The sequence below is a fragment of the Tauraco erythrolophus genome, chromosome 5 (genome assembly GCF_009769465.1).
Source record: "Tauraco erythrolophus isolate bTauEry1 chromosome 5, bTauEry1.pri, whole genome shotgun sequence".
NCBI lineage: Eukaryota > Metazoa > Chordata > Aves > Musophagiformes > Musophagidae > Tauraco > Tauraco erythrolophus.
In genome coordinates this window covers 57472800-57732399 of record NC_141469.1, presented here as the reverse complement: position 1 = coordinate 57732399, position 259600 = coordinate 57472800, and the positions used below count along the sequence as shown (strand labels likewise).

At 40.9% G+C, this 259600-nt stretch overlaps 7 protein-coding genes across 8 annotated transcripts; 4 read left to right on the top strand and 3 right to left on the bottom strand.

The window, feature by feature from the left end:
• The first annotated feature begins 41687 nt into the window (after positions 1 to 41687).
• On the top strand, positions 41688 to 43814 carry SLC25A4 (solute carrier family 25 member 4). The gene is made up of 4 exons (XM_086611758.1): positions 41688 to 41798; positions 42116 to 42602; positions 43152 to 43292; positions 43657 to 43814. Exons 1-4 carry the CDS (start codon positions 41688 to 41690, stop codon positions 43812 to 43814), a joined length of 897 nt encoding a protein of 298 aa, XP_086467884.1.
• A 7517-nt stretch (positions 43815 to 51331) lies between these two features.
• CFAP97 (cilia and flagella associated protein 97) lies at positions 51332 to 81935 on the bottom strand. Its single transcript, XM_086612306.1, has 6 exons — positions 81893 to 81935; positions 72825 to 73703; positions 72664 to 72735; positions 61214 to 61473; positions 52148 to 52298; positions 51332 to 51459 (listed from the first exon to the last, which is right to left on the bottom strand). The coding sequence occupies exons 1-6, from the start codon at positions 81933 to 81935 to the stop codon at positions 51332 to 51334; spliced, it is 1533 nt and encodes a 510-aa protein (XP_086468432.1).
• Positions 81936 to 93132: 11197 nt separating this feature from the next.
• Positions 93133 to 180950, top strand: SNX25 (sorting nexin 25). The gene is made up of 19 exons (XM_086611760.1): positions 93133 to 93582; positions 106634 to 106718; positions 115732 to 115948; positions 128580 to 128752; positions 129624 to 129810; positions 134935 to 135005; positions 144915 to 145105; positions 151455 to 151586; positions 153595 to 153870; positions 157870 to 158025; positions 163113 to 163244; positions 169080 to 169220; positions 169795 to 169908; positions 170444 to 170608; positions 175226 to 175343; positions 176529 to 176595; positions 178175 to 178356; positions 179989 to 180089; positions 180876 to 180950. Exons 1-19 carry the CDS (start codon positions 93133 to 93135, stop codon positions 180948 to 180950), a joined length of 3033 nt encoding a protein of 1010 aa, XP_086467886.1.
• A 2055-nt stretch (positions 180951 to 183005) lies between these two features.
• On the bottom strand, positions 183006 to 200682 carry LRP2BP (LRP2 binding protein). Its single transcript, XM_086611667.1, has 8 exons — positions 200619 to 200682; positions 200051 to 200163; positions 197910 to 198023; positions 196207 to 196349; positions 196024 to 196129; positions 195331 to 195554; positions 189271 to 189436; positions 183006 to 183071 (listed from the first exon to the last, which is right to left on the bottom strand). The coding sequence occupies exons 1-8, from the start codon at positions 200680 to 200682 to the stop codon at positions 183006 to 183008; spliced, it is 996 nt and encodes a 331-aa protein (XP_086467793.1).
• Positions 200683 to 204601: 3919 nt separating this feature from the next.
• On the top strand, positions 204602 to 207372 carry ANKRD37 (ankyrin repeat domain 37). Its single transcript, XM_086611668.1, has 5 exons — positions 204602 to 204628; positions 204951 to 205103; positions 205802 to 205893; positions 206411 to 206640; positions 207292 to 207372. The coding sequence occupies exons 1-5, from the start codon at positions 204602 to 204604 to the stop codon at positions 207357 to 207359; spliced, it is 570 nt and encodes a 189-aa protein (XP_086467794.1). The 3' UTR covers positions 207360 to 207372.
• A 20-nt stretch (positions 207373 to 207392) lies between these two features.
• On the bottom strand, positions 207393 to 222309 carry UFSP2 (UFM1 specific peptidase 2). 2 transcript variants are annotated; one of them, XM_086611665.1, is made up of 12 exons: positions 222250 to 222309; positions 220454 to 220532; positions 218409 to 218589; positions 218265 to 218331; positions 217798 to 217955; positions 216767 to 216959; positions 215109 to 215255; positions 214495 to 214659; positions 213003 to 213127; positions 210844 to 210920; positions 209253 to 209377; positions 207393 to 207806 (listed from the first exon to the last, which is right to left on the bottom strand). In XM_086611665.1, the coding sequence occupies exons 1-12, from the start codon at positions 222289 to 222291 to the stop codon at positions 207720 to 207722; spliced, it is 1446 nt and encodes a 481-aa protein (XP_086467791.1). In that variant the 5' UTR covers positions 222292 to 222309; the 3' UTR covers positions 207393 to 207719. The 2 variants fall into 2 exon arrangements, with proteins under 2 accessions (XP_086467791.1, XP_086467792.1); XM_086611666.1 differs by having other exon boundaries at positions 207394 to 207806; positions 222253 to 222279.
• Positions 222310 to 223896: 1587 nt separating this feature from the next.
• On the top strand, positions 223897 to 234031 carry CFAP96 (cilia and flagella associated protein 96). The gene is made up of 7 exons (XM_009990802.2): positions 223897 to 223993; positions 225052 to 225271; positions 228243 to 228380; positions 228466 to 228541; positions 229755 to 229934; positions 231940 to 232112; positions 233974 to 234031. The coding sequence occupies exons 1-7, from the start codon at positions 223897 to 223899 to the stop codon at positions 234029 to 234031; spliced, it is 942 nt and encodes a 313-aa protein (XP_009989104.2).
• The last annotated feature ends 25569 nt before the right edge of the window (positions 234032 to 259600 follow it).

The following is a 259600-nucleotide window of genomic DNA, read 5'->3' as shown; positions in this document are numbered from 1 at the left end:
CTGTGCCTGACAGCATCTGACAGCTGGTCAGGAACGAGAAATCTGTGTGTGAGAGGATGACTGGCAACCAGAAGACCAAAACAGTCCTCTTCTACACGTGGCTTGGATTTGGGGAGACAACAGGAAAAAGAAGGTTATTTTTAGAGGGTGGGAGATTCAAGGGCACATGTAGTTTTGGAAGGATGGAACTCAGTTTTAACCTGTCGCTGGCCTCTCGCCTTAGCTCCTTCTCAGATGCAGCACTGAAAGCAGACAGTGATTCTTTGTCTTAATTGTGCTTGCCTGTTGTCACAAACTCTCTCTGAAATCTAGCACTGGTTTAGCTACCAGTGCAACTCCATAAATAACACAGTGAACTACAAGGATGCAGCTAGCGCTCATATACTCTGCAGGACAGACTATTATACCTCTGTTGGTTTGAACCATGCCTAGCTTACTGGGGTCTATAGGTGACACTGTAACTTCTCAGTCAGCATCATCAAAAACATAAACTTTAAAAAGCTCGTCTGCAAGGCAAAATAGCTGTTCTGCAGAGTTACATGGCTCTCAGCTTTTCACCGACTGAGCGTCAGCATTCCCTAATGAAGTTATCAGCTGGAAGAACAGTTCACACAGTATTTTAGCACTCTTATTTTCCTCTTCTTATAGAATAGCAATAAATAAATTTGCTAAGACAAATTACTTAGGATTTTCAAAAGTATTTCTTATGTAGCTGCTCAATCCACCCGAGAGTCCTGAGAGAGCTGGCGGATGTCATTGCCAAACCCCTGTCCATTATCTTTGGGCAGTCTTGGCTCACTGGGGAAGTTCCGCTGGACTGGAGGCTGGCGGATGTTACCCCCATTTACAAAAAAGGGCGGAAGGAGGATCCGGGGAACTACAGGCCTGTCAGTCTGACCTCGGTGACGGGCAAAGTCAAGGAACAGGTTATCTTGAGTGCTATTAATGAGCACATACAGGTTAACCGGGTGATCAGGCCCAGTCAACATGGGTTTATGAAAGGCAGGTCTTGCCAATCAAACCTGATCACCTTCTATGACAGGGTGACCCGCCTGGTTGACGAGGGAAGGGCTGTGGATGTAGTTTTCCTGGACCTCAGTAAAGCCTTTGATACAGTTTCTCATAGTGTTCTGGTGGAGAAACTGGTAACTGCTGGCCTGGATAGGCACACCCTCCTTTGGGTTAAAAACTGGCTGGATGGCCGGGCCCAAAGAGTGGTGGTAAATGGGGCTAAATCCGGCTGGAGGCCGGTCACCAGTGGGGTTCCCCAGGGCTCAGTGCTGGGTCCAGTTCTGTTTAACATCTTTATCAATGACCTGGATGAGGGGATTGAATGTACCCTCAGTAAATTTGCAGACGACACCAAGCTGGGAGGCTGTGTCGATCTGCTTGAGGGTAGGGAGGCCCTTCAGAGGGATTTGAACAGACTGGATCGTTGGGCTGAGGCCAGTGGCATGAGCTTTAATAAGGCCAAGTGCAGAGTCCTTCACTTGGGGTATAAAAACCCCAAGCATCGCTATAGGCTTGGGAAGGAGTGGCTGGAGAGCTGCCTGGCGGAAAAGGACCTGGGGGTGTTGGTTGACTACCGGCTTGATATGAGCCAGCAGTGTGCCCAGGTGGCCAAAAAGGCCAATGGGATACTGGCATGTATCAAGAATAGTGTGACCAGCAGGAGCAGGGAGGTGATCCTGCCCCTGTACTCGGCACTGGTGAGGCCGCACCTGGAATATTGTGTCCAGTTTTGGGCCCCTCGCTTTAAGAGAGATATTGAGCTCCTGGAGCGAGTCCAAAGAAGGGCAACTAAACTGGTCAAGGGGCTGGAAAATAAAACTTATGAGGAGCGGCTGAGGGAGTTGGGGCTGTTTAGCCTGGAGAAGAGGAGGCTGAGGGGAGACCTGATTACGGCCTATAAATACTTGAGAAAAGATGGTGGGGAGTTAGGGGAAGGGCTCTTTACATTAGTGATGGGAGATAGAACAAGAGGAAATGGGCATAAGCTTAGTCAGGGGAGATTCAGGTTGGATGTTAGGAAGTATTTCTTCTCTGAAAGGGTTGTCAGCCACTGGAATAGGCTGCCCAGGGAAGTGGTTGAGTCCCCATCCCTGGATGTGTTTAAGAATAGGGTGGATGAGCTACTTGAGGATATGGTTTAATGGGGATTAGGGATGGTTGGACTCGATGATCTCTAAGGTCTTTTCCAACCTAGAAATCTATGAATCTATGAATCTATGAATAAAGTTTGAGAGGGGGTTTAACCACAGTTTTCACTGACATCAAGGTATATGTTGAACACTTCTCAAACCCTATCCTACATAATTGGCATATATAATTTATTCCTGTGTGTACTGTATGAGGAATGAACACAGCATAATCTTCCTTCAAAAACTGAAGGAGTCAGGTCCAGCTGTGCCACTCACAAGGCAACAGTTACACAAAGCATCACTGTAAGAGGCAAGGAATCAAAAGTACCATTATTAAACATAAATAAAAAGACCTGAACCAGTCTAAACCTTTCCTCTGTGAACATACTATGAGGGGAAAGAGTTCAGAGGCAGGCAACCAGTGCCTTGATTCTGCCACAGTATTTCTTTTCTATCTTGTGCATGCAAACAGCCTGTTACTGCTGTAGTCAGCGACTTTTAGATTGGGCAGTAGGAGCCAAGCTACTGATGCATTTGCTTTCTGGAGTAGCTTCCTCCTCTTGGAGTCTATGAGCAGTAAATGCCACTTTGAGCATGTAAGCCTTTTCTAATGTTTCAAAGGTAATATTGAAAATACTGTGTTTCTTTAGAAACCTTGTCCCACTTCTGTCTAATATACCTACAGCAGATTATTAATAACTTTTGTCTTTATCAATCCACTTACCATCCTCACTAGTATGAAATGCCGTTATTGAAACAGAAGTTAGATTTTACTGTTCTTGCTACACTAAACCTCTGTACAGTTTATCTATGATTGTGGAAACAAAAGTTTCCATGCTATCCTTACCGATTATATTCCGTCAGGCTCACAATTTTCTGCTTCCAGGCAACGCAATTCTTTAAGTTCTCCTCTTGTTAATACCTGTGAGACTGGGAACAAACACACTGTTCGGATGCAGAACAGCGGGCTCACCCTGTACCTTTACCTGGCCTTTATCCCAGGCCTGCCTGCCTGGCTGGATAACGAGGGAGGGATGAGGAAGACGGATGACTCTGTGAAAGGGGACGCCCTCACAAGCCAACGCACAGCCGTTTTTCAACCAGGCTGAGATCTTTTAAAACGCTCTTTCCCAACCAAAGGAACACCTTATTTGAAGACGAATAATACATTTCATTTACAGTAAACTGAATTCCCAATTCAAATGTTACTTCAGTAAATGAAACATCTTTGTTGCCATTTTAATGACATATCTTCGATTTTCCTAAATGATTCTTTTAACTTCCTGTTTCACATAAATTATTTAAAGATGAACAGGTATGAAAAGAACAAAGAAGCAAACTTTTTCCTGCCCTAAAAGAAAATGAGCACAGAAAGGTCCATGGAAGCAAGAAATACTCTGAAACCATGTCTAAACTGAGACACCCAGGAGTAGCTCCAGACTCAGTGTGGCTACATACTGAGGTTACATCATAGGTCTATTCAAGGACAATACATCTATCAGTGCAACTCCTTCTCTCATGTCCTGCTGTCAGTGGGAAGACCCAGAAAAGAACGACAACATAGTTCAGACTCATCCTTGACACGGAGAAGCTGGAGCAGTGACTCCAGGCATGCTGAAGTTCACGCAAACTGTGTGATTTAGACGTGGCCTTTACTTAGCCTAAAGGTAGTTTCTTAATTTCTCCCCTGGCAAACTAGATGCCAAATCATAGAATTATAGAATGGTTTGGGTTGGAAGGGACCTCAAAGATCATCCAGTTCCAAATCCCTTGCCAGGATCCCTTCCCTGGGCAGGGACATTTTCCCCTAGACCAGATTGCTCAAAGCCTCATCCATCCTGGCCTTGAACACTTCCAGGGATGGGGCATCCACAGTTTCTCTGGGCAACCTGTTCCAGTGCCTCACCACCCTCAGAGGGAAGAATTTCTTCCTAATATCTAATTGAAATCTACCCTCAAAAGTCCATTGAGAAGGAGCCCTCCCTCCATATGTAGGCAGGCACACTCACAAGGAGAGCTCTCTGTAGCAGTGCACAGCAGCTGTCTCCAGTGAGGTCCTCTAAGCACATCAAGCAGCATCTGCATAAGATGGGAAGAAGGCATTTGCATCATCTCACATTAAGCAGCACCTGCATAAGGTGGGAAGAAGGCATTTGCATCATCTCAGAGGTACATGAGATATAAATCAATTTGGCTACTGAAGACACATTGCATCCCCCTGTCTTCCAGAACAGGCCCCACTCCACCCTGGAAGAGACAGCAGCCCAAGGAAGGCCCATGACAGAGTAGAGGAAAAGAACAAGATGGAAGAAACAGCAGACAGAAACCACTACGTCCTGACCATAACCCCCTCCCCACTCCATGCTGCTCCACTGGCTTCCTCACTGAAGGGACTGAGTGTAACAAGGTGGTAACAAGGAGCGGAGTCTGGCATGAAGGAGTGAAGTTGATTCTGAGAAATGGGGGGAGAAAGGTCTTTTCCCTATGTGACTTAATGTGTGTCTTTTTGCTTCCCAAATTAGTAATTAAATATATATATACAAATTGGCAATAAATTAAATTAATTTTCCTCAAGTCAAGTCTGTTTTGCCTGCAATGGAAATTGTTAAGTGATCTCCCTGTCTTTAGCTTGACGCATAAGCTTTCTCTTTGCTATTCCTCCTACTTTCTTCCTGCATCCGAGTGATTCAGCAGATGGGTGGGAGTTTGGCTGCTCGCTGGGGCCAACCCACCAGACACAGCAGAGAATGTGTGACAAAGCCTGTGAGCAACATTTGGTTTTATAGGAGGAAAGACATCAAGGGGCGGGCAAAGAAAGCAGAAATTATGATATCTCAGTCATGGAATTGCAGAATCATAGAACGGTTTGGGTTGGAAGGGACCTTAAAGATCATTTAGTTCCAACCCCCCTGTTACAAGCAGGACACCTTCCACTAGATCAGGTTGCTCAAAGCCTCATCCAACCTGGCCTTGAACACTTCCAGGGATGGGGCATCCACAACTTCTCTGGGCAACCTGTTCCAGTGTTTCACCACCCTCACTGTAAAAAATTTCTTAGAATCATAGAATCATAGAATGGTTAGGGTTGGAAGGGACCTCAAAGATCATCTAGTTCCAACCCCCCTGCCATGGGCAGGGAAATCCTCCACTACACCAGGTTGCCCAAAGCCTCATCCAACCTGGCCTTGAACACCTCCAGGTGTTCTGCCCTCTTTCAGTTTAAAGCCGTTGCCCCTCTTACATTGTGTTCTCAGTTATACGCTAGTTTTGCACTGGAGTAAGTGAAATCACCTTACACTAACACAGAAGTGATCTGAGAGAAGCACCTGGCCTCTGGTTCTCACGATAAAGCAAATAGCGAGCCATTACCTAAGCTATGTTTTGGGGCCTATGTACTCTCTCCCACTTGACTTGAGCAACAATAGTCCCAGTGAGCATATATAATTATTGGTTTGGATCACATTCAAATACAGAATTGTGCCATGAAAGGTGTAATGATTTCTGTATAAACACTAATTATGTTTAAACAACAGGTGTAGGCATGATAATAATCTTTGAAATTGTGAGATTTAGTGAATTCTAAAGGTTGACTTGGAAATGGGACTGATCAGTTAAAAAAAATGACTGCAGAGAAAGCATTTCATCACTGAATAATCAGGTTCTATTCTCTCTACTGTGACAAAAGCCAGTTTCTAAAATTCCCTCCTCCCTTATTCTGAGTTTCTAATCTAACAGTTCTTTCTCCTGCAATTAAGACAGACCACTTCTCCTTAAAATATTCATCCTTTTTTTCATATATGTGGTCTACCTTTGGATCTGACAATGTTGGTATGTCTGAGGGTTTCCTGGCAAAGAAGCCCAGATGTTGCTAGTGCTCATGTGTCTAACCTAAGCCTATTCTTAGTGGCATTTGATAACAAAACAAGTACACGAGTCATGCAAGACTTGGCCCATATAAAACTCAACTTGTGCAGCCGACCGTTCAGATTCCTGGAGGTTCTGCGCAGAGGAGATGTCTTAGTATCTCAATGGCAAGAGATGGTAGTTCAGCTTCTAGGGTCCCATTATTATTTGCAGGAAGATATTAGGCCAGGCATGTCTGTAGGTCCCTGTCTGACCTGGGGAAAAGAGCCTTCATAACCCCATAAGCTTTTTTTGCACTTACTGTTGACATTTGTCTGCTATATGTCCAGGCTCCCTTCCCAGTGCATTCCCATTTGTAGCAGGTAGCTTTAACTTGCCAATTATTGTAGATTCCTTCCTGCACTGCTGAATGCAGCTAGAGCAAGTGTTTTAACTGACTTTTGAAACTCAGCAGCAAAGTCCTGGATATTGTCTGTGATTCCCTGGTACATGTCAACTTTAGAGGTAGGCTTTTATTTCGTACTGTGTTCTCAACTCACCTTGGATTGCACAGGGCCTGAAGGTGGCAGAGCTAGGTTGGTACAAATTACACTTCCCATGTCTCCCTACAAATCAAGGTGTTCAGTTTTGCTCCCGGTCCGTAAGAACATCAGATGCAAGCCTGCATGTCAACTACTGTCTTGCCGTCATCCTCAAGAATATTGCATAGCACAATTCTTTACTATTGAAATAAGAGCTCAGTGATAGCTCTCCTAAAGGGCATACTCTTACAGACATATTTCAAGACAGTGGTACACTCCGGGATAAATGCAGCTTCTTTGTGATGAAAATGGGACAAGAAAATAGTTACTAGAAACTGAAATAAATGTAGTGCTCAGATCCATCCTAATCTACGAGTTGATTCACAAAGACAAGACACTGCTGAGAAGCATCATCTTGCCTCTTTTAGGGACATCAGCTTCTCTTAATTTCAGACTTTACCTGGACATGGGAGCTGAAGCAATGTGTGTGTGAGAAAGAAAGTCAGGAAGCACAGAGGAGGGTTACTGCAGCTGAGTGGACAGCAAGAGGAAGGAGGTTAGGCCCAGCGTTGTGCATCTCTATATATTTTATTTTTGATGCTTTTGGTTTCTCCAAGGTTGGTCAGCTTTGCTAGATGGCCTTTATTCCCTGTCCTATTTTCACACTCTTAACCACAGAACAACCAGGGAATACTCCTGGGGCTGAGACACTTCACAGAAATTCATGCACAGCCAAATCCAGGGTAGCTGCAGCCCAGTCAGAGCACTATAAAAGAAAGAACCGGAGAAGAGGCCTTGTCGAGGAACAGGAGCCCACCCAAAGGCATTCCAGGGTCATTTGAGACACTTGGAGACTGCCTAGGGGATACCATTCCAGAAGGGCATATACATCTCATGAATCCTGTGTCATGTCCAACAGCCCTGTGTGCAAACATGGACAGATGAATCCAGCCCAAAAGCTTCTGGAAGCAGGAAGACAAGAACTGAGGAAAAGAAGAAGAGTGGAAGAGCAATTAATGGAATAGGAAGGAGGAAGCAGTCACATCAGGTTTGCAATACTTAGTTGGTTCGTTACCTGAAGTGCAAAAGTACCCCATGTGCTACTGTTCAAATGTGTGTGCAAACTGGACATACCCTTACCTGCTAAATAACTCAAAACCACTTGCATTCCCGTTTGAGCGCTCTAACTCCTACGTGTGCATGAAAGTGCTGGAATTTACTTCTTCAGATTTCATGAGTGGAACGGATTTCTCCAGTCCCAGACTTCACAAGAGACTTTCACTCACCTCAGCAATCTCACTGACTTCTATCCTGCTACTGGCATGACGGTTTTGGGGATTGAGTCCTAACTTTTGGAAAATAATAAAATACCTCTATCTAACCCAATGCTGCTTTAATTTAATCAAACTCTTAATTCATATCTAGGCCTTGGAGTCTGAGTAGAGTTTCTATTAACCAATATCACCATTTCAGAAGTACTTTAGACTGCACATAGAGCCTGTAAATGCTTCAAGTTCTTAGAGAGATATTAAGTACATTTGTTATATTTTTAAAAAAATAATTAGCTTTTATTTAGAAGCTTGCTGTATTTCCCAGCCTACAGAAAACATGAAGGTATGTTACATGCCTTCGAAGACTTTCTTCTAAAATACATAATTAGCATTTAAAGAGCAACTAAACTATAAACAGTATATAGCCATAACATCAGTTAATTTTAAATGTAATCAGCAGACTCTATGCAAGAAATACTTCATAAAGGAGCGCATTTAAGAAATGAGAATCAGTCTGGAAATGTTATGCGAGCCTCTTAGATTAAAAATAATTCCACTCACAAACGAGAAATAAAGTGCATAGGCTGCATACCACCAATCAAACCTGGCCATGAACCGGGGGTATCTGACATTTCCATCTTCATCAAGGGGGATTCTGTCAAGCAGCAGCTCAAACTCTTCATCAGTAATCTCCACGCCAAACCTGAAACAAACAGCAGTTAGCAGCACTGGCTTGCGGAGTTCACATTTGGGTCAACAGTACCCACAATACCCTGAGCATATGGCTGCCATTAACTCTTTGTTACTGCTTTGGTCCTCAAGATCAAGAGCACCACGTGAATATCAGAGGTTAATCAGGGTTTTGATCGCTTCAGCTTTCTCAAAGAAAGAAATTCTACCCTAGAATCCCGGCATTGGTGGGGCACAGAAATAGAAATACTAGCAGATTGAACTGTGTGCAATTGTCCTCTATAAAAAGTTATTCATTACGCTAAAACACTGGTATTGCTTAAACTAGTTAACTCTGAAAGGCTTTTCATTTGGACTGTTTAGCATGAAAGAAAATGTAGAGAAAAACTGTCTTTTCGGCAAACAGCTCCTTAGTGCTTTTGGAAAGCATTTCATAATGGATTTAAAGACATTTTGCATACAAATATTTAAAAGTGGCAGTGTTTATTCATCAGCAAGAAAGTGTTTTCACCTCTTCAGAACAATCAAAACATAATCCTTGAAATACTGGCATAAACAGGAATGACTTAAGCAATAATAAAGAACAAGGCGTTCATTCATCATTTTGCAAAGCTGACAAAACTCAGCTGACTTTTGAGGGGATATATTTTTTTTTGGCAAGGCAATGACAGGGTATACAAAACACAGTATTTATTTGTTGTTTTGATTTCATCATCATGTTTTCCCATTTTACATAACTCAAGAAACCCTTCTGTTAGAGTGCCATTTGTCCTTAACTTATTTTGGGGATTCCTGACTCAGAGGTTTGGAGCATGGAGAACAGCTCGTTCTGTAGAATCCTTTACCCTGCTTTATTTCTGAGGAAGTCTGCTGAGGAGGGCGGACCCAGCTGATTTTGCATTTGCCCTCAGCTGACAGTATCTTATTTTACTGGCTTTCAACTTCACTTATCTACATTCACTTCTCATTTAGACACATACATTTAGGAAAGCTTCAGTTCTGTCAGTACACATAAAATCACACAAAAACAACATAAACCTGCAGCATTTTTTACTTATGAAGAACATAAAACCTAACTTGGCTGGCAAGTGTCAGTAAGAACTTCTCAGGAATCCATAATTGTTCTGGGGTTAAACACTGTTGCACAGGTCATTTGAAAACTAGCTATTTGCATATATAATCAATAGATAAAATCTATTTGCTTACATAATCAGTTAAACAAAATCTCCTGAGTGTTGCCATCTCCTAATCCTCTTTCCATCACTTGCATCAAGGGATGCCATTCCAGAAAGGAGTTTAGGCTCTATATATGGCAAAAGCAGTGGGGAGTCTATGCCAAGAACCAAAAAGTTAGGTAAATTGGCCAACTTCTAGCTCTGCAACTAAAACAGATAGACTGCTTAGTCGTTATACTACTTCTCTGGGTGTAACCATAGTTACAAAGGAAGCTACACAGGTTCCAAAGAAGAAAAAGATCCAAAGAAGAAAAAGAACAGCACTCAGTGCAAAATTTATGGTTTTGTACAGCAACCATATGTATTTGGGTAAAGGAAATGGCTTTTCATATTCATTATCACTATCTTCAAATAGGCAAGAGAGCAACAAAGCTGCAAATTGTTCAAAAAGCAAAACGAAGCTTTTTGAACATTGATCTGGAGTTAAAGACAAAGAATTGTCATGATCTAAAAAATAGGAATAAGAAGAGGAAAATAGACTCATGGGCTGGACGTTATGTCTTGATGTTTATTATCCATTTTTACCTCTCTTAGAGTAAGACTAAATAATTACTGAAGGAAGGCCCTGCTTCTCTGGTAACTTCGTTTGCCTCAGTACAAGAATTTTTGTAAAGCCTAGAAGGAGACAGAAATTCACACACAGATCACTCCAGCACCTTTAGCTGCAAATAAGAAATCTTTCAACTACTATTCAGGCAGACTTCTCTGGGGGCTCTGGCTTATATTATTTTTCTCTCTCCATAGCAAAAGATGAGTGCTGATTGTGCCAGTATAAGTGTTTGTATGAAAAAACCCCATAGACTATGATTTTCTGTTGTTGACCAAGAAGATTTTTCATGTAAAATGAGGGAGAAAATCTTCACCTCTTCTGGTAACCAAATGGGAAAAAAAAAAAAAAAATCCAAACCAAGAAAAAACCCTCTTGATGGGCAAATGAGCAAGGATTTTCTTGGTACTGAACCTAATCTGATCATGACTTGTTACTGAGAATATTTCTCATTCTACAGGTTCAGTACAGGTCTGAATAACTGCTCATTTAATTTCACTTAGGGAGGCTGACAACTCGTTATCAGCTGGTAGCCTGAGCTAGACAGGCAGTTCTCTAATGCGGAGTGAACCATGCCACTGCAGCAATCACAATGGAGAGCTTCTGATCATACTTCTTTCATAAAAAGAATGTTTTAAACTGCTCTCCATATCAAGCTACATGAAGAGACTACTGAAAATAAAAGGATTGTCTAAGTTTAATGCTCAAGAAAGTTACTGAACTGTCAACTGCCAAGATGGACTTATTTACACCCACATGGAAGAATTAACTATCTCTTCCCTCTGTGTAATTTCCCATTCCCAGCACTATCCTATGACTGTGATCTGTGATACCTGATTTGGGCAGCTGATCTCTGAAACCTCAGATACATACTTGACAGCGTACAAATATATTTTAAGAGAAAAATACCACCATCATTTAATGAGCTAAATAAATAATGTCATTTCTACAAGGAGGGTGGATCAGAATCATGCTCTCTTGAACACTTTGCTGTTCATCTCTGGTAGTACAAAAGAGCCTTCAAACTGTTTTGGCTGAAGCGCTGCCAGTGATACACAACTCGTCCCTGAATGCAGCTGGGGAAAAACAGCAGTCTAGAAAGAACTCGGCGATCTCTGGGTGCCACGGTCCCTTTTAGGAGATGTCAAAAGTCATTTCAGTGTTAAAGGTCCCCAAGCTTCCCAAAGGCATTCAGGGAGATGGGAGCTGATGCTGAAGGTCTGGTCTAAAAGTACAACTGTATACATTTACTTTGTAGGGTGGTGAATCCTACTGGAACAGCAGGGGAATCAGTGCAAGGCTCTGGAAGGTTTCCTATCCCCACCTTAGGTCATATCTGCAAGGTCACAAAATACATAGACTGGACTAAAGGAGAAAAACTGGGGGAAAGGGGGGACAAGGCTGCACCAACTTTGCATACTGACATTTTCTCCATTATTAAAATTCCAAAGACCTATTTTACATTACTGATCTCAGGATTTCTGGAAACATGCTGTGACTACATTACATCCATCGTGCTCACTGGTGTGGAAACAGAAAAAGCACTGAATGAAGAGAGTCTATGGCCTATACCATTTGTTATCCCAAACACTGATATTATACCTTTCATTCTGAACTTCCCCTCAAGCTTTACAAACACTTCCATGATATACAAAAGAGTAAACAGGAGGATCAAGTACTCCAGCATGCAAATGCAGCCACCTGAAACTAAGCAATGATTTAATCAAACAGCAACAGCACACAACAGATGAATCACTGGGTTCTCCAGGGCACATTTTCAAAGGCAGGTGCAATGGGCAGGGCTTGAGAAAAAGATATCTATTAACTGGAGAGCTAAGCCTATTTAGACAGAAGCTGATGCAAAACGCAAGGGACTGGTTAACAGCGAGGTTGAGAGAAAATGCCTTGGCAAGAAGCCCAGAACCCTGGCAAAGGGAGCACCTGCAAAAAGTCACATGTGGCTTATTGTACCAACACCTACATTTGCACATGCAAACTGAGAAATTGTTATTTCCGTTTTATCGTATGTTTAACATCGGCAATATCCCCCAATAAAGGCAGCTCTCACCTCTCAGATCTTAAATCAAAGAGACAGAGAGGAAGATAAGGTACACTGGGAAATTCAGCAACTGTTTCAGTCAATTACTGAAGTGTCTTCTAATGATCTGTAAAGACGCTGCTGCTGGGTACCAAGGTAATAGCATGTTTTTAAGAAGTCAATAGTGGAAAAGAGAAGATGCAAAAAAACATTCTCTGCAAGAAAGCATTTGGGAAGGAGTACAGAAAGCAGAGAGGGAGAACTTTAATAAAGTGTCAAGACCAGCGTGCTACAGGAGCAGAGATGGCAAGGCAAGTAATGCAGCAGACCAGGTCAGAGGGATAAGCAAGCCTAAAACTCTGATGGGCATTTGAAGCAAGAATGAGACATTTATAGTGATCTGATTGTAAGGAGAAGTAAGTGGGAGGAATTTTCAAGCAGGGCATGATATAGCCAGAAAGATAAGCTAAGGGGATTATTCCAGCAGTATGACCTCAGATCTGCCCAGGGAACAAGGGCAAGGCAGAGGTACTTGCAATTGTTGAAAAATAGCAGGCAGTTGTGAGGTGCACAGCCATAGAGCTCCTGTGTGCAAACACGTGAGTGGAAATCGTGGTTTCTGCTGGCAGGCAGAGCATGAATTCACTACATGCTGCATCTGCTTATAAAAACATGGCCTCTCCTCAGCACCTCTTGTGCATTTTATGAGATGACCAGGTATCTCGCCTGTGAAAGCAACATTAATGAATCAGACAGTCACAAAGGAATCAGAAGAAATCTCCTTCTTTTGGAACTTTTTAAGGAATCAGCAACAACAATTTGGGCAAGTACTTCAAAATTTATGAAAAGAGAAATTAACAATGGACTTCAAGGAATCTAAAATGATGTTTTATTGAAATAAATCACAGGTTCCACTTCCCTCCAGAAAACCTTCCTTGTTCCACCTCTCACGGTACAAACACTAGAAGTATCTGTGTGTCTTCATCTGCGGCGTTGGTGCTTATTTGGACCTGCAATCCTATCATCACTCTCAAGAAAGACACCAGATCAATCTCACCAGTCTTCACGTGGCAGACAGCTTTCCTGAAGGACAGACCTAACAGTTAAAGACTAGGCTTAGAAAGCTGAACCATTGCGATACCTGTGTGAAACACTGCCTGGGAAAACTGAACTGCAAGATTTGGCGCCAGGGAAATGATGAAAACCCAGATTGTCTCCTACTTACTCTTTCCTTATATGTTGTTGTTCCTCTGGTTTGTAATGCTCCAAATAACCCAGGTACCGCAAATTCGACTGCAAGTCATCATTAGTTCATGCTATTGCCATAGCACCTTTCTTGCAGGATGTTTTACCAATTAATCCATTTTTACCCCCTTTCACAGTTATTCCCCAACATATCACATTAACCAGGCCCCTCAGTTCTTGGCATTTAGATTTACATACTGGAATGCTGTTTCAGAGCATGCTTAATTCAGAAACCAGATCCTTCAGCCGCTTAGGCAAACAGCAGTATAACACAACTATTTTCCCATTTCATCACAATTTCTGCAGTAAAGCACCAGCCAGAACAATGCACACTTCAGCAGCAGAGCAGAGCTTAACCCAGTGCTCTGGGCGACATGGTGCTCCTACAGCCTCAAGTTCTTCCAGCTCTTATTTTTATCCTGCCATTCAGACCCTGCTGGTAGGCAACAAGCTGACAGGGATACTGGATCACACCACAGGCTCTTCAGAGCCTGATCTCCTCCTAGTGGGAGCGAGGTACCTAAATGCTTTCTAAAATTTGGCTCAAAAGTCTCTTGTAATTTTTACTATTTAAATACAATCAAAGCCAGAAAAATTCATTCCATGGGAGCACCGTGAAAAGGAAAGGTAGCACCAGGAGTGCCTGGCTCCCTTTTGTTTCCTTATAAAAAAAGAGGTCTAACATGTAGGTAAGCACAGAAGAGTGCCAGGGTGGCGAGGGGAGTTGCACAGACCCCCATGTTTCAGGCTCTGGATCACTCAAGACCACTACAGTCTCACAATCCCCACAGCTCTCCCACTCGCCTTCTCAGTAACACCTCAAGGAAAAGGCTCTAACATTGCTAACGTAAAAAAGAAGCAAAGAGCAAATATTTCCCTGTTATTATTCCCCATATACATTGTGAGAAAGCACAAGCAAGTCCATATTGTTTCAAAACTATGTTAGTTATTAAGAACTAACTGCAGCACGTGGTATGTGTACAGTATTTTGTTGAACTGACCAGTTGGCTGTGTGTCCTACCCTTCTATATCTTGGATTATTCCACTCCTCAGATGCATAAACCAGATTGCTCAGCATGTCTAGATAGTTACATGACTTTTTGTCATCCCCCAGTACCTGTGCTCTTCACAAATTGATGGATTTTATAGATACTGACCTCTGCTTGCCATAGAAGGGAGAAGGGATGTATTTTTCACAGTCACACAATGCTAGGAAATAAAACTAGGTCTCATGAACTCTCATGTCATGTCTCTTAAAGCACTCCTTTAGTCTAATACCTTTCTACCCTTACCAAAGGAATCTCCCAGATCCCAGTTCTGTGCATCTTCCCCTCAGGCAAAGCTATTCAGTGTGAGCATCGTACCACCCTGTAGTACTGTAAAACTCATCCTCAGAGGAGGTCTAAGTAAAGTAGTGGTTAAAACACTGCAAGCTGTCACCACCCGTCTGTACTAAACGTGTCACAGTCTCCCTCGTTTCTGAGTAAATAGTAGAAACAACAGGAATTAGGAGAAAATGAAAATGGAAGAAATCGTGCTTGACTATTAAACACCTCTCCATGGTAAAACAGACACCTACAAGAGCACTGTAAGGACCTGCTGCTGCGAGCATTTCTCAGCTACCAGGGTTCTGTCTTGTAGCACGTTCCCCAAGGGGTCAGTCAGTTTACCAAATGAGAACAGTAGACTTACATTGCCAACCGTACATTAAGCAAGTACAAAGCCTTAGTTCCATCTCCTTTCTACTGCTCCAACAGCAGGTAAGAAGTCAAAAACCATCTCAAGAGGCCTCATGGGGATTCTGCCAGAACACATGATCGAGAATTATCAGAGTTATCTTCCTCTAGGTGCTAAGCTCAGAGAGGATGTCATAAGCAGGGACAACACGCAGGACCATTGCTGTGGCCCTCACATACACTCTCAGGGCTGCTTTACACCGTGCTCAGGTCTAGCTTTCATGCCACTGGGCCCTGAGAACATCTGTTATCTAAGAGTTGCCCTGCAGCCTCCCATAACCTGTGTGAGATCTATGAAGCAGGATAATGTAAACCCCAGATCTTCATCTGGACTGTCAACATCACATCCAACGGAGGGTGTGAACTGCTTTGGCTGATCCTAGAAGCACTGCCACACCTATAAACCACAGAGGAAAAATCCAGGCTGGGTAACAGGCTACTAAACAGAATAAAGGATTATTTCTTTCTGAAAAGGACTTCTTTCAGAAGCAGCTTTCTGATTCAGAAACTGCAGTGTTTGATACCTGGAGGGTACAAGAAGAGCCGTTTCCCAACCGTGAAGAACAGCTGGAGATGCTACGGCAAATTTCTGAAGTTACAGGCAGACACAGCAAAAGGAAGCCATTCAGATAATGCAGGTAGGAAAAGGGAGTCTTTATTACAAAACGAAGCAAAGCAAAGTGATATAAAAAAGAAGAGCTTTTTATCTATATGGGATGTTTTCACTGAAAAAGAACTTTAAAAATGCCACAACTAACTTGGAGGTATTTTTGCTACAGCAATCCAGAAATATTACATGACACGGACTAAAGCAGTTGTTACTCCGTTCATTTCCACCGAGGCTGGCTGGGCATCCCACCAAGTGCCTCTGAGCAAGCAGCAGTGTACCAGCCGCAGCTTTGCCAGCACCACTCAAGGCTGCCTGCTCTCCCTACAGCAGGGATCTGCACACTGCAGCTGCTCCCTCATGCCCTCAAGGATGCTAGAAATACAGCATCTCCTGCTGGAGCACAGAGAGAGGGCACGTCTGATACCCTGGAAAAATACATGTTCGACTCCAGCCCAGACGTGACTGGAAGCCCACCAGTCAGATCACCCTGCTCTGAAATCTACCCTTGCGTGCAGATGAGTAAAACAGGTAAGAAGGCTAAGTGCAAACCAAGTAGGGTATGAGTAGTGTGTGTGCAACGCAGGCAGCCTTAAGAGAGCTACGTCCTTGTGTAACACACTAGGAAAGCGAATACCTTTTCCCTCTGAAAGCAAATCTTTCTCAAACTGAGTGTGGGCAAAAGCTGGCAAAAAAATATTGTATTTCATTACAGCCCAAGGATCCAAGCCAGGATCCAACAGGCTTAAACAGTGTCATTTGTAACAAAGCTTAGCCAGTGGCAAATACTACAAATAGCTTCTGAAAACATGATAAAAAAATTACACAGCATATCACATCATACACCATTTGAAAATATCTTTCACATAAGTTAATATATTGAAAGATATCCTCTCTGAAACAGCTTTTCACAAAGTATTTGTTTCACTGAGCTTATGCTTTCCATTTTTTCAACTACATTCCTTTTATAAAAGAACTAATTTTAAATATTTTAAGTAAACTTTAAAATGTTCAGAATGAAGTATAAAAAAACTATTCCAGAAAAAGAGAAATTAATAAATTTCAAACACCATGACATATAAAATTGAAAATGCTGACATTTTGGTGAAAATTTATTTTGTTTTGAGCAATTGTGTTAAGACTGTCATATGCCCTGATAAAGTCAATGTTAACTTGTCATACTTTTCAAATGTCAACGAATTTAAAAATTAGTTTTCTGTCAACTAAAAAGATTAAAGTTCAAAATTTTGAGAATTTCCCTACAAGTTTTCTAGATCTGTTAGTAGAGAGGTGTAATGCTACAAAAAACATGACAAATTACCCAGTTTGGTACATCTTTTACCTTCGACTCTCATTAGCTCACAGGCTCAGTGATGTGGACCTGCTCTTAGTGTGGTCATTTCCACTTGCCAATGTGTAATGCTTCATGTGAGAATGGAGGGATCTTACACCCATATTGCCCAGATGCACCTATATATTTGGGGTCAGTAAATGTGCACAACTTCCTCATCTTAATATTCTGCTGACTGTAACAACTCCAGCCCAAACACAAGCATCCTGTTTCTTAGCACCATTACACAAGTTTCAGATAACGGTTACACAAAGATTAAACTGGTGTGAAAGAGTGAAAATTAGAGCTCTTAACTATTCTAAATGCTAACTGGATCTTCCACCTGCAACAAGCTGCCAGTTCAAACCATTTAAAGCCAGATTCCAAGGTCACAACTTGGGCCGGTCTCCTCTTAGCAATTCACTACGAGGACTGATTGAGTACTTCAGAACTTGGCACAGCAAATGCAGCACGTGTACAGGAGGCAGAGATTTCTGTAGCAAATTCACCGACATTGACTTGTGGTTTAATTGTGGTTAAAACACAGCTTTTCTTTATTATCTTCTTATGCCAAGCTCCGTGGAATTCAATTAAGATAGCTACTGTACTGGAGAAAATTTAAAACTGCTTGCCGGTGCTGTCAAAGGGTCATAACATAATTACAGTTCTCTCCAGCAGTCCACCTGCTCCTCACTCCAGCCAAACCCTCGATGATGAGAGATTGGCCAGGCTGAGAGCAAACCAGTGTTGCACACAGGCTGTTTGGGGCCTCATTTACCCAAAGGGGCCCCTGCCATCTAGTGGCAAGGACCTTCCAAAAATATCACTTCGGTTTTTCAGAAGAGGAACTTCATATAGAAACCTTCCCACGTTGTTGTACGTTTCAGATTTAACTTAAAAAAAAAATAATAATTTGCAAAATATTGCACATTATATATCACATTCTAAATACCTAGATAGACACTAAGAAAAATCCACACAAAGTAGAAAATTAATCTCCTCTATCCATATTTCACTGAAATACATAATATATGAGCAACTTTTATATGCAGTTCTGCAGCAAACATGAAATATTAAGTTCCTTTTCCTAGTTAACTGTTAATGAGAGACTCATGCATCATAGCTTCAGAGAACCAAACCATTGGATACTGTTTTTCATTATACAATTTTCTCTTCAGCTTTAAAGCTGAAGTAGGAGCTACAGACCAGATGGTGACAGTAGTCATTTAGAAGGAAATCAGTGGAGGTGGGGAAGATTAATTAGTAGGATATAAGAATGATGAAGTTCAACCTCAGTATAACAACCACCCAGCTATGTCACAAACTGACATGTCTATTCCAGAAAGGCCACTTCTGTCATTTTCCCCAGCCCCAGCCAGACATTCCCAGTCCCCTGCCTACGTAACAGCTTCAACTCACCATGGATGACGTGCTGAAAACTCAGGTTTTGCCAGGCTGCATGACTGCTAGTGCTGACGTGAGAGGAGATGGGGAACATGTGATGGGAAGGGAGAAGGAGCTGAGAGCTGCCATTGAGTCATCAGTATCCTTATGCCAACTATGAAAGCATACCCTCGGTTTCTGATCTACTATGCATTAGCGTTGAGCAGCTCTGTTGTACTGGGTCTGGCTGGAACTGAGTTAACTTCATAGCTGCCCGTATGCTGCTGTGTTTTGGGTTTGTGACTAAAACACTGCTGATAACACACCAGTCTTTTGGCTACTGCTGAACAGTGCTTGCACAGCATCAAGGTTCTCTCTTTTTCTCACGCTGCCTCCCTCCAGCAAGTAGGCTGGGAAGGGTGGTCTCAAGAAGGTGGGAGGGCACAGAGCCAGGGCAGTTGACCTAAACTGACCAAAAGGTTATTCCATACCATAAAATGTCATGCTTAGCAATAAAAATTGGGGGTGGGGTTGTCCTCCTGTAGCTGTTGCTCAGAGACTGGCTGGGCATCAGCATGCTTGTGGAAGGCGGTGAGTGCCTTTGCATCACTTTGTATTTTCCCTTCATTTACTAAACATCTTTTTATCTCAACCCAAGAGTTTTCTCACTTTTGCTCTTCCTGTTCTCTCCCCAGTCCCACCTGGTGGAGAGTGAGCGAGCAGCTGTGTGGGTACTTAGCTGCTGACCAGGACCAACCCATCACATCCATCAAATTAGCTTTTCATAACAGATACCACAGACAGACATTTCAGAGCTGACGGTCCAACTCTAGTCTTTTGCTCCGTTGATCATGCAACAATACACTGAAAAGGCACCTCTAAGACAAGGAGGTCTTTAAATACCATAGAATGGGTTTGAGTTGGAAGGGACCTTAAAGATCATCTAGTTCCAAACCCCCTGCCATAAGCAGGGACACCTCCCCCTAGATCAAGTTGCTCAAAGCCCCATCCAACCTGGCCTGGAACACTTTCAGGGATGGGGCATCCACAACTTCTCTGGGCAACCTGTACCAGTGCCTCAACACACTTAGAGCAAAGTACTTCTTCCTAATACCTAATCTAAATCTCCCCTCTTTCAGTTTAAAGCCGTTACCCCTTGCCCTATCACTATATGCCCTTGTAAAAAGTCCCTCTCCAGGTTTCTTGTAGGTACTGGAAGGCTGCTAGAAGGTCTCCCTGGAGCCTTCTCTTCTCCAGGCTGAACAACCCCAACTCTCTGAGCCTGCTTTCATAGGAGAGGTGCTCCAGCCCTTGGATTGTCTTTGTGGCCCTCCTCTGTACCCACTCCAACAGCTCCATGTCCTTCTTATGTTGGGGTCCCCATAGCTGAACACATTACTCCAGGTGAGGTCTCAGGAGAGCAGAGTAGAGGGGCAGAATCACCTCCCTTGACCTGCTGGCCACACTTCTTTGGATGCAGCCTAGGATATGGTTGGCTTTCTGGGCTGCAAGGGCACATATACCCAAAGGAAAAGCGAGGTAGAAAGAAGCAGTGAAGAACTATAGCTACTGATGACAACCAAGCCAGCTGTTATTTCCTTGTGGAAAGGAGACTGTAGGAGGTGCAGCAGAGCCTGCTGTTCCCAGCCTGGAATAAGCAATGCAAAAAGGAATCTATTCCCAGAGGTGAACACAGAAGAAAGCTCTCTGTGAACATCAGTTTCTAAGCAGTTTGATAGGACAGCTTGAAATCCTCCACAATCTTGGAGAGACTTGGATTATATCCGTGGGAGCGGGAAGTGGGATCTCCTCCAACCATCACCTGTTATTTTCCAGCTCAGAGTGACTCCCCTCTATCCAGGACAACACCTAGAAATGCCCGCTGGTGAAATAGATGAAATGGCTAAAGAATGCTGCAGACTCAGTGCAAGCTGTCCACAGGTATGCCATGGCCAGAAAAAACAGAAGCTGAGTGCGGCTGGGCTTCCATCTGAAAGGACTAGGAGGGTCCTTGCGTAAAAATATCTGTTGCTGTGGAAACACTGACAGCAGCAAAAACTCCCTCTTGTGGCCTAAGAATTTGAAATAAATCTGACCTACGGGAAAGCGCTGAAGAGGAAGAAAATTTGTGCTGAAGCAATATAAGTTGGTGACTAATAACCACCATAAAGCTGATGCCTCCATGCATTCGGACAGACTGCAATCAAAGCATTATTACAAGCTGTCAAACTCATTCCTGACCAGTGTTGAAATCTCCCTGTTAGAGACGGATGGCAGGAAATGCGTATCCAGGGAGACAACTCTTGAAGCTTCAGAGGTCTCTCTGCCTCGCTTACTTAGTAGCAGGGGTGAACTGTTCTCTGTAACTATGACGAGTACACTAAGGATGGAGAGGTGGCAGAGGACTGCCCAGCTGTGGCTTGGAAATGAAACATCAACTAAAAAATCCATTACTTCCCTGCCCCTTAAATAATCTGGTTACTTCACATAGTTTCCCTTATACAGCAACACAACATGCGTGCCTTGAATGCACTTAGCTGCAGGCACTGTGAAAAAGGATGCTTAAGGAAACACTCCTTGGAAGTTAAAATTCTATCTTCCCACAGCTAGATTGTTCTGGATGAAGAAAATCATTCTTAACTGCACTCAATTGCTGCCTGAAACTCCTGCTGACTAATCACTTTTCTCTTAAATTTGTCAGATTTTCTGAGAAAAATATACAAGAGACAAAACAATACTAAGAAAACATAATTTTATATGCATTGAAAACAAATGAGCCCTAGATTAGTGAAAGGATTGACCTATTTTAACCACAGATTCCATCACTTGGAGAAAGGGTCCAATTCTATTTCAAATATGTTGCCTGCCCTATATGGTAAGTGGAAAATTGTCTCCCTTCCCCCACCCAGTATACAGCTCCAGCCCACACTGTACAGGAATGGCATAAGACTTAACGAAGTTTACAAAAATACTGTCTTATATAAACAACATATCAGAGATTTCAAACAACCAACTGAGCACAGTAGTGAATCATTTAGGATGCTTTGCCGGCACGTTTCAAACTATACATTTAATTCTGAACTGGTCCTCTGTGACCAGAACTCCTCCAGAATAAAGGATACTGCACTGAGAAAGCCCCCAGTCTCGAGTTAAGAAGCATTAGCAATAAATATATAGCATGAGATCCACAATTTTTGCTAACAGGGTCAAATCTTAACTGCAGGGCGGCCACAGCACTTTGCAAAGGAGAGAGTAGGCACCATTCTGGCATCCAGCAGCTAGCATTTCTGGTGACCCAGGGGCAGAAGCAGACAGTGAATGGAGCATGCGAGACACCCACCACCTGACATTTAGCCAGATGCCAAGGTTTCTAAGCTATCAGGATTCTCTTCCACAAGTAATATTTCCACCTGGCTCCTTAAGCCAGTTATCTGCCAGCTGCATATTGCAGGAGTGCAAAGGTGATGGACAGGGACTGAGGATTTCTCCGTTGACCACTGTGTTTGCCATTTGTCTGCTCCTGTAAGGGACTGAGAGCACACTGATGGATGAGGCTCCACAGTAACAAAACAAAACAAAAAAACCCAAACCAAACAGGAAGATCCACCCTAGTATCCAAATACCCAGGACCTATAAAAGTCACCTAATGAAAGAATATTGATCGTCTTTGCAACTGTGTGCAAATGTCCCTTCCTGAAATGAACCTGGTGACGCTGCCACTTTCCCTGCAATGGAGCCCATGAATACTCAGCAACTCTGCAGGATCAGTGCAGACAGAAAATTGGTATGCAATTCACCTGTCCCAGTGCAGATATCCACAGAGTCATTATCTACATGTCAACTAGCTAACTATAATGGAGAGATGCAGACATTTCTAATACATGATTTTTGGACATATCTCAGAAGGTGCCATGTGGTAGCATCAAATTATGGAATCCTGTCCAAAGACGACTTATCTTAGGAAAAGGATCTCTCTCTTCTATCACAGGTGATTTTTCCACATTTTGAATTTCACAGACTTCAGCATTTTACACTCGGAAATTAAACAAAATAAAAATGATTGGACAGATGCTTACCAGAACGTGGCCAAGAGAGAAGCAAAATTAGACTGCAACAAGTCTGCCAACTCGGCTTCAACTGCAGCCACACCAGATGTTGGACTGATTCTCCCATCTCCCATTTCTCTGTGAAATCTATAAAAGAAAAGACACAATCAGATTTTATCCATTCCTACTTTTTCAACCAATACCCTCAAGTTCTGAGACTAGAAGTAAAACTGATTTGTTTTTTATCTTCCATTAGAACTGTTTTCTGCTGCAAATGCTGATACAGGGGAATCAAATACTAGCCAACCAAAAATCTGGGGTATGTGAAGAGCAATATGATTACTTTTAGTCCACTAGGTCCCTCTCTCCTCTCTCTTCCGCTGTCAGAGGCCTGGGAATTGAAGCCAAATGAACCAAAACTGAAAAGCAAACCAAGTGGAAAAGAAAGTTAAACAGGTGCTTTTACTGGTTCTCTGTTTTCCCCTAAATGGGCCCAGAGCAATGGCCTTATTATTGCTTACGACGCAAGCCCAAAAGTGATCACCCTTAAAGCCCAGCTTGAGGTTGCAGGCCTAAATGGTAGAAAAGGGTTTCTCTAATAGAAATAAAACTATTCACTTCCGAAGGCAGGAGGAGCCAACGAACAGCCTCACAGCTCCACTGTTCCAGTCACTTCCCAAAGTGAAATCATACTTCTAAAAATCATAATTAACTCACATATTTTTGATGGGTTTGATTTATTTCATCATTCACGAACTGCCTGCATAAACAAGTCACTGCAAATCTCTGCACACCATACAGCTATTTGTGGAGCTGCTCACAGGGTTAATGACTACAAGTCGCTTTTATTTATCACTGTACAACATCAGTTGAATCAGAGGGTTACTGATCAGTTCTGCCTTTATTTAGAGTTTTCAGATTATTTTTTTATGGTACTAGTCAGAAAGTGAGAAGTTTCTTGTCTTTGAAAGTGAGCCATCTCTTGTGTCCTCTAAGGCATGTTGAGAATCAAACTTATTTAGCTAAATCAAAACCCCACACAGTCAGAGTACTGTGTCTGAGGCAAAGATATCGAAGATAGGGATTTTAAAATCAGTATTAAAAAGTGAAACATGAATATCACATTTAAAAATACTGTCATGGTTTAACCCCAGCCAGCAACTAAGCACCACAAATTATGCAGTTGAGTTTCTTGCATTTGGGGAAATCACAGGGGTCAATACACCTGAAGTGTAGGGGATGAGCCTCTTCCCAAGGGAAGACAAATGTCATCACTCAACATCCCCCCCTTCCTTCTTCTTCCCCCAGCTTTATATGCTGAGCGTGACGTCATATGGTATGGAATATCCCTTTGGTCAGTTGGGGTCAGCTGTCCCTACTGTGTCCTCTCCCAACTCCTTGTGCCCCCCAAGCCTACTCGCTGGTGGGGTAAGAAGCAGAAAAGGCCTTGATCTGTGTAAGTGCTGCTCAGCAATAATGAAAACATCCCTATTTTCCAGCACAAATCCAAACCATAGCCTCATGCTAGCTATTATGAAGAAAATTAACTTTATCCCAGTCAAAATCAACACAGATATGAACACTGAGATGAAAATCAAGGCTTAACATTATAACACGTTTTGGGAAGTAAAGCAGTGGTTTTCCTGAATTGTATACCACAAGCCCATTTACTTCAGTAGGGCCATAAAATCAGCCCAGATGTGGCTGTTATGTTCCAAAACAGAGCACTAAACACAGCTCTTACAGCTGCCAGGGATATCTGCAGATGTGCAAAGGTTCAGGGCCATGCATGCTCCAAGTCTAGCAGAGGTGTACTGCATTAGGGCTACGAAATGCCCCTCAACGGCACTTCTCTGCAGCTCGGATGGAAATACTAGATTACTTCTGTTTTGCTTTCACACTGGCTCACAGATTAGCTATGGAAAAAAAAGTCCTAGATACCTCTACGAATCCTGTACATAAACAAGAGTAATTCTGGATGGCTGTAGCTTTCTACACAACTTATCTCAAGTGCTTGTAAACAAGGAACTTAATAATTCTGTATAAGAAGAAAAAACAACAGTTACAAAAATCTGACTTACTAATGGAAATCTCTTCCTCTGCATCTCCGCTGCACATTGGAACACAAGCATGCCAGAAAGTATGATTTCTGAGTCACAGGATGCTTTGCACAACCATGAGGACACAACCAGTGCTAAAAAAACAATCGAGCTATTAGCTATATTGTGTTGCTACACACTGAACTGCTAGTGAAGACCTGAGGGCACATTTCAACTGGCTGAAGCACTATTTTAAATGAGAGGACGAAATAATTCATGTATTCACATACCGCTGCTTTCCTAGTTATATTTTGTTAAAAGTTTTGCTGGATTTTATCGCTTTTACGTTTTTCCAGAATGCCAACAGCAGAGGGCAGCACCACAGCCTGCTTCAGCCTGACACGAGCCTCTGAAAAAAGACCCCATATGGATTTTTCTGCTGTTTATCAGAAAGGTTATCCCAGGATACTTCTCTTGCACTGGGCATAGGCCCAGCAGTTACAGGCTCTGTCTACTGAGTAGGTATCTCTGGCTTCCCGAGTCACCCCAGCTATGGAAGGGCATAGATCCTGGCTCTGTCCCAGGCTGACCTATTCAGGGGAAAATTAATCCTGCTTCGGAAGGCCAATGCTAAAATAAACCCCCGCTTGCTGGAGAGTGGAGAGGTGGCAGAGAAAAGGAGCCTATGTAAATGCTTCTCACCCCCTGCTACAACCAGCCTGCCCCCATCCCCATAACTACTGCTCAAAGCTGAGGACAACCTCCCTCCTGAGCAGTGCCCAGTAGGAGAAAGTGCACAGCTTTAGGGTACCTTTGCCAAAAGCTGTGTCAATAGGATTTCTTCTTCTCTGGAAGTGAGGGTGTTTTACAAGTGCAGGAAAAAGAGGAAGAGAGGAGTGCTCTGCCTAAGAGTTTAATACCGTGGGTTTTTTATACACAAAAGTGTATAATAATAAGCTGCTAGGTACCAGGGACACTACTATCTCACGACTTTTAACCCTTTTAGCTCTTCCTGCCTGTAGATTATTACCAGTGAACGGGAAAGTCTGCAACTTCAACAACGTATCACAAAAAAGAAGCATGGCATTGATGGAAATGCATGGAAGCCACAGAGACTATTTTCAATTACATAAAGATCTATCTACTGTATTTGAACTGTTACTTCTGACCTGAGTCATCAATGTAGTGCCATGTACAGAAAATGGGTGCCAGCCTACACCACTGTAACATCTGAAAGACAAGTAATATACAAGCAGCAGATTCATACAGCTTGTGAGTGACCCCTCTGTCACTATGATCCTGGCAGTAACTTAAAAGGTCCAGATAATTTATCTCAGTCTATTTCAAGACTTGCATGTCTGGATGACTGTTCCCACGATCTCCATTTTCCCCACTATATATACACAGAACATCCCCTCTCTTTTTTTCCCATTTTAGCTGTATAGAAGATAAAGAATAGCTCAGTTTCTTCCATCACTGCATCCTACTATAAAGGAGAAGAAACTAAATGGAGCGCAAGGACAATTCTTTCTATACTGTTGACCTGTAAGACACTTTTACAGCATATATTCATTCATACCTACCTATAACACAACTGTACATACTATGTGTATTAATTTCAAGCAATCTATAACACTTAAGAGTGTATATTAATACTGTATCTTCCTTTGTTTCTTATGACTTAAAAGAAAGTACTAAAAAAGTCTCTTTTCCTATGGAAACAGAAACAGGCAGTTATTCTTTAGGAATGAATGAAATACAGATTGAGTTTTTGTCAAGCTGAGGTGACATATCACATACTCTAATTATTTCCTGACTTCTGCTCTGTCCCCATCATTTCTTCCCTCTCATATCCTTTATATCAGCTCAGCTGGGCAAATTCAAATCTAAAGTAATTTTTGGAACTGGGACTCGAACTGGATCTTCTCCAGAGCGAGTTCTGAGGAAGTAAAATATCCTATCAAGGGACACAACAGATTTGACACCACTTTCTATTTTAAATCAATCTCGGATGTCTTCTTCAAAGATACCTCTTGCCTAGTTCAAACTTGAAGCTTTCAGAGGGACTCATAAGCCTTTGGAAGACGCTACATCCTATATCAAACAGGTTAGACCACACACACAGAGTAGCACTTCTAACTATCCGACCTCTGGAGAGAAGCAGAAGTTACTTACACCCTTGATTTGCTGTTTGTTTCAGCTGTCCATCAACTGGCCATCCATAGGTCTGCAGCTGACTAGATCAAGTCATAGAAGAAGAAGCAGGGCCATAAGCTACTGCATATAATACCGTCCCTTAAGGGTCGGTACTGAGACCAGTATTGTTCAACATATTCACCAATGACTTGGATGAGGGTCACGGTCAGAGTGCACAGTGAATAGAGTGCACGGTCAGCAAGTTTGCTGACAACACTAAACTGGGAGGAGTGGCTGACACACCTGAAGGCTGTGCTGCCATTCACAGAGACATGGACAGGCTGGAGAGTTGGGCAGGGAGAAATTTAATGAAATACAACAAGGGCAAGTGTAGAGTCTTGCATTTGGGTAAGAACAACCCCATGTACCAGTACAAGTTGGGGACTGAACTGCTGGGGAACAGCACAAGGGAAAGGGACCTGGGGGTCCTGGTGGACAGCAGGATGACCATGGGCCAGCAATGTGACCTTGTGGCCAAGAAGGCCAATGGCATCCTGGGCTGTACTAGAAGGGGTGTGGTTAGTAGGTCGAGAGAGGTTCTCCTCCCCCTCTACTCCGCCCTGGTGAGGCCACATCTGGAATATTGTGTCCAGTTCTGGGCCCCTCAGTTCAAGGACAAGGAACTGCTTGAGAGAGTCCAGCGCAGGGCCACAAAGATGATGAAGGGAGTGCAGCACCTCCCTTATGAGGAAAGGCTGAGGGAGCTGGGTCTCTTTAGATTGGAGGAGACTGAGGGGGGACCCCATTAATGTTTATAAATATGTAAAAGGTGACTGTCATGAGGATGGAGCCAGGCTCTTCTCAGTGGCATCCAATGATAGGACAGAGGGAAATGGATATAAGTTGGAACATAGGAGGTTCCGCTTAAACATGAGGAAGAACTTCTTCCCAGTAAGGGTAACAGAACACTGGAACAGGCTGCCCATAGAGGTTGTGGAGTCTCTTTCTCTGGAGATGTTCAAAACCCGCCTGGACGCGTTCTTGTGTGATCTAATCTAGGTGGTCCTGCTCCAGCAGGGGGATTGGACTAGATGATGCTTTGAGGTCCCTTCCAATCCCTAACATTCTGTGATTCTGTGATAATTCTTCAACTCAATAATGGTTTTGTCTTGCAGTTTCAGCCTGTTACAGTGCAGAAGGGGAAACATCTGTTCTTACCTGCATTCTCCTCAGTGATATGGACACTAAGGGCATGAAAATGACTTTCTGACAGTCATCTGTATAGGATTAATGTTCTAAAATAAAAGACATTCTAGTTTATGACACAAAATTTTTGATGAAGTTAGCAAAAGTTAGAGAAAAAGATCAGATCACTGCAAACAAAAAGGCACAGCAATACCACCCACAGACAGAATGAAGACCACACCTACTACATATTAGATTAAATAAGCTAAATATGAGACTAACTATGAGGCTAAATATCACAGGCTAACAAATCAGAATTGATCCATCAGAAACTATGCCCAACCAACAAGCAAAGTGGACAGAAGATTTTCCAGTTAGTAAAATCTTTTAAGATTCTTAGCCTAACATAACCTAAGACAGAGGCAAGAGTGGAGAGAAAGGAACAAATCTCTGTCACACTGGTCTCAGGGCAAACAATGCCAAGAATAATCAAAGAAAGGTGCCTCTTACAACATGCGCACCCTTGTCTTCTCTAGCTCTGTCCCAGAATCACTGTGTGTTCCTTTGTTATCCTCACCCTCAAGTAATTTCCTTCCACCCTCCACCCCTTTAGCCCTTCTCTGTTTTCACTGGTGGTTTTTTTTTTTCCATTTTTTTCCTGTCTGGATTTTGTTCACAAGGCAGAAGGAATAAACTCTGACATCTACGGACTGTCTCAACCACTATTCTGTCCCCTCTGAGGTACGGTTATCATCTTCAGTATTGGCCTCCCAGTTGCTGAGGTTTTGGCTGTTCTGCAGACTGTTCTCTCCTTCATGCGTATATGCTGGACTTGAGGATTTTTTGCTGAAATGAATGCATTTCCTTGCTTATGCTTTAATGATTTGGGTAATTCCTGAAGAAAAAAATTCCTGTTCTTAGTAAAGTCCTGATTAGCTCTGCTCCATGTAGTTTTAGAGGAAGATGGTTCATGAGGAAAACTCACTGGCATAAAAATGGATCCCAGCTGGGAAAAAAATGAAAGTTGCCACTAGTGTGCCTATAATTTAAAAGGCATCTAGGCTCTTTACTTCACTGTTCCATTTCACCAACCTCAGCTGATCAGAATCAGTTAAATCAGAATATCGTATTTTCTGGAGCAATAGCCCCACTCCATCTCCAACATGACCCGAAATTAGGCTGCAGACATTATACACATCTACTCTTAACAACTACCTATCTATTGGTTCCCTGTGGGGGTACCTGTATAGAGGGGCAGCACAAGTATATGAGCAAATATGGAAAACTGTTACATGCTTAGGCATATCTGATAAGGTGTCCTTGGTTTTAGCTGGGACTGGGTTAGCTCTTCTTTTTAGCAGCTAGAAGAGCTCCGTGTTTTGGTTTTACTCAGAGGCTCGCTCTGAGAAGAATGCTGATAACAAGCTGATGTTTGTGGTTGGACGTGAAACTCCAAGGACTTTTCAGTGTGCCGGAGTGCAGAAGCACGGCGGGATAAGGGGGGAGCATAGCTGGGACAAGGGGGCCACAATTCCCCTTGTGATTTGTGGTGGAATTTAAGATTGAGGGCCAAACTGGCCAATTAGTATTCCATATCATGCAACGTCATGCCCAGTATAAAAGTGAGGGTCAGCCGGAAAGAAGGGCTTTTGCACTTTGGCTCTTTCGACGCTTTTGCTCTTTTGCGCTTGCTGCGCTTTTGCTCTATTGTTTTTCTTTCTTTTTCTCTCTCTCCCAGTACTCCCACTCTCGGAGTACTCTCTCTCCCTCTCTGTCCCTCTCTATTTCGGGGCCTCGCATTCGTCCGGGATTGCAGCTTCGGGACGAGACGGGCTTCGCATACGAGGGGGTGGTGAGCATCTACCCTGTGTATTAAATCATCTGCATTAAATTGTTCTTATCTCAACCCACGGGTTTCCCGTTTATCCTTTAATTCTCTCCCTCATTCGTGGGGGTGGGGGAGGGGGAGTGACCGGCTGTGTGGGGGGGTTCAACCTAACCCACGACATAAGGCTAATCTCTCTATTAACAAAGCTTCTAGCAAAGAGGCAGCTTATCTGGGCAAAAAATAAGATTTTTGCTAGCATAATCAAAGCACCTCAAATGAAATAAGCTGTATCATAAAAAAGAATTCCTTAGCCAGTACTAACTGTATCTCCGTAACGGAGAGGTGCATGTGTAGCTCTGTAAGTCAGGAGTGTGATTTTTTTTTTCCCCCACAGTCTTGATCAATATAGCTACACTTTTAATAATGTGTGGTGTGGAGCCAGTCTTAATTTGCCATTTTCTTGCAAAGTATAGAAAGATTAATACTTCAATTTATTATAAAAACACATCTGGCATTATAATCAATGCTATCTGAATGATAATAACAATGTATTTCTGAACTATTTAACCAGCACGTAGAGTGAGAAGAAATTGATTCAGCCACTAAGCAGTATAATTTTTTCCTTTCTCACTTACTTGAAATAAAGCTTGAATTTCTATTAAAATTGTTGTGGTAATAGCTGTTTCAAGTATGTTTAGCAGTGCTGTCTACACTTAATGCCTGCAATTGTTTCTGTAATACAAAAATATGATTACCTTGTTTTGCTATTGCAATGCAGGTTATCTGACAGCACAAAGCTGTGATTCAGTTAAACACATATTGCTGTCAGAAATCATTTCAGTTTGTCCTATAATATAGGAAAATAAAATTACTGTCAGCAAGAAAATTATGAACTAGTTCACAGAAGAAAGACTCATCTAAAGTACAGTCACAGAAAGAGAAACTCTACAAAATACCTGGAGACAACAACTTGCGCAGTAGCTCACAATATTGATACTGTTATTAAAAAGAAAACTATTATAATTGGATATATTGTCAGAAAAGTAGACAGAAACAAATAAATCAAATTATTTCACTTAATTGCCAGCCCGAAACAATGGATTTTTAAAATATAAAATATCCAGAACAGTAGAATTACACACAGATGCAATTTAGCAAATAAAACCCAGAAGCAAAGATTACAAATATAAAAAGATCAACGTAAATAATTTTCTGACACTAAAAAGATATTGCAACCCAAAGGACAATAAAAAATGAATTGAGCAAAGACTGAGTACTTTCATTACTTTGGAGAAGGCTGAGGTTCTCAATGACTTCTTTGCCTCAGTTCACTGGCAAGAGCTCCAGCCGCACTGCCCAAGCCACGGAAGGCAAAGGCAGGGACTGGGAGAATGAAGAACCGCCCACTGTAGGAGAAGACCAGGTTCGAGACTATCTGAAGAACCTGAAGGTGGACAACTCCATGGGACCTGATGAGGTACATCCACAGGTCCCAAGGGAACTGGCAGATGAAGTTGCTAAGCCACTATCCATCACATTTCAGAAGTCGTGGCAATCTGATGAAGTTCCCAGTGACTGGAAAAGTGGAAACATAGCCCCATTTTTAAAGAGGGAAAAAAAGAAGACCCAGGGAACTACAGGCCAATCAGTATCACCTCTGTGCCCATCAAGATCATGGAGCAGATGCTCCTGGCGACTATGCTAAGGCACATGGAAAATAAGGAGGTGACTGGTGACAGCCAACATGGCTTCACTTAGGGCAAATTGTGCCTGACTAATTTGGTGGCCTTCTATGATGAGGTTACAGCATTGATGGATAGGGGAAGAGCAACTGACATCATCTACCTGGACTTATCCAAAGCATTTGATAACGTCCCACACGACATCCTTGTCTCTAAACTGGAAAGACATGGTTTTGATGGATGGACCACTCAGTGGATAAGGAATTGGCTGGATGGTCACACTCAAAGAGTTGTGGTCAATGGTTCAATGTCCAAGTGGAGGCCAGTGACGAGTGGTGTTCCTCAGGGGTCAGTACTGGGGCCAGTGCTATTTAACATCTTTGTCGGCTACATGGACAGTGGGATCGAGTGCACCCTCAGCAAGTTTGCAGATGACACCAAGTTGTGTGGTGTTGTGGACATGCTGGAGGGAAGGGATGCCATCCAGAGGGACCTTGACAGGCTGGTGGGCCTGTGAGAATCTCATGAAGTTCAACAAGGCCAAGTGCAAGATCCTGCATGTGGGTCGGGGCAATCCCAAGCACAAGTACAGGCTGGGCGGAGAATGGATTGAGAGCAGCCCGGAGGAAAAGGACTTGGGAGTGCTGGTGGATGAGAAGCTCAACATGAGCCAGCAATGTGCGCTGGCTGCCCAGAAAGCCAACTGTGTCCTGGGCTGCATCAAAAGGAGCGTGGCCAGCAGGTCCAGGGAGGTGATTCTGCCCCTCTACTCTGCTCTCGTGAGACCCCACCTAGAATACTGTGTTCAGCTCTGGAGTCCCCAGGACAAGAAGGACATGGAGCTGCTGGAGCGAGTCCAGAGGGCCACGAAGATGATCCGAGGGCTGGAACACCTCTCCTATGAAGACAGGCTGAGGCAGTTGGGGCTGTTCAGCCTGGAGAAGAGAAGGCTCCGGGGTGATCTTATAGCAGCCTTCCAGAACTTAAAGGGGGCCTACAGGAAAGCAGGAGAAGGGCTTTTTACAAGGGTATGTAGTGACAGGACAAGGGCGATGGCTTTAAACTGAAAGAGGGGAGATTTAGGTTAGATATAAGGAAGAAATTTTTCACTCAGAGGGTGGTGAGGCACTGGAACAGGTTGCCCAAAGAAGTTGTGGATACCCCATCCCTGGAAGTGTTCAAGGCCAGGTTGGATGAGGCTTTGGGCAACCTGGTGTAGTGGAGGGTTTCCCTGCCCATGTCAGGGGGGTTGGAACTACATGCTCTTTGAGGTCCCTTCCAATCCAAACCATTCTATGATTCTATGATTATCCCATTAATGTTGATATAAAAATAATGTTTAGAAGAGTAAGCTTGAGCAAAATAGTAAAAAAAAAAACCCACCCACCTAAATAAGCTATGAGATTCCCTCATATACACTGATTTGCACCAATGTTCTATCACTGATTCGAAAGGGTAATTACTGTTTTACACAAACATAAGAAGAAAGAATAGGTCCCTACAACTCTAAGAAGAGGCAGACAATCGAGCAATGCGCAAGAGTCACCAGGGCCATGGAAATCTGAATACAGGAGCCACCACTCAGGGTATTGCAGGAATGACGGGAACAATGTTGCACTAGGCAGGGAGAGTTACATGACCTACTAGACATTCTTTCAACCCAAAAGATTTTTTTGAAGAGCATGTTTCAAACTTTGAGTCAGAAAAATCTATTTTAATACTTCCGCCATTTAATATCTTTGCTTTACTAAGTTTTGAAAACAAATCAGACCTATTTTCTAGGTCATGCAACTTAGGCAGGTGCATCCGAACTCTGCATTCACACAAGCCAATGTTTCTCCAGTTTGGAAACAAAGAAACATAAAAAACCCACTAGGCAAGCAGGAGAACTACTTGAACAACTCGTTTTCCTGATCTGGATGTAAAACACAGTTGGAACGCTACTGCTGGGAAATGTTACCCACTAACAACACGCAGAACTTTTATCATGTGTTGTGGGAAACGTAGAGGGCTTCAGCCCATAACTTAGCTTTTCTCTGATCACATACTTGCCAAGACAGTGTTGATACTGTTTGCAGCTGTCATACCTTCCAAGAGATCTGGTCAATACCATAAGAAGCACATCTTGGAATGAACTGAAACATGTAGAAAAGCAAAGTAAAATTTTAATAATCTCTGGGCACCGATTTAAAAAACAAAAGCAAACTACTATCTCTAGCAAGACTAAAAATGACAGGACATAGAAGATTTCAAGGTAGTTAAGTAAGAAAATGAAGCTACAAGTACCTACTAAACACAAAGATTAGGACCCTGGAAATGTAGGCTTTTCTTGGGAAGCAAACTTTCTTGACTTTCCCTTTGTCCTGAAGGTCATAGTTTTTTATTAGTTGATGTAGAGCAAAATGATCTCCAGATCTCACTTCTTCATGCAAAACACATTCCAGGTAGAATTACAAAAAAAAAAAAAAAAAAAAAAAAAAAAAAAAAAAAAAAAAAAAGATAAACATCAGAGATCCTCACAGTACGTATTTTTACCTGGAAGCACAAAAACCTAAAATCACTGAATCCAAGAAGGGATATATACTCCACCATGTAATGATGCATCATGTTTGGCAATGACTAAGAAATTACTTTCAGCAGAGATCTACATCAAAAGAAAAAGCACAATATTCCTTTCAGTGGCAAAGTAGGCTTTCAAATTCTGCTTTATGCTTGTTCTGAATGAACTTTACTGGTATTCTTGGAATAAATATGATCTTGACTTTTATTATTATTGCTGTAGCTTATGTTGCCAGTCTACAATTTTGAGAAAATCTATTAACTATTAGCCCAATTATAATACCCAGTTCCTTTCCAGATGTTTTTCTGTTGTCTTCAGCGAGTCTTGCACAGGAATAATGGTCAGGTGAGGGCATGGTTCAATGTGGATAAATTAATTTTGTAATAACAATGAAGTAGCATGTGCAACGCTATGCAGTTCTGCAATAATACTTGTAACAGACTGTTCCTTGGTAACTGAATTGTACAAATTTATGCCAGCTAACCTTTTCTGTTTGATTGAGAGCATCACAAACCTCCACACGTCAAACCAGACAGGAAACAGAACTTACAAAGCAATGGATGCTGCCGTTCAAAGTTACACTTTATATAGCTGATTATCTAAATACAAAACCATATTTTAGGATGTACATTATCCCATCTACCTACTTACAGGTGTCTAAAGAGATTCCTACTTCATTCACTTCAGCTCTAAGCTGTGTTCCAGACTACGAAAACAAAATGATCCTGCCGCTGATAAAATTCTCTCTGCTTCTGGCTCAGAGGAGAGGGAAAAGAAATTAAAAAATATATACAAACAGCATGTACAAGAGGGATCTGGAAAAACTGGGAAACTTGCATTCACGCCTTGCTCTGCCACATGCTGACAGAATGACCTTGAGCAAGTTACTTCACTTTTTTTGCCTTTTCTTCCAAAACATAGTCTGAGGATAATGAGATAAACTCGATATATAAAATATATTTACAAAAAAAGAGTTAATAAGTAGTAAATCAACTATTACGGAGTCTAACAGGTCATTAATTTGCTTATATGCATGGCTTAGAAACTGTCCACAATGACTCTGATTAATGAGTTTACCATAATCTGCAACGTGTACTGTCATGTTTGTGGCAAGAACGCGCTAATTATAAAACAACAAATAGATGTTCTAGAGTACCGTAAATGTTCATGACAGCCTGTAGCACCCATTAGTTATTTACTGTAATGCACACCTGTGACATAAAACAAGACTTTTTTTCTCAAGGTATGTTGAGATCTATGAGGAAAACTTACTTTAGCTCTAAATTGTAGCAATATTGTTATTCTGTCTACAGCGTACCAAGTATTTGCTATACGGTCCTATAGAGAAGTGAAATTAATTTCAGAGCAAAGACTCTGATTTCAACTCTTCAGACGACTAGTGTAGCAGGAATTAAGTGCTTGACTATTTGATTCAAAGCAGTTTTGTCATATCTGATACTGCAACAGAATTAAACAGAAAAGTAAGGTTCTGAAAACTACGTGAAATAAATCTCTGATGAGGACCCAAATCCTACAAGGTTAATGCACGATTTATTTCCTTTTGCCCTGGGTCCTCATGCCATGCTCTCCCCAGTGACCCTTGTCTTCTCCTCCACTTCCTCAAAGCAGCCACTAGTGAAGTCAATGAAGCACTGAAAGTTGAGAAAATTTTTTAACCTTGGGTGAGTTGCTTTCACCAAGGAAATCCTTAACACGGCGGAAGTCATTTAGTCAACACATGCACTTTCATTGCTAGTTGAGTCAAAAGAGAACGTGAAAAGTAAAGCACGCCCGGCACACACACTTGCACGAAAGAAGAAATCAGCAAACAGAGACTAGAGAGACCTTGTCTAACCTGATTAACCCTGCTTGCGGGCTGCTCCTCCGCACCTCTCACCCTGCCCTCTTGTTGCAGCTTATTTCTGTAGTTCTCTAATTTTCTCTCCCCACCTAGCCTGGTTTTCTCTCTCCTGTTTTATTCCTTCATTGGCTCCTTCTTGTTTCTGAAACAACCTCCCCAAGGCCCAAATCTGAGCTCTACCTCTCTCCCTGCCTCCTTTTTGCCCTTAGTGACATCTACCTCTCTATTCCCTGTCTCTCGAGACTTTACCATTCCTCAGTCATTCCTTCTTGCATCCCCCTTCTGTCCTTCTGCCCATTACACTCTCTTTCCTCCTCTTTTATTTGCTGCCACTGGAAGATACATTTCAAGTATTTCCTACAGGCCTATTACATCTCAGTGTTTGCACATCCTGGATGCCCCTCGTCTGACTCCCTCTGCGGCTTCAGTCTCTTATAGAGACCTCTGTTTCTCATCCCATCTTGCCCCTTGCCCCTTACTCTGACACTGAGGCTGCCCTCACCATCCCCATCGCTTTTTATCTGCTTTTGAGCAGTATCTCAGCTCTTTTCCCCTCTGAAGAATGGTCAGTCAGCCAGCCAGCCAGTTCCTCATTATCAGACACCTTCTGCGAGTTCAGCTGACTCTCCTCCATTCTTCATGGTTTCCCACACTCATCCTCATGAAGCTGCAAGCTCCGCACTGATGTCCTTGCTGCCACTCCATAGCAGACACCTGCACGTCTCCTTGCCTTGGTCTGTTTATTTCACCCGCAGCCCTCAGTGTCCCCCTCCCAGGAAGGGCCATTCCTTTGATGTGGTCTGCGGCAACCATTGCTGTGTCCCTGATTCCTGTTATCCCATCCTTCCTCTCTGACCTGCTCCCTCACCTGCCATGTCCTTCCTTACATCCTCTCATTTGCTCTTCCCATGATTTTCGTCTCATCAGACTGGTAAAATCCCATCTAATCTCAGTCCTCTTCTTCCTGTCTCATCTTTGTTCTCAAGCACAGATTTGACTGTAGATTCTCTCTGTTTCTTACTTTCCACTCCCGTCTCATGAATTATGAAGCTTGGTTACCAAACACAAACCTCAGTCTGCCTTCAGCTTCCATTTCCTGGTTGGCCTGTGATCAGGTTCACTTCATCCACAACCATTTAATTGTTTCCCCTTCCAGTTGTACCATCCTCCTAACCTTTCCTCCTGCTTTTCCAACTTAACTGGAGACCTGGCTGCCTTTCACCACTTCTAATGCACTTCTCAAATGTGCTTTCAGCACATCTTCTGCAAAGATCCTTGCTAAAGCAAATATTACTATGATACTGCCCACTTCCCGCAAGTCTCTATTCCTTCTGTCACATCTTGGCTATTTTTTTCTTTCCTACTTTTACACCCCATGCCTGTCCTATAAAAATATAACTTCTGATTTTTTTTATATCCACTTTCATCCACTTCCTTGGTTTTCTTCAGAAATTTTGACCCTTCTCCAACTCCTTGTCCTCACATTACAGACATGCTCTAATAAACAAACATATCCCATGTGGACTCCCACTGCTATTTTCAGCACTAACACTTCCCTCCTTGATGCACTGCTTACACTTACTGTCCAGCTTTCCTCCTCTCCAGCTCAATGTAGGCTCCTCTCTAAGCCAGATAACACCAATATCCAGCTAAAACAACCCTCGCTAATACCTGCCCAAGACAAAACTCAGAATCCTCACTCTTTCATTCTTCTTGATCATCCTTCTCACTACCAACCCTGTTATTTTTCCTCAACTCCCATCTCCATTTAGCCTCTTTGGGCTCTCTTACTCTCCTCCTACTTGTAAAATTGCTATTTTAAGATAAATAGCTGCATCTGCTGCTTCCTCTATGTCCGAGGACATCTGCTATTGTTTCATGCCTCTCTTCCCTGTACACTTTTCACTCTTACCTCCTCCATAGGCACAAATATAGCTATTACTCGTATCGTGGTAATTCAGATCCAACTTTTCTGTATCTACACTGTCTTCCCTAAACTCTAGCTAAAAACTTGAGCAGTCCATGAAGCATCTCCTCAGTATGGATAAAACCAAGAGATTTTAGTCCCTTCTCCAACCTTCCTGCTGCTTGCTTTCTTCATCACTGCGGATCACTCTCTAAGCCTATCACTGGGTACTCATCTCTGACTTGGATCTCTTCCTACAGTCTCACATATCAGTTGCAAATCCTGTTGATACATTCCTACATATTAAGGCTGAAGTGTGTTTCTTTCTATCCATTCACACAGATAATGCTTTGATCCAAGCTCTCATCACTTCAGTTACAATATTTCTTTTTCTTCTGGTATGAAAAATGCTGTCTTACAATCCTATTACACATCTAGACCATGGTGCATAGACCAAACCCACGATCTTTACCATATTATTGGTCTCTCTGTGTCCTTCCACTGACTAATGGTTCTCAAGTATGAGCAATCCTAGTCCCGCATGGCCTAGTGTGAAAACGTTGGCTCATGCCTACAGCCAGATCAATCAGACCATGAAATTAGTCTTCATTATTTATTGCTTACACTTTCAAACTGTCACTTTTTTGCATTCTTCCATGCTGTTCCTCCTACTCAGGAGGAACTGATCACAAACATAAACTAAACTTATATAAGGAGAATTTACTACAAGTCTACAAATATTTCCTGGAAAAAAAACAAAATAACCCAAACGTATTTCTTCTTGGTATCTTGCCAATACACTGTCTATGCATCACTGTCTACACTGGGGGTCAGGATGGTCTCACTGATTCCTTGTCCTCTCCCCTCGTGTCTGCTGTCAGACTCAGACTGCCTACTTAGGAGAAAAAGCTTTTTTTATTTTGTGTCTGGCCTAGTGACAACACAACAGTTCCCAGTGTCTTGCAAATGCAAATAAACAAGGGTACGCAATACTTTGTAAAAGCTGATCTCCTGTAGTGTTTCAAGCTGCCTGTTCACACATCAAGGCACAACGCAGTCAGTCACTGACCTCTTTTGAAAATATAGATCGAGGTTATTTTTAGTTCAGAATTTTTAGGAACAAATTCTAGTGTCTTTATGCTTATGTCAGCAGTACAGAGCACCCACAAACTCAGCCTAGAAAGCCAGCTAATCCTTCACAAGCTGCAAACATCTAAGAAAGATGAGGTTTAACAGCTGGCTTTCAGTAATCCAGAAGGGAAAGCTTGTGTTTTCAAAACTGTTTTAACCATTTCTCCATGAAAGTAACAGTAACTACTCTGAATATAGAACACCAAACACCAACCAACTGTACAAAAATCCAAAGTTCCTTTCACTTTTTTTTGATGGCATTTCCAGCGTCTAGCTCTGCTTTAGCTAAAACTGTTTGGAAGCCAAGTATCTCTTGGAAATAGACATCTGGGCTCAGGGAAGGGAGAGTCCAAGTGGAAAAAGTCGCTATTCACTTTCTATGCACTGCTTTCTTTAAATGCTGGCAGTCAGGGTAGATAGTATTAGTGCTACAGACACATCTATGAAACCCTAGAGCCTCTGTGGAGTGGGATGATGATGCACGACAATAATTTCAAAAACTAACTAGAATTCTTATGATACAGACTTTACTAAAATGTCTTTTTTTTTAAAAAAAAAAAATCATTTAAATAAGCTTAAAAATGTAATTTAAACAAAAAAAAAAACCCACAACAATTTAAATGACCTAAACCAAAGATGGTGGGGGACGAGCAGGCAAAAGACCCTTTCAGGCTAGACCCCACCACCACAGTCTCACTCCAGGCTCCCCGCTCCCGTCCCTCCCAGCAGCATCCCACTGCTGCTCTCCCACCTCTCACTCACCATACACCAGTCAGCGGGGAACTGGCTGACACCTGAATGCACATACTCAGAAGAACTTATCAGTCTGGACAGTCAGGCAGCAACTGTGAGCACGATCCCACGGGTCTGTATGAAACCAGCAGTAGAAGCCCTGAGACGTTAAAGGGATATTTACTTTCCTGTGAAAAAAAGGAGACCTGGTAAGTGAAGTATGAGGAAGAAAAAGGAAAGGTCAAGGGTACCAGGCAGCTACATACATCAAACAATACTTTCCTCAACTCATAGTCTAATTCTAGGGATCCCCTATGGTTCCTACTTGCACCTGCTTTCAGTCCTTGCTTGGGGAAAAGGTCTCTTCAGGAGGGCTCTCTTCCCCTTTCTCAGAAGCTGGGGAAAGGCTCCATCTGCTCAGGATGGCCAAGGTGCAAAGGCTGCTCCTGGAAATTAAAGCTGTCGTCCGCTTCCCAGAGCTAAGGTTCATGAGAAAGAGACCTCTACCTCAACAGACCTAAGAGCAGCAGCAGGCAAGAGAGACAGGGGATCAAATTTACAGTCTCATTGACCCGTGCTAACAAACACGTCAGTGAGAAGAGATTTGCTGTCCTGAAGAGAATGTCTCTTCGTGGAACGGCCAATCTTTTAGCACCTACATTAAGATGAATCCTATTTCCATTATTGATACTATACTACCAAATCAAAGCAGATCCCATCACCCTATGCCTTCCTGAGTTTAACATTCTCCTAGGGGCATATCTTAATGCCTTTTTAAGGCAAACTCCTAAGTATTCATCTACGACTTGCTGCATTGGCTTTCAAGTAACTATTCCACACAACAAAGCCACCAAACAGTGAATCATGAGCTCTGGCTTTCTTATGGGGATGAGCCAGAAAGAACAGATGAGAAACGGGGAACCTAGTGAGGGAGCTATGTAATCGTCACATGAGGCTCGAAGGTTTCCCCAAGAACCAGACACAGAATGAAGGCAGGGTTTCACTACAGCCTTTACTCTTCTTTCACATCTGGTGCGAGTCAAGCAAGTTAAGCATGCCCAGGCACGTGCTTCCCGCAGTCCTGTCCCATCCCTTCTCCTCCCTCCCTCCTTCAGAGGGGACTGGCTGTGACTCTGGTGAGGCTCTGACCTTGCAGGGTTGCAATGAGGGTACAATGCAGGAAAGCACGTTGTCTCCTCTTCAGGAAAGCCAGGTCCTGCAGCACGCTGGGGTACTTAAAGACCTCAACACCTGCAAGTTCACACAGTGGATCAAATAAGAAGCAGCTCTCTGTCCTTGACTCAGAGAGGCCTAGCCCATTTCTGGTTACCGGTGCCCGGGAACATCGCACCACTGCACCACCTCCAAGCTGACTGTGCATCCCCGGTGACCTCTGTCGTAAGGCACGACATCCGCATCCCCCTCACCCTCCGTGGTGTCAATCCGTGCCCACAAAGCCAAGCCTTAGAGCACTCTTGCTTCAGCAAGCTGATCGCCGCCGTGCCCAGGCCCCTCTGGGCAAGCTCTCAGCACCCAGTGCCTGCCTCTGGCCTGCACGAAACAGTTAACACTGCCTCAGACACTGCTGCCAGCTTCCCTGGTCCCCTCCGGTGCCTCCCCGGAGCTATTAATACAGCAGGCACATGCCCTGACAGTGACAGCGCGTTCCCCGGCAGCGGCCAGATAACTTTAATTTGCCCTTTAAACGCCCCAAGCGCAGCGGCCCTCGCCGTCCCGACAGGGGAACATGGCGGCGCTGCCCCGCGCCCCCCGGCGGGGGCGGGCCTTGGGGGGTCCCAGCCAATGTCCGTGCCCCGGGGGACGCCTCCTCCTATCGCGAGAGGCCGTGGGGTATAAGAGGGGCGGCGCGGGGCGAGGGGCCATTTGGCCGGCGGTGCGCGGGGGCGGCCGGGTGGGGCGGTGCGCGGATCGTTGGCTCTCTCCGGGCAGGGGGTGTCGGGCCGGCTGGCAGCATGGGTGACCAAGCGCTCAGCTTCCTCAAAGACTTTTTGGCCGGTGGGATCGCTGCCGCCATCTCCAAGACGGCTGTGGCCCCCATCGAGAGAGTGAAGTTGCTGCTGCAGGTGAGCAGACGGTGGGGGCCGGGGGGCGGCGGCGGCCCCGCTGGCGGCGGCGGCGGCCGGAGCCCGGCGGGGCTGCGCCACAGGTGGGTGCCGTCGCTGCGGGCGCCGGCCGGCGTGACTAAATATGGGAAGGAGCTCGGCCGGCTCCGGTTACGCGGGAGCTGCCCGGGCCCTTCAGCACCGCCTCGGGACAGCGGGAGCCGGGCCAGGCGGCGGGGCAGGCCCTGTCCCTGCCCTTCAACGGGCCGCTGTGCGGGGTCACCCCTGCGGCGTCCCTATCGCTACCCTCCCACCCCTCCTCCTTCTCCTCCTCACAGGTCCAGCATGCCAGCAAACAGATCACGGCAGAGAAGCAGTACAAGGGCATCATCGACTGCATAGTCCGCATCCCCAAGGAGCAAGGCATCATCTCCTTCTGGAGAGGCAACCTGGCCAATGTCATCCGGTACTTCCCCACCCAGGCCCTCAACTTCGCCTTCAAGGACAAGTACAAGCAGATCTTTCTGGGGGGAGTGGACAGGCACAAGCAGTTCTGGCGCTACTTCGCAGGGAACCTGGCATCTGGGGGTGCTGCGGGAGCCACCTCTCTCTGCTTCGTGTACCCGCTGGATTTTGCCAGGACCCGGCTGGCAGCTGATGTGGGCAAAGGAGCCAGTGAGAGAGAGTTTACTGGGCTGGGCGACTGCATCGTCAAGATCTTCAAGTCTGATGGCTTGAAGGGCCTGTACCAAGGATTCAGTGTGTCTGTCCAGGGCATCATCATCTACAGAGCAGCCTATTTTGGGGTTTACGACACAGCCAAGGGTAAGAATTGCATGGAGAAGTGACTGCAAGGGAGGATTTGCCCAGTAAAGGCACTCTAGGGCACTTGGTGGTACGAAGACAAGCAGGACTTGGCTCAGCACCATTTTGGGGTGCTAGTGCTAGAATACAACACAGGTGTTTCTGAAACGTTTCTGCCTCCCTCAACTTGATGCTCCGAACACAAACCTTGGGTTTGCAGTGTGTTTTCAGACACTTTCCAACTTCTTTCTCTGTCTTAAGGCTTGTACAGATGGGCTCGTATGAAAGCTTGTTACTCATTGCAGCTCATGCCTGGGAGGGTTCTGCAGGAGAGACCTTTTGGTCAGGGTGCATGAAAAGGGCTTAGATCCCAAAATTCAACAGTCCTATAAACTTCTCACTCATAATACCTGTTAATAGTCAAATATGGGTGAAGGGAGAAGTTGCAGGCTTGCCTGAATTGACTTGATTGAGTAACTCCTAGGGCCGGTGGGTGATTGTTCCTTCCACAGCCATCTTTCCCACAACCCTTTCCCTCTACTGACTCCGCTCATTTGTTCTTGATGATAGGTATGTTGCCTGATCCAAAGAACGTGCATATCGTAGTGAGCTGGATGATTGCCCAGACTGTCACTGCCGTAGCAGGGCTGGTTTCTTACCCTTTTGATACAGTGCGACGTAGGATGATGATGCAGTCTGGCCGAAAGGGAGGTAAGAACTAGTGCTCCTATGGTGTTCTGGCAGCAGAAAGTATCATCTCCCTTGAGAAATGATGGGAAATGCTGGGTATTTTTTGTCTTATGGAAAACTAATTACCTTCTTATTGGAATCATTAAATAAAAATTAAATAAAAATCATTAAATAAACACATTACTGGTGACTTATGTTCACTTAAGAGCCCGAGAGTTGATTTGTTTTCAGTTTCCATCTGGAGAATTAAAATTGCTTTTCGTGAATCGATTACTTAAATTCTTGGCTATACTTTGCTTATTCCTTGTTGTTTTAAATATATGAAAGCTGAAATAGCCTTTCTGTATAACTTCAAGCCTTCTGACCTTTATGTCTGTTTCCACAGCTGATATTATGTACAAGGGCACAATTGATTGCTGGAAGAAGATAGCTAAAGATGAAGGATCCAAAGCGTTCTTCAAAGGTGCCTGGTCGAATGTGTTGAGAGGCATGGGCGGAGCTTTTGTATTAGTACTTTATGATGAAATTAAGAAATACGTCTAAAATGTAACATCATAATGTAGTTCAATTGTTCTCCATCAACATTTTTTTAAAAATATGCTATTGTGATGTAATGGACAATAAAATATTTCCTAGGGAAACAGAATAAAATCTTAGTAACATACCTGGATGAGATGAGGATGAATTAATTTAAAAGTTGTCTGTTACATCACAGTTAACATTTTGTATGAAAATTCCTCCAACATTTGTATTGGAACCTGTGTATATATTATACTTCAAATTTCAGGTAATACATTTTGTCTAGAGACAAGACTTAGGTTTTAAAATCTAATATTGTGAGCTCTTAATAGTACAATAGGCATTTCTGAAGATCTTGTTCTAAGTGATGTCTCTAGCTACCCACCAGTGTGGTGACATTTATAACATGAATTAAAATTATTATAACATGAATTAAAATCATGTTTTTCTTCTAAAGCTGTACTTTTTTTAATATGACACTAAGTGAAATGCGTGTCTGAAAATATAAACTATGCTGAAGCACCAGGCTGAGTGCCTAACTGCAGCCTCTTCACTGACAAATTATACAATCATATGGTTGAAACCATAATCTGATTTTCTAAACATATTTTGTAGAATATGGAAATATGGTGTTTCAAAAATTCCCTGTGTCTTCCCAGAACAAAACTGTCTGCTCTGATGTTCAATTGAACTAAAACTGAAATCATGAAATAAATTAATATATTAATGAACTTCTTCCTTGTTGTTTTCAGTGCACTGAACACATCACAAGTACATGGCCTTTAAGGTGATGTGCTGATGAGCACGCTATTAGTGATTGTCTGGCACTGCCTAAGCCTCTTGAAAGTTTTTAACAGAGCTTTAGGTAGGTGGAATGGTTATTTATAATTCTACAATAGCAAAACCAAATGGATTCAACTTGAGGGTACTGCAGCCAGTTGTCTTACAGGTAAGGTACCATATAGTCTTAGCTGCTTTGATAATTCATTTATATTATCCATAACTTTGAAGTGCATCTTCATTTGATAGTGAAGTCATTGCTCCTTATTTTACTTGAAAATGCATTCTAGAATGAGATACTTCTGAGTTATTTTAATAACTATATTTCTAACTACACCATTATTAACAACTTGAGCTCTTAATTACCAGTGAGATCAGAACATGCTTAATAGAGAGTTTTTAAATTTTAGATGCTGCATGGTTGTGAACTCACTGAACAGCCTCTCTCATTAGGCAAAGGAGGGAGAGTGAGTTGTGTCCATTTCAGTGGTTCAGTTAGACTACATCAAAAACCATTTGTTTTTATGTATCCACCTAAGAAACAGGGTAAGACTAAGCAAATAGTATTCAAATGAGCTTTTATTTCAGCTGCATCTTTTACTACTTCATGTGTAGAAATAAGGTGCCCTATGGATTTTTGATAAAATTTCTAGAATGTCTGTCATTTCTTGTGCCCTAGGGTGAAAAAATAATGTGGAAACAAATGCTGAAATTGCACTAGCTGTACTTGAAGGTAAAAGGCTGACTAGTTACTTACACAGCTGGCAATTTCCACATTGAATAGAAGTTGCAGAGTAGATGATGCCTGGGCTAGTAGAATTGATGAGTGAAGAGTATTGCTCTAGTGAAGGAGTTATTACTGCCTGAGATGGGACATTCTTGCAGGTACTGTCACTGTTGTAAGCTGCTTTTCACATCTGGCCTCAGCACTGCTTGTGAGAAAGCTGGAGCAATTCAATACACAAAAGCAAGCAAATGCAAAGAGTATTATCCCTTCCTCTGTGAGAATAGATTACTCTGGAGTATAAACGGAACAGTGTCCACAAATATGTTCCTTTTGGGAGACTTATCTTGGTTACCACTGCATGTGACTATCACAGATATATCCAGTTACTCTCGTTGACTGGGAGCACACTTATTCTATGATTTTCAAAATTGAGTACGTGGATGAGAACTCTGATTAACCAGTTTTGTGAGTAGCAATAAAGGGAGAGATTCACATTTTGATCAGTTCCAAGTTCCGTGCTTTGGCTTCCATTTATCCCTTTCCTGTATTTGAAATTAGTTTATTGTCAGATGCAGGTAATCCTAGCTCTCTGTCACTTAGTATGATGGGCTGTGTGTGTCTGCTACAGATTCAGACCAGCAGCTCTGTTCTCCCTGAAGGCAGGTATAAGCTACTAAATCAGTGTCTGGAAGCAACATCTATCCACCTGAAGAACTGAAACATTTGGGAAAAAAATTGGTCCAAAAAAGTATAGCCTATTTTTAAATTACCCAGTGTCTCTTTCAACCTGGCCTGATAGTTTCATCTCCCTTCTTTTATGGTCACTATCTCGCTTTTCTAGATACCTGGTCTGTTTACTTCCCAATAGTAAATAACCAAGGTTGCAACCTATTGAATCATAAGCCTGTGAAAAAAATCTTTCTACTCTTTTTCAAATGCTTATTGCAGTAGTCTTACTTAAAAGCTTTTCCTGCCTGCTTCTGCCCTTTCTTTTCCTTTTCTCTTTCCTCAACACATTCCTATTGGTTTCTTATGAGAAGCCTGCTAACACACTGCAACTACTCATCTCACGTTTACCCCGCCAACAAAGTTGCATAGGGTATCTGGATGTTTTAAAGAAGATCTAAGTTGGCTACAAAGATACCAGAGACAATGACAGATTGAATACACAGAGGTACCAAACACTGGGGGAAGTGTATATGTGAATGAGCAATAAGAGAATTAAGAGGAAGCAAAAGAAACTTCAGATGAGCAGATACTACATTCCAGAAGACAAGGCAAAAAAACAAAGGAGGAGTAAAGGCTATAGAGAGTGAGGATATCAATGCAGGAAAATTCCACTGGAGAAAGAGACAATACATGAAGTAATACATATGGAAAACACTTACAGGTACATGGCTCCTTATTTCTGCTTGAATGCTTATGCACACCCTGTGGCAGGTTCCAGGCAGTGCTCTCCATAAAGACACTCGAGGTCAGAGTTTGAAACTGTCAATGAAATACTCACCTGAAAGCAGCTCTGCACCAAGTCTGTGGCACTCGGCTTAACACTTGCTGAAAGTGTCACCCAAAATCCAGCCATCAGCTCTGCAAAGCTGGAAAATAGAAGACTTTACAGATCGTTTCTAATTACTCCTTGAACTCCAGTCAGATGAACCTGGTTGTCACAGGTTCAATCCTCTTGCACCTTTGCAATAGTTGGATACAGAGAGTAACTCAGCAAAAGTCTGCATCAAAACCATTATTCCCTTATACCTTTCACTTGAACACTGGGAAGCCTGCCCTGAGTAGCCTGATAATATATCCTACTTATACAGAAAGACAAAGCCCACCTACCACCCAGCATACTACCTGAGGAGAGAACGGAGGCACACTGATCTTTTGGATGAGATGAAGTTAGGAAGTTCAGGTGGGTCTGAAAGATAAACCTGTCTCTAAAGAGCATAGCACACTGCAGAGAGTGGGAGGGGAAGAATCTATGACAGTAGATGGAATCTTCCCTACCTTTCTGAAGGTGAAAACCTCTACTCTCTGCGCTACGCTTGTCACGGAGGAAACAGCCATCAGTTCTTTAAAAGCCATAGGGAAGAGTTTAAGACATGGTGAGGAGCACAGCAGAAAAAAAAACCTTGCGAAATTGTTCAAAAATCAGAACAACACTTCATCTGCAGGGATGCTACAGTTATGGTTATTGGATAACCTCACCTGGAGATGGAGAGTCTGACTAGCCAATCTAGGATGCCAGGGAAAGAAGCATCAAAGCAGACTCCCCTAATGCTGCCCCAGGTGGCAAACCTCAGCCACCTGTGTTCCTCTTGTGAAGTCTCTCTCATTTGAAACAAGCAAAATCTCTCAATAGCATGTTCTAGTCCTAAAAGCCACTGCATGGAGAGAACTGAAACCTGCCATTTTTGTTCCAAGCTCTGACCATGTAACACAGTGGAGAGAACTATGATTTTTCTATGCAATCAGAGCTTGGAACAAAAATCATGGAGAATGGCATTTTAGGACTCTGCAGTGAATAAAACAAGCATTCCTGGAACCAGAATTGACAGCTACAAGGACCACTGTTGCCAAATGCTGTCTTGTTTTGGCCAGGAGGAGAATTACCAGGAGACATAAAACAGCTTTTCTGACCAAGGTATTGGGACCACGCATCCTGAAGACAAACTGGATCTCTATCATCACAAGCATTAGCAATCCAATCCCTGCTGATACTTGAAACAATATGACCTCAACACAATTTCAGTCCTGGAAGACAGTTCCTGATGCAGCTCTTATTTCTATGTTTCTTATTCATCTGGTGGAAATGACATTGTTTATCCATTACTTTGCTCAAGACTTTGAGCAGATGAACACCACAAAGATTTTACCTGATGCCCAGTGTACCTGGCTCATTGGATATACCACTTTAATGCAGAAGGAAACATTTTTCCCCCCTCACCATCTTCTTGTTATATCACAGTGGAAATACTCATCATGGCCCACATAACATGGTCATGACTGCACAGCTAGAAGGCTTGATGTAAGTGACCTCACTGCCCTCATCTCCACCACGCTGATGTGCAGACTGTGATCTAGGGAAAAGCACAAGCTCTCACCTACCAGACGACTCATTGAGCTGCCCAGGTTGGGAAGGCAGGAGGTTATTTTTGTCTATTGACCATGGAGAACAAGGAAAAGCACTGGGATAAAAACGTTATTGGTGACCTCTTAGAAGGAAGTGTCTCAGGCTTTTTACAGGGATTTGTCTTGAAACCTCATTAGATGACCATCAGGAAAATCCAGTTCAATGTAAAATCTACACACACATCACAGAATACACATAAATCCAGCCAGCCATTTGATTTAGGACAATCAGAGAAACCCTCATTTGAGTGGCAGGATGACAGCAGAGATGCCTCAGGATCTTCAGTAAATACTGCAATCAATCTGACAGAAGACAAGCTCTGGCACATAGGAAAGCCTATACATGCTATATGAGGAATGCCCTTGTGTGATTCTTCCAAATTAGCTTGAGTCTTTTAGGTTTGCTGGGATTAAAACTGAGTTCTAAAGGATTCAGCAGTCTGCTTAGGAAAATGCTCTTCACATGTCACCTATTCAGACAAGGATACATCATCACTCTCTGTTCTTCTCATATAATCAGTGATTTGAGCTAGGGCCTTCTTTAAGACCTTCAACATTGTAGAAAGACTACACGGCAGAACCCTCTCCTGGAAGAAACTGAGCCCACAATGAGGACAAAACACTTCCAGACCAAAAACATGACCAAGGCATTACAGTCCCTTTCTGACAGTAGTGAGACCACTTCACCAGTGCTGTCACCCAGACTGGCAATCCTGTCACTTCAGCAGGAAGACTGGCTCCTACCTGAAACCGTGTGTCAAACCAGCGTGGCAGTTCACTTTAAGGAGGAAGCAAAGTGGATTGCACTTTTCTTTCAAATACATCTTCTGGAGAGGGAGGGGGGGGGGAAGTAAGTAGAGGAGAACATAAAGTTGCAGCTTACAAAATAGACAGAAAACAAGTCTATTAGAAACAGGATTTTTTGCTATAAAAGTCTTGATGAGAGTATCTAACTTAATGAAGACCTATCAATATGGCTTATTTTAAAAAACCCACACCAAAGTCACTAACAGCTAAAGAGTATCAAAGAATAAACTGATTCTTTGCATTTTCCTCCACTACACATAGAACAAAAACACTTCTCCCATGACTTCCCTTGCACTTTAATACCAATCATAAAATTCTGAAAGAAGCCACTGCAATGACAAACAATTAATGTTAAATATTTTATTTCTTATGATTTACAAAAATGACATACAAAATTGACAGTCTTTCATACCAAAGTTAAATAAAATAAGATGAAGCGATTAAAAGTAATCCATTTCGTGAATTGCTTCACAGAAAAAAATCATCATATGAACATTCAAGAGTATTTAAACTGTGACTCTGATACTCACATTCAAGGACAATAATCTTTAAATAGTGAATAATTTTAATTAGCACAATAGTACAAATAAATACAGCAGCACTATGCGAAAAATTCCTTACAGTCCCTACCAATGAATAATAACTGCAATAAAAATCTGTTTGCCACAATGCTGCTTAAATTTAAAAGTTCAAACGTTGTCAAACAGCTACATTTGATCAACAGGTCACCAGGTGCAGAAGCTCTGCCAAACTATCACACAGGGCCAAGTAAAAAGTTTGTCACAATGCAGAATACCTGAAAGCCAAAGCCCTCATGCAAGCATGAGCAAAGAATTACAAACTTCCCTTTTCATACGGCTAAGACCTCACATTACTGAATACAGCTGTTTTTTCTCTATGCATAATAGAAAGAGATTTCCTGTATCTCTCCTGGGAAGCAGCTGGGGAAGCAAGCAGGGTTCCAGCCATATCCATGGATAGTGGCACCACAGTTTATGCTCTTTATAAGCCTAGAGTCCTACAAAATAAGTTCATTGAAAGTTTGCCTTTATGTATAGAGATAAAGCACACCACTTACTATTTGCGATTACCAATTCCATTAAATTTTGCTCCCCTTGTAAATGGATGTTGCTACTGAAGCTGATCTGACGCTGTTACAAATATTGACATTAAAAATAGGTTAAGAAGCACAACAAGATTTTCTGTTTTCTACTGTCTTCTTTTTTTTTAAAGAAAAATCCTGGTTAATAGTCGCTCTCAAAATCAGATGTTCAAGTTTATATCTCCCCACCGAGAAGGGCAAGGATCTGCAAAAGCAGGGCCATGAAATATTTCCCTTCCTTAGTATTCTCTAGCTTGAGAAGTAACTAAAACTTACTCGTTTAAAGTGAATCTGAAGCTGTTGTTCACTTCAGTCTTTACTCTTGTTCAAATAGCATCAGATGCTTCTTTCCTACATAAAGGTCCCAATATAACTCCCAAAATTGTTTTAAGTCTGGAAGAGACACAGCCTTGAGTACAAAACAAACGTTCAATGTCTGGAGTGCAAGAGTGGCAGAATAACATCTTCTGCAGCCTCAGTATTCTTGCTAATCATGCAGGAATACACAATCTGCTTTTCACTCCTTCATGCTGCCTGAAAAAGAAGATTCCTTCACCATGACCCACAAAGTTCATAAGGCTCATGAAGAGCAAGGACGATCTAGGAATTAAGCATATGCTTATGAGTTTAATGAAATATTTGTAACTATTATTATTTTAAAGATTTTATTTGTATCTTTCTCCTATAGTGCAGCAATTCTGTCCTTCCATGTTATGGATACAAATTCCACTTATGATTAGAGAATAAAATAATAATTAGCAATTTCTATTTAACTTGTCCGTTTAAATACCTCCTTCTCTTTCATAAGTTCTTCCTGTCATGGAAAACACTGACTGAAGTGAAAGTGTTCACTTAAAATAATTTTCTAGGCAATTATATTATATGCAATGCATTTTAATCACTGAACAATGCAGAAAATATTTTCGCACATAGAATTTACAGAACCACTAAAAATAGAAGTCTGAGGATCATCTCAGAATGCGAGGCAAAACGCACTTATAACCAAGCAGCACGAACATTAGTGGGTTTAGGTCTCTGTAATGCCCCACTGGCCGAATCAGACACAGTTTTTTCATTCCTCTGGCTTGTTGTACTTGGTACAGTGGATGCTCTTGAAGTGCCTCCTGTTCACAGACACACACACAAAAAAAGAATGCTTATGCCCAGTACAACACAAAGCTTCATTCTATATTAGTTCTGCAAAACTCATTACCAGAGTTTCCAGAAAAAACACAATCACAATATGTTGAATACAAACACAAAATATTATGAGCTGTTTGTAAACGACCAAGACAAAGAGTTCAAGCCTATGCCATGGTGCTGCGGTTCTTTAACCCAGCGTGTAGGGATTTATGGGCACACATAATCTACTTCCAAACATTACACACACAACTTCTAAGAGAAACAAGGCTACTATCAGCAGGTTTACATTTTCTGAACAAGAATTTGAACCTTCGTTGTGGTTTTCGTGTTAATGGTTTTTTCCCTTCCTTTCTCTTTTCAATAAAGGGTACGGGCAAAATGAGAAATATTTCTTTACAACAGTGATTTTTTTGACCTTCTTGGAAAAGATGATTAACAAGATAATTTATTAGAAATTTAAGATGGTAAGTAAAGAATTCATATAATCATCATACTTTTGGTATGATAAAAATCACTTTGATCAATTATCACACATAAATCATTAATCTAAGGAAGACAGAGAAACGAACTCATTTTCTATTCTTAGGAGTAAGTGCTTCACAATTCGGAATTATAAAAAGATAAACACATGCAAAGAAATGCAAGAATCTACAACTTTGAAGTACTTACTTGAAGGACTAAGCTGGCTGAAAGCAGATTTTCCTCTTCTTACAGACGGTGAAGAACTTAGATAACTCATCTGGCGCTGATAGTCCATCAATTGTTCAGAACGCCTCATACCAGCTGTTGGCTTCACTGCTTCCAGTCTTTTCAGGAAAGCCTTAAAATCAAAAGAAAAATATCATCAAGAAAGAGAAAGAATGGACAAGAAGCCACAAAACAAACATTCAAAAATTGATTTTTATTTGAACTGCAAAAAACCCTCAAATTTTTATCGTTGCACAACATGAACTCCTTCACTGGTGACAAGCACAGGCTGTTCTGCTCATGTTCAATTCTTTTCTCAGTGCTATAAGATGACACAAATATTAAGTATCCCTTACATATCATCAGTTCTATGTTGAGTATGTCTTTAGTATCCCATAGTTCTCTGTACTTTATGATAACTTGAAACAACACATCTGTTTGGTGATAGTAAAGGTTGTGGGAAGATATGCTGGACTCTTCTAATCCTACCTTTGGTCACTCCTCTATTCTAAATTTCTGGAAGAATGAGAAGTTGGTTTTTTTTTAATCTTTCCTTTGCAAACATAGTTAGACCATTTTATATTACCCTACAGGATCCCCAGAGAAAATTACTGACCTCAATTCTGTGAAAGCAATGTCAAAAGGCAAGCACAAACATCCACCAGACATTATTTGTTTCATCCATAACATAATTTTAAGAGATTCTTGTTGAAATTATTATTACAGACATAATTTCCTCTCATTGAAATTAACCTTGGCAACCATGCCATAAGCATTAAATTAGGACAGCTACTTACATAGTATTTGTAAGATACAGACAGTCCTGTGTAACTACTTGAAAGATGATTTATTGGTTTAAGAAATTTCCGTAAACTAAAAAAAGAATCTCATGGCAGGACAAATTTGGAAGCACCCAGCTACATACAACTTCCAATTGACAACTTCACATTTTTTGATATATTTTGCCTCCAGTGCTTGCCTTGCATAGATCTATACATTCCGTCTGCTAACTAATTTCAATTCATTTGATGGCCTACAAACATTTGGCAATGACAAAACCATTGCTGGTCAGGGTTATGACATGCATTCTATAATGAGAGACAATGCAATCCACAATTACATAAGTCTCCAAAGTACTAAATATACCTCTGTTAAGAAGGATTTATTTTCTATGCATACTTATACGGTAGAAATCAAGAATCTGTCTGTATAGCCATTAAACTGCACTTTGTATGAAATGATCCTTCTTCCCCACTCCCAATCAGGTACTGATTTTTTATTTATATATCTATTTATTAAAGAAGATGAAAAAAATTTACAGAAAGTGACATAGGAAATTAGTATAGTATTTACAGGATGTCAGTTGTCATTGTCTAGCTGTAATAGGAATTTAAAAGCTCTTGGTAATTTATGCATGGGCACTGGAAACCTGCACAGAGTGCACAAGAGAGAAAGGACAAGCGATTTTGGCTCAGACACAGTATGTCACAAGTGCTTGCATCAAGTGCCAGTCAGTTCATCGTCAAGTGGAAATACCTAAGTAAGCAAAAGTCAAAGGAAGGACTTCAGCTAGAAATAGCTCTTCACTAAAGCCAGTTGCAGAACATGAAATAGTAGACTTGTCTCTAAATGTTACATCCAACATTTTACTCACAACTTCATCTGCACTTCCTAACCCAATTACATACATTTAGACTCGCCGAGATCACTTAGTTACCTTCAATATTAAAAATGGAAGTGCTCAATACATTCAGTTCAATCACAAATGGATCAGGTAAATTGTAGATGTGGCTTCCCTATGAGAGTCGAGCACGTTTCAAGTCTGCACTCCGACTGTAACACCCTCATAGAATCTGCATACCTTACCGCTGCAGTAATTTCAGACTTGATTCTGAACATACAATACTTGCATATGTCCACTTCATTCTAGTTCAAATACAATTCTGCTTTTTCTTTTTATGCATGTATTTTGACAAGTATCAAGTCCCCATTACTAAAGCAAAACAAGATACCTCCTCTCTCAGTACTAAAACCTTACTTTTTGAACAGTTTAACACTGGACTTGATATGGCTCTGAGCTACGGAAAGATCAGATAAAGATTCTGTGGCGCAGAAGTATTCTAAGAAAAGCTCTGCTGGAGAATGAGAGAACCGCTCCTGTGGTTCCCCTGCCCTCCGCTGCGAATTGTACCAAGGGCACATTAACTTACATGCTATTTGTGGCTGTGAATTTTGCAGTTTGGAGACCGGCTGCATACAGAAATGAACTCATCAACACATTGCAATGGCAGTCCTGACCTACTATATCTGTAACCCAGAACTAATGTGATTCTTATATTTTTATTACCAACCCTACAATCTTGAGGTCCTTAACCCAGGAACTACCTTGTACAATAGTACAAGTATGTTGAACAAATGTTCTTTTTGAGTTATACATATAAATCTACTAATTCTTTCATTCTGTTATGTGAAGAACACTGCCACTTTCCTTGTTCTTTTGAAGCGCTAAATCTCTGGAGCCTTAATCCTGCGCCACTAAAGTAAACAGAAATTTCATCATTGATCTTAATGTCCAAAGAATCAGATCACACAACATAATCCAGGTGTTCAGAACCAGATATATGTTCCCTATCAGATTTAAGGAAATAAAAAAATGAGTAATAGACACTAATGGCTGTTATATCATTAGTTCTATATATAGAACTCTATATTAGTTAGCTGTTATGATTAGGAATATCATTAGTTGCTCTAAACCGCATTGTAGCTCCTCAGAGCTCTTGATTCAAGCTCAGTACATAAATAATATCACATCACTGATGACCTCCCAGCTTGGCAAAAGACTCCCAAGGCTTCTATTTCCCCTATCTTCTTTTACTTTATCATAATATTGAGTTTACAATGAAAGTAGAAAAATAATCTTAAAAAAGCCAAAATCACAGAAAGTGTTCCTGCATGATTACTCTCTAGGAATAGGAAAACCCTTTGCAAATCTAGGCATCTGGACATAGATTAGTATCTATAATGACACTAAAATACAGATTGTCAATGACAGAAGGAAATGTGAGATTGCCAAAAACTGGACAACAAAGGAACTCAACACCGTACCAAAAGATTGCTGCTATACAGTGGGCCAACATAAATGCTGCTAATTCAACTTTGGGTACATCAGGAGAGCGCTAAAGCTAATTCTAATGCTCTTTGTCAGAAAAAGGAAAAAAAATCAGTACATGCTTTTCTGCAGCTATGTTGAAAAAGAAAGAAAAAAACTCCACTGTAAAGGCAGCACTCCTACATTGGGTTCAGAAAGAAGGTAAAAATCCATTACCCTTTTCTTGTTTTACTTTGCTTTTTAAACCCATGAAGGCTTCAGTTTCACCTCCTTTGAATCCTAACCAGCTGACTAGTGTGCCTTGACAGCTGCTCAGATTTATTTATATTTTGCCTCCTCTAATGTCACTGATGTTAGTGACCACACTGTCCCTTTGCAAAGCCCAGGTGGGGGAGGGGGAAGTGGGTAACAGTGCATTCAAGGACAGCTTTCTCTTCTTATCAAGTATTTGTAATTTTCTTCAATGGCCATTGCATTAATTAGCTCTAACAGGACAAACTCTAAGTGTAAAAAACCTCTAAGTTCTTCAATCTACAGAAAAGTCTTTTTAACTGAGCAGCCATCAAGTTTACATGTGGCTGGCATCACCACAAAGAAAGGAGGCTAAGAGTACCAAAAAAAACCCTCACGACAGACCACCCCACAAAACTGAGCAGTGTGCAAAATAATCAAAGCTTTCCTTGAACCTGCCCATTAGTCAGTCTTTATTATAATTACCACAGCAGTGTTCAGGAATCTCAAGTCTGGGTCAGGAATCAGCAGACCACAAAAAATCTGACTGCAAAGAGCCTATAGCCTAAATACTATGATCACAGAACTACGCTGTATTTGCACCGTACTGCAGCATACTGTAGCCAGGTATATTTACGTGCCAATCCCACATCCTGATATGTCTTCTCCCAATGAGAAGGCCATGGAAACTTTTTTTTTTTTTGCACTGCACTTTGCAATCTCAAGAACTACAAACATTTTGTCTTTAGTCTTGGCATGCAATGGCTTTGAACCCACTAAGTGAAAATATCTTATAAAACATGGTGTGCTTGAGTTTCTAAGGAGCCACCAACTGAACACAAACATTTCTGAGCTCCTAAGAAGATCCAGAAGTCTACATTCTCTTGCACAACTGCACTCCCTACAGCTTTCTCCTCCAAACTGAGGCCAGTAAGGCTGAACAACCTTGGTATTCTTTCTACAACCAGATAAGCATGCAGCATCCGAGGCCTGATGCTCTCAGACTCGGGGATGGTCCTTAGGGACAGGACAAAGGGAAGGCAGGGAAAATGCAGTGTGTAATAATACATTGAGGGAGGAAAGTACAAGGTGCCCAGGCACCACCCTGATGGATCAGTGCCCTCCCTCTCCTGTTTCTTTCCATGCCTAGAAGTTCTCTCTCTGGCTGCGGCATGACACAGACGGCAAGGCAGGCAAAGTGCAGCACAGGACTGAAGGCTGTGGCTCAAGATGAGGTGTATTCTTTGCATGTGATGGCAGCCTGTTAGGGGGATGGCCAGAGGCACTATCCCACCGTTGGCCTTTTCTCCCCACCCAATTACCACAGCCCATCAGCACCAGTAAATCCAGAGGAGACAAATGAATACACATTCATTTATAGCAGTAGAGTACTTGCACTTCTAAAGGAGGTTCAGGTTTTTCCAGCAAGACTAAGGCAGTCTAGACTGCAAGAGAAGGGAAACTTTTGCTGAAGGGATCTTTGTGATGGTAGAGGTTACAATGACTAGAGAAAGTGGTGGGGAGAAGCATTAATGACATCTGCAGCACAGATGACTTGGGGAACCAAGTAGGTGAAAAGAGAAAGGCAGCCTTTGCAGAGAAAGACAGTAAGTGATTTTTTTCATTTGTGTGGGAGGGTGACTATACTGGAACTGGGATCAGAGTTGGATCTCTTGGGGCTTAGGGTACATTTTGGAGGAGTAAGAGGTGGGGGGATGAACAGTGTGGAGTGTTATGCACAGTGATTCATAACAGCATAGGGAAGAAAGAATGCACAGGGATGCATGGGAAAACCCAAATATCCACAGAAAAGGAGAAGATCCTCATCTCCCTTGATTGAAGATTTGAGGAGTGTTGTCCCTGACCTGCTGAGATCTTCCAGTGAACTTCCAGTGTGAACTCAAAAGTGACTTTTTCCCTAGGAACTCAGCTGAACACAGCAGCTTAGCTCACTAATGTTATTTAACAACTAAATCCTAGTCAGAATTCATAAAAATGATGGGGGGGGGGGAGGGGGAGCAAAACAACAACCAAAAAAAAAACCCAACAGAGATACAAATTACTTCTAAGTTTAGAGGAAGTGACTGAAGAACAGTGTGGTGTCTGCAAATCTGTATTTCAGGGTCCTCAAATTCTTACCCGTATATACCAGTATAGATGTTTGCATCACATAATAATCCATTAAAAATTTAAATGGTGTGTAGTGTCCAGTCTATGAAGTTGAATATCTTATTTATACTGGCAGAAATAATGATTAGTATGTCAATACAGATAGAGATACATATATGCAGCCATGGGAAAAACGTAACACATCAGCCACACTTATGTCCCTCTCCACTGGAGAGGAGACGGGGTTGAGGGTATCTTCAAACACACAAGAGCAGAACGTTTTCTGAATCAGCAGCATCCTCTATTGGCAAGAGACATGCTCCGGTCTTCCGAGTTCAAATAAGCAATCAAAAGCAGGTTCCATTTATGAAAGCACACAGTCAAAAGCAGCAAGTACAAAATTCTGACATTAATTTTAACAGCAATCTACTTTGCTAATTGTGCCTTTTCCATAAATTGCTTATCACTACCTTATAACCACGGTTCTTCAGAGCAATATACCTTTTCATTTCATCACAGCTTTCTAGCAAAGTCTGTGGGAGCAACATATATTCCCTGTACCTTCTTGCAACCTTTCACAAAGCTGGAGAGCACCAAATTACTTAGATTCCTCTCTAATTTCCTAATATTTGAATTACTTTTCCTGCATCACCTCTGATGCCAAATGCCTGCATCAGGAAAAAAGCCGTCTTTCTGGTAACAGTAAATACAGGCATTACTCCAAGAATGTTCTAGCAGAAAAGTGAAAGCTTTCCCTAGACAAGGTGTTAAGCCCAGGACAAGAAACTGTAAAAGCTGTAACCCAACAGGGAAAAATAAACAAATCTCTGCATCAAAACTCCTTGACCCCCTGCACAGACTACTGTTGTAGATTTCTATTACTAAATTATTTACAAAACCCTACACCCTTCTCCAACAAACATTTCACAAAGTTGTATCAAGCAGCACATCCAGTATGCAGTACCTCAGGTGTTGTATAAGAAAAAAACAAACGTCCTGTCAAGTAACAGAAGAAAGATTGATATGGAAGTTCCATGGAATTCCAGCTCTTCAACCTACAAGGATGAAGAAAGCTTCTGACCAGAAGAAAACAACAAGTTCATAAAGCACATACATTTAGCTATATAAAGTAAAAAAACCCTCATCAGTGGGCAGCATAGGGCAGCTCTTTCATTTACAGTCTGAGAAAAGCGTGTCATACTTGTAATCCCAAAAGGTAGTACTAGAAAAATCAGTATGTTACAACTGTAATGCTCTAGGTGCAGATACACTTCAAACAGAATAAAGAAGTACACAGAATTGCTCAAAAATGTTAAACAAAACATAAAAGCTGTACTGATGAATCACTCTTCTGAAAAGAAGAGCCTATCATCCTGAATTTGGGGAAAAGAATAAACCAAATGTTTTTAATGTCTAAACCGGCATGATATCTTAACATAAATGCTAAGGAACAATTCTGATGTCAAACACGTCCACTCATGTTGCTGACTGACGACAATTAAAGCAGAAATGAAGAAGTAAAAGGAGGATATTATTTCTCAGACTACAAGCAACCACCATTAATCTCTAACATGTACTAAAACAAGCAATGTGTGAAATGACTATTTGTGTTTAGGTTTGCAGAATTTTTGATCTGAAAGTTGCAAAGGCAAGATATCCTTGGACAAAATATTCCAATACATCAAAAGAGAAAAGTTCGTGGCTTTGAGTGAACACAAGCGTATTGTAAAACATCATATACATTAATATTACAGTAATCACTTATCGTTATGCAGTACAGCATACTACTATTAAATCATAAGTGATTGTCACACAGCAATTCTTCCCCACAGCCTAAGAACACACTCTTATCATCAAGGTTCATGTAGAAGAGCAAGTCTTGCTTTGAACCTTTTAAATAAGCAAAAGAAAAAACCCAAAAAACCCAAACCCACAACACATGAAGAAAGCCCTCCTACCAACCTAAAAACACTGAAGCCTAAAAACATTTCTTCCCCAGACAATGAGAAGTATCATACATCTGTAACAAGTATTTATGCCAAATTCTTTCAGTGTGTGAAGTGTAACATTCTTTTGGTTGACCGCAGTCTAGCAAAGCTGGGGAGAAAGTTTCCTACTTTGAAAAATGTTAACAATCTAGATGCCTGAAAGCTGGAAGAACTAACACCTTACGGATTTTCCTGTGCTGGTTTTGGCTGGGATACAGTTAATTTTCTTCATAATAGCTAGTATGAGGCTATGGTTTGGATTTGTGCTGGAAACAGTGCTGATAGCACGGGGATGTTTTAGTTACTTCTGAGCAGCGCTTACACAGAGCCAAGGCCTCTTCTGCTTTTCACAGCATCCCACCAGTGAGTAAGCAGGGGGGCACAAGAAGTTGGGAGGGGACACAGCTGGGACAGCTGACCCCAACTGACCAAAGGGATATTCCATACCATATGATGTCATGCTCAGCAATAAAACTAGAGGGAAGGTTGGCGGGGAGGCCGCTGCTTGGGGACTGGCTGGGCATCAGTCGGTTGGTGGTGAGCATTTGTTTTCATTTGCATCACTTGTCTTTCCTGGGTTTTATTTCTCTCTCTTTTTATTTTCCTTCTCATTATATTATTATTATTATTATTATTATTATTATTATTATATTTCAATTATTAAACTGTTCTTATCTCAACCCATGAATTTTCTCACTTTTAGCTTTCCAATTCTCTTCCCCCAACCCTGCTGGGGGTGGCGGGGAGCGAGCAAGCAGCTATGCCGTGCTCAGTTGTCACCTGGGGTTAAACCAGCACAACAGGTCACTTCAACTTTCTTCATGTTGAATCTGTCTCTCTGTCTATCTAAGAGGAAATTGCAACCTACACTTACACAGATGGAAAAACGTGAATAAATTACTTCCACTATAAACTTTCCAAATATTTCAACTATATTTTATCTCCTTTTCAAACACGCTAATGAACCACTAGGAGATATGAAAATACCATTATATGTATTACAATTCAATCACTAAAAATATCTTATTCAAATGAGTATTAATTTTTGTTATTTCACAACTCTGCCAATATCCGTATAAGAAAGTCTGAATTTCTATTTTCCACTAAAGTTACTGTGATTGCCATTTCATTTAAGTACTGTGACATGCAGAGTGCTACACTGAAAGAAACAGCTGTAAGCCGAGTCAGAAGTTGAAACTGACATTCACATTGCATCCTCTGCATTCAAATATAATGGGTCTGATGTTATCATATTGTTTTATTTTTTGCAACCCTGTTCTTGAGCGACTAGTAATCACGAAGCATGAAGCAGGATGAATAGTTAAACTTCTATCTGAAGTTACAAGCGTGTTAACAATAATGGTTGCTTCTCTTAAATTGAATGATACTAAAGTAAACTCATACAAAGTAAAATCTATTTTCATCTAAAGAAAGCATAATTTTTATCCCCCCCCCAATATGTACAATTATGCAAACAGCATAGTGAAGGAAATTTACTGTAGTAAAGCTCCAAGTGCTGCCTTTTAAGTTTTGTAAGTATTTAGCAGTAGTTCATCTGACAACAAACAGTCCTCCTCAGTTTACTGATCCAAATCAGTTCTCAAAACTCACCAGGTTTTCTCTTTCAATTCTTTGCTGCTCCTTTTGCCTGTTGAGGGCACTGTGGTACAATTTAGGAGGCGGTACAGCTGACTTCTTCAATGTGGAACTTCTTGGCTTTGCAGACTGCCTGGACAGTTCTTTTAGCAACCTTTGGTTTTCCCGATCAATCTGTCTTACTTCTTCATTTGTAAAAGAATAATTTTTCCTTGCTCCTTTAGATGGCTGATCGATGGTTAGTTTTTTTTCTTTTTTCTCCAACTGTAGGAAAGCTTTAAAATGTCAAAAAGTAAAATACTCAGATGAAAAAAAACCAAACCAAACACACATCTTGCATTCTATTATTAGGATTTACTTACAGACCTGAAAAACAAAGGTACATTTCACCTCCCTGCATCTGAATTCCAGGTTTATACATTTAAGAATTTTTCAAGGATGCTCAGTTGTCCTCAATACATTGATTTTACACAAGTTTCACCACAAAAATTGAGTCTAATTTTGACCTTAATTAAAACCCATCTGCTTCCTTCTCAATACGACCCCCCTCTCCTCCCCATTTATGACTGGTAATCCAGAGGAACTGAACAGATGCACAGAAGGATTGAGCAATACAAGAGAATCAGCAATATGCACACAGACGCTCTGTAGGCATTTGTGTAGAATATATGCTATCTAGAAATCAGAATATAAATTGACCTTATGTGCACAGTCATTTCTTCTGCATGGTCAGTATTCCTGATCCCCGCTTTGACTCTGATCACCTGATCTCCATCTTCACCAGTATGCTTGCCCAACTTCCACAGACACCACATGCTCAGACTTCCATCCTCAAATATTTTTACTGTAGTTACTATGGTACCAGCAATCAGCATAGGCAATTAGAGATATATGCTAATGGGCTACCATTATACAGCACTAAAGCAGCACTGAACAGAACCATCACCACAGCGGTGTCAGTTGTGACACCAATATAAGCATCAGAGAAGTTTTCAAGCAATAGAAAACACAGCTTCAGGAAGCCAGGACCAGAAATAACTTACAGAATCAAGAATTAAACCATAAATTAGTATTTAGATGTTTGCACGTGGAAAGAGATTTAAACTTTGCTCCAAAGATATCCAAAATAATCTGTTTCAGTTGAGAGGTGGAACAGAAACAACACTGAGGAAGCATGACTCAGAGACACAATACGTATTTCCTGAAGTGATTTTGTTGATCCTTGCTCCCGAAGCTACCCTACACCATGTTGCTGCAGGAATTGCAAAGGCAAAGATGAAAATTAAATCTAATGGATGGAGAGAAATAAGTGAGCATATATAACAGAAGAAAAATTACTGGGGCCTGGCAATTTAAAACAGCAAAAAAATGACAAATTAAACCAGGTTATGAGGGTTCAAGACAAAAGGACAAAGAATGCATACTTAAAAATACACAGCAAGGCAGACTTGCACAAGTCCAAGATAAGATAATAACTGGAAAACTTCACTCTCAGTCAAAGCCAGCTATGTTTATTATAGTTCCACTGGAGCTTTGCTGTTGACCTATTTCTAAGCCTCTGCTAGCTAAAGCTCTGCAGTAGATCTTCTGGCAACTGTTTTAAGAGCTTTGCTGTCATGGTGTTATCCCATCAAACCATTGCATTGTCTACGGTACAGGAATGGCGGTACCAGGTTAAATCAAGCAGATTTTTGGAGCTTAGACACAGATGAGAATGCCTTACTCAAGCCATTCCCCACATTCCTCCAGTATCACTACCTCCAGAAGATACGCCTCACTCTTACCCCTAAAAGCCCTGCACAAGCAAAACAAGCATGCAAAGCAGAAAGAAAAACAGACAGGCATGCAGTAATATTTCCTCACCAAACATTTCTACATCAGCAATTTTTTTGTGAGAGATGTCTGAGGCAGTTTTTAAAAGCTTAAAAACCTCAAAGAACAATGAGTGTGTTCTTACTTCAAAACAAAATGAAATGAAATCTTTCTTGCAGTATCTCAACAGAGTTTATTCCAGAATTGATGCAAGTAAATATTGCTACTGTCCTTGAGAAATTTAGAAATAGTATCCAGAACTCAAAATTCAAACAGTTCATTAATTTCAAAATCCCTCCAGAAATTAGTAAGCCTGCACCATCAGTACACTATTCAATACAGGCAAGAACTGCACCTAGGAAGCTCTGCGAGGTTGTTCACATTAGCAAATATTGTTTTAATTTGTCAAGAGAAGATGCAAATCACCTCAAAACCAAGACACAGTGCAAACTAGTGCAGATCAATTGTGCCAACCAATAGGTTAATAAAGCATAAATGTCCTGAAAAGCATCTTTACAATTTAGTAAGTTACTCTCAAGGGAAGACTAGTACAGCCATCAACTCTATTTGAGGAGACAAACCTGGGATGAGACTCATCTGGATACACCTACAAGGGACAAAAAGAAATAGACAGAAAATAACTAGAGCTGCACAATTCACATGGTTAATGACAAGCTGCAGCGTACTTCTCAGTGAAAAAAATCAATATGTCCTTATGGGAACATTCATAAACAGCACTGTAGAACATAGTTGGAAGAAAGTAATTTGAACACCCATCTGAAGAAGGTATTTATCGTGTATCATCTTACTTAATTGATAATTGTATTATGAAGCTATGAAAGATAATTTCATCATTTGCCTGACATCCATAGCATCTCACAGGTTAAACAAGACTGCACATCATATGCAAGAGTGGAAAACAGGTTGCGGCAAAGAACAGTTGTTAACTGAGGTCTTGACCTAGCTTTGCGGTACCAATGCTATTGGTGATGCAGTCTCTTACAAGAGACATTTAAGCTTCTGAATAACTGTAACTGTCAGTGCAACTTCCAAACAGCTCTTTTCTCTCTGTGAAAGGTGTGAACTACTCAAATTCCATTTAAAGCAATGGCATTCTGAATGAGGATATTTTTAATTAGCAATACAGGTTTCATGTCTTCACTGGTACATGACTGTTTTAATTCTCTGTAAGGTAGCTGGCTATACTTTGTTGAAGAGTGTATACTCTTATGATGCAGCTATGAACTATAACCAGCAAACACAGATTAAAAATGCTTAGCAATAAAAAAGGTAATTACTGATCTGTTGACTTGCTCATTTTTCTGGAAAATGCCTGTCAGCTGTGATGAAAAAAAATAAAAACAGAGCAATGACATGGAACAAACACTCTTCTCTTTCTCCTCAATGCCGGTCAGTAAATGCTTTTAGAAATAATGATTCAAGGAGTCTTGGAGTGACTGCCACATGCGGGGCTCAAACGCTCCATCACTTGGCCGCTCAGATCTCCTAGAGGGCAGTGGTATGCAACTTCTGTAGCATTAAACACACCATTATTTTACCAGAAGCTCTCAGGCAGTTATTGTGAATACATACCTACGTACGTTTCCGTCCATTGCTCTACTGGATACTACTTCTTATGTATGTGAGTAAAGCATGACAAAATTTTACTGAATAACTTTACTCTCACTTTCCAGCTTCTTCAGTCACATACCCCCAACACAGACTTTTTTCGTTCATCTCCTTTCTTCCTCCTTTCCTTAGCCTCTCATAAGTCTTTTTCCTTTCAATGTATTTTCCTTCTACAGTACCTCATTGACGCCTTTTATCAGCTCCCCACAAAAACAGCCTTTCTCACTTGCAGCAGGCAGAAAAGAGACTCCAGCCCACTTTCTTCAGTATGCTGTTCGTTCTTAGCTTCATTATTATTTATACTTACTTAGTGTAGAAACTGACCTTACTAATGTCGACAATTCTTGAGATTAAGGGCTGCTACCAGTGATAATATCCAATTTACCACAAATCAAAAGAAACATATTAATAAAGTGAAAGAAGTGTTACAATGACCATGAAGGTTCTGCTATGAAGTTCTTCAGTAAATACGCTCTTGATACGTTGTTGAATTACAGAAGACTCATTAATTTTGCACAAAAATTTCAGACCCAATACGACATGTGCAGCAGCAAGTTTTCTTCAAGGGGATGAGGTGAAAAGATCAACCTAAAGCTCTCTAGTTCCTCACTAGTTTCTTCAGTTCCTCAATTAATCTTTTTATAGTTAGCCTTCTGTATGACCTAAGGAAGAACCACATTTGAAATTTCTCAAGTAGCTCTTTGCTGCAACAATATACCAAGGCATTGGATCAGATAACACATTAAAAGCAGTTGTTGTTATTCAAAATGATGAATTAATAACTAAGTAAAACACAACTCTAATTTAAGATCTATGTTAAGGAAGAATTTAAGCTGCAAACACCACTCCAAAACAAATTGTAACTGACTGAAACGTATCCGTAGATAACCTTTTCTAAACCACAACAAATGCAACATTGATTTCCTTCCGAACTGTGCAACAGGAGAGTTTAAAGTTTAGCAGAAAACAACAAGCAGCAGAATGCATGCTGCGTCACTTACTGAAAGAGGATCACTAATTCTACAGGATAAGTGCTTGTTCTAAAAAAACAGGCAGAAGGCAGCAGACATGCATGAAATGACTGGTCCTTAAACAGTGCTCAAATAAACCACAATAGCAATCTAATAAAACAATGAGCAAAAGGTTCTGCAGGTCTTCTTGAAGCAGGAGTGACACTGTTTTCATGGTCCAGAAGTAGGCTTCTGACCCGCGAACTTCAAATCAGAAGTAACAGTTTCCACTACTTCCAAAGTTACCTGGCTGAAAAACCATCCAACCCGCATTCCGCAAAACACCACTTACACAGCATCATATTCCTATTCTTTGCACACTTACTATGACAGAAAAATACGTAATCCACAACAGGTATGTATGTCTAGAATGCACTGAACGCGCTTCAACGTTGACTGGCAACAACACTGCTTTCATGGCAAAGGCAGTAGGTGTCTGAAGGGAGGTCAGCACAAGCCTACAAAACCAGGGACAATTCACTACCAATAAACAAAAAAGAATCAAGATGCCATGTGAGAGGTAAATGCATTTATTCTAAATGCTATTAAATATTTCAGGTACAGTTAGTGTTATATAACTCAAATATTTGAGTTTCTAAGTTATTTCAACGATTTATTCAACACTGCGCTCATGCTACTCTTCAATCACAAAGTGTAAGCGTTTTAATGGTCTATCTGACTACTTATGCAGTGGCCAACGACAACGAGAGGGAACACCACAGTTGAAGATTATGATTTCAGATTCTGAAGAGTTTGCATGGTAGCTTCATATTCTAACAGTGGCTAATAAGTAATTTAACTAAATCCCTACTTAGCACTTCATCGTCAGCCAGACCATAAATCAATAATCTGGGGGAGGAGGATAAACCAGCAGCAGCATTTGCATAAAGACTTGCACAGTGTGCAGTTCTACTTCTCATTTACTGGTAAGCAGTAAAAGAAAATTCTCTGCTATTCACAGGAATTCTATGAAAGCTGGTTTCCATGGAGAGACACCGACTTTCTTTTAAGCAATAAACAAGCTGTTTATTGCTTTCAATCTGTAAGCATTGAAATAACCTTGCTGACTGAGAAAGATCAAACCTTATATAAAATACAAATGATAACTAGCAAGTCAAATGCATTAGGACAGGATGATACAGCTGTCCTAATGGCATTAAGGCTAAAATCAAAATCATGCATGTTTCAGTGTATCTCTTGCAATCCCAGTAGAGGAAAATGCATTAAATTGTTTCAGTGCTTACACTTTTGAGTTTGCCTGGTGTTTTGCTTTATACCTGCTCTACTACCGCATCTATAACACAACTGAAAAATATGAGAGGATTAAATGACAGTTCTTCATAAATGTCTAATTGGTTCAATCTAAAACTATTTCCCTATTTCTCTAAACAAATAATTCCTAGAACGTCCACTATTTCATGTTACAGAACTCTTTACATAAGATTTTGAAGAATTTGTGATTTGATGGTTTTTGAAGAAAAGGAGAATGTGCTTTTCAAGTGTAAATCTTCCTCTTTAAATATTTATGCTTAAATAGGGCTGCTAGTTATTTCTTGATGTCATGAGAAAGACAACGGACATCTTAGAGGTGCAGATTTTTTTCCCCAAAATTATGCATTTTCCTATGGATGTTGGGAAAGTCTGGATCTCTTTACAATCTTAAAGTTTTTGAATCTGTTTTCAAACTCTAAATATAAATATAGGAGTAAGCTGATAATTGCTCTTCTACCTCAACATGAGTTACTAGACCTGCAAAAATGATGCATATGTATACACATAGACACACGGTTAGTTCAAACTATGAACATATTAAAAAAAAGAAAACTCAGTGAAAGAGCTCTACATGTTTAGTTCAACTGTAGAGTTTGGGTGTTTATGTATATATTTAAGAGTCTACTTTAAATTTAGGTATTGTTTACCAATTATTCTACAAATACACCAGTTCAGCATGAACGAGTACACAGACAACAATATCCCTCAGAAGACAAAATTTCAGTTATAAAAAACATATTCTATTTCCTGAGTGACAAATTATAGCAAAAAAAAAAATAGTTAAAGCAATTGCTACACATTTGGCTGAAGCTGCTATTTAGTTTTCTACAATAGCTTTTATTCAGAAACACAGAGCTTTTACTTTAAAAATAATGATGTATTTATACCACAGTACTTTTCACCAAGTGAGCTCTGACTATCTTACAAAAGAAAATCTAAGGCACAGAAGAGGCAAAAAGATTTATCAGAGAGCATATAGGTCAGTGAGAGCTTCAAGGATAGAATTCAGGTCTTCAGCCTGTGGCCCATTGCCCTACTTACCCCATCACACCACCTCCTCAAGTTAATAATAGCTAATACCATGGATTTACAGATTAATTCTCACAGACACTGCTGTAAAATAAGCAGGTATCAACCTCATTTTACAGAGACGGAAACATAAAGTGCTAAATTCTTTAGCACTCTACATACCTTGTGCAATCCCATTACTACAGTATCCATACCCAACATAAATTCAGATAGAGATGCACAGAATTTTTAGCATATAACTGTATTCTGAACTACAGAAATCAAGAGACTTGTCTAAAGACAGAGAGCAAGTCTGTAGCATAATGGGATGGAAATGGATAAGTGCTTAGTTCACACTCATATGCTTAACCCATCTCTTTATCTGCATAACCTCAATTCCTTAAAATTACATGGGACGTTGGATCAAGACATAGGATCAAGCAAAACAGCATCAGAAAATTTTCCAGTTTTCTATTCCCAGCTTTTTAACATGCAGCCTTATGAAACCGCTTCCAAAATCAATTTTTGACAATCTATTTCTTTGCATTGGAATATTTAATCCCCTTTTTGTGTTCAGATTACTCAAGAGTACAGCAGGGGAGATAATTCTGACATTTATTATTATGGGTTTTGAATATCACTCTGAGTTATTATTCCAATTTTCTAAAAGATCTTGACTTCAAGGTTTATAGAAAAGTGGAAACAGCATTGACTCACAAAAGAATAACATACAGAAATCTATGTAACATCGTGACATAGAAGAAACGTTCTTGAACATTCATTGAAACAACTGAAGAACTGTATTTTCACCTGAAAAATCACTATCACACCTATATTTTTTTCCATGTAGGTGGTGCGAAAAAAGAGAAGTAAAGATCGAGGAGAGGTCTGTAAAATAAGAACTCAACTAACCTCGAGTAACCGAAATAAGGAATACCCATGTTCTTAGCTACACTGATAAGATATTTGAATTCCTAAGTAGTGTGGCTAACTCCACAGTGCTACAATAGTTCTTCTAGTCATACACCATATTGACAACAATCAGCTACATGAGATCAGTCTTAGCATTGCGGTGAAATGATGTAAGCCTCCTAAACATTGACGTCTATGTCTGTAAAAATGCATTTATATACATTTTAAATAAGCATACCACCCAAACAGCAAGTGATTTTCACAAACAGAAGTAAAGAAGACTATCAAGAACAATTAAACAATTCAGCAGTTCACAGCTACCAAAACAGTATCACAGATAAACCCAAGAATTTTTATGCATAAGGCAGGGATCACCAAGACCAGCAGCTTGAACAATGTGGCCCAAGTGGCCCTAGTTTGTAACCTGACCAAGGCTGATTTTAGTACTCCAGACTCCGTAGCCACAGGGCTTCAGTACAAGGGAGCAGGGCAAGCTCTGCCTCTCAGGGAGGGTGCTGCAGACAGGTGCTCCCTCCACCTGAACTGCAAGCCACTCTGAAACAAGCATGAGACACTGCCACAGCACTGATTTGGAAATAAACAACACAGATCAATCAAAAAGGTTCTGAGTTTATCTGTCCACTCTGCACCACCTCTGCTTTCACTATGGCCTGCAGTTTCTAGCAATACAGTTCCCACTGCAAAATGCAGGCTCCTTACAAGTGAAAGTGAGAGTGTGTACCCCATAACATGGTACCTTACGGATATCTGGGCTCCACAATTTCTTCACTGCATACGCTTATCTGTCTTCCTTCATGCTGCATCTGCTCTCAAGAGCGCTCTGCTGTTCACGTGCTCCTCCTTCAGTGTGCACACAAAGCCATGCCAACACAGCCATACAACCTGCAGGTTCTGAAAACTGCACACTTTATTGTACTTCTTCCTTCCCTTTGGTACAGGGCTCAACTCCTGTCTAATAAATGCCAATATAAGGACTACATTCATATGCGTTATCTGTCTTTGGCAACATGCAGAACCTACTTCTCTCCAGCTTTCAAGCATAATCTTCACTTTACCCCCTGCTACTGTTAGCAAGCAGATTCCTGCCATTTTGAATAAAAGTAGTTCAGTTATTGTCCATCAGGCAAACGGAGGCTGCACAGCAAGTTGCAGTATCTGGCAATGCTCACTTCAGTAACAGCATACATACAATGACAACTTTCAGATGTAGTGACCCAGTGTTATCACATACCTTTATCAATCTCTTGTTCAGCGTTCTGGTCACTAAAGAATATTCCTAGAATCAGTAAGTGATAAAGCTGCACAGCAATACCCACCTAAAAAGCATTCAAAGTGCAATATACAGCATGGAGACGATAAGATTTACAACTAAAATTATGTTATTTGTGAGCTTTTAAATTATTCAGAATAGCATAATTTAAAACTTGGCTTCTGTCAAGAACAAGCATAGCTTCAGGAGATGTAAAGGCATGATAATTTTTTTTAATCTAAATACGATTTTTAAAAATGCTTATAAAAATGAATAGTTTGCAATGAGTACAAATATGTATCAAGGGCATATTATATAGAGGAAGAAGTATTTCAGCTCCTTTTTAATTTAACATTTTTTATAAATGTTTCAAATGAATTCTATTTTAAGATACACAAACTACCTTGCTGCTTAATAACCAGACTGTTAAACCTTGTTCTTTGAACACCATGTGCTTCTAACAGATTTCTTCCCTTTCTTTGTTCCTGTGATTCTTTTTTAATACAAGAAATTCTAGTCTTCTCAAATGTCCACATTACCAATGAGTAAAATGTACAAAATTAATGACTGCACGGTCCCCAGAAACAATACAGTAACAGATTACACTGAAATTCTGCAAGTTTCTATGGATTTTGCGAAACTAAAGTCACAGAACTGCTGTAAACACTTAGGCCCAGCTATATTACAAGTATATTTGACAAAAATTTTAAACAAAATCCTTCATCAGTATAGATTACTGGAAGAATATTATACTTTAAAACCAAATCTGAGACATTCTGATGATCATTTAAATATTCTTTCATGCACTCAGGTCTGGGCTTATACTGTTCTCACTTGAAGCAATGTTCATGTCTATGCAGTTCTGATGAACATTTCAGGCAGACCGGGGGAAGGATGATTAGCTTTTTTTTTTTTTTTCCAAAAATGAACACGGAGAAACCTGGAAGCAATAACTCAGAATAAGATTAGCTCCTATTTTCCCAGACTAGTTACTTTCCACCATTAATAATCCTGCTCCATTTAAACTTCAAAATACCCAAAGTAATTAAACTATGTTGCGCTTGCCAATTTAGAGAGGCACTTGGGAGTCATATGCATGCTAATCAGGAACATTAGCTGCCAGACTACACGAATTCTACTTCTCATTACTCAATCTTTATTATTGCTACTCAGAATCGCTTTTCAGTTTTGGGAAAAAACTTCCCCCTCCTCCAGAGATTAATCTCTGAGAATACTTATTCTGAGCTATAATACCCATTTGTTTTAGGGACGAGACGAATCCCTCCATAATCACCAGTTATTAAACAGCTTCTTGCTATCAGGGAACAAACAAAGATGTAGGACATCATAATTTCAATTGCCTAGCAACAACTCTTCTAACTTGTTTTGATAAGTGGTTGGAGCCTTTTCTAGTACGAAAGAGTTGCTGGAGCACAAGGACTGTAAGAGATGAGAATCAGCTCTGCTTTCCTTGATGGCGAGCTCTGCTTTTCTTGCCATCAGAAGAGTTTCCATAGAAGTAAAATCCTCATTTCTACTAATAGGAAAGTTAAATGACGTATACAATATGTTTTGAATCCTTACTCACTATAGGCTCAGTCTGGCAAGGTGCAAAGTGAAGAAAGATGACACATGCAGGTTTAGTCACGCCATATCTACCGCAATACTGCAAACTTGGTTTGAAACGTACCACACGTAAGGTGTGAGAAGCTTTCCTCACCTGAGATCAGCAGATTCCCTGAGCCAAGCCTCTTTTATTTTATAGATTTTACTACTGAAAACTCTGGGCCATGAAAACAAGCACAAAAGCACAGCGTAGACCTTAAAATACGCACATGAGATCATCCAGTGCATTCCCCCCCCATACAATGAAGTTTCACAATGAATGCAGTGAAAGAGATGGCAAGTTCTCTCTCACAGACTTCATTATTAAGATTTATTAATTCTATTGGAAGGAAGCAATCACTCAAGATTTAGTAAAGATTATCTGTTATTTTTCTCTTTAAAATACCTTTATTGAACATTATGGTATTTTAGAAGGCAGACGCTTAGTGCAGAAAAATAAATTCAAATAATTCTGTTTCATTATCAAAAAGTTACCATAAGTTTAAATATATGAATATGCAATATATTTTTGGACTGCAAGGTTGATAACCCAGCATTTTATCAGAAAGGTTTGTGGTTTAATTTAAATAGTAAATTGTGGCATAGTCCACTAAACCTGGATTTCTCAAAATGCACATGCAGTTTTATTATTCAATTTGTTAATATATCAAATCTTATTTAGAGATTCACCCTATGTGTATATCTTACTTCTAGGTATATGCATACCAACATATGTTCATGCACATGCTGCTTCTTTCCACTATAGAATCAGTGTTATTTAAATACGTAAGAATTCAAAGAATTAGATCAACACCGCTTAACCACAAACCAATTTTAAAAATACATGTGGCACATTCATGCAAAACTTCATTCTCTTCTATTAGAATTCAATTATTCTCAACAATGTACAGATGTCATACTTCGTAAAAAGAAAATTTAAAAGTCACCTTTCAAAAGCTGATTCAGGTCCATGGCATCATGCAGGACTTTTCGAGTATATCTGCGATCAAACTCGGAATCTAATGAAAAAAATACAGATATAAGGTTGGATTTCCCAGCCCCATAGGTTTTACAAATTTTCTGTTGTACTTAAATTCTTCAAAATTACCATATAATTCTTGGTTCACATTTTCCTGTCTTTTTATTTTTAGTTTCTTATCATTTGATGCTGCAAGTTCAAAAGACTGGATAGGACTGATGTCTGGAGTTGACAGAGGTGTTACATCAGTTACTGTGTCTTCAGACTCCTCCAAGTAGTCACCGAGCTTTGGTTTTCCTTCTGCTAATTTCATTGCTGACTTGAATTTTTGTTTTGGAGACAGAAGAGTGTTTCTACAAGCATTTCTCTTTGAGGAAGAATGAGATGAATCTGACAAACAGCTATCGGAATCTGTATCAGAACAATCTGTATCTGAGCTTGAGGATGAGGACGAGGAAGAAGAGGAGGAGGAAGAGGAGGAGGAGCTGATATTAGTATATTTTTTGCTAGCCTTTTTTATGTTGTTTGACTGCTTAGCTGACTTTGGTCTAACCTTCTGTTTTTTGCCATCGTCACTGCTGTCTTCTTCATCTGTATAATAATCTTCTTCACCTTCTTTAACTATTTTGGGAATTCCAGCAGGAACATTCTCCTGCGCTCCCCTACTATCAGCAGATGTTGCACCAGATGTACCTGCATTATCCACAATTGGAGAAAGTGATAAAGATGAAGCATCTCCAAGATGATCTGTGCTATTTTCTAGGGACTGATCCTTCTGCAAATCTTTCAGCTTTTCTTCACTTTCCTCCTCACAACATTTTGCATCCTTTGAATTAGAAACCAAATCAGGGTCTTCAAGAGCTGCCTCTGTACTTTCTTTCTCTATGCATTCACCATTTTCTTTAGCTTTCTTTTTGTCTTCCTCAAAATCACTGTCAAAGAAAGCATGATCCACTTCACCATCTGATACATCTTCAAACCGGTCCATACTGAAATATGGAGTGCCACCTGCAACCATCAGAAAACGTTTCCAAAGGTTAGCATAAAACCAGATCCAAGTACACTTTTAGTGTAATAGTTTTGTTCTTTACTGGTTTAGCTCTAGTAATTTATAATTCTGCAATTAATTATGTTATGTTGCTACTGTCACCTCCATAGTGAGTTCTATAAAGAAATTTAGTGCCACCTTCTTGTACACAGCTTATATGTTAGATTGAAAAGCTTTACTTTAAAAAACAACAAAAACCACGGTGGTCTCAAAACTTCTACTTCCAAGGAAATTAGTCAGAGTTAAGACTCTCTAGCTGCTAACAATGACAAACAAGCAATTGAAGTGTCTTATTTTGTTCCTTTAAGCTAGAGCCATTTTAAGCTAGAGCCACTAATGAGCTATCATTAGTTCGGATTTTATACTGAAAACCTTTTATGTGGTGGTTATCATCTTGGCTGACACAGCCATTCAAACTGTAGGCTTTCAGCACTTCAAGTAAGAGCAATTTCAATTTACATCAAAAGAGCCAGGGCTCTATAGGTTAAACTGTAAGAGACGTAGGGTGTGTGTCATTGTTGATGTTTTAGTTTGGATCAGGAGCCTGCTTTTCTTGACAGTCCTCTGGAACTCACACTGTAAAGTACAGTGAGCAAACTTGATTCTTTCAGATGAAACTAACCTTTCAAGTGTGCTCCAGGCATGAAACCAGTGCACTTAAACCAGCAGTCACCATTCAGTCCATGGGACCTGATTACGATTAGCACAAAGGAAAAACCCCAAATACATATGGGGTGGATACCAGGTCCTCAGCACTAACTGTTAACGCTCTACAAATCTGCTCCTACTGTGTCACACTTCTTGTATAAATTTATGGTATTAGATCCTACGCACATGGCAGGGCAGATATGAAAGTTTCCACTCAGCAAGATATATACAGAGTCAAAATAAAAAACCCCAAACGAACAAAATTAGCCAGTATCAAAGACAACTGTTTCCATCTAGCCAGCAGTACCTTTCCCCTACTATTTACAACAGATTTTATATAAACTTTGTCAGCTGCGATCAATAAATATGTAACATTCCTTAGAGCCAAGGAAACCAAAACCAAAGACAGTGGAAGCAACTATACAAGGCAGGAGAACCAGAATGTTTTACAAGATGGATGGGCTCTCTTAAACCACATATAGTTTGTTGCCATGGCAAATGAAAGTGAAAAAGGAATTCCAAAGCTTGCTTTGAAACTGCAAGACTATTCCCAAGAAAACTCATAGCTAAAATTACTTCAAAATACAGAATTTTTAAAGGTCCATGCCACTCAGTTATCTTGCCACTTCTCAAATAATACTCAGCTTTAGGGAATTTGAAATATGCACCCCAAATACAAAAAGCACACCATAAACTTTAAAAACAGAAGGTGTGGAATCTCCTGTGGTTTTAAGATGCACAAAGCCAAAGAACTGAAAAGAGACTTAATAAGGTCAAATGTTGTAAAAAGCTGAAAATGCTATTAAATGATGGAAGCAGAGGTCAACTTTGGTGCCAGGAAGAGATAATCGTTAAAGCACCTAGCTCCTCCAAGAGCAACAGAACACAGGAGTAAAACACCTGAGACCTCTTAATTTCAAATGTTACATGGAATTTGGAAATTTTTCATATTCATGTCACTTCTTGTGATCCCTGTCTTCGGGCAGCTTGCATAGTCTGCAATGCTCAACTGTCATTTAAATTCCTGGAAGTTTTCCTAGAGCAGCTTCCTAAAAGGACAATGCATTTTAACATATCAAAATACGCACAACAGGAAAAAATAATAAATCAGGAGAGAGTAATATATTATTTACATGTAGTTTTCTACCTCATGTAACCTAAACAACAAGGGAACCAAGTAGATTTTTTTTGCATTACTTGTAGACCATATATACATCATGAATTATTTATTTAGCAAGTACACTTGGGCATAGTCAATTCTATGACAAAAATTAATATGGGAAGTACAGTATTAAAATTTAAACAAAAACCTCTCTTCTCCATGGTGCAGGGATTCTATTTCTTAAGGCACTAGCATCTCACCAGTTTGCAGCTTCAGACTGATTACGACTGACTGGTAAAAGTAGGGATGTGGTGTATTTCATTTGTCTCAAACAGGTAGATTAGATATACTGTTTGCACTGCTGTACACATAAAAGCATAAGACAAGGCAAAAAACAGGTTTGCAGGTGGATGCAGACCAACAAGTACAGCTTGAAATATGAAATTTTGTTGACTGTATTACACAGATCCATGTATTTTTAGTTTATGTAACACTACTGCAAAGGAGACTAAACTAGCAGTATCCCGTTGGCTATAATGTGATACGCAGTCATGCCATGACTTGTCAGATGTTTTTTTCCTGAACACAATCTAAGCGAGGATGGGATTTAACTCAAGACAGTGGCAAAGGGCAGGGCAAAGGTGGCAAAAGGTGATAAAAGATAGCAAGGAGCCTGTACGCTCCTTTCCAACATGCACAGCAGCCAAGGAACGCACGTCTTCCCGCTCTGCATGACTCGGGAGTAGCATACCTGCCAGTGGGCTGTTTTCCATGAAGACTGAGCCGTAACTGATTCACGGACTGTTACCAGGAGAAAAGCTGTTTAGCAGCCGGACTCTGCCCAAGGAGCAGCAGTCCTAACACCAGTGATTTCATTGCCAAACGCTCGTTCCACTTTTCTGGCACAACAACCCCCTAACGACTTCAGCCTTCATCTTAATGGAAAACAGACATGCTGCATTGGTCAATTTCTCTCACTGAAACTCTTAATCGTTCACACACTAAACATTAATTAATTTTGTAGTTTCCATTAAAAACAAACGAGGAAATAGATGAAGAGATGGTATTTTAGGTTCCTATTCCCCTCATGCATCTACGATGTATTTACAGGAGCTGGAATTTGCCAAGAAGTAATATAGAAGAAGAAATTGTGCTGATAAACGATGCCTAAATTAATAAATTGGCTATGCATGCACACACTCACACAGGGCACAGTGTAATGTTATTCCTGTGAGAAGTATAGAGTTCTGCTACGTTATAAATTGTTAAAATACAGAATCAACAAGTGATATTCTGAAATCACAAGAAAACTGTCATTAGAGTCAAATATTTATCATTAACTGCTAATTCTAATCACCACTGTATCTATTTACAAAAAAATAAATGTTTTCTGTGGCCTTCTCCCGTGAAACCCTCTAACACAAATATGATGAACTCAAATGAGCAGGTTGACCATTAATTATTTGTCAGATTGTTTTTTACTGTAATATTTCCTCTCCCCATGTAATTCTCTCCCTGCTTCTTGCAACTGTAACACCCACCCATTACCCCAGCCAAGCACATGCGTTTGTATTTGCCTCTTCCTCACTGCCATTCCTCCCAGTTTATATCACTTTTTAATCCCACCACCTGCTAATACTAAGCTTGACTCATTCAAGATCAGAAAGCAGTGGCCAAGCAGCCAAGGAAAACAGGCAGTCTGGCTGTCGGGGCAGTAGGGTCCCACGCTTCCTCGTCAAGAGGTTGATGCACTGAGCATCTGACGACCTACTGAGACTGCATCTGTGTTCTCACCAGCCACTGCAAGAGCAAAAACCACTCCGCTCCTGCACAGGCCAACCACTGCCTGCTGCTGCACTGCCCAAAGGACAAGCAGCATTTTGATATCCTCCTCCGTGTTAAACAAAGATCAAGACCTTATTCACGGTAAATGTATCGAGTGTTTTTCCCCTCACAACTGCAAACCTGCCAACTACAGCACCCCCTGAAATATTTTTGTAGGTAACGCCTAATAGCAGGCCTTTAGGCATGGCTGCAATATAACTATATTATCTTATATCTATACCTTATATAAATATATTACCTTATACAAAGGTAGGATAGTACATAAAACGTTATATAGTGAGGATATAGATTTACATGTGGTTCTGTGTTTGAACATATACTGCCTTTTGATAACATTTCTGGAATGTTAGAAACTAACACTTATGAAGTACATTAAGTACCTAGTGAAAGATTAAAGGTGGTTCATCCTTAAAGTGATCCAATCAATCTGTCGCTTTTTAAAATCCAGACCATTTGAAATACATGCATCGGAGTACTGAAATAAATCACAGAACAAAAGAAAAAACTGAATATTAAAGTACAAGTGGCAATCAACTTTATTTTCTTTTAAGCATCCTACTTTCATAATTGAGGAAAAGGATGGTTGATACAGAGAGGAAAGCTGTTTGCTTTTTTTTTTTGATCTAGTAACATACAAATTCCTAGCATGCAGAACACCACACTATGAATTTGTATGCTTTACATCCTCTGAAGGCTCTAAGTGTTTTCAGGATGTCTTAAGATTCTGGTATTTAATAAAAGTGGAAAACAAGCCCTTACGCACGCTGTGGGCTGAATCAAAAATTTCTGACGTTACTGTGTGCATACTGTGCATCACCACAAATGCCATAATAAAGCACAGTTACAGTACACTCAAGATGAGTCAATATCTTTCCTGCAACAAAAAGGAACAGACATCATCTTAGGATGTATTAACAAACACATATGTAAAGTATCATCAGCAACAACAATGTTGTTTTCAGCTCCAATAAGCCACCTTCTAGTTCAGGATTATTAATTTTGCTTTGTAAGTGTACTTCATACTGAAAGAAGTAACCAAGCAGGCAACCTTCTCCCAGCCCATACAGTTACTGCTCCCATAGATGGCACGTCTCCTTTCAGCTGGAAACTTCTGCCTCTTCAGAACAAGGACTCACCTTCCTGATCTCAGAAAGCAAAATCAAGTTGTTTGAGAGCTAAGGAGTTAGAAGGTTAAAGTGTTTTAATTAAAAGATTTATACTATCAATGGCAGATGTTCTTTAGGACACTTCAAAATCCTGTGACTACATTTACTCATTACAGCCCCTCTGTCAGAGATCCTGCCCCCTTAAACCTGCTGACTGCCAAATCACCTCTTTGTATGGCAAACTTGGGAGATGGTGAAAATGTGAAACATATCATCTGACTAACACTTTCAAAAATAACAATAATTAAACAAGTTATCATGTAAAAACAAGTTACCATGTAAAAATGCACTAGTTCAAACCCCATCCCTTTCTCCCTCCCTTCTTCAATTTTGGTTGAGGCTTAAAAAAAAAAAAAAAAAGACAAATTTGAAAATGTCTAGAAGAGAGCAATAAAAATTTTAAGATAATTTTAAGACTAACTTCTGAGGGTTTTTTTAATTTAAAAGAAGGGAAACAAATCTGAAAACCTGCGAAACAGACTAACCCAAAACTTAGTCTGTTCTCAGACACAATCAACAATGGTAAAGATCAACTAATGCAGCTGCTTCCAGTCATGGGACAAACCACACATACCCAGCCCTACCTACCTCCTCTGTAATTAAAGGTTTCACTTCTGCTACTGAAAAACAACAAAGTACACAAAGGAGGAAATATACCTCTCAGGAAACTATTTCCCTTTGAGGGAAATCCCCAATTAATGAAACAACCAGCCTGTTTAGTAGATATTCTCATTTTTCAAGCTCAGAGCACAATACCTGCTACAGCTGTTCTGCACATCACATGCTCTGCAAACTTGGGTATCAGTTTCCCAAATCCAAACTATGGTTGGTTCGTAACCAAGGTACAAAACACAAGGCCTTAACCTCAGATCAGAATAAACTCCAACACTACAAATCTATCCAAGCTCTGCTCCTCCACACAGTTACACATCCTGCACTGGACCATTCGTACACCCTGAGATAGAATGGCTGGTTGAGGCACAGGCAAGTTACTCTGCAAAACACCACAAAGCAGACAGGAGCTGGAATTAGAATCAGAAAAATTTAAGTTGGAAGGGATTCTCTGGACATTATCCAGTCCAGTCCACTGCTTGAAGCAGGGTCAGCTTCAAAGTTGGATCTAGTTTTGCTCAGGGTCCTGTCCAACCAAATATTCAAAAACTCTAAGCATGAACACTTCCTGTCCTATGTGGGCATCTACTCCAGTGCTTAACAACCCTCATTGTGAAGTTTTATTTCTTTAATCAGAACTTTCCATGTCACACCTTGCAACTATTAGCTTCTAATCTTTCATGGTGCACCTCCAAGAAAGGATCTGGCTCTGTCCAGTTACAGGACCCATGTTGCTGCTGATCAACCACGCAGACATAATTACGTGGGAGTGAATCCCTTTGCTCAAACTACAACCTACATATAAATACTTACTGCTGATTCATGACAAACTTCTTGTTGTTGGTTCACGAGACAGTAGTAGACATGTGCCTGAACTGAGTAGTCCAAACGGGCCATGGAAACACCATTTATCCCTCACAGACCAGATCTGACAGGACCTAATTCACACTTAGCTCAGAAATACTGTTCAGTGCATCTGAAACCACTTGTTCAGCTGATTCTCAGCTGACTCTTCAATGCCTTTCACTCTTTTTCTCTCTCCTAGCTAGAGAAGAGGAAGGAGGGAAGACCTGCTACTGCAAATCTATGGGGTCAATATACCCAGCCATTGCTGCCCTTTTCACCTTTTCATCTGGTTTTTGGGGGAGTTTTTGTCTTTTTTTTTTTTTTTTCCCTTTTTTTGTTGTTTGTTTTCTTGGTTTGTTTTTGTTTGGGTTTTTTTTGCCCTGGTTCTCTCTGCTGGACACAAAGAAAAGTATTTTTCCCTGTATGCCCTAAGATACAGTTTAGTAACTTCCAAATCTCTGACAGGTTAGCCCTCAGAACAGCAGTTCTGCCCCCAAACAGAGGTAAGCCCATTGGAGATGCTCCAAAGTACTTTAGAATCCTTTTAGAAGGATTCCAACAGAAAGCCCTGAGTCTCCTGGCTATTTCAAGCAAAGATTCAGTTCAGCAAATGAGCACTAGAAAGTCCTGGAACAGAGTCAATTGCCATCATCTGTTAGAGCAAAAGAAAGCACATGACCACCAGAGAGCCCTAGATGACTGCAGGGCAAAAACCTTTCAAATTAACATACAAGGTGGGGGAGAGGAAGGGGGAGAGAAAAAAAAATAAAACAGTTCCTCTTGAGCCAAGAATAAGCCATTCCCCTACTATGAAAAACTGCAATACATTATGCTGAGAGACATGGACCTGTAGGTCCAGGACTTCACTCATACACACGTTAAATGTCTGTTGTGCAGTGAAGGTCACCTTGTGAAAGGTTGGGTCAGAGACTACTAAAAGTATCAGCAGCTTCTGGAAGAATTCCCTTCATAAGGCCCTCCATCTCTACAAGCATAAGTGACACCACTCACATGGAAGCCTCACAGGCCTACTGCCATACATTGTTTCTCACTCCCTGGAAGAGTCATACCTCCAGCTATCTCAGGGATCAAAAGGCAGGAAGATGCTAGGGGGAAACTGGTCATTGGCACTGACCCTTCCCAAAAGTGATCCTAAGCCACAGTCTTTCAACAACATAGACACACGATGAACAGTTCCTGGCAGCAGTTACTTGTGTACAGGCACGAAAAGCCCAGAAAAGGACAGACTCCACTGCCAGGTATAGAGGGTGAAGAACAAGGTGAAAGGAAGCTGAGTTTTCTTGCTCCTGCTGTACTGGTGCATATCTATGGGAGTATTTCTGCCAGATACCAAGATTTAAATATTGGGGCAACATGCATCCAGTCAGGCTATCCACAACTGAAGGTGGTGAATCTGGCACAGTAGTCCACAATGGCATGCAAGAAAAAAGAACAGAATTCCTCTTATTAACGCAAAACTTCAGCATATCTGCCATGTCCAGGCTGGCATTACATGTGCCATCATCCTGGTGCACCAGTCGCGGGATTACCTGTGTGTGCCTTCCTTAAGCTCCAAGCACACCACTCAAACATCAGATCCCTTGAGATGTGCTGAGACCAACCCAATCACCTGCTGCAGACTGTTTGGAGTCAGGTATTGCCATCTTCCAAACGACAACTGATATATTGCTTTTCCTGCTCCATCTAAACAACGCTTAAGTGTTGATCAACTGTCTCAAGAAGTACAGCCCAAAGGTGGTCCAGACCTCAAAGGTCTCCGTGTACATCTTCAGGCTTTCAAACTTCCATTGACCATTCCCCATTTGAAACTGCATGGGGGCATAAACCCCTTCTTTCATCACAATGCAAAAGTAAATGAGTCACAATTCTTTAACCAATATTTGTACAGTAACTTCCCCTCTACTATCACTTTGTGACAGACTAGTTGTGTCCAGCCTGTGCTCCTGCCTCATTCATGGCATGGAGCAGAGGTATGGCTTAGAAATGCTTAGAATCTACAGATGCCTATCTGCTACTGTTGGGAAGCCAGATCTCAAAAATAAACCTGCAATAGAGTTCAAAAGCATTGAAACTTTCATCCAAGAGCTCACCATCCATACTGTGTACATGCCACTTACCTTGGCATTTTCTGGATTTGCCTCTGAGTTGGTCCTGAAATAGATGGCAGGACCACAAAGGAAGCAACTACACCACTTCATAAACTATTGACAGTCTATGCTTAGCCTGTATCTGCAGCTAAACAATAGTCAGCTGTTCTACTGCCCAGTGACCCCTCCCACTTAAGAAGGGCACCGCGAAAAGGAAAGACGACCTGTGGGTCAAGGTAAGAACTATACAATAATTGAAATAAAAATGAAACTAACAATGGTAACAATAATAACATATACAGACAAGTGAGGTATGGTGCAGCAGCTCACCAACCCTTGGCCAATGTCCAGCCTGTTTCCAGCCAGTGATCCCAGAGCAGGAAAGTTCCGAAACTGCAATCCCAGAAGAGAGTGAGGGTAGGCCTCAGAACCTGAATCAAGAGCGAGACCCTCCAGGGACAGCAGCCATTGAGTAAGAGAGAGCAAGTGCAATAAGAGGGGGCAAAAAGAGCCCATCCCTAACAAACTTTCCAATTTATAGTAAGCATGTTATGTGGTATGTGTCATGGGTTAGGCCGCTCCGGCAACTGAACCCCACACAGTCGTTCACTCACCCTCCCCCAGCCCCAGGGATGAGGGAGAGAATTAAAGGATAAACGGGAAACCCGTAGGTTGAGATAAGAACAATTTAATACAGATGATTTAATACACAGTGTAGATGCTCACCACCCCCTCTTATCCGCAGCCCGTCTCATCCCGAAGCTGCAATCCCAGACGAACGTGCAGCCCCGAAATAGAGAGGGGCAGAGAGAAACAGTACTCCAAGAGTGGAAGTACTGGGGGGGGGGGGGGGGGGGGAAGGCAATAGAGCAAAAGCACAGAAGCACAAAAGAGCAAAAGCGGCGAAAGAGCCAAAGCGCAAAAAAAGCCCTTCTTTCCGGCTGTCCCTCACCTTTATGCTGGGCATGACGCTGCATGATATGGAATACTAATTGGCCAGTTTGGCCCTCAATCTGAAGTTCCACCACAAATCACAAGGGGAATCGTGGCCCCCTTGTCCCGGCTATGCTCCTCCCTTATCCCGCCGTGCCTCTGCACTCCGGCCAGGACATGGCACACTGAAAAGTCCTTGGCCAACTACAAACATCAACTTGCTATCAACGTTCTTCTCAGAGCGAGCCTCTGAGTAAAACCAAAACACGGAGCTCTTCTGGCTGCTAAAAAGAAGAGGTAACTCTGTCCCAGCTAAAACCAGGACAGGTATGGAACACTCATTTGCCAATTTAGGTGTCAGCCTCCTTGGCCATGATCTCCCCAGGTTCCTGGACGTCCAAGTTGTTAGCAAAAAACAAGCTGGAAAGGCCTTGAGCGCTACAGATATCTGCATACCACAGCTGGCTACAAAGCAAAACAAAGTGTCTTATCAACTCTGCTCCCACCGAATCAGGTGCTGCAGTCTCTTCAAAAAATGCAGCTTACTTTAGAAATGTAGCTTTTCGGAACAGAATATTGATTCTACTATTCTATCCCAGCAAAAACAGGACACAGAGTTCAGCAGCAGATAAATCACAGCACACTCCAGAATATCAGGTCATCCCTACCAAGTGACACATGAACTGTCTCCACGAACAGAAACACTCACTAAACTAGAAGTTTTTTCATGCTTCTAATATTACAGTTTTCGTATGCTTAGTGACCTGACTGCACAAATAGGGATATCATCAGCATTTCCCTCAACACTGCACAGATGTGCTTCCACACAGATCAAACAGATGTGAGTTTTGAGACCACAAGATGACATCTACTATCACAGCTTGGAAAACACGCAGTTTTAGAGATGTCGATCACATTCTCCTCAGCCACTGAAAATAAGATGCAATTCTTAATTTTCAGTGAATATATTCCTATGCAAGAGGAACAAGCACTGTCTGTACAGATGAGCAGGGGGAAGTACAGAAATTCAATCACTAAATCAGTATACAAAAAACAGCTTAAACAAATATCGCTTAGGAACAGCCCAAGTATATTTGTGTTTCCTCAGAATGTGTGTAGGGGGCAAACAAGGTAAAGGCCTCTTGAGATCCTCTCTTGCATTATACTCTAATGACTTGTTCTTTTCTTCAGATGAGAAATACCAGTATGGAAAAGCAGATAAAATGCTGAAACATAGGACTCTCTTAAATTCAACATAACACAGGTTTCCTGGAGTTTCAGTGTTTATTATGTTATTACAGTTAAACACTTCAAGAATTACAAATACCCATCATTGAATTGTGACTTAAGTATCAGTTGAGATTGTTGGATGGAAAAAAACCTTAGCAAAGGAACATAGGTCATGTTTTAGACCATTACTATCACGAGTTTGGTTGAGCATAAGACCACGAAGTAAAGAATGAAAAAGCTTTAAAAAGCAGCTCTGGTGGAAGCACTAAAGTATATCCATCATAATAACAGTCTGGCTATCTCTCATGAATTTAAGGGGATACCTAAGCTCATCTAGGAGTCAGCACACTTTCAGACTCTTACCTCTAAGCTCCAGGTATATTTTGATGTCATACAAATGGGCAGACTTTAAAAAGTTTGTAGATGCTCCTGTCACCTATGCCACAGAAGACCATATGCCACCTATCCCACAAGTTTTGAAAGACTCCTTAGAGAAGCAACTGCATTTGTTGCTGGGTTGAGCCTCTAAAGGCCAATTTCACTTGCAAAGCCTCAATAGGCTCTGTGGTGGTGATGGCCCTTTAAGCCCCTGTAAATCTTATGCGGAAATGCATAAGACTTCCCTTTCATTTCCCTTCCCATAAGACTCCTTCTGAGTTCCCTTTTAAACATGAGCAAGCACAAAACCTAAACAAAAACTCCATTAGGTCATAAAAGCTTTAAGTCCCATGAAAAGCAAGCGAATGTCCCCAAATTAACTGTTTTCTTTTTTTCTCTGGTCTCTATTCTATACTGTTACAAGGATTATTTAGGCTGAGAAAATACAAAGGTACAACATACACACTACAAAAAAAAAAAAAAAAAAAGGAGAATGTGGTGGGAGAGCTTGAAGCATTCCAAAAGTCAAGCCCAAATTTTTGGAAACTATTGTAAAATGCCAATTATTTTACAAACCCATCTTAAGCTAACATCTGGTGACTAATTTTCTAGTAATGATGACTTCATTTTAGTCTTCAAATAGCTCCTCTGAAGAATTTAACTTTGTGGAACTTTGTTTTCTCTCCATTGACAACTCTTGCAATCGCTTCATATCCAAGAAAAAGAGATTAACTATTTTTTCATAGAAGCAAAAACATGCACAATGCACTATATTGAAAACCTCATAACAGACAAAAGCAGGGATACAAAAGAAATTTACCACTGCTATTTCTGTTATATTCATTCCATCCCACATAGTTTTCCTGCTGTTTCTATGAATGTTGCATAGAAATTTTAACCACATCATTTTAAAATATATACCCGTCCAAATGCAAATACTAGATGCTTTTTATATATGTTTTATACAGAGAAGGAACAAGTGTAAATATTCACATACTATAACAAAAACAGTTTCTGAAAAATCGTGTTTAACAGAACTGTAAGGGAAAAACTTCAGCAAGGCATAAAAGTTACATGACCTCAAACTATGCTGCGCTATACTTACATGTTACATGTAAGTTTAAAAGTTACATGACCTCAAACTATACTGAACTATATTTTAAAATGCCAGTGTCCCTAACATCTTGTGAAAACTCCAAAGAAAACAAAGCTTCACAAGCACAACATACATTGCTTTTTGTTAGATCATCTTGCTGAGATGCTTTGGAATGAATTCTGAGATCTGCTCTGCTGCAGGGGCTGCCCAAACGATAGGCAGGAAAGGCCCAGGATTCAGCGTTGCCTCTTTTGTGATTTTCACACAAATCCACAATGCCCAAGAGATTCGGAGTTGGTGATTTTTCCAAACTACAGCCCCATCTTGGGAACTGTCAGCACAGAACACAGCCCTGCGCAGGGCAGGGGGAGTTACAACGCTCTTGTCCCGAGGAAACCGTGGAGATGTGACTACTGCGATGATTTAACACGCTCAAGGCAAGCTGTTTACAACCACCATTTCAGAAGACTTAATTCCTATTTATTACACCCAACCATAACACTTCCCTGAACTCTATTCAGGCATCGCTTCAACGTGTCCCTCCTAGTCCGGTAACTTTAAGGATGGCACACGCGACGCAGTAACTCCCTCCCAAAGCCGACGACTACGACATCAAGGAGGGCCGGTGCCTCAGAAGACAATCTCCCACCGCTTTTCCAAAATCCCCCGAGGAGCAGAGAGGGCAGGCACGGCACTGAAGCGGGGTGTAGGAACGCGTCTCACGGCGGCACGACCGAACTCCGGTGGCTGAACGTCAACCGCGGCCCCCCGACTACAGCCCACGCGACACGCTTGGGAGACACCGACGTGTGTGTCGCTCAGGCAGGGACTCGAGGAAAACCAGCAAATTAAAAAAAATAATAAAAATAGAAATTACGTAACGAATTACCAAAAAAAAAAAAATTATACATATGAACACAAACCACGTCTCCCACCACCTTGTTTGATCTGGCAAAAATTACCACAGGCCGGGGAGGAAAACGCCTATCGCCCCCTCCCGCCGCCGCCCCCAACCGCCACACACCCGCTTTCCGGGCACGTTCCGTGGGGATGAAGCACCGGCGACCCCGGAGAGGGAGCACCGGAGGGCCCCGCTGCCGCCAGGCCGGGCCGGCAGCCCCCGGGAAGCAGCAGCCACCGTCTCCCCCCCGCCCCCGGCTTCGTTGTGGCAACCGCGCAGGCAGCCGGGGCGGATACTCACACGCAGGAGGAGAGAGAAAAAGGGAGAGGAGGGGAACAGGGAACGGCGTAGCGTTGCGGCCGCTGTCTAGATGGGTTCGGGCCGGCCCTTCGCGTCGTCGGGCGGGGAGAGGCGGTGCCTGAGGGGTGCCTTCCCGCCCCCCTCAGGCACCGCCTCTCCGCTTCTCTCCCGCCTCTCTCAGCTCCGCAAGAATCAGGGGGAAAGGTGGGACTCTCGCTGAGGAGATGGCGCCCCACGTTGAGGTGATAGCGCGCCAAGCTGAGGTGATGGTCCCCAGGTTGAGGTGTGTGGCTCCGGGCTGAAGCGATAGGGCTCCCTCCGGGTTGAGGTGACGGTTCCCGGGATTGAGGGGACAGTGACCCACCTTGAGGTGGTGGCTCCTCAACAGGAGCCCAAGTCAAGGCAATGGCCCTCACGTTATAGTGACAAGGCTGTGGCAACGAGCAACACATGCTGAGGAAATGGAGGGGGGAAACTGATCTGGAGAGATTCCAGGGATATCTGACCCAAATCTTTCGGGCTGGGTCAAGACCTTTCCCCGAGCAAACCTGATCTTAGCATCCTTGAATCTCACTATAATTATTGCAGAGACATGGATGAAGCCTTCAGGTAGAGTTTCATTACTTTTAGCACTGACTAGGCAAGTCGTGCCTACCTACTAGTGATCTGCCACCGGGAAGCAGTAGTGTCCTGTGTAAGGGTGGGAAAGGTTCCAAATCTTTTGAAGGAGTCAGTTGCAGTATCGGACCGTGGCGTTCCTTTAATTATAGTAATGTTACTTTTTAACAAAGTAGGAAAGAATTATGTTTAAAGAAAGACTTCTAGATTACTGATCTGCACATTCAAAAATAAAAAAAGTCAACTTTACTTTGGCCTCATTGTTCATCATTAAAAAGATTTAATGACATGATCACGTTTTTTTCTGAGCATACCGAAATTTGAGTTGAATTGAGGCTGTGCAGCCACGACAACTCTTGTGTATATGGACCTGTTTCACTTGGCGTATGAACACACACACGGCAGCACATATATATATGTACGCATGTATACCTGTATACACACACACACACGCGCACACACATTTTTAAATACATATAGTGAATGTGTCAGAATACTACAAGAAAAGAAAGAAGATCTCTTCATTAAGACAACTGAATGTCCCTGCGTTAACCAGAGTCTAGTCCTACTTGTGCTACACAGTGTTTAATGGAGGTTCTGCAAATTATGCAGACTAACTTGGTCATGTGTTTCATTCTTATTTTTCTGGAACCTTACTCGATTCACTGTTGAAATGTTGAATAACCACAGCTGCAGTTAAAATGAATGGACCCTGTATTTGGAAAACATCAAGTGCTACAAAATGCTGAGCACTCAAAAGATTTTGTCTTAAGTACTTTACATTGCACATTAAATGGGTGCTTTTGGCCTTTTTTCCTGTGTGTCTCATTCCTATCTGCAAATATGCAAAACACAATACCATTGTCTCAAAAAGGTGTAGTGAAAAATAAAATCAATTGATGTTAGTGTAACTTACATATTTTGTGGAAATGTGGGCATCAAAATTAGTAGTTATCTTCTGAGAGCAGTTCAAGTAATTTTCAGTAAAGTAGGAATGGGGCCTAATGGAAATGATCATATACGATCATGTAATTAAAGTCTATATCCTAATGTCTTTACGAATGTAAATAATGTCTACGAATGACATTCTTGTAAAGAGAAAAAAAATACATAAGTTTTGTAGTTGTAATATATAAGCATTGAGATAAAGTTTTATCAGACTGTGTCTGCTTGTATAGAGACAGATTGTTTATATGGTTTCCACTGAAATGTGTCTGCATTTTATGCTTTCATTCAAGTCCCAAGTATCTAACATTGCAGGGAAAGTTTTAAAAGGCAAAAAAGGTTAGTTATTTTAAGCCCCTTCGTTCTACAAGCCTTTGAGAAATAATAATCATTTTCTTGAGTTTCTTGAAAGGTGTCAGATAAGATTTAAGGTACTGAGAAGTTAACAGACAATCTCCTTTTCTCTTGCTCTATTAGCTTGGGTTCATGAAATCAACAGCATCCACTACCCAGTATATTTCTGTCTCTCCTATGATGGTTTCTAACAGTGTTAGTTATCACACTTCCATACCACCAGGTTTAAAAGTTCACAAGCACTTCTGGGTTTTGTGCCTTGGAGGCTTTTAGGAATTTCTGTAAACTCTTAGCGTGACTGTAACTACAATGCGGCACCAGAGTGGGTATAAAAAAGGATGTAGTTCATTCAAAGTTGTAAGTATGCTAAAATATAAACTAAGTATGGACTTTACACATCTTTTTTTTTGCCTATAATGTAAATTTATATTTTAACTGAGAAGTGGTAAATTGCTAACCTTTATAGCAATGTGATCTGAGCCAGAAAGGCTCACAAAACAGAAAGTAAATGCAAAGAAGCCTTTAGGAAAGTATTCATTTTAAGCTTGTCTAAACATTTTAAAGGTGCAAATATATTGAAGTTCAAAGTTTGCAGTACTGCAAAAGTGAAAGTTGCGAGACTATCACTAAAGACAGACGTAAAGTGTGTTCAGACCAGTGGGACTTTGTCTAGGATATATTATAAACAGGTAAATTACACTCCTAGCTTGAAGGAAAAAAGTAAGATGCTGTCTGTTCCCCCAAATCAGATATAATTTCTGGTTTAAAATGAGATTAAAATAGTCTTATCTTTGTAGGAAAGATATTTGCTGTAATGCTTGAATAAGTTTGAATCTCTTATGAACTAATTTCATGACTGAATAACTAGTTACAGAAAGAGAATAAAATAACCCCCAGTTCAGAAAATTAACCTCTGAAGTCCTTTTGTCTTGTACAGAAAAGTAATTTTTAAAGTACAAAAGGGGAAGTTCAAATAACACTGAGGTAAACTTGAAAATTGCCATTGACTTCAGTGGAGCTAGGATACCATCTAGAATATTAGGAATTGTACTACAGGTTGAAAAGTCATAGAATCTTATTAAAAACTAACAGAAAAACAATCAAATATCCCTCTAGCTCTATGGATACACACTGGAGTTGATTTAGACCTATCTAATTTGGGGTATGATGTGTAAATCCTAGCTAAAATTGGTGAGATTACTCATTCAGACAAGGACTGTTTTTGTGCGTAAGCACTGCAGGACTAAACTGTGATTGCAGGTAGGTTTATTTTTTTATCTTCCTCTCCGCTTTCTGAGAATTAATACTCTAATAGGGAACTAATCTCTGTTTACACAGGACTAACAACATTACATGCTCTGCTTCAGGTTAATTTAAAAATTCAGTTCCCTTAAGTTGTTTTGACAGAGGCCCAGGCAGTTTCCTGAATGCATTTGCAGTAAGAAGGCCTCTACACACTCGGTCTGGTTTCTTGTGTGGATCTTCATTAAAGATCCCAGAATAGATCTTGAACTTAGTCCAAAGCCCTGTATTTTCTGAATCTTTGAGGAATAAAGTGTGTGCTGGGAGATGGATCTCTGCTTTTTGTTTTCTGCCTGATGAGAATAAAATAACTTTATAGGAAACCTTCGGGCATGTTGGGCCTTATCCAAAAGCTTTCGGACTCTGTGAGAATCTCTCTGTTGATTTTAATGGCCAGATATATTGAAAGAAAATTGGTCCCCAAGCCCTTCGGTGAAGCATCAGGATGTTTTGGCACATGGTAGTTTGCATGGGAATGGACTGTCATTGCAATAGTATTTTCACTACTACGAGGATTTTCACCTTTAATCACATTAGAGACATTACTTAAATAATCAATTTTGGACACTCTGTGGATGGTCTGGGCTAGCATTTAAAAGGTCTTTGTGCAATTTAATATCCACTAAATAGAATAAAGTGTTATAGAATTATATACCTACCTAAAATTATATACCTCCAGTACCTAAAGGGGGCCTACAGGAAAGCTGGAGAGGGACTTTTTACAAGGGTGTGTAGTGATAGGACAAGGGGCAATGGATTTAAACTGAAGGAGGGGAGATTTAGATTAAATATAAGGAAGAAATTTTTTTCATTGAGGGTGGTGAGGCAGTGGAACAGGTTGCCCAGAGAAGTTGTGGATGCCCCATCCCTGGCAGTGTTCAAGGCCAGGTTGGATGAGGCTTCGGGCAACCTGGTGTAGTGGAGGGTTTCCCTGCCCATGGCAGAGGGGTTGGAACTAGATGATCTTTGAGGTCCCTTCCAACCCTAACCATTCTATGATTCTATGATTCTATATTTAAGTTAACGTAGGCAATTTGGATCGGATTAAGGAGCAGGCACTTTTGGTCAGTGCCTGAAGTGGGAGCTAAAATTGCTTGGAAACTAGGATTTTGAGAGCAAATAAATTGCTATGCAAACCTCTAACAGATAAAGGCATCTATATATGGAGACAATTTTGTACACGAGTCAGGCCATACCATGAGACACTGTGGGTTAGAACTAGTTTAGAAAATACCGTGGTGGTGTAAAGCATTTACAATCCTGCCTCGCTCCGTGCCTGTACCGCGCACGTTTCCATTACACTTCTGCCCCACAAACTGTCACCTGACCCACCGTTACCGTTACCGTGCAGTGTCAGGTGACAGCTCGTGGGGCAGAAGTGTAATGGAACCGTGCGTGGTACAGGCACGGAGCTAGGCAGGATTCTACATCAGGTGCTGTAACTGAACCTTTTGGACACCTCTGCTATTATTCACGCTCAGTGCCTTGGTATTGCGGAAGCACTGGGAAGTTTGGTGGCGGGTTTTAAAACGGTGCTAGTTGTGCTCTTGAAGTTACAAGGAAATGTACATATCCACGAGACCAGGGCCTTGGTATTGATACCTTTTCTTCATCGGGCTAGTATCATTCCTTTTACAGAAGTAACTTTTTTATAGGATTTTTACAGGGTGCGGATAAATCAAAAGGACTTGGTGCCAATAGCTGTTGTTTAAAAGATAACATTCAGGGCTATTTTGCACGTTTAAGACCGCCATAGTAGTGGCAATCTGAGAAGTGCTTCCCAGAAGTCTCAATACCTGTAAACACTTCTACAGTGCTTAACTTTCTTAATGGGACATCTGCTCTTAAAATGAAGCCCATGAGTAAATGCTTCTAAATCCACTTTTGCGGAGTCTGGCTTCCTTAAGGAAAGAAAGCATTGCCCTTTTCTCCTACTCTGCAGAGATCAAGGCCTCCCACTTTGGCTGTGGTTGGTAGCTGCTCTGAACCTGCAAATTCAGAGGAGCCGTAACTGCACCGTACCTACAGCAAGATGAACATGCATCCCGAGCACGGCTGAAATACAGCAAGGCTTTTGCTATACGAGGAATTTTTTCCCACATCTGCACAAACAGATACAAAACATCAGACCAGTGGACAGAGGGTAGTGATGGAAGTGCTGGCAGGCTTCGTTTGGGGCAGTGTGGCAGAAATCACAGAATAATTTCAATCGCTGTTCTATCAACTTTTTTTTTTTTCTTAAATCCAGTTATTTATGCTCTCCTTTGGCTGATCAAAGGGGTGTAGACAGAGGGTGCATACAGCGCCCACTCAGGAGGTGGTCTGGACCCCGGAGATGCCCCAGGTCAAGGCTTTGTCCTGGGCTAAGGCCACGGCCGCGCTGCTGCGGCTCGACTCTGCCGGGCCCCACCGGGCTTAGCCGCCGCCCGCAGCCCCCAGCTCTACCAGGCTGCCCGGAGCAGAGCGGCGCCCGGCAGCTTTCGGCGGGACCCGGCTCCACAGCGCAGCCGGCGAGGAACCCCGCGGGGAGGCACTTTCCCCTCCTCGTTCCGTCCGAGCGCAGCGCTGTCCCGGCCTGTGAGCTGGACCGCCTCAGCGCCCCGCCACGGCGGAGGCCCGCGGGGCAGATCCCGGCGGAGGGCGGTGCGGCGGGCGCACATGTCCCCGGCCCGCCCGCCCGGCAGGCACCGCCCCCGCCGCTTCCCCCTCCCGGACACGGAGCGGCGTGGCGGGGCCTCCCCGGCTGCCGCCGCGGCTCTCGGCTCCCGCCGCCCACCAGCGGGCAGCGCTGCCGCCTCAGCGGCCGCCAGGAAGCGGCCGGGCCGCCGTGCACCCGCCTGCCGCCGGGCATGAGCTCCGGCTCCCCGGCGGCCGCAGCGGTGCCAGTAGCGGCGGCGGCCGGCGGAGGAGGCGGCGGAGGAGAGGGGGGGCCCCGGCAGCGGCGACCTTCGCAGGGGGCTGCCGCGGCGGGAGATGCTCTTGCTCCCAGCGGCGCCAGGAGCAGCATGTACCCCGGTGCCGACAGCGCTAGCAGCACGGCCGGGCAGCCCGAGGCGGCGGGGACCGCGGCCCCCGGCTCGCTGGGATCGCACGGCCCCGGCGGCGAGGCCGGCCGCCGCAGCGCCCCGGCGGCCGCCGCTGTCGCCGGCGGCGGCGGCGAGGAGGAGGCCGCGGAAGACGAGGAGGATGATCATCCCGGCTCGTCCCGCTTCGTCCTGGCGGCGGGGCTGGGGCTGCTGGCCGTGTCCGTCGTCCACCTGGGGCAGGAGCGGGCCGAGGCAGGGGGCGGCGGGCCGCCGTGCCTGGCCCTGCTGCTGCTCCGCCTCGCCCTCTACGCGGGCTGCGCCGCCGCCGCCGCCGCGCTGGGCACTCTGATCGTCCTGGTGTGTCGCGGCCGCCGCCGCCTGCCGCCGCCAGACTTCGCCGCCGCCGCTCCGGTCCTGCGGGTCGCGGGGGTAAGTGGCAGGAGCGGGCGAGGAGCGAGGCGGGCGGCGCGCCCTCCCCTCCTCTTCCCTTCCCGCCGGCGGGAGAGCGGCGGGGAGGAGGACGAAGGTGGAGCGGCTCTCGCTGGGCCGCGGAGCGCCGGGCCACTCCAACGCCGTGTCCTGTTGTCCTCCCGCGGTCGCAGGAGGCTGCCCGTTCTCTGCCGCTCCACGGGGCTTTAAATGGGAAAAGTTGTGCTAGAGGGTAGCAGGCGCCCAGGAGAAAAATCAAGACTTTCCTCTGAGAGAGACCGTCAGATTGCGGGACTGCTCGTACGGCAGTTTGTTGTTGGCTGTGTCTCAAATCCTTTTCTGCTCCTTCGGTTTAAATGTCGTTAGTGAAGGAGAGAGACGTGCTCAAAGAGCCAGCAAAGTGTTGCTTAAGTGCATGCTCTGAAGTTAGGAAGCTTCAGATAGCGTTATCGTAATGCCTTGAGGAAGTGCCAATGTGTTCTTAAACCACTGCAGACCACGGTGGAAAAGATAAACAAATTTATTTTCTGCACATCTTCTAAAGTGTACTAATTCATGTTCATGAGCTCTTTGAAGCTCACTGCTTAGTATTTTTTGTTCTTCTGAGCAGAACTGGTAGCACAAGGTATTCAGAGACTACTACAGGTGCTGATCAAAATAACTTTCCTCGCATCCATACCTCTGCCCCCCCATCAAGTAATCCCATGCTCCAGAGCTGATCCTAGGCAGCCCTGAAAAACTACTGCTGGAAATGGGAATCTGCCTGCGCTCGCACACATGCCCCAGGTTGCAGGGATGTGGTGTTTGGCATCACAGCTGTTGGCTCCAGTTGAGTGCCTTTGGCCCCTCAAGGGTGAATTGTAGACCTTAGTAGGGTGTGTTAGTATGTGAAGCCCTAACACAACAGAAGGCAGTACCGCCTAAGTGCTGTTTCTCTTTGATGGTGTTATGTGAGATACCTGAGAGAGCTCTACAAAGAAAAAGGAGCGTAATTTGTGCCACCATGGTGTACAGCCTAGCTGTTCTGATGACCTAGTTTATTACGTTTAGTACATGTACCCTTGTTAGCAGCAAGTAAATAATGCTGTCGCTACTGTGTTTCTGGGGCTGCTGTCGGTGCAGCGGAATTCGCAGAAAGCAGAGAGCACTGGCAGGGCAAAGAACCTGTTAGAAATCACTTGCTGATATAGTTGACTGTCTTGCTGATCAAATCAGCTGACATCCTGCAGGTAGTGGTTTATTCCTTCGTTCTGTGACCTAGGAAGGGAAAGAGCCTGTGTTTGTGAGCAATATGTTTTTCTAGGCCTGCGTTTAATGGAAAGTGGCAGGACATTATTGTCAGTAGAAGGGATCATTTCGCCAGGGGTTGGTGACTTCAATGAATAATACAACTCACGAAGGTGCGTTCACGGTCTCTTTGTGGCAGTGGGTATATGTGAGACTCGATTTGTCTTTTCAGTAGACTTTTTAAAAATACGCTTTTCTTTGAAGACTCAACATCATAACTGAGCTTTTTGAAGAGACTGAAGAATAAATAGTGTGTACGAGCATTAGAAGTGGGAAATGGGAAAGTGAGAAGATGTAACGCACAAAGTAAGCAAGTGATAAGCAGGCGGTACCTGTTCTATATGTAGTGTATTAAGTCAGTACAGTTAGAGATTGTTCAGCTGGTTTTTGTCATAGGAATGCTGGGGAAGAAATGTGTATTAAGTGCATAAGCATGTGAGTAGTAAAGGATCATATGCTTTTGTATTTCAGGATTCAACTACCTTACACGAAATGGGGAAAAAAAGAAAAGAAAAAAAAAAGAAATATGCATCAGTAATAAATTCCTGTTGCCTTCAGAATTGAAAGATTAAATATTTCAGTGATAATACCATAGCTCCAGTGACATTTACATGCTGGTATACTTATCTGAACATCTGGATGTGTGTTAATTTATTTTTACGAGGATATATTGTATACATAGTACAAAAAAACCTTTATGTAAACTTAATAACTGAAATCTCCCTGCAGCCACAATGAGAATCAATTTTAGATTGTGAAGCAGCCAAACAAAGAAAATTGATTTAATTTGGGAAACTGAGAATTTTAAATAAATAAATTTATTACTCTCTTTCTCCTCCCCTTTATGAAAAACATAATACATAAGCCCTCTGAACAGGAGTGAAACTAGAACTGTCCAGAGACAAATACAGTCACTTCAGTTGCTATACCATATGCACTTTCCTTTTGTGGTATGTTACTGCCTGTTTCTCTTCAAGATGTTCTCCGATTGTGTCCATCCATTGGATACATATATGTAAATAGTGCATTCCTGCTTTTGCTTTGTGTGGTCTGCTTTGTGGTGTTTGGATTTATTTGAGCTCTATGATATGTATTTGTTGTTTCAGACAGGAACTGAAATCTGGTATTTAGAAGTTGCTGTTGAAGCACCAGTACCTGCTGTAACTCTTTTTCTGGGATTTTTTCTTTACCCTCTCCCTGATTCAGCTAATTTTTTTTTCTTTTCTCCCTCTTTGCACTGTTCTCAAAATTTAACCTGGCTCTATGAAAGGGACTGTCAAAAAAGGAGTGAGATATTTTACCCTTTCTATTTCAAAGCTGTAATTCCAGGCATCTTATTTGGGTTTCTCATCTCTTCAGTTTACAGTTTTGTTGATTTCTTTCTGATATAAAATGACTTTAGGACTGCAAAGCTCCTTGATGTACTTTTTCTGAACACAATTTTGTGTACATTTAGCAGATTTCCTAATTGCTGCTTCAGCAATATGTAGGTGAAGAAAATAGTAATGTCTGTATAGGCATCATATAGAAATGTAGGCTATTCACTGAAATGTGTATTGCAAAGTTTCCTCCATGCATTTCTCTGAAAAATTTGTAGGTTCATCTTTTTGTTCATTTTTTGTAGACCCTTATGATCCTATTGCCTTGTCTCTTCTGGGAGCCTGTAGTAGGATGACTGTAGAGCTAGAATTTCTTCAGCCTTGTTGTGCCTTTTCCTCAAGAATAGGGAATAACCCTCTGTTGGCCTAATAATTTAAAAAAAAAAAAAAGTTTTTTTTCGGAAAGAGTCTTATGGCTGGCATCTTGCTCTGCATGTGTCGTATGTACGTGAACTCAAGGCAGATAGGTTAATTTTTCCTTCCTTGAATGATTTTCACATTGGGGTTAACAAATAAGGAAACATTAAGTATTCAGTAATAAATATTTACTCTAGTGAGAGTCAGGCTCAGCTCTTAGAAAGTGAGTGGGAGTGCTCTTGATCAACTTCAAAAGGACTTGGATCGAGTTCTTTATGCTGTGCTGAAAAAAGTTTTTTTTGTAAGTTCTCAATTCTGCAAACACTTACAATGCGAGTTTAGTGCTGTTGATTTTCATGGACTTGTTTGTGCAAATGAATAACTTGAGTGGGGAAATGCTGTGGTGCAGGTTTGGACTTCAGAAGAGCAAGGCGTATGCCTTTTTTTGTTTTGCTTGGACTTGCTATTAGAGAAGCCATCTTTCCAAATGTGAAGCTGTGCTTTGTCCTAAATATTGTTTGTGTAACCCCTTGGGGACCTGAAAGGTGAAGACTTTCCACTGAAGTCAGGTATCTCAGTAAGAGCATTTGAAATCTGCTGAGAATTGCAAAGCAAGGTGTGCAATTTATATCCCCATGATGAGGTGTGCCTTCATGCCTTCCTGCATGTGAGAGCTCTGATCGCGAGGTATAACTGGGCAATCTTCTGGCTTCCACATAAAGCTTTGTGTTCCAGTTCTTTCATATTTTCATTGGAAAGAGAAAGGAAGACCTTGAAATTATACGTTATGTTATTGTCGGGTATTTTTCAGCACTTCTCAGGAGCTGTTTTAGGACAAGATTTATGGTGGAGGAGGACACCAAAATGCAAGACAGCAAAAAGGCATGGTGACCCAATTGTACTTTGATAAAAATGCCTGTCTCAAAGGGGATTTTCACTTTCCAAGTATCAGTGGACTTGCTTACACAAAAGATAGCCCTTGAAGAGACTTTTTAGGACGTGTGTCAACTTTTAAAATTCGAGTTTGTTGTCTGCATGGCTGTTAACTTGTGTGATTACAGGGGAGATGCCTTTGACTCATGTGAAGAACCATGTTAAACAAGTTAGTGGGAAGGGGAAGGAAAACAAATTTTCCCACGTTTCCAGTGCGAGTTTTTTCTCTGCCAAAAAAGCTGTCAGGACAGAGTTTTCTTTTCAGCATAGTGTTTTGACTCTGATTCAAAGCAAAAACTCTGAATAATAGAGAGTTAGGTTATCAACTTCATTTAAATAATGCAAAACCCAAGGATTAGTTTATTAGTTTTAAGTGCTGCATTTTAAATTCAGATCAAATGAATGATATTCTGTAGAAAGAATAATCTACCTGCAGCACTAACAGAAAGGTAATAAATGTGTGTGTTTTTTTTCCTAGTGAAAAGAGTACACCGATTCTAATGTCCTGGTTTTAGTTTCCTATGATTAACAGTTGCCAATGATTTTGAGTATTTCTTTAAAACTCAGCTCTTGACGTATTCGGTCACTCTTGTTCACCTCTTATTAGTAGCTCTCTGTTGTCAGAAATAGTTTACGCTTAACATTCTGGCCTTGAGAGAGGCATGTGACCATGTTTTATGTTCCTAAAGGCTTGTTGCATCCTTGAATGTGGACTTTTTGTTAGTCTGGCATTAATGGGAGGGCATGGGTAAAGCTTTTCTCATTGGATCAGGTAACCATTGAAATCTCTGGATCCTGTGAGATAGTACCGGTTTTTATTTTAGCTATAGGAGGACGAGTAGTGAAATTGTTGGAAATGGTCTGAGTGATTCAGATGGGATGGCAACTTAACCTAGATTGAGCGTCTGCTGCGGTATCCAAGCTGAGTGCTCTGCTCTTAACAAGGAACATAAGGGAAGCTGAGAGAAAGGACACACTTTTTTCTTCTCCTTCACCGTTGGACTTTTGCCATCAGATGAAGCTTGCAAAGGTAAGCTCGCAGGAGCCCCAGCAGCTGTAGGAAGCTGAAAGTTTGCCATCTGTGGGCATCGATGTCAAGTCTGATGCCAAGCAGTTCTTGAGGTAACGAGCAGTTTGGAGCAGCTCTGAGGGAGAGAAGAAACTTCCTAACTCCTTTCAGTCTTGATCTTTACGCCTTTGTAAGTCTTCAAAAGTATTTATGGGGTTTTTATCAACCTAAAGTCGGACGTGTTCTATGGTCTGTCCCATTCTCTAGTCCTTTAGGGCATATTGAGAGCTCTGATTTTGCAGAATTTTTGCTGTTACTTCTGCCAGTCATTACAGTCTCTGCTTGCTGCTCTTCTGTTGTGCTTGTTTTAGATCCTCTTGGGCTTGCAACCAAATATTCTGATGTACTGCCATTCTTCTAATTTATCAATTGTTTCTGAATTGAAAGGAGGGGATATATTTTAAGTTTGGTTTGTTTTTAACAGAACCGAGAGTCTTGTACTTCTGTTCTTAGTGCTCTCTCTTACATAGGCAGGTTAACAATCAGCTTTTGGTGATGGAGGTGTGTTTGCTACTAAACAAGTCCTGAACTTAAAATAATGAAAATATATTGTAGCATTGTCTACTAATTGCAGGAATATTTTAAAATTTTAAGAGGATGTTGCATAAATCTCAAACGTTCAGTTACAGTTTAGTGGGGACCTGTTAGACTTTGAGGCCTGAAGTTTGGACATTTCTGCTACAGTTTATTTTTAGGGATCTGTGGAATGTCAGTTGTCCTTAGGGATTGATAAGCTTTTTCAGAATTGAAGTTTTGTCAGAACTGCACGTGTTGATTACCTGCCGCCGTAACTTTGAAGTGATAACTTTATTCTCACAGGAGACTGATCTCAGGAAACAAAAGTGTTTTTCAAGCTCTGTGTCTCACTTATTTGTCCCATAACTCCTTAGCAGTGAGCAGACTTAGTTTTCCACAGACCATTTTATCCATCGTGTATATTTAGAGATTCCTTATCTCGTCACGCAGCCCTGTTTCCTTTCGTTGTATCCTGTATTGTCTTCAGCTCTGCATTGTGTTGTGCATGACATTTAATTTTCTCAACATTGTTTTAGATTGATATTTCATATTCTGCTGTGGGTCAGGTTGCTTTTAGCTTTTGTAGGGACTGATTCTCACAGTGTAACGAGGGAAGTAGTTCACTTCTCCTGATAACCAAGCCACAATGAGTCAGTAAGAAAAGATGGGTTGTGGGCTCATTGGGATCTTGCTGTTTAAGTCTCTGGCAGTGGAGTCCTAAAGGTAGAACCAAACCCCCTGTAATAAGGTCAAGAGTGAAAGCATCTTGCATTCAAGATAAGTTTTAGGATTGCAAATACTGTACATATGTATCAGAAACATTCTGAAAATAAAATCTGATCAAGCTCCTTCTTATTGCCAGGTCTTGGTTCGTTATACTCTGCAAAGGAGAGCAGCAAAATTTATCCAAGGAGAAGGCAATTACGCAGAATACTATATCTTTTTCCAAGCTGTCACCTTGTTAAGTGATTTAAAAAAATAAAATTAAACAAAAAATTGTATCGTTATAAGGAGAACAAGTTTGTGTTGTGTCCATGGGAGGTTTATATGGCCAGTCATTCTGTATCATTTTCTCCCTGTTAAGCATGCACAAGGAAAGAGGACAAGTTAATGTTAATTAATAATGATGATTCATTCTGCATGTTTTGTGATGCTCTGTTAAAAAGACAGAACATCCTACCTTCATAGGGTGAAAAGTCATGTGAGAGAGAGGGTATAGCAGCAGACAACGCAGGAGTTTCTCTCTGATCATCGAGCTGAGACTCTACAGCTGAAGCATGAGTCTGTGCAGGTTTTTGTGGCTTGCCAGCAGTTGAGTTTTCATAGCACATGGTTCTTTTGGCCTTGAAGAAGAGGCCATAGGTTCTTGGCTGTTTTTAACAGAGTAGGAGAGTGTGGAGATGTTCAGTAGACTGGGACCATGCATGCGCCCCAAGAACTCAAGTAAGCCTTTATTTTAATGATGATATTAAAGATTCCAGCAGAGAATAATGCTGTATTTCTTTCTGAGCGGAAGTTTAAATGCTAACTTACCTATTATTTCTTTGCTGTACTGATGGGAATTAAAGTATTACCCGATAACAGTTTCATTTTCATATTCATATCTGTCTAGTATTATATGAAATCTCAAGTGAGGGAAGTTCTGCTCTGATTATAAAGTTTTTATATGGCTACAGTTTATCAGTTTTGAACTCAGCACATTTAAGGTAGAAGGTATAATCCCCATATAATAAACACGGTTTACATGTTCCAGAAGCTACTATATTAGTGGAAATAAGATACACCGATATTATAAAATCATTATTGAGATAATGATGCTTAACATAACAGGATTAACATGCTTTAAGTATGTTGATTTTTTAATTGGTAGTTATGGTATCCCTTAATATATGTAGATCAATGCTTAATGTGACACATACATACTTGCTTTGTAATCTGAAATAGAACTATAGGTATTAATTGAGAATACTAGCACTTTTGTGAATAGAAAATTTATTTTCACATCACAATTTGAAATAATATTTATTACTATAAGAAAAAACTCTATCCAGATCATTTAAAGCTGAAACCTTGACAGGCTGGAGAGGTGGGCCTGTGAGAACCTCATGAAGTTCAACAAGGCCAAGTGCAAGGTCCTGCACATGGGTGGGGGCAATCCCAAGCACAAGTACAGGCTGGGCGGAGAATGGATTGAGAGCAGCCCTGAGGAAAAGGACTTGGGAGTGCTGGTGGATGAGAAGCTCAACATGAGCCGGCAATGTGCGCTGGCAGCCCAGAAAGCCAACTGTGTCCTGGGCTGCATCAAAAGGAGCGTGGCCAGCAGGTCGAGGGAAGTGATTCTGTCCCTCTACTCTGCTCTCGTGAGACCCCACCTAGAATACTGTGTTCAGCTCTGGAGTCCCCAACACAAGCAGGACATGGAGCTGCTGGAGCGAGTCCAGAGGAGGGCCATGAAGATGATCCGAGGGCTGGAACACCTCTCCTGTGAGGACAGGCTGAGAGAGTTGGGGCTGTTCAGCCTGGGGAAGAGAAGGCTCCGGGGTGATCTTATAGCAGCCTTCCAGTACTTAAAGGGGGCCTGCAGGAAAGCTGGAGAGGGACTTTTTACAAGGGCCTGTAGTGATAGGACAAGAGGCAATGGCTTTAAACTGAAAGAGGGCAGATTTAGATTAGATATAAGGAAGAAATTTTTCACTCAGAGGGTGGTGAGGCACTGGAACAGGTTGCCCTGAGAAGTTGTGGCTGCCCCATCCCTGGCAGTGTTCAAGGCCAGGTTGGATGAGGCTTTGAGCAACCTGGTGTAGTGGAGGCTTTCCCTGCCCATGTCAGGGGGGTTGGAACTAGATGATCTTTGAGGTCCCTTCCAACTCTAACCATTCTATGATTCTATGAATTTATGGAGAGTTCAGTGAAATATTATTTGAAGCTCTGACTTCCCATGATCAACGTCCAGTCTGATGTTAATGTATGTTTTACAAAGAAAAGAAGAAAGTTAATAGGGCAGCAATGGGTGGAACGAGTAGCTGTGAGTAACTGGATACTTCTTGTATGCTGAATTAGATGTAGTCTTTGCCTTTCAGATCTGTGATTAAACTGAGCATCTCATGCACAATGCCCATTTATGTTGTGGGATCTGTCCTGAGCTCTGTTCTAGTTTTGTTGTAATTGAGTTAATGTAATAGAAATAATTGTTAATTTTTCTCTGCTCCTGGCTTTAATTGCATGGCAGAGTAAGCCTGCCTGTGGCGTGCCCGTAGCATGTGCCTGGCTTTCTGTTGTTATGTTTTAAGAATTTTGTTTGATAACTTTGTGTTGCAGATGGATTTCTTGATAGTGGAAGGTACTCCTGTGTTCTCTGTGCTTTGCCATTTATTCAGTGTAGTTGTTGAAACACCTTCTTAATTCTTTATTTAACATAATAATCTTCTTAATTCTTTTACTTATTGCTTTCTTCAAAACTAATTTTAAATTATGTAAATTGTTTAAACCAATAAATGATATTAACTTAATGTTTGCATCTGTAGGAGATTGAGCCTAAGACAAAATTTCAGGCTCAATGCCAGCCTTGGTTTTTTTGCCTTGGACCTTTCAAACTCTTGTTGTCTGCATCTTAAATCGTTCTCGAAAGTATCAAACAATGAGCGTTATTTGCAAGTCTCCAGGAAATACACACATCCTTTTTTTCAGCCTGTAAACAAAGTCAAAATTGGGGAAAATTTGAACTGTTCCAGGAAACAGGCCTCCTTGTTTGTTAGTGACCTCATTCTTTGCATGTGCTCTCCAAATGCGCTCCACCCCTACCCCTTCAAGTCATTTTGTTAAGCCTTATTGAAGTTTTCAGTCTGATTTTGGCTATTCTTCAACAACAAACTTCACAGAGTGTGGCCCAATTTTGGGGGGGCTTTGATAGTGCAAGTCAGGACTAATGGGAACATACCAGGTTTTAATCAGTATAAAAGAGCATCTAAGATAGAGCTTTGACTGTGTTAAATCCATTTACAAACATCTTTGGCTCGGTCAAGGTTATACTGACTGTTTCATGAAACGTAGCACCATTTTCCTTTAGATGAGTGACACAGAGAAAAATGTGAAAACATTCAAATATGGACTTTCTAGCTGAACCTGTTCTCTGCACGTGCCCTCCATCTGACTTTAGGCAGGGGTGGGAAGAAAATCTTCCAGTGAAATCTGGATTTTTCATTCATTAGCTGTTAGAGCTGAGTTTGGACTGTGAATTTTCTGAAATCTTTCTGTTATCACAGTTGCTGGTAAATCTGTGTTACCAGGTTCTTACTGTTGGTTTTAAGGTGTGTGTTTGCTGTATGTCATCAAACTCGGGGGTGCCTGCTTATTTAGTCAATTCATGATTATTTTCACAAAAACAGATATTTTAAAAGCAGATCTAAGCTAACAAGACTTAAGACGATTTTGCTAAATGCAAGTTCATAAGACTGAAAGGAAAAAGGAGTCTGATCAGCTGTTTTAGAGAAGGCAACTTAAGATCTTATCCATTATCAGTCACTAAATTAAATTCACAGTTCTCTGAAGGATCATTAAGAATCACAGCATAGTTCAGGTTGGAAGGAATGTCTAGAGGCCGTCTAGTCTACCCTCCTGCTCAGAGGGACCTACTAGGTAAGGTTGCTTAGGGCTTTCTCCTGTTGAGTTTTGAGTATCTCCAAGGATGGAGACTCCGCAGCCTCTCAGGCCCTCCCATTTCAGTATTTGACCAGCCTCATGATTGAAATAGTTTTGCCTTGTAAGTGATGGGAATTCCCTGTCTTGCAGCCTTGCTTCTGTCCTGTGCATCTGAAAGACAAGTCTGGATCCTTTTTCTCTGTACCGTCTCGTTTGGTACTTGGAGGCAGCAACAGAGTCTCCCCATAACTGTTTTTTCTTAGGTCTGATATAACCCAACCAGTGTCACTACAATACATTTAAACATTCTTATTTGTTCGAATGTTAGATGCTCATCTGTTCTTGAAAGTTTATTTTTAAACAAAGTTGAAACCTTGTTTTTAAACAAGGTTTGTTTCTTGCTCTGTGCTTTTGTCTCAGACTGTTCATGGTGTTGTATGCAATACCTGTATGAGTATGGAAAATTTCTCAGCAAATCCAATATACCGTGCATCTTCCTTTGCCCTTCAGTAATTACATTTGTGCAGCAGCAAAATCGCCATTGCTAGTGGTGGTATTAATTTCTTACCTTTTAAGTTCTTTTCATTCACTTTTCTTACTTGAAGTTTCCCATGCTAAACGTTGATGTTACTCTTTTTTCTGAATGAAAAGCCGGTGCCTTTTAGAAGTCAAATATACCAACCTCAGAGGATGCTGTCAATGAAATATATTCTTGCAAGCTGAAACGTGAGTTTGTATCGTGGTATTTAAGAGGCAGCATTTCACTGAGGCAATAGTCTGTCTTGTTCTTAACATGAGCGTTCAAGATTGAAACATAAAAGGGTCAGTTCCTGCTTCATGGAAGTATGTAGGTTGGATCATAGTGTGGTGATGTGGAGCAAGCTACTTGCAACCATGGATCCCCTCCAAAGGCATTTGTTTTGTGTTCCCTTGGCTATAAAGAAATCCTGAGCTGAGGCAGATGGTGAGGCAAAACTAAGAGTTCAGCATTTCTGATTTTCTTATCTCAGCTTGTCTTTTAAACTAGTTTTGAAAGGGGTAATTTGGCTAGCGCTTCATAAGAGCGCTTACTGATGCTTTAGGCCATAAAAACACTTCCTCCAAACTAGGTACAAATGAGAACTATTGATGCCTGAGTTAGAGGCTTGAGGTTACCGGCCTCTATGCAGGTGTGACTCAGTTTAGCAGAAAGATTAGTCTTGTAGGATAGCCAAGCTAGCGAGAGTGTTAAGAAGACAGAGTATGTTGAGCACGGAGCTTCGGTCAGGATTGTGGCCACGTGTTTAGGAGCTCTTTCTTCACAGAAACACCTGAGTGAGTTTGCTTAATAGGGCTTTCTGAATCCCTTCCCCCTCTGAATTGTATTCAGGATGTTTAATGTCTCTGTGAGTCTGTCTCTTTTCGTTTTAAATTGGAGTGGTTATGAATCATCTGATTTCCGGCTGCAAATAAACCAGAAAAATCCTGAAGTAATTGCATGACTGGCGTTAACACAGCTTTGCGTGGAGGAAGCACAGCAACATTAGCAGTCAGAAGTGATGTACTGGAGCCTGATGAATGTTGTTGTTAGGTGTTCTTCTGAACAGCAAAAATACTTCCTGCAGTCATTTAGGTGGGTATGGCTTAAGCTGTGAGCAGCATCGTGTTCAGATGAAAGGGGGCTACGAAAATCTGTAGTGGTTCACTAATTGGATAACACTGTGTTCTCACCCCTCCTTAACTATGGTTTTGATAGTAAGAAAGGCTGCAAATGGAGGCAAACATGCAGAAATCTTGTGGTTCTTGCCGTTGATAGTGTTGTCGAGGTAGAAAGAAAATGGCTGGAAGACCACAGCCATGGCCTCAGAGTAGCTGCTGGAAGAAGTGTAGGGAGTGTTGCTGTGCACACCCCAAAGCTGGAACAAGTTAACTGTGGGTGGAAGGAGGGTACTGAATGCCTGGGAAGTGTCTGTGGCAATGCTGTGTGTTAGGTGTGAGAGAGTCTGGACAGCTTTATTTTGCTGTTAGGGTAGTGCTTAGACTCCTTCATCTGTGTCTCGTTAGATGTGCTGTGTACTAGATTCTGCAGTAGAAGGAAAACTTGTTCCACCAAAATACACTATTAGCCTACAAATTTACTGGAATAATGGCATACTACCCTTAAAAACGTTAAAGAGTGTTTTTACTTAAATCCCCCTTGGAAGTTTATACTGCTTTCTTATTCTCTGTTTGGTGAATTTTGAAGGAACTGGGATGTTTCTGAAGTGCTGTTTCCTCACTGAGGAGAGTCTTAGCTCCCATCAAGGGGTGCAAAGTAAGCTGAGTGGCAGTGGGGACAATTTCTATTTCTGATTTGAATTACACTCCTTTCTATTTAAAGACAACATGAATCACTGCTTTTTGTCTTCACCCTGAAAAATGTTTCTCCATCCACCCACCTGTTTGGACACTGTAAGAGCTAATACTTCAAGATAGACAAATATTTGTGTAGTACAGCAGCTTGAAATGCAGCGGCCAGAAGTGTCTTTGAAGGAAGAAACACAAAAGAATATGAACCAAAATTACTGTAGGAGATCTAAGGCTTCACTTTTATTTTAGAAGTGGTTTATGAGGCTAAATGAAGTCTGTTGTGACAGTAGGCTGTAAAGGTGTTGTATTTGCTATTGACCTATCTCTTGGGAATCTTAGAAAGCTGTGAAAATACTGAACAGAAGAGTCCAGTTGTAGTAAACACATGTCCTGTTCTCCATGCATTGAATTGCAAATGGATACAGCTCCCTTCTACCAAAAAACCTAACCTTTAGATAATTTGGCAGGTCATACAATGTATGATATGCAGCAGTGGGTATTAGTATGTGCTTAATGAACAACGTATGTTCTCTTTGAATTTCAGGGTGATTCATCTGGAAGCTCCCATGATTCAGTCCAGTCAAGGAGAGTGGTCATTTCTCACAACATGGATAAAGCACTGAAAGAAGGTGAGTCTTAACTTGGACGAAGGAGCATTAGACTCTGAATATCTCTTGTCCTTTTAGCAAACTATGACTGCACAATATTCCAGGATTTTAGAATATGACCCTGGTTTCTTCCTTGATATAAAAGTTCAACGTCTTGGTCTTCCCAAAGGTCTGCTGCAGTAAGTAATGTGATATAGTTTTTGCAATTTAACTGATACCTTGTCATAAAATGTGAAAAAAATGTGTGTAAACGACTGTTTTTTATAGATATGTGTTAAAATAGAGTCCTTAATACTTGTGCACAAAACAAAAGGGTAGGATTTCGAAGATTCTTGGTTGGGTTTTCCTGAACTGATAGATCCTTTAGACTCCTGCAAACAGTCTTCCTGTTTAGTGCAATTCTCACCATGAAAACTGAATCTAAAATCAACATTTGTATTTCTGGCTGATATAGTCTATGAAATCAGTGGCTCACCAGTACAGTCACTGGGCTTTAGATTGTAAAATGTGGACTGTGATCGTATGGATTTCAAATATCTTGTTTACAATTCTTTAAAATAAAGAGTAACTGCTACTACTGCACACATTTTTTCAACTAACTCCTGGTAATACAAAATATTGTAGAACTTGGGATAGTGTCAGAGTTTCAAGGAAAAAGTTTTTGATTTGTTACTTCAAAGATTATGCTAGGTTGGAACTTAAAGATGATTTGGAGCGAAAAACCTAGCTTGTATATTGAAAGAAGAAACCACAGAGAGTTGTGTGCTGTAGCTTTTAAAATACATTTATAAAATTTGATGCCATTTCAGTCTTTTGTAAATATTTTATCGAATTTTGAGTATTTTTTTCATTTAAAATTTCTGTGCAGCACTGTCTTTTTTCCTTATCTTTTTTTACATCTGAAGAGTATATTTTAAAATTAACTTTGCTTTAAACAGGTTGGTTGTCAAATGAAAACTTCTTGGGATGTGTGATGTTTTTAAAGTTATTTTTAGAAATAACTGTTAGCAGGATATGTAGCTAAAATATAAAATTAGAACACTTCACCACCTCTGTCATGTTTCTGTGAAGGTGAACTATTAGAACGTATCATAATTTGGTTTTAGGCAGCATTTTCATTGTATGAAACAAGCACAGACAAGTTATTTGCTGTATTCTCACATGTGTACTTTACATTTTGGATAACCTGCCTTGGAATTTGAAATGAAGCCTTGATATAATCAGCACAAAATTGGAGGTAGTGGGGTTATCTAGAGACAGACAACAGGTATTGTGGAATACTGTGGGAAAGATAGTTGTGTTACACTTCCCTCCTGTTACTTGCAGATAGGAGTCTGAGAAAAATACAGGACCTGTCTTTATCTAAGGTATTCATGCAGCAGATAATTCAGTTGAATGCATGAGTCCATCCTTACTCAGTAAGGCTGAAAGAAAGTTGCCAATATTTAAGGGATTTCATTTTTCAGAGTTGAGGAACTTCTGTTGTGACAGCTTACTTGCCTTTCTGATATTTCTTTTCAGAGTAGCTTCTACTCTCCATTCTCACTCTGAATTTTGGACTGCAAACTTGTCAGATTTGGTTGTGTTTCTTCCAGACCTAAGTGACTAACTAAGCCAATTTCTCCTCCGTTATGTGATTTGACAAGGATGAGACTGTACTTTTCACTCTACCACATGTACACTTAAGCAAGCCTTTGTTTTTGGAAGGTGTCCGAGTCAACTTAAGTTTGAGATTCTGAATGCATCCAAAAAGAAACATTTTTACTTTTTTATTATAGTAAAATGATCAGTCTGAAAATAGACAGGGCACATTCCTTGCCCTGTGACAGTTCCAAACTTTGTAGTTGTATTGATATTATGCTTTTTTTTTTTTACAAGTTCATGGTGAAATAAAACTTTATTACTAATGATATAAAAAAAATAGTGTCTGTATTTCTGTTTCATTAGTGCCATACTCTAATGCTAATCAATCTTACACTCATGAGGATTAAAATATTTGTAAATCCCAGGAAATTTTGCCAACTTCTTGCTGTCCGGATCTAACATGCAGTTCAACAAAATGCTTTAAAAAGTCTCATTCATTTAGTTAGGAGACTTCGAGTTCTCCTGAGGTTTTAATGTTGAGGACCAGTTCAGACTCCTACTGCTGCCTGAGGTTTTGAGTAAATGGTGTCAGATGATCACAGTTGATGGGGTTTTGCAGTGGTTTTTTAATCAGATTTCTATTTCCCTTTGTGTTACCTTAGAGATAGAAGGATAACATTTCTGGAGGAGCCAGCATCACCTGATTTCAGAAATGCTATTGCTGGTTATGAAGAGACAGCCCGTTGGTTAATACTGTTAGTTGCTAACTATCTTGCACCCCTCAAGATTTGCCTGTTAACTGTTAACTCATTCAGTCGTGCCATGCTTTTACTGGTCTGTGTGGACTATTCGTTCTGGATTTAGAGTGGCTCTCCATTACTGCACCATTCCCTGAGATTCTGTGGTGTGTCTTGCTTGACAAGCTGTCACTTGCTTTACTGCATTTTTCCTGATGTTCTCGTCATAGTCTGTTAACGTAGTTGGAAGGATAGATATCAGTGAGCATCCTTAGTTTTAACTGAAGGAGTCATGCATGATTCCATTTCAACGATCAGTCTTACTTCAATAAACTTAAAAACATTGTGGTCTTAGATAGTTTTCCTGTGATGGTCGTAGGCTGGTAATAGTTGGCCATGTCTTGGATAGCTTCTCATCTTGCCAAAGCCAGTGTAACTGAGTTGTTGGGAATTTTCTTTCTACAATGTTGGTCGCTGAGTGCCACCAAAGAGGAGCTTCTGTTTACAGTGGTTTACAGCTCAGTTCTCAACTTCTTTCCTACTTCACACTGACAACAGAGTAGTACAAAATGACAGTGCTTCAGAGTGCTACTTCATTGTTAGTTATAGTGTACTTGCATAAGCTGGAGGTACAAGGTGAGGGAAAGCTGTGAATTAACTCTGCTACTGTGTGGTGTGTTTTATGAAATCTAAGTGCTCAAAATCAGAACGAGTGTAACATTATAAAAAGATTTTCCTTGTTGAACATGGCAGAAAGAGAAGGCCTTTACTTTTAAACCCGAGTCCCTGTTTCAGCTGGTAGTACTCGACTGACTAACACTGAAATGTATTTTTTCAGTATTTTTCATGTTTTTTCCTGGTAGATTGATTTCATTCTTGCCCTTCATTTATCTTACACAAAGACAAGATTACCAATTGTTACAAATACTTTTAGCCTTTTAGCATTTTCTGTTGCTTATCTGGTAACTTCATGTTTTCAGCCCATATCGTGTGGTAGTTTAGGAAGATGGCTCTTCAGAGAGACTGTGCTCAGTCAGACTTGTGCTGCTGTTGCGCAGTGTGCTGTTTGAGCTGAGGGCTGTAGGTGTCAGTGCGTTTATCTGATGTGTGTAGCTAGTCTCCCAGGAACTGAATTTCCATTTTTATTGCCACATATCCCGTGGTCTTTTTGTTATTCTTCACAGTCAGCCTTTGTCTCTACTGCTTTAGTAGTGCCAGGAAAATTGGTCTCCATATTACTTACCTGCTTTACTAGATCATTTATGAGTAAGTAAAACAGCATGGGCCATAGCACAAATCCCAGCAGAACTCCACTGGTGACATTGTTCTGCTGTGAAAATTGACTCTCTATTCATATGCTGTATTTCTTAGCTGTTGAAATATTTCATGCTAGAGAGCCATCTCCTCTTTCTTAGTGGCTTATTTTCCTTCAACCCTGTGTTGAGGTGACCTTGTTGGGGGAAGTATTTTGGGAATTTAATTAGATTCTTCCTGTGGATCAGATCTTGCCTCCTGTGTTCTTGTTGACTCAGAAGAACTCTGTTAGGGATGTAAGGCAGGACTTCCCTTTACAGAAGTTTTTTCCCAGTCTATCTCATTTCCCAACTTAAGATCCACACATTGACATTTAGGAAAAAAGTTTGCAGTAACTTCTGCCACTCTTCGAAAAGCTGTATATATTTTTTTTTCTCAAAGCTCTCAAAAAATGAGTTGTTTGTGTCCAAAATATGAGTAAGACTTAATTTGAATTCATGTTCTCTTGGCTACTGGGATTCAGGCACTTGGAGCCAGGAATTCTCCGCAAAGGGTACATGGGCAAAACTATGAAAACAGAAATTTGTCTGATTTTTTTTTTTTTTTTCAAACGCATTTTGTGGATCTTTTTAACACTTTATTTATTTTCCCTATTGTTTATATATTTTGAAATTTCCATGTTTTTTCTACACATTCATAATAGTTGTTAAATAAGCACATGTCAAGAAAATTGGAATAAACTAAACCAATGTGGAGTGAGAGACTGTCAGGGTATGATCCCTTTCGCACAGGGGCTGTCCTTACACGCACAATGATAACATCTAGTCTATTAAAGAAACATGTCGGTTTCATAGAGTTTGAATAATGTTGTAAAGTGCAAGTAAACCAAGGAATGCTGGTGTTTTTCCAAGCACAAACTTTAACAAGGGAACTGAAACCTATAAATCACTATTGCTAGTGACTGAAGCAGATTCCCAGTCACTGAAGTCTGAGCATTTACACAGCATTTTGCCAGCCTTTAACACCATGGTGTAAATAAAGATTTAATGGGCATGAGAAACTTCAATAAATAAAGATGATGTTAAGTATAAACCTCATCATCTTAGTTTGTGTTGTATAGCTATTAATTTGTATTGTATAGTATACCATAACAAAATCTAAAATATAGTAAGGAAATAATGCCTTTTATATCTTTAAATTTAAAATCAATGTCTTGGATACATTAGAGTTGCATATTCAGTGTATTTATGAGTTATTTATATAAGGGGCTTTAATATTTTAGTTTGTTTTTTGAGGATGAAGATAACGTGCTTTTTTTTTTTTTTTTTACCTGAATTGGCTTTTGGCAGAGGGGAAAAAGTAGTAGTTGTAACAAATAACTAAGCATTTAATATTTACTTCTATAGAACAGTTCTTTGCCAGGTACTTAACCACGGTATAGTCTGTCATCTTTTTCTGTTAAACTTTTATTGAAAGTATTTTTCTTCAAGTATACCTTATGAAAACCATATCCTGCACGTTAAATCTAGTGTTGTGGTAGCACAGTATTGTAATAGCCCTTCTTGGCTGTTTGGTGGTTTTCCAATGCAGGATCTTAACACCATTTATATTAATGTTGCATTTCTGTTTAACAGATTGTAATGCTTGCTGTTGTAGAATAACTCAAGCTGGTGTTGTAGCTATACCTTCTCTTCTGTTGCTCATATAGTCACAGGAGAGTTTTGGATTTGACCATAACGTAATGCAACAGTTTGGTCTCTTCAGCACTTTCAGGAAAGGATGTTTTATTCTTGTTTGATGTCTGTGTCCACGTTTGCATAGGGAAAGTATTTCTTGTCTGTTTTTCTATTGATGCTTTGAGAAAATGGGTAGGCATTTAGTCCTTGTTTTTCAGATTTCTATGTTATTTTTCATAAAGTAGGCTAATGAGTCTTAGCAGCATAAAGACTGTCTAATATGGAGCTCTGCAAATTGCAGATTTGAAGCCAGTCTGACCCACTGGCACTTGTGGTCCTGCTGAACCTCTGAATGAATGAACGTGGAAGAAGAAGGGATTGCAGTTACTGTAGACCTGTGAGAGGTTAGGAATGAAGGAAGGGTCTAGAGGGGTGTCCTCACTAATGTCCACACAAGCTTCTGGCTCTCTACTCTTAAAACTTTTAGTTTACAGTCTTTTAAAAGACTGTAAGAAAATTGAAGAGGCTCAACTTCACGTTCATGCAGGAATGACTTTTAATTGGATTATAACAACTGTGGACTTGGATCTCCTGAGCTAATCTAGAAAACCCAGTAGAAGTTTCTACAGTTTTGCAGCAGACTCATTGCTGTCACTGCATCTGATTTGAAGCCTTTTTTTTCATGTTTGTAGCGACTGAGTTAGTGGTAGCAAGATACTCTTGAAATGTGTTCTGCTTGTCTTTTGATTCTTTTCTTGTCTTCTGACCAGTTATTTTCAATGTTTTAGAGGATGTGCAGTGTAAAAATCACGAGAGTAGATGCGTGAGCAGATTTCTCCTCTGAAAGAAGCACGCTGCACTCTAAAATTCTTACATTTGTTTTCTGTATTTCTGTAGAGTGCTGAAAGAGGCACCAGCTGCATCAATAGGCATGAAAATAAAGCAACAACAGCACATCATGGCCAGGATGACACACATGGATGAGGCGGTTGTCTTAGCCCAGCACAGACGGCTGTTAGTGTCTGTGGCTTGTGTCCTTTTTATTTATTTATTCATTTTTTTTAAACAAAGTCCTAAAAGCTGTCTTATTTCTCATTTAGACATACATTCTGGGCTCTAAAGTACCCTGAATTTTATAGAGAATAGCATGGTTACACTGTTGTGATGCAGGAAGGGCAACAAGGCTCAAAAGTGACAAGGAAACTATGGAAAGCATGTGAAGGAAGAGAGTTTTAAAAGGTAGGTGCAGGAAAAAATGGTTTAAAGTGGAGTAATCCATTTAAGACATTGAAAGTGTGTAACTGGCAGAGAGAAACACAAAGTATTTCATACTTGGATGGCTTAGTTTTGGTGATGATTAGTAATCTTTTGTCTCTAGTTTGATATTGCCACTAGATTTCATGTTTTTTTTATGTAGATACACCTAGATGAAGAACCATACCACCACCTTGCTGTGTCTGAGCAGGAGTCTTTCCACAGTAATAGATCTTGCTTCAAGTATTTCAACCAGGAGTGTAGCAAAGTTGCAAGAGTTATATGTTTGAATGTTGTGCTTTATCAGAGCACAGAGACTGAATGTTGGATGTGACAGTGATTATCGAGTGAACTAGGAACTGAGCTCGTCTTGGAGAGGAGTTGCCTAAAAATACCGTGATAAATTAAGAGTTGGTGGGAATAGATAAATATTCTGAAAGAGAATGAAGTCTAAGGGATTGAGATACAAGTTTTACTCTTGTGCTCTTGTTTTGTAGAGTTCTGTCCAATAGATATCCGTAGGAGCCACCACCACTCTATGCCATGACTTGGCTTCTTAGGCAAAAGATGCTGAAGAAATATTCTACTTTGCACTCTTGCAAAGGCTAGAGAGGGTGTCTGTAAGAAAATCTGAAGAATTCATTATCTGCTGGTGATGATGATAACAAATGCCACAATACAGTGTGTTTTGAATGCACTTGAGAAATTATGGGTGTCTCATGGAGTAGATGAAAGGGAAGAATCCGTGCTGTGATTGGCTTTCCACAGCATTTGAAGTATTGCAACAGAAGAGAGTAACCAAGCTATAAGAAAAAGGTGATTGCAGAAGGACATGGGGACAGCTGTGAAAAAATAGATACTGAAAATGTGTTTTGTGATGGGAGACTTGAGATAAGTAATAAGCCTCAGTTTTTAAAATGCTGTTTCCAGTTGCTCTTCAGTGTATTGAGACATTACTCCTCAACTTGCTTATCGAAAGACCACTACCTTTTATAACTATTTTTATCACTTTGTAGTGTTTGTGGGTGGCAGTTTTCAATGAAATGTGATTTCTTCTATTTTAGAAAAGTAATGAAATTGAATATATTTCAACATTGGAAGTTCCCATCCTGCAGTATGGCTCTGCATGTTTTTTTTTCCTCTCTTGGATCAGAAAAAAGAATCAAAACTTCAGAATAGCTATTTATTTATTTATTTATCTATTTATTTTGCTGAATAATTAATTTAAAAGCCTTGAAATGACTTAACAAAAGGCTTTTAACTGTATATTTCAGCATACTCAGTGAAGTGACTCAGTTTCTTTATAAATCTGAGGAAGTTGATTTATGAAACATTTGACTAGAGACTTTTATTAGTTTCAGCTTTTTCTTTTGAAATGTTTTCAACAAGGCCATGTTGGATGAGGTCCGCTAGTATTTCAGGCAGGCAAAAGTATTCAACTTAAGTTGTTCTGCTATGGCTGTGTCATTAGTTCACTGTCACAGTGCCAGTGAGCTTTTTATAGTTTACTAATCTGCCAACAAACAACTTCTATCAAAGTGGAAAGTAAGAAATAGTCAAGTCACGTGATTACTTTGCACCACAGGCTTACACTGACAACTGAGATGTACTTTTGATATAAAAAGTCTGAAATCAGGATGTCTGGTAAAGAAGCTGCTCAGGTTGTCAGGCACACGACTTGTTTTCCCCCTTCTTGTTCCGTTATCCCTCTGCTAGATGCAAAATGACTCCTCCCTCCACTCCAGTGTTTTCCCCCTCTTGTTGTAACTGGTAAACATGGCTCATGCATGCTCCCTGAGCCGCTCCTACTGCCTCCTAGACCTCCAGGGACATCTGCTATAGTGAAGCATCAGTAAAACTGGCAGCACGCAAATGTTGTCAAAAAGAAAAATCAGAACGGTAGAAGATGGTGTTGCCATGGGACTTGCAATTACGGTAATCTTGGTTGCTGCTTGTCGATATGGTTTGGAATATCATGTCAGTTTTGAAGTTCATGCTGTCTCACTAATCTGCTTGCTCTCTCTTATCTCTACCTCTTCTCATCCTGCAATGTATTTTCTGCGGTGTTGTTCAGAATTGTACATGTTGCCTGAAATCCAAAAATTTTACCACCTCCCCTTTTAGCTGTGACTTTGGAGTGGAGACTGTTGAATTCCTGTGTAGAGGCAGCTGGTTTCAGTCTGTGAGAGCCTAAACATAGTCAGATTATATGGTAGTTTGTATAACCACATCCATTGTTGAGAGACAGGTATTAGTTTGAGGTTTGTGTGTAGCTGGTAACCTGACTGTCTGAGCAAATCCACTTACAGGCTTTGCTTTACTATATGACCTCCAGTAACCTGTTCAGTGTAGATTTCTGTGACGTTGCCAACCTTACTTTCTTTGGCAAGAATTTAAAACCCAAAGAAGAACATATGAATCCTATTACCCATCTAAATTTTGGGAAGGGCAGAAGATTATGTTTTTCCTATCTTGATGTGCATTCCCTTTTGCAGTTTTTTCTTTATATTGTTTTGTTTCTCCTTTCAGTGTTTGACTACAGCTATAGAGATTACATCCTGTCCTGGTATGGACAACTCAGCAGAGATGAAGGCCAGCTGTACCAGCTGCTATCTGAAGACTTCTGGGAGATTGCCAAGCAGCTGCGACAGAGGCTGAGTCACATTGATGTAGTTAAAGTTGTCTGCAATGATGTAGTGAAAGCTTTACTCTCGCACTTCTGTGACCTTAAAGGAGCCAATGCCAGGTAACAACAAAACTCTGCATTTCATTGGAATTTTCTGTTTCTGTCTTTGCTTTCAGATGTGCTATATCAAAGCAATGAAGAATGTAACACTTTTGTAGGCAACTGATAAAGAAAACAGTTCAGGCTTGTTACCAGTTTTAGAGATCAAGCAGGCATCAGGGCATCTGTAAGACCTGTGGAAGGAAACACTTGTCCTCCTTTTCTCAGAGTTTGGATTCACTGCTATTTCTGTTTCATCCTTGGATCCTTTGCTCACTGTAGGAGGTGGGCCGTGTGAGCAGTTCCTGCAAGTAGTGTGAACCTGCAAGAGAAAGGAGAGGCGCCGTCACAGCAGTCAACAGACAAGAAGATAGTTATTTGCACCTTCTCCAAAATAGCACCAGGGTTAATTCCATTCAGTTTCCTATTTCTTCTAGCCCCGGGAGGCAAAGCCTTGTGGTTTCTGTAAGCAGCCTGTCCTGCAGTAACAAGATTGTTCTACTGGAAAAACGGTTGGCTGGATTTTCTTTCTCTGTTTAGGTTATCTTGCTAATTTAATGAGTTTTCTTTTTCAGCAAGGCTCTCTTTGCTCACTTAAAAAGGTCAGCCATCCACTGAATACTAGAGTTGCAACCAAATTGTAACTGCAAATGGGAACTCTCAGCCTACGCAGTTCCCACATCTGAATTCACAACTTGTGTAGTTGTGTATGGAATTTGGGCCTATGTCTGCACTTACCTGCATTTCAGGTATCCTAATTGAAATATGCTTTGGTTGTTCAGATTTAGACTATGAAGTTGTTTTGCCTACAGTCAGATCCACATATTTTTAACACTCCTTCAGAGGAAAAAGATCAACTGTTTTCTGTCAGTGAACAGCCTGTGTGTTGCTATCGACACTTCTTTCTGTTCTGGAGCAGAAGATAGGGTTAATATATTTGTGGTAGATGCCAGCTTTATGTAAGCTAATGTGTAGGAAATAAAGACAAAAAAGAAACTAAAGGGTGGTTACATTCAAGAAAAGAAGAAATTAAGATGTATGCACATTACAGTAGACCTTGCACTGGATTCCAGATACTACTTTCTTTAATCTCTGGCATATGGTAGAAATCTCTTGGTCAGGTAGAGCTCCTAAATGTGCTCCCTGATTTTTAAGCAGTAGGCTTGCTTTTGTTCTTTATCGCAGTAAAGCGCATATGTTTTGGGGAGATTTTGATTTGAACCGTTAAAGGATGAGGACGGTATTTATTTTTTTTTAAAGCATCAGTGTTTTCCTGTTTGAAGCTCAGGACATAGAATCTACAATTGCAGAATTACTAATTATTATTAATGCTGATTCTTGATGAGGTTCCTTATCTACTGAGAATTATGACCACTTCGTCTAGGTCTTTGTTGGATTGTTATTTCCACTATGTAGAGCTAAAATAAATTCTTTTGGGTATTTTCCAATTAACTTTTTCACTTTGAAAAGGTAAATGCACCTCAGTCAATGCTGGATAAGGTAGACTGCATTAACATAGTAATGAAAAGGTCATATCAAGAATTAATATGATAAGTTAAAAAAACTCAAAAAACAACCCCACAGCTATAACTGCAGATTTTGTATAGTATATGCTGAAATTGGATCCATTGACTGTTTTTGAATACTGTGGAAGGCTCTGAATTCACAAGGAAGAAGGTCTGGTTTTAAAGTGCCTGACAGCAGATTGGTGGCATGATGCAAAATGTGAAGCACTGATATATCGCACGCTGATCATCTAAACTTGCTCAAAAAGTCCAGGAAGCTTTATGGAAATTGCACAGGGATCACCTTTTCTTGGCAGACATAGAGCGGGTTTAAATGCTCTGCATGTACTTTGGCAAAGTCAGCAGAAATGTGACGTTGTGCTCACACGCGACAGATTGAATCTGTCCTGCTGGGTGAGCTGAGCATGCATGTTGTAAACCTGGAGGCACAACCGAAGGCTCTGATGCAGTTCTCTTTGTAAAGGAAAGTGTTTTTTAAGAATAATTTGAGTTTTGTACTAAATTGCCAACTGCTATTGAGTTTACTGTGCTAGAACTTGCTGACTTTTTAAGCTATAGACAGAACTACAAAATGTGTCACTTCTAGCTTGGAAGATAGAGTTTCTTGGAAAGTCTTCAATGCATTTATATGTCTCCATGGTTCAAACACAGAAAATTCTTCCTAATGTAGGGAACACAGACATCTCCTTGATCTACCTTTGCTTTCTGTCAGCGTTTCAAAGATGGTAGATTTAAATTGGCATTCACATATTTCCCTCTGTGTCTCTAATAATGAATCCAGTTAGTTTTGGATGATAAATGTAGTGGAACAGAGACTGCAATTAGAGCAAGATATCTTTCCTGTTGTGATGCCTGTTGGAGCACTGCATCTCATTTCCACTGCATAGTTCATGCTGCAGTGTGACAGCAAAGGGTGTTTTGTCTGTTTTCTGGTGGCTTACAGAATTTATATACTTCTTATACCATCTCTGGAGGACATGCTACCTGTGCCACTTTGTCTCAGTTTTTCTGTGTGACAGCAGATAATTCAATAAAGTAATGGAAAGAAACTGTCTGTGTCCAGGAGGACGGAGACTCCTGTTTCTTCAGTGTGAAGTTCATGTGTTTTGTCACCCAGTGCACATCAGCCCTGGAAATCCCTGTACTTTTCTGCTGAAATAACTGAATAACTTCAACCTGCGATACCTGATTGATCAGGATCTCCAAGGGGATGAAAAGAGGCTGCGACCTTTCAGAATGAGGAAAGGTGCTACAGCTGGCCAACATAAGAACAAAAACGCTTCCCTGAATGAGGGAGAGCATGAGAAGCAGAGAGGCCACTTCCATGCTGGGCAGTGGGAGGCAGGGAATCGTTAGGGAGAAGCCTGGCAGCGTTAGGTCTGTTTCCCCTTTCTTGCATTCTATCCTCTGGCTTTCTTTAATGGCAACTGTCTTTCCTGCACCTGCCAGACACTTCCACAGAGTGAAATAAGGGCAGAGGCACTCCTTTAGCCGTGGGCAGAGCTGTCTGGGGTGACACAGAGCTTGTGCAAGCTGTCGGCAAGGCAAATCCAAACTTTTTCATCTTATGTGCATCACTGGGGGGTACCTTGAGGTGCAGCTGGGGCTCCAAAGGATCCTGTCGCTTTTCGGTTACAAAATTTGTGGCAATTCAAAATATTTTTAGATAGGAAACTGTTTCTTTCCTAATAGCTCAGTGTAGAAATGGGATATGATACTCCCCTGTTTCCAGTGTTAGCTAGTTTATGAGTTTGAGATGTGGAAGAAAATCACCCTTAGATTTATTGGTGGAAGCCACTGCCCTTTTCCCCAATATTTTACAGAATCAGGAGCATGTTTGTAGCAGGGTTAGCCAAGTGCATTCTGCTGGATAGAGAGGGTAGTATTTGGCCTTTCTTAGTTTGTAGCAGCTTTTTGTCCTTTCATTCCTTTATGTTTCATTCAAGTATCTTTCCTTGGCTGCTTTAAGCAGAACATAAGCAAGCTGAATACCAGCAATGCCATTTTATGTGATCAAGGACAGACTATGACCTGAGTAAGGTGGAGTATAATGCTGGAAACGTTCATGTTGGTATGCAGGTGCAGTATTGTCTGTGGTGGCACTGCTCTTTCTGGGGGCTAGAATTACCTGATCCCAGGAATGTGGTCTTACTCTGGTAACATATGTTTGTTGAAAGCAAGAGACAGCTATTTGTCTGGATGAAATACACAGTCAGTATCAGAAGGACTCAGCAAAGTGAAAATAAATAGTAAGCATCTTTCTGTGAAGCTGTCCACATGAAAGGAAGAGGAAGTTCCCTTATGCTTATTGAGGGCTAAGAATAACCATATCAGATATTACTACAGAACTATTAGCGTTTGATAAATAACACTGTGTGCTGGTGGTCTCTAAATTGTAGCGTAGGCAAAATGAGATTTGCCTGCATGACATAAGTAGGGAAATGGGATTTGAAGACAGTTAATCCTTGCATCTTCTTGAACCTTCTGAGAAGCAGTGCTTTTTGAACAAATCTCAGTAAGAAGAGGTCACGGTGACACTGCCTTTTTTTTTTTTTTTTTACTTTTTTCCCTCTCCTACATCTTTTGGTTGGAAGCGTTTTCTGTTTGTCTTTGACTTACAGCTGGGGCACCTTGGTGCCAAAGGTAGAGGAAGAATTGGTTTCTGCAAATATGGATATGTGGTGTGGCAGGCTGCTTCTGGCAAGTTGACTGCTACAGGACGTCTGATGGGATGCTCAGCAGTATTTATGTGTGCCTGGACTTGCAGCGTAAGTTGTGAATTATCGAAATGGATGCTTGGGGGCTGCAGGCTACTCTCAGTGCTGATTCAGTACCTGTATTTAAGAGCTCAGAGCTCTTGGAGAGTGTGAGGAGGGAAGTGCTGTGGGGAAATTGCTACTTGACTGATCAGTATAGCAAGTGATTTGAGGATTTAAGTTCATATTGTACATGTTTTGATAATATTTCTTTTGTTTTCTATGTATTACAGGGTAAGGAGAGAAGACAACTTGGTTCTTAATTTTTTTGGCTGATGTGAATACCTTTGCACGTATAGGTTATATGACTGGTGTATTTTTTGTGATTACAATATGTAGTGTGATAAGACACTCAGTAAAAGTAGAAGGTTCTGCCATTACAAACTGATCAAGAGCAGTTTGATGCAAACAGAATTTTAGCACTTGAGATTTAACTTGCTTAATCCTGTAGATGCATCCAAGTTGTCAGGATGCCTGCTAAACGCTTCCCACAGTACTTGCTTTTCTTTTATAATTCCATTTGCCACCCACAAACCAGGAATACCAAGAACTGCTTATCGCACTCAGCATCTGGAAAGGAGTATCAAAAGGATTAGTATGAAGTTGAAGAGGTTCGTCGCAGTGGGAGTTGCTGCAAGATAGTGCTGAGAACAAAATAGTCACAAAAAGCCGAGGTCTGAGCACATTATTAAAGTTAACTCATGGGTAGCACCAGGGCTAAAGCTCACCATTGCCCTCAGGCTTTGGTGTGGGAAGTTTGAGTTTCCCGTTAATGATTTAGTGTCGCCTAGGCAGTATCATCACAGTAAATATTAAAGTGATTTATAAAACTTGCTGATGTATATTGATAAAAATGGCAGCTGTGGAAATTTTGATGTTGTCTTAGTCCTTATTTTTTGATGTGCTTTTTGGATTTGTTGTGGTTTGTTTTCAGAGGTGTGGTGGTTTTTTTGGTAGCTACTTTTTTCAGGTGTGTTTGTGATGCTGGCTTGTAAAGGTCTAGATTTGTTTATTTTATTTCTTAGAAAGTTCAGGTAGTTCAAGCAGTTTTCATTCTGCTGCACTGCCAAGAAGGTTAGAGATCTGAGGGCGATACCAGTGAAGAGATGCAGACTGCATGTGGTTCTGGTAGTTCTCAGAATCAGTTTAATGAAAGCCCATGGTGAGTGTTGAATGTACTGATGAATATCGTTTAGAGTGAGTTGCATGTGCACTTCAGCTCACAATTGTACTGATTGAGACTTAAATGTAACTCTGCAAAACTCTCTCTTGAAAGACTAATTAAAGAAATAGCAAGGCTGAAGGGAACACTTTGTGATTTATTTATTTAAAGAGAAAGGACCCTTACATAATTTCCTGTAGAGTTGTTGTTAATGTTATTATGGACTCTTTCGGTTTTTTTTTTTTTTTGTGTGTGTTTTTTGTTTGTTTGTTTTGGATATCATTTATTTATTTGTTTACTTCCTATTTTCAAAGCAGACAGGTTTATCTTGTTTGTCATCATTAAGTTCCTGGTCTTGCATGTCTCCTAATCAGTATACTTATTTGAGGTTTGTTGCCCTTGAACCAGTGGTACTTCCAACCCCAAATCTGCAAAGTCCCAAGTTGCATGGGCATTGTAAGTGCTAACTTTGAGATTGGCTTTTAATTTTTTTCACTCCTTTTAGGATTCATTTTTAAGCTCTTCCATGCCATCATGAGGATTGAGACTATATAAAAATAAAGACAATGCTTCACATCAGGAGCATATACCCAACCACAAACACCAAGAGTCTTTTAATACTCCTGACTGTAATGAGTCTTTACAATACAGGGAGTGACCAGATCGTCCTAATTAAAACTCTGGATATCTAGAGTAGATCCTAGATAAAAAGAGATATTTCCATGAGGTCCCTGTATTGGGAAAGCTGGAAGCCCAGTCATAGATGATAGTCTAGTATTATAGAACTGCAGTGGGACCTGCATTCCTGAGAAATGAGGAACTGTTGTTAAAGAGGTGTTGATATTGGCTCAGAGTTGCTTAGTTTTAACGTGGAAGGAAATTATGATATTTCTGTAACATTGGTAATATTTTAACTGCTCGTCTTGAGGAATGCTGAAGCAAATCTGCAGTTCTGCTTTCCTTTATAAAGTGCTGGGTGAACTCACAGGTTTGCAACAGCGAGGAGAAAAGTCTTTGTATCTCGCTGAACATCAGGAATACTCGATCAGTAATTGCGTGAAGCCATCTCAGAGCAGGGGGTAGTTACAGAAGGTGTCAGTTTGGTCCAAAAGAAAAGTACTGCTTGGAATATACCCAGTACAAAGGAGTGTGCTTTGGCAGGCCCTACCTATAGATCTAAAATCACAGACTGCTGCCTGAACTTCCCCTGGTTTGGGAGGCAGCTGAAGGAAATCCCTTTGCTTTCTGGCACTATGAAATAGCATTGGATAGGGTTAAAAATTCAGAGTAGGCTTTAAGATCTCATAAAGTGAAAATTAAGGAAAAGAAACTTATGCAAGGTTAAGGCTGGCTTTGTAGCTCATGAGGGAGTGAAGAGGGATATGACCTGTAAGCATGCTGTGTGAAGCATGAGTTCTGTCTACTGTTTTAAATCACTGAAGTCACCTGCATCTTAATACAACAATATATGTCACTATTACTTCAGTCTTGACTGTTCAAGAAGACACAAATGAATTAAGTTGCCACTTGGCATTATTTTTTATTGCCTAAAGCAGATGAAATGAGCCTGGTTTACAAAGCTTGTATCATGCCTGGTTTGGAACTGTTTGCTAGAGCGCCACATTTGTATTCGTTCACTGCACACAGTTGTGCTCAGAATTTATGGATAATTGGCTGGCTTTTCAGAGCTCTCTAAAAATATCTGCAAACAGTTTTAGTTAAGAATTTTCTGTGATTACTAAGAAAACAAAAAAAACTCCAACCACACAGTCCTAATAACATATGTTCAAAATTGGATAGGAAGAGAAATAGCGCCTATGTTACTACTTTGGTTATTCAGTAGTGCTTACCATCATTATTGACACTGGAGAGATGTAGCAGCAGTCTGCTTTGTGTACATGCATGCGGATTGCAGTTAAGTTTCTGCTTTTCCCGTTGGTCTCTGCAAAATGAACAGTACCTTTCTTTACTCTTGATCACATTCCTACAGAGTTGAAGATGTAGGTTTTATATTAAGCCTTAAGGATATGCATGATCAGGACATCTTAGCTCCTGCTCCAGGATAGTAAGCAGACATAGTTTGGTAGCTGAGCAGTGGTCTTAATACTTCTGTGCTCACTGCTCCTTTTCCTCCTTTTTTTTTTTTTTTTTTAATGGATATCAGTGAAGGGGAAGCCTGAGTTACAAGGGATGCTATTTTCTCCGCAGACTTTTCATTGACACACAATATATTTTCCCTGCAAGCTGATTAATATTGAGGCAAATAGAACTGTAATGCTTCATGTATAAATGCAAAGGAGCATATAAGCTTGGATGTCTTTTCTGTTTTACCACTGGCATACTGATTTGTTTTGTAACTGCTAAGCCTCCCCCCAAGCTTCGTCTGCTGCTCTCAGTCTCCCCTTTATTTCTCTTGCCCAATCAGCAATGAAAACTGCAGGATTTGTTGACACAACTGTTTGGCACTGATAGCAAGGCTTGTTTAGAGTTGAATTTCCTGAAGACTTTGTTTCTCTGTTCTTTTCATAAAAATCTGGTGGGGTTCTGGGCCTTCCCTTCTGCTTTTTAGATCACATTTTATGTACAGTTTAGCTAGGAAAACAATTGAAAGAACCCCTCTTCTAGAGAGTCATGTCTTCTTCAGCAATGGAAGTAACTTCAGAAAAAATTGAGGCGCTTCTTAAATGGCCTGTCAAAGGGAGAGTATGCAGCTCTGCTACCCCCTTGCATTCCTGTAGGCAGAAACACATTAGACAAATTAGAAGGGTAAGAATCAAATATTTGCCTTTCTACTTGTTAATTCTGTTCCATTTTCCATTTGTGTTCTGTTGACTGTGTATCAGAAAAGTCCTGGCATAGGTCCAGCTCAGCCAAGCCGTATGCATTGGCTGTTGACTGGGAATAAATTTGTACAATGGGGAGACAGATTATGAGAAATTACTTCTCTTGCATGAATGACAGTATAGGTGCAGTTAATACTCCGGGGTGTTCGCAGGCCCAAACAGACTAGCGTTCCTCAGGAGACTTGTAGAGAGATACTGAAGGCAAAGATGCTAGTCTCAGTTTAGTGAAATTTTATGTGTATTATGGCTCTGTTTCATGCTTTGCACATGTTATGAAGGTATAGCTTGATCTAATCACTATGCAGGATGTCCCACAAATAAGATGAGAGTGTCCAAAAAGGGCTGGGTTTGTGTGTTCATGGGGAAAAAAAAAAAAAAACAAACAAACAACCACCACTTGCTTTTAGTTCTAACTCTGTGTTGTTGTTAACATGCAGGATTTGGTCATTAGGAGAGGTTAGTCTGCCTCTAGCCAACTGACGTTCAGTGTAAGTCATTCTGTTTGCCAGCATCTTGCGTGTGCTTCTGGCTGTGTTTCTAAGTGGGTGACTGGGTGGACTGACCTGTCTAGAAGAGGAAGACTTTAATTCCCCAGTAAGAGGTGGCTCTACATTAACGACCCAGACTTTCTGTCTGCCAGTAGTCTGCCTGGGATGTGTCTGGTTTTGGATAAATAATGAATGCCTTTAGGGAGAGCATGTGATGGGGAATGTTTGATGCAGCGTAGAGAAGGCTGTAGGATATGTCTGGAGTATGCAAGAGGAATGGATATGCACTGAGGAAAATAGCTAGGTATTCAGCTGCCAGAGAGAAAAGATCATACCAGAACAAGATAAACAGCTTTCTGAGCTCAATCAGCTGCACCACCTGCGCTGGTTGATAATGAAGACTACACATCATCTTCATAAACCACTGCTCCTCAGAAGAACAGAGTATTTACATCCAAGCTGTTCCAAGGAACTTGTTTTGAAGTCTTACTTGCAACAATTGAAACTCCCTCCATGATCCACATTAGAAAACAAAGCATTTGATTTGGGATTGAAGAGAGGCTTCAGTCAAATCAAAACCAAATCTCATCTTTACATTCTTGTTGTTCTGAAAATTAATTAAAAAAACTAATTTGGTTCACCTTGAGACGAATTCCTTGTATAATTAGAACAGAATTAAAGCTATTATTAGAGTACTGTTACTATTCCAACATATTTGCTCCCTCATGGACTAGCAAAAATGAGTTGTTACACGATGCTGCCTGTCACTAGTGGCTGTATAAGAGTGTCTAACTGAAAACTTTTGGTTTGACTGTATGCAATTCGTGGTCACTTTTTCATGCACAGAGGCAATGGGCTTGCAGCAGCTCTGTCAATAACAGTCAGTTGACTTTACCGGGACAGCAGCCTCTGGCTCTGGAAAGGAGGCAGATGTTATAGAGGACAGGAGGAGACACTGGTGTGACGTGACAGGTCTGAGCCATTGTAACACATTAGAGCCTTCTACTGAAGCCCAGTCCTGGCTGCCTTTGAAGATTACCGTGGCATCTCTCAGGTGACGTTACGTCTGTCTTGCTGTAACCACTAGCATGGTCACCTTGCTGCTGTAAATCTGTGATGGGAGCACATCAGGCTTGTGGCCATGAAATAACTACTAAGGCACCTTGCCTCTGCTTCTACAGCTGTTTTCTTTATACAAAGAGGTGCTGCTGTGTCCTGTGCTAAGGAATTCCCTTGGTGCTTCCAGTCAAACGTTCTGAGAAGGCCATAGCCTCATTGTCAGCTCTGAGGAGATGAACTGGTCAGTATTGGGCACAAAATCAAGGTAGGGAATGTTTGCTCCCTGTTTCTTTAAGAGCTGCGATCAGAAGAGCTGTTTGTGGGGAGTCTGCAGACAACACAGAATGTGAAGTCATGGGCTTGCTCATCCAGCAGCACATTGCTGTGCGTGTTTAGTGGTGCACAGCACCCACCCGGTGCTTCATTTCGCAGCAGCGGCACAACCACCCCTTCACTGTTAGCGCCAAAGACTCTGTCTTGACATCTTCCCAAAATGCAGCTACCATGACTGCCAGGAGCAGGGAGGGCCTATTTGCCTATTTGATGAGAAGAAAACGAGTTTATTAGTATAATATGTTACTATATACAGTATAGCATGCTATGATGGAGGAAAACTGTGACTTTTTGTATCTGTGGCGAATTATTGGTATAGAACATGAGCATATTTCAGCTTCAGCCTGCTGATCAGAGGACTCAGCTTGAGGCAATTCCTCTTATCTCTTCTCTGAATTGCTCTGTGATCTCTGCATGCCTGAGATGCTCAGATCCAAGCAAGTGTTGTTACTTGATTTGGCCAAGAGGTGACTTGGAAGATGCAGGTTCAGACCTATCAAGACTGAGCAGACCCTAAAGTCCAGGGCCTCTCATCCTTTCTGGGGTGAGCATGCTGCCCACAGGGATATTGCCCCAAAGATAGGGTTGCACAAACACACAGCCTCTTTGGAGAGAGACTTTTTACAAGGGCATGTAGTGAAAGGACAAGGGGCGATGGATTTAAACCGAAAAAGGGTAGATTTAGATTGGATATGAGAAAAAAAAATTTCACTCTGAGGGTGATGAGGCGCTGGAACAGGTTGCCCAGAGAAGTTGTGGATGCCCCATCCCTGGAAGTGTTCAAGGCCAGGTTGGATGTGGCTTTGGGCAACCTGGTGTAGTGGAGGATTTCCCTGCCCATGTCAGGGGGGTTGGAACTAAATGATCTTTGAGGTCCCTTCCAACCCTAACCATTCTATGATTCTACAGTTTCATGCTTTCCAGTTTCATGCTTTATATACCCCACTGATACTGGTAACAATATGGTCAGTTCTCACTTGCTGAGCTACTGAGGGGACTTGTCTGGCCAAGTTTTTTTGTGCTTTGGGAGTCAATTCACTGTTCTTTGTCAACACAGTTCCGCTCTCTTTCTAAATCTGTGGATGGGTTTCAAAATTTTTGTTTTAAATTGCTTTTCCACTTACAGTGTAAATGGCTGGTAATGCTAACTCTGCTACTATATAGGTATCTCGCACAGACCCGTTTGATGTACCCTGCAGGTGGCAAGCTGAAGACTGCTGTTGTAGGAAAAGTCAGGTCAAACAGACCAATTATTTACTGGGAGGTTTATTTGCCAGTAGCAAAGGATAGATGGTAATTTCAGTATCTAAAACGTAGACCTGTTTCTCAAACTAGATATGGTCTGTCATGGTTTAGGCTACCTGGCAGCTAAACACCACACATCTGCTCACTCACCCTCCCCCACCCCCCAGGAAACAAGGAAGAGAATTAAAGAGGAAAAGGGAAGGAGACTTGTCGCTTGAGATAAGAACAATTTAATAATATCTGAATATATATATGTATAATGATAATAACATATACAAACAAGTGATGCACAATATAATTACTCATCACACAGTGACTAGCGCCTCTCCCGTCCCAGCAAACGATTCCGAAACAAGTAAGTCCCAACACTGCAATCCCGGATGAGCGAGAGACCCGAAAAGAGAGGAGAACAAGCGAGTGAAAGTCCCCAGAAGAGCAAAAGCCCTTCTTTCCAGACAACTTTCATTTATATACTGGGCATGATGTTGCATGGTATGGAATACTTCATTGGCCAATTTAGCCCTTAAACCTAAGTTCTAATCATAAGGAGATGATTGGAGGAGGCCCTTTATCCTGGCCATGCTCCCCACCAGCCTGTTGTGCTCTTGCATACTGGCAGGAACACAACAAGCTGAAAAGTCATTCATGTCTCAGTGCCAACTATAAACACCACTGCGTTATCAGCATTCTTCTCATAGTGAATCCCAGACTAAAATCAAAACACAGAGCTCTTCTAGCTGCTAAAAAGAAAAGCTAACTCTCTCCCAGCCAAAACCAGGACATATCCCAAATCCTCTGCTTAAAAGTTCAGGTCTATAATTAGTTTGTTCTACCAGAATGTATTTGCCTCTTGAGTTGTCTTGTCAATTGTTCTGAAAAACTGGACAAGATTTCACTGTTAAGTTCAATGATGAAACAATAGTAGTTTTTATTTAAAGAATCTTTTTTCCCTTCCATTTGCTGGGCTCTCTATTTGATGCAGTTTTAAAGTACTGTATTTTTGTTTTGACAGATGAAAACATTGACAGGACAAAGGAATTTGGAAATGTACCTTAACATCATTAAGAAAAATTAGAAGGATTTGAAAAATACACATGGCTTAAAGTGTTTCTTTACTGAAGTTACTTACCTGATAAAAGATTTTGGATGTTTTATCAATTAGCAACTAATCATGATACAAGTGGTATGTAAGCTCTCTCTCTTTTTTCCTTTTTTTTTTTCCTCCTTCCTCTCCCCTTAGGCAGGAAGATCCACTGAGACCTTTTTTGCTGCATCCATGCTTGAGGAGCTCTGATGAAGAAGTAAGATTCCTGCAAAAATGTTCTCAAATTCTGGTGTATTGTCTCCTGCCCTCAAAGGATGTCCAGTCTGTCAGCTTGCGCATAGTCCTTGCAGAAGTACTTGCGACAAAAGGTAGATCAAAGATCAGAGATGATTAACTATTTGCACCTGTAGAATATTAGTAATTGCAGACTTCATTATGTGTAAGTCTTGATGCTCTGCTTTTAAATTCTGAAATGTAGTTTCTGTAATAACCAGTAAAACACTTTATATTCTCAAAATCAAGCATATACTTCTCTGACTCTCCTGACTTGATGCCAAGCTGTTGAGCACCTTTCAGGATAAACCACAATTTTTCCATTCCATTCTTCTATTTTTTCACAGAGAAACACTTTTGCAGTCTTCCATGGCATCATTTTTAGTGATTATATGAATAATTCTGGCCTTCTATATTTCATTCTGTTACATAGAATCCATAGACTTAGGAATATGATTATAATTGAATCATGATACCAGATTTAATTAATTTTTTTAGACTTTGATTTATCGAATGTGGTTTTTTTTATCTGAGGGGTTTTCTGTTTTTTATCAGTTACACTTAAATCTGATTATAAATGTGCTAGTCATTTTTTATGTCACTGAAGTCAAATTCAGAAATGAAGTCTCAAGTCTATTATGCGATTCAGTTTACTTTTAATTTTCATTTTTAGTGGCTGTAATGTCATAGCCTTCAAGGCACACAGCAGAAAGAATAAAAACACTTGGAATTTTCCAAATAGAGCTCAGCTTTGTCAATGTATGTCAATTGGTGTAACAGAATAAACAAACAATTTTATCAAGAAGGTACATACAGTCTCAAATGTATCGTGTAGTCCAGAAGACTGGTTTTGGATTTTTATCAGCTTGCATATTTATTTTTGCCTTTTATCTGCAATTTTCTTTTGAAGGACAGCAGTTATTCTTCAGCATAAGGATTTTGTTTTAAAATATTTTTCCTCTCCAGTACTGAAACCAGTGGTGGAACTGCTGAGTGATCCAGATTATATTAACCGAATGCTACTCAGCCAGCTGGAGTACAGAGAACAGATGAATGAGCATCAGAAGAAAGACTACACATATGCTCCTTCCTATGAGGAGTTCATCAAGCTCATTAACAGCAGCTCCGATGTTGAGTTCCTGAAACAACTGAGGTATTTAATGTTTCACTGTAGCTCATTCAAAACTAAACGTGCTTCTTTCGCAAGCCCATTACTGAGATTTGAATGAATTGTGATGTCTTCTTTTTAAATTCAATTTTAGATTTCTTTTGCTGAAGCAGAGACAGTAAGCACGATAAGCCACGGCATTTGTTAAATTCTAATGTAGTCAGCTTTTTAGTTTGGTGGCAGAAAATGTTAAAATATTCCACTTAGTAGTATACTAGAGATGACTGTACTCTTGAAGGGCATACCAGCCCTTTCTTTACAGCTTGCCTCTGTGGAGTTAGATTAAATAATATGTTGAATTTCCACTAGTGTGTCGTTACCTCCTCATTATCTTTCTAAAGTATGTCTGACCATGGTGGTCTGGTGACTGAACTGTAGTGACACTATGGACACTGGGCATTCAGAGCAGCTTGCTGTGATTCTGTGACATGGAAGGGGGTTTGAGTTCCAGCACATTTTACTGCTGGACCAAAGGTTCTCCTGGACTGTTGCAGGCAGGCGTTTTCCAATTGCATCCTTCTTAAAAATGTTAATGAACTTTGAAGAATTCCTTAAAGACCAAAAAAACCCCACCGAGCTCCTACGTATCGTGAGTTTGTTTGATGTTTCTATTTGCTAATGCAAATAGCACCTGCTCACTTCCCTACTAATTCCACCCCCCAAAAAAAATCTCGTATCTTTTCCTTCCATTTTTCATCATAACATGAGATACTGCTTGCATCTGAAGCTACTCACCCAAGTACAAGATGTTTGTGCTTGCCTTATCTTCATAGCTGAGCCTGTTTCTCCTCTGATTTAAGTGAAAGGGTGAGGAACAAGTGACTGGGAAACAGGGAACAGAGATACTACTGTTGTAGGATGTCCCTAGATGTTCTTGAGTTGGTTTTGTTGAGCACTCCAAAGCTTTGGAGGGCTGTTGAGGCCATTTCCAGAGTGTTTGTCCTAACCTGTTTCCACCAACCAGAACTGGTGTTTTTTACTCTTCCCTGGCTCCCTTCAATTGCTGGTGCAGGTCAGCTTTCTCTCTTCCTAAATGGCTGCAACAAAATTGAAAAACAGAAGCACATGGATCCCATTTGGTGCACTCTGTGTCATCTTTTGTGACCCAGACCTTCTATTAGACTTGCCTTAATGAGGCCAAGTGATGGTTTACTGAGATGGAGTATGTGGGCTGCATAAATAACATCTTACTCTCTCTTGTTCTTTGGTTCTGAAACCACTTGCATTTCTGAGATAGGAAAATAGATTTAGGTGATGGTGAAATAGTTTTGTTGCTTGGCTACTTATTGTTCATGTGCTATAAAATTTGCTCTTTACTCTGGCCCAGTGTGCCTTTCCTGAGAGCAGAAATTAGTCTCTATTGGACTCTGTCTAAAGCCTAATTGACATCATGTTTATTAGCATAATCACGCTAATGGATGTGCTTGTTTCAAAAGAAACCCAACTCTTCTGTTGTTGTTGTTCAGGCACATTAATGCTCAATGTGTGCTCTTTTTAGCTGATAGGTCACTTTAAATTGTGTTCTTTAATACCAGATAGCAAATTTGCTTTATGAATAATGCACTTTAGGCTGCTCTTAGGTTTTTCCTTTCCAGCCTGTGGAGTCCAACTATCATCATCTTAAAATGTGTTCCTCTACACCCTATGAAACGTTGATCAGTCTGAGCTGTTCACTATTTGAATGGAAAATGCCTGAGAAAATGTATCTTCTTTTTGAAGAGAAATAACATTTGATTTTGGAGGCAACATTCTTCCTTCCTCTCTTTGTATAGAGCCAGTCTCTGGGAAGGTGGTTAAAGAGTGTTCCCCTGTGGGAGGAAGACTTCCTGTTCTCTTTGTTCTCCAGCACTGTGGTAGCACCTGCAGAGAGATAGGCCAACCTGTAGTCATCTCAAAGTTATGTAGTAAATTTTGCAAAGCTCTCATGATTTACCAGTGAAAGTTCACAGATTTATGTAAAGAAAACTGAACAGTGGTCCCTACATGCATTTAAAAAAAAAAAGTGATATTTTAGAAATCTGTCAGACTAAATGAAGTTTCAGGTTGTAATTCACAACGGTGAACCACAGGAAAAATCTATAAAGAAGAAATTACAGAGGAAGACACAAATCAGCCGTTGTGCAGTTATCACTGAGCAATGCGGTTACAGTCTATTGGAGTGACAGGAGCAGGGAGAAAGCTTCCAGTTATTTTCCTACAACAAACAAGTTCCTGGCATGTTGTACTTAAACAGGTTTCCCAGTTAGATGCTATTCTGGGTAACAATATTCTGGTCATCAAAAATTTCTTTTCTTGGTTTTATTTGGAAATCATTTTTCAGTGCCTATTCTAAGCCAGTGCACGGCATTCATGAACTGTAAGCCTCCTCTTATTACTCCTAATGTTGCCATGTAACATCTTGGTAAAGAACAGCTATAAGTAGTAACAATTTTCTGTGTAGGCTTAACTTTGAGGGAAATTTATCCCAAGGCATTACAGTTGCTGGGAAACTCAATATTTTTTTGAAACATCCCTGCCGTGCTTTATCTGGGGCATCTGTCGATGCCCCATCTCTGGCAGTGTTCAAGGCCAGGTTGGATGAGGCTTTGGGCAACCTGGTGTAGTGGAGGGTTTCCCTGCCCGTGGCAGGGGGGTTGGAACTAGATGATCTTTGAGGTCCCTTCCAACTCTAACCATTCTATGATTCTATCTTTGGGAAGTTAAATACTATCTGTTTACTAAAATAAACGTAAAATTTCAATGAAGAAATGCTCAATGAAGGAGGCCATAAGGCATTGATTAACATTTCCTCAGACTCTGGACTCACCATAGTCAAGAAAACATGGACTGCTGGGTGCTCCTTGATGTGTGCACGTGACATTACCAGAGAGACGTCCCATAGGCAGCCTTCTGGACTGACTTCATGAACAGAGTTTAGCAAAACTTTCTTGTGATTAGAACCAGGTATTTGTTATGGGTTAAGTAGGAAAAAATACCTAGCTGGATCAGTGGAAACCCGTGAGTGAAGGGTGTTTGTTGCTCTTGGCTGGGAAATCAGAAAAGAGGGTGAGGCTGTGTGTGGTGGATCTCCTTGTAAGCAAGCCTACCAGCTCTCTGCCTTGCAAATAGCTCAGCTTGAAAGGCTAGTAATGGTACTAGGGTTTTCTAAATCTTTTTTATCTCTTGGCTTAGAAGAAATACTGCATTGATTTTTCTGCATTGCTTTTATGGATTTTATTTTTAGAACTTATTTAAATGATGGAGGAACTACTTAATAATTTTGGAGATACTTTTAAATTCACGGTTCATTAATATCTATAATGGGCCTCTAACATTTGGTCACTTTATCTCTTAGCAGAATTTCTCTATTGTGTTTGTGGAAACATCTCTTTCATATTCATAAGGGACATTTGAGGAGCTGATGTTTATTTTCATAAAAAGTCATTTACTCATTTCTGAGAAGCTATTTTGTCCCTTTCCCTGTCCCTTTCCCTTGCACTCTCTCGCCCCATACCTTTGCTTTCTAAAACTTTAGATTTGTTTGAGGGGAAAAAACCCAACAAACCAACAAAGCTTCCAGAGAAGAGGACTACTGTTTCGTTATCTATGAACATCCTTTAAAGTCACTCTTTATAATATTTACCTTTATTGGTTGTCATGAAGGGAGGCAGAGTTTTATTCCTGTTTTATCAAGTCTTCACAGAATGCATTGTCCCTAATTTTTTCAAGAAGAAGAAGTTGTACAGTGAAATTTCACCTTCTTTTCCCCTTAGATTTAAGTTAGCATGGATAAATTCGAAGTCTGCTGCAAGTAAGGAAGAAAAGATGAGTTCTTCCACATCAAATGTGAAACAAATATACTTGCTCTGTCAGAAGAAGACTAGAGATAAAAGACATGATGAGTTAAAAACATAGCTGAGAATAAATAATGATAAGGAAATAAACTGTTGTATAGTTTTCATTCTGCTTTCAAGATCAGCACTACGTTTATTCTGTTATTTATTAGTATAGCAGCAAAAGGTCACTACACAATTTATGATAAGAAAGACCATTATTGCTGGGTCTGTGTCATCTTTTAGTTAAGAAATGAAGAAAAGGGGTGAATATAACAAAGAATAGGGAAGAGATAATAGTGGGAAGTAGACGTAATGTGGATGTGAGCTGGGAAGGTAGAGGTAATGTGGATGTGAGCCCATAAAGTTGATGAAAGAAGTGCACGTGGAAGAAGGGGAATGTATTTCAAGGATCACAGACTTTCTTAAACAGAGAATAAGTAGTCATGGAAGTAGCAGACTTTCTAGACATCTTCAGCCTTCATCTAGGAGATAACTTGATGGATGAGGTTAGGGAGCTTCTACAGGAATGAGTTAAATTCACTTGAATACTTGCTTAATTACCAATATTAATAGCTGCCAAACTAAGTGCACTGAGAGGAATTTGAGAGTTTGTTATGACCAGAACTTTGATGTTTATGAAAGATTTAACTGGCAATTTTTTTTGCTGAGTGCATGGAGTCTGTTAGTTACGAGATTGGTTTTACTTAAAATTCAGATTACTAACTGCATTAGCTGTCGTCCATTATGTGTAGTATAGTTTTAGGTGATAAACAAGTTTTAATTATTCCTGGGCTGTAGTACTTTAGTGTTTTACTTATTTTAGTGTAATATTTTTTTCCTTCTCCTAAGTTACAGTATGCTCCATACGTGTATTGAGTGCATTAGCTAGAAGAACCTTACAGACAACTCTTGCTTTTGAACTGAATTCCTGTCCTAGTTTCCTGCAGAAATATTTAATGTTAAGAGCATGACTTTACATAGTGTTTTCTGAGTATTATTAACTTGCTGTGCAGTGCCAGCATTTGAGAGAAGGGGGCAGTGTTATTGTTAGTTGAATGTTTTTTTCCTTTTATTTCAAGATAAACTTTTTTCCCTACTCTGCTCCATATGCATGCTGCTCTTTAGGTTGCAGACACACTGACAAATGACCCTCTTTGCAGGTGAGGAGAAGGTGGAAGTGTTTTGGGTTTTATCAGTTCTTAAGTGTACTGTATGAAGAACACATTGTGAAAAATTAATACCATGTTTTCTCTTCTCCCTCTTCACCCTTATCCCCTACTGTTTTTAAAACTAGGTATCAGATTGTAGTGGAAATAGTTCAGGCAACTACAATCAGCAATATTCCCCAAGTGAAGAGGCAGAAAGGTAAGATTCCATTTTGTTAAGTCACATCTGTTGTTTTCATTTTGAAAAGCTGTTTGAACTCCCGACATACATATGCAATCAGTATGTGTGGGATTTTTAGACAGATTTTAGGAATGCGATGCCTTCAGTATTTCGGTTCTGTTTCATTTGTCTGATTCTTCCAAAAACTCCCATGGTGTGATTATTCCCCGCTCCCCATCTTCGTCTAAGCTGATGGATCATGAGAAAGGTCATATCTATGATGCATTTATTTTCAGAACTTGCTGCAACTAGGATTTTTGGCATTAAAAATTCGTATGCTGAAAATCTTGCTTCCTCTTTCCTTTTCATACGATCTGTTCTTCAAAGTCTTAGTCTCTTCTGCTTTCAAAATACAGAAGAAGGAATGATACAGCATAATTGTCAGTCAGACTTTATTTTGACTCTTCATTGCATTATGTTGTTGCATTGCAATACAGAGTGCTCTTAAATCATTCTGCAGTGTTTTGGCAACATCTGCCTTTTAAAATGCACATGCATCTTACATTTGTACTTACATTTATTACATATACACTGCTCTTTATGGTTCTGAAAATGTACCAAAACCATGGTATATCTTCAGGACGTTGTATCGATGGTGAAATTACAGACCAAATTTTTGCTTGGACTGATATACTTAAGGTATATCTAAGCATAATAAAAAACAATTGACAATATTAATTTGTTTGTAAACAAAGAAATCTAGAAGATCTTACTTTTAGGTTCTCATGCAATCTCTGGCAGGTTGAAAAAAAATATTCTAGCTGCTTATATCACAAAGGAAAGCTTTTAAAAGGGATTCAAGTGTAAGGAAAAATGCAGAAACAGAAAATAAACATGGTGAGGTGGGGAATATCTTTGGTCAGTCTGAAGAGTTTGGAGTCCATGCTCAGTTTTCTGAAAGTATAAGGTTGTCAACACTGATACACCTTTTCTTTAAATCTAAAATAGAGCTAGATGTGCATTCCTATAGGATAAATTGCTTGTGTCAAACCAAGGCAAAAGGAAAAGTAGGCTTTGTTTTTTGCTGAAGTATACATTACAGGAAGAGATATTAGTATTTCTCAGATGAAAGTTAATTTAATGGAAAATGTGTTTCATAAAGTAATAAAATGGTAACAGGGAAGTTAACTCCGAGTACATTACGAAAAATCAATCTCTCTAAGCCTGTATTTCCATTTGTGCTGCCATTGGTCTTTGTTGTGACAAGGATTGATTTGGGGAATGTTTTTATACAGTTTAGGTTCCTACGATTAATTACTGTCTCTCCTCTGTCTCACTTGAGTTTATCTAGTTAACTATCCACTGTTCTAAACCCTGAACAGAAGGTGTTTTTCTGAAGCTACAAGTTCCTGATACTGCAGAGTAGATATAAAAAGGTTATTGCTATTTATTCTGCCAAAGCAGATCTGGTTCCACTTACTCTGTGCTGAATTTGGTTCTGCATTTTTATGGGCTCTTGACTTTTACCTGTATTAAAAAAATTCAGGCAAATTCTACTAGCTGGAGCACTGAAGTTTTGTGTTAATGTATTTGACATTCATTATTAGTTTAGTTCTATGGCAACGTTGTATGCCAGTTAGGAGTTGATTACCACTGCTGGCCATATTGGCCAGTGGAGCTATTGTGGCTAAGCCTTTTATTTATTAAATAGCCAATGGTTATTTACATTGTGCCACAAGAAAAAGGTGTCATTTTTTGCTTGATGTGTGGAACGGTATGTCCAGCAAAGGCATACAATACAATCTTATTATATATAGTTTACACAAACTTAAGGCAGATTTCTAATCTGTTTGAGTTATTCTGCTAGGGTTTTCATCTACCAAAAATTTTCAGGCTCAGTCTATGTACTGTTAACTTTAAGAGGGCTATCAAAACTGTAGAGGGTTAAAATCTAATTCTGAAGGCTTTTTTGTGTCTTGTTTTTCCTGAAGTAGGTGGAAACATTTTTCCTGATGTGGGAATGATTTAACATGTTCGTGAATTTTAGGAAGAAAAGTTTAAAGAAAAAAGCTGTGCTACCTTCCTTAGAACGAAAGAAAGCCAACAAAAACCCCAGCACAGCTCACTGCTGATACAAAGATTGTTGAACTCTTGTAGAACAGACCACCACATTACTGGTGTCACCTTTTCATGTTTCCCTTTCTGGGTGCCACAGCGTACTTTTGCCCCTGCAACAACTGGGTTTCATGGTGAATAACTAAATGTGAGCTTTTTAGGAAGTACGGAAAATGGAAAGTATGTTTGCACAATCTATCTTTTTCTTTTTAATCTGGTCCCCTAATACCTGCTGCATACCTGTAATAATGTGTGTGAGCGTGGGTGTTCGATGCATATGACAGTCTCCTCTTTCCTGGTAGTAAATGAGCTCTTGCCTTTTGTGTCAGGGGCATCTCTTAGCTTTGATTCCAGCCTGGTGAGAGAGTGTCTTACTGGTAGCTATTTCCTTCTTCCTATGGCAAAGTTGAGTCCTGAAAATGTAACTCCTTCTTTACTGCCTGGATGTTCAGCTAGAGCAGCTGAACTTCGGCTGGCCAGCAGTCTGTCAAGTCTGGTATTTGCTGTCAGACTGTAAGAGCAGAGCAAGTGTAGGATAATATGTAGATGGATGTAGTCTCAGCCTCCATCAGTTTGAGTCATGGGAGCTTCCCGAGGCATTGTTTTCAGTAGGAAAAGGTACAGCAACAAATGTGAGGAGCACTTAGTGTGGTAGGAGTGGCCAATACTCTGCAGCAGTGAGTGCTTAGCTACTGTCTAAGCAAAGTAAGTGTTGTGCAAGTGCATGACTAGCAATAAAGATGCCTGAGCAAGATTGTGTACCTTTGCTATTGGTTGAGGAGACATAGTAAAGTCTCTAAAACTGGCTGAAAAGATTTAGTTTATAAAAAGATTAGGTGTCTGTTATTAAAGGACGAGTAGCCTGAGGACCGGGTTTCAGACCGATGACTTCTCATGTGAGCTGCAGTTGCCTGACTTCTTTTACTATTTTGTCTGGTGATAGCGAAGTATGCGTTTGATGCAGGTGCCCAGAGGGGTTGGAGAGGAAGGCTTGTCCCTCAGCAAGGACAGGGCTCTTTACGCTTAATTTAACTACTGTTGGTGCCACCTATTGGCAAAATATTTAGCTGTTAGAGCCCTCTAATAAAAGCAGAAAGTACTTTAAAGTACTTCTAAACATCATTGCATTAAACCCTCTGTAGTAAAAAATGGCATGTTATAGGGTCTTTTTTCTTTTCAGATTTCTGTCACTTGAGTCTTCTGGCATGTGAGCATAGGAGAGCAAAGGAAAACGTACAAAAGCATCTGATTCATGTTAAGCAGTAAGTTTTGCATTTGACTCCCTGGGAGAGTCAAATGTCCTAAAAGGTTGAGATGCAAAATAATTGGAGTGCTTCACCATATGATGCCTGTTGTGGGTGGATGCTATAATGTCTGTGGCTGGGAGAATTGCTTCTGGTCATTGCTAAAGCTGAATAAGAAACCTAAAGAAATGTTAGTGTTTTCAGAGGTGTTGATGGTTTATTTTTGGAGTGGTACAGGCCGCTGTAAATAGAAGCTGTTATCTTGCATGCTGACACTATGCTACTTCCTTCATTTACACTTGCACAGAACTGCTGATTCTGGTGTGTATGTGCATCTGTGTTACTTCTCCAAACCGTGTCCTCCTATGTATCCTCTTCCAAAGTAGTCAAGGTCACTCCAGCAGTGGGTGTAGGAGGTGACTTGGGTTTGGTTGGTTTTTTGTGGCGGTTTTTTTTTTTCAGCTTTGTTTTTTCTTCCTGTCAATATTTTTGGACTGTGCTCTTCTCTACAGTCACATGTGCTCTGGTTGGAAGAATCATATCTTTCTACATCTTTAACTGTAAAACTCTCTCATCTTGTCTTTTGATAAGGACTCCTTGGAACTATTGAATCAAATTTGAGCTAAATTTTAGGTATTTTAGGGTTTTTTTACAAAATCTATGTCTTAAAGATTTTGAAGGACAAGAAGTGCTTATCTGAAAATGTTTACTGTGTTTTGATCTAGTAAAGTAGTTTGTAAGAGGATAAATATGCAGATCAGGCATTGTAGCATGAGTGAGAGAGGACCTGAATTTCTCAAAGCAAGAGTAGATCCTAATTTTCCTAAAGAGAAAGCTTCAAAAAACAGTAATGATGTAACAACGAAAGTAAGTTGCTATAATAATTTGATGTTTGCTGTAATGTGAATAAGAAACTGTTTAAACACACTAGTTCTAATTTTAACAGACACGGTTTGTTTCTTCTCCTACTGATATTATGTTACAGGATCCTACAAGAATTTTAGCAAGGATCACTTTTTGCTAGCTGCTATTTAAAACAAAACCAAAAATCCATGAAGGCATGTACCTTGTCTTAGGATAAAACAGAGCAAATCTCTCAACAGATTTTTTTTTTTTAGTATTATTTTTTATTTTTCCCCAACACTCTAAAGGGATTTGTTTGATTTACCTTCTGATTTTCTGTGCCTTCTACCTTACACGTGACTTCACACTATGGCCAGAAACCACCCTCGAGTGATGGGATGGAACTGTTTTTCAGACACCACATTGTAATCAGCCAGAGGGCATCCCTGTTGAGAAAACTGCTCCTTTTCAAGCAGGGATTGCAAGACAGATCGAATAAGCAGCCATTTCTGTATGAAGAGATCCTCTGTGTTGCAGTAGAAGATTTCTCCTGCTGAGCATCTCGATATTTACTTTTGTAAGTGGAGCTGATGACTGGTACAGAAACAGAACTGTCTGTGAGCAGGCTTTTTAGGTACTGTGGTTCTGAAAGAGGCTTGAATGTTCGGCTCTAAAAAGGGAGTTTTCTTTTAGAAACTGGGGCTCTAAGCTAGCTGGAGTGTGTGGGTTTTGTCAAGATAATAACGTAGGGTGAAGTAAATTGGATACTTCTGCATTCCAGCGCATTACAGATGCCACCTAACTTAATTATGACAAAACTATATTATGATTCCTCCCCCTCCATCCTCCACACAGGGATAAACATGCATACACAGTTACTTTTGCGTAGCTTCTTGGCAAGGCTTGAAGAGCTACTGTTGCGCTGGCACACTGTGCTCAAGCAGTAGGTGTAGAGGGAATCCATGTGGATGAAGGTGGTGAAGGTTACTGTGACTCCGATCGTGGTTTTGTTTTGAATTGTGCTCATTTGTCTCATTTGTTTTGAATTGTGATTTTTTTTTTTTTTTTCAAATCAGCTCCATAGAGGAGGGTTGCCTTGCTCCCCCTGAGATTGTTTGTGTGCTAGTGATGCGTCTTGTCCACGGTTGGTTTGGAGAGATGCCCATCAGTGAAAGAAGGGAAGAGGCTGACTGGTTAGACAGAAGTGGCCAAGGGGTATGTGGAGACTCACAGACAGAGGCTTTATGTGGTGGATGTTATTCTGTTGCATAGTACATGCATACTCCTATGCTCAAATTTACCTTACTGCCACTTAGCTTTTTGTTGTGCTCAGCTGTGGCTGTGAAAGGGGAGGCTATGTTGCACCATGTATCGCTAATGATCAGTGCCTAAATTCTCCATGATCTCCCTTTAAGTCCTTTCCCCCAGATCTGTTGCCTGAAGTGTTTGGGATATAGTGCTTTTTTCACTCATTCTGTTGTCTGACCACAGAGCTGGTTTTCCCTTTGCTTGTAGCAAGGGCAGTGGAACTGTGTGTACTGTTCTTCTCAGTCTAGCCTGCTCTTGCAGAATTGAACAAATACTTTTCCAGGCCTACGTGGGCTTTGAAAATGTGTAATTTCACAGTTTCTGAGAGTTCAAAGAGGTCTGTAATGATTGGTAAATTATATATAAAAGGTTACAGTTACTATTCATGTGAAAATGTTAACTTGGTGTTTGCTACTTAAATACTTCAGCACAACATTAAGTAGGCACTGCGTGTGCTTAACTCGGCTCTCGCAAAAAGTCTTCAGGAGCACACATGATGTTGTGCATGTGCATAGCTCCTTTGGAGACGAGTCAGATGAGTCAGTGCTCTTGTACGTGCTGCCAGGTGTCAGGTATCTGTAGATCTTGAAGCTGTGAAAGAACAAGAACTTGTGCTTCCAGTTTTAATCATGTTTTTGCAATATAACTTTGCAGTTAAGATGAGAAGTCTTTGTTTTATGCTGCTTCTATCAAGAGACAGGACAGTTTATGAAGTACTGTGATACAATTTAGTTCATTCTTTAAGTAGTCTTTATGTATTGTATCAGTCTTTGTTTACGTTATTTTTATGTTGTGTCATTCGCTGTGGTATGTGGTAATAAAATTTGTATGACATTCGATGGCATGATTATCTTTTGCAAGGCCCAGCGTTCTGTCTGAAACACGGATGATGTGAATATATACTACAGTTTAATGTATTTAGTGACCAGGTAGCAGAACTACCAAAAAAGAAGAGTAAAGAAAATTAGGTCTGAGGAATCCATTCTCAGAAATGTTTTTGGTAGGTTATAGGATTTGCTTCTGGCCTAGTTCAAATCAGGGTGATTATGAGAGATGCAGAGGAAAATGTGGAAGCTTTGTCAGAAATCACTCTAGACATGCAAAAGCAGATGCAGTAAAAACGATTTGCACGATCTTAGCTTTTATTGCTTCGTAAGTTTGAGCTCATTTGGACCTTTTATGTTTTAATATTATCCAATACAAGTTGTATTATCCACAGCTGTGGATTGATAAGCAGAGTTTGCAGTTCTGCTTTTGATTGCATTGTGATGCCTTTGAGAGGGGTGCACAGTACCCCTCTGGGGTTTTAAAGTTCCTCCATGGCAGTGCTTGTCTTATCAAAGTTACCCTGATAAGGAGAGAATTATTTTGGAGGAAGTTGCTAAAAGACCCTTTGGCTCCTTTCAGGATGGAGTCCCCTACTCAGCTGTTTCTGGAAAAAGTGTATGCAACTGATATGGGGAGGAGGTGCCAAAGAAACATCTCTCTTGTTTTGCTGATAAAGAGTGGGTTATTTGTGTGTTTTTAATAATAGCAGTATAATCTCCAAATGGTAAAGTTGTTACTAATAAAAAAAAAATCCAAAGGATGTGTTTTCTTTCCATGCATAGTGATGAAACTGTTTTGCTTAGTAGCATATATCTATTCCTCTTCCCTTTATTGGAGCTTGACGAAGGGTATGTGAGTAAAGACAAGGCTTTTCTTTTTAACTTTCTAGTTCTATTTAGTTTATGCAGTGATACTTGAACGTAGTGAATGTCTTCTGTGCTGATATTCAGAGATGGCAAAAAAGGCTCTTATTTATATCTCAGTACTTTAGTGGTGGGGAGATAGGGCAAGAATAGATTAAAAAGGGAAGTTGTTTTTATAGCTTGAAATATGTTTTTGATAGGGCTTAATAAAAAAGAAAAACCACTGAACACCAAACCCAGAACAGTTTAGATCTGAAAAATCTGCGAATTCTCAAAAAACCTCAAAAGGAGGTTAGGGTTAGAAGAAAACCAGTGATACTCCTGACCTTCCCCAGTTGACATGAAGATGCTCTTTCTGACTTCTGCTAGCTTATCTTTCATACTTTGGAAGAGGAAAGTCATGTTCAGTGTTTGTCCACGCTCCCACGCCATCTCTCCTGCACTGCAGCGCATTAGCCACGCTCCGTGCTGGGCTGCTCTTCATCAGCCTCTTGTTTATTTGTGAAGGGATGTCGCTGCCAGGCTTTCACGGTGACTAGTGCTGTTTATCTATGGAGCAGGAACAGGCTGGCAGTGTGATCTTCATCACTCTGAGTTTTTCACACTTCATCCCCGAGTTTTTCTTACATGGAGTGGCTCCTTGTGGCTGTGAAGAGCTGAGTGAGGCAAATGTTTTTGAAGGATCTTTGCTAATAAAGTAATTAATTGCCGGAAGCAGGTGGGATGTGGGGCTCATTAGTCTCTCCTGGAGGCCTGCTGCAGTCACAGGATGATAAGAGTTCAGATAAAGTAGACATGGTTACTTTGAAAACCCTCCAAGAATGCCTTATTTTCACTAAGAAAGGTGCTTTGTTTTAAGAAGGCTGAATGATCATTGCGTGGCACTGTTTGTGGGTTTTCAAAGTGCGAGGTGTCAAGTATGTGTTTTGAGCCTGAAGTATTTAAACTATTTAGAGAATTGAGAAATTTAAAAAATTATCTTAGAGTCAAGTGCAGGAGGGGAAATGTTGGGTTTTAATCTTCACTTTAAACTACTGTCCATGTATTTGTGTTAGCTGTAAATGTTTTAAATTGAGGAGGAGAGCTATTTTGTCCTTAAGGTCTTTTTCTGTCTTTTTCTCTCATTAATGCTGGTACCTCTGGTCAGGGAACTGAAATGCTAAATTAAATGCTCTGTTGACTTTCCTGTGGAGATAACATGCCAGGAAAACAGATGGCTTATTTTTTTTTCATGGTAAACTCATTTTATCTTTTGCTTCAGTGAGTATCATCTCTGTAGTTCGCTACTATACTGGAGCTCAGATGCAAATGATACTTGTCCATTAAAAGAGTAACAGTCTTTGAATCAGGAACATTCCCTACCAACATACCTAAATACATGCAGCGAATAAAGAGAGACTACAAATATGGGAAAAGATGTTGGGAGAATATCTGTACTCAAATTACATGTAGAAATTCAGGGAGCTCTGTGTACCTTGAGTTGTCTGTCAGTATACAAGTGACAAAACTTACGGTCACATGCAGTAGTTACATGTGGCTTTGAGGAGAAAATAAAAGGATGAAAACAATCCTAAAAGAAACAGGTACCTTAATGTATTAGAAATGTGTTTAAAATAGCTATTTTAAATCATTCCTAAGAGATTTCCTTTTTCTGTATTGTATGCATTCACAAACCTAGCTGTCTGGTTGTTTCTTTACAGCAGCTCTCTTGAAAATGGAACACTGTTTTCATCTGCGTCATTTTACTGGCATTTAACATTTTGAAAACAAAGTAGAATAGATCTCTATTATTTATCCCTGAGCAATCAGTTAATCCAGCACCAAGTACAAGCCAAGTTCTTTGCTACCGAGCTCTAGTTGCAGCCTGCAGAAGCAGGAGTATTATCATTGAACAAGAGGAAAACAAAATCAGTGTATAAATGTGAATAAGTTGCATCCTGCAGATATAAAACAGGAATAATTTCAGTGCAGTAGAGTTTTTTCAATCTACTTTCTCTGCTGCTGCCTTTTTTAGGCCCTGATGATTAGCTGAAGAGGCTAGAGTGTAGACTACACAAACATTGCACCTTTTATTACCAAGTCTTGTTCAGCTGACTGGCATCTTCGTGTTACCTCAGTATTTAACAGTACTGTGCAGTCTCGACGTGGCATTGTAAATTTTTTTTTTTTTCCTTAGTCATCTGACCATTTCGAGTGAGCTTTGGTCAGTGTTTTTGTCTGGAGGAGACACTGTATGATGTGCTGTTCACATCAGGCTCTAGAAATTTGGACGTGCAAATGAGATACTTGAGAATGTGTCATGCTGGCCTGGAGGGATTGAGTTGAGTCCCTCGTGACTGTAGGTAGTCAATATTATGTTCAGTAAGATACGTAAGCTGTCTTCTCCGTGTGTTATCGTAGACCGTGGCTGTAGGTAACTTCCCAATGCCATCTGATAAATGTACATCCTGTAGTACAAGTCTTGGACTTGTGACTTGCAAGAAGCTGTGAGAAGAGAGCTGGAGGGGTCAGATTTCACTGGACATTTGAATAAAGATTTTTTTCTGAACTGTATGTAAACCCTTGAGGTATCATTGGAGAATGTTTTGAAATCGTCATTCTGTTTCAAATACAAACTCTTCAGTATCCGTGGTCATGTGCATAGTTGATTCCTGAATGACCAGTGCTTTGATCAGGCAGGTCACGGGGGCAATGGTGCAACGACATTTTCATGTTGTAAGTCTGTCTGTGATTTGCTTTATTCTTAGATTCAAAAGGAAAAGAAACTGCGGCGATGAAAGCTGACCTACTGAGGGCTCGCAATGTGAAGAGGTATATTAATCAGCTGACAGTGGCAAAGAAGCAATGCGAGAAGAGAATAAGACTCCTGGGAGGGCCTGCTTATGATCAGCAGGAAGATGGCATTTCTGATGAAGGCGATGGCCCTCAGAGTCAGAAGGTATAAGTCGAATAGCACATGCGTTGCCTGAAGGTCATTCTAAATGTGTTAGTGCTGGATCGTATTAGCCTCAATGTCATTAATCCCTCACTTCCCCCAGGAGTCAAGTATAAATTAATTACTCCCCAGTTTATCTTGGGAAAAGATCACTGAAGTAACCGAAAAGACATACTGATCACTCAGCTTGGAATATTGCTAAAGGTGAAGCTTCATGAAGGATCGAGTGGCTTGTAAGCATGTGTGATTTTTCAGACATACTGCGTGTAGGGAGTTAATAAGGACGTGGCAGTGGCCTTTCTGAAGGTAGCAACTTGCTTTGAAATAAAAGATTGCCAATGTGTGTGCAACATTTCTCTGGCCCTTGTTATGTTTACTGTAGGAACTACCTGTGGGTTTTGCAAATACCGAGTTATTCAAAAGCAAACACTTCCTTGTGGAAAGCAATTGACAAATTAAGGGCAGTCATTGCAGGAAACCTCTGGTAAAGCTGTTGGCTGAATGCTGTACAACATTCTGTAGTCTGGAATTGAAAAAACTACTGTTGTATCAGCCAGCATCTAAAAAAATGAAATTATGGCTACTTATTGTTGCTAAACTTTTAATAAGTTTAGTGAGTTCCTTGTGTAATCTACTCTGTTCCATTTGGGCAAAGCACAGTAATGGATGTATTCAAATTGCAAAGAAGGTTTTTACCTTTTCGTGTAGGTAGAAGAGAAGTGATCTCTTCCTGCAGGGATCTTTAATTTTTGTTATGTCCTTATAATAATTGTAACTTAGTGGCACGTAAGAAGAAGTTGCATGACGGATAAATAGTTCCTGCTATTTGTGTTTTGTCTTTCTTGAGTAAGGTCTGAAAGAGCAATTCCCCTACCCCTGACTAATCCTTAAAGCATGATTTCAGATGGTGTGTCATAGATTGTGCCAAGGCAGTCCTGATCTGTTTCCTGAAGTTGGATGTAGCAAGAGGTGCCAAGGAGAAAAGGAAAGAGGGAAGCATGTGGCAGCACTGCATGAATCACTGATGCCACTTTCGGTGCCTGCTGGGGTGTTACGGACTTTCCAGTGTAGATACATGGTGACAGAAGATTGTTCCAGAACAGGAACAAGTAGTGAAGCTGCACTGGATAGTGGCAGGGATTGGTCAGCAATATCAAATATAATATTATTATACTGTAAAATCAAAGGAATTCCTGTTGTTAATGTTGCATGATTTATGACCTGATTGATTTTTGGTGGCAGCTGCTGACCCAGGGTTCCATCTTGCAAACATACCCATGAGTAGCTCTGCATTGAGTTAATAGTACCGTTAATAGGAATAAAGACTCCTTGCACAGGCATTTGTTGTAAAGCTTTTGATGTGATTCTGTGAAGAAGCCCTAGAACCCTTCCATACCCATGTCAGAGCAGAGAATAACAGAACTGTTTCTCTTTTCTGTTGTCCCAACTCCCTGTTGCCAGTAAAGAGGCTGAGGGAGGCTGAATGAGAGACAGAGGCCACATGTTCTCTTCTGAGCACATAAAAATGCCCAGAGGTTGGCAGAGGAAGGGGACTCTCTCACTGTTGCTTCTTGCCATTCTCTTCCTGCACTGTGGTAGCTGCAGTCCGCGTTCTTGTTTCAAGGCAGACAGTGCTATTCTGGATGCTGGCTCCTCCTACCTGGGCAGTATTGACTGAACACTTGCCTTTTTCGAAGCAAAGGGAAAGATGCTCTTTGAGAGTTAGTAGATAAGCTAATGTTAGTATGTCACTGCTGATGGCCCATAACTTTTCTTTAGAGCCTGGCTGTGCCAGCTTTTCTGCTAAGCCAGCACTTAACCTGCAGAATAACTAGCTTGTGTAGAAGAAACTGAAAGTTTGCGTTCCTTTCTTCAACTTGCATGAAATAGGTCAGAAATGGGCATTTACTGATGGTGGTTTGAATTATTACCTTATGTAAGTGTAGTACAGAAGCTTGAATACATTCTAAACTTTGAGGAATTTTTGGTACTAGTTGAACAATGAACAAATAGACTAATGGCTAAAACTCGTATTTTAATTTCACTTCTGCATCCTACAGAAAGCTTTCTTTTTCCTGCAGTTGTAGGGGAATAATAGCATTGCTGGTAAATAGTGCATGTTCTGGTTATGGGTTTAAATGTGAAGATGGATTATTTGGAGCTGTCAGTGTTCTTGTCTTACAGATTTAAGAAACAAAAATTATGTGCTTTGAAATACTTTTTTTCCTTTCATAACAGAAGTTAGTTATAAAACAGTGTGAGTTTTTTGTTTGATAAATACATAAAAGTCAGGGACTGTGTAGACTTTGCACGTATTTCAGTCACCTCATTATCCTGAATCTGGATTCTCTAGGGAAATCCTGAATGTGTGAATTATAATCAGATGTTTATAAGCAAGCGAACAAACGAACCCCAGCTACTCTCTGAATCTGAATTCTGTCATTAGCTCTGATACTGATTTATATTCTGGCCTGGGTGTTAGATTTACTTTCAGAGAAAATGGAGTTTAAATTAGTACAATATATAAAACATCTCTTCTAATCTACTTATGGTCAGTGCAGTTTTAGTCCTTTTTCTTAGAAACTGTACCTGCACAGTACTGCAGTAATTGAGTTCTTGTTGTCTGTGTTTATTCAGCAAACCATTTGTTTAATCCGTTGTATTCAGCGTAACAGCCACATCACCACATCTGTGAGATATGACGTGTGGAGTCACAGCATCTCCTTAGTGGAGCTGTTCTGTGAACCAAGGCTGGCAGGAGGAGCTCTGGGAGTCTGATCCTTGACTAGCTGTGAAATAGCAAGGAAACCACCTGAGTGTATTTTGAGGTGCAGATAGTTCCTTATAGGTAACTAATCATTGCTTTTGTTTCAGCTACTGCTGTATATGACAAAGATATCCTTCTGATGACTTGCCTCTTTTCAAAAAACAACAATAGAACATGTGCTTTAGTTTTAGTCTGTGTACAGACAAAGCCTTAGTCAATAGGTTTTAAAATGCAGCTTGGAAAGTGAGACATATTTTCCCAGTGTTATTTTTTGCGTTCCTCTTATTCCTGTCTTCTACAAAAAAAGAAACAAAACAGATGAAAACAGAAGTCCTGCAGTCTGTGTGCCATCATCCCAGCATAAAATTTCCGTTACTGACTGAAATTCTGTTCACCTCGCCTGTGATCTGCAGTACTGTGTTGTGATTATTCATTATAGGTCAATGAGGTTGTAGCAAATGGGAACCTGGTGTGTTGCAAAGAAACATAGTGCAATGCATCTCTGCTGTGTCTGGTGCCTATATAGGCCCTTCCAAAGTAAGTAGTTGGTTTATGTTCTTCTCCAGAGAAAGGTTGTGACTATCCTTAGGGACTTGCCAAGACCAGGTCTCTGCTGTGTAGGGCCAGGAACAGGACCATTCTGTGTGCATATGCTAGGGATGTTGGTTAAAGCACCCTGCTTGGAAGAAAAAAACCACAAAAACATTAACCCCTTCCTAGTATTTGACAGAGCCTGTGACCAGCTGTGGTGTATCAGTTACTTTCCTGTTGGAGTAGGGAATAGACATGGCAGCAGTAAAGCTGCTGTTTTTTCCGAATCCGGAAGCTGCTCTTGAGTTAAAAGGACTTGGAAGGCTTGCTGTTGAGGCTGATAATTCTAAGATTATATCTGCTAACTGGATATTAGATTTGAGGATGTACACATGCCCTAATGTGTGCGTATGTGCCAACATAGCTTAGAGCTTTGTACTCTAATCCATGGTTATAGTGAATCATAAAATGATCTTTTGCTGAGGATTCCAAAATTACAAATTACTACAGAATCTCTTTCTTTAAATCAGAGAAGGAAGGGTCCTCCACAGAATACTTCCTGGATTGCTTGCGTTTTATGATAACTTATCACCTCAAACCTAAAAACCTCTTTTGTCCCTCACTGTTGTCATTGAAGTCTTAATAATGTTTATAGTACAGTGTTTGTAACATACTTAATAATTCCAGGATAGTCAAGCCTTAAACAAACAAAAACCTAAAAAAGGTTTGTGAGGTCTCATTTCTGCAAGAGAAGTTTAAGCTTTTCTGTCTATTAATTTATTTTGTTAGAGTATTTCAGTTTGCAAGGAAACTATTGGGAGGTTTGTGTAACAGCATTATTAGGCACCACCACTTTAATGACCATGGGACACCTGTGCAATGGGCTCTTTGTTAGGCGAGAGGGATGGCTGCACTTGCCTTGCTCCCTGCGGCAGCACTTACCCACAGTTACTTTTTAGAGGGGGGATGTTTGTTAATTAGCCTCTTTACTCGCAGCCTGGATGGGGATACCTTGGATAATAGAGACATAGAGACCAAGGTGACCTTTTACTTAAGAAGTGACAGCATACACTCTGCATTTTGAGTGGTTTATTACCTGTGCTATCATTTGCAGAGCTGACAGTCCCAGAGATGGTGGAGATCTCTGTTCAAGAGGATGGAAGACCTTCTTCTGCTTCTATTTTAAATCATCGTCGTTGATTAAAATGATGGAATAGAGAGTACGATGATGCACAGCAATGAGGCTAAAGTACAGACTGGCCTTTGGATTCTCATCTCTTGTGTTCTTCTCTTTGACAGTCTGATCAGAATGTGCATAATAAGCCTGGCTTCAGCCACTCTCTCTGTGCTGTTCAATGAGGATTATAGAGTGAGCTCTGAAAGGCAGTTGTTTGTTACGTTTATGTACTTGAATAGATCTTAAGCTAAGACCAAGCCATGTCTGGACGATACTGTTACAGTAAAGGACAAAGAGAGGAATGGCACATGACTGTCACTGAGGAACTTTGAAGGTGAAAACGAGCCTTTCAACTCACAATTTACTTAAACACTGCCCAGAATTTGAGAGAACTGTTTCAGACAAAACATAGGTGACTGCAGTTTTTAAAGAACTTTCTTTAGCTTGGTTCAGTAAGGAGCTTGTGCTAGTAATTGTGTACATGCACGTGTATATGGTTTCCTCCTACACAGCTTGAGTCCAGCAAACCGTTTTTCCTAAATGTATCTTGGTGGTACAGTGTCACAGGTGCTAGGTTTAGGAAAATAGGCAGTCTTCTCAGGGAGAGATGCTAATACATGACCTGATTTGTATTATTATTAGAAATCAGAAAACCCATATTAGAGAAATCATTAGTGCCTCAATCTCAGTTGGAGTTCATGGCTTGCTCCGTACCAGATGATCTTTGCTATAAAATGCAAAGTCATAGGAAGCTAAGAATCATTAGCCTCAGTGCTTAAGGACCTGCTTTTCTTTTCAAAGAAAAAGGTGTGGGTTGGTTGGTGTCTGTGAAGTACAAAGTAAGAGACCGAGACAACTCTGATGTGTTTGGATTCCTGGCAATATAAGTAACAGCACTAAATGAGCTGCATAAAAACTGGTTGAGCTGCTATACTGAAAGTTGGAGAAGGGTTGTTTGGTTTTGATAAGGTGTTTTGAAAATCAGTCTATTTTTCAAAGAAAGCCAAGGTTGTTCATTTTGTTCAACATGAGAACATCTGTTCATTTTGTCAGGAAGATGTTTTCAGGTGTTTTTCTCAAAGAGGCGGCCTGGATTCACAAAAATAGTAGAGGATGCGGAAGCGATAATGTTTTTTCAATCCAACAGCTTAATGGCTGCAGCATCTGCTTGAGTGTGGGGAGTCTGTGTTTCATTTCCTTTTCTGCTTGATGAACACCCTCCTCTCTCATCTCAGGAAGAGTCCTGAGCATTATATCACAGCACGTACTCTTTCCTGGCTGCATTTCTGATAGATGCTTTTCAATAACACTCAGTTAATGGGAACTGGCCACCAAATGCCCTAGCTGCCAGGGTAAAGAACTACACTCTGTCTTTCTCTGTGTCCCTGGGAATAATTGAGACACATCTCAAAACTCTGTGGCCTGTGGCATGGAAACTGCTGTTGATACTCTTTGCTCGAGTTAAGCAAGGAATAGATCAGTTAGCTTTCCGTTTGCTTCCTCTGCCTTACAGGAACATTGGAAGTTAAATTTTTGGCAATAGCATTTCATGAATGACTTGAAATGCTGTCTTTGTCCTTTGAAATGTAGTTTTACCTCCTGGACAGAAAACAAGTGGAAATGTTTTCTACCTGGTAGGAGCATAGATGCATTTATCTTCTAAATACTTACAAGTCAAATTTTTCATTTTTTTTTTTAATTTTATTTTTAAAATGAAACAAAACTGTCACTGGAGAAGATCTGAGCAGTTGAATCTAGTACATATGTGAAAGTGTAAAGATTTCCCCACCAAGTGAAAAGATTTTCCTCATAAGGGATGGAGAGAAGCTAAAGTTACATATTTTCCCAAGTTTTACTCTTAGTTTTCCTTTCTTCAGATTCTTCAGTTTGAAGAAATTTTGGCCAACCCTTCATACCGAGAGCACTTCAGAATCTACATGGAAAGGATGGACAAGATGGCTTTGATCGGTCTTTGGGAGTCCGTGGAGTGTCTGAAGAATGCTAACAAGGTGGAAGAAATTGCAAGTCCATGTGGCTTGTACATTAATGGGAATCTCTGCTTGTTGTGATCTTGATGTTAGGAGATGTCTTTGTATTTATATGTTTAAAAGAACAATAGCATAGGATGAATGCTAAGCAATTTAGGTTTTTTTAACTTCTTGATGTTAATGTTTGAGGATAATATGTCAATTAAAAATTGTGGACTGTTGTGATGGTGGCTTACTGTTGTTTGGTGTAGCAACATGACCTGTAAAAAGGACACTTGATACGCAAAAGTAGTAAAATTAATAGTAGAATTATTTCCCCTTCCACCAGAGAAAAACCTTGCAGTAATATATTGGTTTTAGTTGTATCAGCTCATGTGAACCATAAAAGTACATTACAGTTTGATAGTCTGTACAAAAACTCTCATCTTGCCAATTACAGGTAGCACATTCAATCCAAAACTGAAAAATTATGTATATATGTTTTTAAAATCCTTTTGAAAGAGAGATTTTGCTTTAAAAGACCCCTTCCTCTCCTTGTTCTGTTGCTGTATAAGCAGCTTTCTCCAGGAATGCCACGCTACTGCTAGAGGGGAAAAACCAATGCTGTATTGTAATCTGTGTTAAAATAGTGGGAATGAGAACCCTGAAACAGGGATAGGAAATATCACTTCAAGTTGCAAGAATTATCCTGGAGCAATGGTGCAGAGCAAGAACACAGAGGACAAATTTGCTGTCTGTGAGCAGTGGGGTGGATTTTTGAGGGAAACTCTTTTAAACATCCAGGACTCACACTAGCACGAAATACGAATTTCATTATGAAGGATCAGTTAACTTTTTATTGTCTGTAATTTTATTACTCTCCTATGTAAAAAGATTCTAGTCAATTGGAAAACACACATAACATTTCAATTGGAAAGCACAAATAACATTCTGTAACCAAAGCGGCAGATAGTAGAGCGTGAGTAGTGAGCCAGTAATACAATCTGAAGAAATGGCTAACAACTGACTCAGGCTAGAAAGTGTGCATAAAAAGGGTTTGTCAGGCACTGTGGAGAGAGTTAGTAAATCAGTTTTGATGTGTAAACTCCTCGTGATTGGAAAAGGTGCTGTAAATTGTTTTATGACCTTTCAGCCGTCATTTCTCTCCTTGCTTTCAAAACAATATGTATAGTGCCTTTATTCAAGACTTCCCATTTTCTTAAAAGAGATTCTAACCGCGCTGCTATTGCTCCGTGGAGCGTAAGGGTTGCCTGCCACTACAGGGGCAGCTTTGATTACAAAAAAGTGGCATCATGCAGCCATGTGGCTGTGATATTGTCACGTAAGGCAGTCAAGCACACTGTGCCATACTGAGGGAGTGGATAAAACCTCCTTAATTGGGGTCAGTTTAGAGAGATGATGATTTAGAAATGATCCTGGGCTATGCTGCATTACTTCCTCTTTTTCCTGCTCATTACTGCGAAGTTCAATACCACGTGCTGTTCTGTGCTCAGTGGAAATACCTGGCTTTGTGTACTGGTAAATGTCTATTCAGGGGTGCTTTTATTTTCCTTTTTTTTTTTTCCCCTTCTTTTCCACCTCAAAAATTAATTATAGTCATTCATAAAGTGAGTTGAACCTATCCAGCAGAAGACAGGAGAGCCAGTACAGCTGAACTCTACAATCTGAACTTAAAATGGGGACCACAATGTTGCTCTAGCACTTTTTTTTTTTCCCTTTTAATATTGGGTTTTGGAGCATACTTTTAAAAGCAGAGTGTGGAAGCTGTGGTAATTTTAGAGCACAGCTGTTTCTTCACTTAACAAATATCTATATTTATCTTGTGAAATTGACTGCTTAGGATAGGTGCACAGGCAGAGTGTTTGGTCTCAATACGAGATTCACAGATGTGTTCTCATCCATCTGGGCATAAAATGAACTTGATCATCCTTCAAATTATGCACCTGGATCCTGAGCCATCCCGATATTTTTAACATTTTTTCATTATTCTCTCTCCCTCTCACTCCTTGCTCTCTCCTCTCCTTCTTAGGCTGAAATACCTCAACTGGTGAGTGAAATTTATCAGAATTTTTTTGTGGAAAGCAGAGAAATACCTGTGGAAAAATCCCTTTATAAAGAAATACAGCAAAGTCTTGTGGGAAATAAAGGCATTGAAGTATTCTACAGAATTCAGGCAGATGTTTACGAAACGCTAAAGGACAGATACTACCCCTCATTCATTGTCAGTGATTTATATGAGAGATCAGTCAAGAAGGAAGAAGAAAGAAGTTCTGCTCAGCTAACTCCTGAGGACAAAGATGAAGTGGTGAGTCACATGGACAACTTCTTTCACTGTTATTTAAGGTGGTCTAGAGATGATCCTGACTTAGCAGTATGGTAGCATCTTCTGTCCTTGAGCTTTGGACTAATTTTCTTTTTTTTTTCTGGTGTATTTATAAATGTCATCGCTCTAATAGTTTCATCAGGGAAATGTAGTATGTTTACAAGCCCTTCGAAACAAAATGCTACCAAATGACTGGCTACTTTAAAGTTTAACTAATTTAAAGTAGTATTTCAGATTTCCAAGCCTTTTGTATTCCATATCTTTCATTATGCTCCTTGATATCCGAGAGTGTAAAACATACCTTATACAAGCTCAGCTGTGCTGCTTTTCAGTGAAGGAAATCTCACTGAAACATTGGTAGATTTTGGTCTAGACATTGTCTGTCCTTCTGTTCATTTCCTAGGTACTAAACAGGTATTAAAATATGCACAAAAGAGAAGAACACTAATGAAAAATACAATCTTAGTGCTTTTTTATTAAGTTATTGAATAAATTAATAGGCTCTGTTGGAAGATAAAACTGATTAAAATAGCACTAGACTTGGAAATACTAAAACAGAGCATTCAAAAGGTCATAAGCAATAACCCAATGGCAGCTCTCTTGGGGTGGGTTTTTTCACTGGATTCTCTGAATTGGTCATGTTGAGGGAACTTGTGTTACATTTATCTAAGAACATTTTGACAAGAGCATCTCTCAGACTAGTGAGCATCGTTGCTACTTCAAATCGGCATGAGTATCTTCATTTTACGTATGAACTTGCTCAGAACACAACGAAGTGTAATAGTTTGTCTAAAACTGGATCCAAATGGACAAATAAGAAGCAGAATCTAAAGGTGCTGATCTACATTCTGCCATTTAGAAACATTTTTTTCCAGAATCTAAGGCTTTTGTGTTTACTGCTTAAATATGACTTTTGTTTCTGTAGGTGAACTGTTACAGTCTCCATAGTCACGTATAAGCAAATCTGCAGAGATTAGCTTTTATGAGTAAATTACTTCCAATATGAACTTTTGCAGCTTGCCAAATTTTTCAGTATTTGTTTCTCCCTGTATTCTTTTCCTTGGTAAAAGATTCAAGACACATTTTCTACTTTTCTCACTGCTAACTCATCTATTTGTTGAAGGTGGTAGCTGTTTCAAAGACTTTCTGTCCTTGTGTTTGCACCCATTGGGACTTCGAGAAATGACTGTGACTACTTTTGTCCAGAACTTTCTAAGTATTAACATTGTGCTTTTTAATCTCTTTATACCTTTTATTCAGAAGCTGACAGAGATAACAGTTTCTCTAAGGAGACTGACGTGACATTTTAGGGCTACCTGTTCTCTGTCGGATAACATTTACTATAGCTGCTGAAAAATTAGGCTTTTGACATCAGCATCGTCTGTCCTTCCTCTGAGTTCTTGGATATGTATGTGCCAGATTTGAAGACTGTGTCTGCTGTGAAACCTTAAAGTCTAATATATTGCCAAGTTTGCTTATATGGTTAAAGTTTTTTTTCATTTTTAACGACAAATTAAGTATGAAGTTGCATATGCTGTTAGAGCATCTCTTGAATAGAGCAATCCCAATGGCTCTGTGCCATGCTTCAGGGTCTTTGAGTTGAAAATAAATTATAAGAAATTTTCCTTCTGAAGCTTCCAGCAGCCTTTCAAACGTTGGTGAAAATGCATTACTGGCTAATAGGTTTGGATTTTCTCCTCCCCGTATGTGGAAAACCACGGCTGAGAGATCTGATATTTCTGGGAGGTGGTCCATATTGTTAGCAAATACTAATTGTTTTTGTTTTAGTTTGAGTTTTGGAGGTCTGTGTCCTCACTTTCTGCAGCACTGTGGGAGTTACCTATGTTAATTTTCTGTACATTCCACTGTTATGGCTGGATAGGTAAAAAGCCATCTAATGTCCTTGTGGAGGGGAGGTCAAAAGGATGAGCCCTGATTAAATATGAGAGTATGAAATCAGAAGACAGGAATCACGGCAAGGCCAGACTCTGCTGAATCTGCTTCATGTGGAACAAGCTCACTTTTCCTTCCAATCCGTCATCGCTTTTCACTCCTTGGACAAACCTCTTTTAAAAGGTCCTGAGTTAGATGTAAAAGTATAGAAGCCTGCATTCAGCACTCTGAAGAAAGAGGGTCTGGTGGTTGCATCAGTGCTGCGTGTGTCAGATCACTAAAGTAAACCCAAAGTCTGGGTTCTGCAGCACTCACGGAAATGGAAGTCATTATCAGTTTAGCAGCCAGTGGAGAACAGCACAATCCTTTATGATCTCAGCTTTGAGTGTGGTGGTTGTTTATTTGATAAATTTGGCAATTTGAATACAGGTAACTTGTTATCTTGTAATCCTAGCATTTTTGTGATAAATCTAGTAATTCAGCAGTGTTTTTTTCTATGAGAGTCTGAAACGTTAATAACAGAGAAATCATGTAGCCTACCTCTGGGAGCAGGGCCTTACTAATTTGTAATTAATTGAAATCCTTTGATTACTAGAACCAAACTTCATATGAAAAGTCTTTTAATTCTTCAGTGTTGAAAACAGCATTTTTGATTCTTTTTGACCTCTGTGCTTCCCAGCAAATGCAAGTTTTTATTTTATGGTACTGTTCAATAATGTTTTGAATAACAGCCAGTGTTGTTTATTATTATTATTCGTATTATTGTAGTGCCAGCAGACAACAACAAGCTTCTGTGAGCTGACCTCTGTACACATGTTTGGAGACAGTCTCTGACCTGAGGAGTCTACAGTCTGTGCAGAATAGACAGAAGAAAGGACGGGGCATAGAGCTAACGTTACTCAGCTGCATGGGAGGCAAATGCAGAGCTGGAAGAGGGCATGGATTTTTTTTAGCCTAAAAGTCCTGACTTCTGCATTATGCTGCCCTCCCTTATGAGGATCACACTAAGGAGATTAATTATTGTTGCCACTGTATCTCTTTTCAGACTTTTTTAACTAAGATGTAAAACATTGCAGAATTTACAGTACCATTTTTTTCCTCTGAAACTCACAGAATTTAGTAGAGTATGAGACTTCCTTCTGTTAGCTTTTTGTTAATTATATAAAGATGCAGCTTACTTAGTGGGAATATCATTAAATAGCACAGAACTCATGAGATTAGATTCATAGCTTCCCACAGATAATTTAAGATGTATTCAGTCACAAGCAGACCTCAAAGATCTTTGAACATGGCAACGGTAAGATCACAGTGCTGTGTTTGCTGAATCTCAGGGCCTTCATGCCTGTTTGGTGGAGCACAGTAAGAAAGGGGAGACTGAGGCAAATGCCAAAAGATGTTAGATAATGCCACTGAAAGGTGTGAAGTGTTCTATTTTTTTGCATGCCTGTAGTACGAAAGGTGGGAAAAGGTATTGGTTTGTTTGAATGAATGCAGGAAAATGATTTACGAGTTTAGGGTAATGCTTATGTGCTTTTAACACTTTTTTTATTAACACTTCTAAAAACAGCAGTAAAATCTTTTTATGAAGAGAAAGGACTTAGGTTGTTTTGCAGGCTGATAAGTCTGTTTTGTGAAGGTTTGTGGGAGGCTAGAACTGTGGGGTTTTGGGGTTTGTTCCCCTCCCCACCTCATTATCTTTCAGCTCAGAGCCAAGTGTTTGCTTTTGTATCTGGCTCTGAATATTGATCATGACTACTAAGCTGTTGTTGCTTTTAAAATAAACTTTGATTCTTCCTCTTATTTATGCTAAAGCCTTAGCTTGAAGGTCATCTTACACAGATGACAAGAGTTGCGGAAGAGCTATAGTATAAATGATGACAATGCTTTGTCTGTTGTGTTTGTGTGGTTTTTTTTTTTTTAACAGACTTACCTTTCATGTTGGATCTGGTGGTTGGAATATCTGTTAGAACCTGTTATCCCTAAATTTTTGTCTATATCAAGAATAAGTGTTCTCATACAGAAAATGCAAACAATAACTGTCTCTTTTTTCACATTAGTGATACATTTACTCCCATCCTCTATTCCTAGAACCAAGGTTGTGAAGAAGCTACTGAAGAATGCAGCACAAGAATTAATGAACAGGCCAGTTATGCTGTAAATAAACTTCGCCAGCTAAACGACAAGCTTGAGTATAAGAAACAGGCTCTGAATTCCATATGTAATTCACCAAAACCCGACAAAAAGGTAAGTACCTTTAGTGTCTTAGATCTTTTTTTTTTTCCAATATATATATGATGTGTGTGTTTGTGTAATAGCCAGTTATCTCAGGCTCTTTTTGGACAGGTCAGATTGCTATTTCAATCAGCCTGTTAAAGAAAGTGATATCAAAACTTAGTTTTAATTGTTCATTTTTCCCTTTTTTTTTTAAAGTTATTGTAACTAAAATTGCAAATATGATTTATATTGCTTTGTTTGTCATAAAATAACGACCTCCCTCCCAGTGGTCTTGTTGCTTTGTCCGTGGCAAATAGTATTTCTTCCTTACTTCTCTACCCACCTATATCTGTGTAATTCTTTGACAGCTTGTTTCATGTCCCTACTGCATCTGCAGCACTGCAGCAGAGGGATGTGCTTGTTAACTTCTGCTCCCTCTCCTGGCTTTGAAATAGCACAGCACAATTTCATAATCTCTTCAGTTGTGACTGGCTTGCTCAAATAAGGGGGGGGGGAAAAAACCTCAAACCTATAAAAGTGACTGATTTCCTTTATAAGGAGCTAGGAGAAGTCTGCAGGGCACACTTTCATCAGACTAAAAAAAGTCTGAGGGATATGAATCTTCAGCTCGCTGGGTTTGGATTAAAAAATAATTTAAAAAATACGTTTTTCTTGTTGCAAAGTGCGACTGTTAAGCAATCTAAGAACATATTCAGGCAGACGCAAGTGATTTGCATTTGGCTTAGGCCAACTCATTTGCATTGCTACTGAAGATGGTATTACAGGACTGTTGTTCAGATGCAGCTGGGCCATGCTTTTCAGGTGTAATGAGGTTGGTTGCAAATGATAGACAGTGGGTGAGACATGAGATGAACAAGTAGTCAAGGCATTTCCCTAAGATGGCCTCCTGCTATGGATGGCAAAAATGCAGCTGGGCATTAGTCATTGCTCAGGACCTGGCTGCTTTGTACATTGGTTCCTTCACTCAGGGTGAGTGCAAGATGCTGGTCTGAATAGCAGTTGTAACCCTGCTCGTTCTCTGTTCCCCCAGCTGAGGGGATAGCTCCCTCTGAGAGGAAGATGTGGACAGTGGTGTTTGAGGCCACCCTGGCTAGCTTCATTCCCTCTGTCACTTCCACATCTCCCTCTGCCAGAGGTTACTGCAGACAACTGAAAACGTGTCCGCAGTTGTTGGGGTGTCTTGCTCGCAGCTGCTCTGCTGTGTGCGGCCTCAGCTGGCAGAAGATACCTCTTATTTGTCATCCAACCACTACTGTTCGGAGTGGTAAGAGCACAGATGTGTGTCTGTTTGTTTGGGTTTGGGTTTTAGGTTTGGGTTTTTTTTTTTTTTGTAATGCCTGTATTACTGCAGTAGCATTTACCTGTGGAGCTTTTAAATGGATAGTTAGGGTTGATGGTGTGAGAGCACCTTGTCGCAGGGACTTTATTTCTTCGTTGCTGGACTTGGCAGGTAAAAATTTGTTTCTTGGTCATATGAAGTGAGAAACGTTTCTAAAAATTCCACAGTTTTATGCCATATGAAGGGGAATGTCACACACATTTTGTATTACATTTTTTAACCTCAAGCTGTTCCTGGGTTGTTTGTCTTCTCTTTTTGAAATGCCTTTGTGGTGAGACCCATACAAAACATGTATGTACATCTTTTATTTCATAGATTTCATAGATTTCTAGGTTGGAAAATACCTTAGAGATCATCCAGTCCAACCGTCCCTAATCTCCCATTAAACCATATCCCTAAGTAGTTCATAAGTGGTTTTAAGTGGCTTCTGGCACTGTGCAACCCAGATGCCAGTCAGTCAAGGAAGAAAACTGCTCATTTGAGTTGCACGTGGAATGCTGCTAGTTTTAAAAGAAAATACTTTGTAGGAAAAAGTCTGATTTCAGTTCTTTCTGTGGAACATGGAGAGTAGCAAAGATGACATGAAAAGATGGCAAGCAGTCTCAGGCCACGTCTCTGATGTCTAAGGCGCACTGACATAGAAGACAGCTTGATCTTTGGAGGTCTGTGACTCTGGTGTTGCCTTCAGCATGTGTCTCGTACCCAGAGCTCAGCGGCTGTCTCCCTTGGGTCTGTGAGTGCATCTCATGCCATCCTGTGCTATCATAGTACATGTGCAGGGACCAGATTCTTTGTAGAGTTCAGTCTTGCCATCCTCAGTAGCAAAGCAAAACCTTAATTAACATTCCCCACTGAGAGCACTTTCTAGTCTTTGCTAAGCCTTATTTTCAAACAAAACGATTTGACACGATTACTGAAATTAAGTGGGACTTAACAGAAAAACGCCTCTGTCTCTATCAGGAATTAAGTGGAAGTCAGAAGTTCAGAAGTCGTTTCTGAAAAAGACAGAATTACTGTAGCTTTGTAGAATGTTCCACTTGTGGTGCAGATCTTACAACTAAGACTCATAAATTTGACTGTGGTATATCATATTTAAAAAAAAAAGTCAGCTTCTTTTGCTGTGTTTCTAATGTCACATCTTATGTATGCTTCCACCTTCTGTTGTCATACTGTCTTCTCGTAGCATGTATGGTTACTTATTTTTTGCTAATGTGATGCGATACACTATTTCTCATTTACGAGATTATGATAATGAGCTATGTCTTGATGAGAACATCTTTTTAAATGTGTGCTTTCCACAGTAAGAAATCCTTCCCTTTCCAAAACCAAAATGAATCAAGTGGTAACTTCCCGAGTGATTGTTAACATAGATAAGTACCTAGAAATTAAATCTGTTCTTCCCAGGTTCTTCAGTTGCATCATGTATATCTGAAAACGGTAAGGATGATGTCTTCTGTAATGCATATTTCAGTAATTGCTATTTCAAGTTTGTATAAAAGATATAAAGGGTTATATATGTGTGTAATATATAATCCTATCTAAAGTGCCTTTTATGCTGATAGTGTGGTAGTAGCATGTCCTTCTAATCACAGAATCACAGAATATTAGGGATTGGAAGGGACCTCAAAGGATCATCTAGTCCAATCCCCCTGCCGGAGCAGGACCACCTAGATTAGATCACACAAGAACGCGTCCAGGCGGGTTTTGAACATCTCCAGAGAAGGAGACTCCACAACCTCTCTGGGCAGCCTGTTCCAGTGTTCTCTTACCCTTACTGGGAAGAAGTTCTTCCTCATGTTTAAGTGGAACCTCCTATGTTCCATCTTATATCCATTTCCCCTTGTCCTATCATTGGATGCCACTGAGAAGAGCCTGACTCCATCCTCATGACAGTCACCCTTTACATATTTATAAACATTAATGAGGTCCCCCCTCAGTCTCTTATTCTCCAGGCTAAAGAGACCCAGCTCCCTCAGCCTTTCCTCATAAGGGAGATGCTCCACTCCCTTCATCATCTTTGTGGCCCTGCGCTGGACTCTCTCAAGCAGTTCCTTGTCTTTCTTGAACTGAGGGGCCCAGAACTGGACACAATATTCCAGATGCGGCCTCACCAGGGCGGAGTAGAGGGGGAGGAGAACCTCTCTCGACCTACTAACCACACCCCTTCTAATACACCCCAGGATGGCATTGGCCTTCTTGGCCACAAGGTCACATTGCTGACTCATGTTCATCCTGCTGTCCACCAGGACCCCCAGGTCCCTTTTCCCTGTGCTGTTCCCCAGCAGTTCAGTTCCCAACTCGTACTGGTACATGGGGTTGTTTTTTAGCCAAATGCAAGACTCTACACTTGCCCTGGTTGTATTTCATTAAATGTCTCCCTGCCCAACTCTCCAGCCTGTCCATGTCTCTGTGAATGGCAGCACAGCCTTCAGGTGTGTCAGCCACTCCTCCCAGTTTAGTGTTGTCAGCAAACTTGCTGACCCCACACTCTATTCCCTCATCCAAGTCATCAATGAATATGTTGAACAATACTGGTCCCAGTACCGACCCTTGAGGGACTCCACTGGATACAGGCCTCCAACTGCACTCTGTCCCATTGACTACTACACTCTGGCTTCTATCCTTCAGCCAGTTCACAATCCACCTCACTATCCGATCATCCAGACCACACTTGCTCAGTTTAGCTGTGAGGATGCTGTGGGAGACTGTGTCAAATGCTTTACTGAAGTTAAGATAGATCACATCCACTGCTCTACCATCATCCACCCACTGGGCGATGTCCTCATAAAAGGCTATCAGGTTTGTCAAGCACGACTTCCCCTTAGTGAAGCCATGTTGACTGCCCCTAATGACCCTCTTATCCTTGATATGCCTAGAGACAGCACCAAGGATAAGTTGTTCCATTATCTTTCCAGGGATGGAGGTGAGGCTGTCTGGTCTATAGTTACCTGGGTCTTCCTTCTTGCCCTTTTTGAAGACCGGAGTGACATTTGCTTTCCTCCAGTCCTCAGGCACCTCTCCCGTTCCCCACGATTTAGCAAAGATGATGGCGAGTGGCCTGGCAATGACATCCGCCAGCTCCCTCAGCACCCGCAGGTGCATCCCGTCAGGACCCATGGACTTATGGATGGCCAGATTGCTTAACTGGTCCCTAACCAAGTCCTCATCAACCAGGGTAGACTCCCCGTCTATCCTGACTTCCTCAGGACCCTCAGGGTTCTGGGGCTCATCAGGATAGCCTCCAGCAGTATAGACTGAGGCAAAGAAGGCATTCAGCAACTCTGCCTTCTTCTTATCCTCTGTCACCAGGACACCCTCCTCATTCACCAGTGGGCCTACATTGCCTCTGATGTTAGTTTTATCTGCAATGTATTTGAAGAAGCCCTTTCTGTTGTCCTTGACCTTTCTTGCAAGGTTTAATTCCAAGGAGGTCTTAGCTTTCCTAGTTGCCTCCCTACATCCTCTGACAGCAGACCTATATTCCTCCCAAGTGGCCTGCCCCTCCTTCCATGTTCTGTACACTTTTCTAACTTCGTTTTTTATTTTGGTATCGGGGTAGATCTTTAAGATCACTGTGTATTCTACAAGTTTGTAAGAGGCATCATTCTGCCACTTAGGATTTTTTTTTTCCATGTGAATTGTTCTTTCTCTGCTTTTGAACCTTTTCTCCTTTCGGAATTGTGTCCCTAAAGACACAACTAGGCGTGTTGTACAAGCTTTTTCTTACCAATCGTAATCAATAAACTTTCCTCCACAGATTGTTTCTAAGCTGAAGGATGAAATTACTCTGATGGAGAGAGAGCACAATGACCTTCAGCTGCACATTGCCAGAACGGACTGGTGGTGTGAGAATCTTGGCATGTGGAAAGCCTTCATTGTCTCAGGCGAGGTATGGGAGTTTTTTATGGCTTTTTATCTTCTGGGTTAGTTCAAGCTTGCATGAAGAGAAAAAATAAAACCTATGTGTACTTTCCTTACACCTTTTTGTATGCTATGTATACTTCATATTTACTGTAGGGGAGAGGAAACTCTAACCTCTTCTGAACTCCTCCTCTGTTTCCCCAGTGACTACTACGGTGCATATACAAAAATTCTACTCATCAGATGCTATTGTAATGGAGTTATAAAAAACACCTGCATGTACGTGAACTGGTTTTGGCATTGGGTAAAGTAATTTGCTGTCTTAGGGGCATTGATTTCCATGAGAACTGTCTCTTGTTATATTACTATGCTTTGACACTTGGGTGCAGTTATATATCTGCTATGTCTCAAAGATGCAGTACTTACACTTATTGTGTTTACTAGAGTTAACAGCAGTACAGTTTCAAGGGACTAGAATACCCAGAAAGTGCTTTAAATCTATGAGTAAGTTGAAGGAGAAGTTAATTTTTTTTTTTTTTGGTCTTGTTCTGCTCTTCTGTTTGGGCGTAGGCAGACAATTGTAGAATGAATGTAAAAAAAATTGTAATGGAGACAAAAAGTATTACCATCTCATGGCTTTCTATTAACACTTACCATGAAAGGAACCCAATAAATGCTTGTTATGTAGTAACTGTAAGCTCACACTGTACATAAGCAATCTTCTTGACAGTAGCACTTCAGAGAATTAAAGATAAATTGGATCACTACTGGTTTGCCTTCCTGTGCTATTAAGAAAATGTTCCTTAAATAAATATAAGTAGTTTCCTTGAGGTAATTTTTCTTGGAGGAAAAAATGATGTGCTGTTGAGTTTGTTTGTGTCTTGAGCTCTTGCAAACTATTGATAGGTCTATCAACAATTAAACTCATTGTCTGTAAAAGAAGAAATAAATCCAACAGGTTAAAAACTTAAGGTGCTATTTTAAAAAACAAATTCTCAATGTGTAAACGCTGGGATTTGTTTTTGTTTTAATGCTTTTTGCGGAGGACACAGTTGAGAACAGTGAAGCGCTTCAGTTGTCTGTAGCTTTTGAAGTCTGGTTTTAAAAAACAGCAGTACTGTGTGCAGCAGAACTGCAGAATGGCAGCTTTCGGATGAGGGGCACCATTCAGAACTGCCCAGTGTCTTCTGTATTACTGGGTGAGAAGGTGGTTCAGCTAAATAAGAGAGAGGCCGAGAGAGACTTCTAATTACTTGCTGCCTTAACTGTAACTTACAAGTAGTACTGGATTAGATAATTCAATGTAGGCTTGCTTTAATTGTGCTGTTTGCAGCCCTGTGCTTCAAAGGGTAGGCTGGAGAAAACATTAATGTTGCAGTTATCCATGTTAATTAATTGCTCGGGAATATTCTGGCTGCAGTTGGTGACATCAGGGGGCATGAGTAGGTGACATTGTCTTCCTATCTGCAAAATACCCTGTTGCTAATCCTAGCATGTAGCCCTGTGACTTGAGAGATAGGAAAAACTTGGTGGCCCTATGTTTATTGCAGAAAAGCCAAGTAAAAGCAAATTTCACTATAGAATTTGAACCGGAAGTGTAATAGGCTGTCATCGACCTTTGAAGCTGCTTTACTAAACTAGTTAATAGATGATGCATAAAAAAATAGAATTACTTGAGACTTGGGAAAAAAATCAGTGTCCAAACTTTTGTTTGTACTCTCTTAGCCCGAATCTTTCAGTCTTTATAGTTTTGAGTCATATGAATGGACTAGCTCCGCGTGTGTGTGTCTGTGAAATACATTAAAAAAAAATCAGTGTAAATGGTCCTACGGGTGTCTTTTGGTAACTGATATTTCTCATAAATCTGTCTTTGGAAACTCAGTTTTTTCACTGGTTGGTAGAGGTTGACAAAAAGACAGTAGGAACATGGAGGATGAAGGTACCCAGAATAACAACTCATCTAATTCTGTGAGTGGCTTCCCCATGCCGGGTGTGTTCCCCCCATACCCGCAGGTATAAAACGTACGGCGACAAAACCTAACCTGCTCTGCTGGCTGTAATGGTTTTGGCCTTGTGTCGTTTCATATTGTGGCAGGCGTTCTGCCTCCTCTGTCCAAAGAAAGAAGTCTGTTTCAGAGCATAACAGCTTTTTTGAAATCTACTACTACTTTAAAAATACTGTTTTCATAGGAATGGAGTTTTTAGATTTGAATAAGGTGAAAAAATAGCTTGTCTTACTCATTTAAATATATCGAAATTTAAGGTGTTTGTGCTCCATGGAAGTGAAGAAATTTATCTTCCTGTGAATTGAGGAAGACAACGGTGTGCCCGATTCAGCCACTGCAAGGTCTTTCCATGTTTCAGAGAGACTTCTAAGGGACTGGTTTTTTGACAGCAGCCTGTTTCACTGCTGCACAGCTTGGGTGGGCTGTTTCAGAGAGCTGCTGTGACTGAAGGAAGTTTCTAGTGAGTCATACAGTTCTTCACTAGTCTAATGACTGGGCTAATTTTTATTAATGTTTAATCATTCTTGACAGATGTCTGGACCAGCCCTTAGTGCTTCTAACAGGTGATCCAAAGGCTTTCCTTGGCAGCTTGTTGCTTTAATGAACTGTTATTGCGGTTTTTGCTAAAGTTAAGTTTACATTTTACCTCCTGCAGCTAACAGCTGTAGCTTCTTCTGGAAAATATTTCATAATATTTGTTCCTCATTTGTTTTTGCAGTATTTCCTTGAAAGTTTCTTACTGTGAGCACACCACACATTTGGATAAGAGTGAGTGTTTTTGCCTCTGGCGTACGCCTTGTAGTTTTTATTAATGGATGTAGGTGTGTCAGCATCCTCCTTCATATCTCTTATCCACTTTGGGACCTTGTCCCTCGTAGGGAGAAGGTAGAAATCTTCTTACTGTTTGTGGACTGGGTATCTGTGGCATGCTAGTAGACAGTAAATTCTGAAATAATTAATCTTTACATTGTCTTGAGGCTATAGAGTTGCTGCCAGTGCAAAAAAAACTCTGGTAGCTTGAAGCCGCTGTAGGTACTTGAGGGCTGATTCCATCCTTGCCAGGTAAGTAGCAGTGAATAAGCTGAGTGAATAAGGGCTGAGGAGGAGGCCTGGGGAAATGACGTCCTAGGGGCGAACTCTGAGAGCCCTTGCCAGTGCTGTGAGATGACCAAGGCTGAGGCTATCACAAGACCTTTGGACTTGGAAAACCAAACCAGAGCACAGATGTTAAGTTTATTCTCATGAAGAATTAGAGCTGAAAGAGGGTTAGGATGGTTCTCAGAAATTGCTGGATGATTTTTAGGACGGGAGTATTAGAAGTGCGGTGAAGTCACAGTGTGGCATGCAAGGTTCGGTGTTCAGCAGGAACTCTGGGCTTCGGCTCCGACCTGTTGGAGCGCCTTTCGGCTGGAAGTGGTAGGTACGCTGGTGGCTCGTCAGATGGGCAGTTTGTCTTGAGTGGGCTGCAGGTGTGAAAAAGGCAAGTGCCACCCTTGAATACATCAGGAGAGGAGTTTCCATTCGAGAGGAGGAAGTGTTACAGTTGCTCTGCAGGTGCTGGGCAGTTGCGTTTGGGAAGGGTGGGTATGAGTGGATTGAATGAGGAACTTCTTCCATGAGAAGAGGTTGTGAAAGCACTTCCCTTTTGCTTAGCTTAGCAAAAGGGAGAAACGGAGGAATAGGGCTGTCTATAGAAACATGCAGATAAGAGTAAACGTAAGGAAGGGGTCAAGAGTTGTTGGAACAAATGGGAAATGAATTTGGAAATCGAAAGGCAGCTTCCAGTGACCAGGGCGAGGATCCAGAGCTGACTTCTAGTGTAATGAGGAGGAAAAAAAAAAAAGGTTTCACAAATTCGAATCCATTCATGAGAGCAGTTGTATGAGATGATGCCTGTTACAACAAAGGACTAGATCTCCTGGTTTAGAAGACTTCCTAACATCCTATTTTTCTGTTTTCCAGTTGACTTAGTAATTTGGCTAAACAAATGCACAAGTACTGAAGTTGTTAAAAAATTTTGCATTAAGATCCTGATGACTTTCAGATATTATATGTGAGGGTATTTGAAGGAAGTTGTAATGTGTCTAGTAATTAGAACTTAAATGATTTTGCACCTGGATCCTAACTTGAAAGCAGGAGGAGGACTAAGTTCTCCCATTTTGAGAATGTGCTTCCAGAGTGATGACTCTCTCCTACAATTACATTTCAGATGACCCTACACATTCACAGATCCCTGCCCTGAGCATGAATGCGTTGTGGAGAATGATACTCTTGACTCAAATCAGCACTTTCAGCGTTTTTCTCCCAGTTTTCAGAAGTGGCTACCAAGAGGTGTTTTTGAGTCACCTACAAACACAAATCCAGTCTAGCTCAGGCGTAAACAGGGCAAGGACTGTCCCAGGAGATCGCAGTTCCTCTGTGCCAGGTCCCTCTGACCTGCATTTTGGAGGCTATTCAAGCATCTCTTTCTGCAGTAGTCTGGCAGGAGAAAGGCAGTTCCCCAAATAGCTGTGCTGGGAAACAGGCACATTTTCAGGCTGGCACTTTGTATTCTGTATTCTGTCCAGGTGCTGCTGCAGCTTTTTTTACAGAGATGTGAAACCTAGGCCTCAGATCGAGTTTCCTAGTGGTCCAATGTGCAGCTTTAGGAGTGCATCACAGGGAATATTCTCCGTGTATAGCTCTGAACAGCCATAAAATATGAAGATATGTTTTAGCTGTGTGTCTTTTACAATGGTGATATAGCCACTTGTGAAATTATCTGTCACTAGCATTAAGTGTTGTCAGACCTTTACAGGCTTCTCCTAGAATGTGTCATAATTATATGAATTTTGAAGTTTATTCTTATCCTAATTGGATTAGTAAATATTCTTTTTAAAAAAAAAAAGCCCCAAAAGTTTGAAAATTATTAATTTAAAAGATTGTGAGAGAATGGCATTTTATGATTACCTTTCTGTTATTTGCATGTATATTAAGACAAAGCATTTGAGAGTTTGGCTTGGACAAAAAAAGCTAAGTATTTCATGCATTGCCTTTATTTGCCTTTCGTAATCTTTTTAGCTACCTCCTTAAAATAAGTAAACAAAAATCTGTTACCGTTAGGACATAAGGGTGAAATTCTGGGTGCCTCATCAAATTAAGAAATGTGGTCACACTGCTGCTGTTGTCTCAAGAAAAATGGTTTAACTTCTTTGCTGGAGTTTTCCCATTGCACAATGTGATTAGTCGCTGCTCCTTCATCTGGCTAGTGTACAGCTCGATTCGTTAGTATTTTTGTAAAGTTGTGAGCCCCTTGGAAATAAACACCACATGGATACCATGTGTTCTGTGCACGCGGAGTAACTCAAGCGAGCAGAGAAGTCACTCTGAGACAGCACCAGCTGCCGCAGGGCCCGGCTGCAGAGCTGCTGTGGCTGGCATGCAGGTGAGCCTTGGCATGAGCGCTGGGAAGGAAGGGCGGGAATAATGGGAGAAGAGTCAGGAAAATGCAGATGGGAGAGATGGAGTCTTGGGAAGCAATCAGAAGGCTACGTGGTAGGTACCTTAAAGACTGAAATAATACACACAGCTGTTTGAAGAAGACATGTCAAGGAGATTTGATTGCTGATGGACAACATTGCAAAGCTGTATGTAAAGTGTAATGGTGGCTAGCTAGAGGACTGATTCAGGACTGACATAGCATTTTGGGTAAAGTTTAGTCCATTAAGGATGTTGGTCCTTCTGTAGCCTTCAAACTGCAGGAGAAGCATGGGACAGTGATGACAATTGAATTTTCAAGTCAGTTATCTGGCAGCCCAAATGTTCCACTGTTTGCTTTCAAAGTAGTATACCCTATCTGTTGGTTTCTTCCTCACCAGGTTTTAGAAGACAACGGAGAACAAGTGCCCAGTTACTCTGTCATGGTGAGTTTACAAGAAGTTGGTGGAGCTGAAACTAAGAACTGGACTGTTCCCAGGAAGCTCAGTGAATTTCAGAACCTACACCGGAAACTCAGTGAGGTATGAATCTCAGGGAGAAAGGAAGAAGATGCCGATTGCTAAAATTTGTCAGAATGATGCTTGGAGAGGGGAAAAAGAGCTAAAAATTTAATATTGCCGAGTTTTATGCCAGCTTTTTGGCTTTTAGGCTTTTAGTGCAAGTTTTCTATCTGTATTTTTCTAGCCTCTGCCAGATGCTTATAAACCTTATTTGTCTTTTTTTTTCCTTAATAATGAATGTTTTACTGGACTAACCCAACATCAAAATGGTATATGCTCTGCTCTGTCCTGCAAGAGCCTGCTTTAAAAACTAAATTTTGTCTCTGGTTTCCAGGGAGGTATCAGAAAAGACAGCTTTTGGGGGCAGACAAGGTTTCCTTTTACAGTGCTTTAAACTTTCTCTCTGATAAGGGATAGATAATGGTGGTGGTGTGAAGGGAAAGGGTTTAGATGTGTCAGCCTATAGTGGGTAAGGGAGGTGCTTAGAGCGTTGTGTAAGGGAGATGAGAGTACAAAGGAGTCTTTCCATTTCCATTCTGAACCACTTGTGTTTTTCTGCACACGTGTTAAGTGAGCTCTCCTTTCTCCTACACAGTGTTTTCCATCATTAAAGAAAGTTCAGTTGCCTTCTCTCAGCAAGCTGCCCTTCAAATCCGTAGACCAGAAATTCATGGAGAAATCCAAGAACCAGCTTAATAACTTTCTGCAGGTAAGAAAACAAAGATAAAAACTACAGATATCTAAACAGGAGAATTGAACGGTGTCACTGGAGTGGATGTCGTCTCTCTATTGACTAAAAAGAGAGCCTAGAACAAATAGGTCAGATGTAAGGTTTGATGCTGTAAATGTCAAAGTTCTGTAAAATGCCTCAAGTGGAGATGAGTTTGCCTGATAGTAACTGTTCTTCCAGTGATAAATTAATTTAAACTTTGATTAATTAAGAAATAGTAAATAATGAATCCTATAATTGCCAGTTTTAACTACAACACAACAAATTTCTTACAAATAAAACTTTTGTCATTTAAAAAGAAAGTTGAAAGATTAAAAAATATAATCTTACTAGTTCTAGTACTTTAGAACTAGCTTCTTAAAGTATCTTTGTGAGACATGGATTTTTTTTTTTCTCACTCTATCTCTGAACCATGTCTTAATCAGTTTTATTATTTAATGGCCTGACACATCTCGTTCCTTAACAAGAAATATTTAATTGATGTGTTATTTCTATCATTATTTTTCTTTCGTAGAAATTGCTCTCAGATGAAAGACTCTGCCAGAGTGAAGCACTTTACGCCTTCTTGAGCCCTTCCCCAGAGCACCTCAAAGTTATTGATGTGCAAGGAAAGAAGTCATCTTTTTCACTCTCCTCATTTCTAGAACGACTTCCTGGTGATTTGTTTTCTCATCAGGAGGTAAGTGGTAAGAAAGTAGTCTTCCCAAATTTAATTACTTATCCAAAGTAAGCAAGGAGAGCCATTAATATGATGCATTTGAATGGCAGGTAATATTGGAAGACATTTCCAAAGGTCATTTTTAATTTACTGTAAGTGAACAAAGAGTCAGAAATAAGACCTGCTTATTAATTTTACAAGTCTTTATTAATACAGTAAGCTTCTTGCCCTTTGATGAATATATACAGGCAAATGTGCAACCTATCTCAATTAAACAAATTGCAGACCATGTGGGATTGTTTATTTTTTTAAGCAGAATTTCCCACTTTTTGTGCTCTTGACATGCATATTTCAGACGTTTTTTTGACAAGTAAAAATAATTCTCACCTAGGAAGCTTCTCTTGACAGGGAATAGCTGTGTATCTTTAATAATTTCTGGACAACTTCTGAAGCAAAGCTAGTTTTGACAAAGAATTTTGGCAAATGGTACAGGCTTACTGAGGGAATTTGCAAATACAGGCGGGAGCAAACCAGTTGGAGAATTTGATACTAAGCCATAAAAAAACATTGTCTTTCAAAATGCAGTAAAGAGTGGATAAATATAAAGAAAGTTTGAGAAACTAATTTTATGCTTCAATAGAAGTACTGCAGTTCTAAAAACAAAAAGTGCGTTCACTGCAATGACTGTTCGGTAGAAGTAGCATAAAAGCACAGAAGCATGAAGCTATTTGTATTTCGCTATTTAATTGAAAAACATCCTCAAGAAAAAAGCCAGACTGCACGTATATTGTATTACGTGAGTGTGTAGGAGGAGATAGGAAACGTGAAAGAAGGAAAGGGAGTTTGTAAGGAGAGTGTGTGAGGGAGGAGAGAGAGCAAAGAAATTAAGCAGAAATGAAGCAACTGGTACTGAAAAACTGAAGGAAGTAGAGCAAAAAATGCCCAGAGAATGTGGCAACAGAGAAGTTCGAACAGAACTTCTTAATCAGGTTAAATTTAATACTATTTTGTGTTACTTGTGGGAGTAGGAGCTTAATTTTGGCTGGACTGTATTATGCCAGGCACTGTACAAGTACAAAGACTGTCCTGCTTCACATCCACCTTCCCTCTCCTCTCCTCTCCTTCCCTAAGCTTAAACATAAGATGAGACAACAGAATACAGACGGAGGGAGCATAGGAAAGTGTTAGACCCTCTGAATCAGTATAGCAAACATTTGTTAAAAATAATTAAGAAATTAAGTGGAGGGAGGGGAGTCGTGAGGCAGTCTGGGATTAGTTCTAATGTTTCTTGGACACCCTTGTCTTTCAGTGTGAGCTTTAGATCAGCTCAGTCTTGCCCAGTGATAGCATTTTGGATGATTTACTAAAGCAGTTAAACTAGGGTTAGATCATTTGGTACTAGGTCATTAATGGAGTTAATTGTGTGAAACCACACATTACAAGGCTGTTACAGTTGTGTTCTTTTCGTAACTAAGAATTCTTGGGTTAGTTCATATTTTGGGCTTTATAGAAGAGAATGCTGTCGTACAGCGCTCTCTTTGCCTTTTACATCTCATCTCACATTTTTCAAATATGGGTTAGAGCAACAATGCTACCTCTTGAGTGCTGTTTTCAAGATTAGATATTGCAGCAATTTCAGATCTCATATATATACAGCTCCTTGGACAGGAGTAGCTTTAGAACGTATTAGCTCTCAAGACTAAAACTAAATCAGAAGGAAAAATGCAGTTGATATGATCTAGAGGAAGAGCTTTTAGGTTTTTGAAGCGTTAATGGATAGAAAATGCACTGTGGTATAAGAATTTACACTTCTCATTACATTTTCTAAATGATAGGAGATTCCCTGAACAGCAGAAAGGTAGAACAGGGACCTCAGAGAGCTCATCGGTTTTACCCTCCTACTCCAAGCAGACTCAAGTGTACTGGCAAAATTCTTGGCATGTGTTTGTCTAATGTGTTTTTAAACCTCTGATAACTGATGTTCTCTAGCCAAGGAAGGCAAAGTATACAAATTCTCAGCTATCTTCATGGTTAGAAAGCTTTTCTTACTGTCTAGCCTATATCTCCCTTCTTTAGCCAGCTAGCTCTTGTCCTGTCTGCAGCAAACACAGAATGGTTTGGGTTAGGATCATCTCAGTTGTCAGGAGTTACTACTTTCCTTTTTGTCTTTTATTTTTATTTATTAGACAGAGCAGCCCCAAATTCTCCTAGTTTTTGTTAGGTTACGTTTTACTTAGTTCTTATGGTTTTGCTCTGGACTTACCCAATTATCCATATTTTTCTTGGAAAGGTAGTGACTAAAATATGAAACACGATGGTCTCACTAGGTTTGCCTGTTCCCATGTATGAAAATAATATGTGTATGTATGTCATACAGACAATGTTTGTGCTTAAACGTCATGGTGTTGCAGTTGCCTTTTCCACAGCAGTGTGGCCCTGGGATCTCTTTCTGTAGTCTTATCAATATCAATTGTTTTGTTTCCTGCATTTGCACAGTGAGTTATTGCTGCTTTGCATCTGTCTTTATCAAACTGCACCCTGTGGGCTAAACTACAAATTCAGTAAGCTCACGTGCAAATTCAGTAAGCCTGTTTTCTGTTCTGTTGCCCAAGTGCTTAATGAAAACATGGAATTATGTCTACTATGACAAATTAAATAAAACATAATGTCTTGAATAATTAAAATAACAAAGGGCCAAGAAGCCTGTTGACCAGAGGAAGATAGTGAGCAGGACTGGAGTTTGCGCTAAACTGTGTCCCTGGAGAAAACTCTGTTCATCGTCAGTGAATTTGTGTGCTTGCGTGGTAAGATGGGTAATGATTTGTGGTTTCCTTGTGTGGCATTTCTTGTCGGTATGGTGTGGCTTTTTGTGCCCTGCCCTTGACCACAGCCTAGTCTAACATTAGCAGAAAGCTTTAAAAGCTGGGGACTCATCAAGTTGTGGAAGTCGGTAAACAGGGGAGTCTACATGGACATTCACAGTGCACTTCAGTGCTGTGGGGCTGCTTCTTATGTTTTTTTGGTTATGAGGAGAGAAGCAGCATCTCAAGCAGTGCTGGAGAAAATGCCAAAAGCGACACAGGAAGCGAAGGGTACAGGGTGTGTAAGTGTTGGGATATGCAACATTGTGGAGTTATTTATTTATAGACTGCTATGCAGTGCCATGCCTGGAGAAGATTCAGGGACTGGCAATGTACCCAAAGTCAATGATGGGCTTTAGATGAAATTTGGAGGGTTTGGGGAAGGAGTAAGACAAACTGATGTACAGCTGAGACGCTGTAGGATACTTGCTGTACAGCAGGGTTCAAATGACAGGCAAGGGAAGACTGAAAGATTACGACCATAAGAAAAAGGCCAAGAAAGACATAAAAAGAAATAGAGCCGCGAAGCAGATTTTCCAGACTAGATGATGAAGGGGGAGGAAAAAAAAAAAAAAGCAGTATTAGAGGATGGAATGATAAGGAAGAAAGGAAGGCAAAGGAAGAGATGACGGTTTTCTTTGAAAACCAAGGCTGAAGAAAGAAAATTTGTCTGCGTGCCATTCTGACTATTCCTGAACCAGAGACTGGGGCATTGCAGCAGCCTCAGTAGGGGTCAGGTCTCCCTCACTGAAGCTTTGCTGTAAGCACAGGCAGAGGGGGAAGATCCAGGAAAGCAAAGGAATGTGCTGGCTGTCATGAGTAACGGTATGTGGTATAGTCCTAATGCTGAAGCAGATCTTCATGACGCTGAGATGTCTGCTCTTCGTTCTTGAATAAACGGTACTGCCAAAACTGAGGTGGTTCAATCCGTTCTTCTCCTGTGAGTCTGTTCTGAGTAACTCCACTCACTTTGGTACCCTGAGCTTGGGTATCCTCAGGCTCAGGTCACTAAGTATTGTTACGTTTCTGCCTGGGAGTGGTACTCGTTAAGGGTAGTTGTCTTTGTAGTGGCCAGTTCCCCTTCCGCTGCTGGGTTTGGTTCCTGGCTTACTGCAAGTACAGCCTGCTGTTGCCTGATCCCACTGAGTGGCTACAGCTGTGCAAGGTGCTGCCTGCTCTCTAGGGGAGCCATCTGTCTCTTTCTTCCTGTGCAATAACCAGATTCTCCCCTTTTCTTCCTAGCTGCTTGCATTGCAAACAGCTCCAGCTGACTAGCTCTCCATCCTGGATGTCCTTCATGGGTGTTGTGTCAGAGGAGGCTTTTCAACCACAAACACCTCTGAGTGCCGTCTCCTCCTTACAGCTCTCACCTGCTTCCTAGCAGTGCATGACTCCCACATCACCTGTTTCCCTTATCCAGCTAGTGTTGTCTGGGCAATATAGGCATTGGACCCTGCAAATCTGGGCAGATCCACCCAACTGTGGATTACTGGGTGCTTACTGGGGCAAGGCTGCAGGCAAAAGATCTAGCAGTGGTGATGACCCCAGCAGTGCAGAATGTCCTCATCACTCTTGTCCTGCGGGAAGTAGAGTCTCTTTTCAGAATTCCTGGTGAGGTTTCTGTTTGCCACATCCTGCCAGCAGCAGAGTTGGTAGCTTTAATGTCCTTTCTTGAGAGGGCTGGCTGTTCTTACCCAAAGCATGGCAGTAACTAAATCCATTCTGGAAGAAGGATGGGGAACTGCAGTGCATACCCGTGTTGTGTCTCTCCTCCTAGGAAGAAACGGAAGAGGATAGTGACCTGTCGGACTATGGAGAGGAGGCGGATGGGAAAAGGGACTCTCTTGCTGAACCGTGTTTCATGCTGATTGGAGAGATTTTTGAACTGCGAGGAAGTAAGCTGTAAACCTGCGTATTTGCTAGTGGAATCTGTTGGCTAAGAAATCTGGGGCACTTTCTAATTCAGATTTTTCTGCTGTTTCAAGAAGTGGAAATATTCTCACTATCTCTATAGCCAGTCTGTTTGGAACAGAGCTGTTCTTCAAAAGTCAAATTCCAATATAACATGGCAGTAAAAATGTAGCTGATAAGGGAGAGCATTTGCATCCAATATTCTTAAGTTTTTTCATTACGAAAAAAAAAAGTCTGAAAAAACCCCAGAAAAGTACAAAAGCATGTTTTCTGTAAATAGGCTGTATGTTAGAATGTATGAATTAATGAGGAAGGACAGATGGCTTTGTTACAGAACATGTCACTGACAAAGCAACATAATTTTAATGTCCATTTTAAGCATGTGTGCATTTTATTTCTACAACTTGTATAGTGGAAAAGATGCTAGAATTGTGGCATCTTTCAGTACCAGTTTTTTTTTCCTCCTTTACATGACTGAATGATGGTGGTAAAACTATTTTTGTTTCTACTCGAATGTGCAGCCACACTTGGCAGTCTATAAAATTATTTACAGGGTAACTATTACAAAACGCAGCACCTGCCAAAAATGGCAGATGTGTCTTCCAAATATAGACTTTCTTGTGCTGATAGTGAACAGCTTGAAAGAAGGATCAAACAGTGATTATTAGGAGGCATTCACATTTGTCTCCTTTATTTGTAATGAAAAGCCAACTGCTTGGTTTATTTGAGTGAAAATGTTTCCAGAATTTCAATAATGCTGCTGTGTGTACAGCATTATACTAGTAGGTATGAAAAAGGTGTGAATTTTAAGGGAGTTTCTTTTCTCTAGCAGAAAAAGAGGTTTGGGTAGTTGTATGACTCAATGAACTTGAAATATTCTTAAACATAAAAGCTTACAGTATAAACTGCAAATGCATATCACAGATATGTTTATGTAATCTGCAAGACTTCAAAACCATACAGCAAACAGTACAGGGAAAGCAGCTCAAGAAAAATGAGACCCATGTACAATTAGTGAAATCTTAGAAAGAATGATAACAGGTGTGTTTACTGTAGCGGTGTGTTGTTGTGGGGGGAGCACAGGTGGGAAGGTTTTGGACATGATTATGGGTTCCCTAATGTTATTAACCTCTTGATCTTTATTTTCTGTCATTTTTTCATTGTTCTAGTGTTCAAGTGGGTCAGGAAAACATTAATTGCACTAGTACAAGTCACTTTCGGAAGAACTATCAACAAGTAAGTAGCTGTTACTCTTAACTGAACCTGCATCTTTGTTCTATGAAAAAAAGACTGAAAGCAGAATTGTTTAAAAAAAAATAATCTGGACATTCTGTTGTATATGATAATCTGCATTTGTTTTCAACAGCTCAATTTACAAATACGTTCTGTTGATTAGAGAAGACAAAGATATGTTTTTCATTGTTTTTTCCCCTACACAGGGCTTTGCTTTTGGAAGAATGCAATATTTCATGGGAGACGGAACCATAAAAAGAGACTTCTTTTCTTTTTAGTGAAGCAGCCTTGCATATATATGTAACAAATGACTTACTATCCTGTTTTTCTGAATGGCTTTTATTAGTTTGTGCTTTATTAGTCTCATGAAAATTTTTGCCAGATCTGAAACTCAGTTTCTATTTTTAAGTAACTTCTTTCAAATCAAATACATATTTCTCTAAAGTGACTGAAATAATGTTTATACCTGATGAGAACCATTAATTTAGAACATGAAGCCCGTACAAGTGTAACAGTGATGTGTTTTCACAAAGGTATTTTTCTGTGTCATTTGAAGACATGTCTGCCAAGTGAGGCCTGGACGAGGCTTTGAAGTAAGCGTGTATGTCTGTACACACCTTTCATGTGGAAGGCTATATCATTGGTCAGAAAAATTTTGGGAAAGTATTCTACCAGCAGAACAGGCTGTTCCTTTATCCAGTCAGTGACTAAATTTGCACATGCGAGCACGGCTTTTAAAACCTGTCATGTATGTTACGTAGCGGTGAATTGGACAAAAAGTGATGGAAGGTCAGGCAGTTGACTCCCGGTGAACTGATGGTTTTCCACAGTTCCGTTCGCTGAGTTTTAAATTGATCCGTTCATTTGTTCACGCATGGCTGATGACCAGCATAAAAGGCACCTGAGAGAGGACAGAGTTTGTGTGTGAGTCCAGCATGCATGCAGAGTTGCTCTATGGCTTTCTACATGTTGGTTAAATCTTTGTTTATTGATTTTTAAGGGTTTTGGCTGTACTGTGGCAGTCAGGCAGGGCTGCCTGGAGCCTGCTGTCTACCTCAGACTCTCTGTGCTGAAGGCTACAGGGAGTGCCGGCAACCACAGGAGGCGGCTGCCTGCTGTCTCCATTTGTAATCCCTTCACTAACATGCTGTGAGGGAATTTACTGTGCTTTTGTCAAAACTTTGTCTGTTTTTATCCCACCAGGCATATCTGTGCATGTAACTAGTTTGGAGGTCACTACAATTAGCTGATTTTTATGTCTACCCAGTGGAGCCTTTGTGCTGCCCATCCTTGAAATACATAGACATTTCAGGGCAGTACTTGTAATTTGTTATAGATGTTTGGAGATCACATTGAAATGTAGCCTTCTCCACATCTCAGTCAGGTATCTGGAGTGACCTAGATCCTACAGCACCCAGAGCTGAATACGACTTTCTGTGATGCTGGTGAAATCGGCTCGGATAAATTGGGATAATTACATGAAAAAAGCATTGCTTCCACTACTTTCAGAATTAAAAAGAATAAATCTGCATAAAATGTGAAAGACTGGCTCTGATGTGCTCCCTTCTATGCTTATTTACAGGCAAATCCGTGACACTGTACACTGGATGTTCAGTGAACCAATGCTTGTTTACTACATCGCTGTGTTTCGAGATGCTTTTTGGCCAAATGGAAAGTTAGCACCACCACCAAGAGCCAAGAGCGACGAACAAAAGCAAGAGACAAAACAGAGAGCACAGCAAAAACTACTTGAAAACATTCCAGGTGAGATCACTTCCATTCTGATTAATCATGGATTTGATAACTAGTAAGGAAACTGATTAATCAAAAACTGTTCTGCTGCATTTTAGATTTTTCCTGTAGATCGGTAAATTATGGTTATTTGCAAAAATAAAGATATGTTGTGGTTTAGGCCGCTCCGGCAACTAAACTCCACACGGCTCCGCTCACTCCTCCCCTCAGTGAAGTGGAGAGGAGGCCTTATTCTTTGCCTCTCCTGTCTGTGTGGTAAAGGATATGGATTCAGGTGATACTGGTGGATGCAAAATCCAGTATCGCTGTACTTGTCTATGTAATATTCATCAAGGAACCTAAGTTAAGTCAAGACTCTGCTGGCTCTCTGTAAGCAACTATCAGGTGGTTCTGCTACCCAGAACTACTTGACAAACAGGGAGAGTGGCACCACCCCAGTTACTTCTTCCTCTTACATTTTAAAATTGAAGATGTCATCTGCCCATGCTGTCAGTGTTGTGTGCTGCTGTCTATTTCTGATACGACGTTTCAGGGCACTGGATGCGTTACAGGGACCTGCAGCCTCGACAGAAGCATCCTGGATTGAGTAGGGTTTCCGGTACTCTCCTTGGCATGTCCTTACCTCCCAAGCCCAGGCAGCTTCCTCTGCAGCGTGCACGTTTCTGGGGCACCATTCTGAGATGCTCCATCCCATCCCACTGACAGGACAGGGAGTCCAGTTACATAATTCTGACTCTTCGGGGACCACTTAAACCCAAAGGCACCTAACTGGGAAGAACTGAAATAATTCCATTTAGCCCTTGGAAATGCACTTAAGCATAGCTTGAATGCTTTTTATCATCCCTCCATCTGAAGATAATGTACTTTAATGAGCTGTTTTATGGCTTCATGGAGATATCTCATATACCCCCTTGCATTAGGTTGCTTAATCAACTTTTTCTGCAAAAATAGCAGCAGATATGCATGCAAAATATTTGTCACTTGAGCTGTAAACAACCCTCCGTTTACTCCCTCTGTTACATACTCAGCTACTTACCTAGAATAGCCTTCCATAGTTGGCTTGTGGTTTTGTTTGTTTCTTTCTCAGTTTGGAGAGGTATGTCAGGACATAGCTGAATGCATTTTAAATTAATGATGAAGCATTGGATCGCTATTTATTCTCTAATTTAATCCAAAATGTAAATAATTGGCTTCAAATTCTTTTATCTTCTTACCTGTGGGAAGTATTTTTAGTGAAGACTGAGAGGCAATTAAAGTGCTAAATCTGTTTTAACTGTTGTAGGAATTCTGTCTATATGGCTGAAGGTGGTTTAAGTGAATGGTTTAATAACGTATGAGAATAGGCTTGGCCCTGTGAGGTAAACTACCTAAAAGGCATGCTATACATCGTGTTAAAGCACTTAAAACATTGTCATTGAGATGCATAATTTAGCTTGGGTCACTTGAGAATAACAGTATCTTTTCAGCTGTGAGGTGAATTACCTGTGTGCTTTTTAAAGATTGGTGAGTGAGAACTATGTATCTTGTCACCAAGGAGGATGAAGTGCGGTGGTTTTGTGTCCCTCCTTTATGGGTAGTAGTGTTGGCTGGAGGTTTTGCCCAGCACGAGTGAAACGATATAAGCTGAAGTAACGTTTGTTGCAGATACTCTGCAGAGTCTTGTTGGACAACAAAACGCCCGTCACGGTGTAGTGAAAGTGTTCAATGCCTTGCAAGAAAGAAAGGCCAACAAGCATCTACTCTATGTGAGTAACCAGACAAGTAGCCTTTTAACTTTATAATCCTGTTAATTGCTGAGCTCTGCTCACTCGGTGTTAAAGCCTGGGGTGCATGTCTTTGCAGAGATTTGTGTTGGGCTATTGTTCCATGTGCAAGTAACTTTTGTTGTTATTAAAATCAGTCAGAAAAAATGTACTTGGTTCCACCATTTGACTAATTTTGAATAACAAAAAGCTGTTTAAGTTTAAAAACAGTATAGCTTTTGTCTAAGAGATCGTGGTCATCCAGCTTGCCTGACTTCATACAGTACAAACTGATTTCTTCACATAGCTGAGAAAAAGAATCATACTTTGGAGAATCCTAGGGAAGGAGTGCTCCAGGACTGGCTCACAGTTAGGATGTGACAGCCCTCCAAAAGTCCCACTCCGCTACTGGTCGGAGTATGCAGCTGGAAGTAGAATACTGTCACTCTTAGTCAGTCTCTTCTGGCACCTTTTCTTCAGCAGCCAGTCGTGTAACACAGCCCCAGCACAGGATTGGATGCAGCCTGCTTAGGAGCCCTGGTGCTCGCTTACGTAGCTACCACGGCTTTGGCAGAACAGCACCAGTTGGTGAGAAATTCCCATCTGGAAGCAGCTGTCCGTGGCGCTTGCCTTCTTTTGGCCTTGAGACGTTTCCCGTGTTATCTGTAGGGCACACCCTAAGTTTAGGATGAAAGAAAAGTAGTTGCATGAATGATGCATAGAATGACCCTACATTAAGAAATTATCTTCTGGCACCTGTGCTCATCTTAGCTCTTTTCTGTTTTTCAGGTTTTGCTGGAACTGCTGCTAACTGAACTGTGTCCTGAGCTAAGAGCTCATTTAGAGCAGCTTAATGCCACTTAGGTTTGAATCTGCACAATTGGACCACTAGAGAAATGTCTATGTCCAACAATAGACATGAAACTTATTTTCCTCTTTTCCATAGAGGGCTGAGGACTATGATTATTTTTAGTATTTTTCTTTCCTCTTGAGTTTTTTGTGAAGTAAACAGACTTGAAAAGATCTGATGCTGTAGTAGGGTAGACAAAACAATGCTGTATAGTTGCCAATTTTTATTTAAATTGTTCTATTTGACTACTCTCTGTTTCAAATATAGATTGAAAAATAAATGTTCATATAAGCTGAAAGAAACCAGAAAATATTTTAAACATTTATGAAAAGAAATTTTGCTTATAGTGGTAAACTAATGAATGTTGTACAGTTCTAATCTCCTCACTGAGGATTTGAGCATTCCTTTTTTCTTGTGTATTGAAAAAGCCTTGTCGTGCAATACTACATGTAAAGCTATTGTGAAAATTTTATCAATTTTGTTTTTACCAAAGACTTCCCGTAGTTTGAAGCATTTGTAAGCAATAAATAACACAACTGGATTGCAGTACTTGATAATGAGGCTGTACTGACAACTAATTAATGAGTTTGCCAGCACTAGTTTTGTAAGGAATGTTTACGTTACTTTGAAGTCCGTGTCAAAAATATGTATTGTAAACTGGTATGTCCTAACAGAATGCCTGTGTTAAATGTTAGCTCAGAGATTAGTGCTTATGAATTGCTTCTATGAATGATTAAGATGACATTTAATTAAACCATTCTAATAACTTCCCTGATATTACTCAGGGCTGATTTATTCAAATACCCCAATTTCAAACAAACTTCAAATCTTTCCCTTATTTTATACAAGGAAAGAAAACTATGTGGTTTTTTAATTTATGTAAAAATATGTAAATATGGTCTTAATGCACATCTAAATAATTAAACATCATCAAAAATCCCTAGGTGACACTCATTACTTTCTTTTAAATTCAGCACAGTTGTGCTTTTAGAAAAACTGTTTGCAGTTAAGACTGGTTATATTGTAAGGTACACAAAGTCCATTTGCTATATTTAAATCAATGTTTTTAGTAACATCGAGCCTTCTGTTCCAACAGTTTCAAAAACACTTTCGAGTCACGGCACAGTACTAAGGAGCAAGCCAAGTTCTGCACGTACGAAGTTTTATAAGTCAATAGGCATTCAGAAATGTGCAAGCTTACCATAGCCATCAGCAAAATTTCCGTGTGGTCCATCGAAGTACCTCTTGATAAAAGATTGAGCATAACATTGCTCAGGCATACGCACTCCTGGCCAAAAGGTTTTCATCTGTCTCTCATACAAACAGAGGCAGTGTAAATGCGATAAGAAGAAGGATTGAGGAGAACAGGCCTCGCGCAGAGGACGTGTATGTCAAATGTTTCCATACTAATGGTTTCCATATTTCTGTAAGTAGTATTTTATAGTTCTAGAATTTGACTCAGTTTGATCTGTAAAGCTTAGTGTCATACAGGCCAGTTTCCAATTCTGAATCTCTGCAGTCCGAGAGTAAAACGTGTTAAGACACGTAAGTAGACCTAGATGATTAGAAAAGCATGTGAAAGAAAGTACACGCTCCACTAGCAAAGGTGAGATTTAAAAATGGTTGTGACCTGTGAAGGGGTTGTATCTGGAAACTAGACAAATTTGGGTTCAAGCTTTTCAGAATATTACAATTTCATGTTCAAATATTAAAAATGCAGAAAAGGAAACGACCATTTTTATTTGGTTTTGTTTTGATTCATATGCTATATAGCAGTATGACATGAAGAAAACACAGGATATCTGTCTCAGTAAAATGCCCTTAATAAACCGTAAGTCTTCAGTACTGTTTTAAAGTCTGCCTTTGCCTCATCTGAGTCAAAGAAAGAGCGTGAGCTTTTTGCTTTCTTTTTTTTTTAGATAAGAAAGAATCAGTAAATTGCTTTAAGTAGTAATTTATAGAAAGTTCAAAAGCAAGCAGTAAGTGATGAACGATCGATAATTGCTGGACATTAAAGGTGGTTTATTGTAGGAAATACATGTATATACCAGTCACAGTTAAAGGATGCACTAAATTCTTCCAAGATTAGCTGCCAGTTCAAGGTCAGAAGCAACACCAGGATCCAGGAGGCATGCCTTTGAAAACAAAGAATAGGGAGTTCTAGTTTACAGCTGAAATAAAATTTATGTTATTGATACAACATTAATAAGGTCTTTTAAGTTTTGTTGATATTATCTGAGGATAATCAACTTGTTGAAATGTTAAAGAGTTAATATTTTCAGCTTTAATTTGCTGTTTCTGATGCCGCATAAGACAAATTCAGTATTTAAAATGAACATACTCGACTATAGTGTTAGGCTGGTTTGGTTTTTTTTTGTTTTTTTTTTTTATTCTCTTTGTCGGTTCGGCATGTGCTGGCACTACAGTCAGAAACATAAACCTGCCTACAGACTGGATCAGTTTCATTCACTTCCATCATCTATTTCAGTACCCTCTGGGATACCCATCTTCTCTTTCCTGCCTCTTTCAAATCTGACTGGGTCTAAGAATGGTAGGCCAAAAATGGAGCTGAGCAGTTAATTAAAAAAGCAAACGTGATTTGAATTTTAAGTGGGTATAATTGTACAGTTAACATAAGAATTATTTTTCAGGTACAAAAGAAACTGAACATACCCACGGCTCTTGTCTCTTACTTGTTCTGAAGTTACTGCTTCAGGTAGCTTCCTTGTTTATTTTCTGTTCCTTCTGTTTTGTTGTTGATGTAGAGATGCATGGCACAAGTCAATACAAAACATCTCTTTTTATACTAAGGAGCTAGTGACATTCCTATCAGTCTCAGATGTACAGCTAGTGAATGAGGAGTGAAAGTTGTAATTTTCTTTCAGTGGTGGTGGTTACACTAGACCTGATGGAAGACAGTGGGAAAGGCTGGACTCGGACAAAGCCGTGCAGCAATTTAATCCTGATGGGCCTCTTCCATACCTTACAATTTACCTAGGACTTCTGGTTTACAGCGTTCATGACACCCCAGCTTATATTCCTTTCCTGATCTCCTCCTCATCCTGTCCTCTGTAACACTTTTCACAGCAGGAGAGCAAAATGTTTACAATGTATGTATTCAGAGGATCACCTGCTCTGCCAGGCCTCTTCTATCAGTGGCTTTGCTGAGTAAGGAGCCACAAAAAATTGTTTTGATAATTTATCATTTACATAACGCTCCATTTATTTGAATTCCACCGAGCTGGACATCAGAGTATTCTACTTGCAGAAACAAATGGTCTCTACATACACAGAAATCGTAGAGTCTCTCTGAGGCACAGATCCAATCTTACTACACTCCCTTCAGTTGGTATAATCATCTTGCTGTTACTCTAGGCATCACTGATACTATTTAGCAGATTCCTCTTCTAGAAGCCATTATTGATCTTTCTCATCAAGTAATAAATCCTACTTTAACTTTGGAACTTTCAAAAAATGTGAGCTATTTTTTCCTGTGTATCAGTAACAGTAGATCCTCAGCTATCACTAAAAACGTAAACATAAAAATACGCATGACAACCAGTTATGACTGATGTAAGTATCATTAATGAAGGCTGTAATTGTTGGAGAATCTAAAGTAGAGGAAAAGTTATTTTTCAGTTTGAGAGAACGACAGCAACTGCCGATACATTTATTCAAACTGTTTAGCTTGCATTTATCATGCAAGTTACCAGGCTTTTTGCCGTGATGATTAAGGAGGTGGTTAGTGAGAGCCAACATGGCTTCACTAAGGGCAAATCGTGCCTGACAAGTTTGGTGGCCTTCTATGATGGGCTTACAGTGTTGGTGGACAAGGGAAGAGCAACTGACATCATCTACCTGGACTTGTCCAAAGCATTTGACACTGTCCTGCACAACATAGAATCATAGAATGGTTAGGGTTGGAAGGGACCTCAAAGATCATCTAGTTCCAGCCCCCCTGCCATGGGCAGGGAAATCCTCCACTACAACAGGTTGCCCAAAGCCTCATCCATCCTGGCCTTGAACACCTCCAGGGATGGGGTATCCACAACTTCTCTGGGCAACATGTTCCAGTACCTCACCACCCTCAATGTAAAGAATTTCCTTCTTATATCTAACCTAAATCTGCCCTCTTTCAGTTTAAATCCATTGCCCCTTGTCCTATCGCTACACGCTGTGATAGTTTGATGTGTGGGGGGGTGTTCTGGTGGCAGGGGAGGGGATTTGCTCCCTGTGCCACCAGATCTGAGTCCCATCCCCCGGGGGGTTGAGCCAAATTGGCGCCTCTGCGAATTGCCCTATTTAAGTTGGGACAAAGGGGCGGGAAAGGGCTCTTTGCTCAGGAGCGAGGAGAGAGCAGGAGGGCGCTGCCCTCGCTCCCAGCTCCCGGGCCGGATGGCTGCCTGGGCCCGGGCCAGCGCCATGTGCTCAAGATGGCGCCGGGGAGCCGCATGGGGGACTCAGTAAGCGCCCCGCTCCCGGGGTGCCCGCCGGGCCGAGCTCCCCCAGAGAGGATTAATATCTAAGAGAAAACAACCACAACGACTGGGTCAGCCAAGATGGAGCAGGAGGAGGTGTGCTGGAGCTGAGGTTTCCCTTGCAATCGGTGTGAAGATGGCAGGCGGCCCCCTGCAGCCAGGGTGTACTCGGCGGAGCAGAAACCCACTCGTGGCCCGTGGAGAAACCCATGTCGGAAAGGAGATGCCTGAGCCCGGGAGAGGTCGTGGAGCAGGAGATGCGCGACCAGGTACTGTTAACAATGGGGCATGGAATGCACGACGAGGTTGTGGAGGCATCTGGAATCTGTGGGACGGCCGACGCGAGTGGCAGCAGCTCCCTAAGAGGCCGAGACTGGTAAAGCCCAAACTGGTGCGATCCATGGGGAGGATTGCAATCCTGCGGGCAGGACTCATACTGGAAAAGTTTGGGGACTTTTTCTTCGTGAGTAGGGGATCCACCGAAGCAAGGGAAAAATGGTGTAAAGGCTCCTCCTCCTTTAAGAAAGGCGCGGCAGTTAACAGCATGGATGAACTGACCTGCACTCCCCCATTCCCTGTCCCCCTGCGCCGCCGGGGGGGAGGTAGAGCCGGGAAGGAAAGAAAATAGGGGGTGGGGAGGTTGTTGTTTTAAGATCTGGCCTTGTTTTCTCTTTCTCCTCTCAAGTAACCGGTTTTCGTTCCCTTTTGTCTTTTGTTTAGTAACTGTTAATAAATTGTTTTGGTTTATGAAGAAAGCCTGAGTCATGTTTTGCCCGGGACTATGGTTGGTGGGTGCTCCCTCTCGGTTCTTGTCTCGACCCTCAGTCCAAAAACCACGACACACGCCCTTGTAAAAAGTCCCTCTCCAGCTTTCCTGTAGGCCCCCTTTAGGTACTGGAAAGCTGCTATAAGATCACCCCGGAGCCTTCTCTTCTCCAGGCTGAACAGCCCCAACTCTCTCAGCCTGTCTTCATAGCAGAGGTGCTCCAGCCCTCGGATCATCTTCGTGGCCCTCCTCTGGACTCGTTCCAGTAGCTCCATGTCCTTCTTGTGTTGGGGACTCCAGAGCTGAACACAGTATTCCAGGTGGGGTCTCACGAGAGCAGAGTAGAGGGGCAGAATCACTTCCCTCAACCTACTGGCCATGCTCCTTTTGATACTCTCTAAACTGGAGAGACATGGATTTGACAGATGGACCATTTGGTGGATAAGGAATTGGCTGGATGGTCACACTCAGAGTTGTGGTCAACGAATCAATGTCCAAGTGGAGGCCAGTGACTAGTGGTGTTCCTCAGTGGTCAGTACTGGGACCAGTGCTATTTAACATCTTTTAGGGGAACAAGGAGGACCCGGGCAATTACAGGCCGGTCAGCCTCACCTCTGTGCCTGGCAAGGTCATGGAGCAGATTCTCCTGGGAACCATGCTAAGGCACATGGAGAGCAAGGAGGTGGTGGGTGACAGCCAACATGGCTTCACCAAAGGCAGATCGTGCCTGACCAACTTGGTGGCCTTTTATGATGGGGTGACAGCATCGGTGGACAAGGGTCGACCAATGGATATCATCTACCTGGACTTGTGCAAAGCTTTTGACACTGTCCCGCACGACATTCTTCTCTCTAAACTAGAGAGGCATGGGTTTGATGGATGGACCACTCGGTGGATAAGGAATTGGCTCAATGGCCGCACTCAGAGAGTAGTGGTCAACGGCTCGATGTCCAAGTGGAGACCGGTCACGAGTGGCGTCCCTCAGGGGTCCGTGTTGGGCCCGGCCCTCTTCAACATCTTTGTCGGTGACGTGGACAGTGGCATGGAGTGCACCCTCAGCAAGTTCGCCGATGACACCAAGCTGTGTGGTGCTGTCGACACGCTGGAAGGGAGGGATGCCATCCAGAGGGACCTCGACAGGCTGGAGAGGTGGGCCCGTGTCAACCTCATGAAGTTCAACCAGGCCAAATGCAAGGTCCTACATCTGGGTCGTGGCAATCCCAGGCACAAATACAGACTGGGTGGTGAATGGATCGAGAGCAGCCCTGAGGAGAAGGACTTGGGAGTACTGGTGGACGAGAAGCTCAATATGCTTCCGTCAACCGCATCCTGGGCTGCATCAAGAGGAGCGTGGCCAGCAGGTCGAGAGAGGTGATTCTCCCCCTCTACTCTGCCCTCGTGAGACCTCACCTGGAGTACTGCGTCCAGTTCTGGAGCCCCCAACATAAGAAGGACATGGACCAGTTGGAGAGGGTCCAGAGGAGGGCCATGAAGATGATAAGAGGGCTGGAGCACCTTTCCTATGAGGACAGGCTGAAAGAGTTGGGGCTGTTCAGCCTGGAGAAGAGGAGGCTCCGGGGTGACCTTATAGCGGTCTTCCAGTACCTCAAGGGGGCCTACAGGAAAGATGGGGAGAGGCTGTTCAGGAGGGCCTGTTGTGATAGGACAAGGGGTAATGGTTTTAAAATAGAGGGAGGTAGATTCAGATTGGATATTAGGAAAAAATTTTTTACCATGAGAGTTTTAGAACACTGGAACAGGTTGCCCAGAGAGGTGGTGGATGCTCCATCCCTGGAGACGTTCAAGGCCAGGTTGGATGAGGCCCTGAGCAACCTGATCTAGTTGGAGATATCCCTGTTCCTTGCAGGGGGGTTGGACTAGATGACCTTTGAAGGTCCCTTCCAGCCCTAACCATTCTATGATTCTATGATTCTATCTTTGTTGGCGATGTGGACAGTGGGATCGAGTGCACCCTCAGCAAGTTTGCAGATGACACCAGGCTGTGTGGTGTGGTGAACACACTGGAGGGAAGGGATGCCATCCAGAGGGACCTTGACAGGCTGGAGAGGTGGGCTTGTGTGAACCTCGTGAAGTTCAACAAGGCCAAGTGCAAGGTCCTGCACGTGGGTTGGGGCAATCCCAATCAAATCACAGGCTGGGTGGGGAATGGATTGAGAGCAGCCCTGAGGAAAAGGACTTGGGAGCTCTGGTGGATGAGAAGCTTAACATGAGCCGGCAATGTGCACTTGCAGCCCAGAAAGCCAACCGTATCCTGGGCTGCATCAAAAGAAGTGTGGCCAGCAGGTCAGGGGAGATGATTCTGCCCCTCTACTCTGCTCTCATAAGACCCCACCTGGAATACCGCATTCAGCTCTGGAGTCCCCAACACAAGAAGGACGTGGAGCTGCTGGAGTGAGTCCAGAGGAGGGCCATGAAGATGATCAGAGGGCTGGAGCACCTCTCCCATGAAGACAGGCTGAGAGAGTTGGGGCTGTTCAGCCTGCAGAAGAGAAGGCTCCGGGGAGACCTTCTAGCAGCCTTCCAGTACCTAAAGGGGGGCGTACAGGAAAGCTGGAGAGGGACTTTTTACAAGGGCATGTAGTGATAGGACAAGGGGCAACGGCTTTAATCTGAAAGAGAGGAGATTTCGATCAGATCTAAGGAAGAAATTCTTCCCTCTGAGGGTAGTGAGGCACTAGAACAGGTTGCCCAGAGAAGTTGTGGATGCCCTATCCCTGGAGGCATTCAAGGCCAGGTTGGATGATGTTTTGAGCAACCTAGTCTAGGGGAAAGTGTCCCTGCCTATGGCAGGGGGATTGAAACTAGATGCTCTTTAAGGTCCCTTCCAACCCAAACCATTCTATAATTATCACATATTTACTTCTTTTTTGTTTGGTAGAATGCATGTTTGCTTAAGCAAGTGGGCAGATAGTGTCCTTTCAAGTCTATTTTTAGTAGTTTTCAATATACGTTTATCACTCTTCATTTTCTTGCACAGATTTTTTTTTTTTTTACATAAATAATGTTGGCATCTTTAGCCAAACAGCAAGTTTAAAGACCCAAATCCAAAGTATCACTCTCCCAGCTTACCTTAGAATAGTATTTTTTAGCAGAGTCTTGGTCTTGCTGTATACCTAGGCCAAGCTGGAGGCATCTAGCCAAGTAGAAGGCGGCCATAGCAATTCCCTTGGCTACATATGTAGGAAGACAATCTGTTATCTTTGCTAGCATATCGATGTCGTCGTTTTCTGTAGTCCTGTTGTGGAATTTACAGCATTAGATAATGCTATTTCAGGCAATGATTTACGTCCACCATACATGACTTGACAACACTTCCTTTCCATTTACATTGTTATCCAAAATAAGCTGAAATTTACATGTATTCAGCAGCCTGATGAGGATTCTTCTATTCTAGTTATAAAAGGCAGCATATTTTATGCTAATTGTTCTTACTAAAATATTTCATGGACATTAATATTCATGTGGAAGAAAGGAAAAGCTCTTATTTCATAGAATTGAGCAACCTCATCTAGTGGAAGATGTCCCTGCGCGCAGTAGGGGGGTTGGAACTAGATGATCTTTAAAAGGCCAACTCAAACCATTCCATGATTCTCTGATTCTAAAAGTCGAAGTTCTTTACTAGGATGTTTGCAAATCATAGTAATCTGAACATCTGGGACGTACCTGAGAGCCTCAGGTTGTAAGACCTGCTTATGATGACCACTTACGGCGATAGCAGCTCAATTATTTTCTTTCTTCTGCGTGCATGTGTCTGCTTGCTGCCACCTTGTTTTCAGCATGTTGTTTTTACTAAGAACCATTTTAAGAATTAGAGGAACAAAGTGAACATTGTTTTTAACTATCAGGCTATAATTATCTAGTATTGATACTGTAATATTGGGTACAACGTTTTCTAAGTGGGAATTGATTTTTTTTCTAACTGTTGTCTTTAAAACAGAAACCCCCAAGCTCCACATGCTTTCTAGATACCAAACAGTAATTATATGCTTCTTCACACATCACTTTAGTTTTTTGTAGTGTCAAATAGTCGCAGACTTGAAAGACACAAAGAAAGAAAAGAGCAAGCCATTTCAGCTTATAGCTACTCCCTGTAAATCGGTGTTTATGAAAGATTGCTCTGAACTAACCCTCCGCCAGTCAGTGCCTGCTAAATCACTTGAATATGTTGAGAGCAATGTCCTCCCACGTAATTTTGTCCCATTATCAAACACAGTAACACAACAGGAAAAAAAACCTACTTATTAGCAAGAACATTCAAATATAGTAACAGTAACGTATTCCCTCTTTTATCTTGCCTGATATATAGCATTTTTGCCTTCCTTTCTGAAAGATACACAAAAAGGTGCTGATGCAAATAACAATACCCAGGCAAGTCAGGCAAAAATTCTAGTTCAGCAGAGTTGACTTCAAGAACGTACCATAGCAATGGGATAATAAAACCGTCATTTGAAGTAAAGTATCTGTAGCTAATCTGCGCTCCAAATATTAAGTGAGGTTATACCATCCATAATCACGTAATGTTTGTACATAATGGTACAAACTGCGCCGTTGGTACGAATGTAGAAAGACAAATTTTATCAGAAAAGGTATTGATGCTTGCTGCTACTGATTGAACTACTACGAGATTTTGCCTCGAGGCCAACTGCAATCCCAATTAAGTGGAACCGTTTCAAGCGTGGTGGCAGTATCTTTTGGTTCAGAAGTTGTCACTTCTGGCTGTAGTATGGGATTTCATTGCTGTTTCCTGCAATCACAATTGCAGCTGATGAAGTGCACTGTTTGCTCGTCTGAATAATCTGCCGTGCAGCATTGACTGGAGGAGATGCGTTCCAGGCGAGACAAGCTAGAGTGGACTGAAGAGCTGTCAGACTACTTGCGGTGCAGAAGAAAGAAAAGCTGCAGTTCAGAGCAAAACCAATCCTTTTCAGCAATGAGTACAGCAAACAGCATTCATAGCCGACTGAATTACCAGAGCTGTTGCTATGCAGTGGCACATTACAGGGTGCTGCTCTGTATGATGGTGAGTTGTGAGACGTTTATTGCTGGGCAGCAGCAGCTTTGTAAGCGTACCACAAAGAGCACAAATGCTGTTGTGTGCCGCTTGTATGAGTAGCCAGTTAATCTATCTGCATTTCATTTACAGCCAATTAATAATCTGATTAGCAGGCGGAACTTTTAATGTATACTGGCCACCTCTGGGTGTTTGTCGCAGAAACGTGCTGTTTATCAGCTACACAAGTGGCACCAACTTTGCTTTTCTCCTCCAGACTAGTTGAAGATACAGAACCTGGATCCTGACTGGCTGTTTTAAATATTGCAGCCTGTAACAGAAGTCACTATTTCTGCAGTACACAAACCACTCCAGGGTGTGTAGGCAGAGCAGCGAGTCCCACAGTGACTGCCTGGGAAAAGGCCGGTCTGTGCTGACTGTGGCTCAGACCAGCACCTCTGCGCAAGCAGATAACCACCAGAAACCACTTGCGTGCAGATACCTATTTTGTGGTCCAGGCTTGAAATACATATGTGGTGTGCATCCCCATGAGCTGCAACTGATGACAAGCTGAAGGGTGATAACTTGGCGCTGTGTGCAGCAGCTACTTATGTGTCCCAGGCCATGCTGCTCAAGAGTGCTTACTGCAGGATCCCACCCAGTATCGACGCTTTCATTTCCTGTAAAGGGGACAGGAACTGGACTAAAGCACGTTGAGCCACAGAGCAAGGAAATAGAATCATGGAATGGTTTTGGGTTGGAAGGGACCTTAAAGATCATCTAGTTCCAACCCCCTGCCATGGGCAGGGACACCTTCCACTAGAGCAGGTTGTTCAAATGATGGGGCGGAAGACAGTGGGTAGAAATGACGTTAAGATGGGAGAGGTAGAGAGTGGAAGAATACTTGTATTCACAGGATTAGAGAGGCCGAGACAGAGACAGATTAAGTGGTTTCAGAACCATGTTCCTGTGGTGGATGCCACAGAGAATGAGGCACCTTGGACCCTGGTGACCCACAAAAGCAGGACTCTGCTTCAGTCCCCACCTTCCAGCACTGCAACTAAAAACAGTTAGGAAGCTTTCTGCAGACACCTGCGAGCAAGGTCTGCAAGGAGCAACGGTGCCATCAGCATGTAGTGGACACAGTGAAAAGAAACGATGAGTGCTTTTGTGAGTGACTCTCTGTTAAGGGACACTGGGGCACCCATCTGCCGGCCTGACAGGGAGTCACGAGAGGTATGCTGCTTTCCAGGAGCTAACGTCCGAGATCTTGCCAAGAGAGTGCCACAACTTGTCAAGAGCACACACTGCTATCCATTGTTACTCCTTCATGTGGGCACACAAGACACCACAAACCAGAACCTGGGCAGAATCATGGAAGACTACAAAGCCCTGGGGGTGCAAGCGAAAAGTATTGGTGCCCAAGTTAGCTTTTCTTCCATGTTACCAGTTACAGGAAAGGGTGCGGCCAGAAATACATGTATAATGCAAATCAACTTCTGGCTTTGTGGCTGGTGCTGTCATGAAAGTTTTGGCTTTTATGGCAACAGGACATTCTTCAATGACTATAGCCTGTTAGGGAGGGATGGGACCCGCCTGTCTAGAAGAGGCAAAGGAATCTTTGCAGCAGGCTGGCCAACTTGGTGAGGTGGGCTTTAAACTGAAGGACTTGGGGGGTGGGGTCCAAAGTGACAACGCTCACGCCATTGCATTCAACTAGGGAGTAAGCCAGGCCAAGCAGAGTAGCGACAAATGTCCCTTAGCTGCCTCCTAAGATGAGAACCAGAAGACCAACCACCTCAAGTATATGTATACCAGTGCATGTAGCCTGGGGAACAAAACAGGAGGAACTGGAGCTCCCGGCCCATTCAGAAAGCTGTGATATCATAGGAATAACTGAAACATGGTGGGACAACTTCCATGACTGGAGGATCACGATGGACGGCTATAGACTGTTTTGTAAAGACAGGCAGAGAAGAAGAGGAGGAGGAGTCACGCTTTATGTTAAGGAGAACCTTGAATGTATTAAAGTCAACTATGGTGATTGTGGAAGCACTGTTGAATGCCTCTGGGTCAAGATCAGAGGGGTTATCGCCAAGAGGGCTCTTACAGTAGGCATCTGCTACCAACCTCCAAACCAAGACAAGAAGGCCAACAAAGCAATAATTGGGTCACTTAAGCAAGCTTCGGGTCAACAGAACCTGGTTCTTACGGGTGACTTCAACTACCCAGACATTTGTTGGAAGAACAGTACAGCAGCTCACGTGTCATCCATCAAGCTCTTGGAATGTGTAGACAGCTGCTTCCCCATACAAATGTTAGATGTGCCAACCAGGAATGAGGCACTGCTGGACTTGCTACTCACAAACCAAGAAAACCTGCTTTGTAGTATCTCGGTTAGTGATAGCCTTGGCTGCAGTGATCACAATATCGTGGAGTTTGGGATCCTGCTGAGCACACGGAAGGTTAGTACTCAGACAAAGGTTTTAGATTTTAGAAAAGCAAACTTCAGCTCAGCTGGGAGGGATTCCATGGGAAGTTTCCATGGAGGATAAAGAAGCTAGCAAGTGCTGAGAGTTTTTCAAGAGCACCCTCCTGAAAGCGCAAAAACTTTAAAGGTAAGGGAAGTCAGCACAACAGAGACCTCCTTGGCTTAACTGTGATCTTTCTGCAAAGCTTTTGATACTGTTTCCAACAGCCTCCTCCCAGAGAAACTGATGTGTTACAGTCTCGGCAAGTTGTCTGTGCGTTGGTTGGGGAACTGGCTGACAGGCCGCACCCAGAGGGCGGTGGTAAATAGCTCCTTTTCAAACTGGCAATCTGTCACAAGTGAGGTTCCCCAGGGATCAGTATCAGCTCAACACTGTTTAATGTCTTCATAAATGATCTGGATGATGGGATCAGGTGTACCCTGATGAAGTTTGCTGATGATACCAAACTGAGTGGGGAAGCGGACACTTCAGAAGGGAGAGCTCCCCTGTAGAAAGACTTGGGTAGACTGGAAGAGTGGGCTAGCAAGAACCTTATGAAGTTCAACAAGGACAAATGTAAGGTCTTGCACTTGGAAAAACATAATCGAGGAGCACAGCACAGTCTGAGATCTACCTGGCTGGGGAGCAGCTCTGTGGAAAGGGACATGGGGGTCCTGGTAAACAACAAGCTCGATATGAGTGAACGGTGTGCTGCTGCTGCGACAAAGCAAGCCAACGGGATGCTCTGTGGCATCAACAAGGGCATCACCAGCAGAGACAAATAAGTCATTGCCCCACTCTACTCAGCACTTGTCAGGCCACACCTGGAATACTGTGATCAGTTTTGGTCCCTGCTGTGCAAAAAAGACATGTACAGGCTGGAGAGGGTCCAGAGAAGGGCCACAAAGATGATGAAAGGATGAGGAAGGCTGCCATATGAGGAAAGGCTGAGAGAACTGGATTTGTTCAGCCTTGAGAAGAGAAGGCTTAGGGGAGACCTTATCGCCGTGTTCCAGTATTGAAAGGGTGGCTATGAAGAAGATGGAGGCTCCCTTTTTACAAGGAGTCACATGGAAAAGACAGAGGGGTAATGGGTGCAAGATACTCCCGGAGACATTCCGATTGGACACAAGTGGAAAATTTTTCACAACGAGAAAAATCAGCTATTGGAATAATCTCCCCAGGGAAGTGGTGGATTCCCTAACATTGGATGCTTTTAAGATTCAGCTGGACAGGGTGCTGGGCCATCTTGTCTAGACTGTGCTTTTTCCAAGAAAGGTTGGACCAGATGGTCCTTGAGGTCCCAACCTGGTATTCTATGATTGTAGGGGTTTAAAAGGGAATGGTGAAGGCAGGAGCTTGGAGGAGACTGTGGACTGAGGAGACAGGAAGGCAGGGTTGCACGTGGGTAGGACACTAGATCAAGGCTGTTTCACCTCACAGGATCAGAAAGAAAAGTTCAACTGTACTGAGTAATTGAGAACCTTACAGTTTTAATTTTGTATGTGATTGGTTATTCTCTCTTTAAAGATGAGGTTTTGCAATTCATTATCTTAAACGTCTCTTGAGTTTGAGAGACAAGAGCATGAACTTATTAATCATTTTAATCTGAGTTACACGGTTTTACATGAAGAACCATAATAAAAAATAAAGCAAAATTAACTTCACCTTTTGGCCACTGCAACAGCTGTTGAGTAAAATTTTCTAGTGTAATAATATTCCACAAGATGGCCTTGAGCATAGATGTTTCCACGTTTTGCTGCTTCTCTCAAACACTCTAAAGCAGCTTTAGTGTTTTGACATATACCTTGTCCATAGAGATACATAACACCAAGTGCTCCTTGTGATTCCAGATTCCCATTACCACATGCTTCTGAATGCCAGAAAAAGGCCTAAACAAGAGGCACAAAGTTCAAGTATTTATTTACTTTAGCTGCTTTTCTTGCATAATGTTTCCATAAAAGCTCTTACAACAACTATCCTGTAAGAAGTGCTTATATATAAAAGAAAGCAGAATCCTTGTAAGGCGCTTAAACCTGGTTCATTTACTGTCAGAGCTGTCAATCAGTGACATTTGCTTGATTTCTGAAGGTTACTAAAGCTGACAAAACTTAAATCCATTATATTGTTCTCCCTGATACTTCCACTAAAAAAAAAAACACATTATCTTGGCTAGCTAGCAGTGTCAAGTGAGTCAAAATGAGGGATTCTGGCCATCTGTTCATACGGGCTTAAATGAATGATAGTGCCTAGCAGTACTTAAAATACAGCTTTCAGAGTCAAATGGATCACTGTAGTCATTCTGTGAAATGCAAAATTGATTTGGACTCATAAAAATCGAAAGGTACAAGTGGGCTTTACCTTCTTCAGGTCTTTTAGAACTGACACAGAATAAAGCATTCCTAAAGTACTCTGGGCCTTTACGCTTGCTTTTGGATTTCCGTGGTCTGCAGCAATAAGCCACAACCTAACAAAATGGGGACAAAGAAAGTTGAAGTAACACGGCGTCTTACATCCATCAGGAAAATTACCGACTGCCATTACCTTTCAGCCTCTTCAGTTGACTGCTTAACACCACATCCTTCATAATATGCTCTGCCAAGATTGTATGCAGCTGCAAATTTCAAGTGTCTTGCTTTTGGGGAATCAGAGTAGAGTATTTTCTTCATGTATTCCACGCCCTTTTCCTAAAATTGAGACATGTTAGTTGTTAACATTCAGACTGAAAAGAGGATAAAATCAAGAACCTGAGAATCTACCACCTTCTGCAAGACAGGTGATTTTTCCACTCTGAAGAAAGGCGGAGGCATACTGGTAGGACAGTCTGGAGAAGAGTATCGTACCAAAGCACAACTGATCTTTTCTCACTAGACAGCCCCTAGATTTTTGGCTCCATCATGTTTTTAATGTGAAACATTTCCTTATAAAAGTTCATCTGATATATATTACTTTTCTTCATTGATAAAAATTTCCTCAAAAATATTATTGTGCTTACATAAATGAATGTCCTAAACTTGGTACATTTTCAATTTTAGACTTCTGTAAACTTTTTCATATTGCATAGTGTATCTGAAATCATAAAACAGCCTTAATAGAAGGCAAAGTGATACAACAGTACGCTCTGAAGTTGCTCCATTAAAAATACCTTAAATTCATAATGGACAAAAAAATCATAATGTTAAATAAGAGAACAGAGAACACTGCATATGAGAAGCTGTATGGTGTATCATCCAAGAACCTCAAAAGCATTTTGGAAACAAGATTCACACTGCTGGGATTTATCATGGACACCCTGTCTAAATACACTAGGAATAGTCCTTTATAAAAGGTTCCTCTTTTATTCACCTCTCAGATTGTAATACACAAAAGAGAAAGAAACTTAACTAACAGTAAAGTAAACCAATGGGGTATTTATACAGGCATACAGCATACAGAACAAACGAACCACCTCTAAAAACCAGCAGAGTATTTTCTGCTCTGCTAACAATCCTCTAAGCCCCAGACAAGAGTCCAATGTGTTAATACACTGTTTGGTTCATTTTTCCCCCCTCCTGTCTTGTTATCTACCCTTTCTTTCATCCTATTTGTATTCTTTCCTCATACCACTCTTTAAGAACATGTTCTCCAATAAATTAACACTTTTGTTCTTATTGTAGCAAATCATTCCTTTGTCTTCCTTTTTTTGTAATGTAATTCTTCACTTTGACTTCTTCAAATTCTTGCAAATGTAATTCTTCATTAGTCTAATTTAAAAATAGGTTGGCAGTAGCCAACCACTGGCAGAAGCACAATCTTTTCTAGCATCCATGTTAAGAGAATAAAAGTACCTTAACATCTTTGTGCAACAGATGGTTTACACTTTAAAATACAGTTGTTTCATTTTCATTTCCATTTCTACACATTTTGTTTTCACTTATACAGGCTGCTTATTAAAAAGTAACAATTTAAAAGCAATTTTTGAACAGGGCTTCCACAGAAAGTACAACCAAACCCTTAGAAGTTATATTTTAAAATACAAATTATCGTATTTTTCAGATAAACCTATTGTATTATAGCTATTTTTGAGAACTTCTTCAGCCCAGAACACTCTGTCTTTAGAAAGACACTTTGTAAACATCTGTACTTTATGAAAGTAATTCTAAATCAAAGACTTATTTATTTTAAACTAAATAATCAAGCTTACAAAGAAACTCTTAATAATTATCAGTTACTATTAAAAGAAAAAAGTGTGCAGCTAGATCACTCACAGGGTCTTCTGTAGTGCCTAGTCCATCATAATGCATTACACCAAGCTGATACATTGCTTGAAAATCTGTATCCTTGATTTTTTCAAATTGTATTAATGCTTCTTTATACAACCCCTGAGACAGAGAGAATAAACAATGAAGTACACAAAACGAAGAGTACGTATGGAAGCTTAACTCTCCAGTATATACTCTCTTATAGTTTTTCAACTTGGGTCATTTCCCTCGGGAACAAAAAACAAGAAATTGCAATCATAGAAGTGGTAAAAAGAGAAATAGAGTAAGTCAACAACCACAAGAAAGTTGGATAGGATGGAAGCACTTCGGACTTTCAAACAAGTTTCCATTGGTTTTATACACTTTAAAAAAGCCCACCATAAATATAAGTAGTGGTACACAAGCATAGTCTCCGAAACCAAAAGACATTCTGACAACCTTTCTTCCCCTCCCTCAGTTAAAGGAGATGAGAGTCTAATTCAGATGCCCTGTCCGATCTATCTTAACTTAGGTGAGCTGTTCTTACACCTGGATGTTTTAAGAGTCTGCTTTTACATCTCAACTAAGGGTTGGTTTCACAAAGACTCAACTGAGATGTCTGGAGACTTTATGGACCCAGCTGTCTGCCCCACATTTCTCATAAGGTATCACCTGCAACAGCAGAGATACTTTCACTTCTAAGAAAGAGTCTTAGAGAGTATTTGCTTCTGCATTGAGTCAAAGAAGAAGCTATATCTAAAAATACACAGTTAAATAACTGTTACGTAAGTTAACTGAGCCTGATGTCCTTACTAAAATATTTTTATGCATGAATATAAGCATACTGAGTAAAAACAATATTGAAATTAAAATGTTCTTCTCTTTACATTTCCTTCAATTTTGTGTATGCTTTGATAAAACATACACATTCTAAGTGAAAGCTTAGAACTGAGTGACAGTTCAACAGGCAGTTGAACATCCTTACAATGACAAAATGCCCCTTGTTAATACTCTCCAAATCATTAATTGTCTAAAACACGAATTGTCTCAGGAGCTTAGCCATTATGACTGTGTGAGCTTTGGGTTTCCTTTAAAGAACTCTGGAAAAAAAACAGTGCCTTTTTACAACCAGCTGCCATGTGTATCTGAAAAAGAAGTACAGGAGGCACCTGTAATCTCACATTTCCTGAGAATTTAGCGCTGTAAGAAGAAATCATATGGCTCTGATCAGGCAGTGTTTTTTTCCTAACATCTGAAATTGCTGTACTATGGGAACATGCATTTTTAGGCAATACGGACATATGTCCAAAAAAATCTAGAAATTAAAACCTGCTCAAAGAATAAATTTAGGGATGGACAGCAATATCTAACATGGACATCCAAGCCAGCGCACCAAGAAACAGACATGTTTTCTGCTCCATGGGGTCAGTCTTGATCATGCCAAAATCAGGCAGTTCATTAACGAAAACATTAAGAAGGACAGGGCCCAGAAAACAGAAACCCTGAGTGAGTTAATTCTGTTCCTGCTGCAAACTGTGGGACTGATCTACGTTGTGCCACCAGTTGCACTATTACCAGTACTGAATCCATGAATGTCACATTTGAAAAGGCGTGAATTAGTACTTTTACTACATTTCTTTCCCATCTTCCTGAACTGAGTTATTCTAATATTCACAAGAAATTGAGGTTTAAGTTCATCTGCCTGCCAGTCTTCCACCGTTCCCTGAGCACTTACTTTCAAATATACAGGTGACCAATTTTAGATGAAGTGGGCGAGGGCAGAAATCTCAATGATAACATGTTTCAACAAGTTTCATCAAAACTGGTAGGTAAGGAACAAAGATTGAAAGCTGTGTCTTGGGTCAGAGACCAGTAAAGTGTAACTGAAAACACAGTCTGTTGTGTTTGGCCAGTCAGCTGGAAGTTAGCTATAAGGAGTTTGCCACTTACTTACCTGGTCCATAGGAGACCTAGGAGGGAAATGGAAGACACCACTAGATGCTTGGGGAAAGCGTAGGAAAAACGTATTTAGGGGCAATACCTGGTGATTTTCACGAGAAAGAACAGGCATAGACATCTCTTATAGTTTTTTTAAGGTGTCTCCTTTTCCACTGAAATGGTATTGAAAATGGTCAGCTTTATAACATTTAAAAGAGGGAAACCACAACCTCTTCGTAGTACAGTTGTCCTTTCAGAAAACGTGCCAGAGGATCTCCACCTGCCATTCTCTTCGCCAGCACCTCCTCTGCTCTTGCAAATAAAGCAGCACGGCTACAGTTCTCTGCTTAAAAACAGACATACATTTGGGGTTTTTTTCCCAAAACAGATGCAACAGCATCAACAAGCACACTAAAGGTCCAAAGCTGGCAGTGTCCCCTTTTTATTACATTTTTTTAAAGACTAAGATGAGAGAGAGGGCTATTTGATGAAAAGTTCAGTGAAGACAGCCGGACCCTTGTGAACGTTAAGAGCATAAAAGCCAACCTGAACACGAGAGGGGACTTCCCATCACAAAATACCTTCCAACGCCCGCCGGGAAGCAGCGCGGCCGGGGGCCCCTCACAGGCGCGCCTGCAGCGCGGCCCGCAGGGCCCTGCCGGGGCTGCTGAGGGGCCGGGGGCGGCTCCGCGGGCGGCTCCGTACCTGGCGGCTCGGGGACGGCTCCCCGGGGGCTGCGGGCCCGGGGGCTGCGGGCCCGGGGGCTGCGGGCCCGGGGGCTGCGGGCCCGGGGGCTGCGGGCCCGGGGGCTGCGGGCCCGGGGGCTGCGGGCCCGGGGCAGGCGCTCGCTGCGCAGCTCCATCCCGCCCCGGCGGCGAGCGGCCTCCTGAGGGGCCCGCGGCTGGGAGGGGGCGAGGGCCGAGCCTGCCGGGCGGCGGGAACCCGCGCCCGCCCCGCCGGGTCGCTCGGCAGCTCCGCAGCGGCCCGTCCCGCTGTCGGGCTCCGCGGGGCGGCGGCCGCGCCGCGGCGTGAAGCCACGGGGCGCCGCGAGGCGGCGGTTATCGGTTGTGCGTTGTCCCCGTTGCTGTCCCGGAGCCCCCCCGCAGCCCAGCCCAGCCCGGACGGCATCCAGCTGTCGTTCCAGAGCCGGCCCTCGGACAAGGCGGAAGAGCGAAGACCCGGAAAGTAACGTTTTTTAATTTTCCCTTTGGGTTTTGGTCCGTTTTCCCAAAGAAAGAGAGCGACGGTGTCACGTAGGCCGGGGTGTGCAGAAATAACAGCTCTAGCTGTTGGCCAGGGCCAGACAATGTGGAAGTACCTGACGGGATAGGACAGGCTGCGGTGTGGGCATCCGCTGGATCTTCCCTGCTACCTGCCGGTCTCGTTGCAAATTGTACGCAGAAGCCCAAAATGCTTTGCAGAAAGGGATTATAGGGAAAAATAACAGAAACTCTGAGTGCGATTCAGTTAAAAGGGCGCTAGGCCGGGAAACCTCAGCCTGGCAAATGGGACTTCTGTACTTCCAGTGATCAGGAACCGCTCGCTGTAATGTAGTTTGTTTTCCCCATATACATAGTACAAAACTGAGAAGGATAATTGAGGGAAAATGCTGTTTGAAGCTGATTTCTCCTGAAACAGAAGGCATATAATACCACAATGCTGCGAGTCCTTTTAAAATAATCCTCAGCTGCGTTCCCAGGTGTTTTTTTTCTTTTTTTTCCAAGATGATTATCATCCTTCCATTTTTGGCAGTGCAGTCTGTTTCTATAGCAACAGGGACAAAGGCAACAGTCAAAACCAGAGAGTAACGCTTTCGGATTTGTGTGGTTAAACCTGTGGGCTCCGCATGATGTTTCCCAACAGTCCCGACTGACTTTCCGTGCCAAAAACCCCCTAAAACTCATCCTGATTCATTTTGTGTAGATGAGGCAGCCTAAGAAGTCTACAGGAAAATAAGCTTTTATTAAAGCGACAGTGAATTACTCGATCCAACAGGCAGAGTGAAGTGCAGTCTGTGAGCGCAAGGATACCCTTCGGCAAAGGCCATTAACGCTGGCCTGCGTTGCTGCTTTCGATGCCGAAGGGTGTGAGATTCAACAGCACGCCTTGGTTTATCTGATTGCTTACACACGTCTATTAGGACCAGTTTTTCCAGTTATTTCATTTTCTTGGTACCTGTGCAAGGTGTGTGGTCTGAGATAGGAAGCGCGGAGGAATTTTTAGCAAGTTATAACCAATAACAAGTATCAGTTATTCAGAGGCAGGAGAGTTTTGCAGGCACTTACGAGGTGAGCAAAACATGACATGAAGCTCAGGAACTAATTTATAGCAAGAATTTGATGAGAGTTGCAGCTGGCAGGATGTGAGAGTTTGTGTAGGTGGTTAGGCTGGAAAGATGGGATTCTTCGGGTGCAGCTTGAAACCTCTGAACTGCTGAGATAATGTGGGGGAGGGAATTGACTGTGGATTTCCGGCATCTGTGCAGAGGTATTTCATCCCTAACAATGCTTAGGCAGAAGTGTAGGGATTTTATTTGTTTATCAACTAATTTGCTTGGCTAGCTGTTCAGGGGAAAAAACCCCAAACATTTGGTAATCACGCAGGTGTATTTATTTCCGTATGAAAGGAGAGGTGAAAACTGTCACCTAGTGAAATAATTCTGCTGGATTGATGCACTGGCTATTTATCTGGATTTCTGCACCTTTAAAAATGACACTGTACACGTTCATATTGCACTACTTAAAGAATTTATATTTGCTTTCCCAAAGGAAAAGCAGGAGGTAATCGTCATAATGTTTGTGACTTTGTTTCAGATCTGTGTATACCCTAAAGGAACGCTGTAGGCCTTCTTTTCCCTTAACTCTGTTTATCAAAACGGTGCAATTTTATTTGTTTTAAACACACAAGTTCTTTTGATTTCCACTTTAAAAAAAAATGGTTGTAGTGATTATGAGTAACTTGCATAACAAACATGTAGGAATCTGACACAGAAGGAAATACTAGTGGTGAGGTTGTCTGGCCATGGAAAAGTTAAAGGTTTAAGTGAAGATTTGTTTGAATTTGCTAAGACTTCAGTTAGCGGCCTGCTTGCACGTATATAGTAGCCTATTTGGACGTACTTAGATAAAGCAAATATGTACATGATGTCTGAAAACAGGATGATCATCCTTGAATTGTCACGTCATCCTTAAGAGAAGAGTATCCTGGAAAATATGTAGCGATGTGAAAACGTACTAGACTTTGTTTCTTTTAAGATAACGGGGGATAGCAGAGGAGCCTTAAAAAAACACATCAAGAGGAGGACTCGTGTCCTTTTAAGTCCAAAACATCTGTCTGTTAATCAGTAAAGAAGGAGCGAAAGCAAGGACTTAAAAAACTGGTATGGAAAATATCTCGTTATGAGAAAAGGTTAACGAGATTGGAAGAATACCACAAACATAAAGTAAGCAAGAATCAGCAGTAACTGGGATAAAAGTAATTCCGGCACGGGGAGGTCGTGACCACTGACCACCCGAAACATTCCCCAGACCCGAAAGAAAGGGGTGGAGGCAAGGGACTGAGCATGCGAACTAATTTACATGCTAGGCCAGAGAAAATTAACCAGTCGTTTAAGAAAACAACAATGAATATGTAAATATGCTAATACATACTGTGCAAACGTTCACTGAATTTTGGAAGGTGTGTGCTGTCTTGGGACAGGCACTCATCTTTCTTTGCGTAAAAATATATTAAACAGTATCTCGGCTCAGTGTGTGGATTGGCTTATTACACACCAGGCGAACAAATCCTGCTTTTGGGAAGACAGTAAGGAAACAGAATTGTATAGGTTGGATACTGGGCTAGGATGCTCTTCACTTCTTTTCAGGATTTTAACTGTGAAGCAGTGGAAATTTTGTCTGCGACCTTGGCCCGTACTGGGCCAGCCAGCACTGGGACAGCCAGCACTCAAGGAAGCGAAAAAGAAAATTCAGTTTTTGCGGATGTGTTCTGAACAGAGAGGTGACGGGTGTCCGTGCTGACACCGCGGTCGGCACCGCGTCCAGCCCCACGCAGACTGCTGGGCTCGCTGTAGCCCGTACGAGCGGCGGGAGCCTTGGCGTCACGGATGGCCCAGCCGGTCACGCTGCTTCAGCCTCCTTCAGCCTAGGGGCAGAGCTCGGGCAGGAAGGCAGCAGGCATTTCTTTATGCTGACTTAATATTTTGGGGAAAAATTCTACATTAATCCTTTCAAAATTATTTTTCTTTCCTAGGTCCAAGTCTGCCTCGACGCAGTCTTTGCGGCCCAGCGCTAAGGTACGTTGGCAGACCCGCCTTGGCAGTCGTGCGTGGCAGCTGCGAGGCCGGCAAACACGACAGTTAACATGGAGCGCGGCTGGCCGGAGGGGTTCGTGCTCCGCCCGGAACCCGGCGTGCCTCGCTGGCGGCGGCAGGAGGGCGGGCTTCCTCCATGCGCCTCCTCACGGCCCGGGCGTGCGGCAGCCGGCGCGCGCCAGTGTGTGCGGGACGTGCCGCGCCGCCCCGAGCGCCATGGCCGCCCCGCCCGCCTTGCCGGCACCGCGCCGCCGGGCCGGGCCGGGGCGGGGCGGGCCCTGCCGGCGGCGCCCCGGGGAGGCCAGTCGGAGCCCATGTGCTCGTGTTTGTGTACGTGCCGCCGCCGGCGCCCGGCAGCGGGCGGGGACTGCCCGTCCGTCGCAGCTTGCCAGGCGCGGGGCACGGGCACGGGCACGGGCACGGGCACGGGCACAGCTGCGGCCTCCCGGAGCCGCGCGAGCCGGCGGCGATGCTGGCGCTGGGCTGCAGCGCGGAGGTGAGGCCGGGGAAGGGCTGTCTGCGGGCTGCGGTGTTGCTGTCTGGCCGGGACCCCGGCTGCGCAACTGCACGAACTGCGGTTCGCTGCGTTGGAGCACCGCCGATGCCCGTCGGTGTTTCTGGTGAAGAGATTAAAAGCCAAAAAAGTCATGCTTGGATTGCTTTCTCTTTGGAAGGGCGGGCTCGAAGAACATAAAGGTCCGATGATTTGCAAGGGGGGTGTTTTCTGCTGGGGTGCAGTGTTCTTGGTCTTGCCGTGGCTTAGACTGGCAATAACGTTGTGCTTTTTTTTTTTTTTTTTGATACCGTGTTTGTTTTAGTCTGGCAGTTTCAGCCATCTGTTTGAGGCAGGAACCGGTGTGAACGCACCTGCAGATGCCTTTGGTCAGTCTCCAGCTCACTTGGCTGCTTGCGCCGGCGAAGCTTTTTTCCTGCTTTGGCAACTGCAGACAGGAGCGAATTTGAATCAACAGGTAAAAAATACAGAAGTTTTGTTTCTTCCGCTTCTAATCTGGCATGTCAGTAAATCCAATTTATATTATTTAGTTTTTTCTTATATATATACACAGTTTTATTGCATGAGATATCTGAGGTTGCTTATAAAGAGTAACTTTATTCTAACATGAACCAGAAATCCTGTGTATTGCGTTAGCCATTTCATTCGCTATGTATAATGCAATTTGCACGCTTACAACGCTGCATGCAGATGTCAAAAGAACTTTTTACATAAATAAGCATTGCTTTTTCCTCTGAAATTTTGCCCCTACTTCCAGGAAACATAAGGATTCTTCCTCTAGCTGCAAAGTTTAATTTCGCTTATACCTCTGAGATAGTAGCAGCAAGCTGTTGGTTACAGCAATCCCTGAATGGTGCTGAAAGATGCTGTTAGTCAGTGTACAGAGAGTATTCTGTGCAAATAACCTTTTAGAAGGTAAATGTTCAACAATGCGTATTGCGTGAGACAGTATTTCTACTTTGCTGTGATGAATACACTAAACATTTTATGGCAGTTACTGAGTACACTTTACTAGCTATGCTAATTTATTTCTCAACTCACAACAGACTGGTACACAGAGAAACACTCTGTAAATAGTCATGTTGGAGAACAAGACAGCTTCATCCTGTTCCCCCCTTTCTTTGAATGACCGTTACATGTAAATTGTGGTTTTAGGATTGCCTTGGAGAAGCCCCGATTCATAAAGCAGCAAAAGTTGGGAGTTTGGAATGTTTGGCTCTCCTTGTTGCTGGCGATGCCAAAATTGAGTAAGTTGAGCTACATTTAGTCATTTCAGTAACAGCATCAAAGGATGCATGTATTTTACACAGTACTTTTTCTTGTTCAAAGTATAGCATGACTATAGTCATAAGAGCAGTATTAAAACCTGCCATGAACACCAAGGCAGCAGAGATCATATGCTGTCGTTTAGTTCCATGTTAAGACCTCTATAGTAAGTGCTAAGAGAATATTCCTGATTGTATGTTCTTGTTGGTTTTCCATTCTGACTAATGCTGTGCTCACCTTCCTCTTGCCTTTCTGATATGCTAAGCCAGTCATAGTCTGATGACAAATTTATTTTAAAATAATTATTCCTCGCTGCATTTAATACCAGCCCTCGGTATGAGTAGAGCTCCATGCTATCCTTGACAAGCTTTCTTGGTATTGATTCTCTGTACTTATTTTTATACTTCTGAAGTCACCACTTAATTAATCTTGATCAGTGCTTGCTCATAATATATATTCCAGTTTAATTGAATGGTTACTCCTAATTCTGTGTTTCAGCTTGTGCAACAACAGTGGACAAACAGCAGCAGACCTCGCACTGGCTTACGGCTTTCTGGAATGTGCCAAGTTCCTCACAACAATTCAGCAAACTCAGACAATGAAACTGAGAGGACAGTCTGGCTACTCGCTGAGTGACAGACATGGCTTGCTGAGAGAGGATCCCACTGCACAGAAACAAGAAAGTGAAACCAGCAGATCCATAAACAGGAAGAGGAGAAGATCAGATGGTGTGTAATACTGCAGATTTACTACAATTCAGAATATTTTTCTTTTTTTCAATGCTTTTAGCGTTTAAGTAAATAAATTTTGTGTTAGCTAAATGGCAGCTGGATTTAGAAGCCTGCTAGTAAGGATGAACTTGCATAGGTACTTAAGGTTATGGCCTTATCAAAAATGGATAGGGCACGGGGAATGCCACTGAAAAGGCTACTTTAACATTGGGGGGGGGGAAGAGAAATCATAGGTACTTGTACTGATGCAGTAGCTACAGACTTATTCTTATTTGTTCATATGACAGATCTTGTCTTCTAGCTGACAAAAGAAACAGCTTGCAATCCCAAAATTAAATCCAAGGGGAATCAGAAGTCTGAAGAAACATGACTGGACTCTGCACTGAGCAGCCAGACGGATGCTGGTACATTGTTTCCTTCTGAGAAGGAGGAAAGCTCGTTTATTTTTACTTCTTATAGAAGACGTGTGGTGTGTTTTTTTTTTTTTTTCCCCTAGAATAGATGTATTCATACAGCTATAAATAAATGAGTATATAACAATTAATTCTCTTACATTTTTTCTGTGTAAATATGAGAACAAAGTTAATAAAATTCAGTACATATAGCCATATTTCTCCCACTCCTTTTCTAAAATGCTGTTATCAACAGTACCAGCAGCAAACAATGCCTTTGAACAGATTCATAGTGCACAAGACAGCTGGCTATATGCCACTTGAATGGTAGGGGAAAGATCATCTTTTTGCAAAAAAAAAAAATTCTATAAAATGAAAGGATTGGGCATTTAATCGGTAAAGATTTTAGCATAACAAAAATTCCTATATAAACAGAGTTGTCCTAGGCAAAAGAAAAGAGTATTAGTTACCTAATAAATGTATTTGTAAGAAATACAGTTCGCAGCACATAACTCTTAGAGGTTTCTTTTAAAAAAAATATTTCTTATTTTAAATTACTCAAGCAACATTTCTATTTCAACTGGGTTTTGATTGAATTAAAGCACTATTTTGATAAATAACAAGACAGTTATAACTAGATCAGCTAGTATTCTGGCTTAGTATGTTCCAGCGTAAGAGTGCAATTCAAATAGTTTTTGGTCGTTGAGGTAGGCACAGATTATAATAGGCGTCCTTGTTCCAAAACTCCGGGCCCTTCCATCCACACCAGCCCTGTCCAAGAAAAAGCAAGATAGCATTTAAATCAACTATGAATTCTGTTATTCCTGTCCACTACTATTGAATCTATTCTATTTCACTAATTTTAATCTAAGACATATAAATTCTTTTCAAATATATATGGAATGCAGTGACACACAATTTTCAGAAAGCTCTCTACATGTCTGGAAACATATTAATGGAAAACACTTTACAGAGTCTGTCTTACCCCCTTCCTCCCTCCCCACTCTAGCTCAGTTCCTAAAAAAGTAGCATCTTTCCCCACCCCCCCCTCCTACTTTCCCCACTTTTTGCTGCTATAGAGAGACTAATATTACTCTGAAATTCTTATCATTCTCAGAGTTTCTGTTGCTCTTGTCTTGAATCCTTGCTTTCTTTGGTAACAGTTGATATTTCAGAGCCAGACAGAGCTCTTAATATCAGAAGGTGTGCTGTTGATCATGTTAGCAGAAAAACAGTCTTAACAAAGCTCTTAAGTTTGCACAATACCACATAATTATAATGAGGTGTTTTTGAAGAAAAGAGCAACAAACTTACAGTCCACCTCAGTTCCTCCCCTCCCTGCCACTTTTGATCAGGAAAGGGGGTTCTGCTTGTATTTTATCCTCCTGGACCATTCCTGAACACCTTGTAGCTGCAATAGCCTTTGGTTCTACATGTTCTTTGAAATTGTTTCTTTCTGTATTCATTTCAAGCTGTGTTCATTATAGCTGTAGCAAAATGTTTCTTCAACAGCTTTTCTATGTTGGGCCCAACCCAAGGGTATCAAAGATACGGAATATCTTTAATATGAAGAATGGAAAAAGAAATTGACTACTGAACACTCATAGGATGACTTAGCCACTCTCACAGTTTACATTTCTAACACTATGTTTACTGTTTTGTAATGTGCTGTGTCATCTCTTTTAGTAGCTTCAAATATTGAAATAACATGACGTATCCTTTAGTTCTTCAGAGTTTTCCCAGATTTTCAAAACAGCTCAGTACCTGCCCTTTAAACTTAGTTCAAGGCCTGATCTGAGAATGCCTAGTGCTGGATATTTTTGATTTTTTTTTTTTAAAGAAATGGTTATCTTCTCTGCGTCAGTAACAGCATTTTACAGGCTGAACAGATTTTTCTGTTCCATTCAAAATATCAAACACACTTACTGAATGTGTTACTGGGTAAAAGGGGAGATGGTTTAATTCAGAGAAAGTAAAGAACGTTTCTTTGTACCGTAACAACTTCACGTAGTTGCTGATCCAATACATCTTCTCCAAAGACACGTTAAGTTTCAGAAACCAACAGTGAGTAGCATATACGCAGGTTAACTGGGATCAGCACTTCCTCCATAAGGAATGGAGGAGCCATAGAACAGTCAATTTGTATTTAGCTGTATGTTATTTGTATGTGTATATATATGTGTGTGTGTATATTTGTGCATGTGCGTCAAGCCTCACCTTTTCCAAAATAACATGCAGATCTTCTCCTCCGGTGTAATGTGGGTCTAGAATCAAATATTTTATGTGCCCTGTAATCTCATTCCAAGCCACTCCTAATATTGTGTGAGCCAAAACACCTCCACCTAAAACAGGAAGAACATAGATTACTAAAAATTTTTCACTGACATTGGTTAAATGTACAAGCCTAACATGAAAGTACATCAACACTTTGTATTATCAGATTAGCTTGGTTATCAAAATGATTCTTAAGCTGTCCTACGTTAGATTCTTCATGTTATTAAACAACATAGCTTTACTACAACTAGGGAAGATTACTTATGTTACTTACTACAACTAAAGAATTTACTTTCCAGATTTCTTCCATGTCAGCAAGGCGGGTTAAATCCTCATCACTTCCACCAGATGAAGTCAAGAATATTTCAAACCTCTGTTCTGCTCACTTTTTCTTTAAAGAAACTTAACTGTAGAAAAGGAATCTGGAAAAATTTCTAGTTGTAAAAGGACTAAATTTAGAACAGAAATCAGAATTTCTGGATAAGGGTTATTTGATGTTTTAGTGGATATTAGGGGCAGAGTAGTAATTTCTGACTCCCTTTTCTCTAGCCTGCAAACAGAGAAAGGGGTTATTTTGATGAGCTGGCCACAGGTCAACTCTTGCATGTTTCTTTCGAATAACATGAGGAGTTTACATCCTTAGGCGATACTGTAGTAATGACTCTGCACAACAGACAGAAATTGCAAAACCTCCAAAAGAACATAAAAAGAAAAAAAAAAATCCCTGAAACCCACCCCAAAAAGCCAACCTCTGCCCCTCCAACAACAAAAAATAAACCAGTCTACAAGAAAGCATTGCAGGAAAGGATAAGTTACAGACTAGAAGATTTTTCAATACAGGATTCTAAATTCTTGAAATTCAGAGAAAAAGGCTGCTGAAAGGCCAAGAATATTTCATACCAAAATCTGAAATTCTGGCACCTCTAATTTGAGAGAGCAATGCTATCTTTATGAAGTGTCAAATACAGATTGTGAAAATTAGAAAAATTAAAATTTTATTAAAGCTGAAAATGATATTTTCAATATTCTTCATTTTCTAAACTACAGCTTTCTTGGAAATAGTTCAGTTAAAGTCACAGCATTCTTACGAATGGCATTTCTTATGTTACCAGCATTTCAGATTATTAAAACTGGTCTTAAAAAGATTTTGGATAATACCCTTCTCTTCAAAGCTAGATAAACACTGCTCTTACGCAATGGGAAGTTTTGGAGAACTGTATGAACTTCTGCTCCTCTAGAGAGCAAAAGTCGGCTCCTGAGTTCTGACTTTAACAGCAGTTGTTAAGAACATCATTTAGATGGAATTTTCTTACCAGGTTTAATAGTGAGCTTGGGAGAAATACTGAGTGAAAAGATACCAGCCAAACTAAACTGTACAGTCGTCCAGGCTCCCTTGGGAAAAGCATAACTTTTAATTCATCTAGAGTTTTGATTAACTCTTGTACACTAAACTGAATGAGTTCTAACCAAAATGAAATTCAGCATGGGGAGGCCACGTGCTTTCATTGGCATTCTTCGCTACTTGAGCGCTTACCAATCATAACTGGAGTTCCTTCAGTCTTGAAATGATTAGCGAGCTCTCTTCCCTGCAGCGCTAGTTCAGAACCCTGGCTAGGGAAGAAGAAACAGTCATAGCTTTGTCATCCTCACTAGGCTTAATTCTCGATTTATCCATTATACTTGTTAACTGCATAGGTAACTGATTACAAAGTGGCTTAGAGTTTTCCTGTGTAAACATCCTGGGACAATCTGAAAAAATGCATTTTTAAATGCAACTTACAGATTCTGGTTGGACCAATACATCTGCTGTAAGCCTAGTTGCCACTGGAACACCGGGAGTTGCTCAGATTTTATAATGTGTCTGCTGCTTGCCTCCCACAGTGGGGACAGCTTGTAAACCCCAATGGCTCCCTCCAAGTGGCTGAAAAACAGACTGGCTACATCTGTCACCAAGGGCAAGTCTGAAGCAACAGAACTTCATCAGAAACTTAACAAAAATAAGGTGCTGATAAAGGTGTTTATAACGATGTCTCTGAAGATGGGTACGAGTACTGCGATTGCTTGTGCAATTACTGCAGAAACCTAAGTTGGCTGTGAAAATAAAATCTCACACAACATTAGTGATCTGTTCAAAGCAACACTGAACTTTAGCTTTGTTATAATCTCCCTGCTTTCCTTTTCAACTACGGGGACCAGCCACAGACAAAAGAAGCCTGCATGGAAGAGGAAGGCACACACACAACACATGCACGTACTCCAGGATTCAGAGCTGAAGACATATGTCTGACGGAGACTCATACTCCCCTCAGAAGACTGACAGTACTTTCAAAAGTGGTGACAGAAGCTAGGCAAGGAAACTAATACAGATATTTTTAATATCTTGTCTTCGTATTTCTTCATAGAGTGGTTAACCTTTTGAAAACCCAAAGAAAGCCTGCGTGCCTGCTTCTCAAGTTCCTGGAGACATGGATTAAATGCAGACAGAATAGAAAACTGGAACTCTGTGAACGATGCATTTACAACAACAGATTCAGTACTAGTGTTGCCGGTACAGCTGTGAAGTCTTATTTCCATAAAGAGGTGCTACCTGGAAACAAGCCCAAGACAAAAATGCTATCCACTGCCAGCAACCAGCTGAAAAAGATGCAGGACACCACTTCTCAGCATGGTAGAGATATTGGCTTTCCATAAATCTTTGCTGCTCCCTTGTAGCAGCACTATGAGCAATCCTATCCAGTTCACCAAGGAATCTATTCTATATTCTTATTGCAGGAATAAAAACCTTCATACTGGCAGGGCCTGTCACAGCTGCTATAAATAATAGGTGGATCATCTGCAAATATAAGCCCTGGGACAAAGATGATTAAAATTGACTGTACAAAGCTTAAAATATTGAATAACTGAACTATTTTCCTACCATTAAGAATCATCACCATGGTCACATTCTTTTTTAGAATATCTACAGTAGAATTTAAATGAACATAACGTATGAGCAGTATTTTGTTTGACTAGAATTTTCATACACGCTAAGTTAGTATATATTCTTTATTTCATTATTGTATTTGTCACAAAACGTTCAGGGACTTGATAGTCTGTTTAAACGATAAAAGTCCAGTAATTTTACTCCTGATAAATGCTGAATATTATTCTTTTTCTCCCAAATACATTTGTAGGGTTCTTTATTGTGTATGAGAGCATCAGATTGTCAGAATGGAAACAAACCCCTTGTTTTATCTGTCACACCAACCCAAAAAAAAGAGAACACTATTTCCAGGCTGCTCAGCAATTTTTCTCAATCCTGAACTGATGGGTTAGCTCTGTGGACAAAGTAATAATTTACTGTCAGCGTGCATTCAGTTCATTATGACTGCCAGACTGTGTGCCTGCTTCAAAATTGTGTTTGCGGTGCAAAGGAACAGGCTGAATTCCACATCAGTTTGCCTATCGTTACGCAATTTATAGCAACTGCAAACTGGAACACCAAGCCCACAAGAAATTCAGCAACATCTTCATTTGTAAGCACTTAGCACAATCAAAGGCACGAATACAGGGTTTATGAGCAAGTAATCTTTAAAAGATTTATTATCACTTTTATTACCCCTCTTATCCCACGTATTGTAATGCTAATTTGCATTTTAAGGCATTCAGTCTTTGCAATAATTACTGAACTATTAATCAGATATGGATTCTTACCTGACAAATAATATTTTTGATGTTATTCCAAAAAGCTGATTTAAAACAAGCTGTACCTCAATCGAACCAATCCATTGCCGTGACCCAACAAATGTTGCAGGCTTGTCTCCAGCATCAACCAGTGCCTTTGCAACATCACCATGAAGGAGAAAAACACACGTCAACAACATAGTAGGCAATTTTACTACTTTTTGAGAACAAAGGTGGTTTGTGTGTATGGGAATGTGTTTTGAACCTAGCCAGTCAAAAGCAGACAAATGGACATCAAATGCATTGATTGCAGTTCTGTTTTGGAAATGTCACTTGAACACTAGTACAGAACAGTGCCACAAGCACAGAGTATAACCCCAGCTGGGTCCACAGGCAAACTTCAAGCTGGGATGGTGAGCACTGAGCTGTCCAGTCATGGAGCGCATCATTTGTACTACAGAATCCGCTTCACAGATTGGAAGTACCTGGATTCCCATTCAAAGCATCCATAAAATAGCACTCTGAGGAAGAGGCCACTGAAACACACCAAAGGTTTTGGTTTATTTTAAACTCTTCTCTGTTTTAAGGCTTACATGTTACATGCAGCACTTGAGAGAGGCCTTTTCTGCTAAGGATACAAAGCCCACAAAGTCATCTGAAGGCTACTGCCCTCTTCCAGATGTCTGAAAATACTACAGGAGCACATGGACTTTGGCTGCTTTTAGGTTTAGGTGTGCAAACGTTCAGGAAATGCAGTTTTAACTTCAGCACTCACATCCCTGTTAGGTATGATGAAAGTTGTTTTATGGACTGAATCAAACTTTGCTAAAAACATTTAGTAAATGAATATAACACAAAGAACTATTTTTAGAAGACTGAAGATAATTGCAGTATTTCTTGCTAGGCATACTATATTAGCTACCCAAGCCTACAGCTTTTCTTCAGTGCTGTTAACAGAAATGAACATATTCAGGTCTGCATTTGAATTCACAATAAAAAAAGAAGTGAAGAAGAGTTCAAAAAAAAAAAAAAGAGAAAAGCCCACTACTCTCAAAAGCAAAATTGCAAAAGCAAGCAGTAAATCAACACATAGCATCTGGGGACTAATCCGGCTGTCACTGAATAACAAAGTCAGTTTAAAACTGATTTTAATGTGACACATTGGGTTCTTTCTTTGGGTTTTTTTTGTGTGATTTTTTTTTTTTTCATTTGGCAAAACCAGTGAAAATATCGTAATCTGAACTTCTAAAAGAACATTAATCCAAGGAAGTATTTAGAAGACTATTTTAATGAGTCTTGTTTGTGCAGATAACATTACCTGACACCGATAAACATTTGGAGGCACATCTCCTATAATAAAAACTTGTTAAAAATAATAATTCAGAACTACTATAGTTCAATTTAAGAGATAAATGAAGAATATAATGCAAATCCACAGTCTAAAAGATATGAATTTTATATTTTAAAAAATAATCTATACAAACTTTTCTAGAAAAACGTGCACAAAATATTGGAGCTGTACCTGCTGAATTTCCTTGTGTGTTGGTATAGGTGCATCGATGTAACCTTGGTGCTTGAACCAGGAGCAGACTGTCTGCAAAGACCGATAGGCACAGCCCCAGCCGCTGTCATCAGTCCGATCCTGCATATAGTGGTGGTAACTATACACACCATGCACTAAATAAACCTGCACATAAAGAGATAATACAAATGCATCTGGTCACACTTGCACCAGTTTTCAGAGACGTCATATGACTTGTCACTTGCACTGTAAAAGCTTTTAGCTGGTGATCGCAAATCTTAAGAATAGAGGGGTTGTTATTCATACATGGTTACTCCTGTTTTTGTCCCCTAAACACCTCTGTTCACAGTTTTAGTTTCTTGTCCTCATTCTGAGAAACTTAAAATACGTGCTAAAAATGTGTACATCCTTTTCCAAGAAAATGCAATTTCTTTGGGCCAAATATAGCTAAAGCAATGCCATTTTGTGCAGAGAAGCCCTTCTGCTCAAAAGGCCAAGTCAGTGCCTTCACTTTCTCACCTATACAATATTGACTTTCTAGATCACTTTTTTTAATAACAAATCTCAAGTAAAATAAAAAGTACTTTCTCACAAATGTTTCAATTTAAACTTACCATACCAGACTCCGTACCAGGTGAATTAAGATGTAAATGTGGATTTCTAAGATACCCGTCTTTATATGGTTCATCTGGAAAATGATAAGCATTTGCTCTCTTGAAATATGGTCTGTCACAAGGCAGATTGAATAACCCATGCAATTCCTACATGCAAGTGAGAATAAAAATAAAGAGCACAATTCAAATTTTGGATTAAAAGAAACATCCTATTGTAAGTAACAATAAAGAAACAAACAATTTTAACAGCATACTTTAGCAACTTAATATATTAAAATCTGCTAAGTTAAGTATTCAGCATGTACATCTACTACTAGACCTCCCCTCTCAAAGGAAGCTCATGCAGGCTTACCTCCTATCTAAAGGGCCCACTATTTTATGCAGTCCTGTTACGCAACGCCTGCTGCTGGAGCCCCACTGAAGATATCGTGAGTGACAAGTGTCTTATGAAAGTATGATAAAATACACCATAATATGAAAGGATTACAGTTTTATCTATGTAGTAGAATAGATACACACACTCTGAATTACAATCTTCACTACTACTGAGGACATACAGCTACCACGTACTGGGACAAAGCAAAGATACTGAGCTTATAGTTTAAGCAGATTCAGTCTATTTTTAAATCTCTTAAGCACTGTTTACAATACAGCAGCCACATGTGATGAGAGATATTCTCTTATTTCACAGAGCGTAAGAGTGAAAGGAATAAGATCATCTAGGATAACGTGTGTAACACATGTAATACGTTTTAGGCAGATGACCCAACACTGAACCCAACTGCCTTAGCTACGGTAACACTTAGCAACCAGTGGGTAAGAGTGAACAGAAGACAGAGTGCAGCAAAGACTTAATGTGCCACTGATGCCTGAGGCCTCTGCAAAGGCAAGGAATAGATCAGGTTTTATATACCCAGTAATGCTTCACATGGAGGAAGAAAATGAAAAACCTCCACCGCTTCCACACCTCTAAGGCAGCAGAAGATTTTTTCCCCACACTCAGTGTGTATAACTGTGTGACCTGAACTGGTATCTGCCAGGTAAATGTCTTAATCTAAAAGGACTGCCACATCGGAACATTTTCCACCTCACACCCATGTTCCTTTTTCTAGATGTGCTAACCCAGAAGGCAAAACCAAACAAAAGCTAGCTAAGGCTGGTCAGCTGTAAGCCACAGAAAGCAGCCCCCTCAAAACAAACAAACAAAGCAACACCACATAACCCCAAGAAAGAAACCACACCAAAAAAACCCAACCCTAATGCTTTCAGGACACATGTTAAAGCCTGAAAGTAGTAACATACTACAAGTAATATCTGATATTCTACCATGGAAGTGAAGAAATTAAAAGAATCCAGTATGAGAAGTATAATTTAGATTGGTTTTATCTAAAACAAATCCTATGTAGTTTTAAAGTTTCTATTGTTCCCTTACAAAAATGAAATCTGGCACTTATTTTATAAAATAGCTTCTAATAAATCAAGCTTTCACATTCAGTATACTGCTTCAGTTATAATAAAAATAAATTTAAAAAACAGCAGTTATCTGTTAGTATTTATTCTACACTGGCTAAATGAAAAGCTTTACCACTGCTTCTGTTACAAAAATAATAACTTAAAAAAAAATAAAATCAGGTTTTGTTTGTATTTGTTGGCTTTACCTTTCTGTAACTTTCCAGTTGATCATCTGAAATACCCGTAGGATACGAGACTGTTACAAGGTGATTCTTTCCTGGTAACATGAAATGAAATTGTTCTGGTACCACAATTGATGTTCCCTTCATATATTTCATGATACATCTTTCCATGTCAGTTAATTGTCTGTGAATTGCTTTCACCAGGAGATTTTGTACCCTGTAAAGCAAAAGGGTGGCTATTTTAAAAGTAGAACAGTGATAGTGGATCATTTTCTCTCATAGTTCTGATAGTTACGCAAAACCTATATGCATATTTGCACCTGGTCTGATGAACTTATTACTTTCGTGCTTCCACTCCCAAAGAGAAAGACAGAACCTCACTGTGCTTTACTCAAAGCACGTCTGCACACAGAAACTACTCCCTACTTCAATTACTATTCAATCAAAACAATTAAATCCAAGTGCAGGTACCCGGGTCTTGTATCACAAACACAACCATTAGGAGCATTTGCCAAAATAAAAGTTACATATGTGATTATATGTTTTGCTGATTTTTTTACATTTTTGTTTTGTTTTCCCCATTTTATCCACCCCATTTAGCATCCTTCAAAGTCAAGTCCTATGGAGAAAACAGAGGAAGACTCTAACATTTTCCACCTTCACCTACCCAGCTGCAGTCCCTAATGTAGTACCGAGATTACAAAGACTCATCAAATACACCCCAACTCTCACTTTTACACACACACACACTTCCAAGAATTTTTAGAACATTTTCCTGACTTTCTCAATTCCTTGCTAAGCAATGAATTATGAGTTGTCAAATCTATCCGACACTGATAAACTGAATTTTTTGTAGATAGCAAAAGGATTATGTCTCAAGATTATTAAAGCTAACAACTGTCTACAGGAGCTTTTATTTATTTACATAGTTAAATGCAATTATGAAAACACTATATGCTACTTCATTAAACTGATTGATGATATAGCTTTACTTCATTATTTCAAGAAAAAGCAGAAATGAACCTGAAAAATTACAAGTTCAGGATAACACTTACTTTCCCCATGTTTCTTCTGGAGAAACAGACACAACAACATCAACTGGTAACGTCATATTAATGTAGTGATGTTCTTTATTTTCCCTTTCAATGACTGGAGCCAGAGCGGCTAATGAAGACGTCATTTCCAACATGAGGTCTATATTGACTATCTGCTGCTGCAGAGAATAAAGACACCAATAGCACCTCTCCAATAACACATGCACCAAGAAGGCAAAAGTAAGACTGTAGATACTTAGTATTAAACTTGGTAATTAAATATTTGAGTTAAAAAAAGACAAACTTCTACATGCTGATCTACTGTAGATAGATCTCTGCATTCATGATGAGTCTCAATGACTTTAAAATGATTCTTTTAAGTCATGTCCATGTCTATTTGTGGACAGAAAAGACTAGGAAGGGCAAATCTAAAAACGTTTAAATGATAGGTTGTCTGATACAGTTTATTAGTGCAGTGAGACACATACCGTATCTTGTAACTTTTTATCCTTTTTTTTGCCAAGCTTTCGTTTGGTCTCATCATCTTGGTCAAGTCTGAAGCATCAACAGAAAGAGAAATTTCTATAATACGTAATTAATCTATTAACTCCCCAAATTTTAAATATACTCACTGTATAAATCGTCTTATCTCCTTACAAGCAGAATCATCAGTCAGCTCTGGAACAGTGCTCATACCATTGTTAGGCCACACATAGACTGAACTGTGGCAAATTCTTAATATGAGAACATCTGAGGACAGTTTGTTTGCAAGATCACTGAAAACATATCCTAATGCCTTTTTTGTTGATGCCTCTGAAACACAACAAGGATACAATTAGCCTAGAAAATTCCCTCACTTTTGTTATAGTTGCTGGGCATACATTTTAAAAAAAATGTTATAACTTAGAATAAAAAAATAAGAGCTGTTATGATCAGAAAAAAGGTTATGTAAATAAAAACTGAAATAAGATCTCACTTAGCAGGTCTGTCTCAAACATTCACACTCATATCTGCCTGAACAAAAACATACTGTTTCTCTCAGATGCTGTCAAATATGAAGAGCTGAATGAATTACAGAAGAATAACCTACAGTGTAGCCGATTCTCACATCAATAACTCTTAATCAAGCCTACAGCCACAAACTTCTATGTACAGACAAACTTCTAGATATGGTTATATTTAGTCTTTTGAGTAAATCCTGGAAAGGTTCAATCTAAGTCATATATTTCTGACTTCATATCATTATTCAGAAACACAAACCAAAAACACACTAAATTTTTGTAAAAGCAGGGCCTACACTCAAGCTGCAGACCAAATTTTAGCCAATACCTGTAACTGTATGTCACACCCTGGTCAGTCTGAATCTTTATTACCATTATAGACAGTTGTCTTTCAGAGCTTGACTTGACTTTTTAAGTTTCACCCACTCCTTACAACATGAACCAATACTGGATATGACAGAGCAACTTTCGCACATCACCAGCATTGTTCTTCTTGCTGAGGAGATTAAAAACCATCCCTCAGAATGCAAAAGGTTATACAAAAAAAGTTATACAAAACAAGCTATCAAAGACTATGTTGAGTTGTATTTCTTTAATGCATTAAACTTGGATATGGCCACTAGTAGCTGACTTTTGCACTATATGTCTGTAAAAACTATGGTATTAGAAAAATCAAACAAACCCCAATATATTTAGCTAAACCTCCTCCAAAAGAAAAACCCTACTGCTTTCAGAAGGAGTGGTCCAACATATTTATCCCCTAACAGGTGTGAATACCATACACATGGACAATCTGCTTCACTGCGGTTAAAATTCACTACACTGTAAACAAAGTCAAATAAATTGCCTTTCTCCAAGGATGCAGTTCACAAAAAGATGCTGTGCATTGGGCCAAGATATTCAACGCTTCTATTCCACATCGCCAACTGAAATGAGGAAAAGCTCCTTTCTAAGGTTCACTAGCACTGAATTCAGCGTTTCTAGTAAAGACAGGTCCTTTTAAAATGCAGAAAGAGCTACAGTTCAGCTAAAGACACCCCCCTCCTTCCACACTGCCCTACGATAGCTTAATGGCCACTGACAGGTTTGAGCAGACTTTCTGAAGCGAATGTCACCTTACTGTAAGAACGGGGGACTAGAGGAGCTTCTTAATGCCATATGGTCTAGTCCCTTTTTATCGCATGGAATTACAGTGCCCAATCCTGCCTAAATTCAGCAGCGTAACTAGTTAGCTTGTTCATCTTCTCTACTGCTCTAGAAAGACTGGATCACAATCTCAAAACAGTATTATTAATATAATCCTATTATATGCAAATTAATTGCCATTAAGTTATTCTCTGTCTGCTTAGAATTTCAGGATCAACTTTGGATTCAAACTGAAAAGTGATCTCAATACTATATCCATAAGTAGGGAAAATATGTAAATAAAGTGACCTAAAAATGGCAATTTAAACTTTACTTTACATTAAAATAAAAAAAAAACATATGATGAAAAAAGACTGCCAGAAAACCAATGGAGATAAAGAATAACATACTTTGTACTTAATCTTTATGGGTTTGGGAAGAAGCACTTAACATCTGGCGAAACGTCAAGAAAACAAACATCATAACTAGGTAATAAATAACAGGTTATTTATATAAACATTAAGAAATCTATTACAGTCTTACAGACACACCATCAGTAGTTGCTAGCTGAAATGCAAGATCCAAGCCTCCTCTTATTCTAAAGAGGATGTCCATAGCTTCTAGAATTACCTAAGGAGAAAAAAGCAGCAATGAGAACGAATAGCGATTTCAACATGCTTCCTCTCAAGGTACAACTGACTGTTACTACACCACAGTGTGTGAGCCCACTGGTAATTACTGCAGCTGCTCAGGGCACAAAAGGCCAGCGAATAAACAGGGAGACGAGTGGCACAGCAGCACACAGTTGCCAGACCAAGTACCTCAATTACATGAATACTAAACTAGTAAGTCTGAACCCTATACTTTTACCATTTAGAAATATTTTGGGTAAAATGTCACTGTTTCTCACTGCTTCAAGCCAAATGTCATGTTTCCCATCTTACAGGTCTTCTTCCAGTTCAAGTAAACCAAGGACTGCTCTGAGCATCAGAGGAGAAAGGTAATTAAGCACGTCTGTAAGTGTGCGTTCACCTTCGTTAGGAAATCACAGCTTCAGGGAAGGAAAAAAAGGGGAAGGCACACACACACAACTTCTAGAACCCAGGCTGAGTTTCGCATTTGACAGAAGAGCTGCTTGCACCAGCTGTTTCTCTCCCCTTCCAAAGTCCCTGCTCTGTGTCTCCACAACTGCTTGCTGCAGGCATTTTAACGTGAACTTCATCAGAGAACTCATCCAGATGGAAAACCACCCATTTATTGAGAGAAGACTTTTTCCAGCCAGATCAATTCCCAGCTGAGTTCAACATATTGCTACAAAAACAGTTGTGCCAGTACAGAGAGGAACAAAAGGTGACAGTCTGGAAGAGTGTGGGTATTGCTCAGCCTGACAGTCCATAAAAACTAATGCTTCATAGCCTGAAATGCTCTAAAAAAAGCCCTGACCAAACACCTGTAAGAATAATTACACCAAGACCCTTTGGAAAGACTTATCACATTACTGTTTGCTTACAAAGTATGGGAAGGTTCCAGGTGCAATGCTATCATTATTAGTGAAATAAAAGAATCAAAACATAGGACTAATTTTCTAAGCAAAAACATATAAAAAGATACACATGCTTGACGGAAATACAGGCATCTACACTTTTAGCTTCGGGCAAAGGATTTTCAGGTTTCCGAGATTCTGGAGTGCCAAAGTTTACCCCACGAAACAAAAAAAGGCAAAATTGCAAAGCCCAACGTTTTGGTTCCTGAAGCGCAATCCCGAACTAGTTTAGGTAACACAGTTATCTTCACCAGACAGGTCTCGGAGCGTGGGATCGGCAAACGCCAGCATGTGAAAAAAAGTTTGCCTCGGTTGATGCGGAAAGGTGTTTTCCATTTGAACGATTACAACATCAGAATAGCGCTCGTGAACGGAACACAGAAGGAGCCACGCAGGCTCGTCTGAGACCCCCCGGGGCGCTGGGAAAGGCTGCGGCGAGGGGCAGGTGGAGGGGGCACTCGGGAGGTGCCACGGCCCCGCCTGACACAACCCGGGCCCCACGCAACGGGCCTCGCACCCCAGGCGGCCCGGGGGCCTCGGCACCTGCCCCCGGCGCGCCCCCGGGGGCTGGAGGCCCAAACGCTGCCGCGGAGCACCGCCTGGGAGCGAGCGGCCAGCCCGGCGGCAGCGCCCAGCCCGCCGCGCTCGCCGCAGGACCGAGGAGCGCCGCAGACCGCTCCCCCGCCGCCGTTCCGGGTGGTGGTGGGGGAACGGCCGGGGAGGGGGGTGGCTTTCGGGCAAGGCCCCAGGCCCGCTGGTAGCGCGGCCCCAGCGGGACACCCCCCGGGGGAGGGGCGGACTCACCACGTCTGTCAGCGCCGCAGCCGGGGCCGCGCCGGGCCGCATCCTCCGCGCGCACGCGCGCTCCCGCCCGGGAGCAGAAACGGCCGGCACGGGCACGCCCCGCCCTGCGCCGCCGCCGTCGCCCTGGGCCGTACCAATGCAGGGAGCCGGGGCGGGGGGGGGGAAATAGGCGAGCCGTGGCCCCCCCGCCTGTTGGGCTCTCCCGCGCGCCAGGCAACCGGCACCAACAGAGGGCGGGCGGCCACGCGCCGCCGTTCGCTGCTGCCGGCGGCCGTCTCTGCGGCTGAGGTAGCGGCTCCGGCAAGTCGGGGCGGCGGTGCCGCTCGGCTCCCTCCCGATTCACCGGCCGGCCGTACTCTGCGGTGCTGTCGTACTTAACCGGTGCGCTGTGGTGTAGTGCGTAGAGTTGAGCTTTGGAGTTGAGCTTGGGAAGCCAGAGCTTTACTTAATCCATTTTATGTGGTAAAATATTGGTATTTCCTCACCTTTCGTACAAGTTCCTTGGGGGACGCTCCGGAGTCGTGGCTGCCTGCCTGCCTGCCTGCTGCCTGGCAATACTGCGGCTTCAAGGCCAGGTTCGTCTGCCTCGTTACATCTCCGCAGTCACATCGAACTGCTGAGGTCCAGAAATCTGTCCTAATACCAACATGGGACTTGATCTACATCGGTTTTAATCTATATTCCACCCTAATGTCTTAACTTCAGCTATTTCTTTGCATATCCTTGATTTTTCAAATAATTCTTGTGTTTCATGACTTTCAAGAAATAAGCTTTCCTAAGGTTAATTTCCATTCCTAGTGAATTTACCATATATGGTTATCTTCCTCCTCAAGGGAGTTCTTCCTGTAGCTCTGATTCTGATTCCAATCTCTACTAGTTTTCACTCAGGGAATCAGATCCCTGGTAATCCTAGGGCTAAGCCTGCTCTCTATTCAAGCCCTTGAGTTTCTTCTGCTTGTTGACTAGGCATTTTCCTTAGTTCCGTCAGGCTCCAATGAGAGTGATGATGTGGAAGAACTAACATTTACTGTAAATCGTTTGCATTAAACCCAAGAAGAAGTTGGAGATATTTACCATGACCAGGTCTTGGATTAGTTAGAGGGCTTCCAAAATTCCACTTTTATGTTTTACCCCAGGTTTGTCCATACACTGACCTTCTCTACCATTATTAGAAAGTGACTGAAAACCTTTGCTAGAGATAACCCAGAAGATGAAGGAGACTGCTCGGCGTGTTTTATTACTAGCTGTTGATGCCACCAAAACCTCTCATCTTAGTACTCTGAAGATGCCTGTTATAAATTTTGACCCAGACTGTGTAAATTCAGTCAGAGTTACACCAGTTGTATTAGAAATGCATTTGATTTTCTCTCTCCGCTCATGTTTTGAATTTCTTTAACAGAGGAGATATAATGGTGTCTAAATCCGATGTAGTCCATTTGTCCTATAGGCGCCAAAGCTGTCAGTTGTATGGTAGATTACTTTCTTCGGATTACATTTATTGCTAATATTTTTAACCAAAATTTCTTGCATTTTACTTGAATAAACTTTTTGTTTACAGGTGTGGACAGGTGTGCCTATAGACTTTTGCAGAAGAACAAATAAGCAAGGATACTTCAACCCTTCTAGTGCAGTCACACAGATCCAGCCATGCCTACAGAAGGGAAAAGTGATATGGAGAGGATTGGCCTCTTCAGTGAAATGAGTTATGTTACCATTGGAGATAAATATGTGTCACATTATATGCGTAAGTACATTTAATTTTAATCACTGTTTAGTGATAAGGACCACCTCTAGTATCCATCTACTTTCAGAGTCACTATTTTCTAATGTATTGTTTTTTCTTTAGAGGGAACTGCTTTTTCATGCATGTTCTTTGCTCGGGTCTGTATTATTAAGAGAAAGGCTTGATATGTTGGAAAGAATATATTGAATAAAGGAAAAATCCAGTGTAACTGAAAAATATGTATGCATAATAGACTGATAGAATATTTCAGTGTATACATTTCTTTTTAACATTTATTATCTGCGTGTTACCAGTATTTTTCTGCGTTTGTGAAAAACAAGTGTTGTTTGTGTGCTCTTTCAGCAGGTTTTCTCTTATTCACAATTACATTGTTGTTATTTTTAAATTACTGTTGAAATTTTTTTTCTGTTCTGACCTGACTCATGTGTGAGATTCCACATCCTACCTTTTTAAAGAATATTCTCCTTTTCTTGTGGTTTAATGGGAATATTCATTGAGACGGGTCATTTTTGTAACTAGTAAGGTTGCAGAGGTTAACCCTCAGTAGCTGCTTTGAAGTGATAATGCAAAATAATCCTGGCTTCTCGGTACAGAGATTTCTGCTGTGTTGCTGTGTCAGCGACGAACATGTCCACCAGAACCCCAGCTGATAACACTTCCACCATACTGAGCTGCTGGGGATTCAAAACCCAATTGAAGACGCTTAGGCTGTTCTACCTGGTCTGTAACCAGTGGGGGAGAAAGAGATAATACCTCCTCCGAGGTGTTGCTTGTAGTATATAAATAGGTATCAGGTCTTGCTCTGAATTGTAGTCTGGAGTAACCAATCTCTCTCCATAACCTGTAAAGCAAGTGCAGGGATTAGAAAGCTGAAACTAGGTGCTGTGAATAACTTCTCACAGCATTGTCTTTTAGACACAACCATTTACATGTGTGATTTACAAGTTAAATGCTCTGTATTACATTCTTTGAGCCACCCAGATCCAGACTTTAGTTTAATGTAGGCTAAGAGAAGCACTGACCTTGAACAGTTATTTACAGTGCTTACTTTTTTAAAGGCCCTTTTAACGAAGCTGCGAGCAAGAACAAACAGATGTTACCCGGGGGGACCAAAACATTGTCAGCTCTGCAGGCAGGTTATTTTGAGCCTCAGTTTGTGAGGATTTTCGATGGTGAAGCCTACTCCAACCCTGTTCAGCTAAGGAGACGCTATAGATTGGCAGAATCAAAGAAAAATTTGGGCAAAGCTTTCCTTCCCAGTAATGGAGACAAATTGCCGTAAGTGTTGTGAAAATGTTTTATATTGACCTTTTTTCTTTTCTGTATGCTAAAGATTATTTTTACAGATTATTTCTTATAAAATCTGTAATGAGAGTACAAAACTGTTATTTTATACAATGTAGTGTTAGTACTGAGTGAAGAATTTTGAGCAGCAACACAGGGAAGGCTGAACTCAGGTAGAAATCAGGTCCTGATACTTGCTCTTAATTACTGTTTTTTGCTGTAAACAGTTTTCTTAACCTTTAGCTTTTAACGTTCCATGAAAATGAAGATGACTATGGGAAAAGGGTGTGGATAATTAACAAATGAATATTTCATTTTAATTTAGGAGGAAATCTGTTGGAGCTTGTCAGATACAATATCTTCTCCCTCCCATTTCTGAGCCTCCCAAAATAGAGATGGCATAAACGATAGGAAAAGGGGCCATTGTCTAGGTGCAACATCTTCCTCTCAGTGAACCCATATCCATTATCTTTTTTGCTAGAAAAAATACCAATTATCCTATAAGATGATCAGAAGATGTTATAGAATCATAGAATGGTTTGGGTTGGAAGGGACCTCAAAGATCATCTAGTTCCAACCCCCGGCCACTACACCAGGTTGCTCAACACCTCATCCAACCTGTCCTTGAGCTGAAGAATATATGCAGAATATTAAAATAAATGCATCTTTGATATTTGCACAACATTAATTGCATGACGAAATGACACCAATGCAGTTGGTGTCATGTGACTGTTATTCACATGTAAAAAGCAGATAGAGCCTGGTTACTCGTTTGTAACTATACAATCTTGTTTTATTCTTGTTGCTGCAATAAGAGACAGGAGGATTCAGTCTGTGTACAGGGCCTTGTTCTTACAGTCTCATGGTTATGTTTAGTCGTATCTTTCTGCAGCTTTGCTTTTGGAAAGTTTGGAGAGTCTTGTTTATTTTTTATATATATATTTTAGGATGCAAGGATAACCTATGTTCTGCTGTACATTACAGGAACATCTTAGCTTTTAATGGGAATGTAAGACATGGTGTGCAGGCTTTCTGTTGGATATACGTATCCTTTTTCTGATGGAACACGACAGTGTGTGAGCCCCGTGTTCCAAACTTTCTTTCAACTACAACTTGACTTTGTAGCAACCAGATTATCTGTAAGGTTTTAACTGTTAGAATCATCTAGGCACTGATTTCAAATCCATGTCAGTCAATGAGAGTCCTGTTCAGTTACTTTCTGGGTTCTGAGTCCAACAGTGGGAGTCTTGCTTTCAGTGAAGACCTGCTAATGTGCTCACTTCCGTGTACTGCCTCCACAAATGCACCAAATGCGCTTGCTGGCTGTGGGTGCAGCTCTTATTCTTGTCATAAGACTTCTGAATTCTTCTAGACGTGAACTTTAGGACAGGTTCTTCATCGTCTTTTTTCTCCCCTACATCTGTACTGGCAGAGTAGTACAAAGCAGAGACTGGGGAAGTGGTTACGTTGTCTTTTACTGGAATCCTGAAGCAATTATGGAGAGTGATTTCATGTTTCTTATATCCAAAAATTACTCCCATCATAAATAAGGTACTAGTGCAGAGCTCTGTTGCTGTTCATTGAGTTGTTATTCTTGGCTGCCTGAATGACAAATAGCTCTTGGGAATCTTTGCTTTACATTGGAGCCACGTTTGTTGTTGACTGCAAATGGAAGAGTTGCAAAGATGTCATATTCTGAAGATGTGACTGAAGCCTGGGCCTTTCTTTTTTTCATATGTCTATTCTCTGTTACTTTGTTACTGGCATATAAAAAGCCTGTGCTCAGAAGTGACATTTAAAGAATATGAAATAAAGCACTTAAAAGCTAGAAAACACCAAGGTAAAGGTTGTCTGTGCATTGTCAGTTTGCCCGTTTTTTCTATGTATGAGTTTATAAAGTCCCTAAATAAAGGGAGGGTAATGAACAGGCAGGTTAGTGTTCTGTGCAAAGATGAAAAATGTTATCTTGTTATCCTAATCCTGTCAGTATTCATTAATTCCTGAATCCTGCCAGTATTGAGTATTCCCTTTTAAACAGGAACTCATTGAGACACTTTACTCTCTCCCTACAATACTTGCAGACAGTGTAGGCAAAGTAGATTACCTTGGCTATCTGGAATAGTTGATAGGTCTCATACAGTAGCCCCTGTTTATTTTTTGCTCTTCTGGTTTGGGTTTTTGGGGTGTGGGGACAGAGAGTTGTTTGGGGTGGTTTTGGGCCACTGTAGCTGCAGCTTAGTGGACCAAATTGCCATTCATCTATTTCATTAGTTTGTCTCAGTCCTTCTCTCCTTTAGTGGTTGTATAATCATGTACTTAGAGAGTATGTCATACACTTGTCAGCAAATACTGATTTTCAAGTTGGTCTTTAAAAAAAATGTCTTTGTGAATTCCTGCAGCTTTGTAGGCAGAGATATTTCCCCTAAACGAGCTGTGCCTCCTTTTGCTTTCCTTCTGTGACAAGACAGAAAGTTAACTAGTCCTAACATCTCCCAGAAGAAAAATCTTTCGGACAGGTACCCCACATTGCCTGCCACTCCATTATCGTACCAACACTAACTTACTGTTCTCTGTGAACTTGTGGCAGACAATGTCCTCTTGTCATCAAGCACCAAGTCTGTTTAACCTGTTCCTCTGGGTCTCTGTTTATAAATCTGTCTCTGCCAGTGTTCCGTCACCTTGTTGGGACTAAATTAGAACAATCACTAGTAAGCACATTTATATTATTAAGATACTTTAAAACTTCATCTCTGCTGCCATCTTGTTTCTATTTGTCCATTACACTGTGCACGGAGTTGCTGTAGTAGTAGATCCATGGACAGTGGGTCTGGTCTGGTTTTGTATTTGACTCTTGAGATGTATATATTGTTTGGGTTTTCTACTTACTGCTGTTTTAGCACACTAGATATGGAAAGCCTGAAATATTTGCAAAACATTAATTAATGTGTTGATTTGCTATTTTTAGATGTGGACTGGGCAGCTATTATGGAACCATAGGAGGTCCTTATGCATACTTCAGTCCACAACTGAAAGACAGAGAAAGATACGTTCCTCCTGGAAAGAATTTTTATACTAATCCAGGAAAGAAAGGAACTGGATATGGGTAACTTCACAATATTCCTTCTTCCCAAGTTTATTAAATGTTTCTTGAGTTTTGAACACCTAAGTAATTAATTTTGTTTTTACAGTTATGCAAACCTTACCATAGGTGAACAATATCCACATGAACCTGATGAGTATGAAGCAGAAAGAATAAATGCAAAGGTAAAAATATTTTCTTTATTATGTATTAGTGTTATGATTATTTATTACAATTTATGTGAACTTTTTGTTCCCTGTGGTGTTTTCTTTAGCTTGAAATCTCTAATGTTTATTTACAAAGTGGAGAAAAGAAAATAAATTAATGACCATCTTGTAAAAAAAAGATTTAGGTATTGTTCATTTATTATTTTTTCTTTGAGATGTCTGGCAGTATCCCACACAAGTTCTACCATTCAGGATTGACCTTAATTTTTTTATTTGGAGACCTTAAGCTACAATGCAATAATGACCAAACAACGCCAGCAGCAAGAACAGTAATGCTTCTATGTTATTGTCAGAAGAATGGGACCTCATTATCAGAGATGCTGTATAAAAAAATCTATTCCTTTTTTTCATATAAGTTCATAAATCTAAGAAAGCTTATAATTCTGCTTGTGTTGTTTTTAGTTATCCTGCGTATTTCATCATATGTAGTGAAAATGGCAGCAGGATGACATTTTTTGGTCTAGGGTAAGAACAAAATTAGAAGAAAGAATTCAGTTGCCTGCAGTTGAGACAAATTCAGAGTCAAAACTAAGCATCCAGTGCAGAAAATGAGAAGAACAGAGAAAAGAGGGAGTTAGGATTGTTTCCACTGGATAAAAAAAATGGAATATGCTCTGAGATATTAGCATGAATTATGAGGTGATACTGTAATACTGATGGTACGTTTTATGCTTGTCTTTTAATTGTTCATAATGTTTGAAGCTATTTGGTTTTAAAATGGAATCTGAGAAGAATAGTCAACATCTCCCGTGGTACAAAGAACTGATTCCTAGAGAAGCTCAGCTTAGTAAGGTTCTCAGAGTCTGGGAAATGAAGTGGCCAGGGTTCATAAGTGTGAGCAGCTGGGATGCATGCAAGCAGAATTTTCAAGCATGTTTGTGTGCATGTATGCCCAAGGTACAGGTATACAACACTGTTAGACACATCTTAAATGCATAGTGCTTTTCCTGACATTTTCCTACTGTGCTTTCATAATGCCTGTTGTGCTTCCTGGTCAGTGAATCTATGTTCCATTATACATGGTGGGTATATGTAATACCTCAGTCATCAAACAAGAGCAAAGAAAGTGAACGTTCTCCAAGATTAAATTTAAATGCTTTTCATTTTTCTCTTAGAATAACATAGAGTAACAATCCTCAGGATTGTTTCTTTCAAAGTATTTGTTTTATAGAAAGCTCAAGAGGAACATAAACGCTTGATTAAAGGAGGGCCTTTCAAGTTAAATCTATATCCCCAGAAGTATTTTGACACGAATCCCTATTTCAATGACAAACTGTTGCCCCCTGTGAAGAAACCACCTCCAGAGAAGCCGATTGTACCACCTTTCAAACCAAGTTCTCCTGCTAAAAAGGTTAGTTTGTCTTATAGCTACTGGAGACAGAAGATAAATATTCAGATATTTCATGTTAAAAACTTTGCTTACGGTATTAAGTATTCTAGTGTTAAGACAGAAATAAATGTTTTGTTTTGCTATTAATTTATTGTTTTACTTACAAAAGGTATTATTCCATTTACTTTGTTCTCAATTTACAAAGCAATGAAATGTTGTTTGACCCAACAACTGCTAACCAGTTTCAAGTAACCTAAAAAGTGTTTCTCTTTGAAATCTGCATAATGCTGTTAACGTTCAGTTGCTTAGCTGCATGCACCACAAAAAGATACAAAGCTGAAGGTTATGCGATACATGACAGTGAGAGGAGATTACTGTAGCAAAATGAAATGCTCTCCTATTTTGGACTGTTAGTCATTCATCTAATTTTTGAACCTGCTAATTACTCTCAGCCTATATAGACAAATATCTAAAAGATAATTCCTAGAAGTGTCATGGGAATGGATAGGTGGAAGGAGCAGAAAAACTCAGGTTAGTCCCTCTGCTCGGGGAAAGGCTGCAGAATAAACTCAGGAGTGATCTGTTACTTGTCGGTCAGCAGACACAGATTTGGAATCTGCTTTAGAATTTGCCAACTCTTCAGTAGTTAGGAGAAAAGGAGGAAAATGATGGGAATAAATACACATGGAAGGGCTTAGAGGGCATAAGAAAGAAAGCCTGGAGTTAGTATGAAGGATATATAGGAACATAGTTCATTAGTTCCAGTCACTTAGTGTCATTATTTCTTAAAAATCTAAATGGATATTTTCCCATGCCATAAAGCATTCCATCTTGATGTGTTTTTTTGAGATGAGATACTGAATTTATGCCATTCACCTTGGGCTAAACCTTAATTTCACTTTGAAGTAGGTTTAAGATGCATTAAGAAGTCTCTTAAATGACTCCAGATACCTAATACAGTAACACCCCTTACAGTCTGTCACTCTTCAGCTCTTCCTTTTGAGTTCCATTGTCAGCCGTTACCACTGTGCTCTGCTAACCGCCATTTCCCAATTGCTAGGTGCTTCGGTGCTTCACCCTTGACTCGTTTGACTGGCGTTGACTCATCTGAGGAAGATGATGATAGCAAGGAAAATGTAACTGTTCAGAAAAAGGCAGCAAAAATGCTTGCAGACGAATAATTGCGTTGGGTGTTTGGCCTCATAGATGAGGCAGCTGAGATCTTTCAAGATGGAAATCTGTTCAGAAATGTTAGGGGCTAGAAAGTCAGCGCCTCGTCTGGCTGACAGTGCTGGTGATCCCGCTCCAGACTCCCTATCCATCATGCTATGTACGCTTTTCCTGTATATTTAAATTACGTGTACTTCCCAAGCTACTGCACAATTTCCCTCTCTGCTATATAAATTCTTATGGGAAAAATTGCTTTATTGTTGATTGAATTGCTTACTGCTGCACTTTTCAGGAACGCAGTCTCAGCAGACTGTGGGGTTTAGCTGTACTAGGGGGTTGCAAAGAATTAATCAGGTCTCTGCAAGTTTTTTAACTGAAATTTGCTGTTCTTGTAGTACTAGTCAGCATAATGTTTCAGGAAAAGCCAATGCTTTATTCAATCCTATATGTCAGAAATTATATTGGTAATAACGCCCAAGCCCTGCTGTACGTAACAATCTCTACACCAGTACTGGGCATGGAGGTGTAAACTGATATTGACATAGGAATTCCTTTTTTTTTTTTCCACGACACGGCTCATTTTAGTGAGTTATGGTTTACTTTTTCTGGCATGTTTTTAAGATCCTTTCCTCAAAATCCAGACTTATGAAAGAATATTTAAAACTAAGAGTTCATCAAAATGACGACTAAGATTTCCCTTAAAGTTTCCGTTTCAAATTTAGGGAATATTTGGTTTTTGTTTTTTAAATAATATGATGCAGTCTGCTATTCAGTATTCTTACTTGCTTTTGCATGAAAAATATTTTAACTGAATTATATTGTAGATTGGCACTTTGAAAAGTTCTTTCTTTTTCAGCCAGGGGGCATGAAAGGAGGCACATTTGATCCCTACCCAAGCCACTCCGCCGACCCTTATGTAATCAAAAAATCTAAGGCTGTCACAACTGATAAAGAACGACAGATTTTTCATCCTCCTCCCGGACCAAAAAGCAGACCTGTTACAAGCATAATAACTTTAAATGTCTTAAGGTAAGCTCCTTTAATTTAAGTTCTTGTTTCCTGTATACTATCTACCAAAAGTCATTAACACAGCTGTTTAGTACTGTCTAAAATAACTGAATAAATGAAGGAATGAATTATTAATAAAAGGATAAGAAATGTGTAAGGAACTTGGCTTTCAAAATTTGTTCCTACTCTCTTCTGTAAATTCAGATTACTGTATAAGGCTATATGTATCATAGAGATCTTCAAAATCATGCTATACAGATATCACTGTTTTTTTTGTGGTTTTTTTTGTTTGTTTGTTTGTTTGTTTTTTTTTTAATTATTTTCTGACTTGATAAAGGTAAAAAGACCTGGAATGTTCCTGTTAAAATCTAATTTCTTTTTTTCCTTATGTTTATGGAATAAAATTGGCTCCCTCTGCTGGCAAACATAATATTAGGTAGTCTAAGCCTGTGAAGCTTTTGCAACAGTGACACTCAAATTGGATTCCTAATTACATACATGTTACATGTTAGAAGAGATTTATAGTACACAGTGTATGTATATAGGGACATAAGTGCATAATTCTTTACTTTTGTATCTTACTAAGCTATAACCCTTAGATTTGAACAAATTTATTTTCTGGGTTTGGCTCTGTTGTAATTCAAGCAGAAAATCAAGACTGTGTTCTTTACAGTTACTTAGAGAAATTGCTTTCAAATGCAGACTTCTAAGATTGCGTGTAGAACAGTTAAGCATAGTATTTTGCATACTCCATGAGTAGCATGAAATGGTCTAGAAATACTTGATTGAAATTTGAAAAACTGTCTTAGAGGAATCTGCTTCACGTTTGTGATTTGTCTTTTACATGTCAGACGTGAAGTGTAAGAAATACACCTCCTTTATTCACCCTTTACTGTTCTGTTTGCTTTATTTCACCACATGTCGGCATTTGCATAATCACTTTTTAAGTTGCAGGGATAATTTGAAGTTTTTATTTAGACGGACAAGGGAGAACCAGACGCTACGTATTACTTCACGTTGCTTTTCATTACTAATGGAAAGTAAGAAAGAACTGAAAGTAACTTTTTGATACACCAAAAAGCATGATAATTACCAGCACTGATGTAAGAAAGTGCAACCTTCCATGTATGCACCAGTGTTTTTAAACTAATAAAAGAAAAAGAGAATGGTATGTTGGTCTGAGTAGTCTTCTTATCAGTGTATTTGTTTGTATTACTGTTTTATCAACAGAATAAAAATTCATGTTCCCAAATGAAATGTTTTTATTGGGAAAAATACCCAGCTCTGTGTGAAGTAGGATTCACAATTGAAAGGGGAATGCTGATTGTGATGAAGTATCACTCTTGCTCACAGATACAGTTATGATAGACTCATTAAAAATATTTGTAAAAAGAAAAATTTCACATATCCAAGAGAAATTCCACAGAGAGAAATTAAAACTAGCATTTCAAATTCTCCATTACTTTCTCCCTCCTAAGAGTTTTAAAGAATGTATTTATTTTTTGGTCATTATTCCTAGATTTAATGGAATGAGAATTGTGGACTGAATTTATTGTACGTATGAAGCTCGTAGCTCATAGATTTTAAGGAATGTGGTAAGACATTTTTCAAATCATCTGAATTACAATTCTTTATGTACTTTCTGAAAGAAAGCTTATCTTCTGATATTTGGACCATAATCTTATAATTGGATTTGCTAGTGTAGATTCTTGCTCTCACGCAGAGCTTTATTGAAATAAATTTGACTTAATGAGGATTATAGTCATTAAATCTAATTACAGGACTGGGTGTACCACAGTTTCTCATTTTTACAAAAACTCTTGTAATTTGTACAGTGATATTCTACAAAAATCTAATACGTTTATTTTCCTTTACATTTCAGATCATTGAATGTAAAGAACTACAAGACTGCACAGCTGACAGCTTATTACAAAAGGTGAAACGAAGGGTATACTGTTTAGATTCTATAAACTGTTAACGAAGCAAATAAAAATGTGAGAAGTGGAATTCAAGTGTGTAGGGCAATCCAATATGTTTAATTATTGAGAATGCAGTCTTTTGTTTCCAAATATAAAGCTATAATAAAGAATTTAAGATAATTTATTTATTAAGTCCAAGGTTGTATTTTTATATAAATTTTCATCTTATTGCTTTGCTGAAATTTTGAAATGTACTTTTAGAAAACATGCTTTCTAATGAGTAATTTGGGTTTCAAATTGACTATATATTACAGTGGAAGAAAGTGCAAATATTTTAAAGTAAGTGTTTGTATTAACCGAGTTAGTCACATGTGGCCCACAGTGAAACTGAGGTCGTTGTCTCCCTTTAGTAGAATTGCAACTTGTACTTTATTTCAGCTATAATTTTGTGTTAAGAACTGTCTTAAAAATATATAATTTTTAGTTTTGATGACCTTCTCAAAATGACCAATATCAAGCATTGTTCAAAAGCAGACCACAAGCAGGCTGTTATGAAGGGAGGAGTCATCTCTATTTACCAGCATCTAATTACCACTCTGCCTCCATTTCCTGTCGACCGTAAGTGCTGTCATATTCTGCAAGAGCGGCTTCATTTCACTTTGTGTACATGGAAGTTTCCTAACAAATCTGATCTGTCTTTCAAACTAGCTTCTTCTCAGATGGAACTGTGATCTTAAATGTACACCTTACCTCCATCTTTATTATTTTTTGTCAGGTTTTTATGTGGTCCAAGAAAATTGTTCATATAAATCAAAGCTAATAATATAAAAAATTTTTAAAATACTCAGCATTTATTTATCCAAATTATGACATGAAGACAAAATTTATTTATTCCTTTTCATTAAAGATTTATTGTATCACTGTAGAATATTCATAAAGTGGTATCCTTACTGCTGTTCACAGAATAATAGCTTTTTAAAGAAATTCCAGATTGGATCTCACATTTCCTGGCATCAATTAAAAATAAAAATAAAACCAAGAATTGTTGGTCAGGCTTCCAGCATGTGTTGAAGCATAAAACTCCTTACCTTGAGACCAACAGGACCCAACAATATTTCAAAATATTAATTTATACAAGAATTTTGATGTTTTATCTATCCGAAGACCTATAACAGAATTCCTTCTGTCTTTGTTTATACCTTGTATTAGATAATGGTACTGGTGCTGACGTTGGGCACCTTGGTGTCATCTTTGTACAGAGTGTCAGGAGCATTTGCCATGTTCACTTGTAAAGTCAGCAGACACAGCATTCCTGGGGAGATTGAACCATGCTCTACTTTCTCCTAACTGCTGTTCTGATGCAGTACAGCTGATGAAGACTGCTCTGAAGTTTTTTTTTATGTCCTTCTGTATCTTTTCTTTTTTCAATTCTTCCTCTTCTATTTTCTTCTGTATTTCATTAATCTTTTGATTCACTAGCAAAATGGAAATACTGAAAGCTTATTAAAATGAGCTTAATTTAAAAAAAAAACCCAACAAAATCCAGCTTGTTTGAGAAGATGTTAGTGTATGTGGACTAGCTCCATGTGGCCATCCTGGGGGCCTATAACTTCACCTGATAACTCCCCACCAGAAAATGTGTGGTGTTAAGGAGCTGACACACAATGCTAGCTAGGGCCTCAGTGTGCTGTTTTAATACAAATGATAGTTGTGTCCCTTGGTTTCTTGGCAGTACCTTTGGCTGTGATGGTGGAATTTAGAACGAACTTAAATTTGGTTACTCAGTTATCTAAGGTAAGGAGGACATTAGACTTTGCTTACGTTCTTTTCATACTACGAGCTTCCCTACATCCTTACGCTATAGATATAGTCAGTCACCTTTATTTATATATAGCCCAAGTATTTACCATTTTAATGTCCTTATTTACTTTGGGTGTACAATGCAAGATGGTGTTATAATACTTTTGCCTATTTCCAGTAAAAAAATGCAACAAACCCTTTTGTATCCTTTAAACATTTTTTTACAGGAAAAAGCATTGCAAACTAGACTTAGATCTTTAATGTAATTCTTAGTCATTCTACTATATGTATGAGTCATGATACAAAGACATGCTCTATTACACTTACAGTCTTGTATTACAAACCAGATAAATAGTTGTTAATTTGCTGCAATCAGTCTTTATAAATTATTAGAGAAATAAGAAGAAATGAATTACTTTTATGTCTCTGAAGTGATCATACCCCTCATCGGCCTAGTGTGGTACTAGTAGGAAAGTGAAGATAAATAATTGCCTCTAAGTCTGTTCTGGAAACACCAGTAACTCATTACATGTTTTTGCTTTCATGGATTTCTTTATTAAGGAGTGAGTAAGAATCATAGAATCATAGAATCATAGAATCGTTAGGGCTGGAAGGGACCTTCAAAGGTCATCTAGTCCAACCCCCCTGCAAGGAACAGGGATATCTCCAACTAGATCAGGTTGCTCAGGGCCTCATCCAACCGGGCCTTGAACGTCTCCAGGGATGGAGCATCCACCACCTCTCTGGGCAACCTGTTCCAGTGTTCCAGTGTTCTACAACTCTCATGGTAAAACTAAGAAACTAAGTTCCTAAAAAACCAGTCCTAATAGTCTTGTGGAGACACTGCATACAGGCAGCTTCAACTTCACAGGATAGTATATGCAGTATTTTTGAGAAATTCTTCCTCCCCATCGTCCCTTGGCTGAGAAAATTGGAGTCTTTGTGCAGTGTTTATATCCAAGAGATGATTTTTGTGCCTTTCCTAGCTATGAGCATGTTCTCTGAATCTGTTTACACTGAAAATGTTAAAATTCATGTTTTAACTAAGGAGCTTTCTAGGTCGGTATCCAGTATAAAGAAATAAAAGGTACCTTGTGTTTATTAAACATGGGCTGGAATTAGATGTCGTCTAAAACATAAGTAAACATAGATTAAACTTAGTTTAGGATTTCTTGCAGAAGTAAACCGTGAAATGTTGTGGCATGTACTAAGCTGTTCAGCTAAAAGGTTGTTAAGATTCCCTTCTGACTGAAATCCTAAGGACAGAATTCTGTCTCCTGTAAACTGTCAGTTTCATTAAATTTCTTCATACTGCTTACATTGTGTAAGGATCTGCTTTTGTGAATCTGTGAAATTCAACCAAGTATCAAAAACCAGGCAGTTCTTTTTACAACATAACAAAAACATGGAAGTAACTGGCCATCAGAATTGTAAATGTTTTACAAAAGAAAACAGATTATTACAGTTTATTTGAAGCAACAGACTGTTGTAGATTATCAGGTATTGCATGGAAAAGAAAATCAGCTAATAAGATATTGCAAAATAAAGCTCATACCTTGCAAATTGTATTGCAAGGATTTATACTTGGAACAGAATTTTTTCTACAAATTGTAGTGGAATATTCAGAGTAACAGTTTGTTGCGTGGTACTAGAACTGTAAGCAGGTTTTGTTTGCCCTCAGGCCAGAGCTGTAGCTTGGCGTTGTCTGAGGGAAACAGATTCCTTATGCAAATGGTGGAATTCAAACCGTAACACATAACTCTCGTTTTCAGTAGTCTGCAGATGAATTTCTAACAGTAACTGGTTTTCGTTCAGTTTTCTAATGCCACTTTCATATTTGGAATTGTCTCGTCTGTATTCCTGCAGTTCTTTCCTAAGTAACTGATCTTCCTCTCTGATATTTGTTAGGGCTATTGATAACCTTTTGCATTCTCTGTTTGCACTGGTCGAGTTAGACTTTAGAAGATCAATATCTGCTTCTGCTTTTCTGAGTTCAGCCATGAGTTTCTTTTCTGTGTAAGCTTTATTTGATTGGAGTTTCTCAATTTCACTCTGGTTTCTTTCAGGCTCTTACTCTAGGAAAGTATTTTATTTTAAAAGCTGGGATATTTCTGTCTGAAGTTCTTTCTTTGTTTCTTGTAACTTGAAGTGTTCCTTTTGCAAGAACTTTAGGCTTACACTGAGCCATCATGTTCAGAGGCTATTTTGATTTTGCTGAATTTCTGATCTCCTGGTCTCAGTAACATTTGATTTAAAGTAGTCTGTTGTTCTTTTTCTTTTTTTTAGTTGCTCTTTGTTATCAAGCATTAATAGCTCATCTTTCACCATCTTGGAAAAAGAATTAACCTGGAATCTGTCACCTTCACTGCAATTGGTTCTAAAGTCTTTATGTACATTTTTGCCTTGAGATTCTGCTTTTTCACTGTATACTGTTGTAGGAGAACCACCCCACACATCGGCACATTTGGAGTCTTTGTAAAGTTCTTGATCAAAATGTAGGCCTTTTTCTTTAAGTGGAACTAAACCAGTATGTGATTCATCTAAAGAGGTCGTCATTTCTGCACTTCCTTGTAAGTTACATAATTTTTCTCTGAACAAAAAGCCAGATTTTTCTGTATTATCTGGTAACAAATCCAAATCATTACAGACTGACTTCCAAAATTCTTCTTTCAGCAGCTTGGTAAGATAGTTAATATTGTCTGTTTTATGAAATTCTTTCCCAATTTTGTGAAAAGGTATATGACGTTTAGATTCACTCCAAATGACCTTCTCATGGGCAGCATTCAACCTTTCTGTCTCCAAATCAGTGCCAGATAGCAAATGTCCACATTTATGTTAATTTGGTTTTGCAAATATCCTGTTGTTTCCAAACAGATCTTCTGAATGTTCAACCTTTTCAGTTGCTATAGTTTTGAGCAAAATCTTTTGTGGAATATTTATATCACTGATGATATTTCCAGTAAAATACTTTGCTTCCACATACTCTTCTCAACAGAGTTCTTGATGTGGTGGGTTAGGTTGCTCCAGCAACTATACCCTACACAGTCCCCTCTCACCCTCCCACACCTCAGGGATGAGGGAGAGAATCAAAGAGGAAAAAGAAAAGAGACCCGAGGGTTGAGATAAGAACAATTTACTACTACCGCTACCAATATATATATACAGATATGTACAAGGATAAACATATGCAAATGAGTGATGTACGGTGTAATTGCTCACCACCCCTTGACCGAGGCCCATCTCGTCCCGAAGCTGCAATCCCGAAACAGATAAATCCCGATACTGCGATCCCGGACGAACGGGAGGCCCCGAGACAGAGAGCGAGAGAGAGAGAAAACACTCTGAGCACCCGAAAGTGAGAGTCCCGGAAGGGCAAAAGCCCTTCTTTCTGGCTGACCCTCACTCTTATACTGGGCATGACGCTGCATGATATGGAATACTAATTGGCCAATTTGGCCCTCAATCTTAAGTTCAGGTACAAATCGTAAGGAGAGTCGTGGACCCCTTGTCCCAGCCATGCTCCCCCCTTATCCTGTTGTGCTCCTGCACACTGGCAAGAACCCGGCAGACTGAAAAGTCCTTGAGACCTCGGTGCCAACTATAAACATCAGTGTACTATCAGCATTCTTCTCAGAGTGAGCCTCTGAGTAAAACCGTAACACGGAGCTCTTCTAGCTGCTGAAAAGAAGAGCTAATCCTGGTCCCAGCTAAAACCAGGACACTTGGTCATGAGGAACTTTTCTCTTAGAAGACAATGATTCAGGATTCTCCATAAGCTACCCCACAAAATTAAAAACTCATGTACAAAAAACTGTGATGCTGTAAAAATTGTGAAACGTTGCAGTACTGGAAGTATAAGGCAACTAAATTGTTACCAAGGCGACTTATCAATCCAGACTTTTCCAGTTTACCTCTGCCAGTGCCAGTTACCCATTAAAATAACATAAACAATTACCATAGGCCCCATTTCATTCAGTACTGGGCTTTGGAGCAGGCACAAAATACCAAGTGTCTCAAATTACTTAGGTATATTTCCAGCAAAGGAGAGGTGACTTCAGGAGACTATAGTTTGTTATTCATTGTTTTTGTCATCCCAGTCCCTATGAGTAAGGACAAACTGGTGAACACTAAATATAGACAGAAAATGTAGGGTTTATACAGCATTTCATAGGAGAGCGACAAAATTTATTCCCTGTCTTGGTTACTCTTTCTTCTCTCTTTGACTCTCTGCCCTGTCTCCCTGTATGCTTTGCATTGTGTTCCATGCCCGCTGAAGATAGTCCAAGTTAATTTGGGGAGGATCAGGTTACAGTTGTACCTTTGCAGAAGAGAAACTGAGTTTTAAGTCGTAATGTGTGGGAGGAAATAGTGTATGTAATTGTGGTTAAAGTTCTGCTACCCAGAAAAATCTCAGGGAGAAGATAATGTTTTTTCTTAAAAAATTCAGAATACCCCTTGGGATATTTTCCAAAAACCACATTGCTCTCAAAAGCCAAGGTCCAGCTAAAGAATAACTTGTTTTAGGTAAAAATTGTTAAACACACCAGAGGTGCATCAATTGGTGTGCAATTCTTCAGAATCTTGTCTGAACTACATAGTGGAGTTTTCCTTTCAAATATGTCTACATTTAGTATCTCACAGATTTTAGCCTGTACCTGAAAAAGATTGAGGTTGTTTACAGAAAACTTTCATATAGAAATATTTCGTTTTCAGAAAATATCCTGTTTGAAGAAGTTCTCTCATAGGAAGGACAGACCAGATGGAAGTGGCATGTGGGAATATGAAATTGTTTATAACCAACAAAATATAAAGCTAAATGTTCCTTCACCATCAGATATTTAGCATTTCTATAAAGAGCCAGATAAAATGATGGCAGGAAAATGCTCCTGAAAAGGTGGCTTAGCCTTTTGTGAAACGTGGCGGTTTGCAACAATAGAACAGGTTCTGCTGACAGTGATGTAATGTGCGATTAACCTGTCATAGAATTATAGTTTGATTTGGGTTGGAAGGGACTCTAAAGAGCATCTGGTTCCAGCCCCGTTGCCATAGGCAGGGACACCTTCCCCTAGATCAGGTTGCTCAAGACCTCATCCAGTCTAGTCTTGAACACCTCTAGGGATGGGGCATCCACAACTTTTCTGGGTGCTCTGATATAGTTTCACCACCCTCAGAGGGAAGAATTTCTTCCATAGATCTAATCTAAATCTACCCTTTTTCAGTTTAAAGCCATGACCCCTTGTCCTATCACTACACACCCTTGTAAAAAGCCCCTCTCCAGCTTTCCTGTAGGCCTCCTTTAGGTTCGGGAAGACGGCTAGAAGGTCTCCCCGGAGCCTTCTCTTCTCCAGGCAGAACAACCCCAACTGTCTCAGCCTTTCTTCATAGGAGGGGTGCTCCAACCCTCGGATCGTCTTTGTGGCCCTCCTCTGGACCCGCTCCAACAGCTCCATGTCCTTATGTCGGGGCCTCAGAGCTGGATGCAGTATTCCAGGTGGGGTCTCACGAGAGCAGAGTAGAGGGGCAGAATCAGCTCCCTCGACCTGCTGGCCACACTTCTTTGGATACAGGCCAGGATACGGTTGGCTTTCTGAGCTGCCAGCGCATATTGCTGGCTCATGTTGAGCTTCTCATCAGCCAACACCCCCAAGTCCTTCTCCTTAGGGCTGCTCTCAATCCATTCTCCGCCCAGCCTGTACTTGTGCTTGGGATTGCCCCAACTCATGTGCAGGTGAGTTTACAGTGATATACATGAGAGCTGATATGTGAGCGGGATGTCTCCCTTTACTTTCCTCTCCCCCTCCCGACCATTTACAAAAGCGTTTGAGAATTGGAGTTGGAATGGTCTAACCAGTATAATCGTGTTGCAAGGTCTCCTGAATTTATGTCTAATTATGTATTTAATTAGGGTTAATTGACCATTTAGAAATATCTACCAATTAGTTACCAGTATTACTTCAGTTGCTATCTCAACCCCCATGACAAACACTGCAGCTACTCAAACCTCTGCTTCTGCTGCTGGTGCCCGGTGCAAGTGCAGGCGCTGTACTCGAGCTCCCCCAACAAGTACTGCATCTGCTCAGATCCTGACACCTGCTGCACCTACTCAAACCTCAAGCACAAGTACTGCGGCTACTCAGACCACAATGGGAGGCATCACGTGGTCCGTGCTGTTATCAGTTGTCCCCATGTGGAAGAGGAAATGTACACAAAGCTCAAAACGTTTAGAAAAGGATGATGAAGAAGAAGATAAAATAGGACCATCACAATTGGTGAGCAATTATACTGTGCATCACTTGTTTGTATCTATTATTACCATTATATGTAAATATATTATTTTATTATCATGATTACTTTTAAATAATAATAATAACAACAATAACAACAATAATAATAATTATTATCTCAACCCACAAATTTTCTTTCCCTTTTCGCCTTTAATTCTCTTCCCCATTCCCCAGGGGTTGGGGAGGGTGAGCGAGTGGCTCTGTGACGTTCAGTTGCCGCCTGGGCTAAACCATGACAGCAGGACAGCCCTTCATTCCAGCACTGATTCTCCTCTGTACTGTTTTTCATCCCACCAATGCCAGTCTGTCTGCAGAAGGCTGCTTTGCCCACACCATCCCAGGCCTCCCTGAACCACAGGAAGGGGGACAGCTCTTGGCATATCTTGGTGTATCCCCCCTCCCTGTATCTATTATAGATATGAAATCTGTAAGAGAATTGGTTTAACTGGTTTAGTGGTGGGAGGTGTTGAAGAAATTTGAGGTTTTAAATAAGTCCTGGGACTTATCATTCTGTGCTTATGCTAATTTTTTTCACATGTGCTTATAACATCGAAGTTTATAGTTTCGCAGACTGTTTAACAAAGACATTAATAATGTTGTATTTGAACATCACTTTGGAAGGGTAGTTTGCAATTATGTAGATAGAAGAGTTAAGCTGGGATCATGAGTCTCAGTCCTTAAGAATGGCATAGCTGTAATATTCAAGGTTTTCAGGCTCTCCAAATAGTTCTAACGTGTTTTTGCAGAAGTACAATGTTACTGAAACCACTTTACACCTGTCGAGGGACAGCTGAAGAGTTCAGTGGCTGGAATTAACCTAGCAGTATTACACAACACCAACAAACATAAATCTTATCTTTAGCTACTTACTTTCCAACTCAGGAATTTTTTTTTTTTCATTTTTTGTGGCATCATAAGGGGAAAACCAAGGTTTGGCTTATGTTTGCAATGCACAATCTGTCCCCTACTTACAATTTTTGAGGTTTTTTTGGCTCCTATTCTAACATGAGTGACAATGTTTTCTCCAGAAGTGTTTCTTCAGTACTCTTCCGTGAACTAGAATCAGAACCTTTTACTGAGAGTCACTGATGGAGAAATTTGCCCTTAACGTTTTGGGAATGGCTTTTTAGCAGTTAATGATTTTGATTTTTGAATCAGACATGTCAGCTTGTCCTTAAACTATGCTAGCAAATCAAGTATGACTTTTTTTTTTTTTTTTTTGAGCAAGACATCACATGGTATGGAATATCCCATTGGCCAATTTGGATCAGTTTCTCTGGCTATGCTCCCTCTCAGCTTCTTGTGCACTTGCACACTAGCAAAGCATGAGAAGTTGAAAAGTCCTTGATTTCTTAGCAACAAATGAAAACATCAGTTTATTATCAACATTCTTCTCCTGCCAAGTCCTATACTAAATCCAAAACACAGCACTATTCCAGCTACTAAGAAGAAAACTAACCCAGCTAAAACCAGGACAGTATCCACCCCTTATTCCGTTTACGTCATGCTCAGGTTCCACACTTTCCAATACATTGCAAATAATTGCCACTGCTTTTCCTGTCTTTTGATATATGCATACAGACATCATTCCCTTAGTCTATGGGTCATCCCTCCAAAATGCTGAGAGAGTTGGGCTGTTCAGCCTGGAGAAGAGAAGTCTCCGGGGTGATCTTATAGCAGCCTTCCAGTACTTAAAGGGGGCCTACAGGAAAGCTGGAGAGGGGCTTTTTACAAGGGCGTGTAGTGATAGGACAAGGGGCAACGGCTTTAAACTGAAAGAGGGCAGATTTTGATTAGATATAAGGAAGAAATTTTTCACTCAGAGGGTGGTGAGGCACTGGAACAGGTTGCCCAGAGAAGTTGTGGATGCCCCATCCCTGGAAGTGTTCAAGGCCAGGTTGGATGAGGCTTTGGGCAACCTGGTGTAATGGAGGATTTCCCTGCCCATGGCAGGGGGGTTGGAACTAGATGATGTTTGAGGTCCCTTCCAACCCAAACCATTCTATGATTCTATGATTCTATGAAATGTCTACTGAGTTCATTTAGTCCATAACTTTGGGCTCTATCTGTCATGACAGTTCTTTCAAGGCAGGAGAAATGATGTGAGATTTTCTCAGCCAGTGGAGCGGGTGACATTGGAGGCAGCAGGAGGATGGTGTGTAGTCTGTTGCATGCTGCATCCAGAGCTTGTACCTGGTATATCTGGTGATGTCTATGCTTACAGTCTGCAGATTAGAGATGTCAATCTCGAGGGCATCAGTTCTGGTTCCATAAAAGTTCATTAATCATTAACCTGGCTGACTCTTAATTGTTGCAGCCAAAGTGTTAACAGTAAGGAATGTGTATCAGCGAATATAAAAAGAACACTGTCCTTGAGATAAGAAGGCAGGTTGAAGCTGTGAAAAACACACTGTCCCTGGGAAAAAAAACAAGAAGGATGAAACTATGAAAAACAAGATTCTGAGCAAAACATACTAACTGCAAAAATATTAAAATATTGTAACAAATATAGAAATCTGTATCCAATCACCGTGTGTATCATACTCGTGCTTGTCGCGTGAACAGTAGTGTTAGACCAATTAGCTTGCTAAGTACAGCGCATGAAAGCGTGCACAGAACCGAGCTATGCTATAAAAAGAGCAGTATCACAGAATAAAGCTGAAGCCTTTTTACTCATCATATTGATGCGTCTTGCTTCCCCGTCTTCGGCCGCAACATCTGGTGACCCCGACGTGATCAAGAGGGTTTTCAACGACCACAACGCGGACGAGAGAGAGGACGGCCATCCCGGCGCCCGAGAGAGGCGGATAGCCCGAGAGAGGCGGATAGCCCGAGAGGCGGATCGTCCGAGAGAGGCGGAATCGTAGCGCTACGGACTGACCGGTGAGTCAGGCAGACCGAGGTCTGGTTCGGGATGGGAATGCTGCAATGACAGCCTGGGAACGAGATGATGGAACGGGACATTGCATTGTCGTTGTTGGGAAGCTTCTTAGAGGAGCGTGGATTAAAACTTAGAAAAAGATATTGGCCCCTGATTGCAGGGGGGTATGCAAAAGAAGTAAGCGACTGAAAAACAAAAAAAAAAAAAAACCAAAAAAAAGCAAAAAAAAAAAAAAGCAAAAAAAAAAAAAAACCCACAAAAAAACACAAATAAGCAACAACTGCCTCAACAGGAGGAGGTAAGCGACTGGGACAAAGTGCTAGAGAAACCAGCACTACTAACAGTTCTAACTTGATAAAACTCCCAGTACTCCTGGTTTGGGTATCAGCCCATGTACCGGAGGCAAGCTCTTCAAATATATACATGACAAGGACTTGGGACACTAGAGACGTTAAACTTTGGCGTGCAGCCACCTGTGGGGATGCTGCTGGCCTGGAAAAGTCATCATCGAATCTTTTGATCCAGGGCCCCGAACGAAAGACAGACTTATTTCATTCCCCCTCTTCCAACGAAGTCGGTACACCGGCACCCCCGCGCCGCGCCGCCCACCGCGCCCGGCGGCGCCCCGGGAACGCCGCTGCTGCTGCCGGCCGGGGCCGCGGGCGGCGTTTGCCTCGGCGCTGCCGCTCGTGTGCAGGAACGAACCGCGGCTGGAAAGGACGGAGACGCGCGGCGGGCCCCGCTGCGCCGGTTCGTTCGCGGCTGATGGTCCCCTCGGCGGGAGGGGGCGGCGGCGGTTACGGAGCGCGAGCGGCCGGAGCTGCGGTAACAACAACAAGAGCAACAACAACAAGGGAGGGGGCGGCACAGGGCTGCTGGGTCGTCATCGCCACCCCGCCCGGCTGAGGCGAGGGAGGCCTGACCCCCCCCCCCTTGTTGTTGCTGAACCCCCCCGAGAGACAGCACATCGTAACTTGGATCGTCTCGATCGGCATCGCGGGAAATAACTAATCCTCTTTTGTTCCAGCAATTTCAACAGTTAATATCAGTGTTGCAAAACCGTAAACATGCACATTCCATTGTACATCTGCGAGCGCACACCACGCTTCCAAGGCCTATAACAGAAGGGAACAGGCGAGCTGAGCCTCTCACGAGTGCAGCTCTGGTACCAAACTCGTTAATACAGGCAAAATCTTGCAGGACTTCTACCATCAGGATACTGACGCTATTAAGTGACAATTTGGTTTAACACGACAATAAGCCTGCTCAATCGTACAATTGTGTAGTAGCTGTTAAAATATGATCATGCCACCAGTGAATGGTGTTGATCTTCGTGGTTTACGCTCGCAGGAACTTTGGCATACACTTCTTATCAGCCATATGTATTTTTGTCATCATAAAGTATTGAGCATGTTGCTGGTATTTTTTACAATCCTACTGGGCAACCGATCATAGAATACGCACATGGTACTTTGGAGAATATGCTTTTAAAACAAGAATGATGGGGAAATCTCCCAATGAAACAATAGCTAAAGTGTTATAGGTGTTAAATCTCTTAAATCGAGAGCTAAACATTTTGGGATGAATAAAATGTCACTCATGTCAAAATTAGGCACAGGCAGGGTTACAGCAAGTAGCTTTCCAACAGCTGACTGAATTGGCTATGAGAGCATTAAGACGTGTCCCTGATTTTTGGGACAGGGGAGGCTTCCTTTGCTTCCATTCGGCAGGGAGCACAGGAACCTTATGAGCATTTCTTTGATCAGCTACAAATGGCAGTTCAGAGATAAACAGAAAATCCGGCTACTGCAGATGTGTTGGTATTCCAGTTAGCCATTCAAAATGCTAACACAGACTGTCAATAAGCTCTTGATCTTATCAGGAATCGGGCAAAAACGATTGCAGATTTAGTAAAGGCGTGTCACAATGTAGGCTCGAAACACTATAAAGCAAAATTATGGGAACCAGCTAAAATCATTGCAGCTTCAATATTTGCACCAGGAGTTGGAGTGGCACAGGTGTTAACTACACTGAATAAGTTGGGTTGTTAGCTTGCAAAACAAATTAATGCTACAGCTTCTGCTTTATCAATGCTCTTAATTGACAGGATGGTTAAAATCTTTAATAAAGCAGACATTATATTGCTAGTAGTTCTTTTATGCATAATAATAATCACCCCCTGCCTATTGTCACGCTCCCAGCGAACGGTACAGAATACGGTTAATCAAGTAATGATCACAGAAAAACAAAAAGGGGGGAGTTGTTGTGGCATCATACACACAGCTACAGTTGAGGTTTGACCTTGATGATTTAAGCCTGTGCTCTTTTCTGAAGTTGGGAAACACCGATAAAGAGGATGAGAAAGAAAAGGGAGTGTGAACAGCTGGTGCAGGGAGTGTGAGAAGTTGACATGAGGAGTTTGGGAAGTTGATATAGAGTGTGTGAGAAAATGATGTTTAGTTTAGCAAGTAAAAAATAGCTCCTTTTTAGGCATAGCCAATAGTAAAATTAAAATAGGTGCGTGCACTATTGTTTGTAATCAATCACAGTTAGGTGAGAGCCGCATGGACACATCGTGGCCAGAGTAATAATCTATAAAAGCTGCGTGTATAACAACAATAAAGGTCACTCTGCTATCACAAAAGAATTTTGGACACAGACAATCACAGCTGCACAGCCTCCTTTAACAGTAATCATTAATGGGAAGGCTTTTCTGGCCTAGTTGACACAGGGGCTGATGTATCTATAGTGAAAAATCCTGACTGGCCGCCCTCTCGGCCTCTGATACAAGCCCTGGCAGCTGTGATCGGAGTAGGTGGAACACAGATCCCACAGCAGAGTGCACAGACCTTGTTAGTAGTAGGCCCAGGTAACAAACAAGCTGTTTTGAAACCATATGTTTTTGATGTCCCATGTACATTATGAGGTCGGGATTTGTTGAATCAGTGGAATGTGAGGCTAACCTCAAATTTTTAGCACACGTCACTGATGTCCAGCCCCGACTCAAGCTGGACTGGTTGACTGGCAAGCCGGTCTGGGTCAATCAGTGGCCATTAAAAAGGTGAGCGACTGGAGTGAGCTCAAAAATTAGTCGACGAACAGCTCAAATTAGGACATATAATTCTCTCCACTAGCCCATAGAATACTCCAAAATTTGTTATCTCAAAGAAATCAGGAAAGTGGAGATTTATGTTAAAAGATTTAAGAGCTATTAATGCAATCATTTCACCAATGGGTGCTTTACAACCGGGTGTACCAAATCCTATTATGATTCCAGAATGTTAGCATTTGATGGTGATTGATTTAAAAGATTGGGTTATTTCACCTTTTTACCTTTTTTATTTATTTGCACCCTAACGATTGTCCTAGATTTGCCTTTTCAGTTCCAGTGCTTAACAATGAACGACCCACGCAACAATATCATTGGATTGTACTGCCTCAAGGAATGATGAATAGTCCTACAGTTTGTCAATTGGTAGTAGATGATGCTCTCTGTCAGGTCAGACAGTAAATCAAGCTTAGCAAATTGTACGTGCCTACCCTGACCGTCAATGTATTGTGCCTTCAAATACTCCAGCAGGAGTAAATCCAACAGGTTTATGTGCCAATGAATTATGGCAAACTGATATTACTTATATTCAATTGTCTAATCGATCTAAATATGTTTTCTGCCTTTGTTATTGCTACTGCTCACACTGAAGAAAACCATGGGAGTACCAAAGAAAATTGAGACAGACAGTAATCCAGTATGGTGCCTTTTTACAGAATTGGAGAGTGACTCACACTACCAGCATCCCTCATTCACCTATGGGACAAGCTGTTATTGAACAAACTCATTTAACGTTAAAACAAATGTTTGATAAACAAAAAAGGGGCAATCTTCCGTATATTTCCCCACAAGAGTTAAATTTATTAGGATCAAAATTTGTAGATAGTGCCAGCAACAACCACGTTACACAGACATGTGTTGTGTTAATCTAAGTGACCATGGTAAGTCCATCCACGAACGATTGTAATGGTTTGAAGAGCATTCGGGGAGAATTGTGGTAGAGGATTGTATATTGATATGTAAACTGTCTTTATGTTTCTTATGATTTAGTATATTACGTGTGTGAAAGTTGCTTGTATATATTGCTTGTATATATGCTTTGTGTCTTTTCTCCGATCGGAAAGTGTATGGATTCCACCCGTAGCTACTGGAAGGAAAAGAATTAACTGGTACCAAATTAATGACAAAGAATTACTAATTGGACTTAGTTGTAAGCACGTAACTTTGAAAAGAGAAGCTAGGAGGATTGTTATTGAACAACATGTTGCGATTCGCAAAAACCGCTGTTAGCCGGCAGAGCACATACTGGGCAGCCTTGTTGCGCGCACTGGCCACGCGTGCGGCAACGCCGTGTCAGTACCTTTGTCGTAGACTCTGCTGAGGGTGAAAAGGGATGGCTCAGAGCGGAGCTGAGGGAGGCTGCAGAGCACACTGTGTGGATAAACAGGGGACGCCCTGAAGGTGCCGTGCCTGCCTCCCTTCTCCACAACGACCCTGCCGATTGACACCCTCCTGCTCAGCGAAATCTTGGGTATAGTGGAAATAGTAAGGCCCTCGGAAAGGAAAGTAGTATACTAGAAACTGCTTTTGCAAGGCTGTACCAAAACAATATGCTAGTAACTGAAATTGCCAGTCTCCTACACAGAGTTTTATTCGTGCAAGAAAAAAAAAAGGGGGGAAACGCTGTCACTGATCGATCACACAAATTTTTTCACCAATCTGCTCGACCTCTTCAGAAAGAGTTTGCACTGTCGCGAGCACAAGCCCGTGCCATCGTCGCTGCAAGGCACCAACCCTCGAGGATTGCAACCAAGAGGAGTGTGGCAAACTGATGTAACTGAGTTTCCCGCCTTTGGTCCACTGCGCCATATCCACGTCACCGTGGACACTTGCAGCAGAGCTGTATGGGCGACACCAGCGCCTTCTACCGCCTTCCGATGTGTGAAACAACATTGGCTTTCAGCATTTGCTGCCCTTGGCTTACCACAAGTCATCAAAACAGACAATGCTCCTGCATACGCAGGAACAGCATGTGCTGCATTTTTAGCAGATTGGGGAATTGAACATAGAAAAGGTGTTCCGTACAACAGTACGGGTCAGGCTATTGTTGAACGGTGCCATCAAGATGTAAAGCGACTCGCTGCCATTTTGAAAAAAGAGGGGGAGATGTCCCCCAACGCGCGAACTGAAAGGCGAAGGCGGAGGCAATCCAGGAGTTCCCAAAGACTCGGACCTCTCTGCAGAAGAATAAAAGAAGTGCTAAATCTTCCAAAGAACATATTAGACGACTCTGATCCAGATGAGATAGATTTTGCCTTTATCCGTAGTCTGATACGCACGCGCAAAGCTGCAAAATTATACCCGCTAATGCACTGTAGGTGTAGATGTAGAAATTTACAGGTTATAACTATAGAGTGTGGAGGTTGTAGTCGCATATGTCATGAATCGCAACGTGATGCAGTGCAAGGCTGTACAGATTGTAGACACGCTTTAGATATTAATCCATACCAGGCATTCGCTACTTGGCTTAGAATAGAGAACGCGTCACGACACAGGTTAACCGCGTTGTTTGAAAGTGCAGAAGAAGCTATATTAGCATACGCAGCCTTTAGGTTACAAAACTACTGACTGTTGTAGAAGTAGCACAAAAGACACAAGTGATGGGTACCAGATATCAGAAGCAGTGTAGACGTCATGATAAGAATGGAGGAGTTTAAGTAACAGGAATCTTAGTGTGGTGCCAAATGGCCTACGGAATCAACTCCATTAGCCCGAGAGACAACATATGGGTAACCATTGCTAACAAAACAAACCAGTCATCAATCTGCCTAGCCCTGGGCGGTATTGGAAACCCATTCCGTACCTGTCTCATAGGAGTACCAACATGGAAAGTGGCAACCTTTAGAGGGCTGGTAAACGCCACCAACCTAACATATAGCAACTTCAATACCACAACGATCTATAGAGCGACCCCTCAACAGTATGACGGAGCAGTACAATGCCGGCTTATTCATGCACTTAATGCTTCCCTCCAGTCTAATCCAGAAGAACTAGACCTGCTTGGTAGCATGCATGCAAACACTACCGTTGGGAAAATAGGAGGATGGTTTTCATTTTTGCCGTTAGACCCAAACAGCTCAAATAAAAACAGGAAACTATGGGCAACCTTAGATTCTAATCTTGACAGCGCATCGGTACTTCGATTTCTATACTCGAGCTGCAATGGCAGCAACATTACTGAACCTCGAAGGTTGCCCGAAGGAATTTTCTTAATTTGTAGAGACAGGGCATGGAATGGCATTCCAAAACAACCAGAAGGGGGTCCTTGTTATTTAGGCCAGCTAGCCCTATTCCATCCCAATATATCCCTGTTGAGAAAATGGAGTGAAAATCACACCAGGAGAAAAAGAAGCCTACATGATCTAGACTGTAGCAGTGTAGGCAATCCCACATTTTGGAGTGAATTTGGACGAGTAGCTGCCTCCACACTTTTCCCAGGGTTAGCAGCAGCAAAAGCGCTCACCTTAGCAAAACAACTAGGTTGTTGGGCTCGTGACGAGATAAACTTAACATCCAGCATTCTAGATGAATTAACGAAAGACGTAGAAAGTGTCAATCATGCAGTATTGCAAAACAGAGCAGCGATTGACTATTTGCTTTTAGCCCATGGGCATGGTTGCGAAGAGATCGAAGGAATGTGTTGTATGAATTTAACAGGTCCAGGAGAGTCAGTGCATAGAAAACTTAAACAACTAAAGGACAAGCTACATGCCTTGAAAGAGGTAGATGGCATAGATGGATGGTTGACTTCCTGGGGAATAGATGGTTGGTTGAGAGATCTCATCAAAACGTGCTTAGGGCCTCTTTTGTTGTTAGGCTTTCTTTTGCTTTTTGGACCATGCTTAATGCAATGTGTGACCCAACGCTTGTCAGCTATAGCGCACGCTGTTTTTGAAAAAAGAGGGGGAGATGTTGCAGCCAAAGTGTTAACAGTAAGGAATGTGTATCAGCGAATATAAAAAGAACACTGTCCTTGAGATAAGAAGGCAGGTTGAAGCTGTGAAAAACACACTGTCCCTGGGAAAAAAAAACAAGAAGGATGAAACTATGAAAAACAAGATTCTGAGCAAAACATACTAACTGCAAAAATATTAAAATATTGTAACAAATATAGAAATCTGTATCCAATCACCGTGTGTATCATACTCGTGCTTGTCGCGTGAACAGTAGTGTTAGACCAATTAGCTTGCTAAGTACAGCGCATGAAAGCGTGCACAGAACCGAGCTATGCTATAAAAAGAGCAGTATCACAGAATAAAGCTGAAGCCTTTTTACTCATCATATTGATGCGTCTTGCTTCCCCGTCTTCGGCCGCAACACTTAATATAGTGCCATTAGTATAATACATAGCAATCATAACAATGATGTTACGCCGTGACAGGGTTATTCAACGATTAACATCATACAGTTCAATTCATTGGCTATTTTCACCCAAAACCAAATCCCCTTTCAGGTACACATTGGACTTCCCCATCCTTCTATATCACTCACCACGTGCATCCATGTCCTTGAGCAAAAGCAATTCCACGAATGGGTTTACCTTTACCCGAGGCAGCTGTAACCCAGACTGTCTTCCCCAGCGTATTCCTAATGTGCACTACAGGGGCTTTATCCCCTTCTACAGTACGTAAAGGTTCTGACTGGGCAGGACCAGCTTGATTGGCAGATCCTCTAGTGTTGACTAACCAGGTGGCTTTTGCTAAAGATGTATCCCAATGTTTGAAAGTTCCACCACCCATTGCCCTCAGTATAATTTTCAGCAATCCATTGTATCGTTCGATCTTCCCAGAGGCTGGTGCATGATAGGGGATGTGGTATACCCACTCAGTGGCATGCGCTTTGGCCCAAGTGTCTGTTGTTACGGAAATGAGTTCCATTGTCTGATTCACTTCTTTCTGGGGTGCCATGTCTCTACAAGACTTACTTTTCAAGGCCTAGGAGAGCGTTCCAGGCAGTGGCATGGAGAGCTTGCCGGACCAGGACTGCTGTGACTACCATGGTCAGAACAGGGGAGAAATCTCTCAGCAGAACTCTTGTTGCACGGTTCCGCTCTCCGTGTATGGATGATGGAGATCCCCTGTGTGCCCTAGAAGATGGTTTGGGCATTAGTTTCTGAATGGGACTGTGTGGATGCCATTGTGCTTGTGTGGTACCTGGAGTGGCCTGCTCACCTCATTCCCCACTGTTTGCCTTTAGAGCTGAGGGCTGCTGACTGTGAACATCTGAACCTCTTTGACACTTAGGAAAACGTGTGCCTGTATTGGATTAAAATATTGTGTGATTAGAGGCTAATAATTTGTATGCAATCAGATCTAGTATCTTTTTAAAAATGGAGGCTGAGTACATTCCCCACCCTTAAAAAGATTGCAAAAACACTGATTTATTTTGCAAAACACTTCAACATCATCTAATGCAAAACTTTAGAAAAATGACAGGCATTACTACTTTGATATGAGGGTGCAAGAAGTGCCAAGGATTACCAGTATTTTCCTTAACTGGTATTTGACCTTGTTTGTCTCTTCCTTAAAGGAAGCTTTCAAAGAAAAAGTCAGCAATAGTATTCACTAACTGCTTTTATTTGGGGGAGAAAAAAAAAAAGAAAAAAAAAAGGAGCAAGACATATCTGGAAATAGTCCATTGTTCTCATAACTTGCAGTGTTGGATGGCAACCTGTCTTGAGACTGCATGGCTCAGGTCTTTATAGCCCCACGAATCTTAAGGAAATGTGGGCTATATACGGGCAGCTAATTATATTTGTCTAGATCTCTAAATATGATAGAAATGTTAGAATCAGCTACAGGGACAGCTGTTACCTCTTGATTATTGTGAGATGACGAGGGGACATGTTCCATGAACGTTTGAACAGGTGCAACCTAGACAAGTTTATTAAAACATAGCGGTAAGTATACAAGTATGTGAGGCATTGGGATCTGACAGGGTGATCATAGAGACAGAATACGTTAAATATTGGAGATGCCAGTTTGGTTCTCTAACGTGAGAGGCAATGTGTAAGTCAGAGCTACTGTTGGTTTACGTAAATTGACGTCTTTCAGGGAGGTTTGAAGTATCAAGGGCACAGTAATTTAAGATATAAAATCAAAAGAGAGTTCTTTTATCACCACTGTGGCAAACTTGCCCACTTTTATGTGCAGGAATCTGTATGAGTGTAACTATTACACTGTTCTACTCTACTAACTAGCTTTTACCTTGTATTCAGTATCCACTGTTCTTGGTACTTAAGATACAAGGTTCAACATTTACCATTTTTGTTTCATCTTGGAATTTGGGAAAAAGGGGGATTGTCCTACTTCCAGATTACTATATTATCTTTTGTATCGTTGTGAGAACATAAGTTATGAGCCCTTTCAGAATTCAGGAGGAAGGGTTGTTTTCAGGGAATTTAATTGCCTTCAAAGGCCTTTTGGCAAACAGCAATGAGATCTAGTGCCACACTGCAGTCTGAATGCCTCAAAGGTTTTGCCTTTTTCCTTACATGCCATAGTAGAGCCATGATTGATTTGACAGCTCGTTATTTGCCCAGATGCTGCTACTGTAAAACATATTTTACTCAATCCTTACTTCTACTTGGAGCAGGGCAACAGCTGATACATTTTTTGCTAACAGACATCAAAAGCTACATCTGTGTTTCAGTGTGACTTTCAAAGAATAGCTTTTATGTCACAGTGCCATTAGAACGCCACACTTAATAAAGGAACTTACCTCGTTAGCATTTTTGTGGACCTGTAAGGAAAAACAGCACTGTATCTCAGTGCATCATTTCTGAAATGCTACACTTTCATATTCTGCCAAACGTGAGAGTAGCTCTGGATTCAGGAAGGCTGGGTGTTAATAAGCACTGAATAGGAAGTACGTAGGAAAGGCAATTAACAGCTCCGTGGTGTATGTGTTCGTAGAGAAGAATCTCATAACAAGTCATAGTGAGAATGGAAAAGGATAGATGAATTATGAGTCAGAGAAGAAATAAGTGAGCATTTTTAGAATTATAATTCTTTATTACGATCAACAAATTTCCTGAAATCCCTGAGATTGTGTAGTCATAAATTAATTTCTACTCAAACAGAATTGTAAAGAACTAGTCCTGTTAACACAGTGCAGGATCTGTCATTTGTCCCATTAATTTGAGTTTAGGGAAGAGAGAGATTGTATGAGCTAGCCAGCAACTGGATCAGCTGAAAAAAGATCTTGCTGGTGTCTTGGTGTATGACTAGTTATTGCACATTTGATCTGTGTGTTCTTTCTTTGTGCTGAGTGGTTATTTGTGCCTTTTTCCCTCACTTTGTAACTCTTAGAGCTTCTTTACTTCAACCTCAGTCCACCAACCTTGTGTGAAAAAAAAGCAAAGGAACAAAATGTTTGTAAATTATCATGCTATTTATCCTTCACACTGTGTTTTTTTCCCTTCTGTACTGTAACTGCCTTGTCTGCTTAGTCTGCATTTTGAACTGCGGGCTACCAATTATTTCTTATTTTCTATACAGTGGCTGATACAATTGGGCCATCTGTGCTTTTCAGTGTTCTTGTAATATATGACTTTGTTATAAATAATAAAATGAGATAAGGTAGACAGTGGAGAAATCTCATTTTGAAACAGTTATACTTTTCACCTCATACACCCTACTTGCATATAGTTTTGAATTTGCTTGCTCAAAGAGGCGCAAGAGATATACAGCAGTGAACAGGAACTCTGTAAAAGTGACTGTGGCTTGGAAGGTAGGCATATTCTTGCAGTAAAAGTAAAATGAAATTGAGGGAATTTGTAAGAGTGAAATAACAGAAAGGGATGCAATTTTTGGATAATATCAGAAAGTCAAAATAAGTGTCTTAGTTGTCCCATATTTGGCAGTTTTAACCCACTCTCGACTCTCTTAAATATGGAACCTTTAGAAGCAAAAATGTTAGAAGTCCAATCTCCGCAAAGTATAGGAGCGATGAGGATTATTTGTGACACAGCCAATTAGAGAAATTTCAGTCAGAAATGACTACTAAATAGATAGCATTCACTTATAACTAATAGGTTGAATGAGTTCTATACGCAAACTGAACAGGCAATATGTGAAAAGGATATTTTACCTGTAAGTAGACTGAAAGACCGATGGTAATTTGTGCAGTCGTAGACTCTCTTTGGGATTTAGTCTTACTCAAAGACAGCTGCCTGTGCCTGTGCTTTGTGTATCTGCACAACCTGCAGCACCTTATAGTTACACTGGCTGCAAAGCTGGTGCTGGGAAACTTAGATTCCTTTCTATATGCAAATGAACGGAATATTTCTGTGCCTTGTGGCGGGAGTGTAAGGTGTTGCTACTGACACCCTACAGGTTTTGCGTAAAATCATAAACAACATTGCTCTTTATTGTAACACAGAAACTTGTTTTGAGTCTGAATATGCTGAGACAATTTGGCTGCGTGCATTTTTTTTTCCCCTTGAACTTATTGTTCCAGTCATATTTCTTAAGTGTATCGAGTCTAATTAATATTTTACTTTTTATAGGCTGCTGGTTTAGCAGGGTAATTAAAAACCTCTTAAATTAAGAATATACTAAAAAGATTTTTTAAAAAATATCGTTATACAGAGAATGAGACATCTATAAAGTCTTGTTTTGAACAGTGCCTGGAAAAGAAAGGCTGTGAAAAGCTTGCAAAAGATTTTTCCTCTTTCTCAGAATCCTGCTGAATATTTTTTTTTCTGAGTAATAAATCTACAGTTTCTTTTTTTCTGGATTTGTCCCTCCAACACAGCTGTAATTTTGTCAGCACATGAACTATATGAAACAGTGTTTCTTTAATGTTTTATTTTGGACAACTCTCCTAGCCTGTGCCAAAAAGAACATGTTTTTTTGAGTAATATAATATACAATCTTTCAAGACTCTCCTAAAAGCTTTACTGGGCTTTGGATCATGCCCTGGTTTGGGGAGAGGGAGGATTAGGTAGACTGAGTGTGACTGAAAACACTTGCTTAGTATGCTAAAACAAAATGTGTGCTTTACCATATATAGAAACAAAATCCTTTTTGAACTTGAACATTGTGTAGGTAATACCACTTATCAAGCGTATGTTGTGGAGACAAAGATTTTAGTTGGTGGTGCTGAGCATATGCTGAAGACTTATTGTATGCATTTTAGTTGAAAACTTTGTGTGTTGAGAAAAAAAGGAATAATCTGCTTGTGGAAGTTCTTGTTAACAATTTCAAAAGAAGCTATCTGAATAGCTTGCTTGGATGAGAGGAGGAAAAAAAAACACAAAGGGGCAAATCTGCAGACTATGGTTGCCTTTAGAGATAATATTTGCTGGATACGTGCCAACAAACATGTTTTATTTCCCACCATTTTATCCATAAATGTATTAAGCCACTAGGTAAAGAATAATGTTGTCCTTGTGAAAAGCCCTCCCAAAATAGAGTTTATATCAAGTCCATGCATTTTACATGCAAGTCAGATCCATACCCAGCTGCATAGTTGTTCCCTTTTATATGGTTTACAGAAGTTTGAACCAAAATTCTTTATCAAACCCCTCTGACTTTCGAAACATCTGAAGCCGAGTCCGAATTCTGAGACAAGATATATCTAGTTTTAAACAGTCAGTAATTTGATTTCTGTTAAGAAACTTTTTCTCTATGAAAGTTGCAAGAAATGCTTCAAGCTATACCTGTGTTAACAGGCAGCGTGGTGCAGTTGGAGCATATTAGTTGGTATTGAGGACCTGGCATCTACCTACGATGTGTTTCAGGGAGGGGCTATTTAGCTCTAGTTTGGTTCTATGGACTGAGTTCCCATTAGTGGTTGACGTGCATGAGCAGTGCTCCCAGAGATCATCTTCTAGTTGAATTTCATTGTAAAGAAAACCACTTTGTGCACTCTGAAGCTGTTGTGTGATGTGAACCAAAATGCAGGAATTGGGAGTGATGGGGAGTTTACTTTCGATAGCACACTTCTGATCTGAACAAAAGTGTTAGTCTAATTTTTTAAGTGATAAAATGTGGTTGAAAAACTGAAAAAAGTTATTGAGTTGATGGAAGCAACATAGTTTCTTTTAACTACTTTACAGAACTTTTTAGGTTTCAAATTGTTGGCAACACTTCAGCGTTACTTAAAAGTCCAAAAGCAATTGTCCTGGAACAATTGATACAAAAGTACCATACAAATTAGTATGTGTGTTTTCAGACACAGTTCTTGGCTTACTCATTTGGAGAACTGTGGTTTTGTTTAAGTTTTTAACATCTCCCAGAACAGTCCTGCTGTTTATGCTGCAGTAGCATAGCTGAGGAAAGCTTTTCACACCTGTTGACCAACATCTGAAAAGTCAAGATAACAAGCATGTGAAGTCACACTTACTATCTTTTTCTCCATGTAAAAATAAATGCCATGGCTCCCTTCAGCTTATAATATACATATAAGAAAGTCTGGACACAGCTGAGAGGCGCAGTAGCATTAAGCTGTCATAATTTGCAGTCTATGCTGTTCTTAAGCCAGAAGATACAGTGGATAGTTCTTTAGCTGGACACTTTGTAAAGGATTTATGCCAGGAACCACTGACGCCCTACTGAGATGAATTTGGGCTTGAGCACACGACAGAGAGAATTGCTGTATCTTTCTCTCACACTTAAATCTCTATATTCAGTTCCCCCAGACTGAAGTGACTGTAGGGTGAGATTTCCTGTTTTTCTCCTCTATCAGGGTCAAGGGTTTTAGAATCTGCATTAATCGAAAATCTTTGTTTCCTGTATGTTATATTGGTGTAAAGATTTTCACGTAGATCGGTACTTGCAATTAGATAGGCTTACCTTCTAATTCGACCAAAGTCGTATCTAGCCTCAGGTTTCTCAAAATAGCACCATGTGATGATGCAATACCACTGAACTTTCCTCAAACTTTTGGCATCAGGTCATGTTTTATGACTTTCTTTTAACCTAACAGTTCTTGTACGTGCATTTCTGAGTTTCCTCATGTTTACAATTGGTATGTTTGGCCTGTTAAAGAGAGAGCAGTTTGGGGTCTTCAGTTTTGAAAGCACATGATCTCATTCAGTTTAATTTTGCCCAGCTTATATACTCAAATGCCTAATATAAAAATTGTGTTTCGTTCTTGCCAGTGGTTTGATAAGCATGAAGCATAAGCCTCTGTCAGGCTGAAAATGCCAAACTAATATTATAGTGAAGTCACTTGACTCATTTTCTCATTTTTCATACCAGTTGAAGAGAAATACAGAATCTTTATCATATGTAGTAGATTTATTTTTACCTTCAGTTACTCCACCAAGAAATGAACATTAAGCAAATATTTTAAAACACCAAAGACGTTTAGTTTGTAAAAACAGACATTATATGCACTCTCAGTTTCAAAAGGATTTTCAGATTTATTTTATGGGCTTTATTAGTGGAAAAATAGAAATGCTACACATAGCCTCCATGATACCTGAGGAGCAGAATTATGTTTTGTGCCTAAAGATAATTCAGGAACTAATCTTTGAAAGGGTGCAACAATTTTTAATGTCTACTTTT

Bases quoted from the DNA above. Each gene is read 5' to 3' on its own strand.
- SLC25A4 (XM_086611758.1), top strand. From the start codon at position 41,688: ATGGGTGACCAAGCGCTCAGCTTCCTCAAAGACTTTTTGGCCGGTGGG. The intron at 42,603-43,151 runs GTAAGAATTGCA...TCTTGATGATAG, and splicing joins GGTTTACGACACAGCCAAGG to GTATGTTGCCTGATCCAAAG. The intron at 43,293-43,656 runs GTAAGAACTAGT...CTGTTTCCACAG, and splicing joins GCAGTCTGGCCGAAAGGGAG to CTGATATTATGTACAAGGGC.
- CFAP97 (XM_086612306.1), bottom strand. From the start codon at position 81,935: ATGAGGCAGGAGCACAGGCTGGACACAACTAGTCTGTCACAAA. The intron at 72,736-72,824 runs GTAATTTTGAAG...TTTTTTCATTAG, and splicing joins TGTGAACCAAGAATTATATG to ATTCCGAGTTTGATCGCAGA. The intron at 51,460-52,147 runs GTAAGTACTTCA...GTCTGTGAACAG, and splicing joins CAGCCAGCTTAGTCCTTCAA to GAGGCACTTCAAGAGCATCC.
- SNX25 (XM_086611760.1), top strand. From the start codon at position 93,133: ATGTACCCCGGTGCCGACAGCGCTAGCAGCACGGCCGGGCAGCCCGAG. The intron at 129,811-134,934 runs GTATTTAATGTT...TTTTAAAACTAG, and splicing joins GAGTTCCTGAAACAACTGAG to GTATCAGATTGTAGTGGAAA. The intron at 151,587-153,594 runs GTGGAAGAAATT...TCTCCTTCTTAG, and splicing joins GTCTGAAGAATGCTAACAAG to GCTGAAATACCTCAACTGGT.
- LRP2BP (XM_086611667.1), bottom strand. From the start codon at position 200,682: ATGGAGCTGCGCAGCGAGCGCCTGCCCCGGGCCCGCAGCCCCCGGGCC. The intron at 200,164-200,618 runs GCAGCCCCCGGG...GTTTTTAAGCAG, and splicing joins GGCCCGCAGCCCCCGGGCCC to AGAACTGTAGCCGTGCTGCT. The intron at 183,072-189,270 runs GTAAGCTGGGAG...TTGTTTTCAAAG, and splicing joins CTAAAAAATACTATTCTAAG to GCATGCCTCCTGGATCCTGG.
- ANKRD37 (XM_086611668.1), top strand. From the start codon at position 204,602: ATGCTGGCGCTGGGCTGCAGCGCGGAG. The intron at 205,894-206,410 runs GTAAGTTGAGCT...TCTGTGTTTCAG, and splicing joins GCTGGCGATGCCAAAATTGA to CTTGTGCAACAACAGTGGAC. The intron at 206,641-207,291 runs GTGTGTAATACT...TGTTATCAACAG, and splicing joins GAAGAGGAGAAGATCAGATG to TACCAGCAGCAAACAATGCC.
- UFSP2 (XM_086611665.1), bottom strand. From the start codon at position 222,291: ATGCGGCCCGGCGCGGCCCCGGCTGCGGCGCTGACAGACGTG. The intron at 217,956-218,264 runs GTATGTGTCTCA...TATTCTCTGCAG, and splicing joins ATAAAAAGTTACAAGATACG to CAGCAGATAGTCAATATAGA. The intron at 214,660-215,108 runs GTAAGTTTAAAT...CTTTATGTGCAG, and splicing joins CTGGTACGGAGTCTGGTATG to GTTTATTTAGTGCATGGTGT.
- CFAP96 (XM_009990802.2), top strand. From the start codon at position 223,897: ATGCCTACAGAAGGGAAAAGTGATATGGAGAGGATTGGCCTCTTCAGT. The intron at 228,542-229,754 runs GTAAAAATATTT...TTTGTTTTATAG, and splicing joins CAGAAAGAATAAATGCAAAG to AAAGCTCAAGAGGAACATAA. The intron at 232,113-233,973 runs GTAAGCTCCTTT...TTTACATTTCAG, and splicing joins ATAACTTTAAATGTCTTAAG to ATCATTGAATGTAAAGAACT.